The sequence below is a fragment of the Salmo salar genome, chromosome 09 (assembly GCF_965601325.2).
Source record: "Salmo salar chromosome 09, fSalSal1, whole genome shotgun sequence".
NCBI classification, from domain to species: domain Eukaryota; kingdom Metazoa; phylum Chordata; class Actinopteri; order Salmoniformes; family Salmonidae; genus Salmo; species Salmo salar.
Window position 1 is genome coordinate 108,199,905 of NC_138299.1, and position 288,358 is coordinate 108,488,262.

The following is a 288,358-nucleotide window of genomic DNA, read 5'->3' on the forward strand; positions in this document are numbered from 1 at the left end:
GAGAATAGTTCAGTAGAGAATAGATCAGTAGAGAATAGTTCAGTACAATTGAGAATAGTTCAGTAGAGAATAGTTCAGTAGAGAATAGCATAGTAGAGAATAGTTCAGTACAATAGAGAATAGTATAGTAGGGAATAGTTCAGTACAATAGAGAATAGTTCATTATAGAATAGTTCAGTAGAGAATAGTTCAGTAGAGAATAGTATAGTAGAGAATACTATAGTAGAGAATAGTTCAGTAGAGAATACTATAGTAGAGAATAGTTCAGTAGAGAATAGTATAGTAAAGAATAGTTCAGTAGAGAATAGTATAGTAAAGAACAGTTCAGTAGAGAATAGTACAGTAGAGAATGGTTCAGTAGAGAATAGTATAGTAAAGAATAGTTCAGTAGAGAATAGTACAGTAGAGAATAGTTCAGTAGAGAATAGTATAGTAAAGAATGGTTCAGTACAATAGAGAATAGTTCAGTAGAGAATAGTTCAGTAGAGAATAGTTCAGTAGAGAATAGTTCAGTAGGTAATTATTCAGTAGAGAATAGTTCAGTTCAGTAGAGAATAGTTCAGTAGAGAATAGTACAGTAGAGAATAGTTCAGTAGAGAATTGTACACTAGAGAATAGTTCAGTAGAGAATAGTTCAGTAGAGAATAGTATAGTAGAGAATAGTTCAGTTCAATAGAGAATAGTATAGTAGAGAATAGTTCAGTACAGTAGAGAATAGATCAGTAGAGAATAGTTCAGTACAATAGAGAATATTTCAGTAGAGAATAGTACAGTAGAGAATGGTTCAGTAGAGAATAGTATAGTAAAGAATAGTTCAGTAGAGAATAGTACAGTAGAGAATAGTTCAGTAGAGAATAGTATAGTAGAGAATGGTTCAGTAGAGAATAGTTCAGTAGAGAATAGTTCAGTAGAGAATAGTTCAGTAGAGAATAGTTCAGTTCAGTAGAGAATAGTTCAGTAGGTAATTATTCAGTAGAGAATAGTTCAGTTCAGTAGAGAATAGTTCAGTAGAGAATAGTACATTAGAGAATAGTTCAGTAGAGAATTGTACACTAGAGAATAGTTCAGTAGAGAATAGTTCAGTAGAGAATTGTACACTAGAGAATAGTTCAGTAGAGAATAGTATAGTAGAGAATAGTTCAGTTCAATAGAGAATAGTATAGTAGAGAATAGTTCAGTACAGTAGAGAATAGATCAGTAGAGAATAGTTCAGTACAATAGAGAATATTTCAGTAGAGAATAGTTCAGTACAATAGAGAATATTTCAGTAGAGAATAGTTCAGATCAGTAGAGAATGGATCAGTAGATAATTATTCAGTAGAGAATAGTTCAGTTTAGTAGAGAATAGTTCAGTAGCTAATAGTTCAGTAGAGAATAGTATAGTAGAGAATAGTTCAGTACAATAGAGAATAGTACAGTAGAGAATAGTTCAGTAGAGAATAGTATAGTAGAGAATAGTTCAGTACAATAGAGAATAGTTCAGTTCAATAGAGAATAGTTCAGTAGAGAACAGTTCAGTGGAGAATAGTTCAGTAGAGAATAGTATAGTAGGGAATAGTTCAGTACAATAGAGAATAGTTCAGTAGAGAATAGTATAGTAGAGAATAGTTCAGTACAATAGAGAATAGTATAGTAGAGAATAGTTCAGTACAGTAGAGAATAGTTCAGTAGAGAATAGATCAGTAGAGAATAGTTCAGTACAATTGAGAATAGTTCAGTAGAGAATAGTTCAGTAGAGAATAGCATAGTAGAGAATAGTTCAGTACAATAGAGAATAGTATAGTAGGGAATAGTTCAGTACAATAGAGAATAGTTCATTATAGAATAGTTCAGTAGAGAATAGTTCAGTAGAGAATAGTATAGTAGAGAATACTATAGTAGAGAATAGTTCAGTAGAGAATACTATAGTAGAGAATAGTTCAGTAGAGAATAGTATAGTAAAGAATAGTTCAGTAGAGAATAGTACAGTAAAGAACAGTTCAGTAGAGAATAGTACAGTAGAGAATGGTTCAGTAGAGAATAGTATAGTAAAGAATAGTTCAGTAGAGAATAGTACAGTAGAGAATAGTTCAGTAAAGAATAGTATAGTAAAGAATGGTTCAGTACAATAGAGAATAGTTCAGTAGAGAATAGTTCAGTAGAGAATAGTTCAGTAGAGAATAGTTCAGTTCAGTAGAGAATAGTTCAGTAGGTAATTATTCAGTAGAGAATAGTTCAGTTCAGTAGAGAATAGTTCAGTAGAGAATAGTACAGTAGAGAATAGTTCAGTAGAGAATTGTACACTAGAGAATAGTTCAGTAGAGAATAGTTCAGTAGAGAATAGTTCAGTAGAGAATAGTATAGTAGAGAATAGTTCAGTTCAATAGAGAATAGTATAGTAGAGAATAGTTCAGTACAGTAGAGAATATTTCAGTAGAGAATAGTTCAGTACAATAGAGAATATTTCAGTAGAGAATAGTTCAGATCAGTAGAGAATGGATCAGTAGATAATTATTCAGTAGAGAATAGTTCAGTTTAGTAGAGAATAGTTCAGTAGCTAATAGTTCAGTAGAGAATAGTATAGTAGAGAATAGTTCAGTACAATAGAGAATAGTACAGTAGAGAATAGTTCAGTAGAGAATAGTATAGTAGAGAATAGTTCAGTACAATAGAGAATAGTTCAGTTCAATAGAGAATAGTTCAGTAGAGAACAGTTCAGTGGAGAATAGTTCAGTAGAGAATAGTATAGTAGGGAATAGTTCAGTACAATAGAGAATAGTTCAGTAGAGAATAGTTCAGTAGAGAATAGTTCAGTAGAGAATAGTTCAGTAGGTAATTATTCAGTAGAGAATAGTTCAGTTCAGTAGAGAATAGTTCAGTAGAGAATAGTACAGTAGAGAATAGTTCAGTAGAGAATTGTACACTAGAGAATAGTTCAGTAGAGAATAGTTCAGTAGAGAATAGTATAGTAGAGAATAGTTCAGTTCAATAGAGAATAGTATAGTAGAGAATAGTTCAGTACAGTAGAGAATAGATCAGTAGAGAATAGTTCAGTACAATAGAGAATATTTCAGTAGAGAATAGTACAGTAGAGAATGGTTCAGTAGAGAATAGTATAGTAAAGAATAGTTCAGTAGAGAATAGTACAGTAGAGAATAGTTCAGTAGAGAATAGTATAGTAGAGAATGGTTCAGTAGAGAATAGTTCAGTAGAGAATAGTTCAGTAGAGAATAGTTCAGTAGAGAATAGTTCAGTTCAGTAGAGAATAGTTCAGTAGGTAATTATTCCGTAGAGAATAGTTCAGTTCAGTAGAGAATAGTTCAGTAGAGAATAGTACAGTAGAGAATAGTTCAGTAGAGAATTGTACACTAGAGAATAGTTCAGTAGAGAATAGTTCAGTAGAGAATAGTTCAGTAGAGAATAGTATAGTAGAGAATAGTTCAGTTCAATAGAGAATAGTATAGTAGAGAATAGTTCAGTACAGTAGAGAATAGATCAGTAGAGAATAGTTCAGTACAATAGAGAATATTTCAGTAGAGAATAGTTCAGTACAATAGAGAATATTTCAGTAGAGAATAGTTCAGATCAGTAGAGAATGGATCAGTAGATAATTATTCAGTAGAGAATAGTTCAGTTTAGTAGAGAATAGTTCAGTAGCTAATAGTTCAGTAGAGAATAGTATAGTAGAGAATAGTTCAGTACAATAGAGAATAGTACAGTAGAGAATAGTTCAGTAGAGAATAGTATAGTAGAGAATAGTTCAGTACAATAGAGAATAGTTCAGTTCAATAGAGAATAGTTCAGTAGAGAACAGTTCAGTGGAGAATAGTTCAGTAGAGAATAGTATAGTAGGGAATAGTTCAGTACAATAGAGAATAGTTCAGTAGAGAATACTATAGTAGAGAATAGTTCAGTACAATAGAGAATAGTATAGTAGAGAATAGTTCAGTACAGTAGAGAATAGTTCAGTAGAGAATAGATCAGTAGAGAATAGTTCAGTACAATTGAGAATAGTTCAGTAGAGAATAGTTCAGTAGAGAATAGCATAGTAGAGAATAGTTCAGTACAATAGAGAATAGTATAGTAGGGAATAGTTCAGTACAATAGAGAATAGTTCATTATAGAATAGTTCAGTAGAAAATAGTTCAGTAGAGAATAGTATAGTAGAGAATACTATAGTAGAGAATAGTTCAGTAGAGAATACTATAGTAGAGAATAGTTCAGTAGAGAATAGTATAGTAAAGAATAGTTCAGTAGAGAATAGTATAGTAAAGAACAGTTCAGTAGAGAATAGTACAGTAGAGAATGGTTCAGTAGAGAATAGTATAGTAAAGAATAGTTCAGTAGAGAATAGTACAGTAGAGAATAGTTCAGTAGAGAATAGTATAGTAAAGAATGGTTCAGTACAATAGAGAATAGTTCAGTAGAGAATAGTTCAGTAGAGAATAGTTCAGTAGAGAATAGTTCAGTAGGTAATTATTCAGTAGAGAATAGTTCAGTTCAGTAGAGAATAGTTCAGTAGAGAATAGTACAGTAGAGAATAGTTCAGTAGAGAATTGTACACTAGAGAATAGTTCAGTAGAGAATAGTTCAGTAGAGAATAGTATAGTAGAGAATAGTTCAGTTCAATAGAGAATAGTATAGTAGAGAATAGTTCAGTACAGTAGAGAATAGATCAGTAGAGAATAGTTCAGTACAATAGAGAATATTTCAGTAGAGAATAGTACAGTAGAGAATGGTTCAGTAGAGAATAGTATAGTAAAGAATAGTTCAGTAGAGAATAGTACAGTAGAGAATAGTTCAGTAGAGAATAGTATAGTAGAGAATGGTTCAGTAGAGAATAGTTCAGTAGAGAATAGTTCAGTAGAGAATAGTTCAGTAGAGAATAGTTCAGTTCAGTAGAGAATAGTTCAGTAGGTAATTATTCAGTAGAGAATAGTTCAGTTAAGTAGAGAATAGTTCAGTAGAGAATAGTACATTAGAGAATAGTTCAGTAGAGAATTGTACACTAGAGAATAGTTCAGTAGAGAATAGTTCAGTAGAGAATTGTACACTAGAGAATAGTTCAGTAGAGAATAGTATAGTAGAGAATAGTTCAGTTCAATAGAGAATAGTATAGTAGAGAATAGTTCAGTACAGTAGAGAATAGATCAGTAGAGAATAGTTCAGTACAATAGAGAATATTTCAGTAGAGAATAGTTCAGTACAATAGAGAATATTTCAGTAGAGAATAGTTCAGATCAGTAGAGAATGGATCAGTAGATAATTATTCAGTAGAGAATAGTTCAGTTTAGTAGAGAATAGTTCAGTAGCTAATAGTTCAGTAGAGAATAGTATAGTAGAGAATAGTTCAGTACAATAGAGAATAGTACAGTAGAGAATAGTTCAGTAGAGAATAGTATAGTAGAGAATAGTTCAATACAATAGAGAATAGTTCAGTTCAATAGAGAATAGTTCAGTAGAGAACAGTTCAGTGGAGAATAGTTCAGTAGAGAATAGTATAGTAGGGAATAGTTCAGTACAATAGAGAATAGTTCAGTAGAGAATAGTATAGTAGAGAATAGTTCAGTACAATAGAGAATAGTATAGTAGAGAATAGTTCAGTACAGTAGAGAATAGTTCAGTAGAGAATAGATCAGTAGAGAATAGTTCAGTACAATTGAGAATAGTTCAGTAGAGAATAGTTCAGTAGAGAATAGCATAGTAGAGAATAGTTCAGTACAATAGAGAATAGTATAGTAGGGAATAGTTCAGTACAATAGAGAATAGTTCATTATAGAATAGTTCAGTAGAGAATAGTTCAGTAGAGAATAGTATAGTAGAGAATACTATAGTAGAGAATAGTTCAGTAGAGAATACTATAGTAGAGAATAGTTCAGTAGAGAATAGTATAGTAAAGAATAGTTCAGTAGAGAATAGTATAGTAAAGAACAGTTCAGTAGAGAATAGTACAGTAGAGAATGGTTCAGTAGAGAATAGTATAGTAAAGAATAGTTCAGTAGAGAATAGTACAGTAGAGAATAGTTCAGTAAAGAATAGTATAGTAAAGAATGGTTCAGTACAATAGAGAATAGTTCAGTAGAGAATAGTTCAGTAGAGAATAGTTCAGTAGAGAATAGTTCAGTAGGTAATTATTCAGTAGAGAATAGTTCAGTTCAGTAGAGAATAGTTCAGTAGAGAATAGTACAGTAGAGAATAGTTCAGTAGAGAATTGTACACTAGAGAATAGTTCAGTAGAGAATAGTTCAGTAGAGAATAGTATAGTAGAGAATAGTTCAGTTCAATAGAGAATAGTATAGTAGAGAATAGTTCAGTACAGTAGAGAATAGATCAGTAGAGAATAGTTCAGTACAATAGAGAATATTTCAGTAGAGAATAGTTCAGTACAATAGAGAATATTTCAGTAGAGAATAGTTCAGATCAGTAGAGAATAGATCAGTAGATAATTATTCAGTAGAGAATAGTTCAGTTTAGTAGAGAATAGTTCAGTAGCTAATAGTACAGTAGAGAATAGTATAGTAGAGAATAGTTCAGTACAATAGAGAATAGTACAGTAGAGAATAGTTCAGTAGAGAATAGTATAGTAGAGAATAGTTCAGTACAATAGAGAATAGTTCAGTTCAATGGAGAATAGTTCAGTAGAGAACAGTTCAGTGGAGAATAGTTCAGTAGAGAATAGTATAGTAGGGAATAGTTCAGTACAATAGAGAATAGTTCAGTAGAGAATAGTTCAGTAGAGAATAGTATAGTAAAGAATAGTTCAGTAAAATAGAGAATAGTACAGTAGAGAATAGTTCAGTAGAGAATAGTATAGTAGAGAATAGTTCAGTGGAGAATAGTTCAGTAGAGAATAGTATAGTAGGGAATAGTTCAGTACAATAGAGAATAGTTCATTAGAGAATAGTTCAGTAGAGGATATTACAGTAGAGAATAGTTCAGTACAGAATTGTACAGTAGAGAATAGTTCAGTAGAGAATAGTTCAGTAGAGAATAGTTCAGTAGAGAACAGTTCAGTGGAGAATAGTTCAGTAGAGAATAGTTTAGTAGAGAATAGTTCAGTACAATAGAGAATATTTCAGTAGAGAATAGTTCAGATCAGTAGAGAATAGATCAGTAGATAATTATTCAGTAGAGAATAGTTCAGTTCAGTAGAGAATAGATCAGTAGCTAATAGTTCAGTAGAGAATAGTATAGTAAAGAATAGTTCAGTACAATAGAGAATAGTACAGTAGAGAATAGTTCAGTAGAGAATAGTATAGTAGAGAATAGTTCAGTACAATAGAGAATAGTTCAGTACAATAGAGAATAGTTCAGTAGAGAATAGTTCAGTAGAGAATATTACAGTAGAGAATAGTTCAGTACAGAATTGTACAGTAGAGAATAGTTCAGTAGAGAATAGTTCAGTAGAGAATAGTTCAGTAGAGAACAGTTCAGTGGAGAATAGTTCAGTAGAGAATAGTATAGTAGAGAATAGTTCAGTACAATAGAGAATAGTATAGTAGAGAATAGTTCAGTACAGTAGAGAATAGTTCAGTAGAGAATAGTATAGTAGAGAATAGTTCAGTACAATAGAGAATAGTATAGTAGAGAATAGTTCAGTACAGTAGAGAATAGTTCAGTAGAGAATAGTATAGTAGAGAAAAGTTCAGTTCAATAGAGAATAGTATAGTAGAGAATAGTTCAGTACAGTAGAGAATAGATCAGTATAGAATAGTTCAGTTCAATAGAGAATAGTTCAGTAGAGAATAGTTCAGTTCAGTAGAGAATAGTTCAGTACATAATTACTCAGTAGAGAATAGTTCAGTTCAGTAGAGAATAGTTCAGTAGAGAATAGTTCAGTAGAGAATACTATAGTAGAGAATAGTTCAGTAGAGAGTAGTATAGTAGAGAATAGTTCAGTACAATAGAGAATAGTATAGTAGAGAATAGTTCAATACAATTGAGAATAGTTCAGTAGAGAATAGTTCAGTAGAGAATAGCATAGTAGAGAATAGTTCAGTACAATAGAGAATAGTATAGTAGGGAATAGTTCAGTACAATAGAGAATAGTTCATTATAGAATAGTTCAGTAGAGAATAGTTCAGTAGAGAATAGTATAGTAGAGAATACTATAGTAGAGAATAGTATAGTAAAGAATAGTTCAGTAGAGAATAGTATAGTAAAGAACAGTTCAGTAGAGAATAGTACAGTAGAGAATGGTTCAGTAGAGAATAGTACAGTAGAGAATAGTTCAGTAGAGAATATTATAGTAAAGACTGGTTCAGTACAATAGAGAATAGTTCAGTAGAGAATAGTTCAGTAGAGAATAGTTCAGTAGAGAATAGTTCAGTTCAGTAGAGAATAGTTCAGTAGGTAATTATTCAGTAGAGAATAGTTCAGTAGAGAATAGTACAGTAGAGAATAGTTCAGTAGAGAATTGTACACTAGAGAATAGTTCAGTAGAGAATAGTTCAGTAGAGAATAGTTCAGTAGAGAATAGTATAGTAGAGAATAGTTCAGTTCAATAGAGAATAGTATAGTAGAGAATAGTTCAGTACAGTAGAGAATAGATCAGTAGAGAATAGTTCAGTACAATAGAGAATATTTCAGTAGAGAATAGTTCAGTACAATAGAGAATATTTCAGTAGAGAATAGTTCAGATCAGTAGAGAATAGATCAGTAGATAATTATTCAGTAGAGAATAGTTCAGTTTAGTAGAGAATAGTTCAGTAGCTAATAGTACAGTAGAGAATAGTATAGTAGAGAATAGTTCAGTACAATAGAGAATAGTACAGTAGAGAATAGTTCAGTAGAGAATAGTATAGTAGAGAATAGTTCAGTACAATAGAGAATAGTTCAGTTCAATGGAGAATAGTTCAGTAGAGAACAGTTCAGTGGAGAATAGTTCAGTAGAGAATAGTATAGTAGGGAATAGTTCAGTACAATAGAGAATAGTTCAGTAGAGAATAGTTCAGTAGAGAATAGTATAGTAAAGAATAGTTCAGTAAAATAGAGAATAGTACAGTAGAGAATAGTTCAGTAGAGAATAGTATAGTAGAGAATAGTTCAGTGGAGAATAGTTCAGTAGAGAATAGTATAGTAGGGAATAGTTCAGTACAATAGAGAATAGTTCATTAGAGAATAGTTCAGTAGAGAATATTACAGTAGAGAATAGTTCAGTACAGAATTGTACAGTAGAGAATAGTTCAGTAGAGAATAGTTCAGTAGAGAATAGTTCAGTAGAGAATAGTACAGTAGAGAATAGTTCAGTAGAGAATTGTACACTAGAGAATAGTTCAGTAGAGAATAGTTCAGTAGAGAATAGTTCAGTAGAGAATAGCATAGTAGAGAATACTATAGTAGAGAATAGTTCAGTAGAGAATAGTATAGTAAAGAATAGTTCAGTAGAGAATAGTATAGTAAAGAACAGTTCAGTAGAGAATAGTACAGTAGAGAATGGTTCAGTAGAGAATAGTATAGTAAAGAATAGTTCAGTAGAGAATAGTACAGTAGAGAATAGTTCAGTAGAGAATAGTATAGTAGAGAATGGTTCAGTAGAGAATAGTTCAGTAGAGAATAGTTCAGTAGAGAATAGTTCAGTAGAGAATAGTTCAGTTCAGTAGAGAATAGTTCAGTAGGTAATTATTCAGCAGAGAATAGTTCAGTTCAGTAGAGAATAGTTCAGTAGAGAATAGTACAGTAGAGAATAGTTCAGTAGAGAATTGTACACTAGAGAATAGTTCAGTAGAGAATAGTTCAGTAGAGAATAGTTCAGTAGAGAATAGTATAGTAGAGAATAGTTCAGTTCAATAGAGAATAGTATAGTAGAGAATAGTTCAGTACAGTAGAGAATAGATCAGTAGAGAATAGTTCAGTACAATAGAGAATATTTCAGTAGAGAATAGTTCAGTACAATAGAGAATATTTCAGTAGAGAATAGTTCAGATCAGTAGAGAATGGATCAGTAGATAATTATTCAGTAGAGAATAGTTCAGTTTAGTAGAGAATAGTTCAGTAGCTAATAGTTCAGTAGAGAATAGTATAGTAGAGAATAGTTCAGTACAATAGAGAATAGTACAGTAGAGAATAGTTCAGTAGAGAATAGTATAGTAGAGAATAGTTCAGTACAATAGAGAATAGTTCAGTTCAATAGAGAATAGTTCAGTAGAGAACAGTTCAGTGGAGAATAGTTCAGTAGAGAATAGTATAGTAGGGAATAGTTCAGTACAATAGAGAATAGTTCAGTAGAGAATAGTTCAGTAGAGAATAGTATAGTAGAGAATAGTTCAGTACAATAGAGAATAGTATAGTAGAGAATAGTATAGTACAGTAGAGAATAGTTCAGTAGAGAATAGATCAGTAGAGAATAGTTCAGTACAATTGAGAATAGTTCAGTAGAGAATAGTTCAGTAGAGAATAGCATAGTAGAGAATAGTTCAGTACAATAGAGAATAGTATAGTAGGGAATAGTTCAGTACAATAGAGAATAGTTCATTATAGAATAGTTCAGTAGAGAATAGTTCAGTAGAGAATAGTATAGTAGATAATACTATAGTAGAGAATAGTTCAGTAGAGAATACTATAGTAGAGAATAGTTCAGTAGAGAATAGTATAGTAAAGAATAGTTCAGTAGAGAATAGTATAGTAAAGAATAGTTCAGTAGAGAATAGTACAGTAGAGAATAGTTCAGTAGAGAATAGTATAGTAAAGAATGGTTCAGTACAATAGAGAATAGTTCAGTAGAGAATAGTTCAGTAGAGAATAGTTCAGTAGAGAATAGTTCAGTAGGTAATTATTCAGTAGAGAATAGTTCAGTTCAGTAGAGAATAGTTCAGTAGAGAATAGTACAGTAGAGAATAGTTCAGTAGAGAATTGTACACTAGAGAATAGTTCAGTAGAGAATAGTTCAGTAGAGAATAGTATAGTAGAGAATAGTTCAGTTCAATAGAGAATAGTATAGTAGAGAATAGTTCAGTACAGTAGAGAATAGATCAGTAGAGAATAGTTCAGTACAATAGAGAATATTTCAGTAGAGAATAGTTCAGTACAATAGAGAATATTTCAGTAGAGAATAGTTCAGATCAGTAGAGAATAAATCAGTAGATAATTATTCAGTAGAGAATAGTTCAGTTTAGTAGAGAATAGTTCAGTAGCTAATAGTACAGTAGAGAATAGTATAGTAGAGAATAGTTCAGTACAATAGAGAATAGTACAGTAGAGAATAGTTCAGTAGAGAATAGTATAGTAGAGAATAGTTCAGTACAATAGAGAATAGTTCAGTTCAATGGAGAATAGTTCAGTAGAGAACAGTTCAGTGGAGAATAGTTCAGTAGAGAATAGTATAGTAGAGAATAGTTCAGTACAATAGAGAATAGTATAGTAGAGAATAGTTCAGTACAGTAGAGAATAGTTCAGTAGAGAATAGTTCAGTAGAGAATAGTATAGTAGAGAAAAGTTCAGTTCAATAGAGAATAGTATAGTAGAGAATAGTTCAGTTCAGTAGAGAATAGTTCAGTAGAGAATAGTTCAGTAGAGAATACTATAGTAGAGAATAGTTCAGTAGAGAGTAGTATAGTAGAGAATAGTTCAGTACAATAGAGAATAGTATAGTAGAGAATAGTTCAGTACAGTAGAGAATAGTTCAGTAGAGAATAGATCAGTAGAGAATAGTTCAGTACAATTGAGAATAGTTCAGTAGAGAATAGTTCAGTAGAGAATAGCATAGTAGAGAATAGTTCAGTACAATAGAGAATAGTATAGTAGGGAATAGTTCAGTACAATAGAGAATAGTTCATTATAGAATAGTTCAGTAGAGAATAGTTCAGTAGAGAATAGTATAGTAGAGAATACTATAGTAGAGAATAGTTCAGTAGAGAATAGTATAGTAAAGAATAGTTCAGTAGAGAATAGTATAGTAAAGAACAGTTCAGTGGAGAATAGTACAGTAGAGAATGGTTCAGTAGAGAATAGTACAGTAGAGAATAGTTCAGTAGAGAATAGTACAGTAGAGAATAGTTCAGTAGAGAATATTATAGTAAAGAATGGTTCAGTACAATAGAGAATAGTTCAGTAGAGAATAGTTCAGTAGAGAATAGTTCAGTAGAGAATAGTTCAGTTCAGTAGAGAATAGTTCAGTAGGTAATTATTCAGTAGAGAATAGTTCAGTAGAGAATAGTACAGTAGAGAATAGTTCAGTAGAGAATTGTACACTAGAGAATAGTTCAGTAGAGAATAGTTCAGTAGAGAATAGTTCAGTAGAGAATAGTATAGTAGAGAATAGTTCAGTTCAATAGAGAATAGTATAGTAGAGAATAGTTCAGTACAGTAGAGAATAGATCAGTAGAGAATAGTTCAGTACAATAGAGAATAGTTCAGTTCAATGGAGAATAGTTCAGTAGAGAACAGTTCAGTGGAGAATAGTTCAGTAGAGAATAGTATAGTAGAGAATAGTTCAGTACAATAGAGAATAGTATAGTAGAGAATAGTTCAGTACAGTAGAGAATAGTTCAGTAGAGAATAGTTCAGTAGAGAATAGTATAGTAGAGAAAAGTTCAGTTCAATAGAGAATAGTATAGTAGAGAATAGTTCAGTACAGTAGAGAATAGATCAGTATAGAATAGTTCAGTACAATAGAGAATAGTTCAGTAGAGAATAGTTCAGTTCAGTAGAGAATAGTTCAGTACATAATTACTCAGTAGAGAATAGTTCAGTTCAGTAGAGAATAGTTCAGTAGAGAATAGTTCAGTAGAGAATACTATAGTAGAGAATAGTTCAGTAGAGAATAGTATAGTAGAGAAAAGTTCAGTTCAATAGAGAATAGTATAGTAGAGAATAGTTCAGTACAGTAGAGAATAGATCAGTATAGAATAGTTCAGTACAATAGAGAATAGTTCAGTAGAGAATAGTTCAGTTCAGTAGAGAATAGTTCAGTAGAGAATAGTTCAGTAGAGAATTGTACACTAGAGAATAGTTCAGTAGAGAATAGTTCAGTAGAGAATAGTTCAGTAGAGAATAGTATAGTAGAGAATAGTTCAGTTCAATAGAGAATAGTATAGTAGAGAATAGTTCAGTACAGTAGAGAATAGATCAGTAGAGAATAGTTCAGTACAATAGAGAATATTTCAGTAGAGAATAGTTCAGTACAATAGAGAATATTTCAGTAGAGAATAGTTCAGATCAGTAGAGAATGGATCAGTAGATAATTATTCAGTAGAGAATAGTTCAGTTTAGTAGAGAATAGTTCAGTAGCTAATAGTTCAGTAGAGAATAGTATAGTAGAGAATAGTTCAGTACAATAGAGAATAGTACAGTAGAGAATAGTTCAGTAGAGAATAGTATAGTAGAGAATAGTTCAGTACAATAGAGAATAGTTCAGTTCAATAGAGAATAGTTCAGTAGAGAACAGTTCAGTGGAGAATAGTATAGTAGAGAATAGTTCAGTACAATAGAGAATAGTATAGTAGAGAATAGTATAGTACAGTAGAGAATAGTTCAGTAGAGAATAGATCAGTAGAGAATAGTTCAGTACAATTGAGAATAGTTCAGTAGAGAATAGTTCAGTAGAGAATAGCATAGTAGAGAATAGTTCAGTACAATAGAGAATAGTATAGTAGGGAATAGTTCAGTACAATAGAGAATAGTTCAGTAGAGAATAGTTCAGTAGAGAATAGTATAGTAGAGAATAGTTCAGTACAATAGAGAATAGTATAGTAGAGAATAGTATAGTACAGTAGAGAATAGTTCAGTAGAGAATAGATCAGTAGAGAATAGTTCAGTACAATTGAGAATAGTTCAGTAGAGAATAGTTCAGTAGAGAATAGCATAGTAGAGAATAGTTCAGTACAATAGAGAATAGTATAGTAGGGAATAGTTCAGTACAATAGAGAATAGTTCATTATAGAATAGTTCAGTAGAGAATAGTTCAGTAGAGAATAGTATAGTAGATAATACTATAGTAGAGAATAGTTCAGTAGAGAATACTATAGTAGAGAATAGTTCAGTAGAGAATAGTATAGTAAAGAATAGTTCAGTAGAGAATAGTATAGTAAAGAATAGTTCAGTAGAGAATAGTACAGTAGAGAATAGTTCAGTAGAGAATAGTATAGTAAAGAATGGTTCAGTACAATAGAGAATAGTTCAGTAGAGAATAGTTCAGTAGAGAATAGTTCAGTAGAGAATAGTTCAGTAGGTAATTATTCAGTAGAGAATAGTTCAGTTCAGTAGAGAATAGTTCAGTAGAGAATAGTACAGTAGAGAATAGTTCAGTAGAGAATTGTACACTAGAGAATAGTTCAGTAGAGAATAGTTCAGTAGAGAATAGTATAGTAGAGAATAGTTCAGTTCAATAGAGAATAGTATAGTAGAGAATAGTTCAGTACAGTAGAGAATAGATCAGTAGAGAATAGTTCAGTACAATAGAGAATATTTCAGTAGAGAATAGTTCAGTACAATAGAGAATATTTCAGTAGAGAATAGTTCAGATCAGTAGAGAATAAATCAGTAGATAATTATTCAGTAGAGAATAGTTCAGTTTAGTAGAGAATAGTTCAGTAGCTAATAGTACAGTAGAGAATAGTATAGTAGAGAATAGTTCAGTACAATAGAGAATAGTACAGTAGAGAATAGTTCAGTAGAGAATAGTATAGTAGAGAATAGTTCAGTACAATAGAGAATAGTTCAGTTCAATGGAGAATAGTTCAGTAGAGAACAGTTCAGTGGAGAATAGTTCAGTAGAGAATAGTATAGTAGAGAATAGTTCAGTACAATAGAGAATAGTATAGTAGAGAATAGTTCAGTACAGTAGAGAATAGTTCAGTAGAGAATAGTTCAGTAGAGAATAGTATAGTAGAGAAAAGTTCAGTTCAATAGAGAATAGTATAGTAGAGAATAGTTCAGTACAGTAGAGAATAGTTCAGTACATAATTACTCAGTAGAGAATAGTTCAGTTCAGTAGAGAATAGTTCAGTAGAGAATAGTTCAGTAGAGAATACTATAGTAGAGAATAGTTCAGTAGAGAGTAGTATAGTAGAGAATAGTTCAGTACAATAGAGAATAGTATAGTAGAGAATAGTTCAGTACAGTAGAGAATAGTTCAGTAGAGAATAGATCAGTAGAGAATAGTTCAGTACAATTGAGAATAGTTCAGTAGAGAATAGTTCAGTAGAGAATAGCATAGTAGAGAATAGTTCAGTACAATAGAGAATAGTATAGTAGGGAATAGTTCAGTACAATAGAGAATAGTTCATTATAGAATAGTTCAGTAGAGAATAGTTCAGTAGAGAATAGTATAGTAGAGAATACTATAGTAGAGAATAGTTCAGTAGAGAATAGTATAGTAAAGAATAGTTCAGTAGAGAATAGTATAGTAAAGAACAGTTCAGTGGAGAATAGTACAGTAGAGAATGGTTCAGTAGAGAATAGTACAGTAGAGAATAGTTCAGTAGAGAATAGTACAGTAGAGAATAGTTCAGTAGAGAATATTATAGTAAAGAATGGTTCAGTACAATAGAGAATAGTTCAGTAGAGAATAGTTCAGTAGAGAATAGTTCAGTAGAGAATAGTTCAGTTCAGTAGAGAATAGTTCAGTAGGTAATTATTCAGTAGAGAATAGTTCAGTAGAGAATAGTACAGTAGAGAATAGTTCAGTAGAGAATTGTACACTAGAGAATAGTTCAGTAGAGAATAGTTCAGTAGAGAATAGTTCAGTAGAGAATAGTATAGTAGAGAATAGTTCAGTTCAATAGAGAATAGTATAGTAGAGAATAGTTCAGTACAGTAGAGAATAGATCAGTAGAGAATAGTTCAGTACAATAGAGAATAGTTCAGTTCAATGGAGAATAGTTCAGTAGAGAACAGTTCAGTGGAGAATAGTTCAGTAGAGAATAGTATAGTAGAGAATAGTTCAGTACAATAGAGAATAGTATAGTAGAGAATAGTTCAGTACAGTAGAGAATAGTTCAGTAGAGAATAGTTCAGTAGAGAATAGTATAGTAGAGAAAAGTTCAGTTCAATAGAGAATAGTATAGTAGAGAATAGTTCAGTACAGTAGAGAATAGATCAGTATAGAATAGTTCAGTACAATAGAGAATAGTTCAGTAGAGAATAGTTCAGTTCAGTAGAGAATAGTTCAGTACATAATTACTCAGTAGAGAATAGTTCAGTTCAGTAGAGAATAGTTCAGTAGAGAATAGTTCAGTAGAGAATACTATAGTAGAGAATAGTTCAGTAGAGAATAGTATAGTAGAGAAAAGTTCAGTTCAATAGAGAATAGTATAGTAGAGAATAGTTCAGTACAGTAGAGAATAGATCAGTATAGAATAGTTCAGTACAATAGAGAATAGTTCAGTAGAGAATAGTTCAGTTCAGTAGAGAATAGTTCAGTAGAGAATAGTTCAGTAGAGAATACTATAGTAGAGAATAGTTCAGTAGAGAGTAGTATAGTAGAGAATAGTTCAGTACAATAGAGAATAGTATAGTAGAGAATAGTTCAGTACAGTAGAGAATAGTTCAGTAGAGAATAGATCAGTAGAGAATAGTTCAGTACAATTGAGAATAGTTCAGTAGAGAATAGTTCAGTAGAGAATAGCATAGTAGAGAATAGTTCAGTACAACAGAGAATAGTATAGTAGGGAATAGTTCAGTACAATAGAGAATAGTTCATTATAGAATAGTTCAGTAGAGAATAGTTCAGTAGAGAATAGTATAGTAGAGAATACTATAGTAGAGAATAGTTCAGTAGAGAATAGTATAGTAAAGAATAGTTCAGTAGAGAATAGTATAGTAAAGAACAGTTCAGTAGAGAATAGTACAGTAGAGAATGGTTCAGTAGAGAATAGTATAGTAAAGAATAGTTCAGTAGAGAATAGTACAGTAGAGAATAGTTCAGTAGAGAATAGTATAGTAAAGAATGGTTCAGTACAATAGAGAATAGTTCAGTAGAGAATAGTTCAGTAGAGAATAGTTCAGTAGAGAATAGTTCAGTTCAGTAGAGAATAGTTCACTAGGTAATTATTCAGTAGAGAATAGTTCAGTAGAGAATAGTACAGTAGAGAATAGTTCAGTAGAGAATTGTACACTAGAGAATAGTTCAGTAGAGAATAGTTCAGTAGAGAATAGTTCAGTAGAGAATAGTATAGTAGAGAATAGTTCAGTTCAATAGAGAATAGTATAGTAGAGAATAGTTCAGTACAGTAGAGAATAGATCAGTAGAGAATAGTTCAGTACAATAGAGAATATTTCAGTAGAGAATAGTTCAGTACAATAGAGAATATTTCAGTAGAGAATAGTTCAGATCAGTAGAGAATAGATCAGTAGATAATTATTCAGTAGAGTATAGTTCAGTACAATAGAGAATAGTACAGTAGAGAATAGTTCAGTAGAGAATAGTATAGTAGAGAATAGTTCAGTACAATAGAGAATAGTTCAGTTCAATGGAGAATAGTTCAGTAGAGAACAGTTCAGTGGAGAATAGTTCAGTAGAGAATAGTATAGTAGGGAATAGTTCAGTACAATAGAGAATAGTTCAGTAGAGAATAGTTCAGTAGAGAATAGTATAGTAAAGAATAGTTCAGTAAAATAGAGAATAGTACAGTAGAGAATAGTTCAGTAGAGAATAGTATAGTAGAGAATAGTTCAGTGGAGAATAGTTCAGTAGAGAATAGTATAGTAGGGAATATTTCAGTACAATAGAGAATAGTTCATTAGAGAATAGTTCAGTAGAGAATATTACAGTAGAGAATAGTTCAGTACAGAATTGTACAGTAGAGAATAGTTCAGTAGAGAATAGTTCAGTAGAGAATAGTTCAGTAGAGAATAGTATAGTAGAGAATAGTTCAGTTCAATAGAGAATAGTATAGTAGAGAATAGTTCAGTACAGTAGAGAATAGATCAGTAGAGAATAGTTCAGTACAATAGAGAATAGTTCAGTTCAATGGAGAATAGTTCAGTAGAGAACAGTTCAGTGGAGAATAGTTCAGTAGAGAATAGTATAGTAGAGAATAGTTCAGTACAATAGAGAATAGTATAGTAGAGAATAGTTCAGTACAGTAGAGAATAGTTCAGTAGAGAATAGTTCAGTAGAGAATAGTATAGTAGAGAAAAGTTCAGTTCAATAGAGAATAGTATAGTAGAGAATAGTTCAGTACAGTAGAGAATAGATCAGTATAGAATAGTTCAGTACAATAGAGAATAGTTCAGTAGAGAATAGTTCAGTTCAGTAGAGAATAGTTCAGTACATAATTACTCAGTAGAGAATAGTTCAGTTCAGTAGAGAATAGTTCAGTAGAGAATAGTTCAGTAGAGAATACTATAGTAGAGAATAGTTCAGTAGAGAATAGTATAGTAGAGAAAAGTTCAGTTCAATAGAGAATAGTATAGTAGAGAATAGTTCAGTACAGTAGAGAATAGATCAGTATAGAATAGTTCAGTACAATAGAGAATAGTTCAGTAGAGAATAGTTCAGTTCAGTAGAGAATAGTTCAGTAGAGAATAGTTCAGTAGAGAATACTATAGTAGAGAATAGTTCAGTAGAGAGTAGTATAGTAGAGAATAGTTCAGTACAATAGAGAATAGTATAGTAGAGAATAGTTCAGTACAGTAGAGAATAGTTCAGTAGAGAATAGATCAGTAGAGAATAGTTCAGTACAATTGAGAATAGTTCAGTAGAGAATAGTTCAGTAGAGAATAGCATAGTAGAGAATAGTTCAGTACAATAGAGAATAGTATAGTAGGGAATAGTTCAGTACAATAGAGAATAGTTCATTATAGAATAGTTCAGTAGAGAATAGTTCAGTAGAGAATAGTATAGTAGAGAATACTATAGTAGAGAATAGTTCAGTAGAGAATAGTATAGTAAAGAATAGTTCAGTAGAGAATAGTATAGTAAAGAACAGTTCAGTAGAGAATAGTACAGTAGAGAATGGTTCAGTAGAGAATAGTATAGTAAAGAATAGTTCAGTAGAGAATAGTACAGTAGAGAATAGTTCAGTAGAGAATAGTATAGTAAAGAATGGTTCAGTACAATAGAGAATAGTTCAGTAGAGAATAGTTCAGTAGAGAATAGTTCAGTAGAGAATAGTTCAGTTCAGTAGAGAATAGTTCACTAGGTAATTATTCAGTAGAGAATAGTTCAGTAGAGAATAGTACAGTAGAGAATAGTTCAGTAGAGAATTGTACACTAGAGAATAGTTCAGTAGAGAATAGTTCAGTAGAGAATAGTTCAGTAGAGAATAGTATAGTAGAGAATAGTTCAGTTCAATAGAGAATAGTATAGTAGAGAATAGTTCAGTACAGTAGAGAATAGATCAGTAGAGAATAGTTCAGTACAATAGAGAATATTTCAGTAGAGAATAGTTCAGTACAATAGAGAATATTTCAGTAGAGAATAGTTCAGATCAGTAGAGAATAGATCAGTAGATAATTATTCAGTAGAGTATAGTTCAGTACAATAGAGAATAGTACAGTAGAGAATAGTTCAGTAGAGAATAGTATAGTAGAGAATAGTTCAGTACAATAGAGAATAGTTCAGTTCAATGGAGAATAGTTCAGTAGAGAACAGTTCAGTGGAGAATAGTTCAGTAGAGAATAGTATAGTAGGGAATAGTTCAGTACAATAGAGAATAGTTCAGTAGAGAATAGTTCAGTAGAGAATAGTATAGTAAAGAATAGTTCAGTAAAATAGAGAATAGTACAGTAGAGAATAGTTCAGTAGAGAATAGTATAGTAGAGAATAGTTCAGTGGAGAATAGTTCAGTAGAGAATAGTATAGTAGGGAATATTTCAGTACAATAGAGAATAGTTCATTAGAGAATAGTTCAGTAGAGAATATTACAGTAGAGAATAGTTCAGTACAGAATTGTACAGTAGAGAATAGTTCAGTAGAGAATAGTTCAGTAGAGAATAGTTCAGTAGAGAATAGTATAGTAGAGAATAGTTCAGTGGAGAATAGTTCAGTAGAGAATAGTATAGTAGGGAATAGTTCAGTACAATAGAGAATAGTTCATTAGAGAATAGTTCAGTAGAGAATATTACAGTAGAGAATAGTTCAGTACAGAATTGTACAGTAGAGAATAGTTCAGTAGAGAATAGTTCAGTAGAGAATAGTTCAGTAGAGAACAGTTCAGTGGAGAATAGTTCAGTAGAGAATAGTATAGTAGAGAATAGTTCAGTACAATAGAGAATAGTATAGTAGAGAATAGTTCAGTACAGTAGAGAATAGTTCAGTAGAGAATAGTATAGTAGAGAATAGTTCAGTACAATAGAGAATAGTATAGTAGAGAATAGTTCAGTACAGTAGAGAATAGTTCAGTAGAGAATAGTTCAGTAGAGAATAGTATAGTAGAGAAAAGTTCAGTTCAATAGAGAATAGTATAGTAGAGAATAGTTCAGTACAGTAGAGAATAGATCAGTATAGAATAGTTCAGTACAATAGAGAATAGTTCAGTAGAGAATAGTTCAGTTCAGTAGAGAATAGTTCAGTAGAGAATAGTTCAGTAGAGAATACTATAGTAGAGAATAGTTCAGTAGAGAGTAGTATAGTAGAGAATAGTTCAGTACAATAGAGAAATGTATAGTAGAGAATAGTTCAGTACAGTAGAGAATAGTTCAGTAGAGAATAGATCAGTAGAGAATAGTTCAGTACAATTGAGAATAGTTCAGTAGAGAATAGTTCAGTAGAGAATAGCATAGTAGAGAATAGTTCAGTACAATAGAGAATAGTATAGTAGGGAATAGTTCAGTACAATAGAGAATAGTTCATTATAGAATAGTTCAGTAGAGAATAGATCAGTAGAGAATAGTATAGTAGAGAATACTATAGTAGAGAATAGTTCAGTAGAGAATAGTATAGTAAAGAATAGTTCAGTAGAGAATAGTATAGTAAAGAACAGTTCAGTAGAGAATAGTACAGTAGAGAATGGTTCAGTAGAGAATAGTATAGTAAAGAATAGTTCAGTAGAGAATAGTACAGTAGAGAATAGTTCAGTAGAGAATAGTATAGTAAAGAATGGTTCAGTACAATAGAGAATAGTTCAGTAGAGAATAGTTCAGTAGAGAATAGTTCAGTAGAGAATAGTTCAGTTCAGTAGAGAATAGTTCACTAGGTAATTATTCAGTAGAGAATAGTTCAGTAGAGAATAGTACAGTAGAGAATAGTTCAGTAGAGAATTGTACACTAGAGAATAGTTCAGTAGAGAATAGTTCAGTAGAGAATAGTTCAGTAGAGAATAGTATAGTAGAGAATAGTTCAGTTCAATAGAGAATAGTATAGTAGAGAATAGTTCAGTACAGTAGAGAATAGATCAGTAGAGAATAGTTCAGTACAATAGAGAATATTTCAGTAGAGAATAGTTCAGTACAATAGAGAATATTTCAGTAGAGAATAGTTCAGATCAGTAGAGAATAGATCAGTAGATAATTATTCAGTAGAGTATAGTTCAGTACAATAGAGAATAGTACAGTAGAGAATAGTTCAGTAGAGAATAGTATAGTAGAGAATAGTTCAGTACAATAGAGAATAGTTCAGTTCAATGGAGAATAGTTCAGTAGAGAACAGTTCAGTGGAGAATAGTTCAGTAGAGAATAGTATAGTAGGGAATAGTTCAGTACAATAGAGAATAGTTCAGTAGAGAATAGTTCAGTAGAGAATAGTATAGTAAAGAATAGTTCAGTAAAATAGAGAATAGTACAGTAGAGAATAGTTCAGTAGAGAATAGTATAGTAGAGAATAGTTCAGTGGAGAATAGTTCAGTAGAGAATAGTATAGTAGGGAATAGTTCAGTACAATAGAGAATAGTTCATTAGAGAATAGTTCAGTAGAGAATATTACAGTAGAGAATAGTTCAGTACAGAATAGTACAGTAGAGAATAGTTCAGTAGAGAATTGTACACTAGAGAATAGTTCAGTAGAGAATAGTTCAGTAGAGAATAGTTCAGTAGAGAATAGTATAGTAGAGAATAGTTCAGTTCAATAGAGAATAGTATAGTAGAGAATAGTTCAGTACAGTAGAGAATAGATCAGTAGAGAATAGTTCAGTACAATAGAGAATATTTCAGTAGAGAATAGTTCAGTACAATAGAGAATATTTCAGTAGAGAATAGTTCAGATCAGTAGAGAATAGATCAGTAGATAATTATTCAGTAGAGTATAGTTCAGTACAATAGAGAATAGTACAGTAGAGAATAGTTCAGTAGAGAATAGTATAGTAGAGAATAGTTCAGTACAATAGAGAATAGTTCAGTTCAATGGAGAATAGTTCAGTAGAGAACAGTTCAGTGGAGAATAGTTCAGTAGAGAATAGTATAGTAGGGAATAGTTCAGTACAATAGAGAATAGTTCAGTAGAGAATAGTTCAGTAGAGAATAGTATAGTAAAGAATAGTTCAGTAAAATAGAGAATAGTACAGTAGAGAATAGTTCAGTAGAGAATAGTATAGTAGAGAATAGTTCAGTGGAGAATAGTTCAGTAGAGAATAGTATAGTAGGGAATAGTTCAGTACAATAGAGAATAGTTCATTAGAGAATAGTTCAGTAGAGAATATTACAGTAGAGAATAGTTCAGTACAGAATTGTACAGTAGAGAATAGTTCAGTAGAGAATAGTTCAGTAGAGAATAGTTCAGTAGAGAACAGTTCAGTGGAGAATAGTTCAGTAGAGAATAGTATAGTAGAGAATAGTTCAGTGGAGAATAGTTCAGTAGAGAATAGTATAGTAGGGAATAGTTCAGTACAATAGAGAATAGTTCATTAGAGAATAGTTCAGTAGAGAATATTACAGTAGAGAATAGTTCAGTACAGAATTGTACAGTAGAGAATAGTTCAGTAGAGAATAGTTCAGTAGAGAATAGTTCAGTAGAGAACAGTTCAGTGGAGAATAGTTCAGTAGAGAATAGTTTAGTAGAGAATAGTTCAGTACAATAGTGTCACGTCCTGACCAGCAGATGGAGCTGTTGTTGTAGTTTTGGGGTCAGGACGTGGCAGTCTTGTGTGTGTGATTGTTCTGTGTTGGTCTTGTGACTCCTGATCAGGAACAGCTGGGGATCGTTGTTCCTGATTGGGAGTCATATATGTAGGAGTATGTTTGTCACTTGGTTTTGTGGGTAGTTGATTTTGCACTGCTGTATGTAAGTACTTAGCCTGTAAAACTGTCGGTCTGTCGTTCTCTTTTGTTTATTGTTTTTCCCGTGTTCACGTTTATTTAATAAATTATCATGATGAACACGCAACCTGCTGCACCTTGGTCCATTTCCACAGAAGACAGCCGTTACAGAACTACCCACCACCAAAGGACCAAGCAGCAGAAGAGGAGGAAGCCACAGGAGAGAAAAAGGGAACAATGGACATGGGAGGACGTCCTGGACGGCAAGGGAGCCTACACCTGGGAAGAGATCCTGGCCGGAAGGGATCGCCTCCCATGGGAACAGGTGGAGGCACTCAGGAGAGTGGAGGCAGCTGGACAGAGGAACCATCGGGAAAGTTACGCTGGAACACGGTTGGTTAGGAAACCCGAGAGGCAGCCCCAAGATTTTTTTTGGGGGGGGCACACGGGTAGCTTGGCCAGGCCAGGGAAGAGCCGTAAGCCAGCTACCCGTGACTACAGGGAGGTGCGTACGAGGTGGAGGGCGTCATGTTACGCTGAGGTGCGCACCATCTCGCCTATACGGACGCACAGCCCAGTGCGCCCAGTACCAGCGCCCCGCAGGTGCCAGGGCAAGGGGAGCATCGAGCAGGAAGGGGTGATGCCAACCCTGCACTCAAGACCGCCAGTGCGCCCTTTCGGTCCGGTGTTTCCCGCTAGACACACTAGCATGGAGGTGCGTGTCTCCAGGCTGGTACGTCCAATACCTGCCCCACGCATCAGGAGTCAACAGTCGTCATCAGAGCTGCCCGCCAGTCAACAGTCACCAGAGCTGCCCGCCAGTCAACAGTCGTCGGAGCTGCCCGCCAGTCAACAGTCGTCGGAGCTGCCCGCCAGTCAACAGTCGTCGGAGCTGCCCGCCAGTCAACAGTCGTCGGAGCTGCCCGCCAGTCAACAGTCGTCGGAGCTGCCCGCCAGTCAACAGTCGTCGGAGCTGCCCGCCAGTCAACAGTCGTCGGAGCTGCCCGCCAGTCAACAGTCGCCGGAGTGGCCGGACTGCGCTGAACTGCCGGAGTGGTCGGACTGCGCTGAACTGCCGGAGTGGCCGGACTGCGCTGAACTGCCGGAGTGGCCGGACTGCCCTGAACTGCCGGAGTGGCCGGACTGCCCTGAACTGCCGGAGTGGCCGGACTGCCCTGAACTGCCGGAGTGGCCGGACTGCCCTGTTCTGCCGGAGTGGCCGGACTGCCCTGTTCTGCCGGAGTGGCCGGACTGCCCTGTTCTGCCGGAGTGGCCGGACTGCCCTGTTCTGCCGGAGTGGCCGGACTGCCCTGTTCTGCCAGAGTGGCCGGCGCCCGCGCCGGGGCCGACTGCCCTGTTCTGCCAGAGTGGCCGGACTGCCCTGTTCTGCCAGAGTGGCCGGACTGCCCTGTTCTGCCAGAGTGGCCGGACTGCCCTGTTCTGCCAGAGTGGCCGGACTGCCCTGTTCTGCCAGAGTGGCCGGACTGCCCTGTTCTGCCAGAGTGGCCGGACTGCCCGGTTCTGCCAGAGGTGCCCGCCTGCCCTGATCTGCCAGGGTGCCCGGCCTGTCAGGATCAGCCCGAGGGGTCCTCCTGCCCTTCGGTCCAGCCCGAGTGGTCCTCCTGCCCTCCGGTCCAGCCCGAGTGGTCCTCCTGCCCTCCGGTCCAGCCCGAGTGGCCCGCATGCCTTCCGGTCCAGCCCGAGTGGCCCGCATGCCTTCCGGCCCAGCCCGAGTGGCCCGCATGCCTTCCGGCCCAGCCCGAGTGGCCCGCATGCCTTCCGGCCCAGCCCGAGTGGCCCGCAAGCCTTCCGGCCCAGCCCGAGGGGCCCGCATGCCTTCCGGCCCAGCCCGAGGGGCCCGCATGCCTTCCGGCCCAGCCCGAGGGGCCCGCATGCCTTCCGGCCCAGCCCGAGGGGCCCTCCTGCTCCCCGGCCCAGCCCGAGGGGCCCTCCTGTCCCCCGGCCCAGCCCGAGGGGCCCTCCTGTCCCCCGGCCCAGCCCGAGGGGCCCTCCTGTCCTCCGGCCCGGCTCGAGGGGTCCGTCTGCCTGGCGCGGCTATCGGCTCCACCGAAGTGGGCGACGCCGAGGGTGGAGCAGGGTCCACGTCCTGCACCGGAGCCACCTCCAGGATAGGTGGGTTGGGGAGGGAGGGTGTAGCACAGTGCCGTCGTTGACGGCAGCCACCCTACCTTCCCTCCCTTATTGTTTAGGGGTTATTGTTTATGGGTTTTGTTTGGGGATTTTGTTTGTTGGTGTTTTTCGTTGTTAGGTGCATTCCGGGGTCTGCACCTTGAGGGGGGGGTACTGTCACGTCCTGACCAGCAGATGGAGCTGTTGTTGTAGTTTTGGGGTCAGGACGTGGCAGTCTTGTGTGTGTGATTGTTCTGTGTTGGTCTTGTGACTCCTGATCAGGAACAGCTGGGGATCGTTGTTCCTGATTGGGAGTCATATATGTAGGAGTATGTTTGTCACTTGGTTTTGTGGGTAGTTGATTTTGCACTGCTGTATGTAAGTACTTAGCCTGTAAAACTGTCGGTCTGTCGTTCTCTTTTGTTTATTGTTTTTCCCGTGTTCACGTTTATTTAATAAATTATCATGATGAACACGCAACCTGCTGCACCTTGGTCCATTTCCACAGAAGACAGCCGTTACAAATAGAGAATATTTCAGTAGAGAATAGTTCAGATCAGTAGAGAATAGATCAGTAGATAATTATTCAGTAGAGAATAGTTCAGTTCAGTAGAGAATAGTTCAGTAGCTAATAGTTCAGTAGAGAATAGTATAGTAAAGAATAGTTCAGTACAATAGAGAATAGTACAGTAGAGAATAGTTCAGTAGAGAATAGTATAGTAGAGAATAGTTCAGTACAATAGAGAATAGTTCAGTACAATAGAGAATAGTTCAGTAGAGAACAGTTCAGTGGAGAATAGTTCAGTAGAGAATAGTATAGTAGGGAATAGTTCAGTACAATAGAGAATAGTTCAGTAGAGAATAGTTCAGTAGAGAATAGTATAGTAAAGAATAGTTCAGTAAAATAGAGAATAGTATGGTAGAGAATAGTTCAGTTCATTAGAGAATAGTTCAGTAGAGAATATTACAGTAGAGAATAGTTCAGTACAGAATTGTACAGTAGAGAATAGTTCAGTAGAGAATAGTTCAGTAGAGAATAGTTCAGTAGAGAACAGTTCAGTGGAGAATAGTTCAGTAGAGAATAGTATAGTAGAGAATAGTTCAGTACAATAGAGAATAGTATAGTAGAGAATAGTTCAGTACAGTAGAGAATAGTTCAGTAGAGAATAGTATAGTAGAGAATAGTTCAGTACAATAGAGAATAGTATAGTAGAGAATAGTTCAGTACAGTAGAGAATAGTTCAGTAGAGAATAGTTCAGTAGAGAATAGTATAGTAGAGAAAAGTTCAGTTCAATAGAGAATAGTATAGTAGAGAATAGTTCAGTACAGTAGAGAATAGATCAGTATAGAATAGTTCAGTACAATAGAGAATAGTTCAGTAGAGAATAGTTCAGTTCAGTAGAGAATAGTTCAGTACATAATTACTCAGTAGAGAATAGTTCAGTTCAGTAGAGAATAGTTCAGTAGAGAATACTATAGTAGAGAATAGTTCAGTAGAGAGTAGTATAGTAGAGAATAGTTCAGTACAATAGAGAATAGTATAGTAGAGAATAGTTCAGTACAGTAGAGAATAGTTCAGTAGAGAATAGATCAGTAGAGAATAGTTCAGTACAATTGAGAATAGTTCAGTAGAGAATAGTTCAGTAGAGAATAGCATAGTAGAGAATAGTTCAGTACAATAGAGAATAGTATAGTAGGGAATAGTTCAGTACAATAGAGAATAGTTCATTATAGAATAGTTCAGTAGAGAATAGTTCAGTAGAGAATAGTATAGTAGAGAATACTATAGTAGAGAATAGTTCAGTAGAGAATAGTATAGTAAAGAATAGTTCAGTAGAGAATAGTATAGTAAAGAACAGTTCAGTAGAGAATAGTACAGTAGAGAATGGTTCAGTAGAGAATAGTATAGTAAAGAATAGTTCAGTAGAGAATAGTACAGTAGAGAATAGTTCAGTAGCGAATAGTATAGTAAAGAATGGTTCAGTACAATAGAGAATAGTTCAGTAGAGAATAGTTCAGTAGAGAATAGTTCAGTAGAGAATAGTTCAGTTCAGTAGAGAATAGTTCAGTAGGTAATTATTCAGTAGAGAATAGTTCAGTAGAGAATAGTACAGTAGAGAATAGTTCAGTAGAGAATTGTACACTAGAGAATAGTTCAGTAGAGAATAGTTCAGTAGAGAACAGTTCAGTAGAGAATAGTATAGTAGAGAATAGTTCTGTTCAATAGAGAATAGTATAGTAGAGAATAGTTCAGTACAGTAGAGAATAGATCAGTAGAGAATAGTTCAGTACAATAGAGAATATTTCAGTAGAGAATAGTTCAGTACAATAGAGAATATTTCAGTAGAGAATAGTTCAGATCAGTAGAGAATAGATCAGTAGATAATTATTCAGTAGAGAATAGTTCAGTTTAGTAGAGAATAGTTCAGTAGCTAATAGTTCAGTAGAGAATAGTATAGTAGAGAATAGTTCAGTACAATAGAGAATAGTACAGTAGAGAATAGTTCAGTAGAGAATAGTATAGTAGAGAATAGTTCAGTACAATAGAGAATAGTTCAGTTCAATGGAGAATAGTTCAGTAGAGAACAGTTCAGTGGAGAATAGTTCAGTAGAGAATAGTATAGTAGGGAATAATTCAGTACAATAGAGAATAGTTCAGTAGAGAATAGTTCAGTAGAGAATAGTTCAGTAGAGAATAGTATAGTAGAGAATAGTTCTGTTCAATAGAGAATAGTATAGTAGAGAATAGTTCAGTACAGTAGAGAATAGATCAGTAGAGAATAGTTCAGTACAATAGAGAATATTTCAGTAGAGAATAGTTCAGTACAATAGAGAATATTTCAGTAGAGAATAGTTCAGATCAGTAGAGAATAGATCAGTAGATAATTATTCAGTAGAGAATAGTTCAGTTTAGTAGAGAATAGTTCAGTAGCTAATAGTTCAGTAGAGAATAGTATAGTAGAGAATAGTTCAGTACAATAGAGAATAGTACAGTAGAGAATAGTTCAGTAGAGAATAGTATAGTAGAGAATAGTTCAGTACAATAGAGAATAGTTCAGTTCAATGGAGAATAGTTCAGTAGAGAACAGTTCAGTGGAGAATAGTTCAGTAGAGAATAGTATAGTAGGGAATAATTCAGTACAATAGAGAATAGTTCAGTAGAGAATAGTTCAGTAGAGTATAGTATAGTAAAGAATAGTTCAGTAAAATAGAGAATAGTACAGTAGCGAATAGTTCATTAGAGAATAGTATGGTAGAGAATAGTTCAGTGGAGAATAGTTCAGTAGAGAATAGTATAGTAGGGAATAGTTCAGTACAATAGAGAATAGTTCATTAGAGAATAGTTCAGTAGAGAATATTACAGTAGAGAATAGTTCAGTACAGAATTGTACAGTAGAGAATAGTTCAGTAGAGAAAAGTTCAGTAGAGAATAGTTCAGTAGAGAAAAGTTCAGTGGAGAATACTTCAGTAGAGAATAGTTTAGTAGAGAATAGTTCAGTACAATAGAGAATATTTCAGTAGAGAATAGTTCAGATCAGTAGAGAATAGATCAGTAGATAATTATTCAGTAGAGAATAGTTCAGTTCAGTAGAGAATAGTTCAGTAGCTAATAGTTCAGTAGAGAATAGTATAGTAAAGAATAGTTCAGTACAATAGAGAATAGTACAGTAGAGAATAGTTCAGTAGAGAATAGTATAGTAGAGAATAGTTCAGTACAATAGAGAATAGTTCAGTACAATAGAGAATAGTTCAGTAGAGAACAGTTCAGTGGAGAATAGTTCAGTTTAGAATAGTATAGTAGGGAATAGTTCAGTACAATAGAGAATAGTTCAGTAGAGAATAGTTCAGTAGAGAATAGTATAGTAAAGAATAGTTCAGTAAAATAGAGAATAGTATAGTAGAGAATAGTTCAGTTCAATAGAGAATAGGTCAGTAGAGAATAGTTCAGTGGAGAATAGTTCAGTAGAGAATGGTATAGTAGGGAATAGTTCAGTACAATAGAGAATAGTTCATTAGAGAATAGTTCAGTAGAGAATATTACAGTAGAGAATAGTTCAGTACAGAATTGTACAGTAGAGAATAGTTCAGTAGAGAATAGTTCAGTAGAGAATAGTTCAGTAGAGAACAGTTCAGTGGAGAATAGTTCAGTAGAGAATAGTATAGTAGAGAATAGTTCAGTACAATAGAGAATAGTTCAGTAGAGAATAGTTCAGTTCAGTAGAGTATAGTTCAGTACATAATTACTCAGTAGAGAATAGTTCAGTTCAGTAGAGAATAGTTCAGTAGAGAACAGTTCAGTGGAGAATAGTTCAGTAGAGAATAGTATAGTAGAGAATAGTTCAGTACAATAGAGAATAGTATAGTAGAGAATAGTTCAGTACAGTAGAGAATAGTTCAGTAGAGAATAGTATAGTAGAGAATAGTTCAGTACAATAGAGAATAGTATAGTAGAGAATAGTTCAGTACAGTAGAGAATAGTTCAGTAGAGAATAGATCAGTGGAGAATAGTTCAGTACAATTGAGAATAGTTCAGTAGAGAATAGTTCAGTAGAGAATAGCATAGTAGAGAATAGTTCAGTACAATAGAGAATAGTATAGTAGGGAATAGTTCAGTACAATAGAGAATAGTTCATTATAGAATAGTTCAGTAGAGAATAGTTCAGTAGAGAATAGTATAGTAGAGAATACTATAGTAGAGAATAGTTCAGTAGAGAATAGTATAGTAAAGAATAGTTCAGTAGAGAATAGTATAGTAAAGAACAGTTCAGTAGAGAATAGTACAGTAGAGAATGGTTCAGTAGAGAATAGTATAGTAAAGAATAGTTCAGTAGAGAATAGTACAGTAGAGAATAGTTCAGTAGCGAATAGTATAGTAAAGAATGGTTCAGTACAATAGAGAATAGTTCAGTAGAGAATAGTTCAGTAGAGAATAGTTCAGTAGAGAATAGTTCAGTTCAGTAGAGAATAGTTCAGTAGGTAATTATTCAGTAGAGAATAGTTCAGTAGAGAATAGTACAGTAGAGAATAGTTCAGTAGAGAATTGTACACTAGAGAATAGTTCAGTAGAGAATAGTTCAGTAGAGAATAGTTCAGTAGAGAATAGTATAGTAGAGAATAGTTCTGTTCAATAGAGAATAGTATAGTAGAGAATAGTTCAGTACAGTAGAGAATAGATCAGTAGAGAATAGTTCAGTACAATAGAGAATATTTCAGTAGAGAATAGTTCAGTACAATAGAGAATATTTCAGTAGAGAATAGTTCAGATCAGTAGAGAATAGATCAGTAGATAATTATTCAGTAGAGAATAGTTCAGTTTAGTAGAGAATAGTTCAGTAGCTAATAGTTCAGTAGAGAATAGTATAGTAGAGAATAGTTCAGTACAATAGAGAATAGTACAGTAGAGAATAGTTCAGTAGAGAATAGTATAGTAGAGAATAGTTCAGTACAATAGAGAATAGTTCAGTTCAATGGAGAATAGTTCAGTAGAGAACAGTTCAGTGGAGAATAGTTCAGTAGAGAATAGTATAGTAGGGAATAATTCAGTACAATAGAGAATAGTTCAGTAGAGAATAGTTCAGTAGAGTATAGTATAGTAAAGAATAGTTCAGTAAAATAGAGAATAGTACAGTAGCGAATAGTTCAGTAGAGAATAGTATAGTAGAGAATAGTTCAGTGGAGAATAGTTCAGTAGAGAATAGTATAGTAGGGAATAGTTCAGTACAATAGAGAATAGTTCATTAGAGAATAGTTCAGTAGAGAATATTACAGTAGAGAATAGTTCAGTACAGAATTGTACAGTAGAGAATAGTTCAGTAGAGAATAGTTCAGTAGAGAATAGTTCAGTAGAGAACAGTTCAGTGGAGAATAGTTCAGTAGAGAATAGTTTAGTAGAGAATAGTTCAGTACAATAGAGAATATTTCAGTAGAGAATAGTTCAGATCAGTAGAGAATAGATCAGTAGATAATTATTCAGTAGAGAATAGTTCAGTTCAGTAGAGAATAGTTCAGTAGCTAATAGTTCAGTAGAGAATAGTATAGTAAAGAATAGTTCAGTACAATAGAGAATAGTACAGTAGAGAATAGTTCAGTAGAGAATAGTATAGTAGAGAATAGTTCAGTACAATAGAGAATAGTTCAGTACAATAGAGAATAGTTCAGTAGAGAACAGTTCAGTGGAGAATAGTTCAGTTTAGAATAGTATAGTAGGGAATAGTTCAGTACAATAGAGAATAGTTCAGTAGAGAATAGTTCAGTAGAGAATAGTATAGTAAAGAATAGTTCAGTAAAATAGAGAATAGTATAGTAGAGAATAGTTCAGTTCAATAGAGAATAGGTCAGTAGAGAATAGTTCAGTGGAGAATAGTTCAGTAGAGAATGGTATAGTAGGGAATAGTTCAGTACAATAGAGAATAGTTCATTAGAGAATAGTTCAGTAGAGAATATTACAGTAGAGAATAGTTCAGTACAGAATTGTACAGTAGAGAATAGTTCAGTAGAGAATAGTTCAGTAGAGAATAGTTCAGTAGAGAACAGTTCAGTGGAGAATAGTTCAGTAGAGAATAGTATAGTAGAGAATAGTTCAGTACAATAGAGAATAGTTCAGTAGAGAATAGTTCAGTTCAGTAGAGTATAGTTCAGTACATAATTACTCAGTAGAGAATAGTTCAGTTCAGTAGAGAATAGTTCAGTAGAGAACAGTTCAGTGGAGAATAGTTCAGTAGAGAATAGTATAGTAGAGAATAGTTCAGTACAATAGAGAATAGTATAGTAAAGAATAGTTCAGTACAGTAGAGAATAGTTCAGTAGAGAATAGTATAGTAGAGAATAGTTCAGTACAATAGAGAATAGTATAGTAGAGAATAGTTCAGTACAGTAGAGAATAGTTCAGTAGAGAATAGATCAGTGGAGAATAGTTCAGTACAATTGAGAATAGTTCAGTAGAGAATAGTTCAGTAGAGAATAGCATAGTAGAGAATAGTTCAGTACAATAGAGAATAGTATAGTAGGGAATAGTTCAGTACAATAGAGAATAGTTCATTATAGAATAGTTCAGTAGAGAATAGTTCAGTAGAGAATAGTATAGTAGAGAATACTATAGTAGAGAATAGTTCAGTAGAGAATAGTATAGTAAAGAATAGTTCAGTAGAGAATAGTATAGTAAAGAACAGTTCAGTAGAGAATAGTACAGTAGAGAATGGTTCAGTAGAGAATAGTATAGTAAAGAATAGTTCAGTAGAGAATAGTACAGTAGAGAATAGTTCAGTAGCGAATAGTATAGTAAAGAATGGTTCAGTACAATAGAGAATAGTTCAGTAGAGAATAGTTCAGTAGAGAATAGTTCAGTAGAGAATAGTTCAGTTCAGTAGAGAATAGTTCAGTAGGTAATTATTCAGTAGAGAATAGTTCAGTAGAGAATAGTACAGTAGAGAATAGTTCAGTAGAGAATTGTACACTAGAGAATAGTTCAGTAGAGAATAGTTCAGTAGAGAATAGTTCAGTAGAGAATAGTATAGTAGAGAATAGTTCTGTTCAATAGAGAATAGTATAGTAGAGAATAGTTCAGTACAGTAGAGAATAGATCAGTAGAGAATAGTTCAGTACAATAGAGAATATTTCAGTAGAGAATAGTTCAGTACAATAGAGAATATTTCAGTAGAGAATAGTTCAGATCAGTAGAGAATAGATCAGTAGATAATTATTCAGTAGAGAATAGTTCAGTTTAGTAGAGAATAGTTCAGTAGCTAATAGTTCAGTAGAGAATAGTATAGTAGAGAATAGTTCAGTACAATAGAGAATAGTACAGTAGAGAATAGTTCAGTAGAGAATAGTATAGTAGAGAATAGTTCAGTACAATAGAGAATAGTTCAGTTCAATGGAGAATAGTTCAGTAGAGAACAGTTCAGTGGAGAATAGTTCAGTAGAGAATAGTATAGTAGGGAATAATTCAGTACAATAGAGAATAGTTCAGTAGAGAATAGTTCAGTAGAGTATAGTATAGTAAAGAATAGTTCAGTAAAATAGAGAATAGTACAGTAGCGAATAGTTCAGTAGAGAATAGTATAGTAGAGAATAGTTCAGTGGAGAATAGTTCAGTAGAGAATAGTATAGTAGGGAATAGTTCAGTACAATAGAGAATAGTTCATTAGAGAATAGTTCAGTAGAGAATATTACAGTAGAGAATAGTTCAGTACAGAATTGTACAGTAGAGAATAGTTCAGTAGAGAATAGTTCAGTAGAGAATAGTTCAGTAGAGAACAGTTCAGTGGAGAATAGTTCAGTAGAGAATAGTTTAGTAGAGAATAGTTCAGTACAATAGAGAATATTTCAGTAGAGAATAGTTCAGATCAGTAGAGAATAGATCAGTAGATAATTATTCAGTAGAGAATAGTTCAGTTCAGTAGAGAATAGTTCAGTAGCTAATAGTTCAGTAGAGAATAGTATAGTAAAGAATAGTTCAGTACAATAGAGAATAGTACAGTAGAGAATAGTTCAGTAGAGAATAGTATAGTAGAGAATAGTTCAGTACAATAGAGAATAGTTCAGTACAATAGAGAATAGTTCAGTAGAGAACAGTTCAGTGGAGAATAGTTCAGTAGAGAATAGTATAGTAGGGAATAGTTCAGTACAATAGAGAATAGTTCAGTAGAGAATAGTTCAGTAGAGAATAGTATAGTAAAGAATAGTTCAGTAAAATAGAGAATAGTATAGTAGAGAATAGTTCAGTTCAATAGAGAATAGGTCAGTAGAGAATAGTTCAGTGGAGAATAGTTCAGTAGAGAATAGTATAGTAGGGAATAGTTCAGTACAATAGAGAATAGTTCATTAGAGAATAGTTCAGTAGAGAATATTACAGTAGAGAATAGTTCAGTACAGAATTGTACAGTAGAGAATAGTATAGTAGGGAATAGTTCAGTACAATAGAGAATAGTTCATTAGAGAATAGTTCAGTAGAGAATATTACAGTAGAGAATAGTTCAGTACAGAATTGTAGAGTAGAGAATAGTTCAGTAGAGAATAGTTCAGTAGAGAACAGTTCAGTGGAGAATAGTTCAGTAGAGAATAGTATAGTAGAGAATAGTTCAGTACAATAGAGAATAGTTCAGTAGAGAATAGTTCAGTTCAGTAGAGAATAGTTCAGTACATAATTACTCAGTAGAGAATAGTTCAGTTCAGTAGAGAATAGTTCAGTAGAGAACAGTTCAGTGGAGAATAGTTCAGTAGAGAATAGTATAGTAGAGAATAGTTCAGTACAATAGAGAATAGTATAGTAGAGAATAGTTCAGTACAGTAGAGAATAGTTCAGTAGAGAATAGTATAGTAGAGAATAGTTCAGTACAATAGAGAATAGTATAGTAGAGAATAGTTCAGTACAGTAGAGAATAGTTCAGTAGAGAATAGTTCAGTAGAGAATAGTATAGTAGAGAAAAGTTCAGTTCAATAGAGAATAGTATAGTAGAGAATAGTTCAGTACAGTAGAGAATAGATCAGTATAGAATAGTTCAGTACAATAGAGAATAGTTCAGTAGAGATTAGTTCAGTTCAGTAGAGAATAGTTCAGTACATAATTACTCAGTAGAGAATAGTTCAGTTCAGTAGAGAATAGTTCAGTAGAGAATAGTTCAGTAGAGAATACTATAGTAGAGAATAGTTCAGTAGAGAGTAGTATAGTAGAGAATAGTTCAGTACAATAGAGAATAGTATAGTAGAGAATAGTTCAGTACAGTAGAGAATAGTTCAGTAGAGAATAGATCAGTAGAGAATAGTTCAGTACATTTGAGAATAGTTCAGTAGAGAATAGTTCAGTAGAGAATAGCATAGTAGAGAATAGTTCAGTACAATAGAGAATAGTATAGTAGGGAATAGTTCAGTACAATAGAGAATAGTTCATTATAGAATAGTTCAGTAGAGAATAGTTCAGTAGAGAATAGTATAGTAGAGAATACTATAGTAGAGAATTGTTCAGTAGAGAATAGTATAGTAAAGAATAGTTCAGTAGAGAATAGTATAGTAAAGAACAGTTCAGTAGAGAATAGTACAGTAGAGAATGGTTCAGTAGAGAATAGTATAGTAAAGAATAGTTCAGTAGAGAATAGTTCAGTAGAGAATAGTATAGTAAAGAATGGTTCAGTACAATAGAGAATAGTTCAGTAGAGAATAGTTCAGTAGAGAATAGTTCAGTAGAGAATAGTTCAGTTCAGTAGAGAATAGTTCAGTAGGTAATTATTCAGTAGAGAATAGTTCAGTAGAGAATAGAACAGTAGAGAATAGTTCAGTAGAGAATTGTACACTAGAGAATAGTTCAGTAGAGAATAGTTCAGTAGAGAATAGTTCAGTAGAGAATAGTATAGTAGAGAATAGTTCTGTTCAATAGAGAATAGTATAGTAGAGAATAGTTCAGTACAGTAGAGAATAGATCAGTAGAGAATAGTTCAGTACAATAGAGAATATTTCAGTAGAGAATAGTTCAGTACAATAGAGAATATTTCAGTAGAGAATAGTTCAGATCAGTAGAGAATAGATCAGTAGATAATTATTCAGTAGAGAATAGTTCAGTTTAGTAGAGAATAGTTCAGTAGCTAATAGTTCAGTAGAGAATAGTATAGTAGAGAATAGTTCAGTACAATAGAGAATAGTACAGTAGAGAATAGTTCAGTAGAGAATAGTATAGTAGAGAATAGTTCAGTACAATAGAGAATAGTATAGTAGAGAATAGTTCAGTACAGTAGAGAATAGTTCAGTAGAGAATAGATCAGTGGAGAATAGTTCAGTACAATTGAGAATAGTTCAGTAGAGAATAGTTCAGTAGAGAATAGCATAGTAGAGAATAGTTCAGTACAATAGAGAATAGTATAGTAGGGAATAGTTCAGTACAATAGAGAATAGTTCATTATAGAATAGTTCAGTAGAGAATAGTTCAGTAGAGAATAGTATAGTAGAGAATACTATAGTAGAGAATAGTTCAGTAGAGAATAGTATAGTAAAGAATAGTTCAGTAGAGAATAGTATAGTAAAGAACAGTTCAGTAGAGAATAGTACAGTAGAGAATGGTTCAGTAGAGAATAGTATAGTAAAGAATAGTTCAGTAGAGAATAGTACAGTAGAGAATAGTTCAGTAGCGAATAGTATAGTAAAGAATGGTTCAGTACAATAGAGAATAGTTCAGTAGAGAATAGTTCAGTAGAGAATAGTTCAGTAGAGAATAGTTCAGTTCAGTAGAGAATAGTTCAGTAGGTAATTATTCAGTAGAGAATAGTTCAGTAGAGAATAGTACAGTAGAGAATAGTTCAGTAGAGAATTGTACACTAGAGAATAGTTCAGTAGAGAATAGTTCAGTAGAGAATAGTTCAGTAGAGAATAGTATAGTAGAGAATAGTTCTGTTCAATAGAGAATAGTATAGTAGAGAATAGTTCAGTACAATAGAGAATATTTCAGTAGAGAATAGTTCAGTACAATAGAGAATATTTCAGTAGAGAATAGTTCAGATCAGTAGAGAATAGATCAGTAGATAATTATTCAGTAGAGAATAGTTCAGTTTAGTAGAGAATAGTTCAGTAGCTAATAGTTCAGTAGAGAATAGTATAGTAGAGAATAGTTCAGTACAATAGAGAATAGTACAGTAGAGAATAGTTCAGTAGAGAATAGTATAGTAGAGAATAGTTCAGTACAATAGAGAATAGTTCAGTTCAATGGAGAATAGTTCAGTAGAGAACAGTTCAGTGGAGAATAGTTCAGTAGAGAATAGTATAGTAGGGAATAATTCAGTACAATAGAGAATAGTTCAGTAGAGAATAGTTCAGTAGAGTATAGTATAGTAAAGAATAGTTCAGTAAAATAGAGAATAGTACAGTAGCGAATAGTTCAGTAGAGAATAGTATAGTAGAGAATAGTTCAGTGGAGAATAGTTCAGTAGAGAATAGTATAGTAGGGAATAGTTCAGTACAATAGAGAATAGTTCATTAGAGAATAGTTCAGTAGAGAATATTACAGTAGAGAATAGTTCAGTACAGAATTGTACAGTAGAGAATAGTTCAGTAGAGAATAGTTCAGTAGAGAATAGTTCAGTAGAGAACAGTTCAGTGGAGAATAGTTCAGTAGAGAATAGTTTAGTAGAGAATAGTTCAGTACAATAGAGAATATTTCAGTAGAGAATAGTTCAGATCAGTAGAGAATAGATCAGTAGATAATTATTCAGTAGAGAATAGTTCAGTTCAGTAGAGAATAGTTCAGTAGCTAATAGTTCAGTAGAGAATAGTATAGTAAAGAATAGTTCAGTACAATAGAGAATAGTACAGTAGAGAATAGTTCAGTAGAGAATAGTATAGTAGAGAATAGTTCAGTACAATAGAGAATAGTTCAGTACAATAGAGAATAGTTCAGTAGAGAACAGTTCAGTGGAGAATAGTTCAGTAGAGAATAGTATAGTAGGGAATAGTTCAGTACAATAGAGAATAGTTCAGTAGAGAATAGTTCAGTAGAGAATAGTATAGTAAAGAATAGTTCAGTAAAATAGAGAATAGTATAGTAGAGAATAGTTCAGTTCAATAGAGAATAGGTCAGTAGAGAATAGTTCAGTGGAGAATAGTTCAGTAGAGAATAGTATAGTAGGGAATAGTTCAGTACAATAGAGAATAGTTCATTAGAGAATAGTTCAGTAGAGAATATTACAGTAGAGAATAGTTCAGTACAGAATTGTACAGTAGAGAATAGTATAGTAGGGAATAGTTCAGTACAATAGAGAATAGTTCATTAGAGAATAGTTCAGTAGAGAATATTACAGTAGAGAATAGTTCAGTACAGAATTGTAGAGTAGAGAATAGTTCAGTAGAGAATAGTTCAGTAGAGAACAGTTCAGTGGAGAATAGTTCAGTAGAGAATAGTATAGTAGAGAATAGTTCAGTACAATAGAGAATAGTTCAGTAGAGAATAGTTCAGTTCAGTAGAGAATAGTTCAGTACATAATTACTCAGTAGAGAATAGTTCAGTTCAGTAGAGAATAGTTCAGTAGAGAACAGTTCAGTGGAGAATAGTTCAGTAGAGAATAGTATAGTAGAGAATAGTTCAGTACAATAGAGAATAGTATAGTAGAGAATAGTTCAGTACAGTAGAGAATAGTTCAGTAGAGAATAGTATAGTAGAGAATAGTTCAGTACAATAGAGAATAGTATAGTAGAGAATAGTTCAGTACAGTAGAGAATAGTTCAGTAGAGAATAGTTCAGTAGAGAATAGTATAGTAGAGAAAAGTTCAGTTCAATAGAGAATAGTATAGTAGAGAATAGTTCAGTACAGTAGAGAATAGATCAGTATAGAATAGTTCAGTACAATAGAGAATAGTTCAGTAGAGAATAGTTCAGTTCAGTAGAGAATAGTTCAGTACATAATTACTCAGTAGAGAATAGTTCAGTTCAGTAGAGAATAGTTCAGTAGAGAATAGTTCAGTAGAGAATACTATAGTAGAGAATAGTTCAGTAGAGAGTAGTATAGTAGAGAATAGTTCAGTACAATAGAGAATAGTATAGTAGAGAATAGTTCAGTACAGTAGAGAATAGTTCAGTAGAGAATAGATCAGTAGAGAATAGTTCAGTACATTTGAGAATAGTTCAGTAGAGAATAGTTCAGTAGAGAATAGCATAGTAGAGAATAGTTCAGTACAATAGAGAATAGTATAGTAGGGAATAGTTCAGTACAATAGAGAATAGTTCATTATAGAATAGTTCAGTAGAGAATAGTTCAGTAGAGAATAGTATAGTAGAGAATACTATAGTAGAGAATAGTTCAGTAGAGAATAGTATAGTAAAGAATAGTTCAGTAGAGAATAGTATAGTAAAGAACAGTTCAGTAGAGAATAGTACAGTAGAGAATGGTTCAGTAGAGAATAGTATAGTAAAGAATAGTTCAGTAGAGAATAGTTCAGTAGAGAATAGTATAGTAAAGAATGGTTCAGTACAATAGAGAATAGTTCAGTAGAGAATAGTTCAGTAGAGAATAGTTCAGTAGAGAATAGTTCAGTTCAGTAGAGAATAGTTCAGTAGGTAATTATTCAGTAGAGAATAGTTCAGTAGAGAATAGAACAGTAGAGAATAGTTCAGTAGAGAATTGTACACTAGAGAATAGTTCAGTAGAGAATAGTTCAGTAGAGAATAGTTCAGTAGAGAATAGTATAGTAGAGAATAGTTCTGTTCAATAGAGAATAGTATAGTAGAGAATAGTTCAGTACAGTAGAGAATAGATCAGTAGAGAATAGTTCAGTACAATAGAGAATATTTCAGTAGAGAATAGTTCAGTACAATAGAGAATATTTCAGTAGAGAATAGTTCAGATCAGTAGAGAATAGATCAGTAGATAATTATTCAGTAGAGAATAGTTCAGTTTAGTAGAGAATAGTTCAGTAGCTAATAGTTCAGTAGAGAATAGTATAGTAGAGAATAGTTCAGTACAATAGAGAATAGTACAGTAGAGAATAGTTCAGTAGAGAATAGTATAGTAGAGAATAGTTCAGTACAATAGAGAATAGTTCAGTTCAATGGAGAATAGTTCAGTAGAGAACAGTTCAGTGGAGAATAGTTCAGTAGAGAATAGTATAGTAGGGAATAGTTCAGTACAATAGAGAATAGTTCAGTAGAGAATAGTTCAGTAGAGAATAGTATAGTAAAGAATAGTTCAGTAAAATAGAGAATAGTACAGTAGAGAATAGTTCAGTAGAGAATAGTATAGTAGAGAATAGTTCAGTGGAGAATAGTATAGTAGGGAATAGTTCAGTACAATAGAGAATAGTTCATTAGAGAATAGTTCAGTAGAGAATATTACAGTAGAGAATAGTTCAGTACAGAATTGTACAGTAGAGAATAGTTCAGTAGAGAATAGTTCAGTAGAGAATAGTTCAGTGGAGAATAGTTCAGTAGAGAATAGTTTAGTAGAGAATAGTTCAGTACAATAGAGAATATTTCAGTAGAGAATAGTTCAGATCAGTAGAGAATAGATCAGTAGATAATTATTCAGTAGAGAATAGTTCAGTTCAGTAGAGAATAGTTCAGTAGCTAATAGTTCAGTAGAGAATAGTATAGTAAAGAATAGTTCAGTACAATAGAGAATAGTACAGTAGAGAATAGTTCAGTAGAGAATAGTATAGTAGAGAATAGTTCAGTACAATAGAGAATAGTTCAGTACAATAGAGAATAGTTCAGTAGAGAACAGTTCAGTGGAGAATAGTTCAGTAGAGAATAGTATAGTAGGGAATAGTTCAGTACAATAGAGAATAGTTCAGTAGAGAATAGTTCAGTAGAGAATAGTATAGTAAAGAATAGTTCAGTAAAATAGAGAATAGTATAGTAGAGAATAGTTCAGTTCAATAGAGAATAGGTCAGTAGAGAATAGTTCAGTGGAGAATAGTTCAGTAGAGAATAGTATAGTAGGGAATAGTTCAGTACAATAGAGAATAGTTCATTAGAGAATAGTTCAGTAGAGAATATTTCAGTAGAGCATAGTTCAGATCAGTAGAGAATAGATCAGTAGATAATTATTCAGTAGAGAATAGTTCAGTTCAGTAGAGAATAGTTCAGTAGCTAATAGTTCAGTAGAGAATAGTATAGTAAAGAATAGTTCAGTACAATAGAGAATAGCACAGTAGAGAATAGTTCAGTAGAGAATAGTATAGTAGAGAATAGTTCAGTACAATAGAGAATAGTTCAGTACAATAGAGAATAGTTCAGTAGAGAACAGTTCAGTGGAGAATAGTTCAGTAGAGAATAGTATAGTAGGGAATAGTTCAGTACAATAGAGAATAGTTCAGTAGAGAATAGTTCAGTAGAGAATAGTATAGTAAAGAATAGTTCAGTAAAATAGAGAATAGTATAGTAGAGAATAGTTCAGTTCCATAGAGAATAGTTCAGTGGAGAATAGTTCAGTAGAGAATATTACAGTAGAGAATAGTTCAGTACAGAATTGTACAGTAGAGAATAGTTCAGTAGAGAATAGTTCAGTAGAGAATAGTTCAGTAGAGAACAGTTCAGTGGAGAATAGTTCAGTAGAGAATAGTATAGTAGAGAATAGTTCAGTACAATAGAGAATAGTATAGTAGAGAATAGTTCAGTACAGTAGAGAATAGTTCAGTAGAGAATAGTTCAGTAGAGAATAGTATAGTAGAGAAAAGTTCAGTTCAATAGAGAATAGTATAGTAGAGAATAGTTCAGTACAGTAGAGAATAGATCAGTATAGAATAGTTCAGTACAATAGAGAATAGTTCAGTAGAGAATAGTTCAGTTCAGTAGAGAATAGTTCAGTACATAATTACTCAGTAGAGAATAGTTCAGTTCAGTAGAGAATAGTTCAGTAGAGAATAGTTCAGTAGAGAATACTATAGTAGAGAATAGTTCAGTAGAGAGTAGTATAGTAGAGAATAGTTCAGTACAATAGAGAATAGTATAGTAGAGAATAGTTCAGTACAGTAGAGAATAGTTCAGTAGAGAATAGATCAGTAGAGAATAGTTCAGTACAATTGAGAATAGTTCAGTAGAGAATAGTTCAGTAGAGAATAGCATAGTAGAGAATAGTTCAGTACAATAGAGAATAGTATAGTAGGGAATAGTTCAGTACAATAGAGAATAGTTCATTATAGAATAGTTCAGTAGAGAATAGTTCAGTAGAGAATAGTATAGTAGAGAATACTATAGTAGAGAATAGTTCAGTAGAGAATAGTATAGTAAAGAATAGTTCAGTAGAGAATAGTATAGTAAAGAACAGTTCAGTAGAGAATAGTACAGTAGAGAATGGTTCAGTAGAGAATAGTATAGTAAAGAATGGTTCAGTACAATAGAGAATAGTTCAGTAGAGAATAGTTCAGTAGAGAATAGTTCAGTAGAGAATAGTTCAGTTCAGTAGAGAATAGTTCAGTAGGTAATTATTCAGTAGAGAATAGTTCAGTTCAGTAGAGAATAGTTCAGTAGAGAATAGTACAGTAGAGAATAGTTCAGTAGAGAATTGTACACTAGAGAATAGTTCAGTAGAGAATAGTTCAGTAGAGAATAGTTCAGTAGAGAATAGTATAGTAGAGAATAGTTCAGTTCAATAGAGAATAGTATAGTAGAGAATAGTTCAGTAGAGTAGAGAATAGATCAGTAGAGAATAGTTCAGTACAATAGAGAATATTTCAGTAGAGAATAGTTCAGTACAATAGAGAATATTTCAGTAGAGAATAGTTCAGATCAGTAGAGAATAGATCAGTAGATAATTATTCAGTAGAGAATAGTTCAGTTTAGTAGAGAATAGTTCAGTAGCTAATAGTTCAGTAGAGAATAGTATAGTAGAGAATAATTCAGTACAATAGAGAATAGTTCAGTTCAATGGAGAATAGTTCAGTAGAGAACAGTTCAGTGGAGAATAGTTCAGTAGAGAATAGTATAGTAGGGAATAGTTCAGTACAATAGAGAATAGTTCAGTAGAGAATAGTTCAGTAGAGAATAGTATAGTAAAGAATAGTTCAGAAAAATAGAGAATAGTACAGTAGAGAATGGTTCAGTAGAGAATAGTATAGTAAAGAATAGTTCAGTAGAGAATAGTACAGTAGAGAATAGTTCAGTAGAGAATAGTATAGTAAAGAATGGTTCAGTACAATAGAGAATAGTTCAGTAGAGAATAGTTCAGTAGAGAATAGTTCAGTAGAGAATAGTTCAGTTCAGTAGAGAATAGTTCAGTAGGTAATTATTCAGTAGAGAATAGTTCAGTAGAGAATAGTACAGTAGAGAATAGTTCAGTAGAGAATTGTACACTAGAGAATAGTTCAGTAGAGAATAGTTCAGTAGAGAATAGTATAGTAGAGAATAGTTCTGTTCAATAGAGAATAGTATAGTAGAGAATAGTTCAGTACAGTAGAGAATAGATCAGTAGAGAATAGTTCAGTACAATAGAGAATATTTCAGTAGAGAATAGTTCAGTACAATAGAGAATATTTCAGTAGAGAATAGTTCAGATCAGTAGAGAATAGATCAGTAGATAATTATTCAGTAGAGAATAGTTCAGTTTAGTAGAGAATAGTTCAGTAGCTAATAGTTCAGTAGAGAATAGTATAGTAGAGAATAGTTCAGTACAATAGAGAATAGTACAGTAGAGAATAGTTCAGTAGAGAATAGTATAGTAGAGAATAGTTCAGTACAATAGAGAATAGTTCAGTTCAATGGAGAATAGTTCAGTAGAGAACAGTTCAGTGGAGAATAGTTCAGTAGAGAATAGTATAGTAGGGAATAGTTCAGTACAATAGAGAATAGTTCAGTAGAGAATAGTTCAGTAGAGAATAGTATAGTAAAGAATAGTTCAGTAAAATAGAGAATAGTACAGTAGAGAATAGTTCAGTAGAGAATAGTATAGTAGAGAATAGTTCAGTGGAGAATAGTATAGTAGGGAATAGTTCAGTACAATAGAGAATAGTTCATTAGAGAATAGTTCAGTAGAGAATATTACAGTAGAGAATAGTTCAGTACAGAATTGTACAGTAGAGAATAGTTCAGTAGAGAATAGTTCAGTAGAGAATAGTTCAGTAGAGAACAGTTCAGTGGAGAATAGTTCAGTAGAGAATAGTTTAGTAGAGAATAGTTCAGTACAATAGAGAATATTTCAGTAGAGAATAGTTCAGATCAGTAGAGAATAGATCAGTAGATAATTATTCAGTAGAGAATAGTTCAGTTCAGTAGAGAATAGTTCAGTAGCTAATAGTTCAGTAGAGAATAGTATAGTAAAGAATAGTTCAGTACAATAGAGAATAGTACAGTAGAGAATAGTTCAGTAGAGAATAGTATAGTAGAGAATAGTTCAGTACAATAGAGAATAGTTCAGTACAATAGAGAATAGTTCAGTAGAGAACAGTTCAGTGGAGAATAGTTCAGTAGAGAATAGTATAGTAGGGAATAGTTCAGTACAATAGAGAATAGTTCAGTAGAGAATAGTTCAGTTCAGTAGAGAATAGTATAGTAAAGAATAGTTCAGTAAAATAGAGAATAGTATAGTAGAGAATAGTTCAGTTCATTAGAGAATAGTACAGTAGAGAATAGTTCAGTGGAGAATAGTTCAGTAGAGAATAGTATAGTAGGGAATAGTTCAGTACAATAGAGAATAGTTCATTAGAGAATAGTTCAGTAGAGAATATTTCAGTAGAGAATAGTTCAGATCAGTAGAGAATAGATCAGTAGATAATTATTCAGTAGAGAATAGTTCAGTTCAGTAGAGAATAGTTCAGTAGCTAATAGTTCAGTAGAGAATAGTATAGTAAAGAATAGTCCAGTACAATAGAGAATAGCACAGTAGAGAATAGTTCAGTAGAGAATAGTATAGTAGAGAATAGTTCAGTACAATAGAGAATAGTTCAGTACAATAGAGAATAGTTCAGTAGAGAACAGTTCAGTGGAGAATAGTTCAGTAGAGAATAGTATAGTAGGGAATAGTTCAGTACAATAGAGAATAGTTCAGTAGAGAATAGTTCAGTAGAGAATAGTATAGTAAAGAATAGTTCAGTAAAATAGAGAATAGTATAGTAGAGAATAGTTCAGTTCCATAGAGAATAGTTCAGTGGAGAATAGTTCAGTAGAGAATATTACAGTAGAGAATAGTTCAGTACAGAATTGTACAGTAGAGAATAGTTCAGTAGAGAATAGTTCAGTAGAGAATAGTTCAGTAGAGAACAGTTCAGTGGAGAATAGTTCAGTAGAGAATAGTATAGTAGAGAATAGTTCAGTACAATAGAGAATAGTATAGTAGAGAATAGTTCAGTACAGTAGAGAATAGTTCAGTAGAGAATAGTTCAGTAGAGAATAGTATAGTAGAGAAAAGTTCAGTTCAATAGAGAATAGTATAGTAGAGAATAGTTCAGTACAGTAGAGAATAGATCAGTATAGAATAGTTCAGTACAATAGAGAATAGTTCAGTAGAGAATAGTTCAGTTCAGTAGAGAATAGTTCAGTACATAATTACTCAGTAGAGAATAGTTCAGTTCAGTAGAGAATAGTTCAGTAGAGAATAGTTCAGTAGAGAATACTATAGTAGAGAATAGTTCAGTAGAGAGTAGTATAGTAGAGAATAGTTCAGTACAATAGAGAATAGTATAGTAGAGAATAGTTCAGTACAGTAGAGAATAGTTCAGTAGAGAATAGATCAGTAGAGAATAGTTCAGTACAATTGAGAATAGTTCAGTAGAGAATAGTTCAGTAGAGAATAGCATAGTAGAGAATAGTTCAGTACAATAGAGAATAGTATAGTAGGGAATAGTTCAGTACAATAGAGAATAGTTCATTATAGAATAGTTCAGTAGAGAATAGTTCAGTAGAGAATAGTATAGTAGAGAATACTATAGTAGAGAATAGTTCAGTAGAGAATAGTATAGTAAAGAATAGTTCAGTAGAGAATAGTATAGTAAAGAACAGTTCAGTAGAGAATAGTACAGTAGAGAATGGTTCAGTAGAGAATAGTATAGTAAAGAATGGTTCAGTACAATAGAGAATAGTTCAGTAGAGAATAGTTCAGTAGAGAATAGTTCAGTTCAGTAGAGAATAGTTCAGTAGGTAATTATTCAGTAGAGAATAGTTCAGTTCAGTAGAGAATAGTTCAGTAGAGAATAGTACAGTAGAGAATAGTACAGTAGAGAATAGTTCAGTAGAGAATTGTACACTAGAGAATAGTTCAGTAGAGAATAGTTCAGTAGAGAATAGTTCAGTAGAGAATAGTATAGTAGAGAATAGTTCAGTTCAATAGAGAATAGTATAGTAGAGAATAGTTCAGTACAGTAGAGAATAGATCAGTAGAGAATAGTTCAGTACAATAGAGAATATTTCAGTAGAGAATAGTTCAGTACAATAGAGAATATTTCAGTAGAGAATAGTTCAGATCAGTAGAGAATAGATCAGTAGATAATTATTCAGTAGAGAATAGTTCAGTTTAGTAGAGAATAGTTCAGTAGCTAATAGTTCAGTAGAGAATAGTATAGTAGAGAATAATTCAGTACAATAGAGAATAGTTCAGTTCAATGGAGAATAGTTCAGTAGAGAACAGTTCAGTGGAGAATAGTTCAGTAGAGAATAGTATAGTAGGGAATAGTTCAGTACAATAGAGAATAGTTCAGTAGAGAATAGTTCAGTAGAGAATAGTATAGTAAAGAATAGTTCAGAAAAATAGAGAATAGTACAGTAGAGAATAGTTCAGTAGAGAATAGTATAGTAGAGAATAGTTCAGTGGAGAATAGTTCAGTAGAGAATAGTATAGTAGGGAATAGTTCAGTACAATAGAGAATAGTTCATTAGAGAATAGTTCAGTAGAGAATATTACAGTAGAGAATAGTTCAGTACAGAATTGTACAGTAGAGAATAGTTCAGTAGAGAATAGTTCAGTAGAGAATAGTTCAGTAGAGAACAGTTCAGTGGAGAATAGTTCAGTAGAGAATAGTTTAGTAGAGAATAGTTCAGTACAATAGAGAATATTTCAGTAGAGAATAGTTCAGATCAGTAGAGAATAGATCAGTAGATAATTATTCAGTAGAGAATAGTTCAGTTCAGTAGAGAATAGTTCAGTAGCTAATAGTTCAGTAGAGAATAGTATAGTAAAGAATAGTTCAGTACAATAGAGAATAGTACAGTAGAGAATAGTTCAGTAGAGAATAGTATAGTAGAGAATAGTTCAGTACAATAGAGAATAGTTCAGTACAATAGAGAATAGTTCAGTAGAGAACAGTTCAGTGGAGAATAGTTCAGTAGAGAATAGTATAGTAGGGAATTGTTCAGTACAATAGAGAATAGTTCAGTAGAGAATAGTTCAGTAGAGAATAGTATAGTAAAGAATAGTTCAGTAAAATAGAGAATAGTATAGTAGAGAATAGTTCAGTTCAATAGAGAATAGTTCAGTAGAGAATAGTTCATTGGAGAATAGTTCAGTAGAGAATAGTTCAGTAGAGAATAGTTCAGTAGAGAATAGTATAGTAGAGAATAGTTCTGTTCAATAGAGAATAGTATAGTAGAGAATAGTTCAGTACAGTAGAGAATAGATCAGTAGAGAATAGTTCAGTACAATAGAGAATATTTCAGTAGATAATAGTTCAGTACAATAGAGAATATTTCAGTAGATAATAGTTCAGATCAGTAGAGAATAGATCAGTAGATAATTATTCAGTAGAGAATAGTTCAGTTTAGTAGAGAATAGTTCAGTAGCTAATAGTTCAGTAGAGAATAGTATAGTAGAGAATAGTTCAGTACAATAGAGAATAGTTCAGTTCAATGGAGAATAGTTCAGTAGAGAACAGTTCAGTGGAGAATAGTTCAGTAGAGAATAGTATAGTAGGGAATAGTTCAGTACAATAGAGAATAGTTCAGTAGAGAATAGTTCAGTAGAGAATAGTATAGTAAAGAATAGTTCAGTAAAATAGAGAATAGTACAGTAGAGAATAGTTCAGTAGAGAATAGTATAGTAGAGAATAGTTCAGTGGAGAATAGTTCAGTAGAGAATAGTATAGTAGGGAATAGTTCAGTACAATAGAGAATAGTTCATTAGAGAATAGTTCAGTAGAGAATATTACAGTAGAGAATAGTTCAGTACAGAATTGTACAGTAGAGAATAGTTCAGTAGAGAATAGTTCAGTAGAGAATAGTTCAGTAGAGAACAGTTCAGTGGAGAATAGTTCAGTAGAGAATAGTTTAGTAGAGAATAGTTCAGTACAATAGAGAATATTTCAGTAGAGAATAGTTCAGTAGAGAATAGTATAGTAAAGAATAGTTCAGTAAAATAGAGAATAGTACAGTAGAGAATAGTTCAGTAGAGAATAGTATAGTAGAGAATAGTTCAGTGGAGAATAGTTCAGTAGAGAATAGTATAGTAGGGAATAGTTCAGTACAATAGAGAATAGTTCATTAGAGAATAGTTCAGTAGAGAATATTACAGTAGAGAATAGTTCAGTACAGAATTGTACAGTAGAGAATAGTTCAGTAGAGAATAGTTCAGTAGAGAATAGTTCAGTAGAGAACAGTTCAGTGGAGAATAGTTCAGTAGAGAATAGTTTAGTAGAGAATAGTTCAGTACAATAGAGAATATTTCAGTAGAGAATAGTTCAGATCAGTAGAGAATAGATCAGTAGATAATTATTCAGTAGAGAATAGTTCAGTTCAGTAGAGAATAGTTCAGTAGCTAATAGTTCAGTAGAGAATAGTATAGTAAAGAATAGTTCAGTACAATAGAGAATAGTACAGTAGAGAATAGTTCAGTAGAGAATAGTATAGTAGAGAATAGTTCAGTACAATAGAGAATTGTTCAGTACAATAGAGAATAGTTCAGTAGAGAACAGTTCAGTGGAGAATAGTTCAGTAGAGAATAGTATAGTAGGGAATTGTTCAGTACAATAGAGAATAGTTCAGTAGAGAATAGTTCAGTAGAGAATAGTATAGTAAAGAATAGTTCAGTAAAATAGAGAATAGTATAGTAGAGAATAGTTCAGTTCAATAGAGAATAGTTCAGTAGAGAATAGTTCATTGGAGAATAGTTCAGTAGAGAATAGTATAGTAGGGAATAGTTCAGTACAATAGAGAATAGTTCATTAGAGAATAGTTCAGTAGAGAATATTACAGTAGAGAATAGTTCAGTACATAATTACTCAGTAGAGAATAGTTCAGTTCAGTAGAGAATAGTTCAGTAGAGAATAGTTCAGTAGAGAATACTATAGTAGAGAATAGTTCAGTAGAGAGTAGTATAGTAGAGAATAGTTCAGTACAATAGAGAATAGTATAGTAGAGAATAGTTCAGTACAGTAGAGAATAGTTCAGTAGAGAATAGATCAGTAGAGAATAGTTCAGTACAATTGAGAATAGTTCAGTAGAGAATAGTTCAGTAGAGAATAGCATAGTAGAGAATAGTTCAGTACAATAGAGAATAGTATAGTAGGGAATAGTTCAGTACAATAGAGAATAGTTCATTATAGAATAGTTCAGTAGAGAATAGTTCAGTAGAGAATAGTATAGTAGAGAATACTATAGTAGAGAATAGTTCAGTAGAGAATAGTATAGTAAAGAATAGTTCAGTAGAGAATAGTATAGTAAAGAACAGTTCAGTAGAGAATAGTACAGTAGAGAATGGTTCAGTAGAGAATAGTATAGTAAAGAATGGTTCAGTACAATAGAGAATAGTTCAGTAGAGAATAGTTCAGTAGAGAATAGTTCAGTAGAGAATAGTTCAGTTCAGTAGAGAATAGTTCAGTAGGTAATTATTCAGTAGAGAATAGTTCAGTTCAGTAGAGAATAGTTCAGTAGAGAATAGTACAGTAGAGAATAGTTCAGTAGAGAATTGTACACTAGAGAATAGTTCAGTAGAGAATAGTTCAGTAGAGAATAGTTCAGTAGAGAATAGTATAGTAGAGAATAGTTCAGTTCAATAGAGAATAGTATAGTAGAGAATAGTTCAGTACAGTAGAGAATAGATCAGTAGAGAATAGTTCAGTACAATAGAGAATATTTCAGTAGAGAATAGTTCAGTACAATAGAGAATATTTCAGTAGAGAATAGTTCAGATCAGTAGAGAATAGATCAGTAGATAATTATTCAGTAGAGAATAGTTCAGTTTAGTAGAGAATAGTTCAGTAGCTAATAGTTCAGTAGAGAATAGTATAGTAGAGAATAGTTCAGTACAATAGAGAATAGTTCAGTTCAATGGAGAATAGTTCAGTAGAGAACAGTTCAGTGGAGAATAGTTCAGTAGAGAATAGTATAGTAGGGAATAGTTCAGTACAATAGAGAATAGTTCAGTAGAGAATAGTTCAGTAGAGAATAGTATAGTAAAGAATAGTTCAGTAAAATAGAGAATAGTACAGTAGAGAATAGTTCAGTAGAGAATAGTATAGTAGAGAATAGTTCAGTGGAGAATAGTTCAGTAGAGAATAGTATAGTAGGGAATAGTTCAGTACAATAGAGAATAGTTCATTAGAGAATAGTTCAGTACAGAATTGTACAGTAGAGAATAGTTCAGTAGAGAATAGTTCAGTAAAGAATAGTTCAGTAGAGAACAGTTCAGTGGAGAATAGTTCAGTAGAGAATAGTTTAGTAGAGAATAGTTCAGTACAATAGAGAATATTTCAGTAGAGAATAGTTCAGATCAGTAGAGAATAGATCAGTAGATAATTATTCAGTAGAGAATAGTTCAGTTCAGTAGAGAATAGTTCAGTAGCTAATAGTTCAGTAGAGAATAGTATAGTAAAGAATAGTTCAGTACAATAGAGAATAGTACAGTAGAGAATAGTTCAGTAGAGAATAGTATAGTAGAGAATAGTTCAGTACAATAGAGAATAGTTCAGTACAATAGAGAATAGTTCAGTAGAGAACAGTTCAGTGGAGAATAGTTCAGTAGAGAACAGTTCAGTGGAGAATAGTTCAGTAGAGAATAGTATAGTAGGGAATAGTTCAGTACAATAGAGAATAGTTCAGTAGAGAATAGTTCAGTAGAGAATAGTATAGTAAAGAATAGTTCAGTAAAATAGAGAATAGTACAGTAGAGAATAGTTCAGTAGAGAATAGTATAGTAGAGAATAGTTCAGTGGAGAATAGTTCAGTAGAGAATAGTATAGTAGGGAATAGTTCAGTACAATAGAGAATAGTTCATTAGAGAATAGTTCAGTAGAGAATATTACAGTAGAGAATAGTTCAGTACAGAATTGTACAGTAGAGAATAGTTCAGTAGAGAATAGTTCAGTAGAGAATAGTTCAGTAGAGAAAAGTTCAGTGGAGAATAGTTCAGTAGAGAATAGTTTAGTAGAGAATAGTTCAGTACAATAGAGAATATTTCAGTAGAGAATAGTTCAGATCAGTAGAGAATAGATCAGTAGATAATTATTCAGTAGAGAATAGTTCAGTTCAGTAGAGAATAGTTCAGTAGCTAATAGTTCAGTAGAGAATAGTATAGTAGAGAATAGTTCAGTACAATAGAGAATAGTTCAGTAGAGAACAGTTCAGTGGAGAATAGTTCAGTAGAGAATAGTATAGTAGGGAATAGTTCAGTACAATAGAGAATAGTTCAGTAGAGAATAGTTCAGTAGAGAATAGTATAGTAAAGAATAGTTCAGTAAAATAGAGAATAGTATAGTAGAGAATAGTTCAGTTCAATAGAGAATAGTTCAGTAGAGAATAGTTCAGTGGAGAATAGTTCAGTAGAGAATAGTATAGTAGGGAATAGTTCAGTACAATAGAGAATAGTTCATTAGAGAAAAGTTCAGTAGAGAATATTACAGTAGAGAATAGTTCAGTACAGAATTGTACAGTAGAGAATAGTTCAGTAGAGAATAGTTCAGTAGAGAATAGTTCAGTAGAGAACAGTTCAGTGGAGAATAGTTCAGTAGAGAATAGTATAGTAGAGAATAGTTCAGTACAATAGAGAATAGTTCAGTAGAGAATAGTTCAGTTCAGTAGAGAATAGTTCAGTACATAATTACTCAGTAGAGAATAGTTCAGTTCAGTAGAGAATAGTTCAGTAGAGAATAGTTCAGTAGAGAATACTATAGTAGAGAATAGTTCAGTACAATAGAGAATAGTATAGTAGAGAATAGTTCAGTACAGTAGAGAATAGTTCAGTAGAGAATAGTTCAGTAGAGAATAGTATAGTAGAGAAAAGTTCAGTTCAATAGAGAATAGTATAGTAGAGAATAGTTCAGTACAGTAGAGAATAGATCAGTATAGAATAGTTCAGTACAATAGAGAATAGTTCAGTAGAGAATAGTTCAGTTCAGTAGAGAATAGTTCAATACATAATTACTCAGTAGAGAATAGTTCAGTTCAGTAGAGAATAGTTCAGTAGAGAATAGTTCAGTAGAGAATACTATAGTAGAGAATAGTTCAGTAGAGAGTAGTATAGTAGAGAATAGTTCAGTACAATAGAGAATAGTATAGTAGAGAATAGTTCAGTACAGTAGAGAATAGTTCAGTAGAGAATAGATCAGTAGAGAATAGTTCAGTACAATTGAGAATAGTTCAGTAGAGAATAGTTCAGTAGAGAATAGCATAGTAGAGAATAGTTCAGTACAATAGAGAATAGTATAGTAGGGAATAGTTCAGTACAATAGAGAATAGTTCATTATAGAATAGTTCAGTAGAGAATAGTTCAGTAGAGAATAGTATAGTAGAGAATACTATAGTAGAGAATAGTTCAGTAGAGAATAGTATAGTAAAGAATAGTTCAGTAGAGAATAGTATAGTAAAGAATAGTTCAGTAGAGAATAGTACAGTAGAGAATAGTTCAGTAGAGAATAGTATAGTAAAGAATGGTTCAGTACAATAGAGAATAGTTCAGTAGAGAATAGTTCAGTAGAGAATAGTTCAGTTCAGTAGAGAATAGTTCAGTAGGTAATTATTCAGTAGAGAATAGTTCAGTTCAGTCGAGAATAGTTCAGTAGAGAATAGTACAGTAGAGAATAGTTCAGTAGAGAATTGTACACTAGAGAATAGTTCAGTAGAGAATAATTCAGTAGAGAATAGTTCAGTAGAGAATAGTATAGTAGAGAATAGTTCAGTTCAATAGAGAATAGTATAGTAGAGAATAGTTCAGTACAGTAGAGAATAGATCAGTAGAGAATAGTTCAGTACAATAGAGAATATTTCAGTAGAGAATAGTTCAGTACAATAGAGAATATTTCAGTAGAGAATAGTTCAGATCAGTAGAGAAAAGATCAGTAGATAATTATTCAGTAGAGAATAGTTCTGTTTAGTAGAGAATAGTTCAGTAGCTAATAGTTCAGTAGAGAATAGTATAGTAGAGAATAGTTCAGTACAATAGAGAATAGTACAGTAGAGAATAGCACAGTAGAGAATAGTACAGTAGAGAATAGTACATTAGAGAATAGTACAGTAGAGAATAGTATAGTAGAAAATAGTATAGTAGAAAATAGTTCAGTAGAAAATAGTATAGTAAAGAATAGTTCAGTACAATAGAGAATAGTACAGTAGAGAATAGTTCAGTAGAGAATAGTATAGTAGAGAATAGTTCAGTACAATAGAGAATAGTTCAGTAGCTAATAGTTCAGTAGAGAATAGTATAGTAAAGAATAGTTCAGTACAATAGAGAATAGTACAGTAGAGAATAGTTCAGTAGAGAATAGTATAGTAGAGAATAGTTCAGTACAATAGAGAATAGTTCAGTACAATAGAGAATAGTTCAGTAGAGAACAGTTCAGTGGAGAATAGTTCAGTAGAGAATAGTATAGTAGGGAATTGTTCAGTACAATAGAGAATAGTTCAGTAGAGAATAGTTCAGTAGAGAATAGTATAGTAAAGAATAGTTCAGTAAAATAGAGAATAGTATAGTAGAGAATAGTTCAGTTCAATAGAGAATAGTTCAGTAGAGAATAGTTCATTGGAGAATAGTTCAGTAGAGAATAGTATAGTAGGGAATAGTTCAGTACAATAGAGAATAGTTCATTAGAGAATAGTTCAGTAGAGAATATTACAGTAGAGAATAGTTCAGTACAGAATTGTACAGTAGAGAATAGTTCAGTAGAGAATAGTTCAGTAGAGAATAGTTCAGTAGAGAACAGTTCAGTGGAGAATAGTTCAGTAGAGAATAGTATAGTAGAGAATAGTTCAGTACAATAGAGAATAGTTCAGTAGAGAATAGTTCAGTTCAGTAGAGAATAGTTCAGTACATAATTACTCAGTAGAGAATAGTTCAGTTCAGTAGAGAATAGTTCAGTAGAGAATAGTTCAGTAGAGAATACTATAGTAGAGAATAGTTCAGTACAATAGAGAATAGTATAGTAGAGAATAGTTCAGTACAGTAGAGAATAGTTCAGTAGAGAATAGTTCAGTAGAGAATAGTATAGTAGAGAAAAGTTCAGTAGAGAATACTATAGTAGAGAATAGTTCAGTACAATAGAGAATAGTATAGTAGAGAATAGTTCAGTTCAGTAGAGAATAGTTCAGTACATAATTACTCAGTAGAGAATAGTTCAGTTCAGTAGAGAATAGTTCAGTAGAGAATAGTTCAGTAGAGAATACTATAGTAGAGAATAGTTCAGTACAATAGAGAATAGTATAGTAGAGAATAGTTCAGTACAGTAGAGAATAGATCAGTATAGAATAGTTCAGTACAATAGAGAATAGTTCAGTAGAGAATAGTTCAGTACAATTGAGAATAGTTCAGTAGAGAATAGTTCAGTAGAGAATAGCATAGTAGAGAATAGTTCAGTACAATAGAGAATAGTATAGTAGGGAATAGTTCAGTACAATAGAGAATAGTTCATTATAGAATAGTTCAGTAGAGAATAGTTCAGTAGAGAATAGTATAGTAGAGAATACTATAGTAGAGAATAGTTCAGTAGAGAATAGTATAGTAAAGAATAGTTCAGTAGAGAATAGTATAGTAAAGAACAGTTCAGTAGAGAATAGTACAGTAGAGAATGGTTCAGTAGAGAATAGTATAGTAAAGAATAGTTCAGTAGAGAATAGTACAGTAGAGAATAGTTCAGTAGAGAATAGTATAGTAAAGAATGGTTCAGTACAATAGAGAATAGTTCAGTAGAGAATAGTTCAGTAGAGAATAGTTCAGTAGAGAATAGTTCAGTTCAGTAGAGAATAGTTCAGTAGGTAATTATTCAGTAGAGAATAGTTCAGTAGAGAATAGTACAGTAGAGAATAGTTCAGTAGAGAATTGTACACTAGAGAATAGTTCAGTAGAGAATAGTATAGTAGAGAATAGTTCTGTTCAATAGAGAATAGTATAGTAGAGAATAGTTCAGTACAGTAGAGAATAGATCAGTAGAGAATAGTTCAGTACAATAGAGAATAATTCAGTAGAGAATAGTTCAGTACAATAGAGAATATTTCAGTAGAGAATAGTTCAGATCAGTAGAGAATAGATCAGTAGATAATTATTCAGTAGAGAATAGTTCAGTTTAGTAGAGAATAGTTCAGTAGCTAATAGTTCAGTAGAGAATAGTATAGTAGAGAATAGTTCAGTACAATAGAGAATAGTACAGTAGAGAATAGTTCAGTAGAGAATAGTATAGTAGAGAATAGTTCAGTACAATAGAGAATAGTTCAGTTCAATGGAGAATAGTTCAGTAGAGAACAGTTCAGTGGAGAATAGTTCAGTAGAGAATAGTATAGTAGGGAATAGTTCAGTACAATAGAGAATAGTTCAGTAGAGAATAGTTCAGTAGAGAATAGTATAGTAAAGAATAGTTCAGTAAAATAGAGAATAGTACAGTAGAGAATAGTTCAGTAGAGAATAGTATAGTAGAGAATAGTTCAGTGGAGAATAGTTCAGTAGAGAATAGTATAGTAGGGAATAGTTCAGTACAATAGAGAATAGTTCATTAGAGAATAGTTCAGTAGAGAATATTACAGTAGAGAATAGTTCAGTACAGAATTGTACAGTAGAGAATAGTTCAGTAGAGAATAGTTCAGTAGAGAATAGTTCAGTAGAGAACAGTTCAGTGGAGAATAGTTCAGTAGAGAATAGTTTAGTAGAGAATAGTTCAGTACAATAGAGAATATTTCAGTAGAGAATAGTTCAGATCAGTAGAGAATAGATCAGTAGATAATTATTCAGTAGAGAATAGTTCAGTTCAGTAGAGAATAGTTCAGTAGCTAATAGTTCAGTAGAGAATAGTATAGTAGAGAATAGTTCAGTACAATAGAGAATAGTTCAGTAGAGAACAGTTCAGTGGAGAATTTTTCAGTAGAGAATAGTATAGTAGGGAATAGTTCAGTACAATAGAGAATAGTTCAGTAGAGAATAGTTCAGTAGAGAATAGTATAGTAAAGAATAGTTCAGTAAAATAGAGAATAGTATAGTAGAGAATAGTTCAGTTCAATAGAGAATAGTTCAGTAGAGAATAGTTCAGTGGAGAATAGTTCAGTAGAGAATAGTATAGTAGGGAATAGTTCAGTACAATAGAGAATAGTTCATTAGAGAAAAGTTCAGTAGAGAATATTACAGTAGAGAATAGTTCAGTACAGAATTGTACAGTAGAGAATAGTTCAGTAGAGAATAGTTCAGTAGAGAATAGTTCAGTAGAGAACAGTTCAGTGGAGAATAGTTCAGTAGAGAATAGTATAGTAGAGAATAGTTCAGTACAATAGAGAATAGTTCAGTAGAGAATAGTTCAGTTCAGTAGAGAATAGTTCAGTACATAATTACTCAGTAGAGAATAGTTCAGTTCAGTAGAGAATAGTTCAGAGAATAGTTCAGTACATAATTACTCAGTAGAGAATAGTTCAGTTCAGTAGAGAATAGTTCAGTAGAGAATAGTTCAGTAGAGAATACTATAGTAGAGAATAGTTCAGTACAATAGAGAATAGTATAGTAGAGAATAGTTCAGTACAGTAGAGAATAGTTCAGTAGAGAATACTATAGTAGAGAAAAGTTCAGTTCAATAGAGAATAGTATAGTAGAGAATAGTTCAGTACAGTAGAGAATAGATCAGTATAGAATAGTTCAGTACAATAGAGAATAGTTCAGTAGAGAATAGTTCAGTTCAGTAGAGAATAGTTCAGTACATAATTACTCAGTAGAGAATAGTTCAGTTCAGTAGAGAATAGTTCAGTAGAGAATAGTTCAGTAGAGAATACTATAGTAGAGAATAGTTCAGTAGAGAGTAGTATAGTAGAGAATAGTTCAGTACAATAGAGAATAGTATAGTAGAGAATAGTTCAGTACAGTAGAGAATAGTTCAGTAGAGAATAGATCAGTAGAGAATAGTTCAGTACAATTGAGAATAGTTCAGTAGAGAATAGTTCAGTAGAGAATAGCATAGTAGAGAATAGTTCAGTACAATAGAGAATAGTATAGTAGGGAATAGTTCAGTACAATAGAGAATAGTTCATTATAGAATAGTTCAGTAGAGAATAGTTCAGTAGAGAATAGTATAGTAGAGAATACTATAGTAGAGAATAGTTCAGTAGAGAATAGTATAGTAAAGAATAGTTCAGTAGAGAATAGTATAGTAAAGAATAGTTCAGTAGAGAATAGTACAGTAGAGAATAGTTCAGTAGAGAATAGTATAGTAAAGAATGGTTCAGTACAATAGAGAATAGTTCAGTAGAGAATAGTTCAGTAGAGAATAGTTCAGTTCAGTAGAGAATAGTTCAGTAGGTAATTATTCAGTAGAGAATAGTTCAGTTCAGTAGAGAATAGTTCAGTAGAGAATAGTACAGTAGAGAATAGTTCAGTAGAGAATTGTACACTAGAGAATAGTTCAGTAGAGAATAGTTCAGTAGAGAATAGTTCAGTAGAGAATAGTATAGTAGAGAATAGTTCAGTTCAATAGAGAATAGTATAGTAGAGAATAGTTCAGTACAGTAGAGAATAGATCAGTAGAGAATAGTTCAGTACAATAGAGAATATTTCAGTAGAGAATAGTTCAGTACAATAGAGAATATTTCAGTAGAGAATAGTTCAGATCAGTAGAGAATAGATCAGTAGATAATTATTCAGTAGAGAATAGTTCAGTTTAGTAGAGAATAGTTCAGTAGCTAATAGTTCAGTAGAGAATAGTATAGTAGAGAATAATTCAGTACAATAGAGAATAGTTCAGTTCAATGGAGAATAGTTCAGTAGAGAACAGTTCAGTGGAGAATAGTTCAGTAGAGAATAGTATAGTAGGGAATAGTTCAGTACAATAGAGAATAGTTCAGTAGAGAATAGTTCAGTAGAGAATAGTATAGTAAAGAATAGTTCAGAAAAATAGAGAATAGTACAGTAGAGAATGGTTCAGTAGAGAATAGTATAGTAAAGAATAGTTCAGTAGAGAATAGTACAGTAGAGAATAGTTCAGTAGAGAATAGTATAGTAAAGAATGGTTCAGTACAATAGAGAATAGTTCAGTAGAGAATAGTTCAGTAGAGAATAGTTCAGTAGAGAATAGTTCAGTTCAGTAGAGAATAGTTCAGTAGGTAATTATTCAGTAGAGAATAGTTCAGTAGAGAATAGTACAGTAGAGAATAGTTCAGTAGAGAATTGTACACTAGAGAATAGTTCAGTAGAGAATAGTTCAGTAGAGAATAGTATAGTAGAGAATAGTTCTGTTCAATAGAGAATAGTATAGTAGAGAATAGTTCAGTACAGTAGAGAATAGATCAGTAGAGAATAGTTCAGTACAATAGAGAATATTTCAGTAGAGAATAGTTCAGTACAATAGAGAATATTTCAGTAGAGAATAGTTCAGATCAGTAGAGAATAGATCAGTAGATAATTATTCAGTAGAGAATAGTTCAGTTTAGTAGAGAATAGTTCAGTAGCTAATAGTTCAGTAGAGAATAGTATAGTAGAGAATAGTTCAGTACAATAGAGAATAGTACAGTAGAGAATAGTTCAGTAGAGAATAGTATAGTAGAGAATAGTTCAGTACAATAGAGAATAGTTCAGTTCAATGGAGAATAGTTCAGTAGAGAACAGTTCAGTGGAGAATAGTTCAGTAGAGAATAGTATAGTAGGGAATAGTTCAGTACAATAGAGAATAGTTCAGTAGAGAATAGTTCAGTAGAGAATAGTATAGTAAAGAATAGTTCAGTAAAATAGAGAATAGTACAGTAGAGAATAGTTCAGTAGAGAATAGTATAGTAGAGAATAGTTCAGTGGAGAATAGTATAGTAGGGAATAGTTCAGTACAATAGAGAATAGTTCATTAGAGAATAGTTCAGTAGAGAATATTACAGTAGAGAATAGTTCAGTACAGAATTGTACAGTAGAGAATAGTTCAGTAGAGAATAGTTCAGTAGAGAATAGTTCAGTAGAGAACAGTTCAGTGGAGAATAGTTCAGTAGAGAATAGTTTAGTAGAGAATAGTTCAGTACAATAGAGAATATTTCAGTAGAGAATAGTTCAGATCAGTAGAGAATAGATCAGTAGATAATTATTCAGTAGAGAATAGTTCAGTTCAGTAGAGAATAGTTCAGTAGCTAATAGTTCAGTAGAGAATAGTATAGTAAAGAATAGTTCAGTACAATAGAGAATAGTACAGTAGAGAATAGTTCAGTAGAGAATAGTATAGTAGAGAATAGTTCAGTACAATAGAGAATAGTTCAGTACAATAGAGAATAGTTCAGTAGAGAACAGTTCAGTGGAGAATAGTTCAGTAGAGAATAGTATAGTAGGGAATAGTTCAGTACAATAGAGAATAGTTCAGTAGAGAATAGTTCAGTAGAGAATAGTATAGTAAAGAATAGTTCAGTAAAATAGAGAATAGTATAGTAGAGAATAGTTCAGTTCAATAGAGAATAGGTCAGTAGAGAATAGTTCAGTGGAGAATAGTTCAGTAGAGAATAGTATAGTAGGGAATAGTTCAGTACAATAGAGAATAGTTCATTAGAGAATAGTTCAGTAGAGAATATTTCAGTAGAGAATAGTTCAGATCAGTAGAGAATAGATCAGTAGATAATTATTCAGTAGAGAATAGTTCAGTTCAGTAGAGAATAGTTCAGTAGCTAATAGTTCAGTAGAGAATAGTATAGTAAAGAATAGTTCAGTACAATAGAGAATAGCACAGTAGAGAATAGTTCAGTAGAGAATAGTATAGTAGAGAATAGTTCAGTACAATAGAGAATAGTTCAGTACAATAGAGAATAGTTCAGTAGAGAACAGTTCAGTGGAGAATAGTTCAGTAGAGAATAGTATAGTAGGGAATAGTTCAGTACAATAGAGAATAGTTCAGTAGAGAATAGTTCAGTAGAGAATAGTATAGTAAAGAACAGTTCAGTAGAGAATAGTACAGTAGAGAATGGTTCAGTAGAGAATAGTATAGTAAAGAATAGTTCAGTAGAGAATAGTACAGTAGAGAATAGTTCAGTAGAGAATAGTATAGTAAAGAATGGTTCAGTACAATAGAGAATAGTTCAGTAGAGAATAGTTCAGTAGAGAATAGTTCAGTAGAGAATAGTTCAGTTCAGTAGAGAATAGTTCAGTAGGTAATTATTCAGTAGAGAATAGTTCAGTAGAGAATAGTACAGTAGAGAATAGTTCAGTAGAGAATTGTACACTAGAGAATAGTTCAGTAGAGAATAGTATAGTAGAGAATAGTTCTGTTCAATAGAGAATAGTATAGTAGAGAATAGTTCAGTACAGTAGAGAATAGATCAGTATAGAATAGTTCAGTACAATAGAGAATAGTTCAGTAGAGAATAGTTCAGTTCAGTAGAGAATAGTTCAGTACATAATTACTCAGTAGAGAATAGTTCAGTTCAGTAGAGAATAGTTCAGTAGAGAATAGTTCAGTAGAGAATACTATAGTAGAGAATAGTTCAGTAGAGAGTAGTATAGTAGAGAATAGTTCAGTACAATAGAGAATAGTATAGTAGAGAATAGTTCAGTACAGTAGAGAATAGTTCAGTAGAGAATAGATCAGTAGAGAATAGTTCAGTACAATTGAGAATAGTTCAGTAGAGAATAGTTCAGTAGAGAATAGCATAGTAGAGAATAGTTCAGTACAATAGAGAATAGTATAGTAGGGAATAGTTCAGTACAATAGAGAATAGTTCATTATAGAATAGTTCAGTAGAGAATAGTTCAGTAGAGAATAGTATAGTAGAGAATACTATAGTAGAGAATAGTTCAGTAGAGAATAGTATAGTAAAGAATAGTTCAGTAGAGAATAGTATAGTAAAGAATAGTTCAGTAGAGAATAGTACAGTAGAGAATAGTTCAGTAGAGAATAGTATAGTAAAGAATGGTTCAGTACAATAGAGAATAGTTCAGTAGAGAATAGTTCAGTAGAGAATAGTTCAGTTCAGTAGAGAATAGTTCAGTAGGTAATTATTCAGTAGAGAATAGTTCAGTTCAGTAGAGAATAGTTCAGTAGAGAATAGTACAGTAGAGAATAGTTCAGTAGAGAATTGTACACTAGAGAATAGTTCAGTAGAGAATAGTTCAGTAGAGAATAGTTCAGTAGAGAATAGTATAGTAGAGAATAGTTCAGTTCAATAGAGAATAGTATAGTAGAGAATAGTTCAGTACAGTAGAGAATAGATCAGTAGAGAATAGTTCAGTACAATAGAGAATATTTCAGTAGAGAATAGTTCAGTACAATAGAGAATATTTCAGTAGAGAATAGTTCAGATCAGTAGAGAATAGATCAGTAGATAATTATTCAGTAGAGAATAGTTCAGTTTAGTAGAGAATAGTTCAGTAGCTAATAGTTCAGTAGAGAATAGTATAGTAGAGAATAATTCAGTACAATAGAGAATAGTTCAGTTCAATGGAGAATAGTTCAGTAGAGAACAGTTCAGTGGAGAATAGTTCAGTAGAGAATAGTATAGTAGGGAATAGTTCAGTACAATAGAGAATAGTTCAGTAGAGAATAGTTCAGTAGAGAATAGTATAGTAAAGAATAGTTCAGAAAAATAGAGAATAGTACAGTAGAGAATGGTTCAGTAGAGAATAGTATAGTAAAGAATAGTTCAGTAGAGAATAGTACAGTAGAGAATAGTTCAGTAGAGAATAGTATAGTAAAGAATGGTTCAGTACAATAGAGAATAGTTCAGTAGAGAATAGTTCAGTAGAGAATAGTTCAGTAGAGAATAGTTCAGTTCAGTAGAGAATAGTTCAGTAGGTAATTATTCAGTAGAGAATAGTTCAGTAGAGAATAGTACAGTAGAGAATAGTTCAGTAGAGAATTGTACACTAGAGAATAGTTCAGTAGAGAATAGTTCAGTAGAGAATAGTATAGTAGAGAATAGTTCTGTTCAATAGAGAATAGTATAGTAGAGAATAGTTCAGTACAGTAGAGAATAGATCAGTAGAGAATAGTTCAGTACAATAGAGAATATTTCAGTAGAGAATAGTTCAGTACAATAGAGAATATTTCAGTAGAGAATAGTTCAGATCAGTAGAGAATAGATCAGTAGATAATTATTCAGTAGAGAATAGTTCAGTTTAGTAGAGAATAGTTCAGTAGCTAATAGTTCAGTAGAGAATAGTATAGTAGAGAATAGTTCAGTACAATAGAGAATAGTACAGTAGAGAATAGTTCAGTAGAGAATAGTATAGTAGAGAATAGTTCAGTACAATAGAGAATAGTTCAGTTCAATGGAGAATAGTTCAGTAGAGAACAGTTCAGTGGAGAATAGTTCAGTAGAGAATAGTATAGTAGGGAATAGTTCAGTACAATAGAGAATAGTTCAGTAGAGAATAGTTCAGTAGAGAATAGTATAGTAAAGAATAGTTCAGTAAAATAGAGAATAGTACAGTAGAGAATAGTTCAGTAGAGAATAGTATAGTAGAGAATAGTTCAGTGGAGAATAGTATAGTAGGGAATAGTTCAGTACAATAGAGAATAGTTCATTAGAGAATAGTTCAGTAGAGAATATTACAGTAGAGAATAGTTCAGTACAGAATTGTACAGTAGAGAATAGTTCAGTAGAGAATAGTTCAGTAGAGAATAGTTCAGTAGAGAACAGTTCAGTGGAGAATAGTTCAGTAGAGAATAGTTTAGTAGAGAATAGTTCAGTACAATAGAGAATATTTCAGTAGAGAATAGTTCAGATCAGTAGAGAATAGATCAGTAGATAATTATTCAGTAGAGAATAGTTCAGTTCAGTAGAGAATAGTTCAGTAGCTAATAGTTCAGTAGAGAATAGTATAGTAAAGAATAGTTCAGTACAATAGAGAATAGTACAGTAGAGAATAGTTCAGTAGAGAATAGTATAGTAGAGAATAGTTCAGTACAATAGAGAATAGTTCAGTACAATAGAGAATAGTTCAGTAGAGAACAGTTCAGTGGAGAATAGTTCAGTAGAGAATAGTATAGTAGGGAATAGTTCAGTACAATAGAGAATAGTTCAGTAGAGAATAGTTCAGTAGAGAATAGTATAGTAAAGAATAGTTCAGTAAAATAGAGAATAGTATAGTAGAGAATAGTTCAGTTCAATAGAGAATAGGTCAGTAGAGAATAGTTCAGTGGAGAATAGTTCAGTAGAGAATAGTATAGTAGGGAATAGTTCAGTACAATAGAGAATAGTTCATTAGAGAATAGTTCAGTAGAGAATATTTCAGTAGAGAATAGTTCAGATCAGTAGAGAATAGATCAGTAGATAATTATTCAGTAGAGAATAGTTCAGTTCAGTAGAGAATAGTTCAGTAGCTAATAGTTCAGTAGAGAATAGTATAGTAAAGAATAGTTCAGTACAATAGAGAATAGCACAGTAGAGAATAGTTCAGTAGAGAATAGTATAGTAGAGAATAGTTCAGTACAATAGAGAATAGTTCAGTACAATAGAGAATAGTTCAGTAGAGAACAGTTCAGTGGAGAATAGTTCAGTAGAGAATAGTATAGTAGGGAATAGTTCAGTACAATAGAGAATAGTTCAGTAGAGAATAGTTCAGTAGAGAATAGTATAGTAAAGAACAGTTCAGTAGAGAATAGTACAGTAGAGAATGGTTCAGTAGAGAATAGTATAGTAAAGAATAGTTCAGTAGAGAATAGTACAGTAGAGAATAGTTCAGTAGAGAATAGTATAGTAAAGAATGGTTCAGTACAATAGAGAATAGTTCAGTAGAGAATAGTTCAGTAGAGAATAGTTCAGTAGAGAATAGTTCAGTTCAGTAGAGAATAGTTCAGTAGGTAATTATTCAGTAGAGAATAGTTCAGTAGAGAATAGTACAGTAGAGAATAGTTCAGTAGAGAATTGTACACTAGAGAATAGTTCAGTAGAGAATAGTATAGTAGAGAATAGTTCTGTTCAATAGAGAATAGTATAGTAGAGAATAGTTCAGTACAGTAGAGAATAGATCAGTAGAGAATAGTTCAGTACAATAGAGAATAATTCAGTAGAGAATAGTTCAGTACAATAGAGAATATTTCAGTAGAGAATAGTTCAGATCAGTAGAGAATAGATCAGTAGATAATTATTCAGTAGAGAATAGTTCAGTTTAGTAGAGAATAGTTCAGTAGCTAATAGTTCAGTAGAGAATAGTATAGTAGAGAATAGTTCAGTACAATAGAGAATAGTACAGTAGAGAATAGTTCAGTAGAGAATAGTATAGTAGAGAATAGTTCAGTACAATAGAGAATAGTTCAGTTCAATGGAGAATAGTTCAGTAGAGAACAGTTCAGTGGAGAATAGTTCAGTAGAGAATAGTATAGTAGGGAATAGTTCAGTACAATAGAGAATAGTTCAGTAGAGAATAGTTCAGTAGAGAATAGTATAGTAAAGAATAGTTCAGTAAAATAGAGAATAGTACAGTAGAGAATAGTTCAGTAGAGAATAGTATAGTAGAGAATAGTTCAGTGGAGAATAGTTCAGTAGAGAATAGTATAGTAGGGAATAGTTCAGTACAATAGAGAATAGTTCATTAGAGAATAGTTCAGTAGAGAATATTACAGTAGAGAATAGTTCAGTACAGAATTGTACAGTAGAGAATAGTTCAGTAGAGAATAGTTCAGTAGAGAATAGTTCAGTAGAGAACAGTTCAGTGGAGAATAGTTCAGTAGAGAATAGTTTAGTAGAGAATAGTTCAGTACAATAGAGAATATTTCAGTAGAGAATAGTTCAGATCAGTAGAGAATAGATCAGTAGATAATTATTCAGTAGAGAATAGTTCAGTTCAGTAGAGAATAGTTCAGTAGCTAATAGTTCAGTAGAGAATAGTATAGTAGAGAATAGTTCAGTACAATAGAGAATAGTTCAGTAGAGAACAGTTCAGTGGAGAATTTTTCAGTAGAGAATAGTATAGTAGGGAATAGTTCAGTACAATAGAGAATAGTTCAGTAGAGAATAGTTCAGTAGAGAATAGTATAGTAAAGAATAGTTCAGTAAAATAGAGAATAGTATAGTAGAGAATAGTTCAGTTCAATAGAGAATAGTTCAGTAGAGAATAGTTCAGTGGAGAATAGTTCAGTAGAGAATAGTATAGTAGGGAATAGTTCAGTAAAATAGAGAATATTTCAATATAGAAAAGTTCAGTAGAGAAAATTACAGTAGAGAATAGTTCAGTACAGAATTGTACAGTAGAGAATAGTTCAGTAGAGAATAGTTCAGTAGAGAATAGTTCAGTAGAGAACAGTTCAGTGGAGAATAGTTCAGTAGAGAATAGTATAGTAGAGAATAGTTCAGTACAATAGAGAATAGATCAGTAGAGAATAGTTCAGTTCAGTAGAGAATAGTTCAGTACATAATTACTCAGTAGAGAATAGTTCAGTTCAGTAGAGAATAGTTCAGTAGAGAATAGTTCAGTAGAGAATACTATAGTAGAGAATAGTTCAGTACAATAGAGAATAGTATAGTAGAGAATAGTTCAGTACAGTAGAGAATAGTTCAGTAGAGAATAGTTCAGTAGAGAATACTATAGTAGAGAAAAGTTCAGTTCAATAGAGAATAGTATAGTAGAGAATAGTTCAGTACAGTAGAGAATAGATCAGTATAGAATAGTTCAGTACAATAGAGAATAGTTCAGTAGAGAATAGTTCAGTTCAGTAGAGAATAGTTCAGTACATAATTACTCAGTAGAGAATAGTTCAGTTCAGTAGAGAATAGTTCAGTAGAGAATAGTTCAGTAGAGAATACTATAGTAGAGAATAGTTCAGTAGAGAATAGTATAGTAGGGAATAGTTCAGTACAATAGAGAATAGTTCAGTAGAGAATAGTTCAGTAGAGAATAGTATAGTAAAGAATAGTTCAGTAAAATAGAGAATAGTATAGTAGAGAATAGTTCAGTTCAATAGAGAATAGGTCAGTAGAGAATAGTTCAGTGGAGAATAGTTCAGTAGAGAATAGTATAGTAGGGAATAGTTCAGTACAATAGAGAATAGTTCATTAGAGAATAGTTCAGTAGAGAATATTTCAGTAGAGAATAGTTCAGATCAGTAGAGAATAGATCAGTAGATAATTATTCAGTAGAGAATAGTTCAGTTCAGTAGAGAATAGTTCAGTAGCTAATAGTTCAGTAGAGAATAGTATAGTAAAGAATAGTTCAGTACAATAGAGAATAGCACAGTAGAGAATAGTTCAGTAGAGAATAGTATAGTAGAGAATAGTTCAGTACAATAGAGAATAGTTCAGTACAATAGAGAATAGTTCAGTAGAGAACAGTTCAGTGGAGAATAGTTCAGTAGAGAATAGTATAGTAGGGAATAGTTCAGTACAATAGAGAATAGTTCAGTAGAGAATAGTTCAGTAGAGAATAGTATAGTAAAGAACAGTTCAGTAGAGAATAGTACAGTAGAGAATGGTTCAGTAGAGAATAGTATAGTAAAGAATAGTTCAGTAGAGAATAGTACAGTAGAGAATAGTTCAGTAGAGAATAGTATAGTAAAGAATGGTTCAGTACAATAGAGAATAGTTCAGTAGAGAATAGTTCAGTAGAGAATAGTTCAGTAGAGAATAGTTCAGTTCAGTAGAGAATAGTTCAGTAGGTAATTATTCAGTAGAGAATAGTTCAGTAGAGAATAGTACAGTAGAGAATAGTTCAGTAGAGAATTGTACACTAGAGAATAGTTCAGTAGAGAATAGTATAGTAGAGAATAGTTCTGTTCAATAGAGAATAGTATAGTAGAGAATAGTTCAGTACAGTAGAGAATAGATCAGTAGAGAATAGTTCAGTACAATAGAGAATAATTCAGTAGAGAATAGTTCAGTACAATAGAGAATATTTCAGTAGAGAATAGTTCAGATCAGTAGAGAATAGATCAGTAGATAATTATTCAGTAGAGAATAGTTCAGTTTAGTAGAGAATAGTTCAGTAGCTAATAGTTCAGTAGAGAATAGTATAGTAGAGAATAGTTCAGTACAATAGAGAATAGTACAGTAGAGAATAGTTCAGTAGAGAATAGTATAGTAGAGAATAGTTCAGTACAATAGAGAATAGTTCAGTTCAATGGAGAATAGTTCAGTAGAGAACAGTTCAGTGGAGAATAGTTCAGTAGAGAATAGTATAGTAGGGAATAGTTCAGTACAATAGAGAATAGTTCAGTAGAGAATAGTTCAGTAGAGAATAGTATAGTAAAGAATAGTTCAGTAAAATAGAGAAGAGTACAGTAGAGAATAGTTCAGTAGAGAATAGTATAGTAGAGAATAGTTCAGTGGAGAATAGTTCAGTAGAGAATAGTATAGTAGGGAATAGTTCAGTACAATAGAGAATAGTTCATTAGAGAATAGTTCAGTAGAGAATATTACAGTAGAGAATAGTTCAGTACAGAATTGTACAGTAGAGAATAGTTCAGTAGAGAATAGTTCAGTAGAGAATAGTTCAGTAGAGAACAGTTCAGTGGAGAATAGTTCAGTAGAGAATAGTTTAGTAGAGAATAGTTCAGTACAATAGAGAATATTTCAGTAGAGAATAGTTCAGATCAGTAGAGAATAGATCAGTAGATAATTATTCAGTAGAGAATAGTTCAGTTCAGTAGAGAATAGTTCAGTAGCTAATAGTTCAGTAGAGAATAGTATAGTAGAGAATAGTTCAGTACAATAGAGAATAGTTCAGTAGAGAACAGTTCAGTGGAGAATTTTTCAGTAGAGAATAGTATAGTAGGGAATAGTTCAGTACAATAGAGAATAGTTCATTAGAGAAAAGTTCAGTACAGTAGAGAATAGTTCAGTAGAGAATAGTTCAGTAGAGAATACTATAGTAGAGAAAAGTTCAGTTCAATAGAGAATAGTATAGTAGAGAATAGTTCAGTACAGTAGAGAATAGATCAGTATAGAATAGTTCAGTACAATAGAGAATAGTTCAGTAGAGAATAGTTCAGTTCAGTAGAGAATAGTTCAGTACATAATTACTCAGTAGAGAATAGTTCAGTTCAGTAGAGAATAGTTCAGTAGAGAATAGTTCAGTAGAGAATACTATAGTAGAGAATAGTTCAGTAGAGAGTAGTATAGTAGAGAATATTTCAGTACAATAGAGAATAGTATAGTAGAGAATAGTTCAGTACAGTAGAGAATAGTTCAGTAGAGAATAGATCAGTAGAGAATAGTTCAGTACAATTGAGAATAGTTCAGTAGAGAATAGTTCAGTAGAGAATAGCATAGTAGAGAATAGTTCAGTACAATAGAGAATAGTATAGTAGGGAATAGTTCAGTACAATAGAGAATAGTTCATTATAGAATAGTTCAGTAGAGAATAGTTCAGTAGAGAATAGTATAGTAGAGAATACTATAGTAGAGAATAGTTCAGTAGAGAATAGTATAGTAAAGAATAGTTCAGTAGAGAATAGTACAGTAGAGAATAGTTCAGTAGAGAATAGTATAGTAAAGAATGGTTCAGTACAATAGAGAATAGTTCAGTAGAGAATAGTTCAGTAGAGAATAGTTCAGTTCAGTAGAGAATAGTTCAGTAGGTAATTATTCAGTAGAGAATAGTTCAGTTCAGTAGAGAATAGTTCAGTAGAGAATAGTACAGTAGAGAATAGTTCAGTAGAGAATTGTACACTAGAGAATAGTTCAGTAGAGAATAGTTCAGTAGAGAATAGTTCAGTAGAGAATAGTATAGTAGAGAATAGTTCAGTTCAATAGAGAATAGTATAGTAGAGAATAGTTCAGTACAGTAGAGAATAGATCAGTAGAGAATAGTTCAGTACAATAGAGAATATTTCAGTAGAGAATAGTTCAGTACAATAGAGAATATTTCAGTAGAGAATAGTTCAGATCAGTAGATAATAGATCAGTAGATAATTATTCAGTAGAGAATAGTTCAGTTTAGTAGAGAATAGTTCAGTAGCTAATAGTTCAGTAGAGAATAGTATAGTAGAGAATAGTTCAGTACAATAGAGAATAGTACAGTAGAGAATAGTTCAGTAGAGAATAGTATAGTAGAGAATAGTTCAGTACAATAGAGAATAGTTCAGTTCAATGGAGAATAGTTCAGTAGAGAACAGTTCAGTGGAGAATAGTTCAGTAGAGAATAGTATAGTAGGGAATAGTTCAGTACAATAGAGAATAGTTCAGTAGAGAATAGTTCAGTAGAGAATAGTATAGTAAAGAATAGTTCAGTAAAATAGAGAATAGTACAGTAGAGAATAGTTCAGTAGAGAATAGTATAGTAGAGAATAGTTCAGTGGAGAATAGTATAGTAGGGAATAGTTCAGTACAATAGAGAATAGTTCATTAGAGAATAGTTCAGTAGAGAATATTACAGTAGAGAATAGTTCAGTACAGAATTGTACAGTAGAGAATAGTTCAGTAGAGAATAGTTCAGTAGAGAATAGTTCAGTAGAGAACAGTTCAGTGGAGAATAGTTCAGTAGAGAATAGTTTAGTAGAGAATAGTTCAGTACAATAGAGAATATTTCAGTAGAGAATAGTTCAGATCAGTAGAGAATAGATCAGTAGATAATTATTCAGTAGAGAATAGTTCAGTTCAGTAGAGAATAGTTCAGTAGCTAATAGTTCAGTAGAGAATAGTATAGTAAAGAATAGTTCAGTACAATAGAGAATAGTACAGTAGAGAATAGTTCAGTAGAGAATAGTATAGTAGAGAATAGTTCAGTACAATAGAGAATAGTTCAGTACAATAGAGAATAGTTCAGTAGAGAACAGTTCAGTGGAGAATAGTACAGTAGAGAATAGTTCGGTAGAGAATAGTATAGTAAAGAATGGTTCAGTACAGTAGAGAATAGTATAGTAGGGAATAGTTCAGTACAATAGAGAATAGTTCAGTAGAGAATAGTTCAGTAGAGAATAGTATAGTAAAGAATAGTTCAGTAAAATAGAGAATAGTATAGTAGAGAATAGTTCAGTTCAATAGAGAATAGGTCAGTAGAGAATAGTTCAGTGGAGAATAGTTCAGTAGAGAATAGTATAGTAGGGAATAGTTCAGTACAATAGAGAATAGTTCATTAGAGAATAGTTCAGTAGAGAATATTTCAGTAGAGAATAGTTCAGATCAGTAGAGAATAGATCAGTAGATAATTATTCAGTAGAGAATAGTTCAGTTCAGTAGAGAATAGTTCAGTAGCTAATAGTTCAGTAGAGAATAGTATAGTAAAGAATAGTTCAGTACAATAGAGAATAGCACAGTAGAGAATAGTTCAGTAGAGAATAGTATAGTAGAGAATAGTTCAGTACAATAGAGAATAGTTCAGTACAATAGAGAATAGTTCAGTAGAGAACAGTTCAGTGGAGAATAGTTCAGTAGAGAATAGTATAGTAGGGAATAGTTCAGTACAATAGAGAATAGTTCAGTAGAGAATAGTTCAGTAGAGAATAGTATAGTAAAGAACAGTTCAGTAGAGAATAGTACAGTAGAGAATAGTTCAGTAGAGAATAGATCAGTAGAGAATAGTTCAGTACAATTGAGAATAGTTCAGTAGAGAATAGTTCAGTAGAGAATAGCATAGTAGAGAATAGTTCAGTACAATAGAGAATAGTATAGTAGGGAATAGTTCAGTACAATAGAGAATAGTTCATTATAGAATAGTTCAGTAGAGAATAGTTCAGTAGAGAATAGTATAGTAGAGAATACTATAGTAGAGAATAGTTCAGTAGAGAATAGTATAGTAAAGAATAGTTCAGTAGAGAATAGTATAGTAAAGAATAGTTCAGTAGAGAATAGTACAGTAGAGAATAGTTCAGTAGAGAATAGTATAGTAAAGAATGGTTCAGTACAATAGAGAATAGTTCAGTAGAGAATAGTTCAGTAGAGAATAGTTCAGTTCAGTAGAGAATAGTTCAGTAGGTAATTATTCAGTAGAGAATAGTTCAGTTCAGTAGAGAATAGTTCAGTAGAGAATAGTACAGTAGAGAATAGTTCAGTAGAGAATTGTACACTAGAGAATAGTTCAGTAGAGAATAGTTCAGTAGAGAATAGTTCAGTAGAGAATAGTATAGTAGAGAATAGTTCAGTTCAATAGAGAATAGTATAGTAGAGAATAGTTCAGTACAGTAGAGAATAGATCAGTAGAGAATAGTTCAGTACAATAGAGAATATTTCAGTAGAGAATAGTTCAGTACAATAGAGAATATTTCAGTAGAGAATAGTTCAGATCAGTAGAGAATAGATCAGTAGATAATTATTCAGTAGAGAATAGTTCAGTTTAGTAGAGAATAGTTCAGTAGCTAATAGTTCAGTAGAGAATAGTATAGTAGAGAATAATTCAGTACAATAGAGAATAGTTCAGTTCAATGGAGAATAGTTCAGTAGAGAACAGTTCAGTGGAGAATAGTTCAGTAGAGAATAGTATAGTAGGGAATAGTTCAGTACAATAGAGAATAGTTCAGTAGAGAATAGTTCAGTAGAGAATAGTATAGTAAAGAATAGTTCAGAAAAATAGAGAATAGTACAGTAGAGAATGGTTCAGTAGAGAATAGTATAGTAAAGAATAGTTCAGTAGAGAATAGTACAGTAGAGAATAGTTCAGTAGAGAATAGTATAGTAAAGAATGGTTCAGTACAATAGAGAATAGTTCAGTAGAGAATAGTTCAGTAGAGAATAGTTCAGTAGAGAATAGTTCAGTTCAGTAGAGAATAGTTCAGTAGGTAATTATTCAGTAGAGAATAGTTCAGTAGAGAATAGTACAGTAGAGAATAGTTCAGTAGAGAATTGTACACTAGAGAATAGTTCAGTAGAGAATAGTTCAGTAGAGAATAGTATAGTAGAGAATAGTTCTGTTCAATAGAGAATAGTATAGTAGAGAATAGTTCAGTACAGTAGAGAATAGATCAGTAGAGAATAGTTCAGTACAATAGAGAATATTTCAGTAGAGAATAGTTCAGTACAATAGAGAATATTTCAGTAGAGAATAGTTCAGATCAGTAGAGAATAGATCAGTAGATAATTATTCAGTAGAGAATAGTTCAGTTTAGTAGAGAATAGTTCAGTAGCTAATAGTTCAGTAGAGAATAGTATAGTAGAGAATAGTTCAGTACAATAGAGAATAGTACAGTAGAGAATAGTTCAGTAGAGAATAGTATAGTAGAGAATAGTTCAGTACAATAGAGAATAGTTCAGTTCAATGGAGAATAGTTCAGTAGAGAACAGTTCAGTGGAGAATAGTTCAGTAGAGAATAGTATAGTAGGGAATAGTTCAGTACAATAGAGAATAGTTCAGTAGAGAATAGTTCAGTAGAGAATAGTATAGTAAAGAATAGTTCAGTAAAATAGAGAATAGTACAGTAGAGAATAGTTCAGTAGAGAATAGTATAGTAGAGAATAGTTCAGTGGAGAATAGTATAGTAGGGAATAGTTCAGTACAATAGAGAATAGTTCATTAGAGAATAGTTCAGTAGAGAATATTACAGTAGAGAATAGTTCAGTACAGAATTGTACAGTAGAGAATAGTTCAGTAGAGAATAGTTCAGTAGAGAATAGTTCAGTAGAGAACAGTTCAGTGGAGAATAGTTCAGTAGAGAATAGTTTAGTAGAGAATAGTTCAGTACAATAGAGAATATTTCAGTAGAGAATAGTTCAGATCAGTAGAGAATAGATCAGTAGATAATTATTCAGTAGAGAATAGTTCAGTTCAGTAGAGAATAGTTCAGTAGCTAATAGTTCAGTAGAGAATAGTATAGTAAAGAATAGTTCAGTACAATAGAGAATAGTACAGTAGAGAATAGTTCAGTAGAGAATAGTATAGTAGAGAATAGTTCAGTACAATAGAGAATAGTTCAGTACAATAGAGAATAGTTCAGTAGAGAACAGTTCAGTGGAGAATAGTTCAGTAGAGAATAGTATAGTAGGGAATAGTTCAGTACAATAGAGAATAGTTCAGTAGAGAATAGTTCAGTAGAGAATAGTATAGTAAAGAATAGTTCAGTAAAATAGAGAATAGTATAGTAGAGAATAGTTCAGTTCAATAGAGAATAGGTCAGTAGAGAATAGTTCAGTGGAGAATAGTTCAGTAGAGAATAGTATAGTAGGGAATAGTTCAGTACAATAGAGAATAGTTCATTAGAGAATAGTTCAGTAGAGAATATTTCAGTAGAGAATAGTTCAGATCAGTAGAGAATAGATCAGTAGATAATTATTCAGTAGAGAATAGTTCAGTTCAGTAGAGAATAGTTCAGTAGCTAATAGTTCAGTAGAGAATAGTATAGTAAAGAATAGTTCAGTACAATAGAGAATAGCACAGTAGAGAATAGTTCAGTAGAGAATAGTATAGTAGAGAATAGTTCAGTACAATAGAGAATAGTTCAGTACAATAGAGAATAGTTCAGTAGAGAACAGTTCAGTGGAGAATAGTTCAGTAGAGAATAGTATAGTAGGGAATAGTTCAGTACAATAGAGAATAGTTCAGTAGAGAATAGTTCAGTAGAGAATAGTATAGTAAAGAACAGTTCAGTAGAGAATAGTACAGTAGAGAATGGTTCAGTAGAGAATAGTATAGTAAAGAATAGTTCAGTAGAGAATAGTACAGTAGAGAATAGTTCAGTAGAGAATAGTATAGTAAAGAATGGTTCAGTACAATAGAGAATAGTTCAGTAGAGAATAGTTCAGTAGAGAATAGTTCAGTAGAGAATAGTTCAGTTCAGTAGAGAATAGTTCAGTAGGTAATTATTCAGTAGAGAATAGTTCAGTAGAGAATAGTACAGTAGAGAATAGTTCAGTAGAGAATTGTACACTAGAGAATAGTTCAGTAGAGAATAGTATAGTAGAGAATAGTTCTGTTCAATAGAGAATAGTATAGTAGAGAATAGTTCAGTACAGTAGAGAATAGATCAGTAGAGAATAGTTCAGTACAATAGAGAATAATTCAGTAGAGAATAGTTCAGTACAATAGAGAATATTTCAGTAGAGAATAGTTCAGATCAGTAGAGAATAGATCAGTAGATAATTATTCAGTAGAGAATAGTTCAGTTTAGTAGAGAATAGTTCAGTAGCTAATAGTTCAGTAGAGAATAGTATAGTAGAGAATAGTTCAGTACAATAGAGAATAGTACAGTAGAGAATAGTTCAGTAGAGAATAGTATAGTAGAGAATAGTTCAGTACAATAGAGAATAGTTCAGTTCAATGGAGAATAGTTCAGTAGAGAACAGTTCAGTGGAGAATAGTTCAGTAGAGAATAGTATAGTAGGGAATAGTTCAGTACAATAGAGAATAGTTCAGTAGAGAATAGTTCAGTAGAGAATAGTATAGTAAAGAATAGTTCAGTAAAATAGAGAATAGTACAGTAGAGAATAGTTCAGTAGAGAATAGTATAGTAGAGAATAGTTCAGTGGAGAATAGTTCAGTAGAGAATAGTATAGTAGGGAATAGTTCAGTACAATAGAGAATAGTTCATTAGAGAATAGTTCAGTAGAGAATATTACAGTAGAGAATAGTTCAGTACAGAATTGTACAGTAGAGAATAGTTCAGTAGAGAATAGTTCAGTAGAGAATAGTTCAGTAGAGAACAGTTCAGTGGAGAATAGTTCAGTAGAGAATAGTTTAGTAGAGAATAGTTCAGTACAATAGAGAATATTTCAGTAGAGAATAGTTCAGATCAGTAGAGAATAGATCAGTAGATAATTATTCAGTAGAGAATAGTTCAGTTCAGTAGAGAATAGTTCAGTAGCTAATAGTTCAGTAGAGAATAGTATAGTAGAGAATAGTTCAGTACAATAGAGAATAGTTCAGTAGAGAACAGTTCAGTGGAGAATTTTTCAGTAGAGAATAGTATAGTAGGGAATAGTTCAGTACAATAGAGAATAGTTCAGTAGAGAATAGTTCAGTAGAGAATAGTATAGTAAAGAATAGTTCAGTAAAATAGAGAATAGTATAGTAGAGAATAGTTCAGTTCAATAGAGAATAGTTCAGTAGAGAATAGTTCAGTGGAGAATAGTTCAGTAGAGAATAGTATAGTAGGGAATAGTTCAGTAAAATAGAGAATATTTCAATATAGAAAAGTTCAGTAGAGAAAATTACAGTAGAGAATAGTTCAGTACAGAATTGTACAGTAGAGAATAGTTCAGTAGAGAATAGTTCAGTAGAGAATAGTTCAGTAGAGAACAGTTCAGTGGAGAATAGTTCAGTAGAGAATAGTATAGTAGAGAATAGTTCAGTACAATAGAGAATAGATCAGTAGAGAATAGTTCAGTTCAGTAGAGAATAGTTCAGTACATAATTACTCAGTAGAGAATAGTTCAGTTCAGTAGAGAATAGTTCAGTAGAGAATAGTTCAGTAGAGAATACTATAGTAGAGAATAGTTCAGTACAATAGAGAATAGTATAGTAGAGAATAGTTCAGTACAGTAGAGAATAGTTCAGTAGAGAATAGTTCAGTAGAGAATACTATAGTAGAGAAAAGTTCAGTTCAATAGAGAATAGTATAGTAGAGAATAGTTCAGTACAGTAGAGAATAGATCAGTATAGAATAGTTCAGTACAATAGAGAATAGTTCAGTAGAGAATAGTTCAGTTCAGTAGAGAATAGTTCAGTACATAATTACTCAGTAGAGAATAGTTCAGTTCAGTAGAGAATAGTTCAGTAGAGAATAGTTCAGTAGAGAATACTATAGTAGAGAATAGTTCAGTAGAGAATAGTATAGTAGGGAATAGTTCAGTACAATAGAGAATAGTTCAGTAGAGAATAGTTCAGTAGAGAATAGTATAGTAAAGAATAGTTCAGTAAAATAGAGAATAGTATAGTAGAGAATAGTTCAGTTCAATAGAGAATAGGTCAGTAGAGAATAGTTCAGTGGAGAATAGTTCAGTAGAGAATAGTATAGTAGGGAATAGTTCAGTACAATAGAGAATAGTTCATTAGAGAATAGTTCAGTAGAGAATATTTCAGTAGAGAATAGTTCAGATCAGTAGAGAATAGATCAGTAGATAATTATTCAGTAGAGAATAGTTCAGTTCAGTAGAGAATAGTTCAGTAGCTAATAGTTCAGTAGAGAATAGTATAGTAAAGAATAGTTCAGTACAATAGAGAATAGCACAGTAGAGAATAGTTCAGTAGAGAATAGTATAGTAGAGAATAGTTCAGTACAATAGAGAATAGTTCAGTACAATAGAGAATAGTTCAGTAGAGAACAGTTCAGTGGAGAATAGTTCAGTAGAGAATAGTATAGTAGGGAATAGTTCAGTACAATAGAGAATAGTTCAGTAGAGAATAGTTCAGTAGAGAATAGTATAGTAAAGAACAGTTCAGTAGAGAATAGTACAGTAGAGAATGGTTCAGTAGAGAATAGTATAGTAAAGAATAGTTCAGTAGAGAATAGTACAGTAGAGAATAGTTCAGTAGAGAATAGTATAGTAAAGAATGGTTCAGTACAATAGAGAATAGTTCAGTAGAGAATAGTTCAGTAGAGAATAGTTCAGTAGAGAATAGTTCAGTTCAGTAGAGAATAGTTCAGTAGGTAATTATTCAGTAGAGAATAGTTCAGTAGAGAATAGTACAGTAGAGAATAGTTCAGTAGAGAATTGTACACTAGAGAATAGTTCAGTAGAGAATAGTATAGTAGAGAATAGTTCTGTTCAATAGAGAATAGTATAGTAGAGAATAGTTCAGTACAGTAGAGAATAGATCAGTAGAGAATAGTTCAGTACAATAGAGAATAATTCAGTAGAGAATAGTTCAGTACAATAGAGAATATTTCAGTAGAGAATAGTTCAGATCAGTAGAGAATAGATCAGTAGATAATTATTCAGTAGAGAATAGTTCAGTTTAGTAGAGAATAGTTCAGTAGCTAATAGTTCAGTAGAGAATAGTATAGTAGAGAATAGTTCAGTACAATAGAGAATAGTACAGTAGAGAATAGTTCAGTAGAGAATAGTATAGTAGAGAATAGTTCAGTACAATAGAGAATAGTTCAGTTCAATGGAGAATAGTTCAGTAGAGAACAGTTCAGTGGAGAATAGTTCAGTAGAGAATAGTATAGTAGGGAATAGTTCAGTACAATAGAGAATAGTTCAGTAGAGAATAGTTCAGTAGAGAATAGTATAGTAAAGAATAGTTCAGTAAAATAGAGAATAGTACAGTAGAGAATAGTTCAGTAGAGAATAGTATAGTAGAGAATAGTTCAGTGGAGAATAGTTCAGTAGAGAATAGTATAGTAGGGAATAGTTCAGTACAATAGAGAATAGTTCATTAGAGAATAGTTCAGTAGAGAATATTACAGTAGAGAATAGTTCAGTACAGAATTGTACAGTAGAGAATAGTTCAGTAGAGAATAGTTCAGTAGAGAATAGTTCAGTAGAGAACAGTTCAGTGGAGAATAGTTCAGTAGAGAATAGTTTAGTAGAGAATAGTTCAGTACAATAGAGAATATTTCAGTAGAGAATAGTTCAGATCAGTAGAGAATAGATCAGTAGATAATTATTCAGTAGAGAATAGTTCAGTTCAGTAGAGAATAGTTCAGTAGCTAATAGTTCAGTAGAGAATAGTATAGTAGAGAATAGTTCAGTACAATAGAGAATAGTTCAGTAGAGAACAGTTCAGTGGAGAATTTTTCAGTAGAGAATAGTATAGTAGGGAATAGTTCAGTACAATAGAGAATAGTTCATTAGAGAAAAGTTCAGTACAGTAGAGAATAGTTCAGTAGAGAATAGTTCAGTAGAGAATACTATAGTAGAGAAAAGTTCAGTTCAATAGAGAATAGTATAGTAGAGAATAGTTCAGTACAGTAGAGAATAGATCAGTATAGAATAGTTCAGTACAATAGAGAATAGTTCAGTAGAGAATAGTTCAGTTCAGTAGAGAATAGTTCAGTACATAATTACTCAGTAGAGAATAGTTCAGTTCAGTAGAGAATAGTTCAGTAGAGAATAGTTCAGTAGAGAATACTATAGTAGAGAATAGTTCAGTAGAGAGTAGTATAGTAGAGAATATTTCAGTACAATAGAGAATAGTATAGTAGAGAATAGTTCAGTACAGTAGAGAATAGTTCAGTAGAGAATAGATCAGTAGAGAATAGTTCAGTACAATTGAGAATAGTTCAGTAGAGAATAGTTCAGTAGAGAATAGCATAGTAGAGAATAGTTCAGTACAATAGAGAATAGTATAGTAGGGAATAGTTCAGTACAATAGAGAATAGTTCATTATAGAATAGTTCAGTAGAGAATAGTTCAGTAGAGAATAGTATAGTAGAGAATACTATAGTAGAGAATAGTTCAGTAGAGAATAGTATAGTAAAGAATAGTTCAGTAGAGAATAGTACAGTAGAGAATAGTTCAGTAGAGAATAGTATAGTAAAGAATGGTTCAGTACAATAGAGAATAGTTCAGTAGAGAATAGTTCAGTAGAGAATAGTTCAGTTCAGTAGAGAATAGTTCAGTAGGTAATTATTCAGTAGAGAATAGTTCAGTTCAGTAGAGAATAGTTCAGTAGAGAATAGTACAGTAGAGAATAGTTCAGTAGAGAATTGTACACTAGAGAATAGTTCAGTAGAGAATAGTTCAGTAGAGAATAGTTCAGTAGAGAATAGTATAGTAGAGAATAGTTCAGTTCAATAGAGAATAGTATAGTAGAGAATAGTTCAGTACAGTAGAGAATAGATCAGTAGAGAATAGTTCAGTACAATAGAGAATATTTCAGTAGAGAATAGTTCAGTACAATAGAGAATATTTCAGTAGAGAATAGTTCAGATCAGTAGATAATAGATCAGTAGATAATTATTCAGTAGAGAATAGTTCAGTTTAGTAGAGAATAGTTCAGTAGCTAATAGTTCAGTAGAGAATAGTATAGTAGAGAATAGTTCAGTACAATAGAGAATAGTACAGTAGAGAATAGTTCAGTAGAGAATAGTATAGTAGAGAATAGTTCAGTACAATAGAGAATAGTTCAGTTCAATGGAGAATAGTTCAGTAGAGAACAGTTCAGTGGAGAATAGTTCAGTAGAGAATAGTATAGTAGGGAATAGTTCAGTACAATAGAGAATAGTTCAGTAGAGAATAGTTCAGTAGAGAATAGTATAGTAAAGAATAGTTCAGTAAAATAGAGAATAGTACAGTAGAGAATAGTTCAGTAGAGAATAGTATAGTAGAGAATAGTTCAGTGGAGAATAGTATAGTAGGGAATAGTTCAGTACAATAGAGAATAGTTCATTAGAGAATAGTTCAGTAGAGAATATTACAGTAGAGAATAGTTCAGTACAGAATTGTACAGTAGAGAATAGTTCAGTAGAGAATAGTTCAGTAGAGAATAGTTCAGTAGAGAACAGTTCAGTGGAGAATAGTTCAGTAGAGAATAGTTTAGTAGAGAATAGTTCAGTACAATAGAGAATATTTCAGTAGAGAATAGTTCAGATCAGTAGAGAATAGATCAGTAGATAATTATTCAGTAGAGAATAGTTCAGTTCAGTAGAGAATAGTTCAGTAGCTAATAGTTCAGTAGAGAATAGTATAGTAAAGAATAGTTCAGTACAATAGAGAATAGTACAGTAGAGAATAGTTCAGTAGAGAATAGTATAGTAGAGAATAGTTCAGTACAATAGAGAATAGTTCAGTACAATAGAGAATAGTTCAGTAGAGAACAGTTCAGTGGAGAATAGTACAGTAGAGAATAGTTCGGTAGAGAATAGTATAGTAAAGAATGGTTCAGTACAGTAGAGAATAGTATAGTAGGGAATAGTTCAGTACAATAGAGAATAGTTCAGTAGAGAATAGTTCAGTAGAGAATAGTATAGTAAAGAATAGTTCAGTAAAATAGAGAATAGTATAGTAGAGAATAGTTCAGTTCAATAGAGAATAGGTCAGTAGAGAATAGTTCAGTGGAGAATAGTTCAGTAGAGAATAGTATAGTAGGGAATAGTTCAGTACAATAGAGAATAGTTCATTAGAGAATAGTTCAGTAGAGAATATTTCAGTAGAGAATAGTTCAGATCAGTAGAGAATAGATCAGTAGATAATTATTCAGTAGAGAATAGTTCAGTTCAGTAGAGAATAGTTCAGTAGCTAATAGTTCAGTAGAGAATAGTATAGTAAAGAATAGTTCAGTACAATAGAGAATAGCACAGTAGAGAATAGTTCAGTAGAGAATAGTATAGTAGAGAATAGTTCAGTACAATAGAGAATAGTTCAGTACAATAGAGAATAGTTCAGTAGAGAACAGTTCAGTGGAGAATAGTTCAGTAGAGAATAGTATAGTAGGGAATAGTTCAGTACAATAGAGAATAGTTCAGTAGAGAATAGTTCAGTAGAGAATAGTATAGTAAAGAACAGTTCAGTAGAGAATAGTACAGTAGAGAATGGTTCAGTAGAGAATAGTATAGTAAAGAATAGTTCAGTAGAGAATAGTACAGTAGAGAATAGTTCGGTAGAGAATAGTATAGTAAAGAATGGTTCAGTACAATAGAGAATAGTTCAGTAGAGAATAGTTCAGTAGAGAATAGTTCAGTAGAGAATAGTTCAGTTCAGTAGAGAATAGTTCAGTAGGTAATTATTCAGTAGAGAATAGTTCAGTAGAGAATAGTACAGTAGAGAATAGTTCAGTAGAGAATTGTACACTAGAGAATAGTTCAGTAGAGAATAGTATAGTAGAGAATAGTTCTGTTCAATAGAGAATAGTATAGTAGAGAATAGTTCAGTACAGTAGAGAATAGATCAGTAGAGAATAGTTCAGTACAATAGAGAATAATTCAGTAGAGAATAGTTCAGTACAATAGAGAATATTTCAGTAGAGAATAGTTCAGTTTAGTAGAGAATAGTTCAGTAGCTAATAGTTCAGTAGAGAATAGTATAGTAGAGAATAGTTCAGTACAATAGAGAATAGTACAGTAGAGAATAGTTCAGTAGAGAATAGTATAGTAGAGAATAGTTCAGTACAATAGAGAATAGTTCAGTTCAATGGAGAATAGTTCAGTAGAGAACAGTTCAGTGGAGAATAGTTCAGTAGAGAATAGTATAGTAGGGAATAGTTCAGTACAATAGAGAATAGTTCAGTAGAGAATAGTTCAGTAGAGAATAGTATAGTAAAGAATAGTTCAGTAAAATAGAGAATAGTACAGTAGAGAATAGTTCAGTAGAGAATAGTATAGTAGAGAATAGTTCAGTGGAGAATAGTTCAGTAGAGAATAGTATAGTAGGGAATAGTTCAGTACAATAGAGAATAGTTCATTAGAGAATAGTTCAGTAGAGAATATTACAGTAGAGAATAGTTCAGTACAGAATTGTACAGTAGAGAATAGTTCAGTAGAGAATAGTTCAGTAGAGAATAGTTCAGTAGAGAACAGTTCAGTGGAGAATAGTTCAGTAGAGAATAGTTTAGTAGAGAATAGTTCAGTACAATAGAGAATATTTCAGTAGAGAATAGTTCAGATCAGTAGAGAATAGATCAGTAGATAATTATTCAGTAGAGAATAGTTCAGTTCAGTAGAGAATAGTTCAGTAGCTAATAGTTCAGTAGAGAATAGTATAGTAGAGAATAGTTCAGTACAATAGAGAATAGTTCAGTAGAGAACAGTTCAGTGGAGAATTTTTCAGTAGAGAATAGTATAGTAGGGAATAGTTCAGTACAATAGAGAATAGTTCAGTAGAGAATAGTTCAGTAGAGAATAGTATAGTAAAGAATAGTTCAGTAAAATAGAGAATAGTATAGTAGAGAATAGTTCAGTTCAATAGAGAATAGTTCAGTAGAGAATAGTTCAGTGGAGAATAGTTCAGTAGAGAATAGTATAGTAGGGAATAGTTCAGTACAATAGAGAATAGTTCATTAGAGAAAAGTTCAGTAGAGAATATTACAGTAGAGAATAGTTCAGTACAGAATTGTACAGTAGAGAATAGTTCAGTAGAGAATAGTTCAGTAGAGAATAGTTCAGTAGAGAACAGTTCAGTGGAGAATAGTTCAGTAGAGAATAGTATAGTAGAGAATAGTTCAGTACAATAGAGAATAGATCAGTAGAGAATAGTTCAGTTCAGTAGAGAATAGTTCAGTACATAATTACTCAGTAGAGAATAGTTCAGTTCAGTAGAGAATAGTTCAGTAGAGAATAGTTCAGTAGAGAATACTATAGTAGAGAATAGTTCAGTACAATAGAGAATAGTATAGTAGAGAATAGTTCAGTACAGTAGAGAATAGTTCAGTAGAGAATAGTTCAGTAGAGAATACTATAGTAGAGAAAAGTTCAGTTCAATAGAGAATAGTATAGTAGAGAATAGTTCAGTACAGTAGAGAATAGATCAGTATAGAATAGTTCAGTACAATAGAGAATAGTTCAGTAGAGAATAGTTCAGTTCAGTAGAGAATAGTTCAGTACATAATTACTCAGTAGAGAATAGTTCAGTTCAGTAGAGAATAGTTCAGTAGAGAATAGTTCAGTAGAGAATACTATAGTAGAGAATAGTTCAGTAGAGAGTAGTATAGTAGAGAATAGTTCAGTACAATAGAGAATAGTATAGTAGAGAATAGTTCAGTACAGTAGAGAATAGTTCAGTAGAGAATAGATCAGTAGAGAATAGTTCAGTACAATTGAGAATAGTTCAGTAGAGAATAGTTCAGTAGAGAATAGCATAGTAGAGAATAGTTCAGTACAATAGAGAATAGTATAGTAGGGAATAGTTCAGTACAATAGAGAATAGTTCATTATAGAATAGTTCAGTAGAGAATAGTTCAGTAGAGAATAGTATAGTAGAGAATACTATAGTAGAGAATAGTTCAGTAGAGAATAGTATAGTAAAGAATAGTTCAGTAGAGAATAGTATAGTAAAGAATAGTTCAGTAGAGAATAGTACAGTAGAGAATAGTTCAGTAGAGAATAGTATAGTAAAGAATGGTTCAGTACAATAGAGAATAGTTCAGTAGAGAATAGTTCAGTAGAGAATAGTTCAGTTCAGTAGAGAATAGTTCAGTAGGTAATTATTCAGTAGAGAATAGTTCAGTTCAGTAGAGAATAGTTCAGTAGAGAATAGTACAGTAGAGAATAGTTCAGTAGAGAATTGTACACTAGAGAATAGTTCAGTAGAGAATAGTTCAGTAGAGAATAGTTCAGTAGAGAATAGTATAGTAGAGAATAGTTCAGTTCAATAGAGAATAGTATAGTAGAGAATAGTTCAGTACAGTAGAGAATAGATCAGTAGAGAATAGTTCAGTACAATAGAGAATATTTCAGTAGAGAATAGTTCAGTACAATAGAGAATATTTCAGTAGAGAATAGTTCAGATCAGTAGAGAATAGATCAGTAGATAATTATTCAGTAGAGAATAGTTCAGTTTAGTAGAGAATAGTTCAGTAGCTAATAGTTCAGTAGAGAATAGTATAGTAGAGAATAATTCAGTACAATAGAGAATAGTTCAGTTCAATGGAGAATAGTTCAGTAGAGAACAGTTCAGTGGAGAATAGTTCAGTAGAGAATAGTATAGTAGGGAATAGTTCAGTACAATAGAGAATAGTTCAGTAGAGAATAGTTCAGTAGAGAATAGTATAGTAAAGAATAGTTCAGAAAAATAGAGAATAGTACAGTAGAGAATGGTTCAGTAGAGAATAGTATAGTAAAGAATAGTTCAGTAGAGAATAGTACAGTAGAGAATAGTTCAGTAGAGAATAGTATAGTAAAGAATGGTTCAGTACAATAGAGAATAGTTCAGTAGAGAATAGTTCAGTAGAGAATAGTTCAGTAGAGAATAGTTCAGTTCAGTAGAGAATAGTTCAGTAGGTAATTATTCAGTAGAGAATAGTTCAGTAGAGAATAGTACAGTAGAGAATAGTTCAGTAGAGAATTGTACACTAGAGAATAGTTCAGTAGAGAATAGTTCAGTAGAGAATAGTATAGTAGAGAATAGTTCTGTTCAATAGAGAATAGTATAGTAGAGAATAGTTCAGTACAGTAGAGAATAGATCAGTAGAGAATAGTTCAGTACAATAGAGAATATTTCAGTAGAGAATAGTTCAGTACAATAGAGAATATTTCAGTAGAGAATAGTTCAGATCAGTAGAGAATAGATCAGTAGATAATTATTCAGTAGAGAATAGTTCAGTTTAGTAGAGAATAGTTCAGTAGCTAATAGTTCAGTAGAGAATAGTATAGTAGAGAATAGTTCAGTACAATAGAGAATAGTACAGTAGAGAATAGTTCAGTAGAGAATAGTATAGTAGAGAATAGTTCAGTACAATAGAGAATAGTTCAGTTCAATGGAGAATAGTTCAGTAGAGAACAGTTCAGTGGAGAATAGTTCAGTAGAGAATAGTATAGTAGGGAATAGTTCAGTACAATAGAGAATAGTTCAGTAGAGAATAGTTCAGTAGAGAATAGTATAGTAAAGAATAGTTCAGTAAAATAGAGAATAGTACAGTAGAGAATAGTTCAGTAGAGAATAGTATAGTAGAGAATAGTTCAGTGGAGAATAGTATAGTAGGGAATAGTTCAGTACAATAGAGAATAGTTCATTAGAGAATAGTTCAGTAGAGAATATTACAGTAGAGAATAGTTCAGTACAGAATTGTACAGTAGAGAATAGTTCAGTAGAGAATAGTTCAGTAGAGAATAGTTCAGTAGAGAACAGTTCAGTGGAGAATAGTTCAGTAGAGAATAGTTTAGTAGAGAATAGTTCAGTACAATAGAGAATATTTCAGTAGAGAATAGTTCAGATCAGTAGAGAATAGATCAGTAGATAATTATTCAGTAGAGAATAGTTCAGTTCAGTAGAGAATAGTTCAGTAGCTAATAGTTCAGTAGAGAATAGTATAGTAAAGAATAGTTCAGTACAATAGAGAATAGTACAGTAGAGAATAGTTCAGTAGAGAATAGTATAGTAGAGAATAGTTCAGTACAATAGAGAATAGTTCAGTACAATAGAGAATAGTTCAGTAGAGAACAGTTCAGTGGAGAATAGTTCAGTAGAGAATAGTATAGTAGGGAATAGTTCAGTACAATAGAGAATAGTTCAGTAGAGAATAGTTCAGTAGAGAATAGTATAGTAAAGAATAGTTCAGTAAAATAGAGAATAGTATAGTAGAGAATAGTTCAGTTCAATAGAGAATAGGTCAGTAGAGAATAGTTCAGTGGAGAATAGTTCAGTAGAGAATAGTATAGTAGGGAATAGTTCAGTACAATAGAGAATAGTTCATTAGAGAATAGTTCAGTAGAGAATATTTCAGTAGAGAATAGTTCAGATCAGTAGAGAATAGATCAGTAGATAATTATTCAGTAGAGAATAGTTCAGTTCAGTAGAGAATAGTTCAGTAGCTAATAGTTCAGTAGAGAATAGTATAGTAAAGAATAGTTCAGTACAATAGAGAATAGCACAGTAGAGAATAGTTCAGTAGAGAATAGTATAGTAGAGAATAGTTCAGTACAATAGAGAATAGTTCAGTTCAATGGAGAATAGTTCAGTAGAGAACAGTTCAGTGGAGAATAGTTCAGTAGAGAATAGTATAGTAGGGAATAGTTCAGTACAATAGAGAATAGTTCAGTAGAGAATAGTTCAGTAGAGAATAGTATAGTAAAGAATAGTTCAGTAAAATAGAGAATAGTACAGTAGAGAATAGTTCAGTAGAGAATAGTATAGTAGAGAATAGTTCAGTGGAGAATAGTATAGTAGGGAATAGTTCAGTACAATAGAGAATAGTTCATTAGAGAATAGTTCAGTAGAGAATATTACAGTAGAGAATAGTTCAGTACAGAATTGTACAGTAGAGAATAATTCAGTAGAGAATAGTTCAGTAGAGAATAGTTCAGTAGAGAACAGTTCAGTGGAGAATAGTTCAGTAGAGAATAGTTTAGTAGAGAATAGTTCAGTACAATAGAGAATATTTCAGTAGAGAATAGTTCAGATCAGTAGAGAATAGATCAGTAGATAATTATTCAGTAGAGAATAGTTCAGTTCAGTAGAGAATAGTTCAGTAGCTAATAGTTCAGTAGAGAATAGTATAGTAAAGAATAGTTCAGTACAATAGAGAATAGTACAGTAGAGAATAGTTCAGTAGAGAATAGTATAGTAGAGAATAGTTCAGTACAATAGAGAATAGTTCAGTACAATAGAGAATAGTTCAGTAGAGAACAGTTCAGTGGAGAATAGTTCAGTAGAGAATAGTATAGTAGGGAATAGTTCAGTACAATAGAGAATAGTTCAGTAGAGAATAGTTCAGTAGAGAATAGTATAGTAAAGAATAGTTCAGTAAAATAGAGAATAGTATAGTAGAGAATAGTTCAGTTCAATAGAGAATAGGTCAGTAGAGAATAGTTCAGTGGAGAATAGTTCAGTAGAGAATAGTATAGTAGGGAATAGTTCAGTACAATAGAGAATAGTTCATTAGAGAATAGTTCAGTAGAGAATATTTCAGTAGAGAATAGTTCAGATCAGTAGAGAATAGATCAGTAGATAATTATTCAGTAGAGAATAGTTCAGTTCAGTAGAGAATAGTTCAGTAGCTAATAGTTCAGTAGAGAATAGTATAGTAAAGAATAGTTCAGTACAATAGAGAATAGCACAGTAGAGAATAGTTCAGTAGAGAATAGTATAGTAGAGAATAGTTCAGTACAATAGAGAATAGTTCAGTACAATAGAGAATAGTTCAGTAGAGAACAGTTCAGTGGAGAATAGTTCAGTAGAGAATAGTATAGTAGGGAATAGTTCAGTACAATAGAGAATAGTTCAGTAGAGAATAGTTCAGTAGAGAATAGTATAGTAAAGAATAGTTCAGTAAAATAGAGAATAGTATAGTAGAGAATAGTTCAGTTCCATAGAGAATAGTTCAGTGGAGAATAGTTCAGTAGAGAATATTACAGTAGAGAATAGTTCAGTACAGAATTGTACAGTAGAGAATAGTTCAGTAGAGAATAGTTCAGTAGAGAATAGTTCAGTAGAGAACAGTTCAGTGGAGAATAGTTCAGTAGAGAATAGTATAGTAGAGAATAGTTCAGTACAATAGAGAATAGTATAGTAGAGAATAGTTCAGTACAGTAGAGAATAGTTCAGTAGAGAATAGTTCAGTAGAGAATAGTATAGTAGAGAAAAGTTCAGTTCAATAGAGAATAGTATAGTAGAGAATAGTTCAGTACAGTAGAGAATAGATCAGTATAGAATAGTTCAGTACAATAGAGAATAGTTCAGTAGAGAATAGTTCAGTTCAGTAGAGAATAGTTCAGTACATAATTACTCAGTAGAGAATAGTTCAGTTCAGTAGAGAATAGTTCAGTAGAGAATAGTTCAGTAGAGAATACTATAGTAGAGAATAGTTCAGTAGAGAGTAGTATAGTAGAGAATAGTTTAGTACAATAGAGAATAGTATAGTAGAGAATAGTTCAGTACAGTAGAGAATAGTTCAGTAGAGAATAGATCAGTAGAGAATAGTTCAGTACAATTGAGAATAGTTCAGTAGAGAATAGTTCAGTAGAGAATAGCATAGTAGAGAATAGTTCAGTACAATAGAGAATAGTATAGTAGGGAATAGTTCAGTACAATAGAGAATAGTTCATTATAGAATAGTTCAGTAGAGAATAGTTCATTAGAGAATAGTATAGTAGAGAATACTATAGTAGAGAATAGTTCAGTAGAGAATAGTATAGTAAAGAATAGTTCAGTAGAGAATAGTATAGTAAAGAACAGTTCAGTAGAGAATAGTACAGTAGAGAATGGTTCAGTAGAGAATAGTATAGTAAAGAATGGTTCAGTACAATAGAGAATAGTTCAGTAGAGAATAGTTCAGTAGAGAATAGTTCAGTAGAGAATAGTTCAGTTCAGTAGAGAATAGTTCAGTAGGTAATTATTCAGTAGAGAATAGTTCAGTTCAGTAGAGAATAGTTCAGTAGAGAATAGTACAGTAGAGAATAGTTCAGTAGAGAATTGTACACTAGAGAATAGTTCAGTAGAGAATAGTTCAGTAGAGAATAGTTCAGTAGAGAATAGTATAGTAGAGAATAGTTCAGTTCAATAGAGAATAGTATAGTAGAGAATAGTTCAGTACAGTAGAGAATAGATCAGTAGAGAATAGTTCAGTACAATAGAGAATATTTCAGTAGAGAATAGTTCAGTACAATAGAGAATATTTCAGTAGAGAATAGTTCAGATCAGTAGAGAATAGATCAGTAGATAATTATTCAGTAGAGAATAGTTCAGTTTAGTAGAGAATAGTTCAGTAGCTAATAGTTCAGTAGAGAATAGTATAGTAGAGAATAATTCAGTACAATAGAGAATAGTTCAGTTCAATGGAGAATAGTTCAGTAGAGAACAGTTCAGTGGAGAATAGTTCAGTAGAGAATAGTATAGTAGGGAATAGTTCAGTACAATAGAGAATAGTTCAGTAGAGAATAGTTCAGTAGAGAATAGTATAGTAAAGAATAGTTCAGAAAAATAGAGAATAGTACAGTAGAGAATAGTTCAGTAGAGAATAGTATAGTAGAGAATAGTTCAGTGGAGAATAGTTCAGTAGAGAATAGTATAGTAGGGAATAGTTCAGTACAATAGAGAATAGTTCATTAGAGAATAGTTCAGTAGAGAATATTACAGTAGAGAATAGTTCAGTACAGAATTGTACAGTAGAGAATAGTTCAGTAGAGAATAGTTCAGTAGAGAATAGTTCAGTAGAGAACAGTTCAGTGGAGAATAGTTCAGTAGAGAATAGTTTAGTAGAGAATAGTTCAGTACAATAGAGAATATTTCAGTAGAGAATAGTTCAGATCAGTAGAGAATAGATCAGTAGATAATTATTCAGTAGAGAATAGTTCAGTTCAGTAGAGAATAGTTCAGTAGCTAATAGTTCAGTAGAGAATAGTATAGTAAAGAATAGTTCAGTACAATAGAGAATAGTACAGTAGAGAATAGTTCAGTAGAGAATAGTATAGTAGAGAATAGTTCAGTACAATAGAGAATAGTTCAGTACAATAGAGAATAGTTCAGTAGAGAACAGTTCAGTGGAGAATAGTTCAGTAGAGAATAGTATAGTAGGGAATTGTTCAGTACAATAGAGAATAGTTCAGTAGAGAATAGTTCAGTAGAGAATAGTATAGTAAAGAATAGTTCAGTAAAATAGAGAATAGTATAGTAGAGAATAGTTCAGTTCAATAGAGAATAGTTCAGTAGAGAATAGTTCATTGGAGAATAGTTCAGTAGAGAATAGTTCAGTAGAGAATAGTTCAGTAGAGAATAGTATAGTAGAGAATAGTTCTGTTAAATAGAGAATAGTATAGTAGAGAATAGTTCAGTACAGTAGAGAATAGATCAGTAGAGAATAGTTCAGTACAATAGAGAATATTTCAGTAGAGAATAGTTCAGTACAATAGAGAATATTTCAGTAGAGAATAGTTCAGATCAGTAGAGAATAGATCAGTAGATAATTATTCAGTAGAGAATAGTTCAGTTTAGTAGAGAATAGTTCAGTAGCTAATAGTTCAGTAGAGAATAGTATAGTAGAGAATAATTCAGTACAATAGAGAATAGTTCAGTTCAATGGAGAATAGTTCAGTAGAGAACAGTTCAGTGGAGAATAGTTCAGTAGAGAATAGTATAGTAGGGAATAGTTCAGTACAATAGAGAATAGTTCAGTAGAGAATAGTTCAGTAGAGAATAGTATAGTAAAGAATAGTTCAGAAAAATAGAGAATAGTACAGTAGAGAATAGTTCAGTAGAGAATAGTATAGTAGAGAATAGTTCAGTGGAGAATAGTTCAGTAGAGAATAGTATAGTAGGGAATAGTTCAGTACAATAGAGAATAGTTCATTAGAGAATAGTTCAGTAGAGAATATTACAGTAGAGAATAGTTCAGTACAGAATTGTACAGTAGAGAATAGTTCAGTAGAGAATAGTTCAGTAGAGAATAGTTCAGTAGAGAACAGTTCAGTGGAGAATAGTTCAGTAGAGAATAGTTTAGTAGAGAATAGTTCAGTACAATAGAGAATATTTCAGTAGAGAATAGTTCAGATCAGTAGAGAATAGATCAGTAGATAATTATTCAGTAGAGAATAGTTCAGTTCAGTAGAGAATAGTTCAGTAGCTAATAGTTCAGTAGAGAATAGTATAGTAAAGAATAGTTCAGTACAATAGAGAATAGTACAGTAGAGAATAGTTCAGTAGAGAATAGTATAGTAGAGAATAGTTCAGTACAATAGAGAATAGTTCAGTACAATAGAGAATAGTTCAGTAGAGAACAGTTCAGTGGAGAATAGTTCAGTAGAGAATAGTATAGTAGGGAATTGTTCAGTACAATAGAGAATAGTTCAGTAGAGAATAGTTCAGTAGAGAATAGTATAGTAAAGAATAGTTCAGTAAAATAGAGAATAGTATAGTAGAGAATAGTTCAGTTCAATAGAGAATAGTTCAGTAGAGAATAGTTCATTGGAGAATAGTTCAGTAGAGAATAGTTCAGTAGAGAATAGTTCAGTAGAGAATAGTATAGTAGAGAATAGTTCTGTTAAATAGAGAATAGTATAGTAGAGAATAGTTCAGTACAGTAGAGAATAGATCAGTAGAGAATAGTTCAGTACAATAGAGAATATTTCAGTAGAGAATAGTTCAGTACAATAGAGAATATTTCAGTAGATAATAGTTCAGATCAGTAGAGAATAGATCAGTAGATAATTATTCAGTAGAGAATAGTTCAGTTTAGTAGAGAATAGTTCAGTAGCTAATAGTTCAGTAGAGAATAGTATAGTAGAGAATAGTTCAGTACAATAGAGAATAGTTCAGTACAATAGAGAATAGTTCAGTAGAGAATAGTTCAGTAGAGAATAGTATAGTAAAGAATAGTTCAGTAAAATAGAGAATAGTATAGTAGAGAATAGTTCAGTTCAATAGAGAATAGGTCAGTAGAGAATAGTTCAGTGGAGAATAGTTCAGTAGAGAATAGTATAGTAGGGAATAGTTCAGTACAATAGAGAATAGTTCATTAGAGAATAGTTCAGTAGAGAATATTTCAGTAGAGAATAGTTCAGATCAGTAGAGAATAGATCAGTAGATAATTATTCAGTAGAGAATAGTTCAGTTCAGTAGAGAATAGTTCAGTAGCTAATAGTTCAGTAGAGAATAGTATAGTAAAGAATAGTTCAGTACAATAGAGAATAGCACAGTAGAGAATAGTTCAGTAGAGAATAGTATAGTAGAGAATAGTTCAGTACAATAGAGAATAGTTCAGTACAATAGAGAATAGTTCAGTAGAGAACAGTTCAGTGGAGAATAGTTCAGTAGAGAATAGTATAGTAGGGAATAGTTCAGTACAATAGAGAATAGTTCAGTAGAGAATAGTTCAGTAGAGAATAGTATAGTAAAGAATAGTTCAGTAAAATAGAGAATAGTATAGTAGAGAATAGTTCAGTTCAATAGAGAATAGGTCAGTAGAGAATAGTTCAGTGGAGAATAGTTCAGTAGAGAATAGTATAGTAGGGAATAGTTCAGTACAATAGAGAATAGTTCATTAGAGAATAGTTCAGTAGAGAATATTTCAGTAGAGAATAGTTCAGATCAGTAGAGAATAGATCAGTAGATAATTATTCAGTAGAGAATAGTTCAGTTCAGTAGAGAATAGTTCAGTAGCTAATAGTTCAGTAGAGAATAGTATAGTAAAGAATAGTTCAGTACAATAGAGAATAGCACAGTAGAGAATAGTTCAGTAGAGAATAGTATAGTAGAGAATAGTTCAGTACAATAGAGAATAGTTCAGTACAATAGAGAATAGTTCAGTAGAGAACAGTTCAGTGGAGAATAGTTCAGTAGAGAATAGTATAGTAGGGAATAGTTCAGTACAATAGAGAATAGTTCAGTAGAGAATAGTTCAGTAGAGAATAGTATAGTAAAGAATAGTTCAGTAAAATAGAGAATAGTATAGTAGAGAATAGTTCAGTTCCATAGAGAATAGTTCAGTGGAGAATAGTTCAGTAGAGAATATTACAGTAGAGAATAGTTCAGTACAGAATTGTACAGTAGAGAATAGTTCAGTAGAGAATAGTTCAGTAGAGAATAGTTCAGTAGAGAACAGTTCAGTGGAGAATAGTTCAGTAGAGAATAGTATAGTAGAGAATAGTTCAGTACAATAGAGAATAGTATAGTAGAGAATAGTTCAGTACAGTAGAGAATAGTTCAGTAGAGAATAGTTCAGTAGAGAATAGTATAGTAGAGAAAAGTTCAGTTCAATAGAGAATAGTATAGTAGAGAATAGTTCAGTACAGTAGAGAATAGATCAGTATAGAATAGTTCAGTACAATAGAGAATAGTTCAGTAGAGAATAGTTCAGTTCAGTAGAGAATAGTTCAGTACATAATTACTCAGTAGAGAATAGTTCAGTTCAGTAGAGAATAGTTCAGTAGAGAATAGTTCAGTAGAGAATACTATAGTAGAGAATAGTTCAGTAGAGAGTAGTATAGTAGAGAATAGTTTAGTACAATAGAGAATAGTATAGTAGAGAATAGTTCAGTACAGTAGAGAATAGTTCAGTAGAGAATAGATCAGTAGAGAATAGTTCAGTACAATTGAGAATAGTTCAGTAGAGAATAGTTCAGTAGAGAATAGCATAGTAGAGAATAGTTCAGTACAATAGAGAATAGTATAGTAGGGAATAGTTCAGTACAATAGAGAATAGTTCATTATAGAATAGTTCAGTAGAGAATAGTTCATTAGAGAATAGTATAGTAGAGAATACTATAGTAGAGAATAGTTCAGTAGAGAATAGTATAGTAAAGAATAGTTCAGTAGAGAATAGTATAGTAAAGAACAGTTCAGTAGAGAATAGTACAGTAGAGAATGGTTCAGTAGAGAATAGTATAGTAAAGAATGGTTCAGTACAATAGAGAATAGTTCAGTAGAGAATAGTTCAGTAGAGAATAGTTCAGTAGAGAATAGTTCAGTTCAGTAGAGAATAGTTCAGTAGGTAATTATTCAGTAGAGAATAGTTCAGTTCAGTAGAGAATAGTTCAGTAGAGAATAGTACAGTAGAGAATAGTTCAGTAGAGAATTGTACACTAGAGAATAGTTCAGTAGAGAATAGTTCAGTAGAGAATAGTTCAGTAGAGAATAGTATAGTAGAGAATAGTTCAGTTCAATAGAGAATAGTATAGTAGAGAATAGTTCAGTACAGTAGAGAATAGATCAGTAGAGAATAGTTCAGTACAATAGAGAATATTTCAGTAGAGAATAGTTCAGTACAATAGAGAATATTTCAGTAGAGAATAGTTCAGATCAGTAGAGAATAGATCAGTAGATAATTATTCAGTAGAGAATAGTTCAGTTTAGTAGAGAATAGTTCAGTAGCTAATAGTTCAGTAGAGAATAGTATAGTAGAGAATAATTCAGTACAATAGAGAATAGTTCAGTTCAATGGAGAATAGTTCAGTAGAGAACAGTTCAGTGGAGAATAGTTCAGTAGAGAATAGTATAGTAGGGAATAGTTCAGTACAATAGAGAATAGTTCAGTAGAGAATAGTTCAGTAGAGAATAGTATAGTAAAGAATAGTTCAGAAAAATAGAGAATAGTACAGTAGAGAATAGTTCAGTAGAGAATAGTATAGTAGAGAATAGTTCAGTGGAGAATAGTTCAGTAGAGAATAGTATAGTAGGGAATAGTTCAGTACAATAGAGAATAGTTCATTAGAGAATAGTTCAGTAGAGAATATTACAGTAGAGAATAGTTCAGTACAGAATTGTACAGTAGAGAATAGTTCAGTAGAGAATAGTTCAGTAGAGAATAGTTCAGTAGAGAACAGTTCAGTGGAGAATAGTTCAGTAGAGAATAGTTTAGTAGAGAATAGTTCAGTACAATAGAGAATATTTCAGTAGAGAATAGTTCAGATCAGTAGAGAATAGATCAGTAGATAATTATTCAGTAGAGAATAGTTCAGTTCAGTAGAGAATAGTTCAGTAGCTAATAGTTCAGTAGAGAATAGTATAGTAAAGAATAGTTCAGTACAATAGAGAATAGTACAGTAGAGAATAGTTCAGTAGAGAATAGTATAGTAGAGAATAGTTCAGTACAATAGAGAATAGTTCAGTACAATAGAGAATAGTTCAGTAGAGAACAGTTCAGTGGAGAATAGTTCAGTAGAGAATAGTATAGTAGGGAATTGTTCAGTACAATAGAGAATAGTTCAGTAGAGAATAGTTCAGTAGAGAATAGTATAGTAAAGAATAGTTCAGTAAAATAGAGAATAGTATAGTAGAGAATAGTTCAGTTCAATAGAGAATAGTTCAGTAGAGAATAGTTCATTGGAGAATAGTTCAGTAGAGAATAGTTCAGTAGAGAATAGTTCAGTAGAGAATAGTATAGTAGAGAATAGTTCTGTTAAATAGAGAATAGTATAGTAGAGAATAGTTCAGTACAGTAGAGAATAGATCAGTAGAGAATAGTTCAGTACAATAGAGAATATTTCAGTAGAGAATAGTTCAGTACAATAGAGAATATTTCAGTAGATAATAGTTCAGATCAGTAGAGAATAGATCAGTAGATAATTATTCAGTAGAGAATAGTTCAGTTTAGTAGAGAATAGTTCAGTAGCTAATAGTTCAGTAGAGAATAGTATAGTAGAGAATAGTTCAGTACAATAGAGAATAGTTCAGTTCAATGGAGAATAGTTCAGTAGAGAACAGTTCAGTGGAGAATAGTTCAGTAGAGAATAGTATAGTAGGGAATAGTTCAGTACAATAGAGAATAGTTCAGTAGAGAATAGTTCAGTAGAGAATAGTATAGTAAAGAATAGTTCAGTAAAATAGAGAATAGTACAGTAGAGAATAGTTCAGTAGAGAATAGTATAGTAGAGAATAGTTCAGTGGAGAATAGTTCAGTAGAGAATAGTATAGTAGGGAATAGTTCAGTACAATAGAGAATAGTTCATTAGAGAATAGTTCAGTAGAGAATATTACAGTAGAGAATAGTTCAGTACAGAATTGTACAGTAGAGAATAGTTCAGTAGAGAATAGTTCAGTAGAGAATAGTTCAGTAGAGAACAGTTCAGTGGAGAATAGTTCAGTAGAGAATAGTTTAGTAGAGAATAGTTCAGTACAATAGAGAATATTTCAGTAGAGAATAGTTCAGTAGAGAATAGTATAGTAAAGAATAGTTCAGTAAAATAGAGAATAGTACAGTAGAGAATAGTTCAGTAGAGAATAGTATAGTAGAGAATAGTTCAGTGGAGAATAGTTCAGTAGAGAATAGTATAGTAGGGAATAGTTCAGTACAATAGAGAATAGTTCATTAGAGAATAGTTCAGTAGAGAATATTACAGTAGAGAATAGTTCAGTACAGAATTGTACAGTAGAGAATAGTTCAGTAGAGAATAGTTCAGTAGAGAATAGTTCAGTAGAGAACAGTTCAGTGGAGAATAGTTCAGTAGAGAATAGTTTAGTAGAGAATAGTTCAGTACAATAGAGAATATTTCAGTAGAGAATAGTTCAGATCAGTAGAGAATAGATCAGTAGATAATTATTCAGTAGAGAATAGTTCAGTTCAGTAGAGAATAGTTCAGTAGCTAATAGTTCAGTAGAGAATAGTATAGTAAAGAATAGTTCAGTACAATAGAGAATAGTACAGTAGAGAATAGTTCAGTAGAGAATAGTATAGTAGAGAATAGTTCAGTACAATAGAGAATTGTTCAGTACAATAGAGAATAGTTCAGTAGAGAACAGTTCAGTGGAGAATAGTTCAGTAGAGAATAGTATAGTAGGGAATTGTTCAGTACAATAGAGAATAGTTCAGTAGAGAATAGTTCAGTAGAGAATAGTATAGTAAAGAATAGTTCAGTAAAATAGAGAATAGTATAGTAGAGAATAGTTCAGTTCAATAGAGAATAGTTCAGTAGAGAATAGTTCATTGGAGAATAGTTCAGTAGAGAATAGTATAGTAGGGAATAGTTCAGTACAATAGAGAATAGTTCATTAGAGAATAGTTCAGTAGAGAATATTACAGTAGAGAATAGTTCAGTACATAATTACTCAGTAGAGAATAGTTCAGTTCAGTAGAGAATAGTTCAGTAGAGAATAGTTCAGTAGAGAATACTATAGTAGAGAATAGTTCAGTAGAGAGTAGTATAGTAGAGAATAGTTCAGTACAATAGAGAATAGTAGAGAATAGTTCAGTACAGTAGAGAATAGTTCAGTAGAGAATAGATCAGTAGAGAATAGTTCAGTACAATTGAGAATAGTTCAGTAGAGAATAGTTCAGTAGAGAATAGCATAGTAGAGAATAGTTCAGTACAATAGAGAATAGTATAGTAGGGAATAGTTCAGTACAATAGAGAATAGTTCATTATAGAATAGTTCAGTAGAGAATAGTTCAGTAGAGAATAGTATAGTAGAGAATACTATAGTAGAGAATAGTTCAGTAGAGAATAGTATAGTAAAGAATAGTTCAGTAGAGAATAGTATAGTAAAGAACAGTTCAGTAGAGAATAGTACAGTAGAGAATGGTTCAGTAGAGAATAGTATAGTAAAGAATGGTTCAGTACAATAGAGAATAGTTCAGTAGAGAATAGTTCAGTAGAGAATAGTTCAGTAGAGAATAGTTCAGTTCAGTAGAGAATAGTTCAGTAGGTAATTATTCAGTAGAGAATAGTTCAGTTCAGTAGAGAATAGTTCAGTAGAGAATAGTACAGTAGAGAATAGTTCAGTAGAGAATTGTACACTAGAGAATAGTTCAGTAGAGAATAGTTCAGTAGAGAATAGTTCAGTAGAGAATAGTATAGTAGAGAATAGTTCAGTTCAATAGAGAATAGTATAGTAGAGAATAGTTCAGTACAGTAGAGAATAGATCAGTAGAGAATAGTTCAGTACAATAGAGAATATTTCAGTAGAGAATAGTTCAGTACAATAGAGAATATTTCAGTAGAGAATAGTTCAGATCAGTAGAGAATAGATCAGTAGATAATTATTCAGTAGAGAATAGTTCAGTTTAGTAGAGAATAGTTCAGTAGCTAATAGTTCAGTAGAGAATAGTATAGTAGAGAATAGTTCAGTACAATAGAGAATAGTTCAGTTCAATGGAGAATAGTTCAGTAGAGAACAGTTCAGTGGAGAATAGTTCAGTAGAGAATAGTATAGTAGGGAATAGTTCAGTACAATAGAGAATAGTTCAGTAGAGAATAGTTCAGTAGAGAATAGTATAGTAAAGAATAGTTCAGTAAAATAGAGAATAGTACAGTAGAGAATAGTTCAGTAGAGAATAGTATAGTAGAGAATAGTTCAGTGGAGAATAGTTCAGTAGAGAATAGTATAGTAGGGAATAGTTCAGTACAATAGAGAATAGTTCATTAGAGAATAGTTCAGTACAGAATTGTACAGTAGAGAATAGTTCAGTAGAGAATAGTTCAGTAAAGAATAGTTCAGTAGAGAACAGTTCAGTGGAGAATAGTTCAGTAGAGAATAGTTTAGTAGAGAATAGTTCAGTACAATAGAGAATATTTCAGTAGAGAATAGTTCAGATCAGTAGAGAATAGATCAGTAGATAATTATTCAGTAGAGAATAGTTCAGTTCAGTAGAGAATAGTTCAGTAGCTAATAGTTCAGTAGAGAATAGTATAGTAAAGAATAGTTCAGTACAATAGAGAATAGTACAGTAGAGAATAGTTCAGTAGAGAATAGTATAGTAGAGAATAGTTCAGTACAATAGAGAATAGTTCAGTACAATAGAGAATAGTTCAGTAGAGAACAGTTCAGTGGAGAATAGTTCAGTAGAGAATAGTATAGTAGGGAATTGTTCAGTACAATAGAGAATAGTTCAGTAGAGAATAGTTCAGTAGAGAATAGTATAGTAAAGGATAGTTCAGTAAAATAGAGAATAGTATAGTAGAGAATAGTTCAGTTCAATAGAGAATAGTTCAGTAGAGAATAGTTCATTGGAGAATAGTTCAGTAGAGAATAGTATAGTAGGGAATAGTTCAGTACAATAGAGAATAGTTCATTAGAGAATAGTTCAGTAGAGAATATTACAGTAGAGAATAGTTCAGTACAGAATTGTACAGTAGAGAATAGTTCAGTAGAGAATAGTTCAGTAGAGAATAGTTCAGTAGAGAACAGTTCAGTGGAGAATAGTTCAGTAGAGAATAGTATAGTAGAGAATAGTTCAGTACAATAGAGAATAGTTCAGTAGAGAATAGTTCAGTTCAGTAGAGAATAGTTCAGTACATAATTACTCAGTAGAGAATAGTTCAGTTCAGTAGAGAATAGTTCAGTAGAGAATAGTTCAGTAGAGAATACTATAGTAGAGAATAGTTCAGTACAGTAGAGAATAGTTCAGTAGAGAATAGTTCAGTAGAGAATAGTATAGTAGAGAAAAGTTCAGTTCAATAGAGAATAGTATTGTAGAGAATAGTTCAGTACAGTAGAGAATAGATCAGTATAGAATAGTTCAGTACAATAGAGAATAGTTCAGTAGAGAATAGTTCAGTTCAGTAGAGAATAGTTCAGTACATAATTACTCAGTAGAGAATAGTTCAGTTCAGTAGAGAATAGTTCAGTAGAGAATACTATAGTAGAGAATAGTTCAGTAGAGAGTAGTATAGTAGAGAATAGTTCAGTACAATAGAGAATAGTATAGTAGAGAATAGTTCAGTACAGTAGAGAATAGTTCAGTAGAGAATAGATCAGTAGAGAATAGTTCAGTACAATAGAGAATAGTATAGTAGGGAATAGTTCAGTACAATAGAGAATAGTTCATTATAGAATAGTTCAGTAGAGAATAGTTCAGTAGAGAATAGTATAGTAGAGAATACTATAGTAGAGAATAGTTCAGTAGAGAATAGTATAGTAAAGAATAGTTCAGTAGAGAATAGTATAGTAAAGAACAGTTCAGTAGAGAATAGTACAGTAGAGAATGGTTCAGTAGAGAATAGTATAGTAAAGAATAGTTCAGTAGAGAATAGTACAGTAGAGAATAGTTCAGTAGAGAATAGTATAGTAAAGAATGGTTCAGTACAATAGAGAATAGTTCAGTAGAGAATAGTTCAGTAGAGAATAGTTCAGTAGAGAATAGTTCAGTTCAGTAGAGAATAGTTCAGTAGGTAATTATTCAGTAGAGAATAGTTCAGTAGAGAATAGTACAGTAGAGAATAGTTCAGTAGAGAATTGTACACTAGAGAATAGTTCAGTAGAGAATAGTTCAGTAGAGAATAGTATAGTAGAGAATAGTTCTGTTCAATAGAGAATAGTATAGTAGAGAATAGTTCAGTACAGTAGAGAATAGATCAGTAGACAATAGTTCAGTACAATAGAGAATAATTCAGTAGAGAATAGTTCAGTACAATAGAGAATATTTCAGTAGAGAATAGTTCAGATCAGTAGAGAATAGATCAGTAGATAATTATTCAGTAGAGAATAGTTCAGTTTAGTAGAGAATAGTTCAGTAGCTAATAGTTCAGTAGAGAATAGTATAGTAGAGAATAGTTCAGTACAATAGAGAATAGTACAGTAGAGAATAGTTCAGTAGAGAATAGTATAGTAGAGAATAGTTCAGTACAATAGAGAATAGTTCAGTTCAATGGAGAATAGTTCAGTAGAGAACAGTTCAGTGGAGAATAGTTCAGTAGAGAATAGTATAGTAGGGAATAGTTCAGTACAATAGAGAATAGTACAGTAGAGAATAGTTCAGTAGAGAATAGTATAGTAGAGAATAGTTCAGTACAATAGAGAATAGTTCAGTTCAATGGAGAATAGTTCAGTAGAGAACAGTTCAGTGGAGAATAGTTCAGTAGAGAATAGTATAGTAGGGAATAGTTCAGTACAATAGAGAATAGTTCATTAGAGAATAGTTCAGTAGAGAATATTACAGTAGAGAATAGTTCAGTACAGAATTGTACAGTAGAGAATAGTTCAGTAGAGAATAGTTCAGTAGAGAATAGTTCAGTAGAGAACAGTTCAGTGGAGAATAGTTCAGTAGAGAATAGTTTAGTAGAGAATAGTTCAGTACAATAGAATATTTCAGTAGAGAATAGTTCAGATCAGTAGAGAATAGATCAGTAGATAATTATTCAGTAGAGAATAGTTCAGTTCAGTAGAGAATAGTTCAGTAGCTAATAGTTCAGTAGAGAATAGTATAGTAGAGAATAGTTCAGTACAATAGAGAATAGTTCAGTAGAGAACAGTTCAGTGGAGAATTTTTCAGTAGAGAATAGTATAGTAGGGAATAGTTCAGTACAATAGAGAATAGTTCAGTAGAGAATAGTTCAGTAGAGAATAGTATAGTAAAGAATAGTTCAGTAAAATAGAGAATAGTATAGTAGAGAATAGTTCAGTTCAATAGAGAATAGTTCAGTAGAGAATAGTTCAGTGGAGAATAGTTCAGTAGAGAATAGTATAGTAGGGAATAGTTCAGTACAATAGAGAATAGTTCATTAGAGAAAAGTTCAGTAGAGAATATTACAGTAGAGAATAGTTCAGTACAGAATTGTACAGTAGAGAATAGTTCAGTAGAGAATAGTTCAGTAGAGAATAGTTCAGTAGAGAACAGTTCAGTGGAGAATAGTTCAGTAGAGAATAGTATAGTAGAGAATAGTTCAGTACAATAGAGAATAGTTCAGTAGAGAATAGTTCAGTTCAGTAGAGAATAGTTCAGTACATAATTACTCAGTAGAGAATAGTTCAGTTCAGTAGAGAATAGTTCAGTAGAGAATAGTTCAGTAGAGAATACTATAGTAGAGAATAGTTCAGTACAATAGAGAATAGTATAGTAGAGAATAGTTCAGTACAGTAGAGAATAGTTCAGTAGAGAATAGTTCAGTAGAGAATAGTATAGTAGAGAAAAGTTCAGTTCAATAGAGAATAGTATAGTAGAGAATAGTTCAGTACAGTAGAGAATAGATCAGTATAGAATAGTTCAGTACAATAGAGAATAGTTCAGTAGAGAATAGTTCAGTTCAGTAGAGAATAGTTCAGTACATAATTACTCAGTAGAGAATAGTTCAGTTCAGTAGAGAATAGTTCAGTAGAGAATAGTTCAGTAGAGAATACTATAGTAGAGAATAGTTCAGTAGAGAGTAGTATAGTAGAGAATAGTTCAGTACAATAGAGAATAGTATAGTAGAGAATAGTTCAGTACAGTAGAGAATAGTTCAGTAGAGAATAGATCAGTAGAGAATAGTTCAGTACAATTGAGAATAGTTCAGTAGAGAATAGTTCAGTAGAGAATAGCATAGTAGAGAATAGTTCAGTACAATAGAGAATAGTATAGTAGGGAATAGTTCAGTACAATAGAGAATAGTTCATTATAGAATAGTTCAGTAGAGAATAGTTCAGTAGAGAATAGTATAGTAGAGAATACTATAGTAGAGAATAGTTCAGTAGAGAATAGTATAGTAAAGAATAGTTCAGTAGAGAATAGTACAGTAGAGAATAGTTCAGTAGAGAATAGTATAGTAAAGAATGGTTCAGTACAATAGAGAATAGTTCAGTAGAGAATAGTTCAGTAGAGAATAGTTCAGTTCAGTAGAGAATAGTTCAGTAGGTAATTATTCAGTAGAGAATAGTTCAGTTCAGTCGAGAATAGTTCAGTAGAGAATTGTACACTAGAGAATAGTTCAGTAGAGAATAATTCAGTAGAGAATAGTTCAGTAGAGAATAGTATAGTAGAGAATAGTTCAGTTCAATAGAGAATAGTATAGTAGAGAATAGTTCAGTACAGTAGAGAATAGATCAGTAGAGAATAGTTCAGTACAATAGAGAATATTTCAGCAGAGAATAGTTCAGTACAATAGAGAATATTTCAGTAGAGAATAGTTCAGATCAGTAGAGAAAAGATCAGTAGATAATTATTCAGTAGAGAATAGTTCAGTTTAGTAGAGAATAGTTCAGTAGCTAATAGTTCAGTAGAGAATAGTATAGTAGAGAATAGTTCAGTACAATAGAGAATAGTACAGTAGAGAATAGCACAGTAGAGAATAGTACAGTAGAGAATAGTACATTAGAGAATAGTACAGTAGAGAATAGTATAGTAGAAAATAGTATAGTAGAAAATAGTTCAGTAGAAAATAGTATAGTAAAGAATAGTTCAGTACAGTATAGTTCAGTAGAGAATAGTATGAGAGAATAGTTCAGTAGAGAATAGTTCAGCAGAGAATAATTCAGTAGGTAATTATTCAGTAGAGAATAATTCAGTTCAGTAGAAAATAGTATAGTAAAGAATAGTTCAGTAGAGAATTGTACAGTAGAAAATAGTTCAGTAGAGAATAGTTCAGTAGAGAATAGTTCAGTAGATAATAGTTCAGCAGAGAATAGTTCAGTACAGTAGAGAATAGATCAGTAGAGAATAGTTCAGTAGAGAATAGTTCAGTAGAGAATAGTATAGTAGAGAATAGTTCAGTTCAATAGAGAATAGTACAGTAGAGAATAGTTAAGTAGAGAATAGCATAGTAGAGAAAAGTTCAGTACAATAGAGAATAGTTCAGTACAATAGAGAATAGTTCAGTAGAGAACAGTTCAGTAGAGAATAGTTCATTAGAGAATAGTTCAGTAGATAATAGTTCAGCAGAGAATAGTTCAGTACAGTAGAGAATAGATCAGTAGAGAATAGTTCAGTAGAGAATAGTTCAGTTCAATAGAGAATAGTACAGTAGAGAATAGTTAAGTAGAGAATAGTTCAGTAGAGAATAGTTCAGTACAGTAGAGAATAGATCAGTAGAGAATAGTTCAGTAGAGAATAGTTCAGTACAGTAGAGAATAGTTCAGTAGAGAATAGTACCGTAGAGAATAGTTCAGTAGAGAATAGTATAGTAGAGAATAGTAGAGAATAGTTAAGTAGAGAATAGTATAGTAAAGAATAGTTCAGTAGAGAATAGTACAGTAGAGAATAGTTCAGTAGAGAATAGTTCAGTAGAGTATAGTATTGTAGAGAATAGTTCAGTAGAGAATAGTTCAGTAGAGAATAGTTCAGTAGAGAATAGTATAGTAGAGAATAGTTCAGTAGAGTATAGTAGAGAATAGTTCAGTAGAGAATAGTTCAGTAGAGAATAGTTCAGTAGAGAAAATTTCAGTAGAGAATTGTTCAGTTCAGTAGAGAATAGTTCAGTAGGTAATTATTCAGTAGAGAATAGTTCAGTTCAGTGGAGAATAGTTCAGTAGAGAATATTTCAGTAGTGTATAGTTCAGTACAATAGTGAATAGTTCAGGACAATAGAGAGTAGTTCAGTAGAGAATAGTTCAGTAGAGAATAGTATAGTAGAGAATAGTTCAGTTCAATAGAGAATAATTCAGTAGAGAATAGTTCAGTGGAGAATAGTTCAGTAGAGAATAGTATAGTAGGGAATAGTTCAGTACAATAGAGAATAGTTCATTAGAGAATAGTTCAGTATAGAATAGTTCAGTAGAGAATAGTATAGTAGAGAATAGTTCAGTTCAATAGAGAATAGTACAGTAGAGAATAGTTAAGTAGAGAATAGCATAGTAGAGAAAAGTTCAGTACAATAGAGAATAGTTCAGTACAATAGAGAATAGTTCAGTAGAGAATAGTTCAGTGGAGAATAGTTCAGTAGAGAATAGTATAGTAGGGAATAGTTCAGTACATTAGAGAATAGTTCAGTAGAGAATAGTTCATTAGAGAATAGTTCAGTAGAGAATAGTTCAGTACAGTATAGTTCAGTAGAGAATAGTAAATTAGAGAATAGTTCAGTAGAGAATAGTTCAGTAGAGAATACTATAGTAGAGAATAGTTCAGTAGAGAATAGTATAGTAGAGAATAGTTCAGTAGAGAATAGTATAGTAGAGAATAGTTCAGTACAATAGAGAATAGTATAGTAGAGAATAGTTCAGTACAGTAGAGAATAGTTCAGTAGAGAATAGTATAGTAGGGAATAGTTCAGTACAATAGAGAATAGTCCATTAGAGAATAGTTCAGTACAGTATAGTTCAGTAGAGAATAGTTCAGTAGAGAATAGTTCAGTAGAGAATAGTTCAGTAGAGAATAGTTCAGTAGAGTATAGTATAGTAGAGAATAGTTCAGTAGAGAATTGTTCAGTAGAGAATAGTATAGTAGAGAATAGTTCAGTACAGTAGAGAATAGTTCAGTAGAGAATAGATCGGTAGAGAATAGTTCTGTACAATAGAGAATAGTTCAGTAGAGAATAGTTCAGTTCAGTAGAGAATAGTTCAGTAGGTAATTATTCAGCAGAGAATAGTTCAGTAGAGAATAGTTCAGTAGAGAATAGTTCAGTAGAGAATAGTATAGTAGAGAATAGTTCAGTACAATAGAGAATAGTACAGTAGAGAACAGTTCAGTGGAGAATAGTTCAGTAGAGAATAGTATAGTAGGGAATAGTTCAGTACAATAGAGAATAGTCCATTAGACAATAGTTCAGTACAGTATAGTTCAGTAGAGAATAGTTCAGTAGAGAATAGTTCAGTAGAGAATAGTATAGTAGAGAATAGTTCAGTAGAGAATAGTATAGTAAAGAATAGTTCAGTAGAGAATAGTATAGTAAAGAACAGTTCAGTAGAGAATAGTACAGTAGAGAATAGTTCAGTAGAGAATAGTATAGTAAAGAATAGTTCAGTAGAGAATAGTACAGTAGAGAATAGTTCAGTAGAGAATAGTATAGTAGAGAATGGTTCAGTACAATAGAGAATAGTTCAGTAGAGAATAGTTCAGTAGGTAATTATTCAGTAGAGAATAGTTCAGTTCAGTAGAGAATAGTTCAGTAGAGAATAGTACAGTAGAGAATAGTTCAGTAGAGAATTGTACACTAGAGAATAGTTCAGTAGAGAATAGTTCAGTAGAGAATGGTTCTGTAGAGAATAGTATAGTAGAGAATAGTTCAGTTCAATAGAGAATAGTATAGTAGAGAATAGTTCAGTACAGTAGAGAATAGATCAGTAGAGAATAGTTCAGTACAATAGAGAATATTTCAGTAGAGAATAGTTCAGTACAATAGAGAATATTTCAGTAGAGAATAGTTCAGTAGAGAATATTTCAGTAGTGTATAGTTCAGTACAATAGTGAATAGTTCAGGACAATAGAGAGTAGTTCAGTAGAGAATAGTTCAGTAGAGAATAGTATAGTAGAGAATAGTTCAGTTCAATAGAGAATAATTCAGTAGAGAAAAGTTCAGTGGAGAATAGTTCAGTTGAGAATAGTATAGTAGGGAATAGTTCAGTACAATAGAGAATAGTTCATTAGAGAATAGTTCAGTATAGAATAGTTCAGTAGAGAATAGTATAGTAGAGAATAGTTCAGTTCAATAGAGAATAGTACAGTAGAGAATAGTTAAGTAGAGAATAGCATAGTAGAGAAAAGTTCAGTACAATAGAGAATAGTTCAGTACAATAGAGAATAGTTCAGTAGAGAATAGTTCAGTGGAGAATAGTTCAGTAGAGAATAGTATAGTAGGGAATAGTTCAGTACATTAGAGAATAGTTCAGTAGAGAATAGTTCATTAGAGAATAGTTCAGTAGAGAATAGTTCAGTACAGTATAGTTCAGTAGAGAATAGTAAATTTGAGAATAGTTCAGTAGAGAATAGTTCAGTAGAGAATACTATAGTAGAGAATAGTTCAGTAGAGAATAGTATAGTAGAGAATAGTTCAGTAGAGAATAGTATAGTAGAGAATAGTTCAGTACAATAGAGAATAGTATAGTAGAGAATAGTTCAGTACAGTAGAGAATAGTTCAGTAGAGAATAGTATAGTAGGGAATAGTTCAGTACAATAGAGAATAGTCCATTAGAGAATAGTTCAGTACAGTATAGTTCAGTAGAGAATAGTTCAGTAGAGAATAGTTCAGTAGAGAATAGTTCAGTAGAGAATAGTTCAGTAGAGTATAGTATAGTAAAGAATAGTTCAGTAGAGAATTGTTCAGTAGAGAATAGTATAGTAGAGAATAGTTCAGTACAGTAGAGAATAGTTCAGTAGAGAATAGATCGGTAGAGAATAGTTCTGTACAATAGAGAATAGTTCAGTAGAGAATAGTTCAGTTCAGTAGAGAATAGTTCAGTAGGTAATTATTCAGCAGAGAATAGTTCAGTAGAGAATAGTTCAGTAGAGAATAGTTCAGTAGAGAATAGTTCAGTACAGTATAGTTCAGTAGAGAATAGTTCAGTAGAGAATAGTTCAGTAGAGAATAGTTCAGTAGAGTATAGTATAGTAGAGAATAGTTCAGTAGAGAATTGTTCAGTAGAGAATAGTATAGTAGAGAATAGTTCAGTACAGTAGAGAATAGTTCAGTAGAGAATAGATCGGTAGAGAATAGTTCTGTACAATAGAGAATAGTTCAGTAGAGAATAGTTCAGTTCAGTAGAGAATAGTTCAGTAGGTAATTATTCAGCAGAGAATAGTTCAGTAGAGAATAGTTCAGTAGAGAATAGTTCAGTAGAGAATAGTATAGTAGAGAATAGTTCAGTACAATAGAGAATAGTACAGTAGAGAACAGTTCAGTGGAGAATAGTTCAGTAGAGAATAGTATAGTAGGGAATAGTTCAGTACAATAGAGAATAGTCCATTAGACAATAGTTCAGTACAGTATAGTTCAGTAGAGAATAGTTCAGTAGAGAATAGTATAGTAGAGAATAGTTCAGTAGAGAATAGTATAGTAAAGAATAGTTCAGTAGAGAATAGTATAGTAAAGAACAGTTCAGTAGAGAATAGTACAGTAGAGAATAGTTCAGTAGAGAATAGTATAGTAAAGAATAGTTCAGTAGAGAATAGTACAGTAGAGAATAGTTCAGTAGAGAATAGTATAGTAGAGAATGGTTCAGTACAATAGAGAATAGTTCAGTAGAGAATAGTTCAGTAGGTAATTATTCAGTAGAGAATAGTTCAGTTCAGTAGAGAATAGTTCAGTAGAGAATAGTACAGTAGAGAATAGTTCAGTAGAGAATTGTACACTAGAGAATAGTTCAGTAGAGAATAGTTCAGTAGAGAATGGTTCTGTAGAGAATAGTATAGTAGAGAATAGTTCAGTTCAATAGAGAATAGTATAGTAGAGAATAGTTCAGTACAGTAGAGAATAGATCAGTAGAGAATAGTTCAGTACAATAGAGAATATTTCAGTAGAGAATAGTTCAGTACAATAGAGAATATTTCAGTAGAGAATAGTTCATTAGAGAATAGTTCAGTAGAGAATAGTTCAGTACAGTATAGTTCAGTAGAGAATAGTAAATTAGAGAATAGTTCAGTAGAGAATAGTTCAGTAGAGAATACTATAGTAGAGAATAGTTCAGTAGAGAATAGTATAGTAGAGAATAGTTCAGTAGAGAATAGTATAGTAGAGAATAGTTCAGTACAATAGAGAATAGTATAGTAGAGAATAGTTCAGTACAGTAGAGAATAGTGCAGTAGAGAATAGATCAGTAGAGAATAGTTCAGTACAATTGAGAATAGTTCAGTAGAGAATAGTTCAGTAGAGAATAGCATAGTAGAGAATAGTTCAGTACAATAGAGAATAGTATAGTAGGGAATAGTTCAGTACAATAGAGAATAGTTCATTATAGAATAGTTCAGTAGAGAATAGTTCAGTAGAGAATAGTATAGTAGAGAATACTATAGTAGAGAATGGTTCAGTAGAGAATAGTATAGTAAAGAATAGTTCAGTAGAGAATAGTTCAGTAGAGAATAGTTCAGTAGAGAATAGTATAGTAGAGAATGGTTCAGTACAATAGAGAATAGTTCAGTAGAGAATAGTTCAGTAGAGAATAGTTCAGTTCAGTAGAGAATAGTTCAGTAGAGAATTGTACACTAGAGAATAGTTCAGTAGAGAATAGTTCAGTAGAGAATAGTTCAGTAGAGAATAGTATAGTAGAGAATAGTTCAGTTCAATAGAGAATAGTATAGTAGAGAATAGTTCAGTACAGTAGAGAATAGATCAGTAGAGAATAGTTCAGTACAATAGAGAATATTTCAGTAGAGAATAGTTCAGTACAATAGAGAATATTTCAGTAGAGAATAGTTCAGATCAGTAGAGAATAGATCAGTAGATAATTATTCAGTAGAGAATAGTTCAGTTCAGTAGAGAATAGTTCAGTAGCTAATAGTTCAGTAGAGAATAGTATAGTAGAGAATAGTTCAGTACAATAGAGAATAGTACAGTAGAGAATAGTTCAGTAGAGAATAGTATAGTAGAGAATAGTTCAGTACAATAGAGAATAGTTCAGTACAATAGAGAATAGTTCAGTAGAGAACAGTTCAGTGGAGAATAGTTCAGTAGAGAATAGTATAGTAGGGAATAGTTCAGTACAATAGAGAATAGTCCATTAGAGAATAGTTCAGTACAGTATAGTTCAGTAGAGAATAGTTCAGTAGAGAATAGTTCAGTAGAGAATAGTTCAGTAGAGTATAGTATAGTAGAGAATAGTTCAGTAGAGAATTGTTCAGTAGAGAATAGTATAGTAGAGAATAGTTCAGTACAGTAGAGAATAGTTCAGTAGAGAATAGATCGGTAGAGAATAGTTCTGTACAATAAAGAATAGTTCAGTAGAGAATAGTTCAGTTCAGTAGAGAATAGTTCAGTAGAGAATAGTATAGTAGAGAATAGTTCAGTACAATAGAGAATAGTACAGTAGAGAACAGTTCAGTGGAGAATAGTTCAGTAGAGAATAGTATAGTAGGGAATAGTTCAGTACAATAGAGAATAGTCCATTAGACAATAGTTCAGTACAGTATAGTTCAGTAGAGAATAGTTCAGTAGAGAATAGTTCAGTAGAGAATAGTTCAGTAGAGAATAGTTCAGTAGAGTATAGTATAGTAGAGAATAGTTCAGTAGAGAATAGTTCAGTAGAGTATAGTATAGTAGAGAATAGTTCAGTACAGTAGAGAATAGTTCAGTAGAGAATAGATCGGTAGAGAATAGTTCAGTAGAGAATAGTATAGTAAAGAATAGTTCAGTACAATAGAGAATAGTACAGTAGACAATAGTTCAGTAGAGAATAGTATAGTAGAGAATACTATAGTAGAGAATAGTTCAGTAGAGAATAGTATAGTAAAGAATAGTTCAGTAGAGAATAGTATAGTAAAGAACAGTTCAGTAGAGAATAGTACAGTAGAGAATAGTTCAGTAGAGAATAGTATAGTAAAGAATAGTTCAGTAGAGAATAGTACAGTAGAGAATAGTTCAGTAGAGAATAGTATAGTAGAGAATGGTTCAGTACAATAGAGAATAGTTCAGTAGAGAATAGTTCAGTAGAGAATAGTTCAGTAGAGAATAGTTCAGTAGAGAATAGTTCAGTTCAGTAGAGAATAGTTCAGTAGGTAATTATTCTGTAGAGAATAGTTCAGTTCAGTAGAGAATAGTTCAGTAGAGAATAGTACAGTAGAGAATAGTTCAGTAGAGAATTGTACACTAGAGAATAGTTCAGTAGAGAATAGTTCAGTAGAGAATGGTTCTGTAGAGAATAGTATAGTAGAGAATAGTTTAGTTCAATAGAGAATAGTATAGTAGAGAATAGATCAGTAGAGAATAGTTCAGTACAATAGAGAATATTTCAGTAGAGAATAGTTCAGTACAATAGAGAATATTTCAGTAGAGAATAGTTCAGATCAGTAGAGAATAGTTCAGTAGATAATTATTCAGTAGAGAATAGTTCAGTTCAGTAGAGAATAGTTCAGTAGCTAATAGTTCAGTAGAGAATAGTATAGTAGAGAATAGTTCAGTACAATAGAGAATAGTACAGTAGAGAACAGTTCAGTGGAGAATAGTTCAGTAGAGAATAGTATAGTAGGGAATAGTTCAGTACAATAGAGAATAGTCCATTAGACAATAGTTCAGTACAGTATAGTTCAGAAGAGAATAGTTCAGTAGAGAATAGTTCAGTAGAGTATAGTATAGTAGAGAATAGTTCAGTAGAGAATAGTTCAGTAGAGAATAGTATAGTAGAGAATAGTTCAGTACAGTAGAGAATAGTTCAGTAGAGAATAGATCGGTAGAGAATAGTTCTGTACAATAGAGAATAGTTCAGTAGAGAATATTTCAGTTCAGTAGAGAATAGTTCAGTAGGTAATTATTCAGCAGAGAATAGTTCAGTTCAGTAGAGAATAGTTCAGTAGAGAATAGTTCAGTAGAGAATAGTATAGTAAAGAATAGTTCAGTACAATAGAGAATAGTACAGTAGAGAATAGTTCAGTAGAGAATAGTATAGTAGAGAATAGTTCAGTTCAATAGAGAATAGTTCAGTAGAGAATAGTTTAGTGGAGAATAGTTCAGTAGAGAATAGTATAGTAGGGAATAGTTCAGTACAATAGAGAATAGTTCATTAGAGAATAGTTCAGTAGAGAATATTACAGTAGAGAATAGTTCAGTACAGAATTGTACAGTAGAGAATAGTTCAGTAGAGAATAGTTCAGTAGAGAATAGTTCAGTAGAGAATAGTTCAGTAGAGAACAGTTCAGTGGAGAATAGTTCAGTAGAGAATAGTTCAGTAGGGAATAGTTCAGTACAATAGAGAATAGTTCATTAGAGAATAGTGCAGTAGAGAATAGTTCAGTAGAGAATAGTTCAGTTCAATTCAGTAGAGAATAGTTCAGTAGAGAATAGTTCAGTACAGTATAGTTCAGTAGAGAATAGTATAGTTGAGAATAGTTCAGTAGAGAATAGTTCAGTAGATAAATGTTCAGTACAATAGAGAATAGCACAGTAGAGAATAGTTCAGTAGAGAATAGTACAGTAGAGAATAGTTCAGTAGAGAATAGTACAGTAGAGAATAGTTCAGTAGAGAATAGTATAGTAGAGAATACTATAGTAGAAAATAGTTCAGTAGAGAATATTATAGTAAAGAATAGTTCAGTAGAGAATAGTACAGTAGAGAATAGTTCAGTAGAGAATAGTTCAGTAGAGAATAGTTCAGTACAATAGAGAATAGTATAGTAGAGAATAGTTCAGTACAGTAGAGAATAGTTCAGTAGAGAATAGTTCAGTACAATAGAGAATAGTAGAGAATAGTTCAGTACAGTAGAGAATAGTTCAGTAGAGAATAGATCAGTAGAGAATAGTTCAGTACAATAGAGAATAGTTCAGTAGAGAATAGTTCAGTTCAGTAGAGAATAGTTCAGTAGAGAATAGTATAGTAAAGAATAGTTCAGTACAATAGAGAATAGTTCAGTAGAGAATAGTTCAGTTCAGTAGAGAATATTTCAGTAGAGTATAGTATAGTAGAGAATAGTACAGTAGAGAATAGTACAGTAGAGAATAGTTCATTAGAGAATAGTTCATTAGAGAATAATTCAGTAGAGAATAGTTTAGTTCGGTTCAGTAGAGAATAGTTCAGTAGAGAGTAGTTCAGAAGAGAATAGTTCAATTCAGTAGAGAATAGTTCAGTAGAGAATAGCATAGTTTAGAATAGTTCAGTTGAGAATTGTTCAGTAGATAATTGTACAGTAGAGAATAGTTCAGTAGAGAATAGTTCAGTAGAGAATAGTATAGTAGAGAATACTATAGTAGAAAATAGTTCAGTAGAGAATAGTACAGTAGAGAATAGTTCAGTAGAGAATAGTATAGTAAAGAATACTATAGTAGAAAATAGTTCAGTAGAGAATATTATAGTAAAGAATAGTTCAGTAGAGAATAGTACAGTAGAGAATACTATAGTAGAGAATAGTTCAGTAGAGAATAGCATAGTTTAGAATAGTTCAGTTGAGAATTGTTCAGTAGATAATTGTACAGTAGAGAATAGTTCAGTAGAGAATAGTTCAGTAGATACATTTTCAGTACAATAGAGAATAGTTCAGCAGAGAATAGCACAGTAGAGAATAGTACAGTAGAGAATAGTACATTAGAGAATAGTACAGTAGAGAATAGTATAGTAGAAAATAGTATAGTAGAAAATAGTTCAGTAGAAAATAGTATAGTAAAGAATAGTTCAGTACAGTATATTTCAGTAGAGAATAGTATATGAGAGAATAGTTCAGTAGAGAATAGTTCAGCAGAGAATAATTCAGTAGGTAATTATTCAGTAGAGAATAATTCAGTTCAGTAGAGAATTGTACAGTAGAGAATAGTTCAGTAGAGAATAGTTCAGTAGAGAATAGTTCAGTACAGTAGAGAATACTTCAGTAGAGAATAGTACCGTAGCGAATAGTTCAGTAGAGAATAGTATAGTAGAGAATAGTAGAGATTAGTTAAGTAGAGAATAGTATAGTAAAGAATAGTTCAGTAGAGAATAGTACAGTAGAGAATAGTTCAGTAGAGAATAGTTCAGTAGAGTATGGTATTGTAGAGAATAGTTCAGTAGAGAATAGTTCAGTAGAGAATAGTTCAGTAGAGAATAGTATAGTAGAGAATAGTTCAGTAGAGAATAGTTCAGTAGAGTATAGTAGAGAATAGTTCAGTAGAGAATTGTTCAGTTCAGTAGAGAATAGTTCAGTAGGTAATTATTCAGTAGAGAATAGTTCAGTTCAGTCGAGAATAGTTCAGTAGAGAATAGTACAGTAGAGAATAGTTCAGTTCAATAGAGAATAGTATAGTAGAGAATAGTTCAGTACAGTAGAGAATAGATCAGTAGAGAATAGTTCAGTACAATAGAGAATATTTCAGTAGAGAATAGTTCAGTACAATAGAGAATATTTCAGTAGAGAATAGTTCAGATCAGTAGAGAAAAGATCAGTAGATAATTATTCAGTAGAGAATAGTTCTGTTTAGTAGAGAATAGTTCAGTAGCTAATAGTTCAGTAGAGAATAGTATAGTAGAGAATAGTTCAGTACAATAGAGAATAGTACAGTAGAGAATAGCACAGTAGAGAATAGTACAGTAGAGAATAGTACATTAGAGAATAGTACAGTAGAGAATAGTATAGTAGAAAATAGTATAGTAGAAAATAGTTCAGTAGAAAATAGTATAGTAAAGAATAGTTCAGTACAATAGAGAATAGTACAGTAGAGAATAGTTCAGTAGAGAATAGTATAGTAGAGAATAGTTCAGTACAATAGAGAATAGTTCAGTAGCTAATAGTTCAGTAGAGAATAGTATAGTAAAGAATAGTTCAGTACAATAGAGAATAGTACAGTAGAGAATAGTTCAGTAGAGAATAGTATAGTAGAGAATAGTTCAGTACAATAGAGAATAGTTCAGTACAATAGAGAATAGTTCAGTAGAGAACAGTTCAGTGGAGAATAGTTCAGTAGAGAATAGTATAGTAGGGAATTGTTCAGTACAATAGAGAATAGTTCAGTAGAGAATAGTTCAGTAGAGAATAGTATAGTAAAGAATAGTTCAGTAAAATAGAGAATAGTATAGTAGAGAATAGTTCAGTTCAATAGAGAATAGTTCAGTAGAGAATAGTTCATTGGAGAATAGTTCAGTAGAGAATAGTATAGTAGGGAATAGTTCAGTACAATAGAGAATAGTTCATTAGAGAATAGTTCAGTAGAGAATATTACAGTAGAGAATAGTTCAGTACAGAATTGTACAGTAGAGAATAGTTCAGTAGAGAATAGTTCAGTAGAGAATAGTTCAGTAGAGAACAGTTCAGTGGAGAATAGTTCAGTAGAGAATAGTATAGTAGAGAATAGTTCAGTACAATAGAGAATAGTTCAGTAGAGAATAGTTCAGTTCAGTAGAGAATAGTTCAGTACATAATTACTCAGTAGAGAATAGTTCAGTTCAGTAGAGAATAGTTCAGTAGAGAATAGTTCAGTAGAGAATACTATAGTAGAGAATAGTTCAGTACAATAGAGAATAGTATAGTAGAGAATAGTTCAGTACAGTAGAGAATAGTTCAGTAGAGAATAGTTCAGTAGAGAATAGTATAGTAGAGAAAAGTTCAGTAGAGAATACTATAGTAGAGAATAGTTCAGTACAATAGAGAATAGTATAGTAGAGAATAGTTCAGTTCAGTAGAGAATAGTTCAGTACATAATTACTCAGTAGAGAATAGTTCAGTTCAGTAGAGAATAGTTCAGTAGAGAATAGTTCAGTAGAGAATACTATAGTAGAGAATAGTTCAGTACAATAGAGAATAGTATAGTAGAGAATAGTTCAGTACAGTAGAGAATAGATCAGTATAGAATAGTTCAGTACAATAGAGAATAGTTCAGTAGAGAATAGTTCAGTACAATTGAGAATAGTTCAGTAGAGAATAGTTCAGTAGAGAATAGCATAGTAGAGAATAGTTCAGTACAATAGAGAATAGTATAGTAGGGAATAGTTCAGTACAATAGAGAATAGTTCATTATAGAATAGTTCAGTAGAGAATAGTTCAGTAGAGAATAGTATAGTAGAGAATACTATAGTAGAGAATAGTTCAGTAGAGAATAGTATAGTAAAGAATAGTTCAGTAGAGAATAGTATAGTAAAGAACAGTTCAGTAGAGAATAGTACAGTAGAGAATGGTTCAGTAGAGAATAGTATAGTAAAGAATAGTTCAGTAGAGAATAGTACAGTAGAGAATAGTTCAGTAGAGAATAGTATAGTAAAGAATGGTTCAGTACAATAGAGAATAGTTCAGTAGAGAATAGTTCAGTAGAGAATAGTTCAGTAGAGAATAGTTCAGTTCAGTAGAGAATAGTTCAGTAGGTAATTATTCAGTAGAGAATAGTTCAGTAGAGAATAGTACAGTAGAGAATAGTTCAGTAGAGAATTGTACACTAGAGAATAGTTCAGTAGAGAATAGTTCAGTAGAGAATAGTATAGTAGAGAATAGTTCTGTTCAATAGAGAATAGTATAGTAGAGAATAGTTCAGTACAGTAGAGAATAGATCAGTAGACAATAGTTCAGTACAATAGAGAATAATTCAGTAGAGAATAGTTCAGTACAATAGAGAATATTTCAGTAGAGAATAGTTCAGATCAGTAGAGAATAGATCAGTAGATAATTATTCAGTAGAGAATAGTTCAGTTTAGTAGAGAATAGTTCAGTAGCTAATAGTTCAGTAGAGAATAGTATAGTAGAGAATAGTTCAGTACAATAGAGAATAGTACAGTAGAGAATAGTTCAGTAGAGAATAGTATAGTAGAGAATAGTTCAGTACAATAGAGAATAGTTCAGTTCAATGGAGAATAGTTCAGTAGAGAACAGTTCAGTGGAGAATAGTTCAGTAGAGAATAGTATAGTAGGGAATAGTTCAGTACAATAGAGAATAGTACAGTAGAGAATAGTTCAGTAGAGAATAGTATAGTAGAGAATAGTTCAGTACAATAGAGAATAGTTCAGTTCAATGGAGAATAGTTCAGTAGAGAACAGTTCAGTGGAGAATAGTTCAGTAGAGAATAGTATAGTAGGGAATAGTTCAGTACAATAGAGAATAGTTCAGTAGAGAATAGTTCAGTAGAGAATAGTATAGTAGAGAATAGTTCAGTGGAGAATAGTTCAGTAGAGAATAGTATAGTAGGGAATAGTTCAGTACAATAGAGAATAGTTCATTAGAGAATAGTTCAGTAGAGAATATTACAGTAGAGAATAGTTCAGTACAGAATTGTACAGTAGAGAATAGTTCAGTAGAGAATAGTTCAGTAGAGAATAGTTCAGTAGAGAACAGTTCAGTGGAGAATAGTTCAGTAGAGAATAGTTTAGTAGAGAATAGTTCAGTACAATAGAATATTTCAGTAGAGAATAGTTCAGATCAGTAGAGAATAGATCAGTAGATAATTATTCAGTAGAGAATAGTTCAGTTCAGTAGAGAATAGTTCAGTAGCTAATAGTTCAGTAGAGAATAGTATAGTAGAGAATAGTTCAGTACAATAGAGAATAGTTCAGTAGAGAACAGTTCAGTGGAGAATTTTTCAGTAGAGAATAGTATAGTAGGGAATAGTTCAGTACAATAGAGAATAGTTCAGTAGAGAATAGTTCAGTAGAGAATAGTATAGTAAAGAATAGTTCAGTAAAATAGAGAATAGTATAGTAGAGAATAGTTCAGTTCAATAGAGAATAGTTCAGTAGAGAATAGTTCAGTGGAGAATAGTTCAGTAGAGAATAGTATAGTAGGGAATAGTTCAGTACAATAGAGAATAGTTCATTAGAGAAAAGTTCAGTAGAGAATATTACAGTAGAGAATAGTTCAGTACAGAATTGTACAGTAGAGAATAGTTCAGTAGAGAATAGTTCAGTAGAGAATAGTTCAGTAGAGAACAGTTCAGTGGAGAATAGTTCAGTAGAGAATAGTATAGTAGAGAATAGTTCAGTACAATAGAGAATAGTTCAGTAGAGAATAGTTCAGTTCAGTAGAGAATAGTTCAGTACATAATTACTCAGTAGAGAATAGTTCAGTTCAGTAGAGAATAGTTCAGTAGAGAATAGTTCAGTAGAGAATACTATAGTAGAGAATAGTTCAGTACAATAGAGAATAGTATAGTAGAGAATAGTTCAGTACAGTAGAGAATAGTTCAGTAGAGAATAGTTCAGTAGAGAATAGTATAGTAGAGAAAAGTTCAGTTCAATAGAGAATAGTATAGTAGAGAATAGTTCAGTACAGTAGAGAATAGATCAGTATAGAATAGTTCAGTACAATAGAGAATAGTTCAGTAGAGAATAGTTCAGTTCAGTAGAGAATAGTTCAGTACATAATTACTCAGTAGAGAATAGTTCAGTTCAGTAGAGAATAGTTCAGTAGAGAATAGTTCAGTAGAGAATACTATAGTAGAGAATAGTTCAGTAGAGAGTAGTATAGTAGAGAATAGTTCAGTACAATAGAGAATAGTATAGTAGAGAATAGTTCAGTACAGTAGAGAATAGTTCAGTAGAGAATAGATCAGTAGAGAATAGTTCAGTACAATTGAGAATAGTTCAGTAGAGAATAGTTCAGTAGAGAATAGCATAGTAGAGAATAGTTCAGTACAATAGAGAATAGTATAGTAGGGAATAGTTCAGTACAATAGAGAATAGTTCATTATAGAATAGTTCAGTAGAGAATAGTTCAGTAGAGAATAGTATAGTAGAGAATACTATAGTAGAGAATAGTTCAGTAGAGAATAGTATAGTAAAGAATAGTTCAGTAGAGAATAGTACAGTAGAGAATAGTTCAGTAGAGAATAGTATAGTAAAGAATGGTTCAGTACAATAGAGAATAGTTCAGTAGAGAATAGTTCAGTAGAGAATAGTTCAGTTCAGTAGAGAATAGTTCAGTAGGTAATTATTCAGTAGAGAATAGTTCAGTTCAGTCGAGAATAGTTCAGTAGAGAATTGTACACTAGAGAATAGTTCAGTAGAGAATAATTCAGTAGAGAATAGTTCAGTAGAGAATAGTATAGTAGAGAATAGTTCAGTTCAATAGAGAATAGTATAGTAGAGAATAGTTCAGTACAGTAGAGAATAGATCAGTAGAGAATAGTTCAGTACAATAGAGAATATTTCAGTAGAGAATAGTTCAGTACAATAGAGAATATTTCAGTAGAGAATAGTTCAGATCAGTAGAGAAAAGATCAGTAGATAATTATTCAGTAGAGAATAGTTCAGTTTAGTAGAGAATAGTTCAGTAGCTAATAGTTCAGTAGAGAATAGTATAGTAGAGAATAGTTCAGTACAATAGAGAATAGTACAGTAGAGAATAGCACAGTAGAGAATAGTACAGTAGAGAATAGTACATTAGAGAATAGTACAGTAGAGAATAGTATAGTAGAAAATAGTATAGTAGAAAATAGTTCAGTAGAAAATAGTATAGTAAAGAATAGTTCAGTACAGTATAGTTCAGTAGAGAATAGTATGAGAGAATAGTTCAGTAGAGAATAGTTCAGCAGAGAATAATTCAGTAGGTAATTATTCAGTAGAGAATAATTCAGTTCAGTAGAAAATAGTATAGTAAAGAATAGTTCAGTAGAGAATTGTACAGTAGAAAATAGTTCAGTAGAGAATAGTTCAGTAGAGAATAGTTCAGTAGATAATAGTTCAGCAGAGAATAGTTCAGTACAGTAGAGAATAGATCAGTAGAGAATAGTTCAGTAGAGAATAGTTCAGTAGAGAATAGTATAGTAGAGAATAGTTCAGTTCAATAGAGAATAGTACAGTAGAGAATAGTTAAGTAGAGAATAGCATAGTAGAGAAAAGTTCAGTACAATAGAGAATAGTTCAGTACAATAGAGAATAGTTCAGTAGAGAACAGTTCAGTAGAGAATAGTTCATTAGAGAATAGTTCAGTAGATAATAGTTCAGCAGAGAATAGTTCAGTACAGTAGAGAATAGATCAGTAGAGAATAGTTCAGTAGAGAATAGTTCAGTTCAATAGAGAATAGTACAGTAGAGAATAGTTAAGTAGAGAATAGTTCAGTAGAGAATAGTTCAGTACAGTAGAGAATAGATCAGTAGAGAATAGTTCAGTAGAGAATAGTTCAGTACAGTAGAGAATAGTTCAGTAGAGAATAGTACCGTAGAGAATAGTTCAGTAGAGAATAGTATAGTAGAGAATAGTAGAGAATAGTTAAGTAGAGAATAGTATAGTAAAGAATAGTTCAGTAGAGAATAGTACAGTAGAGAATAGTTCAGTAGAGAATAGTTCAGTAGAGTATAGTATTGTAGAGAATAGTTCAGTAGAGAATAGTTCAGTAGAGAATAGTTCAGTAGAGAATAGTATAGTAGAGAATAGTTCAGTAGAGTATAGTAGAGAATAGTTCAGTAGAGAATAGTTCAGTAGAGAATAGTTCAGTAGAGAAAATTTCAGTAGAGAATTGTTCAGTTCAGTAGAGAATAGTTCAGTAGGTAATTATTCAGTAGAGAATAGTTCAGTTCAGTGGAGAATAGTTCAGTAGAGAATATTTCAGTAGTGTATAGTTCAGTACAATAGTGAATAGTTCAGGACAATAGAGAGTAGTTCAGTAGAGAATAGTTCAGTAGAGAATAGTATAGTAGAGAATAGTTCAGTTCAATAGAGAATAATTCAGTAGAGAATAGTTCAGTGGAGAATAGTTCAGTAGAGAATAGTATAGTAGGGAATAGTTCAGTACAATAGAGAATAGTTCATTAGAGAATAGTTCAGTATAGAATAGTTCAGTAGAGAATAGTATAGTAGAGAATAGTTCAGTTCAATAGAGAATAGTACAGTAGAGAATAGTTAAGTAGAGAATAGCATAGTAGAGAAAAGTTCAGTACAATAGAGAATAGTTCAGTACAATAGAGAATAGTTCAGTAGAGAATAGTTCAGTGGAGAATAGTTCAGTAGAGAATAGTATAGTAGGGAATAGTTCAGTACATTAGAGAATAGTTCAGTAGAGAATAGTTCATTAGAGAATAGTTCAGTAGAGAATAGTTCAGTACAGTATAGTTCAGTAGAGAATAGTAAATTAGAGAATAGTTCAGTAGAGAATAGTTCAGTAGAGAATACTATAGTAGAGAATAGTTCAGTAGAGAATAGTATAGTAGAGAATAGTTCAGTAGAGAATAGTATAGTAGAGAATAGTTCAGTACAATAGAGAATAGTATAGTAGAGAATAGTTCAGTACAGTAGAGAATAGTTCAGTAGAGAATAGTATAGTAGGGAATAGTTCAGTACAATAGAGAATAGTCCATTAGAGAATAGTTCAGTACAGTATAGTTCAGTAGAGAATAGTTCAGTAGAGAATAGTTCAGTAGAGAATAGTTCAGTAGAGAATAGTTCAGTAGAGTATAGTATAGTAGAGAATAGTTCAGTAGAGAATTGTTCAGTAGAGAATAGTATAGTAGAGAATAGTTCAGTACAGTAGAGAATAGTTCAGTAGAGAATAGATCGGTAGAGAATAGTTCTGTACAATAGAGAATAGTTCAGTAGAGAATAGTTCAGTTCAGTAGAGAATAGTTCAGTAGGTAATTATTCAGCAGAGAATAGTTCAGTAGAGAATAGTTCAGTAGAGAATAGTTCAGTAGAGAATAGTATAGTAGAGAATAGTTCAGTACAATAGAGAATAGTACAGTAGAGAACAGTTCAGTGGAGAATAGTTCAGTAGAGAATAGTATAGTAGGGAATAGTTCAGTACAATAGAGAATAGTCCATTAGACAATAGTTCAGTACAGTATAGTTCAGTAGAGAATAGTTCAGTAGAGAATAGTTCAGTAGAGAATAGTATAGTAGAGAATAGTTCAGTAGAGAATAGTATAGTAAAGAATAGTTCAGTAGAGAATAGTATAGTAAAGAACAGTTCAGTAGAGAATAGTACAGTAGAGAATAGTTCAGTAGAGAATAGTATAGTAAAGAATAGTTCAGTAGAGAATAGTACAGTAGAGAATAGTTCAGTAGAGAATAGTATAGTAGAGAATGGTTCAGTACAATAGAGAATAGTTCAGTAGAGAATAGTTCAGTAGGTAATTATTCAGTAGAGAATAGTTCAGTTCAGTAGAGAATAGTTCAGTAGAGAATAGTACAGTAGAGAATAGTTCAGTAGAGAATTGTACACTAGAGAATAGTTCAGTAGAGAATAGTTCAGTAGAGAATGGTTCTGTAGAGAATAGTATAGTAGAGAATAGTTCAGTTCAATAGAGAATAGTATAGTAGAGAATAGTTCAGTACAGTAGAGAATAGATCAGTAGAGAATAGTTCAGTACAATAGAGAATATTTCAGTAGAGAATAGTTCAGTACAATAGAGAATATTTCAGTAGAGAATAGTTCAGTAGAGAATATTTCAGTAGTGTATAGTTCAGTACAATAGTGAATAGTTCAGGACAATAGAGAGTAGTTCAGTAGAGAATAGTTCAGTAGAGAATAGTATAGTAGAGAATAGTTCAGTTCAATAGAGAATAATTCAGTAGAGAAAAGTTCAGTGGAGAATAGTTCAGTTGAGAATAGTATAGTAGGGAATAGTTCAGTACAATAGAGAATAGTTCATTAGAGAATAGTTCAGTATAGAATAGTTCAGTAGAGAATAGTATAGTAGAGAATAGTTCAGTTCAATAGAGAATAGTACAGTAGAGAATAGTTAAGTAGAGAATAGCATAGTAGAGAAAAGTTCAGTACAATAGAGAATAGTTCAGTACAATAGAGAATAGTTCAGTAGAGAATAGTTCAGTGGAGAATAGTTCAGTAGAGAATAGTATAGTAGGGAATAGTTCAGTACATTAGAGAATAGTTCAGTAGAGAATAGTTCATTAGAGAATAGTTCAGTAGAGAATAGTTCAGTACAGTATAGTTCAGTAGAGAATAGTAAATTTGAGAATAGTTCAGTAGAGAATAGTTCAGTAGAGAATACTATAGTAGAGAATAGTTCAGTAGAGAATAGTATAGTAGAGAATAGTTCAGTAGAGAATAGTATAGTAGAGAATAGTTCAGTACAATAGAGAATAGTATAGTAGAGAATAGTTCAGTACAGTAGAGAATAGTTCAGTAGAGAATAGTATAGTAGGGAATAGTTCAGTACAATAGAGAATAGTCCATTAGAGAATAGTTCAGTACAGTATAGTTCAGTTGAGAATAGTTCAGTAGAGAATAGTTCAGTAGAGAATAGTTCAGTAGAGAATAGTTCAGTAGAGTATAGTATAGTAAAGAATAGTTCAGTAGAGAATTGTTCAGTAGAGAATAGTATAGTAGAGAATAGTTCAGTACAGTAGAGAATAGTTCAGTAGAGAATAGATCGGTAGAGAATAGTTCTGTACAATAGAGAATAGTTCAGTAGAGAATAGTTCAGTTCAGTAGAGAATAGTTCAGTAGGTAATTATTCAGCAGAGAATAGTTCAGTAGAGAATAGTTCAGTAGAGAATAGTTCAGTAGAGAATAGTTCAGTACAGTATAGTTCAGTAGAGAATAGTTCAGTAGAGAATAGTTCAGTAGAGAATAGTTCAGTAGAGTATAGTATAGTAGAGAATAGTTCAGTAGAGAATTGTTCAGTAGAGAATAGTATAGTAGAGAATAGTTCAGTACAGTAGAGAATAGTTCAGTAGAGAATAGATCGGTAGAGAATAGTTCTGTACAATAGAGAATAGTTCAGTAGAGAATAGTTCAGTTCAGTAGAGAATAGTTCAGTAGGTAATTATTCAGCAGAGAATAGTTCAGTAGAGAATAGTTCAGTAGAGAATAGTTCAGTAGAGAATAGTATAGTAGAGAATAGTTCAGTACAATAGAGAATAGTACAGTAGAGAACAGTTCAGTGGAGAATAGTTCAGTAGAGAATAGTATAGTAGGGAATAGTTCAGTACAATAGAGAATAGTCCATTAGACAATAGTTCAGTACAGTATAGTTCAGTAGAGAATAGTTCAGTAGAGAATAGTATAGTAGAGAATAGTTCAGTAGAGAATAGTATAGTAAAGAATAGTTCAGTAGAGAATAGTATAGTAAAGAACAGTTCAGTAGAGAATAGTACAGTAGAGAATAGTTCAGTAGAGAATAGTATAGTAAAGAATAGTTCAGTAGAGAATAGTACAGTAGAGAATAGTTCAGTAGAGAATAGTATAGTAGAGAATGGTTCAGTACAATAGAGAATAGTTCAGTAGAGAATAGTTCAGTAGGTAATTATTCAGTAGAGAATAGTTCAGTTCAGTAGAGAATAGTTCAGTAGAGAATAGTACAGTAGAGAATAGTTCAGTAGAGAATTGTACACTAGAGAATAGTTCAGTAGAGAATAGTTCAGTAGAGAATGGTTCTGTAGAGAATAGTATAGTAGAGAATAGTTCAGTTCAATAGAGAATAGTATAGTAGAGAATAGTTCAGTACAGTAGAGAATAGATCAGTAGAGAATAGTTCAGTACAATAGAGAATATTTCAGTAGAGAATAGTTCAGTACAATAGAGAATATTTCAGTAGAGAATAGTTCATTAGAGAATAGTTCAGTAGAGAATAGTTCAGTACAGTATAGTTCAGTAGAGAATAGTAAATTAGAGAATAGTTCAGTAGAGAATAGTTCAGTAGAGAATACTATAGTAGAGAATAGTTCAGTAGAGAATAGTATAGTAGAGAATAGTTCAGTAGAGAATAGTATAGTAGAGAATAGTTCAGTACAATAGAGAATAGTATAGTAGAGAATAGTTCAGTACAGTAGAGAATAGTGCAGTAGAGAATAGATCAGTAGAGAATAGTTCAGTACAATTGAGAATAGTTCAGTAGAGAATAGTTCAGTAGAGAATAGCATAGTAGAGAATAGTTCAGTACAATAGAGAATAGTATAGTAGGGAATAGTTCAGTACAATAGAGAATAGTTCATTATAGAATAGTTCAGTAGAGAATAGTTCAGTAGAGAATAGTATAGTAGAGAATACTATAGTAGAGAATGGTTCAGTAGAGAATAGTATAGTAAAGAATAGTTCAGTAGAGAATAGTTCAGTAGAGAATAGTTCAGTAGAGAATAGTATAGTAGAGAATGGTTCAGTACAATAGAGAATAGTTCAGTAGAGAATAGTTCAGTAGAGAATAGTTCAGTTCAGTAGAGAATAGTTCAGTAGAGAATTGTACACTAGAGAATAGTTCAGTAGAGAATAGTTCAGTAGAGAATAGTTCAGTAGAGAATAGTATAGTAGAGAATAGTTCAGTTCAATAGAGAATAGTATAGTAGAGAATAGTTCAGTACAGTAGAGAATAGATCAGTAGAGAATAGTTCAGTACAATAGAGAATATTTCAGTAGAGAATAGTTCAGTACAATAGAGAATATTTCAGTAGAGAATAGTTCAGATCAGTAGAGAATAGATCAGTAGATAATTATTCAGTAGAGAATAGTTCAGTTCAGTAGAGAATAGTTCAGTAGCTAATAGTTCAGTAGAGAATAGTATAGTAGAGAATAGTTCAGTACAATAGAGAATAGTACAGTAGAGAATAGTTCAGTAGAGAATAGTATAGTAGAGAATAGTTCAGTACAATAGAGAATAGTTCAGTACAATAGAGAATAGTTCAGTAGAGAACAGTTCAGTGGAGAATAGTTCAGTAGAGAATAGTATAGTAGGGAATAGTTCAGTACAATAGAGAATAGTCCATTAGAGAATAGTTCAGTACAGTATAGTTCAGTAGAGAATAGTTCAGTAGAGAATAGTTCAGTAGAGAATAGTTCAGTAGAGTATAGTATAGTAGAGAATAGTTCAGTAGAGAATTGTTCAGTAGAGAATAGTATAGTAGAGAATAGTTCAGTACAGTAGAGAATAGTTCAGTAGAGAATAGATCGGTAGAGAATAGTTCTGTACAATAAAGAATAGTTCAGTAGAGAATAGTTCAGTTCAGTAGAGAATAGTTCAGTAGAGAATAGTATAGTAGAGAATAGTTCAGTACAATAGAGAATAGTACAGTAGAGAACAGTTCAGTGGAGAATAGTTCAGTAGAGAATAGTATAGTAGGGAATAGTTCAGTACAATAGAGAATAGTCCATTAGACAATAGTTCAGTACAGTATAGTTCAGTAGAGAATAGTTCAGTAGAGAATAGTTCAGTAGAGAATAGTTCAGTAGAGAATAGTTCAGTAGAGTATAGTATAGTAGAGAATAGTTCAGTAGAGAATAGTTCAGTAGAGTATAGTATAGTAGAGAATAGTTCAGTACAGTAGAGAATAGTTCAGTAGAGAATAGATCGGTAGAGAATAGTTCAGTAGAGAATAGTATAGTAAAGAATAGTTCAGTACAATAGAGAATAGTACAGTAGACAATAGTTCAGTAGAGAATAGTTCAGTAGAGAATAGTATAGTAGAGAATACTATAGTAGAGAATAGTTCAGTAGAGAATAGTATAGTAAAGAATAGTTCAGTAGAGAATAGTATAGTAAAGAACAGTTCAGTAGAGAATAGTACAGTAGAGAATAGTTCAGTAGAGAATAGTATAGTAAAGAATAGTTCAGTAGAGAATAGTACAGTAGAGAATAGTTCAGTAGAGAATAGTATAGTAGAGAATGGTTCAGTACAATAGAGAATAGTTCAGTAGAGAATAGTTCAGTAGAGAATAGTTCAGTAGAGAATAGTTCAGTAGAGAATAGTTCAGTTCAGTAGAGAATAGTTCAGTAGGTAATTATTCTGTAGAGAATAGTTCAGTTCAGTAGAGAATAGTTCAGTAGAGAATAGTACAGTAGAGAATAGTTCAGTAGAGAATTGTACACTAGAGAATAGTTCAGTAGAGAATAGTTCAGTAGAGAATGGTTCTGTAGAGAATAGTATAGTAGAGAATAGTTTAGTTCAATAGAGAATAGTATAGTAGAGAATAGATCAGTAGAGAATAGTTCAGTACAATAGAGAATATTTCAGTAGAGAATAGTTCAGTACAATAGAGAATATTTCAGTAGAGAATAGTTCAGATCAGTAGAGAATAGTTCAGTAGATAATTATTCAGTAGAGAATAGTTCAGTTCAGTAGAGAATAGTTCAGTAGCTAATAGTTCAGTAGAGAATAGTATAGTAGAGAATAGTTCAGTACAATAGAGAATAGTACAGTAGAGAACAGTTCAGTGGAGAATAGTTCAGTAGAGAATAGTATAGTAGGGAATAGTTCAGTACAATAGAGAATAGTCCATTAGACAATAGTTCAGTACAGTATAGTTCAGAAGAGAATAGTTCCGTAGAGAATAGTTCAGTAGAGTATAGTATAGTAGAGAATAGTTCAGTAGAGAATAGTTCAGTAGAGAATAGTATAGTAGAGAATAGTTCAGTACAGTAGAGAATAGTTCAGTAGAGAATAGATCGGTAGAGAATAGTTCTGTACAATAGAGAATAGTTCAGTAGAGAATATTTCAGTTCAGTAGAGAATAGTTCAGTAGGTAATTATTCAGCAGAGAATAGTTCAGTTCAGTAGAGAATAGTTCAGTAGAGAATAGTTCAGTAGAGAATAGTATAGTAAAGAATAGTTCAGTACAATAGAGAATAGTACAGTAGAGAATAGTTCAGTAGAGAATAGTATAGTAGAGAATAGTTCAGTTCAATAGAGAATAGTTCAGTAGAGAATAGTTTAGTGGAGAATAGTTCAGTAGAGAATAGTATAGTAGGGAATAGTTCAGTACAATAGAGAATAGTTCATTAGAGAATAGTTCAGTAGAGAATATTACAGTAGAGAATAGTTCAGTACAGAATTGTACAGTAGAGAATAGTTCAGTAGAGAATAGTTCAGTAGAGAATAGTTCAGTAGAGAATAGTTCAGTAGAGAACAGTTCAGTGGAGAATAGTTCAGTAGAGAATAGTTCAGTAGGGAATAGTTCAGTACAATAGAGAATAGTTCATTAGAGAATAGTGCAGTAGAGAATAGTTCAGTAGAGAATAGTTCAGTTCAATTCAGTAGAGAATAGTTCAGTAGAGAATAGTTCAGTACAGTATAGTTCAGTAGAGAATAGTATAGTTGAGAATAGTTCAGTAGAGAATAGTTCAGTAGATAAATGTTCAGTACAATAGAGAATAGCACAGTAGAGAATAGTTCAGTAGAGAATAGTACAGTAGAGAATAGTTCAGTAGAGAATAGTACAGTAGAGAATAGTTCAGTAGAGAATAGTATAGTAGAGAATACTATAGTAGAAAATAGTTCAGTAGAGAATATTATAGTAAAGAATAGTTCAGTAGAGAATAGTACAGTAGAGAATAGTTCAGTAGAGAATAGTTCAGTAGAGAATAGTTCAGTACAATAGAGAATAGTATAGTAGAGAATAGTTCAGTACAGTAGAGAATAGTTCAGTAGAGAATAGTTCAGTACAATAGAGAATAGTAGAGAATAGTTCAGTACAGTAGAGAATAGTTCAGTAGAGAATAGATCAGTAGAGAATAGTTCAGTACAATAGAGAATAGTTCAGTAGAGAATAGTTCAGTTCAGTAGAGAATAGTTCAGTAGAGAATAGTATAGTAAAGAATAGTTCAGTACAATAGAGAATAGTTCAGTAGAGAATAGTTCAGTTCAGTAGAGAATATTTCAGTAGAGTATAGTATAGTAGAGAATAGTACAGTAGAGAATAGTACAGTAGAGAATAGTTCATTAGAGAATAGTTCATTAGAGAATAATTCAGTAGAGAATAGTTTAGTTCGGTTCAGTAGAGAATAGTTCAGTAGAGAGTAGTTCAGAAGAGAATAGTTCAATTCAGTAGAGAATAGTTCAGTAGAGAATAGCATAGTTTAGAATAGTTCAGTTGAGAATTGTTCAGTAGATAATTGTACAGTAGAGAATAGTTCAGTAGAGAATAGTTCAGTAGAGAATAGTATAGTAGAGAATACTATAGTAGAAAATAGTTCAGTAGAGAATAGTACAGTAGAGAATAGTTCAGTAGAGAATAGTATAGTAAAGAATACTATAGTAGAAAATAGTTCAGTAGAGAATATTATAGTAAAGAATAGTTCAGTAGAGAATAGTACAGTAGAGAATACTATAGTAGAGAATAGTTCAGTAGAGAATAGCATAGTTTAGAATAGTTCAGTTGAGAATTGTTCAGTAGATAATTGTACAGTAGAGAATAGTTCAGTAGAGAATAGTTCAGTAGATACATTTTCAGTACAATAGAGAATAGTTCAGCAGAGAATAGCACAGTAGAGAATAGTACAGTAGAGAATAGTACATTAGAGAATAGTACAGTAGAGAATAGTATAGTAGAAAATAGTATAGTAGAAAATAGTTCAGTAGAAAATAGTATAGTAAAGAATAGTTCAGTACAGTATATTTCAGTAGAGAATAGTATATGAGAGAATAGTTCAGTAGAGAATAGTTCAGCAGAGAATAATTCAGTAGGTAATTATTCAGTAGAGAATAATTCAGTTCAGTAGAGAATTGTACAGTAGAGAATAGTTCAGTAGAGAATAGTTCAGTAGAGAATAGTTCAGTACAGTAGAGAATACTTCAGTAGAGAATAGTACCGTAGCGAATAGTTCAGTAGAGAATAGTATAGTAGAGAATAGTAGAGATTAGTTAAGTAGAGAATAGTATAGTAAAGAATAGTTCAGTAGAGAATAGTACAGTAGAGAATAGTTCAGTAGAGAATAGTTCAGTAGAGTATGGTATTGTAGAGAATAGTTCAGTAGAGAATAGTTCAGTAGAGAATAGTTCAGTAGAGAATAGTATAGTAGAGAATAGTTCAGTAGAGAATAGTTCAGTAGAGTATAGTAGAGAATAGTTCAGTAGAGAATTGTTCAGTTCAGTAGAGAATAGTTCAGTAGGTAATTATTCAGTAGAGAATAGTTCAGTTCAGTGGAGAATAGTTCAGTAGAGAATATTTCAGTAGTGTATAGTTCAGTACAATAGTGAATAGTTCAGGACAATAGAGAGTAGTTCAGTAGAGAATAGTTCAGTAGAGAATAGTATAGTAGGGAATAGTTCAGTACAATAGAGAATAGTTCATTAGAGAATAGTTCAGTAGAGAATAGTTCAGTAGAGAATAGTATAGTAGAGAATAGTTCAGTTCAATAGAGAATAGTACAGTAGAGAATAGTTAAGTAGAGAATAGCATAGTAGAGAATAGTTCAGTACAATAGAGAATAGTTCAGTACAATAGAGAATAGTTCAGTAGATAATTGTTCAGTGGAGAATAGTTCAGTAGAGAATAGTATAGTAGGGAATAGTTCAGTACATTAGAGAATAGTTCAGTAGAGAATAGTTCATTAGAGAATAGTTCAGTAGAGAATAGTTCAGTACAGTATAGTTCAGTAGAGAATAGTAAATTAGAGAATAGTTCAGTAGAGAATAGTTCAGTAGAGAATACTATAGTAGAGAATAGTTCAGTAGAGAGTAGTATAGTAGATAATGGTTCAGTAGAGAATAGTATAGTAGAGAATAGTTCAGTACAATAGAGAATAGTATAGTAGAGAATAGTTCAGTACAGTAGAGAATAGTTCAGTAGAGAATAGATCAGTAGAGAATAGTTCAGTACAATAGAGAATAGTATAGTAGGGAATAGTTCAGTACAATAGAGAATTGTTCATTATAGAATAGTTCAGTAGAGAATAGTTCAGTAGAGAATAGTATAGTAGAGAATACTATAGTAGAGAATAGTTCAGTAGAGAATAGTATAGTAAAGAATAGTTCAGTAGAGAATAGTATAGTAAAGAACAGTTCAGTAGAGAATAGTACAGTAGAGAATAGTTCAGTAGAGAATAGTATAGTAAAGAATAGTTCAGTAGAGAATAGTACAGTAGAGAATAGTATAGTAGAGAATAGTTCAGTAGAGAATAGTTCATTAAAGAATAGTTCAGATCAGTAGAGAATAGTTCAGTAGAGAATAGTACAGTAGAGAATAGTTCAGTAGAGAATAGATCGGTAGAGAATAGTTCTGTACAATAGAGAATAGTTCAGTAGAGAATAGTTCAGTTCAGTAGAGAATAGTTCAGTAGGTAATTATTCAGCAGAGAATAGTTCAGTAGAGAATAGTTCAGTAGAGAATAGTTCAGTAGAGAATAGTATAGTAGAGAATAGTTCAGTAGAGAATAGTATAGGTAGAATAGTTCAGTAGAGAATAGTATAGTAAAGAACAGTTCAGTAGAGAATAGTACAGTAGAGAATAGTTCAGTAGAGAATAGTATAGTAAAGAATAGTTCAGTAGAGAATAGTACAGTAGAGAATAGTTCAGTAGAGAATAGTATAGTAGAGAATGGTTCAGTACAATAGAGAATAGTTCAGTAGAGAATAGTTCAGTAGGTAATTATTCAGTAGAGAATAGTTCAGTTCAGTAGAGAATAGTTCAGTAGAGAATAGTACAGTAGAGAATAGTTCAGTAGAGAATTGTACACTAGAGAATAGTTCAGTAGAGAATAGTTCAGTAGAGAATGGTTCTGTAGAGAATAGTATAGTAGAGAATAGTTCAGTTCAATAGAGAATAGTATAGTAGAGAATAGTTCAGTACAGTAGAGAATAGATCAGTAGAGAATAGTTCAGTACAATAGAGAATATTTCAGTAGAGAATAGTTCAGTACAATAGAGAATATTTCAGTAGAGAATAGTTCATTAGAGAATAGTTCAGTAGAGAATAGTTCAGTACAGTATAGTTCAGTAGAGAATAGTAAATTAGAGAATAGTTCAGTAGAGAATAGTTCAGTAGAGAATACTATAGTAGAGAATAGTTCAGTAGAGAATAGTATAGTAGAGAATAGTTCAGTAGAGAATAGTATAGTAGAGAATAGTTCAGTACAATAGAGAATAGTATAGTAGAGAATAGTTCAGTACAGTAGAGAATAGTTCAGTAGAGAATAGATCAGTAGAGAATAGTTCAGTACAATTGAGAATAGTTCAGTAGAGAATAGTTCAGTAGAGAATAGCATAGTAGAGAATAGTTCAGTACAATAGAGAATAGTATAGTAGGGAATAGTTCAGTACAATAGAGAATAGTTCATTATAGAATAGTTCAGTAGAGAATAGTTCAGTAGAGAATAGTATAGTAGAGAATACTATAGTAGAGAATAGTTCAGTAGAGAATAGTATAGTAAAGAATAGTTCAGTACAGAATAGTATAGTAAAGAACAGTTCAGTAGAGAATAGTACAGTAGAGAATGGTTCAGTAGAGAATAGTATAGTAAAGAATAGTTCAGTAGAGAATAGTTCAGTAGAGAATAGTTCAGTAGAGAATAGTATAGTAGAGAATGGTTCAGTACAATAGAGAATAGTTCAGTAGAGAATAGTTCAGTAGAGAATAGTTCATTTCAGTAGAGAATAGTTCAGTAGAGAATTGTACACTAGAGAATAGTTCAGTAGAGAATAGTTCAGTAGAGAATAGTATAGTAGAGAATAGTTCAGTTCAATAGAGAATAGTATAGTAGAGAATAGTTCAGTACAGTAGAGAATAGATCAGTAGAGAATAGTTCAGTACAATAGAGAATATTTCAGTAGAGAATAGTTCAGTACAATAGAGAATATTTCAGTAGAGAATAGTTCAGATCAGTAGAGAATAGATCAGTAGATAATTATTCAGTAGAGAATATTTCAGTTCAGTAGAGAATAGTTCAGTAGCTAATAGTTCAGTAGAGAATAGTATAGTAGAGAATAGTTCAGTACAATAGAGAATAGTACAGTAGAGAATAGTTCAGTAGAGAATAGTATAGTAGAGAATAGTTCAGTACAATAGAGAATAGTTCAGTACAATAGAGAATAGTTCAGTAGAGAACAGTTCAGTGGAGAATAGTTCAGTAGAGAATAGTATAGTAGGGAATAGTTCAGTACAATAGAGAATAGTCCATTAGAGAATAGTTCAGTACAGTATAGTTCAGTAGAGAATAGTTCAGTAGAGAATAGTTCAGTAGAGAATAGTTCAGTAGAGAATAGTTCAGTAGAGTATAGTATAGTAGAGAATAGTTCAGTAGAGAATTGTTCAGTAGAGAATAGTATAGTAGAGAATAGTTCAGTACAGTAGAGAATAGTTCAGTAGAGAATAGATCGGTAGAGAATAGTTCTGTAAAATAAAGAATAGTTCAGTAGAGAATAGTTCAGTTCAGTAGAGAATAGTTCAGTAGGTAATTATTCAGCAGAGAATAGTTCAGTAGAGAATAGTTCAGTAGAGAATAGTTCAGTAGAGAATAGTATAGTAGAGAATAGTTCAGTACAATAGAGAATAGTACAGTAGAGAACAGTTCAGTGGAGAATAGTTCAGTAGAGAATAGTATAGTAGGGAATAGTTCAGTACAATAGAGAATAGTCCATCAGACAATAGTTCAGTACAGTATAGTTCAGTAGAGAATAGTTCAGTAGAGAATAGTTCAGTAGAGAATAGTTCAGTAGAGAATAGTTCAGTAGAGTATAGTATAGTAGAGAATAGTTCAGTAGAGAATAGTTCAGTAGAGTATAGTATAGTAGAGAATAGTTCAGTACAGTAGAGAATAGTTCAGTAGAGAATAGATCGGTAGAGAATAGTTCAGTAGAGAATAGTATAGTAAAGAATAGTTCAGTACAATAGAGAATAGTACAGTAGACAATAGTTCAGTAGAGAATAGTTCAGTAGAGAATAGTATAGTAGAGAATACTATAGTAGAGAATAGTTCAGTAGAGAATAGTATAGTAAAGAATAGTTCAGTAGAGAATAGTATAGTAAAGAACAGTTCAGTAGAGAATAGTACAGTAGAGAATAGTTCAGTAGAGAATAGTATAGTAAAGAATAGTTCAGTAGAGAATAGTACAGTAGAGAATAGTTCAGTAGAGAATAGTATAGTAGAGAATGGTTCAGTACAATAGAGAATAGTTCAGTAGAGAATAGTTCAGTAGAGAATAGTTCAGTAGAGAATAGTTCAGTTCAGTAGAGAATAGTTCAGTAGGTAATTATTCTGTAGAGAATAGTTCAGTTCAGTAGAGAATAGTTCAGTAGAGAATAGTACAGTAGAGAATAGTTCAGTAGAGAATTGTACACTAGAGAATAGTTCAGTAGAGAATAGTTCAGTAGAGAATGGTTCTGTAGAGAATAGTATAGTAGAGAATAGTTCAGTTCAATAGAGAATAGTATAGTAGAGAATAGATCAGTAGAGAATAGTTCAGTACAATAGAGAATATTTCAGTAGAGAATAGTTCAGTTCAGTAGAGAATAGTTCAGTAGAGAATAGTATAGTAAAGAATAGTTCAGTACAATAGAGAATAGTTCAGTAGAGAATAGTTCAGTTCAGTAGAGAATATTTCAGTAGAGTATAGTATAGTAGAGAATAGTACAGTAGAGAATAGTACAGTAGAGAATAGTTCATTAGAGAATAGTTCATTAGAGAATAATTCAGTAGAGAATAGTTTAGTTCGGTTCAGTAGAGAATAGTTCAGTAGAGAGTAGTTCAGAAGAGAATAGTTCAATTCAGTAGAGAATAGTTCAGTAGAGAATAGCATAGTTTAGAATAGTTCAGTTGAGAATTGTTCAGTAGATAATTGTACAGTAGAGAATAGTTCAGTAGAGAATAGTTCAGTAGAGAATAGTATAGTAGAGAATACTATAGTAGAAAATAGTTCAGTAGAGAATAGTACAGTAGAGAATAGTTCAGTAGAGAATAGTATAGTAGAGAATACTATAGTAGAAAATAGTTCAGTAGAGAATATTATAGTAAAGAATAGTTCAGTAGAGAATAGTACAGTAGAGAATACTATAGTAGAGAATAGTTCAGTAGAGAATAGCATAGTTTAGAATAGTTCAGTTGAGAATTGTTCAGTAGATAATTGTACAGTAGAGAATAGTTCAGTAGAGAATAGTTCAGTAGATACATTTTCAGTACAATAGAGAATAGTTCAGTAGAGAATAGCACAGTAGAGAATAGTACAGTAGAGAATAGTACATTAGAGAATAGTACAGTAGAGAATAGTATAGTAGAAAATAGTATAGTAGAAAATAGTTCAGTAGAAAATAGTATAGTAAAGAATAGTTCAGTACAGTATATTTCAGTAGAGAATAGTATATGAGAGAATAGTTCAGTAGAGAATAGTTCAGCAGAGAATAATTCAATAGGTAATTATTCAGTAGAGAATAATTCAGTTCAGTAGAGAATAGTATAGTAAAGAATAGTTCAGTAGAGAATTGTACAGTAGAAAATAGTTCAGTAGAGAATAGATCAGTAGAGAATAGTTCAGTAGAGAATAGTTCAGTAGAGAATAGCATAGTAGAGAATAGTTCAGTACAATAGAGAATAGTATAGTAGGGAATAGTTCAGTACAATAGAGAATAGTTCATTATAGAATAGTTCAGTAGAGAATAGTTCAGTAGAGAATAGTATAGTAGAGAATACTATAGTAGAGAATAGTTCAGTAGAGAATAGTATAGTAAAGAATAGTTCAGTAGAGAATAGTATAGTAAAGAACAGTTCAGTAGAGAATAGTACAGTAGAGAATAGTTCAGTAGAGAATAGTATAGTAAAGAATAGTTCAGTAGAGAATAGTACAGTAGAGAATAGTATAGTAGAGAATGGTTCAGTACAATAGAGAATAGTTCAGTAGAGAATAGTTCAGTAGAGAATTGTTCATTAAAGAATAGTTCAGATCAGTAGAGAATAGTTCAGTAGAGAATAGTACAGTAGAGAATAGTTCAGTAGAGAATTGTACACTAGAGAATAGTTCAGTAGAGAATAGTTCAGTAGAGAATAGTATAGTAGAGAATAGTTCAGTTCAATAGAGAATAGTATAGTAGAGAATAGTTCAGTACAGTAGAGAATAGATCAGTAGAGAATAGTTCAGTACAATAGAGAATATTTCAGTAGAGAATAGTTCAGTACAATAGAGAATATTTCAGTAGAGAATAGTTCAGATCAGTAGAGAATAGTTCAGTAGATAATTATTCAGTAGAGAATAGTTCAGTTCAGTAGAGAATAGTACAGTAGAGAATAGTTCAGTAGAGAATAGTATAGTAGGGAATAGTTCAGTACAATAGAGAATAGTCCATTAGAGAATAGTTCAGTACAGTATAGTTCAGTAGAGAATAGTTCAGTAGCTAATAGTTCAGTAGAGAATAGTATAGTAGAGAATAGTTCAGTACAATAGAGAATAGTACAGTAGAGAATAGTTCAGTAGAGAATAGTATAGTAGGGAATAGTTCAGTACAATAGAGAATAGTCCATTAGAGAATAGTTCAGTACAGTATAGTTCAGTAGAGAATAGTTCAGTAGAGAATAGTTCAGTAGAGAATAGTTCAGTACAATAGAGAATAGTTCAGTAGAGAATAGTTCAGTTCAGTAGAGAATAGTTCAGTAGGTAATTATTCAGCAGAGAATAGTTCAGTTCAGTAGAGAATAGTTCAGTAGAGAATAGTTCAGTGGAGAATAGTTCAGTAGAGAATAGTATAGTAGGGAATAGTTCAGTACAATAGAGAATAGTTCATTAGAGAATAGTTCAGTAGAGAATATTACAGTAGAGAATAGTTCAGTACAGAATTGTACAGTAGAGAATAGTTCAGTAGAGAATAGTTCAGTAGAGAATAGTTCAGTAGAGAATAGTTCAGTAGAGAACAGTTCAGTGGAGAATAGTTCAGTAGAGAATAGTATAGTAGGGAATAGTTCAGTACAATAGAGAATAGTTCAGTAGAGAATAGTTCAGTAGAGAATAGTTCAGTAGAGAATTGTTCAGTTCAGTAGAGAATAGTTCAGTAGGTAATTATTCAGTAGAGAATAGTTCAGTTCAGTGGAGAATAGTTCAGTAGAGAATAGTATAGTAGAGAATAGTTCAGTTCAATAGAGAATAGTTCAGTAGAGAATAGTTCAGTGGAGAATAGTTCAGTATAGTATAGTATAGTATAGAATAGTTCAGTAGAGAATAGTTCAGTAGAGAATAGTTCAGTAGAGAATAGTACAGTAGAGAACAGTTCAGTAGAGAATAGTTCAGTTGAGAATAGTTCAGTACAGTAGAGAATAGTTCAGTAGAGAGTAGTTCAGAAGAGAATAGTTCAATTCAGTAGAGAATAGTTCAGTAGAGAATAGTTCAGTAGATAATTCTACAGTAGAGAATAGTTCAGTAGAGAATAGTTCAGTAGAGAATAGTTCAGTACAGAATAGTATAGTAGAGAATAGTATAGTAGAAAATAGTTCAGTAGAGAATAGTATAGTAAAGAATAGTTCAGTAGAGAATAGTACAGTAGAGAATAGTTCAGTAGAGAATAGTTCAGTAGAGTATAGTAAAGTAGAGAATAGTTCAGTAGAGAATAGTTCAGTTCAATAGAGAATAGTACAGTAGAGAATAGTTCAGTAGAGAATAGTTCAGTAGAGAATAGTATAGTAGAGAATACTATAGTAGAGAATAATTCAGTAGAGAATAGTATAGTAAAGAATAGTTCAGTAGAGAATAGTACAGTAGAGAATAGTTCAGTACAGTAGAGAATAGTTCAGCATAGAGTAGTTCAGAAGAGAATAGTTCAATTCAGTAGAGAATAGTATAGTAAAGAATAGTTCAGTAGAGAATAGTTCAGTTGAGAATAGTTCAGTACAGTAGAGAATAGTTCAGCATAGAGTAGTTCAGAAGAGAATAGTTCAATTCAGTAGAGAATAGTTCAGTAGAGAATAGTTCAGTTCAATAGAGAATAGTACAGTAGAGAATAGTTAAGTAGAGAATAGTTCAGTAGAGAATAGTTCAGTACAGTAGAGAATAGAATAGATCAGTAGAGAATAGTTCAGTAGAGAATAGTTCAGTACAGTAGAGAATAGTTCAGTAGAGAATAGTACCGTAGAGAATAGTTCAGTAGAGAATAGTATAGTAGAGTATAGTAGAGAATAGTTCAGTAGAGAATAATATAGTAAAGAATAGTTCAGTAGAGAATAGTACAGTAGAGAATAGTTCAGTAGAGTATAATATTGTAGAGAATAGTTCAGTAGAGTATAGTTCAGTAGAGAATAGTTCAGTAGAGAATAGTATAGTAGACAATAGTTCAGTACAATAGAGAATAGTATTGTAGAGAATAGTTCAGTAGGTAATTATTCAGTAGAGAATAGTTCAGTTCAGTAGAGAATAGTTCAGTAGAGAATATTTCAGTAGAGAATAGTTCAGTAGCTAATAGTTCAGTAGAGAATAGTTCAGTACAATAGAGACTAGTATTGTAGAGAATAGTTCAGTAGAGTAGAGAATAGTTCAGTAGAGAATAGGTCAGTAGAGCGTAGTTCAGTACAATAGAGAATAGTTCAGTAGAGAATAGTTCAGTAGAGAATAGTTCAATTCAGTAGAGAATAGTTTAGTAGAAAATAGTTCATTAGAGAATAGTTCAGTAGAAAATAGTTAATTAGAGAATAGTTCAGTAGAGAATAGTTCAGTAGAGAATAGTTCATTATAGAATAGTTCAGTAGAGAATAGTTCAGTAGAGAATAGTATAGTAGAGAATACTATAGTAGAGAATAGTTCAGTAGAGAATAGTATAGTAAAGAATAGTTCAGTAGAGAATAGTATAGTAAAGAACAGTTCAGTAGAGAATAGTACAGTAGAGAATAGTTCAGTAGAGAATAGTACAGTAGAGAATAGTTCAGTAGAGAATAGTACAGTAGAGAATAGTTCAGTAGAGAATAGTATAGTAGAGAATGGTTCAGTACAATAGAGAATAGTTCAGTAGAGAATAGTTCAGTAGAGAATAGTTCAGTTCAGTAGAGAATAGTTCAGTAGGTAATTATTCAGTAGAGAATAGTTCAGTTCAGTAGAGAATAGTTCAGTAGCTAATAGTTCAGTAGAGAATAGTATAGTAGAGAATAGTTCAGTACAATAGAGAATAGTACAGTAGAGAACAGTTCAGTGGAGAATAGTTCAGTAGAGAATAGTATAGTAGGGAATAGTTCAGTACAATAGAGAATAGTCCATTAGACAATAGTTCAGTACAGTATAGTTCAGTAGAGAATAGTTCAGTAGAGAATAGTTCAGTAGAGAATAGTTCAGTAGAGAATAGTTCAGTAGAGAATAGATCGGTAGAGAATAGTTCTGTACAATAGAGAATAGTTCAGTAGAGAATAGTTCAGTTCAGTAGAGAATAGTTCAGTAGGTAATTATTCAGCAGAGAATAGTTCAGTTCAGTAGAGAATAGTTCAGTAGAGAATAGTTCAGTAGAGAATAGTATAGTAAAGAATAGTTCAGTACAATAGAGAATAGTACAGTAGACAATAGTTCAGTAGAGAATAGTATAGTAGAGAATAGTTCAGTTCAATAGAGAATAGTTCATTAGAGAATAGTTCAGTAGAGAATATTACAGTAGAGAATAGTACAGTACAGAATTGTACAGTAGAGAATAGTTCAGTAGAGAATAGTTCAGTAGAGAATAGTTCAGTAGAGAATAGTTCAGTAGAGAACAGTTCAGTGGAGAATAGTTCAGTAGAGAATAGTATAGTAGGGAATAGTTCAGTACAATAGAGAATAGTTCATTAGAGAATAGTGCAGTAGAGAATAGTTCAGTAGAGAATAGTTCAGTTCATTTCAGTAGAGAATAGTTCAGTAGAGAATAGTTCAGTACAGTATAGTTCAGTAGAGAATAGCACAGTAGAGAATAGTTCAGTAGAGAATAGTATAGTAGAGAATACTATAGTAGAAAATAGTTCAGTAGAGAATAGTACAGTAGAGAATAGTTCAGTAGAGAATAGTATAGTAGAGAATACTATAGTAGAAAATAGTTCAGTAGAGAATATTATAGTAAAGAATAGTTCAGTAGAGAATAGTACAGTAGAGAATAGTTCAGTAGAGAATAGTTCAGTAGAGAATAGTTCAGTACAATAGAGAATAGTATAGTAGAGAATAGTTCAGTACAGTAGAGAATACTTCAGTAGAGAATAGATCAGTAGAGAATAGTTCAGTACAATAGAGAATAGTTCAGTAGAGAATAGTTCAGTTCAGTAGAGAAGAGTTCAGTAGAGAATATTTCAGGAGAGAATAGTTCAGTAGCTAATAGTTCAGTAGAGAATAGTATAGTAAAGAATAGTTCAGTACAATAGAGAATAGTTCAGTAGAGAATAGTTCAGTTCAGTAGAGAATATTTCAGTAGAGTATAGTATAGTAGAGAATAGTACAGTAGAGAATAGTACAGTAGAGAATAGTTCATTAGAGAATAGTTCATTAGAGAATAATTCAGTAGAGAATAGTTTAGTTCGGTTCAGTAGAGAATAGTTCAGTAGAGAGTAGTTCAGAAGAGAATAGTTCAATTCAGTAGAGAATACTTCAGTAGAGAATAGCATAGTTTAGAATAGTTCAGTTGAGAAATGTTCAGTAGAGAATAGTTCAGTAGAGAATAGTTCAGTAGAGAATAGTATAGTAGAGAATACTATAGTAGAAAATAGTTCAGTAGAGAATAGTACAGTAGAGAATAGTTCAGTAGAGAATAGTATAGTAGAGAATACTATAGTAGAAAATATTTCAGTAGAGAATATTATACTAAAGAATAGTTCAGTAGAGAATAGTACAGTAGAGAATAGTTCAGTAGAGAATAGTTCAGTAGAGAATAGTTCAGTACAATAGAGAATAGTATAGTAGAGAATAGTTCAGTACAGTAGAGAATAGTTCAGTAGAGAATAGATCAGTAGAGAATAGTTCAGTACAATAGAGAATAGTTCAGTAGAGAATAGTTCAGTTCAGTAGCTAATAGTTCAGTAGAGAATAGCATAGTTTAGAATAGTTCAGTTGAGAATTGTTCAGTAGATAATTGTACAGTAGAGAATAGTTCAGTAGAGAATAGTTCAGTAGAGAATAGTATAGTAGAGAATACTATAGTAGAAAATAGTTCAGTAGAGAATAGTACAGTAGAGAATAGTTCAGTAGAGAATAGTATAGTAGAGAATACTATAGTAGAAAATAGTTCAGTAGAGAATATTATACTAAAGAATAGTTCAGTAGAGAATAGTACAGTAGAGAATAGTTCAGTAGAGAATAGTTCAGTAGAGAATAGTTCAGTACAATAGAGAATAGTATAGTAGAGAATAGTTCAGTACAGTAGAGAATAGTTCAGTAGAGAATAGATCAGTAGAGAATAGTTCAGTACAATAGAGAATAGTTCAGTAGAGAATAGTTCAGTACAGTATAGTTCAGTAGAGAATAGCACAGTAGAGAATAGTTCAGTAGAGAATAGTATAGTAGAGAATACTATAGTAGAAAATAGTTCAGTAGAGAATAGTACAGTAGAGAATAGTTCAGTAGAGAATAGTATAGTAGAGAATACTATAGTAGAAAATATTTCAGTAGAGAATATTATAGTAAAGAATAGTTCAGTAGAGAATAGTACAGTAGAGAATAGTTCAGTAGAGAATAGTTCAGTAGAGAATAGTTCAGTAGAGAATAGTATAGTAGAGAATAGTTCAGTACAGTAGAGAATACTTCAGTAGAGAATAGATCAGTAGAGAATAGTTCAGTACAATAGAGAATAGTTCAGTAGAGAATAGTTCAGTTCAGTAGAGAAGAGTTCAGTAGAGAATATTTCAGGAGAGAATAGTTCAGTAGCTAATAGTTCAGTAGAGAATAGTATAGTAAAGAATAGTTCAGTACAATAGAGAATAGTTCAGTAGAGAATAGTTCAGTTCAGTAGAGAATATTTCAGTAGAGTATAGTATAGTAGAGAATAGTACAGTAGAGAATAGTACAGTAGAGAATAGTTCATTAGAGAATAGTTCATTAGAGAATAATTCAGTAGAGAATAGTTTAGTTCGGTTCAGTAGAGAATAGTTCAGTAGAGAGTAGTTCAGAAGAGAATAGTTCAATTCAGTAGAGAATAGTTCAGTAGAGAATAGCATAGTTTAGAATAGTTCAGTTGAGAATTGTTCAGTAGAGAATAGTTCAGTAGAGAATAGTTCAGTTGAGAATAGTATAGTAGAGAATACTATAGTAGAAAATAGTTCAGTAGAGAATAGTACAGTAGAGAATAGTTCAGTAGAGAATAGTATAGTAGAGAATACTATAGTAGAAAATAGTTCAGTAGAGAATATTATACTAAAGAATAGTTCAGTAGAGAATAGTACAGTAGAGAATAGTTCAGTAGAGAATAGTTCAGTAGAGAATAGTTCAGTACAATAGAGAATAGTATAGTAGAGAATAGTTCAGTACAGTAGAGAATAGTTCAGTAGAGAATAGATCAGTAGAGAATAGTTCAGTACAATAGAGAATAGTTCAGTAGAGAATAGTTCAGTTCAGTAGCTAATAGTTCAGTAGAGAATAGCATAGTTTAGAATAGTTCAGTTGAGAATTGTTCAGTAGATAATTGTACAGTAGAGAATAGTTCAGTAGAGAATAGTTCAGTAGAGAATAGTATAGTAGAGAATACTATAGTAGAAAATAGTTCAGTAGAGAATAGTACAGTAGAGAATAGTTCAGTAGAGAATAGTATAGTAGAGAATACTATAGTAGAAAATAGTTCAGTAGAGAATATTATACTAAAGAATAGTTCAGTAGAGAATAGTACAGTAGAGAATAGTTCAGTAGAGAATAGTTCAGTAGAGAATAGTTCAGTACAATAGAGAATAGTATAGTAGAGAATAGTTCAGTACAGTAGAGAATAGTTCAGTAGAGAATAGATCAGTAGAGAATAGTTCAGTACAATAGAGAATAGTTCAGTAGAGAATAGTTCAGTTCAGTAGCTAATAGTTCAGTAGAGAATAGTATAGTAAAGAATAGTTCAGTACAATAGAGAATAGTTCAGTAGAGAATAGTTCAGTTCAGTAGAAAATATTTCAGTAGAGTATAGTATAGTAGAGAATAGTACAGTAGAGAATAGTACAGTAGAGAATAGTTCATTAGAGAATAGTACAATAGAGAATAATTCAGTAGAGAATAGTTTAGTTCGGTTCAGTAGAGAATAGTTCAGTAGAGAGTAGTTCAGAAGAGAATAGTTCAATTCAGTAGAGAATAGTTCAGTAGAGAATAGCATAGTTTAGAATAGTTCAGTTGAGAATTGTTCAGTAGATAATTGTACAGTAGAGAATAGTTCAGTAGAGAATAGTTCAGTAGATACATTTTCAGTACAATAGAGAATAGTTCAGTAGAGAATAGCACAGTAGAGAATAGTACAGTAGAGAATAGTACATTAGAGAATAGTACAGTAGAGAATAGTATAGTAGAAAATAGTATAGTAGAAAATAGTTCAGTAGAAAATAGTATAGTAAAGAATAGTTCAGTACAGTATATTTCAGTAGAGAATAGTATATGAGAGAATAGTTCAGTAGAGAATAGTTCAGCAGAGAATAATTCAGTAGGTAATTATTCAGTAGAGAATAATTCAGTTCAGTAGAGAATAGTATAGTAAAGAATAGTTCAGTAGAGAATTGTACAGTAGAAAATAGTTCAGTAGAGAATAGTTCAGTAGAGAAAAGTACAGTAGAGAACAGTTCAGTAGAGAATAGTTCAGTAGAGAATAGTTCAGTAGAGAATTGTACAGTAGAGAATAGTTCAGTAGAGAATAGTTCAGTTCAATAGAGAATAGTACAGTAGAGAATTGTTAAGTAGAGAATAGTTCAGTACAGAATAGTTCAGTACAGTAGAGAATAGATCAGTAGAGAATAGTTCAGTAGAGAATAGTTCAGTACAGTAGAGAATAGTTCAGTAGAGAATAGTACCGTAGAGAATAGTTCAGTAGAGAATAGTATAGTAGAGAATAGTTAAGTAGAGAATAGTATAGTAAAGAATAGTTCAGTAGAGAATAGTACAGTAGAGAATAGTTCAGTAGAGAATAGTTCAGTAGAGTATAGTATTGTAGAGAATAGTTCAGTAGAGAATAGTTCAGTAGAGAATAGTTCAGTAGAGAATAGTATAGTAGAGAATAGTTCAGTAGAGAATAGTTCAGTAGAGTATAGTAGAGAATAGTTCAGTAGAGAATTGTTCAGTTCAGTAGAGAATAGTTCAGTAGGTAATTATTCAGTAGAGAATAGTTCAGTTCAGTGGAGAATAGTTCAGTAGAGAATATTTCAGTAGTGTATAGTTCAGTACAATAGTGAATAGTTCAGGACAATAGAGAGTAGTTCAGTAGAGAATAGTTCAGTAGAGAATAGTATAGTAGGGAATAGTTCAGTACAATAGAGAATAGTTCATTAGAGAATAGTTCAGTAGAGAATAGATCGGTAGAGAATAGTTCTGTACAATAGAGAATAGTTCAGTAGAGAATAGTTCAGTTCAGTAGAGAATAGTTCAGTAGGTAATTATTCAGCAGAGAATAGTTCAGTTCAGTAGAGAATAGTTCAGTAGAGAATAGTTCAGTAGAGAATAGTATAGTAAAGAATAGTTCAGTACAATAGAGAATAGTACAGTAGAGAATAGTTCAGTAGAGAATAGTATAGTAGAGAATAGTTCAGTTCAATAGAGAATAGTTCATTAGAGAATAGTTCAGTAGAGAATATTACAGTAGAGAATAGTACAGTACAGAATTGTACAGTAGAGAATAGTTCAGTAGAGAATAGTTCAGTAGAGAATAGTTCAGTAGAGAATAGTTCAGTAGAGAACAGTTCAGTGGAGAATAGTTCAGTAGAGAATAGTATAGTAGGGAATAGTTCAGTACAATAGAGAATAGTTCATTAGAGAATAGTGCAGTAGAGAATAGTTCAGTAGAGAATAGTTCAGTTCAATTCAGTAGAGAATAGTTCAGTAGAGAATAGTTCAGTACAGTATAGTTCAGTAGAGAATAGCACAGTAGAGAATAGTTCAGTAGAGAATAGTACAGTAGAGAATAGTTCAGTAGAGAATAGTACAGTAGAGAATAGTTCAGTAGAGAATAGTATAGTAGAGAATACTATAGTAGAAAATAGTTCAGTAGAGAATAGTACAGTAGAGAATAGTTCAGTAGAGAATAGTATAGTAGAGAATACTATAGTAGAAAATAGTTCAGTAGAGAATATTATAGTAAAGAATAGTTCAGTAGAGAATAGTACAGTAGAGAATAGTTCAGTAGAGAATAGTTCAGTAGAGAATAGTTCAGTACAGTAGAGAATACTTCAGTAGAGAATAGATCAGTAGAGAATAGTTCAGTACAATAGAGAATAGTTCAGTAGAGAATAGTTCAGTTCAGTAGAGAAGAGTTCAGTAGAGAATATTTCAGGAGAGAATAGTTCAGTAGCTAATAGTTCAGTAGAGAATAGTATAGTAAAGAATAGTTCAGTACAATAGAGAATAGTTCAGTAGAGAATAGTTCAGTTCAGTAGAGAATATTTCAGTAGAGTATAGTATAGTAGAGAATAGTACAGTAGAGAATAGTACAGTAGAGAATAGTTCATTAGAGAATAGTTCATTAGAGAATAATTCAGTAGAGAATAGTTTAGTTCGGTTCAGTAGAGAATAGTTCAGTAGAGAGTAGTTCAGAAGAGAATAGTTCAATTCAGTAGAGAATAGTTCAGTAGAGAATAGCATAGTTTAGAATAGTTCAGTTGAGAATTGTTCAGTAGATAATTGTACAGTAGAGAATAGTTCAGTAGAGAATAGTTCAGTAGAGAATAGTTCAGTAGAGAATAGTATAGTAGAGAATACTATAGTAGAAAATAGTTCAGTAGAGAATAGTACAGTAGAGAATAGTTCAGTAGAGAATAGTATAGTAGAGAATACTATAGTAGAAAATAGTTCAGTAGAGAATATTATACTAAAGAATAGTTCAGTAGAGAATAGTACAGTAGAGAATAGTTCAGTAGAGAATAGTTCAGTAGAGAATAGTTCAGTACAATAGAGAATAGTATAGTAGAGAATAGTTCAGTACAGTAGAGAATAGTTCAGTAGAGAATAGATCAGTAGAGAATAGTTCAGTACAATAGAGAATAGTTCAGTATAGAATAGTTCAGTTCAGTAGCTAATAGTTCAGTAGAGAATAGTATAGTAAAGAATAGTTCAGTACAATAGAGAATAGTTCAGTAGAGAATAGTTCAGTTCAGTAGAGAATATTTCAGTAGAGTATAGTATAGTAGAGAATAGTACAGTAGAGAATAGTACAGTAGAGAATAGTTCATTAGAGAATAGTACAATAGAGAATAATTCAGTAGAGAATAGTTTAGTTCGGTTCAGTAGAGAATAGTTCAGTAGAGAGTAGTTCAGAAGAGAATAGTTCAATTCAGTAGAGAATAGTTCAGTAGAGAATAGCATAGTTTAGAATAGTTCAGTTGAGAATTGTTCAGTAGATAATTGTACAGTAGAGAATAGTTCAGTAGAGAATAGTTCAGTAGATACATTTTCAGTACAATAGAGAATAGTTCAGTAGAGAATAGCACAGTAGAGAATAGTACAGTAGAGAATAGTACATTAGAGAATAGTACAGTAGAGAATAGTATAGTAGAAAATAGTTCAGTAGAAAATAGTATAGTAAAGAATAGTTCAGTACAGTATATTTCAGTAGAGAATAGTATATGAGAGAATAGTTCAGTAGACAATAGTTCAGCAGAGAATAATTCAGTAGGTAATTATTCAGTAGAGAATAATTCAGTTCAGTAGAGAATAGTATAGTAAAGAATAGTTCAGTAGAGAATTGTACAGTAGAAAATAGTTCAGTAGAGAATAGTTCAGTAGAGAAAAGTACAGTAGAGAACAGTTCAGTAGAGAATAGTTCAGTAGAGAATAGTTCAGTAGAGAATTGTACAGTAGAGAATAGTTCAGTAGAGAATAGTTCAGTAGAGAATAGTTCAGTACAATAGAGAATAGTATAGTAGAGAATAGTTCAGTACAGTAGAGAATAGTTCAGTAGAGAATAGATCAGTAGAGAATAGTTCAGTACAATAGAGAATAGTTCAGTAGAGAATAGTTCAGTTCAGTAGCTAATAGTTCAGTAGAGAATAGCATAGTTTAGAATAGTTCAGTTGAGAATTGTTCAGTAGATAATTGTACAGTAGAGAATAGTTCAGTAGAGAATAGTTCAGTAGAGAATAGTATAGTAGAGAATACTATAGTAGAAAATAGTTCAGTAGAGAATAGTACAGTAGAGAATAGTTCAGTAGAGAATAGTATAGTAGAGAATACTATAGTAGAAAATAGTTCAGTAGAGAATATTATACTAAAGAATAGTTCAGTAGAGAATAGTACAGTAGAGAATAGTTCAGTAGAGAATAGTTCAGTAGAGAATAGTTCAGTACAATAGAGAATAGTATAGTAGAGAATAGTTCAGTACAGTAGAGAATAGTTCAGTAGAGAATAGATCAGTAGAGAATAGTTCAGTACAATAGAGAATAGTTCAGTAGAGAATAGTTCAGTACAGTATAGTTCAGTAGAGAATAGCACAGTAGAGAATAGTTCAGTAGAGAATAGTATAGTAGAGAATACTATAGTAGAAAATAGTTCAGTAGAGAATAGTACAGTAGAGAATAGTTCAGTAGAGAATAGTATAGTAGAGAATACTATAGTAGAAAATATTTCAGTAGAGAATATTATAGTAAAGAATAGTTCAGTAGAGAATAGTACAGTAGAGAATAGTTCAGTAGAGAATAGTTCAGTAGAGAATAGTTCAGTAGAGAATAGTATAGTAGAGAATAGTTCAGTACAGTAGAGAATACTTCAGTAGAGAATAGATCAGTAGAGAATAGTTCAGTACAATAGAGAATAGTTCAGTAGAGAATAGTTCAGTTCAGTAGAGAAGAGTTCAGTAGAGAATATTTCAGGAGAGAATAGTTCAGTAGCTAATAGTTCAGTAGAGAATAGTATAGTAAAGAATAGTTCAGTACAATAGAGAATAGTTCAGTAGAGAATAGTTCAGTTCAGTAGAGAATATTTCAGTAGAGTATAGTATAGTAGAGAATAGTACAGTAGAGAATAGTACAGTAGAGAATAGTTCATTAGAGAATAGTTCATTAGAGAATAATTCAGTAGAGAATAGTTTAGTTCGGTTCAGTAGAGAATAGTTCAGTAGAGAGTAGTTCAGAAGAGAATAGTTCAATTCAGTAGAGAATAGTTCAGTAGAGAATAGCATAGTTTAGAATAGTTCAGTTGAGAATTGTTCAGTAGAGAATAGTTCAGTAGAGAATAGTTCAGTTGAGAATAGTATAGTAGAGAATACTATAGTAGAAAATAGTTCAGTAGAGAATAGTACAGTAGAGAATAGTTCAGTAGAGAATAGTATAGTAGAGAATACTATAGTAGAAAATAGTTCAGTAGAGAATATTATACTAAAGAATAGTTCAGTAGAGAATAGTACAGTAGAGAATAGTTCAGTAGAGAATAGTTCAGTAGAGAATAGTTCAGTACAATAGAGAATAGTATAGTAGAGAATAGTTCAGTACAGTAGAGAATAGTTCAGTAGAGAATAGATCAGTAGAGAATAGTTCAGTACAATAGAGAATAGTTCAGTAGAGAATAGTTCAGTTCAGTAGCTAATAGTTCAGTAGAGAATAGCATAGTTTAGAATAGTTCAGTTGAGAATTGTTCAGTAGATAATTGTACAGTAGAGAATAGTTCAGTAGAGAATAGTTCAGTAGAGAATAGTATAGTAGAGAATACTATAGTAGAAAATAGTTCAGTAGAGAATAGTACAGTAGAGAATAGTTCAGTAGAGAATAGTATAGTAGAGAATACTATAGTAGAAAATAGTTCAGTAGAGAATATTATACTAAAGAATAGTTCAGTAGAGAATAGTACAGTAGAGAATAGTTCAGTAGAGAATAGTTCAGTAGAGAATAGTTCAGTACAATAGAGAATAGTATAGTAGAGAATAGTTCAGTACAGTAGAGAATAGTTCAGTAGAGAATAGATCAGTAGAGAATAGTTCAGTACAATAGAGAATAGTTCAGTAGAGAATAGTTCAGTTCAGTAGCTAATAGTTCAGTAGAGAATAGTATAGTAAAGAATAGTTCAGTACAATAGAGAATAGTTCAGTAGAGAATAGTTCAGTTCAGTAGAAAATATTTCAGTAGAGTATAGTATAGTAGAGAATAGTACAGTAGAGAATAGTACAGTAGAGAATAGTTCATTAGAGAATAGTACAATAGAGAATAATTCAGTAGAGAATAGTTTAGTTCGGTTCAGTAGAGAATAGTTCAGTAGAGAGTAGTTCAGAAGAGAATAGTTCAATTCAGTAGAGAATAGTTCAGTAGAGAATAGCATAGTTTAGAATAGTTCAGTTGAGAATTGTTCAGTAGATAATTGTACAGTAGAGAATAGTTCAGTAGAGAATAGTTCAGTAGATACATTTTCAGTACAATAGAGAATAGTTCAGTAGAGAATAGCACAGTAGAGAATAGTACAGTAGAGAATAGTACATTAGAGAATAGTACAGTAGAGAATAGTATAGTAGAAAATAGTATAGTAGAAAATAGTTCAGTAGAAAATAGTATAGTAAAGAATAGTTCAGTACAGTATATTTCAGTAGAGAATAGTATATGAGAGAATAGTTCAGTAGAGAATAGTTCAGCAGAGAATAATTCAGTAGGTAATTATTCAGTAGAGAATAATTCAGTTCAGTAGAGAATAGTATAGTAAAGAATAGTTCAGTAGAGAATTGTACAGTAGAAAATAGTTCAGTAGAGAATAGTTCAGTAGAGAAAAGTACAGTAGAGAACAGTTCAGTAGAGAATAGTTCAGTAGAGAATAGTTCAGTAGAGAATTGTACAGTAGAGAATAGTTCAGTAGAGAATAGTTCAGTTCAATAGAGAATAGTACAGTAGAGAATTGTTAAGTAGAGAATAGTTCAGTAGAGAATAGTTCAGTACAGTAGAGAATAGATCAGTAGAGAATAGTTCAGTAGAGAATAGTTCAGTACAGTAGAGAATAGTTCAGTAGAGAATAGTACCGTAGAGAATAGTTCAGTAGAGAATAGTATAGTAGAGAATAGTTAAGTAGAGAATAGTATAGTAAAGAATAGTTCAGTAGAGAATAGTTCAGTAGAGAATAGTTCAGTAGAGTATAGTATTGTAGAGAATAGTTCAGTAGAGAATAGTTCAGTAGAGAATAGTTCAGTAGAGAATAGTATAGTAGAGAATAGTTCAGTAGAGAATAGTTCAGTAGAGTATAGTAGAGAATAGTTCAGTAGAGAATTGTTCAGTTCAGTAGAGAATAGTTCAGTAGGTAATTATTCAGTAGAGAATAGTTCAGTTCAGTGGAGAATAGTTCAGTAGAGAATATTTCAGTAGTGTATAGTTCAGTACAATAGTGAATAGTTCAGGACAATAGAGAGTAGTTCAGTAGAGAATAGTTCAGTAGAGAATAGTATAGTAGGGAATAGTTCAGTACAATAGAGAATAGTTCATTAGAGAATAGTTCAGTAGAGAATAGATCGGTAGAGAATAGTTCTGTACAATAGAGAATAGTTCAGTAGAGAATAGTTCAGTTCAGTAGAGAATAGTTCAGTAGGTAATTATTCAGCAGAGAATAGTTCAGTTCAGTAGAGAATAGTTCAGTAGAGAATAGTTCAGTAGAGAATAGTATAGTAAAGAATAGTTCAGTACAATAGAGAATAGTACAGTAGAGAATAGTTCAGTAGAGAATAGTATAGTAGAGAATAGTTCAGTTCAATAGAGAATAGTTCATTAGAGAATAGTTCAGTAGAGAATATTACAGTAGAGAATAGTACAGTACAGAATTGTACAGTAGAGAATAGTTCAGTAGAGAATAGTTCAGTAGAGAATAGTTCAGTAGAGAATAGTTCAGTAGAGAATAGTTCAGTAGAGAACAGTTCAGTGGAGAATAGTTCAGTAGAGAATAGTATAGTAGGGAATAGTTCAGTACAATAGAGAATAGTTCATTAGAGAATAGTGCAGTAGAGAATAGTTCAGTAGAGAATAGTTCAGTTCAATTCAGTAGAGAATAGTTCAGTAGAGAATAGTTCAGTACAGTATAGTTCAGTAGAGAATAGCACAGTAGAGAATAGTTCAGTAGAGAATAGTACAGTAGAGAATAGTTCAGTAGAGAATAGTACAGTAGAGAATAGTTCAGTAGAGAATAGTATAGTAGAGAATACTATAGTAGAAAATAGTTCAGTAGAGAATAGTACAGTAGAGAATAGTTCAGTAGAGAATAGTATAGTAGAGAATACTATAGTAGAAAATAGTTCAGTAGAGAATATTATAGTAAAGAATAGTTCAGTAGAGAATAGTACAGTAGAGAATAGTTCAGTAGAGAATAGTTCAGTAGAGAATAGTTCAGTACAGTAGAGAATAGTTCAGTAGAGAATAGATCAGTAGAGAATAGTTCTCAGTACAATAGAGAATAGTTCAGTAGAGAATAGTTCAGTTCAGTAGAGAATATTTCAGTAGAGTATAGTATAGTAGAGAATAGTACAGTAGAGAATAGTACAGTAGAGAATAGTTCATTAGAGAATAGTTCATTAGAGAATAATTCAGTAGAGAATAGTTTAGTTCGGTTCAGTAGAGAATAGTTCAGTAGAGAGTAGTTCAGAAGAGAATAGTTCAATTCAGTAGAGAATAGTTCAGTAGAGAATAGCATAGTTTAGAATAGTTCAGTTGAGAATTGTTCAGTAGATAATTGTACAGTAGAGAATAGTTCAATAGAGAATAGTTCAGTAGAGAATAGTTCAGTAGAGAATAGTATAGTAGAGAATACTATAGTAGAAAATAGTTCAGTAGAGAATAGTACAGTAGAGAATAGTTCAGTAGAGAATAGTATAGTAGAGAATACTATAGTAGAAAATAGTTCAGTAGAGAATATTATACTAAAGAATAGTTCAGTAGAGAATAGTACAGTAGAGAATAGTTCAGTAGAGAATAGTTCAGTAGAGAATAGTTCAGTACAATAGAGAATAGTATAGTAGAGAATAGTTCAGTACAGTAGAGAATAGTTCAGTAGAGAATAGATCAGTAGAGAATAGTTCAGTACAATAGAGAATAGTTCAGTAGAGAATAGTTCAGTTCAGTAGCTAATAGTTCAGTAGAGAATAGTATAGTAAAGAATAGTTCAGTACAATAGAGAATAGTTCAGTAGAGAATAGTTCAGTTCAGTAGAGAATATTTCAGTAGAGTATAGTATAGTAGAGAATAGTACAGTAGAGAATAGTACAATAGAGAATAGTTCATTAGAGAATAGTACAATAGAGAATAATTCAGTAGAGAATAGTTTAGTTCGGTTCAGTAGAGAATAGTTCAGTAGAGAGTAGTTCAGAAGAGAATAGTTCAATTCAGTAGAGAATAGTTCAGTAGAGAATAGCATAGTTTAGAATAGTTCAGTTGAGAATTGTTCAGTAGATAATTGTACAGTAGAGAATAGTTCAGTAGAGAATAGTTCAGTAGATACATTTTCAGTACAATAGAGAATAGTTCAGTAGAGAATAGCACAGTAGAGAATAGTACAGTAGAGAATAGTACATTAGAGAATAGTACAGTAGAGAATAGTATAGTAGAAAATAGTATAGTAGAAAATAGTTCAGTAGAAAATAGTATAGTAAAGAATAGTTCAGTACAGTATATTTCAGTAGAGAATAGTATATGAGAGAATAGTTCAGTAGAGAATAGTTCAGCAGAGAATAATTCAGTAGGTAATTATTCAGTAGAGAATAATTCAGTTCAGTAGAGAATAGTATAGTAAAGATTAGTTCAGTAGAGAATTGTACAGTAGAAAATAGTTCAGTAGAGAATAGTTCAGTAGAGAAAAGTACAGTAGAGAACAGTTCAGTAGAGAATAGTTCAGTAGAGAATAGTTCAGTAGAGAATTGTACAGTAGAGAATAGTTCAGTAGAGAATAGTTCAGTTCAATAGAGAATAGTACAGTAGAGAATAGTTAAGTAGAGAATAGTTCAGTAGAGAATAGTTCAGTACAGTAGAGAATAGATCAGTAGAGAATAGTTCAGTAGAGAATAGTTCAGTACAGTAGAGAATAGTTCAGTAGAGAATAGTACCGTAGAGAATAGTTCAGTAGAGAATAGTATAGTAGAGAATAGTAGAGAATAGTTAAGTAGAGAATAGTATAGTAAAGAATAGTTCAGTAGAGAATAGTACAGTAGAGAATAGTTCAGTAGAGAATAGTTCAGTAGAGTATAGTATTGTAGAGAATAGTTCAGTAGAGAATAGTTCAGTAGAGAATAGTTCAGTAGAGAATAGTATAGTAGAGAATAGTTCAGTAGAGAATAGTTCAGTAGAGTATAGTAGAGAATAGTTCAGTAGAGAATTGTTCAGTTCAGTAGAGAATAGTTCAGTAGGTAATTATTCAGTAGAGAATAGTTCAGTTCAGTGGAGAATAGTTCAGTAGAGAATATTTCAGTAGTGTATAGTTCAGTACAATAGTGAATAGTTCAGGACAATAGAGAGTAGTTCAGTAGAGAATAGTTCAGTAGAGAATAGTATAGTAGGGAATAGTTCAGTACAATAGAGAATAGTTCATTAGAGAATAGTTCAGTAGAGAATAGTTCAGTAGAGAATAGTTCAGTACAATAGAGAATAGTTCAGTACAATAGAGAATAGTTCAGTAGATAATTGTTCAGTGGAGAATAGTTCAGTAGAGAATAGTATAGTAGGGAATAGTTCAGTACATTAGAGAATAGTTCAGTAGAGAATAGTTCATTAGAGAGTAGTTCAGTAGAGAATAGTTCAGTACAGTATAGTTCAGTAGAGAATAGTAAATTAGAGAATAGTTCAGTAGAGAATAGTTCAGTAGAGAATACTATAGTAGAGAATAGTTCAGTAGAGAGTAGTATAGTAGAGAATAGTTCAGTAGAGAATAGTATAGTAGAGAATAGTTCAGTACAATAGAGAATAGTATAGTAGAGAATAGTTCAGTACAGTAGAGAATAGTTCAGTAGAGAATAGATCAGTAGAGAATAGTTCAGTAGAGAATAGCATAGTAGAGAATAGTTCAGTACAATAGAGAATAGTATAGTAGGGAATAGTTCAGTACAATAGAGAATAGTTCATTATAGAATAGTTCAGTAGAGAATAGTTCAGTAGAGAATAGTATAGTAGAGAATACTATAGTAGAGAATAGTTCAGTAGAGAATAGTATAGTAAAGAATAGTTCAGTAGAGAATAGTATAGTAAAGAACAGTTCAGTAGAGAATAGTATAGTAAAGAACAGTTCAGTAGAGAATAGTACAGTAGAGAATAGTTCAGTAGAGAATAGTATAGTAAAGAATAGCTCAGTAGAGAATAGTACAGTAGAGAATAGTATAGTAGAGAATGGTTCAGTACAATAGAGAATAGTTCAGTAGAGAATAGTTCAGTAGAGAATAGTTCATTAAAGAATAGTTCAGATCAGTAGAGAATAGTTCAGTAGAGAATAGTACAGTAGAGAATAGTTCAGTAGAGAATAGATCGGTAGAGAATAGTTCTGTACAATAGAGAATAGTTCAGTAGAGAATAGTTCAGTTCAGTAGAGAATAGTTCAGTAGGTAATTATTCAGCAGAGAATAGTTCAGTAGAGAATAGTTCAGTAGAGAAAAGTTCAGTAGAGAATAGTATAGTAGAGAATAGTTCAGTAGAGAATAGTATAGTAAAGAATAGTTCAGTAGAGAATAGTATAGTAAAGAACAGTTCAGTAGAGAATAGTACAGTAGAGAATAGTTCAGTAGAGAATAGTATAGTAAAGAATAGTTCAGTAGAGAATAGTACAGTAGAGAATAGTTCAGTAGAGAATAGTATAGTAGAGAATGGTTCAGTACAATAGAGAATAGTTCAGTAGAGAATAGTTCAGTAGGTAATTATTCAGTAGAGAATAGTTCAGTTCAGTAGAGAATAGTTCAGTAGAGAATAGTACAGTAGAGAATAGTTCAGTAGAGAATTGTGCACTAGAGAATAGTTCAGTAGAGAATAGTTCAGTAGAGAATGGTTCTGTAGAGAATAGTATAGTAGAGAATAGTTCAGTTCAATAGAGAATAGTATAGTAGAGAATAGTTCAGTACAGTAGAGAATAGATCAGTAGAGAATAGTTCAGTACAATAGAGAATATTTCAGTAGAGAATAGTTCAGTACAATAGAGAATATTTCAGTAGAGAATAGTTCATTAGAGAATAGTTCAGTAGAGAATAGTTCAGTACAGTATAGTTCAGTAGAGAATAGTAAATTAGAGAATAGTTCAGTAGAGAATAGTTCAGTAGAGAATACTATAGTAGAGAATAGTTCAGTAGAGAATAGTATAGTAGAGAATAGTTCAGTAGAGAATAGTATAGTAGAGAATAGTTCAGTACAATAGAGAATAGTATAGTAGAGAATAGTTCAGTACAGTAGAGAATAGTTCAGTAGAGAATAGATCAGTACAATTGAGAATAGTTCAGTAGAGAATAGTTCAGTAGAGAATAGCATAGTAGAGAATAGTTCAGTACAATAGAGAATAGTATAGTAGGGAATAGTTCAGTACAATAGAGAATAGTTCATTATAGAATAGTTCAGTAGAGAATAGTTCAGTAGAGAATAGTATAGTAGAGAATACTATAGTAGAGAATAGTTCAGTAGAGAATAGTATAGTAAAGAATAGTTCAGTAGAGAATAGTATAGTAAAGAACAGTTCAGTAGAGAATAGTACAGTAGAGAATGGTTCAGTAGAGAATAGTATAGTAGGGAATAGTTCAGTACAATAGAGAATAGTTCATTAGAGAATAGTTCAGTAGAGAATAGTTCAGTAGAGAATAGTTCAGTACAATAGAGAATAGTTCAGTACAATAGAGAATAGTTCAGTAGATAATTGTTCAGTGGAGAATAGTTCAGTAGAGAATAGTATAGTAGGGAATAGTTCAGTACATTAGAGAATAGTTCAGTAGAGAATAGTTCATTAGAGAGTAGTTCAGTAGAGAATAGTTCAGTACAGTATAGTTCAGTAGAGAATAGTAAATTAGAGAATAGTTCAGTAGAGAATAGTTCAGTAGAGAATACTATAGTAGAGAATAGTTCAGTAGAGAGTAGTATAGTAGAGAATAGTTCAGTAGAGAATAGTATAGTAGAGAATAGTTCAGTACAATAGAGAATAGTATAGTAGAGAATAGTTCAGTACAGTAGAGAATAGTTCAGTAGAGAATAGATCAGTAGAGAATAGTTCAGTAGAGAATAGTTCAGTAGAGAATAGCATAGTAGAGAATAGTTCAGTACAATAGAGAATAGTATAGTAGGGAATAGTTCAGTACAATAGAGAATAGTTCATTATAGAATAGTTCAGTAGAGAATAGTTCAGTAGAGAATAGTATAGTAGAGAATACTATAGTAGAGAATAGTTCAGTAGAGAATAGTATAGTAAAGAATAGTTCAGTAGAGAATAGTATAGTAAAGAACAGTTCAGTAGAGAATAGTACAGTAGAGAATGGTTCAGTAGAGAATAGTATAGTAAAGAATAGTTCAGTAGAGAATAGTTCAGTAGAGAATAGTTCAGTAGAGAATAGTATAGTAGAGAATGGTTCAGTACAATAGAGAATAGTTCAGTAGAGAATAGTTCAGTAGAGAATAGTTCATTTCAGTAGAGAATAGTTCAGTAGAGAATTGTACACTAGAGAATAGTTCAGTAGAGAATAGTTCAGTAGAGAATAGTTCAGTAGAGAATAGTATAGTAGAGAATAGTTCAGTTCAATAGAGAATAGTATAGTAGAGAATAGTTCAGTACAGTAGAGAATAGATCAGTAGAGAATAGTTCAGTACAATAGAGAATATTTCAGTAGAGAATAGTTCAGTACAATAGAGAATATTTCAGTAGAGAATAGTTCAGATCAGTAGAGAATAGATCAGTAGATAATTATTCAGTAGAGAATATTTCAGTTCAGTAGAGAATAGTTCAGTAGCTAATAGTTCAGTAGAGAATAGTATAGTAGAGAATAGTTCAGTACAATAGAGAATAGTACAGTAGAGAATAGTTCAGTAGAGAATAGTATAGTAGAGAATAGTTCAGTACAATAGAGAATACTTCAGTACAATAGAGAATAGTTCAGTAGAGAACAGTTCAGTGGAGAATAGTTCAGTAGAGAATAGTATAGTAGGGAATAGTTCAGTACAATAGAGAATAGTCCATTAGAGAATAGTTCAGTACAGTATAGTTCAGTAGAGAATAGTTCAGTAGAGAATAGTTCAGTAGAGAATAGTTCAGTAGAGAATAGTTCAGTAGAGTATAGTATAGTAGAGAATAGTTCAGTAGAGAATTGTTCAGTAGAGAATAGTATAGTAGAGAATAGTTCAGTACAGTAGAGAATAGTTCAGTAGAGAATAGATCGGTAGAGAATAGTTCTGTACAATAAAGAATAGTTCAGTAGAGAATAGTTCAGTTCAGTAGAGAATAGTTCAGTAGGTAATTATTCAGCAGAGAATAGTTCAGTAGAGAATAGTTCAGTAGAGAATAGTTCAGTAGAGAATAGTATAGTAGAGAATAGTTCAGTACAATAGAGAATAGTACAGTAGAGAACAGTTCAGTGGAGAATAGTTCAGTAGAGAATAGTATAGTAGGGAATAGTTCAGTACAATAGAGAATAGTCCATCAGACAATAGTTCAGTACAGTATAGTTCAGTAGAGAATAGTTCAGTAGAGAATAGTTCAGTAGAGAATAGTTCAGTAGAGAATAGTTCAGTAGAGTATAGTATAGTAGAGAATAGTTCAGTAGAGAATAGTTCAGTAGAGTATAGTATAGTAGAGAATAGTTCAGTACAGTAGAGAATAGTTCAGTAGAGAATAGATCGGTAGAGAATAGTTCAGTAGAGAATAGTATAGTAAAGAATAGTTCAGTACAATAGAGAATAGTACAGTAGACAATAGTTCAGTAGAGAATAGTTCAGTAGAGAATAGTATAGTAGAGAATACTATAGTAGAGAATAGTTCAGTAGAGAATAGTATAGTAAAGAATAGTTCAGTAGAGAATAGTATAGTAAAGAACAGTTCAGTAGAGAATAGTACAGTAGAGAATAGTTCAGTAGAGAATAGTATAGTAAAGAATAGTTCAGTAGAGAATAGTACAGTAGAGAATAGTTCAGTAGAGAATAGTATAGTAGAGAATGGTTCAGTACAATAGAGAATAGTTCAGTAGAGAATAGTTCAGTAGAGAATAGTTCAGTAGAGAATAGTTCAGTTCAGTAGAGAATAGTTCAGTAGGTAATTATTCTGTAGAGAATAGTTCAGTTCAGTAGAGAATAGTTCAGTAGAGAATAGTACAGTAGAGAATAGTTCAGTAGAGAATTGTACACTAGAGAATAGTTCAGTAGAGAATAGTTCAGTAGAGAATGGTTCTGTAGAGAATAGTATAGTAGAGAATAGTTCAGTTCAATAGAGAATAGTATAGTAGAGAATAGATCAGTAGAGAATAGTTCAGTACAATAGAGAATATTTCAGTAGAGAATAGTTCAGTTCAGTAGAGAATAGTTCAGTAGAGAATAGTATAGTAAAGAATAGTTCAGTACAATAGAGAATAGTTCAGTAGAGAATAGTTCAGTTCAGTAGAGAATATTTCAGTAGAGTATAGTATAGTAGAGAATAGTACAGTAGAGAATAGTACAGTAGAGAATAGTTCATTAGAGAATAGTTCATTAGAGAATAATTCAGTAGAGAATAGTTTAGTTCGGTTCAGTAGAGAATAGTTCAGTAGAGAGTAGTTCAGAAGAGAATAGTTCAATTCAGTAGAGAATAGTTCAGTAGAGAATAGCATAGTTTAGAATAGTTCAGTTGAGAATTGTTCAGTAGATAATTGTACAGTAGAGAATAGTTCAGTAGAGAATAGTTCAGTAGATACATTTTCAGTACAATAGAGAATAGTTCAGTAGAGAATAGCACAGTAGAGAATAGTACAGTAGAGAATAGTACATTAGAGAATAGTACAGTAGAGAATAGTATAGTAGAAAATAGTATAGTAGAAAATAGTTCAGTAGAAAATAGTATAGTAAAGAATAGTTCAGTACAGTATATTTCAGTAGAGAATAGTATATGAGAGAATAGTTCAGTAGAGAATAGTTCAGCAGAGAATAATTCAGTAGGTAATTATTCAGTAGAGAATAATTCAGTTCAGTAGAGAATAGTATAGTAAAGAATAGTTCAGTAGAGAATTGTACAGTAGAAAATAGTTCAGTAGAGAATAGATCAGTAGAGAATAGTTCAGTAGAGAATAGTTCAGTAGAGAATAGCATAGTAGAGAATAGTTCAGTACAATAGAGAATAGTATAGTAGGGAATAGTTCAGTACAATAGAGAATAGTTCATTATAGAATAGTTCAGTAGAGAATAGTTCAGTAGAGAATAGTATAGTAGAGAATACTATAGTAGAGAATAGTTCAGTAGAGAATAGTATAGTAAAGAATAGTTCAGTAGAGAATAGTATAGTAAAGAACAGTTCAGTAGAGAATAGTACAGTAGAGAATAGTTCAGTAGAGAATAGTATAGTAAAGAATAGTTCAGTAGAGAATAGTACAGTAGAGAATAGTATAGTAGAGAATGGTTCAGTACAATAGAGAATAGTTCAGTAGAGAATAGTTCAGTAGAGAATAGTTCATTAAAGAATAGTTCAGATCAGTAGAGAATAGTTCAGTAGAGAATAGTACAGTAGAGAATAGTTCAGTAGAGAATTGTACACTAGAGAATAGTTCAGTAGAGAATAGTTCAGTAGAGAATAGTATAGTAGAGAATAGTTCAGTTCAATAGAGAATAGTATAGTAGAGAATAGTTCAGTACAGTAGAGAATAGATCAGTAGAGAATAGTTCAGTACAATAGAGAATATTTCAGTAGAGAATAGTTCAGTACAATAGAGAATATTTCAGTAGAGAATAGTTCAGATCAGTAGAGAATAGTTCAGTAGATAATTATTCAGTAGAGAATAGTTCAGTTCAGTAGAGAATAGTTCAGTAGCTAATAGTTCAGTAGAGAATAGTATAGTAGAGAATAGTTCAGTACAATAGAGAATAGTACAGTAGAGAATAGTTCAGTAGAGAATAGTATAGTAGGGAATAGTTCAGTACAATAGAGAATAGTTCAGTAGAGAATAGTTCAGTTCAGTAGAGAATAGTTCAGTAGGTAATTATTCAGCAGAGAATAGTTCAGTTCAGTAGAGAATAGTTCAGTAGAGAATAGTTCAGTGGAGAATAGTTCAGTAGAGAATAGTATAGTAGGGAATAGTTCAGTACAATAGAGAATAGTTCATTAGAGAATAGTTCAGTAGAGAATATTACAGTAGAGAATAGTTCAGTACAGAATTGTACAGTAGAGAATAGTTCAGTAGAGAATAGTTCAGTAGAGAATAGTTCAGTAGAGAATAGTATAGTGGAGAATAGTTCAGTACAGTAGAGAATACTTCAGTAGAGAATAGATCGGTAGAGAATAGTTCTGTACAATAGAGAATAGTTCAGTAGAGAATAGTTCAGTTCAGTAGAGAATAGTTCAGTAGGTAATTATTCAGCAGAGAATAGTTCAGTTCAGTAGAGAATAGTTCAGTAGAGAATAGTTCAGTGGAGAATAGTTCAGTAGAGAATAGTATAGTAGGGAATAGTTCAGTACAATAGAGAATAGTTCATTAGAGAATAGTTCAGTAGAGAATATTACAGTAGAGAATAGTTCAGTACAGAATTGTACAGTAGAGAATAGTTCAGTAGAGAATAGTTCAGTAGAGAATAGTTCAGTAGAGAATAGTTCAGTAGAGAACAGTTCAGTGGAGAATAGTTCAGTAGAGAATAGTATAGTAGGGAATAGTTCAGTACAATAGAGAATAGTTCAGTAGAGAATAGTTCAGTAGAGAATAGTTCAGTAGAGAATTGTTCAGTTCAGTAGAGAATAGTTCAGTAGAGAATAGTTCAGTGGAGAATAGTTCAGTATAGTATAGTATAGTATAGAATAGTTCAGTAGAGAATAGTTCAGTAGAGAATAGTTCAGTAGAGAATAGTACAGTAGAGAACAGTTCAGTAGAGAATAGTTCAGTTGAGAATAGTTCAGTACAGTAGAGAATAGTTCAGTAGAGAGTAGTTCAGAAGAGAATAGTTCAATTCAGTAGAGAATAGTTCAGTAGAGAATAGTTCAGTAGATAATTCTACAGTAGAGAATAGTTCAGTAGAGAATAGTTCAGTAGAGAATAGTTCAGTACAGAATAGTATAGTAGAGAATAGTATAGTAGAAAATAGTTCAGTAGAGAATAGTATAGTAAAGAATAGTTCAGTAGAGAATAGTACAGTAGAGAATAGTTCAGTAGAGAATAGTTCAGTAGAGTATAGTAAAGTAGAGAATAGTTCAGTAGAGAATAGTTCAGTTCAATAGAGAATAGTACAGTAGAGAATAGTTCAGTAGAGAATAGTTCAGTAGAGAATAGTATAGTAGAGAATACTATAGTAGAGAATAATTCAGTAGAGAATAGTATAGTAAAGAATAGTTCAGTAGAGAATAGTACAGTAGAGAATAGTTCAGTACAGTAGAGAATAGTTCAGCATAGAGTAGTTCAGAAGAGAATAGTTCAATTCAGTAGAGAATAGTATAGTAAAGAATAGTTCAGTAGAGAATAGTTCAGTTGAGAATAGTTCAGTACAGTAGAGAATAGTTCAGCATAGAGTAGTTCAGTAGAGAATAGTTCAATTCAGTAGAGAATAGTTCAGTAGAGAATAGTTCAGTTCAATAGAGAATAGTACAGTAGAGAATAGTTAAGTAGAGAATAGTTCAGTAGAGAATAGTTCAGTACAGTAGAGAATAGAATAGATCAGTAGAGAATAGTTCAGTAGAGAATAGTTCAGTACAGTAGAGAATAGTTCAGTAGAGAATAGTACCGTAGAGAATAGTTCAGTAGAGAATAGTATAGTAGAGAATAGTAGAGAATAGTTCAGTAGAGAATAATATAGTAAAGAATAGTTCAGTAGAGAATAGTACAGTAGAGAATAGTTCAGTAGAGAATAGTTCAGTAGAGTATAATATTGTAGAGAATAGTTCAGTAGAGTATAGTTCAGTAGAGAATAGTTCAGTAGAGAATAGTATAGTAGACAATAGTTCAGTACAATAGAGAATAGTATTGTAGAGAATAGTTCAGTAGGTAATTATTCAGTAGAGAATAGTTCAGTTCAGTAGAGAATAGTTCAGTAGAGAATATTTCAGTAGAGAATAGTTCAGTAGCTAATAGTTCAGTAGAGAATAGTTCAGTACAATAGAGACTAGTATTGTAGAGAATAGTTCAGTAGAGTAGAGAATAGTTCAGTAGAGAATAGGTCAGTAGAGCGTAGTTCAGTACAATAGAGAATAGTTCAGTAGAGAATAGTTCAGTAGGTAATTATTCAGTAGAGAGTAGTTCAGTAGCTAATAGTTCAGTAGAGAATAGTATAGTAGAGAATAGTTCAGTACAATAGAGAATAGTATAGTAGAGAATAGTTCAGTACAATAGAGAATAGTTGAGTACAATAGAGAATAGTTCATTAGAGAATAGTTCAGTAGAGAATAGTTCAATTCAGTAGAGAATAGTTTAGTAGAAAATAGTTCATTAGAGAATAGTTCAGTAGAAAATAGTTAATTAGAGAATAGTTCAGTAGAGAATAGTTCAGTAGAGAATAGTTCATTATAGAATAGTTCAGTAGAGAATAGTTCAGTAGAGAATAGTATAGTAGAGAATACTATAGTAGAGAATAGTTCAGTAGAGAATAGTATAGTAAAGAATAGTTCAGTAGAGAATAGTATAGTAAAGAACAGTTCAGTAGAGAATAGTACAGTAGAGAATAGTTCAGTAGAGAATAGTATAGTAAATAATAGTTCAGTAGAGAATAGTACAGTAGAGAATAGTTCAGTAGAGAATAGTATAGTAGAGAATGGTTCAGTACAATAGAGAATAGTTCAGTAGAGAATAGTTCAGTAGAGAATAGTTCAGTAGAGAATAGTTCAGTTCAGTAGAGAATAGTTCAGTAGGTAATTATTCAGTAGAGAATAGTTCAGTTCAGTAGAGAATAGTTCAGTAGAGAATAGTACAGTAGAGAATAGTTCAGTAGAGAATTGTACACTAGAGAATAGTTCAGTAGAGAATAGTTCAGTAGAGAATGGTTCTGTAGAGAATAGTATAGTAGAGAATAGTTCAGTTCAATAGAGAGTAGTATAGTAGAGAATAGTTCAGTACAGTAGAGAATAGATCAGTAGAGAATAGTTCAGTACAATAGAGAATATTTCAGTAGAGAATAGTTCAGATCAGTAGAGAATAGTTCAGTAGATAATTATTCAGTAGAGAATAGTTCAGTTCAGTAGAGAATAGTTCAGTAGCTAATAGTTCAGTAGAGAATAGTATAGTAGAGAATAGTTCAGTACAATAGAGAATAGTACAGTAGAGAACAGTTCAGTGGAGAATAGTTCAGTAGAGAATAGTATAGTAGGGAATAGTTCAGTACAATAGAGAATAGTCCATTAGACAATAGTTCAGTACAGTATAGTTCAGTAGAGAATAGTTCAGTAGAGAATAGTTCAGTAGAGAATAGTTCAGTAGAGAATAGTTCAGTAGAGAATAGTATAGTAGAGAATAGTTCAGTACAGTAGAGAATAGTTCAGTAGAGAATAGATCGGTAGAGAATAGTTCTGTACAATAGAGAATAGTTCAGTAGAGAATAGTTCAGTTCAGTAGAGAATAGTTCAGTAGGTAATTATTCAGCAGAGAATAGTTCAGTTCAGTAGAGAATAGTTCAGTAGAGAATAGTATAGTAAAGAATAGTTCAGTACAATAGAGAATAGTACAGTAGAGAATAGTTCAGTAGAGAATAGTATAGTAGAGAATAGTTCAGTTCAATAGAGAATACTTCATTAGAGAATAGTTCAGTAGAGAATATTACAGTAGAGAATAGTACAGTACAGAATTGTACAGTAGAGAATAGTTCAGTAGAGAATAGTTCAGTAGAGAATAGTTCAGTAGAGAATAGTTCAGTAGAGAACAGTTCAGTGGAGAATAGTTCAGTAGAGAATAGTATAGTAGGGAATAGTTCAGTACAATAGAGAATAGTTCATTAGAGAATAGTGCAGTAGAGAATAGTTCAGTAGAGAATAGTTCAGTTCAATTCAGTAGAGAATAGTTCAGTAGAGAATAGTTCAGTACAGTATAGTTCAGTAGAGAATAGCACAGTAGAGAATAGTTCAGTAGAGAATAGTACAGTAGAGAATAGTTCAGTAGAGAATAGTACAGTAGAGAATAGTTCAGTAGAGAATAGTATAGTAGAGAATACTATAGTAGAAAATAGTTCAGTAGAGAATAGTACAGTAGAGAATAGTTCAGTAGAGAATAGTATAGTAGAGAATACTATAGTAGAAAATAGTTCAGTAGAGAATATTATAGTAAAGAATAGTTCAGTAGAGAATAGTACAGTAGAGAATAGTTCAGTAGAGAATAGTTCAGTAGAGAATAGTTCAGTACAATAGAGAATAGTATAGTAGAGAATAGTTCAGTACAGTAGAGAATACTTCAGTAGAGAATAGATCAGTAGAGAATAGTTCAGTACAATAGAGAATAGTTCAGTAGAGAATAGTTCAGTTCAGTAGAGAAGAGTTCAGTAGAGAATATTTCAGGAGAGAATAGTTCAGTAGCTAATAGTTCAGTAGAGAATAGTATAGTAAAGAATAGTTCAGTACAATAGAGAATAGTTCAGTAGAGAATAGTTCAGTTCAGTAGAGAATATTTCAGTAGAGTATAGTATAGTAGAGAATAGTACAGTAGAGAATAGTACAGTAGAGAATAGTTCATTAGAGAATAGTTCATTAGAGAATAATTCAGTAGAGAATAGTTTAGTTCGGTTCAGTAGAGAATAGTTCAGTAGAGAGTAGTTCAGAAGAGAATAGTTCAATTCAGTAGAGAATAGTTCAGTAGAGAATAGCATAGTTTAGAATAGTTCAGTTGAGAATTGTTCAGTAGATAATTGTACAGTAGAGAATAGTTCAGTAGAGAATAGTTCAGTAGAGAATAGTTCAGTAGAGAATAGTATAGTAGAGAATACTATAGTAGAAAATAGTTCAGTAGAGAATAGTACAGTAGAGAATAGTTCAGTAGAGAATAGTTCAGTAGAGAATAGTATAGTAGGGAATAGTTCAGTACAATAGAGAATAGTCCATTAGAGAATAGTTCAGTACAGTATAGTTCAGTAGAGAATAGTTCAGTAGAGAATAGTTCAGTAGAAAATAGTTAATTAGAGAATAGTTCAGTAGAGAATAGTTCAGTAGAGAATAGTTCATTATAGAATAGTTCAGTAGAGAATAGTTCAGTAGAGAATAGTATAGTAGAGAATACTATAGTAGAGAATAGTTCAGTAGAGAATAGTATAGTAAAGAATAGTTCAGTAGAGAATAGTATAGTAAAGAACAGTTCAGTAGAGAATAGTACAGTAGAGAATAGTTCAGTAGAGAATAGTATAGTAAAGAATAGTTCAGTAGAGAATAGTACAGTAGAGAATAGTTCAGTAGAGAATAGTATAGTAGAGAATGGTTCAGTACAATAGAGAATAGTTCAGTAGAGAATAGTTCAGTAGAGAATAGTTCAGTAGAGAATAGTTCAGTTCAGTAGAGAATAGTTCAGTAGGTAATTATTCAGTAGAGAATAGTTCAGTTCAGTAGAGAATAGTTCAGTAGAGAATAGTACAGTAGAGAATAGTTCAGTAGAGAATTGTACACTAGAGAATAGTTCAGTAGAGAATAGTTCAGTAGAGAATGGTTCTGTAGAGAATAGTATAGTAGAGAATAGTTCAGTTCAATAGAGAGTAGTATAGTAGAGAATAGTTCAGTACAGTAGAGAATAGATCAGTAGAGAATAGTTCAGTACAATAGAGAATATTTCAGTAGAGAATAGTTCAGATCAGTAGAGAATAGTTCAGTAGATAATTATTCAGTAGAGAATAGTTCAGTTCAGTAGAGAATAGTTCAGTAGCTAATAGTTCAGTAGAGAATAGTATAGTAGAGAATAGTTCAGTACAATAGAGAATAGTACAGTAGAGAACAGTTCAGTGGAGAATAGTTCAGTAGAGAATAGTATAGTAGGGAATAGTTCAGTACAATAGAGAATAGTCCATTAGACAATAGTTCAGTACAGTATAGTTCAGTAGAGAATAGTTCAGTAGAGAATAGTTCAGTAGAGAATAGTTCAGTAGAGAATAGTTCAGTAGAGAATAGTATAGTAGAGAATAGTTCAGTACAGTAGAGAATAGTTCAGTAGAGAATAGATCGGTAGAGAATAGTTCTGTACAATAGAGAATAGTTCAGTAGAGAATAGTTCAGTTCAGTAGAGAATAGTTCAGTAGGTAATTATTCAGCAGAGAATAGTTCAGTTCAGTAGAGAATAGTTCAGTAGAGAATAGTTCAGTAGAGAATAGTATAGTAAAGAATAGTTCAGTACAATAGAGAATACTACAGTAGAGAATAGTTCAGTAGAGAATAGTATAGTAGAGAATAGTTCAGTTCAATAGAGAATAGTTCATTAGAGAATAGTTCAGTAGAGAATATTACAGTAGAGAATAGTACAGTACAGAATTGTACAGTAGAGAATAGTTCAGTAGAGAATAGTTCAGTAGAGAATAGTTCAGTAGAGAATAGTTCAGTAGAGAACAGTTCAGTGGAGAATAGTTCAGTAGAGAATAGTATAGTAGGGAATAGTTCAGTACAATAGAGAATAGTTCAATTGAGAATAGTGCAGTAGAGAATAGTTCAGTAGAGAATAGTTCAGTTCAATTCAGTAGAGAATAGTTCAGTAGAGAATAGTTCAGTACAGTATAGTTCAGTAGAGAATAGCACAGTAGAGAATAGTTCAGTAGAGAATAGTACAGTAGAGAATAGTTCAGTAGAGAATAGTACAGTAGAGAATAGTTCAGTAGAGAATAGTATAGTAGAGAATACTATAGTAGAAAATAGTTCAGTAGAGAATAGTACAGTAGAGAATAGTTCAGTAGAGAATAGTATAGTAGAGAATACTATAGTAGAAAATAGTTCAGTAGAGAATATTATAGTAAAGAATAGTTCAGTAGAGAATAGTACAGTAGAGAATAGTTCAGTAGAGAATAGTTCAGTAGAGAATAGTTCAGTACAATAGAGAATAGTATAGTAGAGAATAGTTCAGTACAGTAGAGAATACTTCAGTAGAGAATAGATCAGTAGAGAATAGTTCAGTACAATAGAGAATAGTTCAGTAGAGAATAGTTCAGTTCAGTAGAGAAGAGTTCAGTAGAGAATATTTCAGGAGAGAATAGTTCAGTAGCTAATAGTTCAGTAGAGAATAGTATAGTAAAGAATAGTTCAGTACAATAGAGAATAGTTCAGTAGAGAATAGTTCAGTTCAGTAGAGAATATTTCAGTAGAGTATAGTATAGTAGAGAATAGTACAGTAGAGAATAGTACAGTAGAGAATAGTTCATTAGAGAATAGTTCATTAGAGAATAATTCAGTAGAGAATAGTTTAGTTCGGTTCAGTAGAGAATAGTTCAGTAGAGAGTAGTTCAGAAGAGAATAGTTCAATTCAGTAGAGAATAGTTCAGTAGAGAATAGCATAGTTTAGAATAGTTCAGTTGAGAATTGTTCAGTAGATAATTGTACAGTAGAGAATAGTTCAGTAGAGAATAGTTCAGTAGAGAATAGTTCAGTAGAGAATAGTATAGTAGAGAATACTATAGTAGAAAATAGTTCAGTAGAGAATAGTACAGTAGAGAATAGTTCAGTAGAGAATAGTTCAGTAGAGAATAGTATAGTAGGGAATAGTTCAGTACAATAGAGAATAGTCCATTAGAGAATAGTTCAGTACAGTATAGTTCAGTAGAGAATAGTTCAGTAGAGAATAGTTCAGTAGAGAATAGTTCAGTAGAGAATAGTTCAGTAGAGAATAGTATAGTGGAGAATAGTTCAGTACAGTAGAGAATACTTCAGTAGAGAATAGATCGGTAGAGAATAGTTCTGTACAATAGAGAATAGTTCAGTAGAGAATAGTTCAGTTCAGTAGAGAATAGTTCAGTAGGTAATTATTCAGCAGAGAATAGTTCAGTTCAGTAGAGAATAGTTCAGTAGAGAATAGTTCAGTGGAGAATAGTTCAGTAGAGAATAGTATAGTAGGGAATAGTTCAGTACAATAGAGAATAGTTCATTAGAGAATAGTTCAGTAGAGAATATTACAGTAGAGAATAGTTCAGTACAGAATTGTACAGTAGAGAATAGTTCAGTAGAGAATAGTTCAGTAGAGAATAGTTCAGTAGAGAACAGTTCAGTGGAGAATAGTTCAGTAGAGAATAGTATAGTAGGGAATAGTTCAGTACAATAGAGAATAGTTCAGTAGAGAATAGTTCAGTAGAGAATAGTTCAGTAGAGAATTGTTCAGTTCAGTAGAGAATAGTTCAGTAGGTAATTATTCAGTAGAGAATAGTTCAGTTCAGTGGAGAATATTTCAGTAGTGTATAGTTCAGTACAATAGTGAATAGTTCAGGACAATAGAGAGTAGTTCAGTACAGAATAGTTCAGTAGAGAATAGTATAGTAGAGAATAGTTCAGTTCAATAGAGAATAGTTCAGTAGAGAATAGTTCAGTGGAGAATAGTTCAGTATAGTATAGTATAGTATAGAATAGTTCAGTAGAGAATAGTTCAGTAGAGAATAGTTCAGTAGAGAATAGTACAGTAGAGAACAGTTCAGTAGAGAATAGTTCAGTTGAGAATAGTTCAGTACAGTAGAGAATAGTTCAGTAGAGAGTAGTTCAGAAGAGAATAGTTCAATTCAGTAGAGAATAGTTCAGTAGAGAATAGTTCAGTAGATAATTCTACAGTAGAGAATAGTTCAGTAGAGAATAGTTCAGTAGAGAATAGTTCAGTACAGAATAGTATAGTAGAGAATAGTATAGTAGAAAATAGTTCAGTAGAGAATAGTATAGTAAAGAATAGTTCAGTAGAGAATAGTACAGTAGAGAATAGTTCAGTAGAGAATAGTTCAGTAGAGTATAGTAAAGTAGAGAATAGTTCAGTAGAGAATAGTTCAGTTCAATAGAGAATAGTACAGTAGAGAATAGTTCAGTAGAGAATAGTTCAGTAGAGAATAGTATAGTAGAGAATACTATAGTAGAGAATAATTCAGTAGAGAATAGTATAGTAAAGAATAGTTCAGTAGAGAATAGTACAGTAGAGAATAGTTCAGTACAGTAGAGAATAGTTCAGCATAGAGTAGTTCAGAAGAGAATAGTTCAATTCAGTAGAGAATAGTATAGTAAAGAATAGTTCAGTAGAGAATAGTTCAGTTGAGAATAGTTCAGTACAGTAGAGAATAGTTCAGCATAGAGTAGTTCAGAAGAGAATAGTTCAATTCAGTAGAGAATAGTTCAGTAGAGAATAGTTCAGTTCAATAGAGAATAGTACAGTAGAGAATAGTTAAGTAGAGAATAGTTCAGTAGAGAATAGTTCAGTACAGTAGAGAATAGAATAGATCAGTAGAGAATAGTTCAGTAGAGAATAGTTCAGTACAGTAGAGAATAGTTCAGTAGAGAATAGTACCGTAGAGAATAGTTCAGTAGAGAATAGTATAGTAGAGAATAGTAGAGAATAGTTCAGTAGAGAATAATATAGTAAAGAATAGTTCAGTAGAGAATAGTACAGTAGAGAATAGTTCAGTAGAGAATAGTTCAGTAGAGTATAATATTGTAGAGAATAGTTCAGTAGAGAATAGTATAGTAGAGAATACTATAGTAGAAAATAGTTCAGTAGAGAATAGTTCAGTACAGTATAGTTCAGTAGAGAATAGCACAGTAGAGAATAGTTCAGTAGAGAATAGTATAGTAGAGAATACTATAGTAGAAAATAGTTCAGTAGAGAATAGTACAGTAGAGAATAGTTCAGTAGAGAATAGTATAGTAGAGAATACTATAGTAGAAAATAGTTCAGTAGAGAATATTATAGTAAAGAATAGTTCAGTAGAGAATAGTACAGTAGAGAATAGTTCAGTAGAGAATAGTTCAGTAGAGAATAGTTCAGTACAATAGAGAATAGTATAGTAGAGAATAGTTCAGTACAGTAGAGAATACTTCAGTAGAGAATAGATCAGTAGAGAATAGTTCAGTACAATAGAGAATAGTTCAGTAGAGAATAGTTCAGTTCAGTAGAGAAGAGTTCAGTAGAGAATATTTCAGGAGAGAATAGTTCAGTAGCTAATAGTTCAGTAGAGAATAGTATAGTAAAGAATAGTTCAGTACAATAGAGAATAGTTCAGTAGAGAATAGTTCAGTTCAGTACAGAATATTTCAGTAGAGTATAGTATAGTAGAGAATAGTACAGTAGAGAATAGTACAGTAGAGAATAGTTCATTAGAGAATAGTTCATTAGAGAATAATTCAGTAGAGAATAGTTTAGTTCGGTTCAGTAGAGAATAGTTCAGTAGAGAGTAGTTCAGAAGAGAATAGTTCAATTCAGTAGAGAATAGTTCAGTAGAGAATAGCATAGTTTAGAATAGTTCAGTTGAGAATTGTTCAGTAGAGAATAGTTCAGTAGAGAATAGTTCAGTAGAGAATAGTTCATTATAGAATAGTTCAGTAGAGAATAGTTCAGTAGAGAATAGTATAGTAGAGAATACTATAGTAGAGAATAGTTCAGTAGAGAATAGTATAGTAAAGAATAGTTCAGTAGAGAATAGTATAGTAAAGAACAGTTCAGTAGAGAATAGTACAGTAGAGAATAGTTCAGTAGAGAATAGTATAGTAAAGAATAGTTCAGTAGAGAATAGTACAGTAGAGAATAGTTCAGTAGAGAATAGTATAGTAGAGAATGGTTCAGTACAATAGAGAATAGTTCAGTAGAGAATAGTTCAGTAGAGAATAGTTCAGTAGAGAATAGTTCAGTTCAGTAGAGAATAGTTCAGTAGGTAATTATTCAGTAGAGAATAGTTCAGTAGAGAATAGTACAGTAGAGAATAGTTCAGTAGAGAATTGTACACTAGAGAATAGTTCAGTAGAGAATAGTTCAGTAGAGAATGGTTCTGTAGAGAATAGTATAGTAGAGAATAGTTCAGTTCAATAGAGAGTAGTATAGTAGAGAATAGTTCAGTACAGTAGAGAATAGATCAGTAGAGAATAGTTCAGTACAATAGAGAATATTTCAGTAGAGAATAGTTCAGTAGAGAATAGTTCAGTACAATAGAGAATAGTATAGTAGAGAATAGTTCAGTACAGTAGAGAATAGTTCAGTAGAGAATAGATCAGTTGAGAATAGTTCAGTACAATAGAGAATAGTTCAGTAGAGAATAGTTCAGTTCAGTAGCTAATAGTTCAGTAGAGAATAGCATAGTTTAGAATAGTTCAGTTGAGAATTGTTCAGTAGATAATTGTACAGTAGAGAATAGTTCAGTAGAGAATAATTCAGTAGAGAATAGTATAGTAGAGAATACTATAGTAGAAAATAGTTCAGTAGAGAATAGTACAGTAGAGAATAGTTCAGTAGAGAATAGTATAGTAGAGAATACTATAGTAGAAAATAGTTCAGTAGAGAATATTATACTAAAGAATAGTTCAGTAGAGAATAGTGCAGTAGAGAATAGTTCAGTAGAGAATAGTTCAGTAGAGAATAGTTCAGTACAATAGAGAATAGTATAGTAGAGAATAGTTCAGTACAGTAGAGAATAGTTCAGTAGAGAATAGATCAGTAGAGAATAGTTCAGTACAATAGAGAATAGTTCAGTAGAGAATAGTTCAGTTCAGTAGCTAATAGTTCAGTAGAGAATAGTATAGTAAAGAATAGTTCAGTACAATAGAGAATAGTTCAGTAGAGAATAGTTCAGTTCAGTAGAGAATATTTCAGTAGAGTATAGTATAGTAGAGAATAGTACAGTAGAGAATAGTACAGTAGAGAATAGTTCATTAGAGAATAGTACAATAGAGAATAATTCAGTAGAGAATAGTTTAGTTCGGTTCAGTAGAGAATAGTTCAGTAGAGAGTAGTTCAGAAGAGAATAGTTCAATTCAGTAGAGAATAGTTCAGTAGAGAATAGCATAGTTTAGAATAGTTCAGTTGAGAATTGTTCAGTAGATAATTGTACAGTAGAGAATAGTTCAGTAGAGAATAGTTCAGTAGATACATTTTCAGTACAATAGAGAATAGTTCAGTAGAGAATAGCACAGTAGAGAATAGTACAGTAGAGAATAGTACATTAGAGAATAGTACAGTAGAGAATAGTATAGTAGAAAATAGTATAGTAGAAAATAGTTCAGTAGAAAATAGTATAGTAAAGAATAGTTCAGTACAGTATATTTCAGTAGAGAATAGTATATGAGAGAATAGTTCAGTAGAGAATAGTTCAGCAGAGAATAATTCAGTAGGTAATTATTCAGTAGAGAATAATTCAGTTCAGTAGAGAATAGTATAGTAAAGAATAGTTCAGTAGAGAATTGTACAGTAGAAAATAGTTCAGTAGAGAATAGTTCAGTAGAGAAAAGTACAGTAGAGAACAGTTCAGTAGAGAATAGTTCAGTAGAGAATAGTTCAGTAGAGAATTGTACAGTAGAGAATAGTTCAGTAGAGAATTGTTCAGTTCAATAGAGAATAGTACAGTAGAGAATAGTTAAGTAGAGAATAGTTCAGTAGAGAATAGTTCAGTACAGTAGAGAATAGATCAGTAGAGAATAGTTCAGTAGAGAATAGTTCAGTACAGTAGAGAATAGTTCAGTAGAGAATAGTACCGTAGAGAATAGTTCAGTAGAGAATAGTATAGTAGAGAATAGTAGAGAATAGTTAAGTAGAGAATAGTATAGTAAAGAATAGTTCAGTAGAGAATAGTACAGTAGAGAATAGTTCAGTAGAGAATAGTTCAGTAGAGTATAGTATTGTAGAGAATAGTTCAGTAGAGAATAGTTCAGTAGAGAATAGTTCAGTAGAGAATAGTATAGTAGAGAATAGTTCAGTAGAGAATAGTTCAGTAGAGTATAGTAGAGAATAGTTCAGTAGAGAATTGTTCAGTTCAGTAGAGAATAGTTCAGTAGGTAATTATTCAGTAGAGAATAGTTCAGTTCAGTGGAGAATAGTTCAGTAGAGAATATTTCAGTAGTGTATAGTTCAGTACAATAGTGAATAGTTCAGGACAATAGAGAGTAGTTCAGTAGAGAATAGTTCAGTAGAGAATAGTATAGTAGGGAATAGTTCAGTACAATAGAGAATAGTTCATTAGAGAATAGTTCAGTAGAGAATAGTTCAGTAGAGAATAGTTCAGTACAATAGAGAATACTTCAGTACAATAGAGAATAGTTCAGTAGATAATTGTTCAGTGGAGAATAGTTCAGTAGAGAATAGTATAGTAGGGAATAGTTCAGTACATTAGAGAATAGTTCAGTAGAGAATAGTTCATTAGAGAGTAGTTCAGTAGAGAATAGTTCAGTACAGTATAGTTCAGTAGAGAATAGTAAATTAGAGAATAGTTCAGTAGAGAATAGTTCATTAGAGAATACTATAGTAGAGAATAGTTCAGTAGAGAGTAGTATAGTAGAGAATAGTTCAGTAGAGAATAGTATAGTAGAGAATAGTTCAGTACAATAGAGAATAGTATAGTAGAGAATAGTTCAGTACAGTAGAGAATAGTTCAGTAGAGAATAGATCAGTAGAGAATAGTTCAGTAGAGAATAGTTCAGTAGAGAATAGCATAGTAGAGAATAGTTCAGTACAATAGAGAATAGTATAGTAGGGAATAGTTCAGTACAATAGAGAATAGTTCATTATAGAATAGTTCAGTAGAGAATAGTTCAGTAGAGAATAGTATAGTAGAGAATACTATAGTAGAGAATAGTTCAGTAGAGAATAGTATAGTAAAGAATAGTTCAGTAGAGAATAGTATAGTAGAGAATGGTTCAGTACAATAGAGAATAGTTCAGTAGAGAATAGTTCAGTAGAGAATAGTTCATTAAAGAATAGTTCAGATCAGTAGAGAATAGTTCAGTAGAGAATAGTACAGTAGAGAATAGTTCAGTAGAGAATTGTACACTAGAGAATAGTTCAGTAGAGAATAGTTCAGTAGAGAATAGTATAGTAGAGAATAGTTCAGTTCAATAGAGAATAGTATAGTAGAGAATAGTTCAGTACAGTAGAGAATAGATCAGTAGAGAATAGTTCAGTACAATAGAGAGTGTTTCAGTAGAGAATAGTTCAGTACAATAGAGAATATTTCAGTAGAGAATAGTTCAGATCAGTAGAGAATAGTTCAGTAGATAATTATTCAGTAGAGAATAGTATAGTAGAGAATAGTTCAGTACAATAGAGAATAGTACAGTAGAGAATAGTTCAGTAGAGAATAGTATAGTAGGGAATAGTTCAGTACAATAGAGAATAGTCCATTAGAGAATAGTTCAGTACAGTATAGTTCAGTAGAGAATAGTTCAGTAGAGAATAGTTCAGTAGAGAATAGTTCAGTAGAGAATAGTTCAGTAGAGTATAGTATAGTAGAGAATAGTTCAGTAGAGAATAGTATAGTAAAGAATAGTTCAGTACAATAGAGAATAGTACAGTAGAGAATAGTATAGTAGGGAATAGTTCAGTTCAATAGAGAATAGTTCATTAGAGAATAGTTCAGTAGAGAATATTACAGTAGAGAATAGTTCAGTACAGAATTGTACAGTAGAGAATAGTTCAGTAGAGAATAGTTCAGTAGAGAATAGTTCAGTAGAGAACAGTTCAGTGGAGAATAGTTCAGTAGAGAATAGTATAGTAGGGAATAGTTCAGTACAATATAGAATAGTTCATTAGAGAATAGTGCAGTAGAGAATAGTTCAGTAGAGAATAGTTCAGTTCAATTCAGTAGAGAATAGTTCAGTAGAGAATAGTTCAGTACAGTATAGTTCAGTAGAGAATAGCACAGTAGAGAATAGTTCAGTAGAGAATAGTACAGTAGAGAATAGTTCAGTAGAGAATAGTATAGTAGAGAATACTATAGTAGAAAATAGTTCAGTAGAGAATAGTACAGTAGAGAATAGTTCAGTAGAGAATAGTATAGTAGAGAATACTATAGTAGAAAATAGTTCAGTAGAGAATATTATAGTAAAGAATAGTTCAGTAGAGAATAGTACAGTAGAGAATAGTTCAGTAGAGAATAGTTCAGTACAATAGAGAATAGTATAGTAGAGAATAGTTCAGTACAGTAGAGAATACTTCAGTAGAGAATAGATCAGTAGAGAATAGTTCAGTACAATAGAGAATAGTTCAGTAGAGAATAGTTCAGTTCAGTAGAGAATAGTTCAGTAGAGAATATTTCAGGAGAGAATAGTTCAGTAGCTAATAGTTCAGTAGAGAATAGTATAGTAAAGAATAGTTCAGTACAATAGAGAATAGTTCAGTAGAGAATAGTTCAGTTCAGTAGAGAATATTTCAGTAGAGTATAGTATAGTAGAGAATAGTACAGTAGAGAATAGTACAGTAGAGAATAGTTCATTAGAGAATAGTACAATAGAGAATAATTCAGTAGAGAATAGTTCAGTAGAGAATAGTTCAGTAGAGAATAGTATAGTAAAGAATAGTTCAGTAGAGAATAGTACAGTAGAGAATAGTTCAGTAGAGTATAGTAGAGAATAGTTCAGTAGAGAATAGTTCAGTAGAGAATAGTTCAGTAGAGAGTAGTTCAGAAGAGAATAGTTCAATTCAGTAGAGAATAGTTCAGTAGAGAATAGCATAGTTTAGAATAGTTCAGTTGAGAATTGTTCAGTAGATAATTGTACAGTAGAGAATAGTTCAGTAGAGAATAGTTCAGTAGAGAATAGTTCAGTACAATAGAGAATAGCTCAGTAGAGAATAGCACAGTAGAGAATAGTACAGTAGAGAATAGTATAGTAGAAAATAGTATAGTAGAAAATAGTTCAGTAGAAAATAGTATAGTAAAGAATAGTTCAGTACAGTATAGTTCAGTAGAGAATATTATATGAGAGAATAGTTCAGTTGAGAATAGTTCAGTTCAGTAGAGAATAGTTCAGTAGAGAATATTTCAGTAGAGAATAGTTCAGTAGAGAATAGTTCAGTAGAGAATAGTATAGTAAAGAATAGTTCAGTAGAGAATAGTACAGTAGAGAATAGTTCAGTAGAGTATAGTAGAGAATAGTTCAGTAGAGAATAGTTCAGTAGAGAATAGTTCAGTACAGTAGAGAATAGTTCAGTAGAGAATAGATCAGTAGAGAATAGATCAGTAGAGAATAGTTCAGTACAATAGAGAATAGTTCAGTTGAGAATAGTTCAGTTCAATAGAGAATAGTTCAGTAGAGAACATTTCAGTAGAGAATAGTTCAGTGGTGAATAGTTCAGTAGAGAATAGTATAGTAGGGAATAGTTCAGTACAATAGAGAATAGTTCAGTTGAGAATAGTTCAGTAGAGAATAGTTCAGTAGAGAATAGTACAGTAGAGAATAGTATAGTAGAAAATAGTATAGTAGAAAATAGTTCAGTAGAAAATAGTATAGTAAAGAATAGTTCAGTACAGTATAGTTCAGTAGAGAATAGTATATGAGAGAATAGTTCAGTAGAGAATAGTTCAGCAGAGAATAATTCAGTAGGTAATTATTCAGTAGAGAATAATTCAGTTCAGTAGAGAATAGTATAGTAAAGAATAGTTCAGTAGAGAATTGTACAGTAGAAAATAGTTCAGTAGAGAAAAGTACAGTAGAGAACAGTTCAGTAGAGAATAGTTCAGTAGATAATTGTACAGTAGAGAATAGTTCAGCAGAGAATAGTATAGTAGAGAATAGTTCAGTAGAGAATAGTTCAGTAGAGAATTGTACAGTAGAGAATAGTTCAGTAGAGAATAGTTAATTAGAGAATAGTTCAGTAGAGAATAGTTCAGTACAGTAGAGAATAGATCAGTAGAGAATAGTTCAGTAGAGAATAGTTCAGTACAGTAGAGAATAGTTCAGTAGAGAATAGTACCGTAGAGAATAGTTCAGTAGAGAATAGTATAGTAGAGAATAGTAGAGAATAGTTAAGTAGAGAATAGTATAGTAAAGAATAGTTCAGTAGAGAATAGTACAGTAGAGAATAGTTCAGTAGAGAATAGTTCAGTAGAGTATAGTATTGTAGAGAATAGTTCAGTAGAGAATAGTTCAGTAGAGAATAGTATAGTAGAGAATAGTTCAGTAGAGAATAGTTCAGTAGAGTATAGTAGAGAATAGTTCAGTAGAGAATAGTTCAGTAGAGTATAGTATTGTAGAGAATAGTTCAGCAGAGAATAGTATAGTAGAGAATAGTTCAGTAGAGTAGAGAATAGTTCAGTAGAGAATAGGTCAGTAGAGCGTAGTTCAGTACAATAGAGAATAGTTCAGTAGAGAATAGTTCAGTAGGTAATTATTCAGTAGAGAGTAGTTCAGTAGCTAATAGTTCAGTAGAGAATAGTATAGTAGAGAATAGTTCAGTACAATAGAGAATAGTATAGTAGAGAATAGTTCAGTACAATAGAGAATAGTTGAGTACAATAGAGAATAGTTCAGTAGAGAACAGTTCAGTGGAGAATAGTTCAGTAGAGAATAGTATAGTAGAGAATAGTTCAGTACAATAGAGAATAGTTCATTAGAGAATAGTTCAGTAGAGAATAGTTCAATTCAGTAGAGAATAGTTTAGTAGAAAATAGTTCATTAGAGAATAGTTCAGTAGAAAATAGTTCATTAGAGAATAGTTCAGTAGAGAATAGTTCAGTAGAGAATAGTTCATTATAGAATAGTTCAGTAGAGAATAGTTCAGTAGAGACTAGTATAGTAGAGAATACTATAGTAGAGAATAGTTCAGTAGAGAATAGTATAGTAAAGAATAGTTCAGTAGAGAATAGTATAGTAAAGAACAGTTCAGTAGAGAATAGTACAGTAGAGAATAGTTCAGTAGAGAATAGTATAGTAGAGAATAGTTCAGTAGAGAATAGTATAGTAGAGAATGGTTCAGTACAATAGAGAATAGTTCAGTAGAGAATAGTTCAGTAGAGAATAGTTCAGTAGAGAATAGTTCAGTTCAGTAGAGAATAGTTCAGTAGGTAATTATTCAGTAGAGAATAGTTCAGTTCAGTAGAGAATAGTTCAGTAGAGAATAGTACAGTAGAGAATAGTTCAGTAGAGAATTGTACACTAGAGAATAGTTCAGTAGAGAATAGTTCAGTAGAGAATGGTTCTGTAGAGAATAGTATAGTAGAGAAGAATTCAGTACAATATAGAATATTTCAGTAGAGAATAGTTCAGTACAGTAGAGAATAGTTCAGTAGAGAATAGATCGGTAGAGAATAGTTCTGTACAATAGAGAATAGTTCAGTAGGTAATTATTCAGCAGAGAATAGTTCAGTTCAGTAGAGAATAGTTCAGTAGAGAATAGTTCAGTAGAGAATAGTATAGTAAAGAATCATTCAGTACAATAGAGAATAGTACAGTAGAGAATAGTTCAGTAGAGAATAGTATAGTAGAGAATAGTTCAGTTCAATAGAGAATAGTTCATTAGAGAATAGTTCAGTAGAGAATATTACAGTAGAGAATAGTTCAGTACAGAATTGTACAGTAGAGAATAGTTCAGTAGAGAATAGTTCAGTAGAGAATAGTTCAGTAGAGAACAGTTCAGTGGAGAATAGTTCAGTAGGGAATAGTTCAGTACAATAGAGAATAGTTCATTAGAGAATAGTGCAGTAGAGAATAGTTCAGTAGAGAATAGTTCAGTTCAATTCAGTAGAGAATAGTTCAGTAGAGAATAGTTCAGTACAGTATAGTTCAGTAGAGAATAGTATAGTTGAGAATAGTTCAGTAGAGAATAGTTCAGTAGATAAATGTTCAGTACAATAGAGAATAGCACAGTAGAGAATAGTTCAGTAGAGAATAGTACAGTAGAGAATAGTTCAGTAGAGAATAGTACAGTAGAGAATAGTTCAGTAGAGAATACTATAGTAGAAAATAGTTCAGTAGAGAATATTATAGTAAAGAATAGTTCAGTAGAGAATAGTACAGTAGAGAATAGTTCAGTAGAGAATAGTTCAGTAGAGAATAGTTCAGTACAATAGAGAATAGTATAGTAGAGAATAGTTCAGTACAGTAGAGAATAGTTCAGTAGAGAATAGTTCAGTAGAGAATAGTTCAGTACAATAGAGAATAGTATAGTAGAGAATAGTTCAGTACAGTAGAGAATAGTTCAGTAGAGAATAGATCAGTAGAGAATTGTACAGTAGAGAATAGTTCAGTAGAGAATAGTTCAGTTCAATAGAGAATAGTACAGTAGAGAACAGTTCAGTAGAGAATTGTACAGTAGAGAATAGTTCAGTAGAGAATAGTTCAGTTCAATAGAGAATAGTACAGTAGAGAATAGTTAAGTAGAGAATAGTTCAGTAGAGAATAGTTCAGTACAATAGAGAATAGTTCAGTAGAGAATAGTTTAGTTCAGTAGAGAATAGTATAGTAGGGAATAGTTCAGTACAATAGAGAATAGTTCAGTTGAGAATAGTTCAGTAGAGAATAGTTCAGTAGAGAATAGTACAGTAGAGAATAGTATAGTAGAAAATAGTATAGTAGAAAATAGTTCAGTAGAAAATAGTATAGTAAAGAATAGTTCAGTACAGTATAGTTCAGTAGAGAATAGTATATGAGAGAATAGTTCAGTAGAGAATAGTTCAGCAGAGAATAATTCAGTAGGTAATTATTCAGTAGAGAATAATTCAGTTCAGTAGAGAATAGTATAGTAAAGAATAGTTCAGTAGAGAATTGTACAGTAGAAAATAGTTCAGTAGAGAAAAGTACAGTAGAGAACAGTTCAGTAGAGAATAGTTCAGTAGAGAATAGTTCAGTAGATAATTGTACAGTAGAGAATAGTTCAGCAGAGAATAGTATAGTAGAGAATAGTTCAGTAGAGAATTGTACAGTAGAGAATAGTTCAGTAGAGAATAGTTAAGTAGAGAATAGTTCAGTAGAGAATAGTTCAGTAGAGTATAGTATAGTAGAGAATAGTACAGTAGAGAATAGTACAGTAGAGAATAGTTCATTAGATAATAGTTCATTAGAGAATAATTCAGTAGAGAATAGTTAAGAAGAGAATAGTTCAATTCAGTCGAGAATAGTAAAGTAGAGAATAGTTCAGTAGAGAATAGTTCAGTACAATAGAGAATAGTATAGTAGAGAATAGTTCAGTACAGTAGAGAATAGTTCAGTTGAGAATTGTTCAGTAGATAATTGTACAGTAGAGAATAGTTCAGTAGAAAATAGTTCAGTAGAGAATAGTACAGTAGAGAATAGTTCAGTAGAGAATAGTATAGTAGAGAATACTATAGTAGAAAATAGTTCAGTAGAGAATATTATAGTAAAGAATAGTTCAGTAGAGAATAGTACAGTAGAGAATAGTTCAGTAGAGAATAGTTCAGTAGAGAATAGTTCAGTACAATAGAGAATAGTATAGTAGAGAATAGTATAGTAGAAAATAGTTCAGTAGAAAATAGTATAGTAAAGAATAGTTCAGTACAGTATATTTCAGTAGAGAATACTATATGAGAGAATAGTTCAGTAGAGAATAGTTCAGCAGAGAATAATTCAGTAGGTAATTATTCAGTAGAGAATAATTCAGTTCAGTAGAGAATAGTATAGTAAAGAATAGTTCAGTAGAGAATTGTACAGTAGAAAATAGTTCAGTAGAGAATAGTTCAGTAGAGAAAAGTACAGTAGAGAACAGTTCAGTAGAGAATAGTTCAGTAGAGAATAGTTCAGTAGAGATTTGTACAGTAGAGAATAGTTCAGTAGAGAATAGTTCAGTTCAATAGAGAATAGTACAGTAGAGAATAGTTAAGTAGAGAATAGTTCAGTAGAGAATAGTTCAGTACAATAGAGAATAGTATAGTAGAGAATAGTATAGTAGAAAATAGTTCAGTAGAAAATAGTATAGTAAAGAATAGTTCAGTACAGTATATTTCAGTAGAGAATACTATATGAGAGAATAGTTCAGTAGAGAATAGTTCAGCAGAGAATAATTCAGTAGGTAATTATTCAGTAGAGAATAATTCAGTTCAGTAGAGAATAGTATAGTAAAGAATAGTTCAGTAGAGAATTGTACAGTAGAAAATAGTTCAGTAGAGAATAGTTCAGTAGAGAAAAGTACAGTAGAGAACAGTTCAGTAGAGAATAGTTCAGTAGAGAATAGTTCAGTAGAGAATTGTACAGTAGAGAATAGTTCAGTAGAGAATAGTTCAGTTCAATAGAGAATAGTACAGTAGAGAATAGTTAAGTAGAGAATAGTTCAGTACAGTAGAGAATAGATCAGTAGAGAATAGTTCAGTAGAGAATAGTTCAGTACAGTAGAGAATAGTTCAGTAGAGAATAGTACAGTAGAGAATAGTTCAGTAGAGAATAGTTCAGTAGAGTATAGTATTGTAGAGAATAGTTCAGTAGAGAATAGTTCAGTAGAGAATAGTTCAGTAGAGAATAGTATAGTAGAGAATAGTTCAGTAGAGAATAGTTCAGTAGAGTATAGTAGAGAATAGTTCAGTAGAGAATTGTTCAGTTCAGTAGAGAATAGTTCAGTAGGTAATTATTCAGTAGAGAATAGTTCAGTTCAGTGGAGAATAGTTCAGTAGAGAATATTTCAGTAGTGTATAGTTCAGTACAATAGTGAATAGTTCAGGACAATAGAGAGTAGTTCAGTAGAGAATAGTTCAGTAGAGAATAGTATAGTAGGGAATAGTTCAGTACAATAGAGAATAGTTCATTGGAGAATAGTTCAGTAGAGAATAGTTCAGTAGAGAATAGTATAGTAGAGAATAGTTCAGTTCAATAGAGAATAGTACAGTAGAGAATAGTTAAGTAGAGAATAGCATAGTAGAGAATAGTTCAGTACAATAGAGAATAGTTCAGTACAATAGAGAATAGTACAGTAGAGAACAGTTCAGTAGATAATTGTTCAGTGGAGAATAGTTCAGCAGAGAATAGTATAGTAGGGAATAGTTCAGTAGAGAATAGTTCATTAGAGAATAGTTCATTAGAGAATAGTTCAGTAGAGAATAGTTCAGTACAGTATACTTCAGTAGAGAATAGTAAATTAGAGAATAGTTCAGTAGAGAATAGTTCAGTAGAGAATACTATAGTAGAGAATAGTTCAGTAGAGAGTAGTATAGTAGAGAATAGTTCAGTAGATAATAGTATAGTAGAGAATAGTTCAGTACAATAGAGAATAGTATAGTACAGAATAGTTCAGTACAGTAGAGAATAGTTCAGTAGAGAATAGATCAGTAGAGAATAGTTCAGTAGAGAATAGTTCAGTAGAGAATAGCATAGTAGAGAATAGTTCAGTACAATAGAGAATAGTATAGTAGGGAATAGTTCAGTACAATAGAGAATAGTTCATTATAGAATAGTTCAGTAGAGAATAGTTCAGTAGAGAATAGTATAGTAGAGAATACTATAGTAGAGAATAGTTCAGTAGAGAATAGTATAGTAAAGAATAGTTCAGTAGAGAATAGTATAGTAAAGAACAGTTCAGTAGAGAATAGTACAGTAGAGAATAGTTCAGTAGAGAATAGTATAGTAAAGAATAGTTCAGTAGAGAATAGTTCAGTAGAGAATAGTTCATTAAAGAATAGTTCAGTTCAGTAGAGAATAGTTCAGTAGAGAATAGTACAGTAGAGAATAGTTCAGTAGAGAATAGTTCAGTAGAGTATAGTATTGTAGAGAATAGTTCAGTAGAGAATAGTTCAGTAGAGAATAGTTCAGTAGAGAATAGTATAGTAGAGAATAGTTCAGTAGAGAATAGTTCAGTAGAGTATAGTAGAGAATAGTTCAGTAGAGAATTGTTCAGTTCAGTAGAGAATAGTTCAGTAGGTAATTATTCAGTAGAGAATAGTTCAGTTCAGTGGAGAATAGTTCAGTAGAGAATATTTCAGTAGTGTATAGTTCAGTACAATAGTGAATAGTTCAGGACAATAGAGAGTAGTTCAGTAGAGAATAGTTCAGTAGAGAATAGTATAGTAGGGAATAGTTCAGTACAATAGAGAATAGTTCATTGGAGAATAGTTCAGTAGAGAATAGTTCAGTAGAGAATAGTATAGTAGAGAATAGTTCAGTTCAATAGAGAATAGTACAGTAGAGAATAGTTAAGTAGAGAATAGCATAGTAGAGAATAGTTCAGTACAATAGAGAATAGTTCAGTACAATAGAGAATAGTTCAGTAGATAATTGTTCAGTGGAGAATAGTTCAGCAGAGAATAGTATAGTAGGGAATAGTTCAGTACAGTATAGTTCAGTAGAGAATAGTAAATTAGAGACTAGTTCAGTAGAGAATATTTCAGGAGAGAATAGTTCAGTAGCTAATAGTTCAGTAGAGAATAGGATAGTAAAGAATAGTTCAGTACAATAGAGAATAGTTCAGTAGAGAATAGTTCAGTTCAGTAGAGAATATTTCAGTAGAGTATAGTATAGTAGAGAATAGTACAGTAGAGAATAGTACAGTAGAGAATAGTTCATTAGAGAATAGTACAATAGAGAATAATTCAGTAGAGAATAGTTTAGTTCGGTTCAGTAGAGAATAGTTCAGTAGAGAGTAGTTCAGAAGAGAATAGTTCAATTCAGTAGAGAATAGTTCAGTAGAGAATAGCATAGTTTAGAATAGTTCAGTTGAGAATTGTTCAGTAGATAATTGTACAGTAGAGAATAGTTCAGTAGAGAATAGTTCAGTAGAGAATAGTTCAGTACAATAGAGAATAGTTCAGTAGAGAATAGCACAGTAGAGAATAGTACAGTAGAGAATAGTACATTAGAGAATAGTACAGTAGAGTATAGTATAGTAGAAAATAGTATAGTAGAAAATAGTTCAGTAGAAAATAGTATAGTAAAGAATAGTTCAGTACAGTATAGTTCAGTAGAGAATAGTATATGAGAGAATAGTTCAGTAGAGAATAGTTCAGCAGAGAATACTTCAGTACAATAGAGAATAGTTCAGTTGAGAATAGTTCAGTTCAGTAGAGAATAGTTCAGTAGAGAATATTTCAGTAGAGAATAGTTCAGTAGAGAATAGTTCAGTAGAGAATAGTATAGTAAAGAATAGTTCAGTAGAGAATAGTACAGTAGAGAATAGTTCAGTAGAGTATAGTAGAGAATAGTTCAGTAGAGAATAGTTCAGTAGAGAATAGTTCAGTACAGTAGAGAATAGTTCAGTAGAGAATAGATCAGTAGAGAATAGATCAGTAGAGAATAGTTCAGTACAATAGAGAATAGTTCAGTTGAGAATAGTTCAGTTCAATAGAGAATAGTTCAGTAGAGAATATTTCAGTAGAGAATAGTTCAGTGGAGAATAGTTCAGTAGAGAATAGTACAATAGAGAATAGTTCAGTACAATAGAGTATAGTTCAGTGGAGAATAGTTCAGTAGAGAATAGTATAGTAGGGAATAGTTCAGTACAATAGAGAATAGTTCAGTTGAGAATAGTTCAGTAGAGAATAGTTCAGTAGAGAATAGTACATTAGAGAATAGTATAGTAGAAAATAGTATAGTAGAAAATAGTTCAGTAGAAAATAGTATAGTAAAGAATAGTTCAGTACAGTATAGTTCAGTAGAGAATAGTATATGAGAGAATAGTTCAGTAGAGAATAGTTCAGCAGAGAATAATTCAGTAGGTAATTATTCAGTAGAGAATAATTCAGTTCAGTAGAGAATAGTATAGTAAAGAATAGTTCAGTAGAGAATTGTACAGTAGAAAATAGTTCAGTAGAGAAAAGTACAGTAGAGAACAGTTCAGTAGAGAATAGTTCAGTAGAGAATAGTTCAGTAGATAATTGTACAGTAGAGAATAGTTCAGCAGAGAATAGTATAGTAGAGAATAGTTCAGTAGAGAATAGTTCAGCAGAGAATAGTATAGTAGAGAATAGTTCAGTAGAGAATAGTTCAGTAGAGAATAGTTCAGTACAGTATACTTCAGTAGAGAATAGTAAATTAGAGAATAGTTCAGTAGAGAATAGTTCAGTAGAGAATACTATAGTAGAGAATGGTTCAGTAGAGAGTAGTATAGTAGAGAATAGTTCAGTAGATAATAGTATAGTAGAGAATAGTTCAGTACAATAGAGAATAGTATAGTAGAGAATAGTTCAGTACAGTAGAGAATAGTTCAGTAGAGAATAGATCAGTAGAGAATAGTTCAGTAGAGAATAGTTCAGTAGAGAATAGCATAGTAGAGAATAGTTCAGTACAATAGAGAATAGTATAGTAGGGAATAGTTCAGTACAATAGAGAATAGTTCATTATAGAATAGTTCAGTAGAGAATAGTTCAGTAGAGAATAGTATAGTAGAGAATACTATAGTAGAGAATAGTTCAGTAGAGAATAGTATAGTAAAGAATAGTTCAGTAGAGAATAGTATAGTAAAGAACAGTTCAGTAGAGAATAGTACAGTAGAGAATAGTTCAGTAGAGAATAGTATAGTAAAGAATAGTTCAGTAGAGAATAGTTCAGTAGAGAATAGTTCATTAAAGAATAGTTCAGTTCAGTAGAGAATAGTTCAGTAGAGAATAGTACAGTACAGAATAGTTCAGTAGAGAATAGTTCAGTAGAGTATAGTATTGTAGAGAATAGTTCAGTAGAGAATAGTTCAATAGAGAATAGTTCAGTAGAGTATAGTATAGTAGAGAATAGTTCAGTAGAGAATAGTTCAGTAGAGTATAGTAGAGAATAGTTCAGTAGAGAATTGTTCAGTTCAGTAGAGAATAGTTCAGTAGAGAATATTTCAGTAGTGTATAGTTCAGTACAATAGTGAATAGTTCAGGACAATAGAGAGTAGTTCAGTAGAGAATAGTTCAGTAGAGAATAGTATAGTAGGGAATAGTTCAGTACAATAGAGAATAGTTCATTGGAGAATAGTTCAGTAGAGAATAGTTCAGTAGAGAATAGTATAGTAGAGAATAGTTCAGTTCAATAGAGAATAGTACAGTAGAGAATAGTTAAGTAGAGAATAGCATAGTAGAGAATAGTTCAGTACAATAGAGAATAGTTCAGTACAATAGAGAATAGTTCAGTAGATAATTGTTCAGTGGAGAATAGTTCAGCAGAGAATAGTATAGTAGGGAATAGTTCAGTACAGTATAGTTCAGTAGAGAAGAGTAAATTAGAGACTAGTTCAGTAGAGAATAGTTCAGTAGAGAATACTATAGTAGAGAATAGTTCAGTACAATAGAGAATAGTATAGTAGAGAATAGTTCAGTACAGTAGAGAATAGTTCAGTAGAGAATAGATCAGTAGAGAATAGTTCAGTAGAGAATAGTTCAGTAGAGAATAGCATAGTAGAGAATAGTTCAGTACAATAGAGAATAGTATAGTAGGGAATAGTTCAGTACAATAGAGAATAGTTCATTATAGAATAGTTCAGTAGAGAATAGTTCAGTAGAGAATAGTATAGTAGAGAATACTATAGTAGAGAATAGTTCAGTAGAGAATAGTATAGTAAAGAATAGTTCAGTAGAGAATAGTATAGTAAAGAACAGTTCAGTAGAGAATAGTACAGTAGAGAATAGTTCAGTAGAGAATAGTATAGTAAAGAATAGTTCAGTAGAGAATAGTACAGTAGAGAATAGTATAGTAGAGAATGGTTCAGTACAATAGAGAATAGTTCAGTAGAGAATAGTTCAGTAGAGAATAGTTCATTAAAGAATAGTTCAGTTCAGTAGAGAATAGTTCAGTAGAGAATAGTATAGTAGAGAATAGTTCAGTTCAATAGAGAATAGTATAGTAGAGAATAGTTCAGTACAGTAGAGAATAGATCAGTAGAGAATAGTTCAGTACAATGGAGAATATTTCAGTAGAGAATAGTTCAGTACAATAGAGAATATTTCAGTAGAGAATAGTTCAGATCAGTAGAGAATAGTTCAGTAGATAATTATTCAGTAGAGAATAGTTCAGTTCAGTAGAGAATAGTTCAGTAGCTAATAGTTCAGTAGAGAATAGTATAGTAGAGAATAGTTCAGTACAATAGAGAATAGTACAGTAGAGAATAGTTCAGTAGAGAATAGTATAGTAGGGAATAGTTCAGTACAATAGAGAATAGTCCATTAGAGAATAGTTCAGTACAGTATAGTTCAGTAGAGAATAGTTCAGTAGAGAATAGTTCAGTAGAGAATAGTTCAGTAGAGAATAGTTCAGTAGAGTATAGTATAGTAGAGAATAGTTCAGTAGAGAATAGTTCAGTAGAGAATAGTATAGTGGAGAATAGTTCAGTACAGTAGAGAATACTTCAGTAGAGAATAGATCGGTAGAGAATAGTTCTGTACAATAGAGAATAGTTCAGTAGAGAATAGTTCAGTTCAGTAGAGAATAGTTCAGTAGGTAATTATTCAGCAGAGAATAGTTCAGTTCAGTAGAGAATAGTTCAGTAGAGAATAGTTCAGTAGAGAATAGTATAGTAAAGAATATTTCAGTACAATAGAGAATAGTACAGTAGAGAATAGTATAGTAGAGAATAGTTCAGTTCAATAGAGAATAGTTCAGTAGAGAATAGTTCAGTGGAGAATAGTTCAGTAGAGAATAGTATAGTAGGGAATAGTTCAGTACAATAGAGAATAGTTCATTAGAGAATAGTTCAGTAGAGAATATTACAGTAGAGAACAGTTCAGTGGAGAATAGTTCAGTAGAAAATAGTATAGTAAAGAATAGTTCAGTACAGTATAGTTCAGTAGAGAATAGTATATGAGAGAATAGTTCAGTAGAGAATAGTTCAGCAGAGAATACTTCAGTACAATAGAGAATAGTTCAGTTGAGAATAGTTCAGTTCAGTACAGAATTGTACAGTAGAGAATAGTTCAGTAGAGAATAGTTCAGTAGAGAATAGTTCAGTAGAGAACAGTTCAGTGGAGAATAGTTCAGTAGAGAATAGTATAGTAGGGAATAGTTCAGTACAATAGAGAATAGTTCATTAGAGAATAGTGCAGTAGAGAATAGTTCAGTAGAGAATAGTTCAGTTCAATTCAGTAGAGAATAGTTCAGTAGAGAATAGTTCAGTACAGTATAGTTCAGTAGAGAATAGCACAGTAGAGAATAGTTCAGTAGAGAATAGTACAGTAGAGAATAGTTCAGTAGAGAATAGTTCAGTAGAGAATAGTATAGTAGAGAATACTATAGTAGAAAATAGTTCAGTAGAGAATAGTACAGTAGAGAATAGTTCAGTAGAGAATAGTATAGTAGACAATACTATAGTAGAAAATAGTTCAGTAGAGAATATTATAGTAAAGAATAGTTCAGTAGAGAATAGTACAGTAGAGAATAGTTCAGTAGAGAATAGTTCAGTAGAGAATAGTTCAGTACAATAGAGAATAGTATAGTAGAGAATAGTTCAGTAGAGTAGAGAATACTTCAGTAGAGAATAGATCAGTAGAGAATAGTTCAGTACAATAGAGAATAGTTCAGTAGAGAATAGTTCAGTTCAGTAGAGAAGAGTTCAGTAGAGAATATTTCAGGAGAGAATAGTTCAGTAGCTAATAGTTCAGTAGAGAATAGGATAGTAAAGAATAGTTCAGTACAATAGAGAATAGTTCAGTAGAGAATAGTTCAGTTCAGTAGAGAATATTTCAGTAGAGTATAGTATAGTAGAGAATAGTACAGTAGAGAATAGTACAGTAGAGAATAGTTCATTAGAGAATAGTACAATAGAGAATAATTCAGTAGAGAATAGTTTAGTTCGGTTCAGTAGAGAATAGTTCAGTAGAGAGTAGTTCAGAAGAGAATAGTTCAATTCAGTAGAGAATAGTTCAGTAGAGAATAGCATAGTTTAGAATAGTTCAGTTGAGAATTGTTCAGTAGATAATTGTACAGTAGAGAATAGTTCAGTAGAGAATAGTTCAGTAGAGAATAGTTCAGTACAATAGAGAATAGTTCAGTAGAGAATAGCACAGTGGAGAATAGTACAGTAGAGAATAGTACATTAGAGAATAGTACAGTAGAGTATAGTATAGTAGAAAATAGTATAGTAGAAAATAGTTCAGTAGAAAATAGTATAGTAAAGAATAGTTCAGTACAGTATAGTTCAGTAGAGAATAGTATATGAGAGAATAGTTCAGCAGAGAATACTTCAGTACAATAGAGAATAGTTCAGTTGAGAATAGTTCAGTTCAGTAGAGAATAGTTCAGTAGAGAATATTTCAGTAGAGAATAGTTCAGTAGAGAATAGTTCAGTAGAGAATAGTATAGTAAAGAATAGTTCAGTAGAGAATAGTACAGTAGAGAATAGTTCAGTAGAGTATAGTAGAGAATAGTTCAGTAGAGAATAGTTCAGTAGAGAATAGTTCAGTAGAGAATAGTTCAGTACAGTAGAGAATAGTTCAGTTGAGAATAGTTCAGTTCAATAGAGAATAGTTCAGTAGAGAATATTTCAGTAGAGAATAGTTCAGTGGAGAATAGTTCAGTAGAGAATAGTACAATAGAGAATAGTTCAGTACAATAGAGTATAGTTCAGTGGAGAATAGTTCAGTAGAGAATAGTATAGTAGGGAATAGTTCAGTACAATAGAGAATAGTTCAGTTGAGAATAGTTCAGTAGAGAATAGTTCAGTAGAGAATAGTACAGTAGAGAATAGTATAGTAGAAAATAGTATAGTAGAAAATAGTTCAGTAGAAAATAGTATAGTAAAGAATAGTTCAGTACAGTATAGTTCAGTAGAGAATAGTATATGAGAGAATAGTTCAGTAGAGAATAGTTCAGCAGAGAATAATTCAGTAGGTAATTATTCAGTAGAGAATAATTCAGTAGAGAATAGTATAGTAGAGAATAGTAGAGAATAGTTAAGTAGAGAATAGTATAGTAAAGAATAGTTCAGTAGAGAATAGTACAGTAGAGAATAGTTCAGTAGAGAATAGTTCAGTAGAGTATAGTATTGTAGAGAATAGTTCAGTAGAGAATAGTATAGTAGAGAATAGTTCAGTAGAGAATAGTTCAGTAGAGTATAGTAGAGAATAGTTCAGTAGAGAATAGTTCAGTAGAGAATAGTTCAGTAGAGTATAGTATTGTAGAGAATAGTTCAGCAGAGAATAGTATAGTAGAGAATAGTTCAGTAGAGAATAGTTCAGTAGAGAATTGTACAGTAGAGAATAGTTCAGTAGAGAATAGTTCAGTTCAATAGAGAATAGTACAGTAGAGAATAGTTAAGTAGAGAATAGTTCAGTAGAGAATAGTTCAGTACAGTAGAGAATAGATCAGTAGAGAATAGTTCAGTAGAGAATAGTTCAGTAGAGTATAGTAGAGAATAGTTCAGTAGAGAATAGTTCAGTAGAGAATTGTTCAGTTCAGTAGAGAATAGTTCAGTAGGTAATTATTCAGTAGAGAATAGTTCAGTTCAGTGGAGAATAGTTCAGTAGAGAATATTTCAGTAGTGTATAGTTCAGTACAATAGTGAATAGTTCAGGACAATAGAGAGTAGTTCAGTAGAGAATAGTTCAGTAGAGAATAGTATAGTAGAGAATAGTTCAGTTCAATAGAGAATAGTTCAGTAGAGAATAGTTCAGTGGAGAATAGTTCAGTATAGTATAGTATAGTATAGAATAGTTCAGTTGAGAATAGTTCAGTACAGTAGAGAATAGTTCAGTAGAGAGTAGTTCAGAAGAGAATAGTTCAGTAGAGAATAGTTCAGTAGATAATTCTACAGTAGAGAATAGTTCAGTAGATTATAGTTCAGTAGAGAATAGTTCAGTACAGAATAGTATAGTAGAGAATAGTATAGTAGAAAATAGTTCAGTAAAGAATAGTTCAGTAGAGAATAGTACAGTAGAGAATAGTACAGTAGAGAATAGTTCAGTAGAGAATAGTTCAGTAGAGTATAGTAAAGTAGAGAATAGTTCAGTAGAGAATAGTTCAGTTCAATAAAGAATAGTACAGTAGAGAATAGTTCAATAGAGAATAGTATAGTAAAGAATAGTTCAGTAGAGAATAGTACAGTAGAGAATATTTCAGTACAGTAGAGAATAGTTCAGCATAGAGTAGTTCAGAAGAGAATAGTTCAATTCAGTAGAGAATAGTATAGTAAAGAATAGTTCAGTAGAGAATAGTTCAGTAGCTAATAGTTCAGTAGAGAATAGTTCAGTAGAGAATAGTTCAGTTCAATAGAGAATAGTACAGTAGAGAATAGTTAAGTAGAGAATAGTTCAGTAGAGAATAGTTCAGTACAGTAGAGAATAGAATAGATCAGTAGAGAATAGTTCAGTAGAGAATAGTTCAGTACAGTAGAGAATAGTTCAGTAGAGAATAGTACCGTAGAGAATAGTTCAGTAGCGAATAGTATAGTAGAGAATAGTAGAGAATAGTTCAGTAGAGAATAATATAGTAAAGAATAGTTCAGTAGAGAATAGTACAGTAGAGAATAGTTCATTAGAGAATAGTACAATAGAGAATAATTCAGTAGAGAATAGTTTAGTTCGGTTCAGTAGAGAATAGTTCAGTAGAGAGTAGTTCAGAAGAGAATAGTTCAATTCAGTAGAGAATAGTTCAGTAGAGAATAGCATAGTTTAGAATAGTTCAGTTGAGAATTGTTCAGTAGATAATTGTACAGTAGAGAATAGTTCAGTAGAGAATAGTTCAGTACAATAGAGAATAGTTCAGTAGAGAATAGCACAGTAGAGAATAGTACAGTAGAGAATAGTACATTAGAGAATAGTACAGTAGAGTATAGTATAGTAGAAAATAGTATAGTAGAAAATAGTTCAGTAGAAAATAGTATAGTAAAGAATAGTTCAGTACAGTATAGTTCAGTAGAGAATAGTATATGAGAGAATAGTTCAGTAGAGAATAGTTCAGCAGAGAATACTTCAGTACAATAGAGAATAGTTCAGTTGAGAATAGTTCAGTAGAGAATAGTTCAGTAGAGAATATTTCAGTAGAGAATAGTTCAGTAGAGAATAGTTCAGTAGAGAATAGTATAGTAAAGAATAGTTCAGTAGAGAATAGTACAGTAGAGAATAGTTCAGTAGAGTATAGTAGAGAATAGTTCAGTAGAGAATAGTTCAGTAGAGAATAGTTCAGTACAGTAGAGAATAGTTCAGTAGAGAATAGATCAGTAGAGAATAGATCAGTAGAGAATAGTTCAGTACAATAGAGAATAGTTCAGTTGAGAATAGTTCAGTTCAATAGAGAATAGTTCAGTAGAGAATATTTCAGTAGAGAATAGTTCAGTGGAGAATAGTTCAGTAGAGAATAGTACAATAGAGAATAGTTCAGTACAATAGAGTATAGTTCAGTGGAGAATAGTTCAGTAGAGAATAGTATAGTAGGGAATAGTTCAGTACAATAGAGAATAGTTCAGTTGAGAATAGTTCAGTAGAGAATAGTATAGTAGAAAATAGTTCAGTAGAAAATAGTATAGTAAAGAATAGTTCAGTACAGTATAGTTCAGTAGAGAATAGTATATGAGAGAATAGTTCAGTAGAGAATAGTTCAGCAGAGAATAATTCAGTAGGTAATTATTCAGTAGAGAATAATTCAGTTCAGTAGAGAATAGTATAGTAAAGAATAGTTCAGTAGAGAATTGTACAGTAGAAAATAGTTCAGTAGAGAAAAGTACAGTAGAGAACAGTTCAGTAGAGAATAGTTCAGTAGAGAATAGTTCAGTAGATAATTGTACAGTAGAGAATAGTTCAGCAGAGAATAGTATAGTAGAGAATAGTTCAGTAGAGAATAGTTCAGTAGAGAATTGTACAGTAGAGAATAGTTCAGTAGAGAATAGTTCAGTTCAATAGAGAATAGTACAGTAGAGAATAGTTAAGTAGAGAATAGTTCAGTAGAGAATAGTTCAGTACAGTAGAGAATAGATCAGTAGAGAATAGTTCAGTAGAGAATAGTTCAGTACAGTAGAGAATAGTTCAGTAGAGAATAGTACCGTAGAGAATAGTTCAGTAGAGAATAGTATAGTAGAGAATAGTAGAGAATAGTTAAGTAGAGAATAGTATAGTAAAGAATAGTTCAGTAGAGAATAGTACAGTAGAGAATAGTTCAGTAGAGAATAGTTCAGTAGAGTATAGTATTGTAGAGAATAGTTCAGTAGAGAATAGTATAGTAGAGAATAGTTCAGTAGAGTATAGTAGAGAATAGTTCAGTAGAGAATAGTTCAGTAGAGAATAGTTCAGTAGAGTATAGTATTGTAGAGAATAGTTCAGCAGAGAATAGTATAGTAGAGAATAGTTCAGTAGAGAATAGTTCAGTAGAGAATTGTACAGTAGAGAATAGTTCAGTAGAGAATAGTTCAGTTCAATAGAGAATAGTACAGTAGAGAATAGTTAAGTAGAGAATAGTTCAGTAGAGAATAGTTCAGTACAGTAGAGAATAGATCAGTAGAGAATAGTTCAGTAGAGAATAGTTCAGTAGAGTATAGTAGAGAATAGTTCAGTAGAGAATAGTTCAGTAGAGAATAGTTCAGTAGAGAATTGTTCAGTTCAGTAGAGAATAGTTCAGTAGGTAATTATTCAGTAGAGAATAGTTCAGTTCAGTGGAGAATAGTTCAGTAGAGAATATTTCAGTAGTGTATAGTTCAGTACAATAGTGAATAGTTCAGGACAATAGAGAGTAGTTCAGTAGAGAATAGTTCAGTAGAGAATAGTATAGTAGAGAATAGTTCAGTTCAATAGAGAATAGTTCAGTAGAGAATAGTTCAGTGGAGAATAGTTCAGTATAGTATAGTATAGTATAGAATAGTTCAGTAGAGAATAGTTCAGTAGAGAATAGTTCAGTAGAGAATAGTACAGTAGAGAACAGTTCAGTAGAGAATAGTTCAGTTGAGAATAGTTCAGTACAGTAGAGAATAGTTCAGTAGAGAGTAGTTCAGAAGAGAATAGTTCAATTCAGTAGAGAATAGTTCAGTAGAGAATAGTTCAGTAGATAATTCTACAGTAGAGAATAGTTCAGTAGATTATAGTTCAGTAGAGAATAGTTCAGTACAGAATAGTATAGTAGAGAATAGTATAGTAGAAAATAGTTCAGTAAAGAATAGTTCAGTAGAGAATAGTACAGTAGAGAATAGTACAGTAGAGAATAGTTCAGTAGAGAATAGTTCAGTAGAGTATAGTAAAGTAGAGAATAGTTCAGTAGAGAATAGTTCAGTTCAATAGAGAATAGTACAGTAGAGAATAGTTCAGTAGAGAATAGTATAGTAAAGAATAGTTCAGTAGAGAATAGTTCAGTTGAGAATAGTTCAGTACAGTAGAGAATAGTTCAGCATAGAGTAGTTCAGAAGAGAATAGTTCAATTCAGTAGAGAATAGTTCAGTAGAGAATAGTTCAGTTCAATAGAGAATAGTACAGTAGAGAATAGTTAAGTAGAGAATAGTTCAGTAGAGAATAGTTCAGTACAGTAGAGAATAGAATAGATCAGTAGAGAATAGTTCAGTAGAGAATAGTTCAGTACAGTAGAGAATAGTTCAGTAGAGAATAGTACCGTAGAGAATAGTTCAGTAGCGAATAGTATAGTAGAGAATAGTAGAGAATAGTTCAGTAGAGAATAATATAGTAAAGAATAGTTCAGTAGAGAATAGTACAGTAGAGAATAGTTCATTAGAGAATAGTACAATAGAGAATAATTCAGTAGAGAATAGTTTAGTTCGGTTCAGTAGAGAATAGTTCAGTAGAGAGTAGTTCAGAAGAGAATAGTTCAATTCAGTAGAGAATAGTTCAGTAGAGAATAGCATAGTTTAGAATAGTTCAGTTGAGAATTGTTCAGTAGATAATTGTACAGTAGAGAATAGTTCAGTAGAGAATCGTTCAGTACAATAGAGAATAGTTCAGTAGAGAATAGCACAGTAGAGAATAGTACAGTAGAGAATAGTACATTAGAGAATAGTACAGTAGAGTATAGTATAGTAGAAAATAGTATAGTAGAAAATAGTTCAGTAGAAAATAGTATAGTAAAGAATAGTTCAGTACAGTATAGTTCAGTAGAGAATAGTATATGAGAGAATAGTTCAGTAGAGAATAGTTCAGCAGAGAATACTTCAGTACAATAGAGAATAGTTCAGTTGAGAATAGTTCAGTTCAGTAGAGAATAGTTCAGTAGAGAATATTTCAGTAGAGAATAGTTCAGTAGAGAATAGTTCAGTAGAGAATAGTATAGTAAAGAATAGTTCAGTAGAGAATAGTACAGTAGAGAATAGTTCAGTAGAGTATAGTAGAGAATAGTTCAGTAGAGAATAGTTCAGTAGAGAATAGTTCAGTACAGTAGAGAATAGTTCAGTAGAGAATAGATCAGTAGAGAATAGATCAGTAGAGAATAGTTCAGTACAATAGAGAATAGTTCAGTTGAGAATAGTTCAGTTCAATAGAGAATAGTTCAGTAGAGAATATTTCAGTAGAGAATAGTTCAGTGGAGAATAGTTCAGTAGAGAATAGTACAATAGAGAATAGTTCAGTACAATAGAGTATAGTTCAGTGGAGAATAGTTCAGTAGAGAATAGTATAGTAGGGAATAGTTCAGTACAATAGAGAATAGTTCAGTTGAGAATAGTTCAGTAGAGAATAGTATAGTAGAAAATAGTTCAGTAGAAAATAGTATAGTAAAGAATAGTTCAGTACAGTATAGTTCAGTAGAGAATAGTATATGAGAGAATAGTTCAGTAGAGAATAGTTCAGCAGAGAATAATTCAGTAGGTAATTATTCAGTAGAGAATAATTCAGTTCAGTAGAGAATAGTATAGTAAAGAATAGTTCAGTAGAGAATTGTACAGTAGAAAATAGTTCAGTAGAGAAAAGTACAGTAGAGAACAGTTCAGTAGAGAATAGTTCAGTAGAGAATAGTTCAGTAGATAATTGTACAGTAGAGAATAGTTCAGCAGAGAATAGTATAGTAGAGAATAGTTCAGTAGAGAATAGTTCAGTAGAGAATTGTACAGTAGAGAATAGTTCAGTAGAGAATAGTTCAGTTCAATAGAGAATAGTACAGTAGAGAATAGTTAAGTAGAGAATAGTTCAGTAGAGAATAGTTCAGTACAGTAGAGAATAGATCAGTAGAGAATAGTTCAGTAGAGAATAGTTCAGTACAGTAGAGAATAGTTCAGTAGAGAATAGTACCGTAGAGAATAGTTCAGTAGAGAATAGTATAGTAGAGAATAGTAGAGAATAGTTAAGTAGAGAATAGTATAGTAAAGAATAGTTCAGTAGAGAATAGTACAGTAGAGAATAGTTCAGTAGAGAATAGTTCAGTAGAGAATAGTATAGTGGAGAATAGTTCAGTACAGTAGAGAATAGTTCAGTAGGTAATTATTCAGCAGAGAATAGTTCAGTTCAGTAGAGAATAGTTCAGTAGAGAATAGTTCAGTAGAGAATAGTATAGTGGAGAATAGTTCAGTACAGTAGAGAATACTTCAGTAGAGAATAGATCGGTAGAGAATAGTTCTGTACAATAGAGAATAGTTCAGTAGAGAATAGTTCAGTTCAGTAGAGAATAGTTCAGTAGGTAATTATTCAGCAGAGAATAGTTCAGTTCAGTAGAGAATAGTTCAGTAGAGAATAGTTCAGTAGAGAATAGTATAGTAAAGAATATTTCAGTACAATAGAGAATAGTACAGTAGAGAATAGTATAGTAGAGAATAGTTCAGTTCAATAGAGAATAGTTCAGTAGAGAATAGTTCAGTGGAGAATAGTTCAGTAGAGAATAGTATAGTAGGGAATAGTTCAGTACAATAGAGAATAGTTCATTAGAGAATAGTTCAGTAGAGAATATTACAGTAGAGAACAGTTCAGTGGAGAATAGTTCAGTAGAAAATAGTATAGTAAAGAATAGTTCAGTACAGTATAGTTCAGTAGAGAATAGTATATGAGAGAATAGTTCAGTAGAGAATAGTTCAGCAGAGAATACTTCAGTACAATAGAGAATAGTTCAGTTGAGAATAGTTCAGTTCAGTACAGAATTGTACAGTAGAGAATAGTTCAGTAGAGAATAGTTCAGTAGAGAATAGTTCAGTAGAGAATAGTTCAGTAGAGAACAGTTCAGTGGAGAATAGTTCAGTAGAGAATAGTATAGTAGGGAATAGTTCAGTACAATAGAGAATAGTTCATTAGAGAATAGTGCAGTAGAGAATAGTTCAGTAGAGAATAGTTCAGTTCAATTCAGTAGAGAATAGTTCAGTAGAGAATAGTTCAGTACAGTATAGTTCAGTAGAGAATAGCACAGTAGAGAATAGTTCAGTAGAGAATAGTACAGTAGAGAATAGTTCAGTAGAGAATAGTTCAGTAGAGAATAGTATAGTAGAGAATACTATAGTAGAAAATAGTTCAGTAGAGAATAGTACAGTAGAGAATAGTTCAGTAGAGAATAGTATAGTAGACAATACTATAGTAGAAAATAGTTCAGTAGAGAATATTATAGTAAAGAATAGTTCAGTAGAGAATAGTACAGTAGAGAATAGTTCAGTAGAGAATAGTTCAGTAGAGAATAGTTCAGTACAATAGAGAATAGTATAGTAGAGAATAGTTCAGTAGAGTAGAGAATACTTCAGTAGAGAATAGATCAGTAGAGAATAGTTCAGTACAATAGAGAATAGTTCAGTAGAGAATAGTTCAGTTCAGTAGAGCAGAGTTCAGTAGAGAATATTTCAGGAGAGAATAGTTCAGTAGCTAATAGTTCAGTAGAGAATAGGATAGTAAAGAATAGTTCAGTACAATAGAGAATAGTTCAGTAGAGAATAGTTCAGTTCAGTAGAGAATATTTCAGTAGAGTATAGTATAGTAGAGAATAGTACAGTAGAGAATAGTACAGTAGAGAATAGTTCATTAGAGAATAGTACAATAGAGAATAATTCAGTAGAGAATAGTTTAGTTCGGTTCAGTAGAGAATAGTTCAGTAGAGAGTAGTTCAGAAGAGAATAGTTCAATTCAGTAGAGAATAGTTCAGTAGAGAATAGCATAGTTTAGAATAGTTCAGTTGAGAATTGTTCAGTAGATAATTGTACAGTAGAGAATAGTTCAGTACAATAGAGAATAGTTCAGTAGAGAATAGCACAGTGGAGAATAGTACAGTAGAGAATAGTACATTAGAGAATAGTACAGTAGAGTATAGTATAGTAGAAAATAGTATAGTAGAAAATAGTTCAGTAGAAAATAGTATAGTAAAGAATAGTTCAGTACAGTATAGTTCAGTAGAGAATAGTATATGAGAGAATAGTTCAGCAGAGAATACTTCAGTACAATAGAGAATAGTTCAGTTGAGAATAGTTCAGTTCAGTAGAGAATAGTTCAGTAGAGAATAGTATAGTAGAGAATAGTAGAGAATAGTTAAGTAGAGAATAGTATAGTAAAGAATAGTTCAGTAGAGAATAGTACAGTAGAGAATAGTTCAGTAGAGAATAGTTCAGTAGAGTATAGTATTGTAGAGAATAGTTCAGTAGAGAATAGTATAGTAGAGAATAGTTCAGTAGAGTATAGTAGAGAATAGTTCAGTAGAGAATAGTTCAGTAGAGAATAGTTCAGTAGAGTATAGTATTGTAGAGAATAGTTCAGCAGAGAATAGTATAGTAGAGAATAGTTCAGTAGAGAATAGTTCAGTAGAGAATTGTACAGTAGAGAATAGTTCAGTAGAGAATAGTTCAGTTCAATAGAGAATAGTACAGTAGAGAATAGTTAAGTAGAGAATAGTTCAGTAGAGAATAGTTCAGTACAGTAGAGAATAGATCAGTAGAGAATAGTTCAGTAGAGAATAGTTCAGTAGAGTATAGTAGAGAATAGTTCAGTAGAGAATAGTTCAGTAGAGAATAGTTCAGTAGAGAATTGTTCAGTTCAGTAGAGAATAGTTCAGTAGGTAATTATTCAGTAGAGAATAGTTCAGTTCAGTGGAGAATAGTTCAGTAGAGAATATTTCAGTAGTGTATAGTTCAGTACAATAGTGAATAGTTCAGGACAATAGAGAGTAGTTCAGTAGAGAATAGTTCAGTAGAGAATAGTATAGTAGAGAATAGTTCAGTTCAATAGAGAATAGTTCAGTAGAGAATAGTTCAGTGGAGAATAGTTCAGTATAGTATAGTATAGTATAGAATAGTTCAGTAGAGAATAGTTCAGTAGAGAATAGTTCAGTAGAGAATAGTACAGTAGAGAACAGTTCAGTAGAGAATAGTTCAGTTGAGAATAGTTCAGTACAGTAGAGAATAGTTCAGTAGAGAGTAGTTCAGAAGAGAATAGTTCAATTCAGTAGAGAATAGTTCAGTAGAGAATAGTTCAGTAGATAATTCTACAGTAGAGAATAGTTCAGTAGATTATAGTTCAGTAGAGAATAGTTCAGTACAGAATAGTATAGTAGAGAATAGTATAGTAGAAAATAGTTCAGTAAAGAATAGTTCAGTAGAGAATAGTACAGTAGAGAATAGTACAGTAGAGAATAGTTCAGTAGAGAATAGTTCAGTAGAGTATAGTAAAGTAGAGAATAGTTCAGTAGAGAATAGTTCAGTTCAATAGAGAATAGTACAGTAGAGAATAGTTCAGTAGAGAATAGTATAGTAAAGAATAGTTCAGTAGAGAATAGTTCAGTTGAGAATAGTTCAGTACAGTAGAGAATAGTTCAGCATAGAGTAGTTCAGAAGAGAATAGTTCAATTCAGTAGAGAATAGTTCAGTAGAGAATAGTTCAGTTCAATAGAGAATAGTACAGTAGAGAATAGTTAAGTAGAGAATAGTTCAGTAGAGAATAGTTCAGTACAGTAGAGAATAGAATAGATCAGTAGAGAATAGTTCAGTAGAGAATAGTTCAGTACAGTAGAGAATAGTTCAGTAGAGAATAGTACCGTAGAGAATAGTTCAGTAGCGAATAGTATAGTAGAGAATAGTAGAGAATAGTTCAGTAGAGAATAATATAGTAAAGAATAGTTCAGTAGAGAATAGTACAGTAGAGAATAGTTCATTAGAGAATAGTACAATAGAGAATAATTCAGTAGAGAATAGTTTAGTTCGGTTCAGTAGAGAATAGTTCAGTAGAGAGTAGTTCAGAAGAGAATAGTTCAATTCAGTAGAGAATAGTTCAGTAGAGAATAGCATAGTTTAGAATAGTTCAGTTGAGAATTGTTCAGTAGATAATTGTACAGTAGAGAATAGTTCAGTAGAGAATAGTTCAGTACAATAGAGAATAGTTCAGTAGAGAATAGCACAGTAGAGAATAGTACAGTAGAGAATAGTACATTAGAGAATAGTACAGTAGAGTATAGTATAGTAGAAAATAGTATAGTAGAAAATAGTTCAGTAGAAAATAGTATAGTAAAGAATAGTTCAGTACAGTATAGTTCAGTAGAGAATAGTATATGAGAGAATAGTTCAGTAGAGAATAGTTCAGCAGAGAATACTTCAGTACAATAGAGAATAGTTCAGTTGAGAATAGTTCAGTTCAGTAGAGAATAGTTCAGTAGAGAATATTTCAGTAGAGAATAGTTCAGTAGAGAATAGTTCAGTAGAGAATAGTATAGTAAAGAATAGTTCAGTAGAGAATAGTACAGTAGAGAATAGTTCAGTAGAGTATAGTAGAGAATAGTTCAGTAGAGAATAGTTCAGTAGAGAATAGTTCAGTACAGTAGAGAATAGTTCAGTAGAGAATAGATCAGTAGAGAATAGATCAGTAGAGAATAGTTCAGTACAATAGAGAATAGTTCAGTTGAGAATAGTTCAGTTCAATAGAGAATAGTTCAGTAGAGAATATTTCAGTAGAGAATAGTTCAGTGGAGAATAGTTCAGTAGAGAATAGTACAATAGAGAATAGTTCAGTACAATAGAGTATAGTTCAGTGGAGAATAGTTCAGTAGAGAATAGTATAGTAGGGAATAGTTCAGTACAATAGAGAATAGTTCAGTTGAGAATAGTTCAGTAGAGAATAGTATAGTAGAAAATAGTTCAGTAGAAAATAGTATAGTAAAGAATAGTTCAGTACAGTATAGTTCAGTAGAGAATAGTATATGAGAGAATAGTTCAGTAGAGAATAGTTCAGCAGAGAATAATTCAGTAGGTAATTATTCAGTAGAGAATAATTCAGTTCAGTAGAGAATAGTATAGTAAAGAATAGTTCAGTAGAGAATTGTACAGTAGAAAATAGTTCAGTAGAGAAAAGTACAGTAGAGAACAGTTCAGTAGAGAATAGTTCAGTAGAGAATAGTTCAGTAGATAATTGTACAGTAGAGAATAGTTCAGCAGAGAATAGTATAGTAGAGAATAGTTCAGTAGAGAATAGTTCAGTAGAGAATTGTACAGTAGAGAATAGTTCAGTAGAGAATAGTTCAGTTCAATAGAGAATAGTACAGTAGAGAATAGTTAAGTAGAGAATAGTTCAGTAGAGAATAGTTCAGTACAGTAGAGAATAGATCAGTAGAGAATAGTTCAGTAGAGAATAGTTCAGTACAGTAGAGAATAGTTCAGTAGAGAATAGTACCGTAGAGAATAGTTCAGTAGAGAATAGTATAGTAGAGAATAGTAGAGAATAGTTAAGTAGAGAATAGTATAGTAAAGAATAGTTCAGTAGAGAATAGTACAGTAGAGAATAGTTCAGTAGAGAATAGTTCAGTAGAGAATAGTATAGTGGAGAATAGTTCAGTACAGTAGAGAATAGTTCAGTAGGTAATTATTCAGCAGAGAATAGTTCAGTTCAGTAGAGAATAGTTCAGTAGAGAATAGTTCAGTAGAGAATAGTATAGTGGAGAATAGTTCAGTACAGTAGAGAATACTTCAGTAGAGAATAGATCGGTAGAGAATAGTTCTGTACAATAGAGAATAGTTCAGTAGAGAATAGTTCAGTTCAGTAGAGAATAGTTCAGTAGGTAATTATTCAGCAGAGAATAGTTCAGTTCAGTAGAGAATAGTTCAGTAGAGAATAGTTCAGTAGAGAATAGTATAGTAAAGAATATTTCAGTACAATAGAGAATAGTACAGTAGAGAATAGTATAGTAGAGAATAGTTCAGTTCAATAGAGAATAGTTCAGTAGAGAATAGTTCAGTGGAGAATAGTTCAGTAGAGAATAGTATAGTAGGGAATAGTTCAGTACAATAGAGAATAGTTCATTAGAGAATAGTTCAGTAGAGAATATTACAGTAGAGAACAGTTCAGTGGAGAATAGTTCAGTAGAAAATAGTATAGTAAAGAATAGTTCAGTACAGTATAGTTCAGTAGAGAATAGTATATGAGAGAATAGTTCAGTAGAGAATAGTTCAGCAGAGAATACTTCAGTACAATAGAGAATAGTTCAGTTGAGAATAGTTCAGTTCAGTACAGAATTGTACAGTAGAGAATAGTTCAGTAGAGAATAGTTCAGTAGAGAATAGTTCAGTAGAGAATAGTTCAGTAGAGAACAGTTCAGTGGAGAATAGTTCAGTAGAGAATAGTATAGTAGGGAATAGTTCAGTACAATAGAGAATAGTTCATTAGAGAATAGTGCAGTAGAGAATAGTTCAGTAGAGAATAGTTCAGTTCAATTCAGTAGAGAATAGTTCAGTAGAGAATAGTTCAGTACAGTATAGTTCAGTAGAGAATAGCACAGTAGAGAATAGTTCAGTAGAGAATAGTACAGTAGAGAATAGTTCAGTAGAGAATAGTTCAGTAGAGAATAGTATAGTAGAGAATACTATAGTAGAAAATAGTTCAGTAGAGAATAGTACAGTAGAGAATAGTTCAGTAGAGAATAGTATAGTAGACAATACTATAGTATAAAATAGTTCAGTAGAGAATATTATAGTAAAGAATAGTTCAGTAGAGAATAGTACAGTAGAGAATAGTTCAGTAGAGAATAGTTCAGTAGAGAATAGTTCAGTACAATAGAGAATAGTATAGTAGAGAATAGTTCAGTAGAGTAGAGAATACTTCAGTAGAGAATAGATCAGTAGAGAATAGTTCAGTACAATAGAGAATAGTTCAGTAGAGAATAGTTCAGTTCAGTAGAGAAGAGTTCAGTAGAGAATATTTCAGGAGAGAATAGTTCAGTAGCTAATAGTTCAGTAGAGAATAGGATAGTAAAGAATAGTTCAGTACAATAGAGAATAGTTCAGTAGAGAATAGTTCAGTTCAGTAGAGAATATTTCAGTAGAGTATAGTATAGTAGAGAATAGTACAGTAGAGAATAGTACAGTAGAGAATAGTTCATTAGAGAATAGTACAATAGAGAATAATTCAGTAGAGAATAGTTTAGTTCGGTTCAGTAGAGAATAGTTCAGTAGAGAGTAGTTCAGAAGAGAATAGTTCAATTCAGTAGAGAATAGTTCAGTAGAGAATAGCATAGTTTAGAATAGTTCAGTTGAGAATTGTTCAGTAGATAATTGTACAGTAGAGAATAGTTCAGTACAATAGAGAATAGTTCAGTAGAGAATAGCACAGTGGAGAATAGTACAGTAGAGAATAGTACATTAGAGAATAGTACAGTAGAGTATAGTATAGTAGAAAATAGTATAGTAGAAAATAGTTCAGTAGAAAATAGTATAGTAAAGAATAGTTCAGTACAGTATAGTTCAGTAGAGAATAGTATATGAGAGAATAGTTCAGCAGAGAATACTTCAGTACAATAGAGAATAGTTCAGTTGAGAATAGTTCAGTTCAGTAGAGAATAGTTCAGTAGAGAATATTTCAGTAGAGAATAGTTCAGTAGAGAATAGTTCAGTAGAGAATAGTATAGTAAAGAATAGTTCAGTAGAGAATAGTACAGTAGAGAATAGTTCAGTAGAGTATAGTAGAGAATAGTTCAGTAGAGAATAGTTCAGTAGAGAATAGTTCAGTAGAGAATAGTTCAGTACAGTAGAGAATAGTTCAGTTGAGAATAGTTCAGTTCAATAGAGAATAGTTCAGTAGAGAATATTTCAGTAGAGAATAGTTCAGTGGAGAATAGTTCAGTAGAGAATAGTATAGTAGGGAATAGTTCAGTACAATAGAGAATAGTTCAGTTGAGAATAGTTCAGTAGAGAATAGTTCAGTAGAGAATAGTACAGTAGAGAATAGTATAGTAGAAAATAGTATAGTAGAAAATAGTTCAGTAGAAAATAGTATAGTAAAGAATAGTTCAGTACAGTATAGTTCAGTAGAGAATAGTATATGAGAGAATAGTTCAGTAGAGAATAGTTCAGCAGAGAATAATTCAGTAGGTAATTATTCAGTAGAGAATAATTCAGTAGAGAATAGTATAGTAGAGAATAGTAGAGAATAGTTAAGTAGAGAATAGTATAGTAAAGAATAGTTCAGTAGAGAATAGTACAGTAGAGAATAGTTCAGTAGAGAATAGTTCAGTAGAGTATAGTATTGTAGAGAATAGTTCAGTAGAGAATAGTATAGTAGAGAATAGTTCAGTAGAGAATAGTTCAGTAGAGTATAGTAGAGAATAGTTCAGTAGAGAATAGTTCAGTAGAGAATAGTTCAGTAGAGTATAGTATTGTAGAGAATAGTTCAGCAGAGAATAGTATAGTAGAGAATAGTTCAGTAGAGAATAGTTCAGTAGAGAATTGTACAGTAGAGAATAGTTCAGTAGAGAATAGTTCAGTTCAATAGAGAATAGTACAGTAGAGAATAGTTAAGTAGAGAATAGTTCAGTAGAGAATAGTTCAGTACAGTAGAGAATAGATCAGTAGAGAATAGTTCAGTAGAGAATAGTTCAGTAGAGTATAGTAGAGAATAGTTCAGTAGAGAATAGTTCAGTAGAGAATTGTTCAGTTCAGTAGAGAATAGTTCAGTAGGTAATTATTCAGTAGAGAATAGTTCAGTTCAGTGGAGAATAGTTCAGTAGAGAATATTTCAGTAGTGTATAGTTCAGTACAATAGTGAATAGTTCAGGACAATAGAGAGTAGTTCAGTAGAGAATAGTTCAGTAGAGAATAGTATAGTAGAGAATAGTTCAGTTCAATAGAGAATAGTTCAGTAGAGAATAGTTCAGTGGAGAATAGTTCAGTATAGTATAGTATAGTATAGAATAGTTCAGTAGAGAATAGTTCAGTAGAGAATAGTTCAGTAGAGAATAGTACAGTAGAGAACAGTTCAGTAGAGAATAGTTCAGTTGAGAATAGTTCAGTACAGTAGAGAATAGTTCAGTAGAGAGTAGTTCAGAAGAGAATAGTTCAATTCAGTAGAGAATAGTTCAGTAGAGAATAGTTCAGTAGATAATTCTACAGTAGAGAATAGTTCAGTAGATTATAGTTCAGTAGAGAATAGTTCAGTACAGAATAGTATAGTAGAGAATAGTATAGTAGAAAATAGTTCAGTAAAGAATAGTTCAGTAGAGAATAGTACAGTAGAGAATAGTACAGTAGAGAATAGTTCAGTAGAGAATAGTTCAGTAGAGTATAGTAAAGTAGAGAATAGTTCAGTAGAGAATAGTTCAGTTCAATAGAGAATAGTACAGTAGAGAATAGTTCAGTAGAGAATAGTATAGTAAAGAATAGTTCAGTAGAGAATAGTACAGTAGAGAATATTTCAGTACAGTAGAGAATAGTTCAGCATAGAGTAGTTCAGAAGAGAATAGTTCAATTCAGTAGAGAATAGTATAGTAAAGAATAGTTCAGTAGAGAATAGTTCAGTTGAGAATAGTTCAGTACAGTAGAGAATAGTTCAGCATAGAGTTGTTCAGAAGAGAATAGTTCAATTCAGTAGAGAATAGTTCAGTAGAGAATAGTTCAGTTCAATAGAGAATAGTACAGTAGAGAATAGTTAAGTAGAGAATAGTTCAGTAGAGAATAGTTCAGTACAGTAGAGAATAGAATAGATCAGTAGAGAATAGTTCAGTAGAGAATAGTTCAGTACAGTAGAGAATAGTTCAGTAGAGAATAGTACCGTAGAGAATAGTTCAGTAGCGAATAGTATAGTAGAGAATAGTAGAGAATAGTTCAGTAGAGAATAATATAGTAAAGAATAGTTCAGTAGAGAATAGTACAGTAGAGAATAGTTCATTAGAGAATAGTACAATAGAGAATAATTCAGTAGAGAATAGTTTAGTTCGGTTCAGTAGAGAATAGTTCAGTAGAGAGTAGTTCAGAAGAGAATAGTTCAATTCAGTAGAGAATAGTTCAGTAGAGAATAGCATAGTTTAGAATAGTTCAGTTGAGAATTGTTCAGTAGATAATTGTACAGTAGAGAATAGTTCAGTAGAGAATAGTTCAGTACAATAGAGAATAGTTCAGTAGAGAATAGCACAGTAGAGAATAGTACAGTAGAGAATAGTACATTAGAGAATAGTACAGTAGAGTATAGTATAGTAGAAAATAGTATAGTAGAAAATAGTTCAGTAGAAAATAGTATAGTAAAGAATAGTTCAGTACAGTATAGTTCAGTAGAGAATAGTATATGAGAGAATAGTTCAGTAGAGAATAGTTCAGCAGAGAATACTTCAGTACAATAGAGAATAGTTCAGTTGAGAATAGTTCAGTAGAGAATAGTTCAGTAGAGAATATTTCAGTAGAGAATAGTTCAGTAGAGAATAGTTCAGTAGAGAATAGTATAGTAAAGAATAGTTCAGTAGAGAATAGTACAGTAGAGAATAGTTCAATTCAGTAGAGAATAGTATAGTAAAGAATAGTTCAGTAGAGAATAGTTCAGTTGAGAATAGTTCAGTACAGTAGAGAATAGTTCAGCATAGAGTTGTTCAGAAGAGAATAGTTCAATTCAGTAGAGAATAGTTCAGTAGAGAATAGTTCAGTTCAATAGAGAATAGTACAGTAGAGAATAGTTAAGTAGAGAATAGTTCAGTAGAGAATAGTTCAGTACAGTAGAGAATAGAATAGATCAGTAGAGAATAGTTCAGTAGAGAATAGTTCAGTACAGTAGAGAATAGTTCAGTAGAGAATAGTACCGTAGAGAATAGTTCAGTAGCGAATAGTATAGTAGAGAATAGTAGAGAATAGTTCAGTAGAGAATAATATAGTAAAGAATAGTTCAGTAGAGAATAGTACAGTAGAGAATAGTTCATTAGAGAATAGTACAATAGAGAATAATTCAGTAGAGAATAGTTTAGTTCGGTTCAGTAGAGAATAGTTCAGTAGAGAGTAGTTCAGAAGAGAATAGTTCAATTCAGTAGAGAATAGTTCAGTAGAGAATAGCATAGTTTAGAATAGTTCAGTTGAGAATTGTTCAGTAGATAATTGTACAGTAGAGAATAGTTCAGTAGAGAATAGTTCAGTACAATAGAGAATAGTTCAGTAGAGAATAGCACAGTAGAGAATAGTTCAGTAGAGAATAGTACAGTAGAGAATAGTTCAGTAGAGAATAGTATAGTAGAGAATACTATAGTAGAAAATAGTTCAGTAGAGAATAGTACAGTAGAGAATAGTTCAGTAGAGAATAGTATAGTAGAGAATACTATAGTAGAAAATAGTTCAGTAGAGAATATTATAGTAAAGAATAGTTCAGTAGAGAATAGTACAGTAGAGAATAGTTCAGTAGAGAATAGTTCAGTAGAGAATAGTTCAGTACAGTAGAGAATAGTTCAGTAGAGAATAGATCAGTAGAGAATAGTTCAGTACAATAGAGAATAGTTCAGTAGAGAATAGTTCAGTTCAGTAGAGAATATTTCAGTAGAGTATAGTATAGTAGAGAATAGTACAGTAGAGAATAGTACAGTAGAGAATAGTTCATTAGAGAATAGTTCATTAGAGAATAATTCAGTAGAGAATAGTTTAGTTCGGTTCAGTAGAGAATAGTTCAGTAGAGAGTAGTTCAGAAGAGAATAGTTCAATTCAGTAGAGAATAGTTCAGTAGAGAATAGCATAGTTTAGAATAGTTCAGTTGAGAATTGTTCAGTAGATAATTGTACAGTAGAGAATAGTTCAGTAGAGAATAGTTCAGTAGAGAATAGTTCAGTAGAGAATAGTATAGTAGAGAATACTATAGTAGAAAATAGTTCAGTAGAGAATAGTACAGTAGAGAATAGTTCAGTAGAGAATAGTATAGTAGAGAATACTATAGTAGAAAATAGTTCAGTAGAGAATATTATACTAAAGAATAGTTCAGTAGAGAATAGTACAGTAGAGAATAATTCAGTAGAGAATAGTTCAGTAGAGAATAGTTCAGTACAATAGAGAATAGTATAGTAGAGAATAGTTCAGTACAGTAGAGAATAGTTCAGTAGAGAATAGATCAGTAGAGAATAGTTCAGTACAATAGAGAATAGTTCAGTATAGAATAGTTCAGTTCAGTAGCTAATAGTTCAGTAGAGAATAGTATAGTAAAGAATAGTTCAGTACAATAGAGAATAGTTCAGTAGAGAATAGTTCAGTTCAGTAGAGAATATTTCAGTAGAGTATAGTATAGTAGAGAATAGTACAGTAGAGAATAGTACAGTAGAGAATAGTTCATTAGAGAATAGTACAATAGAGAATAATTCAGTAGAGAATAGTTTAGTTCGGTTCAGTAGAGAATAGTTCAGTAGAGAGTAGTTCAGAAGAGAATAGTTCAATTCAGTAGAGAATAGTTCAGTAGAGAATAGCATAGTTTAGAATAGTTCAGTTGAGAATTGTTCAGTAGATAATTGTACAGTAGAGAATAGTTCAGTAGAGAATAGTTCAGTAGATACATTTTCAGTACAATAGAGAATAGTTCAGTAGAGAATAGCACAGTAGAGAATAGTACAGTAGAGAATAGTACATTAGAGAATAGTACAGTAGAGAATAGTATAGTAGAAAATAGTTCAGTAGAAAATAGTATAGTAAAGAATAGTTCAGTACAGTATATTTCAGTAGAGAATAGTATATGAGAGAATAGTTCAGTAGACAATAGTTCAGCAGAGAATAATTCAGTAGGTAATTATTCAGTAGAGAATAATTCAGTTCAGTAGAGAATAGTATAGTAAAGAATAGTTCAGTAGAGAATTGTACAGTAGAAAATAGTTCAGTAGAGAATAGTTCAGTAGAGAAAAGTACAGTAGAGAACAGTTCAGTAGAGAATAGTTCAGTAGAGAATAGTTCAGTAGAGAATTGTACAGTAGAGAATAGTTCAGTAGAGAATAGTTCAGTTCAATAGAGAATAGTACAGTAGAGAATAGTTAAGTAGAGAATAGTTCAGTAGAGAATAGTTCAGTACAGTAGAGAATAGTTCAGTAGAGAATAGTTCAGTAGAGAATAGTTCAGTACAGTAGAGAATAGTTCAGTAGAGAATAGTACCGTAGAGAATAGTTCAGTAGAGAATAGTATAGTAGAGAATAGTAGAGAATAGTTAAGTAGAGAATAGTATAGTAAAGAATAGTACAGTAGAGAATAGTTCAGTAGAGAATAGTTCCGTAGAGTATAGTATTGTAGAGAATAGTTCAGTAGAGAATAGTTCAGTAGAGAATAGTTCAGTAGAGAATAGTTCAGTAGAGAATAGTATAGTAGAGAATAGTTCAGTAGAGAATAGTTCAGTAGAGTATAGTAGAGAATAGTTCAGTAGAGAATTGTTCAGTTCAGTAGAGAATAGTTCAGTAGGTAATTATTCAGTAGAGAATAGTTCAGTTCAGTGGAGAATAGTTCAGTAGAGAATATTTCAGTAGTGTATAGTTCAGTACAATAGTGAATAGTTCAGGACAATAGAGAGTAGTTCAGTAGAGAATAGTTCAGTAGAGAATAGTATAGTAGGGAATAGTTCAGTACAATAGAGAATAGTTCATTAGAGAATAGTTCAGTAGAGAATAGTTCAGTTCAGTAGAGAATATTTCAGTAGAGTATAGTATAGTAGAGAATAGTACAGTAGAGAATAGTACAGTAGAGAATAGTTCATTAGAGAATAGTTCATTAGAGAATAATTCAGTAGAGAATAGTTTAGTTCGGTTCAGTAGAGAATAGTTCAGTAGAGAGTAGTTCAGAAGAGAATAGTTCAATTCAGTAGAGAATAGTTCAGTAGAGAATAGCATAGTTTAGAATAGTTCAGTTGAGAATTGTTCAGTAGATAATTGTACAGTAGAGAATAGTTCAATAGAGAATAGTTCAGTAGAGAATAGTTCAGTAGAGAATAGTATAGTAGAGAATACTATAGTAGAAAATAGTTCAGTAGAGAATAGTACAGTAGAGAATAGTTCAGTAGAGAATAGTATAGTAGAGAATACTATAGTAGAAAATAGTTCAGTAGAGAATATTATACTAAAGAATAGTTCAGTAGAGAATAGTACAGTAGAGAATAGTTCAGTAGAGAATAGTTCAGTAGAGAATAGTTCAGTACAATAGAGAATAGTATAGTAGAGAATAGTTCAGTACAGTAGAGAATAGTTCAGTAGAGAATAGATCAGTAGAGAATAGTTCAGTACAATAGAGAATAGTTCAGTAGAGAATAGTTCAGTTCAGTAGCTAATAGTTCAGTAGAGAATAGTATAGTAAAGAATAGTTCAGTACAATAGAGAATAGTTCAGTAGAGAATAGTTCAGTTCAGTAGAGAATATTTCAGTAGAGTATAGTATAGTAGAGAATAGTACAGTAGAGAATAGTACAATAGAGAATAGTTCATTAGAGAATAGTACAATAGAGAATAATTCAGTAGAGAATAGTTTAGTTCGGTTCAGTAGAGAATAGTTCAGTAGAGAGTAGTTCAGAAGAGAATAGTTCAATTCAGTAGAGAATAGTTCAGTAGAGAATAGCATAGTTTAGAATAGTTCAGTTGAGAATTGTTCAGTAGATAATTGTACAGTAGAGAATAGTTCAGTAGAGAATAGTTCAGTAGATACATTTTCAGTACAATAGAGAATAGTTCAGTAGAGAATAGCACAGTAGAGAATAGTACAGTAGAGAATAGTACATTAGAGAATAGTACAGTAGAGAATAGTATAGTAGAAAATAGTATAGTAGAAAATAGTTCAGTAGAAAATAGTATAGTAAAGAATAGTTCAGTACAGTATATTTCAGTAGAGAATAGTATATGAGAGAATAGTTCAGTAGAGAATAGTTCAGCAGAGAATAATTCAGTAGGTAATTATTCAGTAGAGAATAATTCAGTTCAGTAGAGAATAGTATAGTAAAGATTAGTTCAGTAGAGAATTGTACAGTAGAAAATAGTTCAGTAGAGAATAGTTCAGTAGAGAAAAGTACAGTAGAGAACAGTTCAGTAGAGAATAGTTCAGTAGAGAATAGTTCAGTAGAGAATTGTACAGTAGAGAATAGTTCAGTAGAGAATAGTTCAGTTCAATAGAGAATAGTACAGTAGAGAATAGTTAAGTAGAGAATAGTTCAGTAGAGAATAGTTCAGTACAGTAGAGAATAGATCAGTAGAGAATAGTTCAGTAGAGAATAGTTCAGTACAGTAGAGAATAGTTCAGTAGAGAATAGTACCGTAGAGAATAGTTCAGTAGAGAATAGTATAGTAGAGAATAGTAGAGAATAGTTAAGTAGAGAATAGTATAGTAAAGAATAGTTCAGTAGAGAATAGTACAGTAGAGAATAGTTCAGTAGAGAATAGTTCAGTAGAGTATAGTATTGTAGAGAATAGTTCAGTAGAGAATAGTTCAGTAGAGAATAGTTCAGTAGAGAATAGTATAGTAGAGAATAGTTCAGTAGAGAATAGTTCAGTAGAGTATAGTAGAGAATAGTTCAGTAGAGAATTGTTCAGTTCAGTAGAGAATAGTTCAGTAGGTAATTATTCAGTAGAGAATAGTTCAGTTCAGTGGAGAATAGTTCAGTAGAGAATATTTCAGTAGTGTATAGTTCAGTACAATAGTGAATAGTTCAGGACAATAGAGAGTAGTTCAGTAGAGAATAGTTCAGTAGAGAATAGTATAGTAGGGAATAGTTCAGTACAATAGAGAATAGTTCATTAGAGAATAGTTCAGTAGAGAATAGTTCAGTAGAGAATAGTTCAGTACAATAGAGAATAGTTCAGTACAATAGAGAATAGTTCAGTAGATAATTGTTCAGTGGAGAATAGTTCAGTAGAGAATAGTATAGTAGGGAATAGTTCAGTACATTAGAGAATAGTTCAGTAGAGAATAGTTCATTAGAGAGTAGTTCAGTAGAGAATAGTTCAGTACAGTATAGTTCAGTAGAGAATAGTAAATTAGAGAATAGTTCAGTAGAGAATAGTTCAGTAGAGAATACTATAGTAGAGAATAGTTCAGTAGAGAGTAGTATAGTAGAGAATAGTTCAGTAGAGAATAGTATAGTAGAGAATAGTTCAGTACAATAGAGAATAGTATAGTAGAGAATAGTTCAGTACAGTAGAGAATAGTTCAGTAGAGAATAGATCAGTAGAGAATAGTTCAGTAGAGAATAGCATAGTAGAGAATAGTTCAGTACAATAGAGAATAGTATAGTAGGGAATAGTTCAGTACAATAGAGAATAGTTCATTATAGAATAGTTCAGTAGAGAATAGTTCAGTAGAGAATAGTATAGTAGAGAATACTATAGTAGAGAATAGTTCAGTAGAGAATAGTATAGTAAAGAATAGTTCAGTAGAGAATAGTATAGTAAAGAACAGTTCAGTAGAGAATAGTATAGTAAAGAACAGTTCAGTAGAGAATAGTACAGTAGAGAATAGTTCAGTAGAGAATAGTATAGTAAAGAATAGCTCAGTAGAGAATAGTACAGTAGAGAATAGTATAGTAGAGAATGGTTCAGTACAATAGAGAATAGTTCAGTAGAGAATAGTTCAGTAGAGAATAGTTCATTAAAGAATAGTTCAGATCAGTAGAGAATAGTTCAGTAGAGAATAGTACAGTAGAGAATAGTTCAGTAGAGAATAGATCGGTAGAGAATAGTTCTGTACAATAGAGAATAGTTCAGTAGAGAATAGTTCAGTTCAGTAGAGAATAGTTCAGTAGGTAATTATTCAGCAGAGAATAGTTCAGTAGAGAATAGTTCAGTAGAGAAAAGTTCAGTAGAGAATAGTATAGTAGAGAATAGTTCAGTAGAGAATAGTATAGTAAAGAATAGTTCAGTAGAGAATAGTATAGTAAAGAACAGTTCAGTAGAGAATAGTACAGTAGAGAATAGTTCAGTAGAGAATAGTATAGTAAAGAATAGTTCAGTAGAGAATAGTACAGTAGAGAATAGTTCAGTAGAGAATAGTATAGTAGAGAATGGTTCAGTACAATAGAGAATAGTTCAGTAGAGAATAGTTCAGTAGGTAATTATTCAGTAGAGAATAGTTCAGTTCAGTAGAGAATAGTTCAGTAGAGAATAGTACAGTAGAGAATAGTTCAGTAGAGAATTGTGCACTAGAGAATAGTTCAGTAGAGAATAGTTCAGTAGAGAATGGTTCTGTAGAGAATAGTATAGTAGAGAATAGTTCAGTTCAATAGAGAATAGTATAGTAGAGAATAGTTCAGTACAGTAGAGAATAGATCAGTAGAGAATAGTTCAGTACAATAGAGAATATTTCAGTAGAGAATAGTTCAGTACAATAGAGAATATTTCAGTAGAGAATAGTTCATTAGAGAATAGTTCAGTAGAGAATAGTTCAGTACAGTATAGTTCAGTAGAGAATAGTAAATTAGAGAATAGTTCAGTAGAGAATAGTTCAGTAGAGAATACTATAGTAGAGAATAGTTCAGTAGAGAATAGTATAGTAGAGAATAGTTCAGTAGAGAATAGTATAGTAGAGAATAGTTCAGTACAATAGAGAATAGTATAGTAGAGAATAGTTCAGTACAGTAGAGAATAGTTCAGTAGAGAATAGATCAGTACAATTGAGAATAGTTCAGTAGAGAATAGTTCAGTAGAGAATAGCATAGTAGAGAATAGTTCAGTACAATAGAGAATAGTATAGTAGGGAATAGTTCAGTACAATAGAGAATAGTTCATTATAGAATAGTTCAGTAGAGAATAGTTCAGTAGAGAATAGTATAGTAGAGAATACTATAGTAGAGAATAGTTCAGTAGAGAATAGTATAGTAAAGAATAGTTCAGTAGAGAATAGTATAGTAAAGAACAGTTCAGTAGAGAATAGTACAGTAGAGAATGGTTCAGTAGAGAATAGTATAGTAGGGAATAGTTCAGTACAATAGAGAATAGTTCATTAGAGAATAGTTCAGTAGAGAATAGTTCAGTAGAGAATAGTTCAGTACAATAGAGAATAGTTCAGTACAATAGAGAATAGTTCAGTAGATAATTGTTCAGTGGAGAATAGTTCAGTAGAGAATAGTATAGTAGGGAATAGTTCAGTACATTAGAGAATAGTTCAGTAGAGAATAGTTCATTAGAGAGTAGTTCAGTAGAGAATAGTTCAGTACAGTATAGTTCAGTAGAGAATAGTAAATTAGAGAATAGTTCAGTAGAGAATAGTTCAGTAGAGAATACTATAGTAGAGAATAGTTCAGTAGAGAGTAGTATAGTAGAGAATAGTTCAGTAGAGAATAGTATAGTAGAGAATAGTTCAGTACAATAGAGAATAGTATAGTAGAGAATAGTTCAGTACAGTAGAGAATAGTTCAGTAGAGAATAGATCAGTAGAGAATAGTTCAGTAGAGAATAGTTCAGTAGAGAATAGCATAGTAGAGAATAGTTCAGTACAATAGAGAATAGTATAGTAGGGAATAGTTCAGTACAATAGAGAATAGTTCATTATAGAATAGTTCAGTAGAGAATAGTTCAGTAGAGAATAGTATAGTAGAGAATACTATAGTAGAGAATAGTTCAGTAGAGAATAGTATAGTAAAGAATAGTTCAGTAGAGAATAGTATAGTAAAGAACAGTTCAGTAGAGAATAGTACAGTAGAGAATGGTTCAGTAGAGAATAGTATAGTAAAGAATAGTTCAGTAGAGAATAGTTCAGTAGAGAATAGTTCAGTAGAGAATAGTATAGTAGAGAATGGTTCAGTACAATAGAGAATAGTTCAGTAGAGAATAGTTCAGTAGAGAATAGTTCATTTCAGTAGAGAATAGTTCAGTAGAGAATTGTACACTAGAGAATAGTTCAGTAGAGAATAGTTCAGTAGAGAATAGTTCAGTAGAGAATAGTATAGTAGAGAATAGTTCAGTTCAATAGAGAATAGTATAGTAGAGAATAGTTCAGTACAGTAGAGAATAGATCAGTAGAGAATAGTTCAGTACAATAGAGAATATTTCAGTAGAGAATAGTTCAGTACAATAGAGAATATTTCAGTAGAGAATAGTTCAGATCAGTAGAGAATAGATCAGTAGATAATTATTCAGTAGAGAATATTTCAGTTCAGTAGAGAATAGTTCAGTAGCTAATAGTTCAGTAGAGAATAGTATAGTAGAGAATAGTTCAGTACAATAGAGAATAGTACAGTAGAGAATAGTTCAGTAGAGAATAGTATAGTAGAGAATAGTTCAGTACAATAGAGAATACTTCAGTACAATAGAGAATAGTTCAGTAGAGAACAGTTCAGTGGAGAATAGTTCAGTAGAGAATAGTATAGTAGGGAATAGTTCAGTACAATAGAGAATAGTCCATTAGAGAATAGTTCAGTACAGTATAGTTCAGTAGAGAATAGTTCAGTAGAGAATAGTTCAGTAGAGAATAGTTCAGTAGAGAGTAGTTCAGTAGAGAATAGATCGGTAGAGAATAGTTCTGTACAATAAAGAATAGTTCAGTAGAGAATAGTTCAGTTCAGTAGAGAATAGTTCAGTAGGTAATTATTCAGCAGAGAATAGTTCAGTAGAGAATAGTTCAGTAGAGAATAGTTCAGTAGAGAATAGTATAGTAGAGAATAGTTCAGTACAATAGAGAATAGTACAGTAGAGAACAGTTCAGTGGAGAATAGTTCAGTAGAGAATAGTATAGTAGGGAATAGTTCAGTACAATAGAGAATAGTCCATCAGACAATAGTTCAGTACAGTATAGTTCAGTAGAGAATAGTTCAGTAGAGAATAGTTCAGTAGAGAATAGTTCAGTAGAGAATAGTTCAGTAGAGTATAGTATAGTAGAGAATAGTTCAGTAGAGAATAGTTCAGTAGAGTATAGTATAGTAGAGAATAGTTCAGTACAGTAGAGAATAGTTCAGTAGAGAATAGATCGGTAGAGAATAGTTCAGTAGAGAATAGTATAGTGAAGAATAGTTCAGTACAATAGAGAATAGTACAGTAGACAATAGTTCAGTAGAGAATAGTTCAGTAGAGAATAGTATAGTAGAGAATACTATAGTAGAGAATAGTTCAGTAGAGAATAGTATAGTAAAGAATAGTTCAGTAGAGAATAGTATAGTAAAGAACAGTTCAGTAGAGAATAGTACAGTAGAGAATAGTTCAGTAGAGAATAGTATAGTAAAGAATAGTTCAGTAGAGAATAGTACAGTAGAGAATAGTTCAGTAGAGAATAGTATAGTAGAGAATGGTTCAGTACAATAGAGAATAGTTCAGTAGAGAATAGTTCAGTAGAGAATAGTTCAGTAGAGAATAGTTCAGTTCAGTAGAGAATAGTTCAGTAGGTAATTATTCTGTAGAGAATAGTTCAGTTCAGTAGAGAATAGTTCAGTAGAGAATAGTACAGTAGAGAATAGTTCAGTAGAGAATTGTACACTAGAGAATAGTTCAGTAGAGAATAGTTCAGTAGAGAATGGTTCTGTAGAGAATAGTATAGTAGAGAATAGTTCAGTTCAATAGAGAATAGTATAGTAGAGAATAGATCAGTAGAGAATAGTTCAGTACAATAGAGAATATTTCAGTAGAGAATAGTTCAGTTCAGTAGAGAATAGTTCAGTAGAGAATAGTATAGTAAAGAATAGTTCAGTACAATAGAGAATAGTTCAGTAGAGAATAGTTCAGTTCAGTAGAGAATATTTCAGTAGAGTATAGTATAGTAGAGAATAGTACAGTAGAGAATAGTACAGTAGAGAATAGTTCATTAGAGAATAGTTCATTAGAGAATAATTCAGTAGAGAATAGTTTAGTTCGGTTCAGTAGAGAATAGTTCAGTAGAGAGTAGTTCAGAAGAGAATAGTTCAATTCAGTAGAGAATAGTTCAGTAGAGAATAGCATAGTTTAGAATAGTTCAGTTGAGAATTGTTCAGTAGATAATTGTACAGTAGAGAATAGTTCAGTAGAGAATAGTTCAGTAGATACATTTTCAGTACAATAGAGAATAGTTCAGTAGAGAATAGCACAGTAGAGAATAGTACAGTAGAGAATAGTACATTAGAGAATAGTACAGTAGAGAATAGTATAGTAGAAAATAGTATAGTAGAAAATAGTTCAGTAGAAAATAGTATAGTAAAGAATAGTTCAGTACAGTATATTTCAGTAGAGAATAGTATATGAGAGAATAGTTCAGTAGAGAATAGTTCAGCAGAGAATAATTCAGTAGGTAATTATTCAGTAGAGAATAATTCAGTTCAGTAGAGAATAGTATAGTAAAGAATAGTTCAGTAGAGAATTGTACAGTAGAAAATAGTTCAGTAGAGAATAGATCAGTAGAGAATAGTTCAGTAGAGAATAGTTCAGTAGAGAATAGCATAGTAGAGAATAGTTCAGTACAATAGAGAATAGTATAGTAGGGAATAGTTCAGTACAATAGAGAATAGTTCATTATAGAATAGTTCAGTAGAGAATAGTTCAGTAGAGAATAGTATAGTAGAGAATACTATAGTAGAGAATAGTTCAGTAGAGAATAGTATAGTAAAGAATAGTTCAGTAGAGAATAGTATAGTAAAGAACAGTTCAGTAGAGAATAGTACAGTAGAGAATAGTTCAGTAGAGAATAGTATAGTAAAGAATAGTTCAGTACAGTATATTTCAGTAGAGAATAGTATATGAGAGAATAGTTCAGTAGAGAATAGTTCAGCAGAGAATAATTCAGTAGGTAATTATTCAGTAGAGAATAATTCAGTTCAGTAGAGAATAGTATAGTAAAGATTAGTTCAGTAGAGAATTGTACAGTAGAAAATAGTTCAGTAGAGAATAGTTCAGTAGAGAAAAGTACAGTAGAGAACAGTTCAGTAGAGAATAGTTCAGTAGAGAATAGTTCAGTAGAGAATTGTACAGTAGAGAATAGTTCAGTAGAGAATAGTTCAGTTCAATAGAGAATAGTACAGTAGAGAATAGTTAAGTAGAGAATAGTTCAGTAGAGAATAGTTCAGTACAGTAGAGAATAGATCAGTAGAGAATAGTTCAGTAGAGAATAGTTCAGTACAGTAGAGAATAGTTCAGTAGAGAATAGTACCGTAGAGAATAGTTCAGTAGAGAATAGTATAGTAGAGAATAGTAGAGAATAGTTAAGTAGAGAATAGTATAGTAAAGAATAGTTCAGTAGAGAATAGTACAGTAGAGAATAGTTCAGTAGAGAATAGTTCAGTAGAGTATAGTATTGTAGAGAATAGTTCAGTAGAGAATAGTTCAGTAGAGAATAGTTCAGTAGAGAATAGTATAGTAGAGAATAGTTCAGTAGAGAATAGTTCAGTAGAGTATAGTAGAGAATAGTTCAGTAGAGAATTGTTCAGTTCAGTAGAGAATAGTTCAGTAGGTAATTATTCAGTAGAGAATAGTTCAGTTCAGTGGAGAATAGTTCAGTAGAGAATATTTCAGTAGTGTATAGTTCAGTACAATAGTGAATAGTTCAGGACAATAGAGAGTAGTTCAGTAGAGAATAGTTCAGTAGAGAATAGTATAGTAGGGAATAGTTCAGTACAATAGAGAATAGTTCATTAGAGAATAGTTCAGTAGAGAATAGTTCAGTAGAGAATAGTTCAGTACAATAGAGAATAGTTCAGTACAATAGAGAATAGTTCAGTAGATAATTGTTCAGTGGAGAATAGTTCAGTAGAGAATAGTATAGTAGGGAATAGTTCAGTACATTAGAGAATAGTTCAGTAGAGAATAGTTCATTAGAGAGTAGTTCAGTAGAGAATAGTTCAGTACAGTATAGTTCAGTAGAGAATAGTAAATTAGAGAATAGTTCAGTAGAGAATAGTTCAGTAGAGAATACTATAGTAGAGAATAGTTCAGTAGAGAGTAGTATAGTAGAGAATAGTTCAGTAGAGAATAGTATAGTAGAGAATAGTTCAGTACAATAGAGAATAGTATAGTAGAGAATAGTTCAGTACAGTAGAGAATAGTTCAGTAGAGAATAGATCAGTAGAGAATAGTTCAGTAGAGAATAGCATAGTAGAGAATAGTTCAGTACAATAGAGAATAGTATAGTAGGGAATAGTTCAGTACAATAGAGAATAGTTCATTATAGAATAGTTCAGTAGAGAATAGTTCAGTAGAGAATAGTATAGTAGAGAATACTATAGTAGAGAATAGTTCAGTAGAGAATAGTATAGTAAAGAATAGTTCAGTAGAGAATAGTATAGTAAAGAACAGTTCAGTAGAGAATAGTATAGTAAAGAACAGTTCAGTAGAGAATAGTACAGTAGAGAATAGTTCAGTAGAGAATAGTATAGTAAAGAATAGCTCAGTAGAGAATAGTACAGTAGAGAATAGTATAGTAGAGAATGGTTCAGTACAATAGAGAATAGTTCAGTAGAGAATAGTTCAGTAGAGAATAGTTCATTAAAGAATAGTTCAGATCAGTAGAGAATAGTTCAGTAGAGAATAGTACAGTAGAGAATAGTTCAGTAGAGAATAGATCGGTAGAGAATAGTTCTGTACAATAGAGAATAGTTCAGTAGAGAATAGTTCAGTTCAGTAGAGAATAGTTCAGTAGGTAATTATTCAGCAGAGAATAGTTCAGTAGAGAATAGTTCAGTAGAGAAAAGTTCAGTAGAGAATAGTATAGTAGAGAATAGTTCAGTAGAGAATAGTATAGTAAAGAATAGTTCAGTAGAGAATAGTATAGTAAAGAACAGTTCAGTAGAGAATAGTACAGTAGAGAATAGTTCAGTAGAGAATAGTATAGTAAAGAATAGTTCAGTAGAGAATAGTACAGTAGAGAATAGTTCAGTAGAGAATAGTATAGTAGAGAATGGTTCAGTACAATAGAGAATAGTTCAGTAGAGAATAGTTCAGTAGGTAATTATTCAGTAGAGAATAGTTCAGTTCAGTAGAGAATAGTTCAGTAGAGAATAGTACAGTAGAGAATAGTTCAGTAGAGAATTGTGCACTAGAGAATAGTTCAGTAGAGAATAGTTCAGTAGAGAATGGTTCTGTAGAGAATAGTATAGTAGAGAATAGTTCAGTTCAATAGAGAATAGTATAGTAGAGAATAGTTCAGTACAGTAGAGAATAGATCAGTAGAGAATAGTTCAGTACAATAGAGAATATTTCAGTAGAGAATAGTTCAGTACAATAGAGAATATTTCAGTAGAGAATAGTTCATTAGAGAATAGTTCAGTAGAGAATAGTTCAGTACAGTATAGTTCAGTAGAGAATAGTAAATTAGAGAATAGTTCAGTAGAGAATAGTTCAGTAGAGAATACTATAGTAGAGAATAGTTCAGTAGAGAATAGTATAGTAGAGAATAGTTCAGTAGAGAATAGTATAGTAGAGAATAGTTCAGTACAATAGAGAATAGTATAGTAGAGAATAGTTCAGTACAGTAGAGAATAGTTCAGTAGAGAATAGATCAGTACAATTGAGAATAGTTCAGTAGAGAATAGTTCAGTAGAGAATAGCATAGTAGAGAATAGTTCAGTACAATAGAGAATAGTATAGTAGGGAATAGTTCAGTACAATAGAGAATAGTTCATTATAGAATAGTTCAGTAGAGAATAGTTCAGTAGAGAATAGTATAGTAGAGAATACTATAGTAGAGAATAGTTCAGTAGAGAATAGTATAGTAAAGAATAGTTCAGTAGAGAATAGTATAGTAAAGAACAGTTCAGTAGAGAATAGTACAGTAGAGAATGGTTCAGTAGAGAATAGTATAGTAGGGAATAGTTCAGTACAATAGAGAATAGTTCATTAGAGAATAGTTCAGTAGAGAATAGTTCAGTAGAGAATAGTTCAGTACAATAGAGAATAGTTCAGTACAATAGAGAATAGTTCAGTAGATAATTGTTCAGTGGAGAATAGTTCAGTAGAGAATAGTATAGTAGGGAATAGTTCAGTACATTAGAGAATAGTTCAGTAGAGAATAGTTCATTAGAGAGTAGTTCAGTAGAGAATAGTTCAGTACAGTATAGTTCAGTAGAGAATAGTAAATTAGAGAATAGTTCAGTAGAGAATAGTTCAGTAGAGAATACTATAGTAGAGAATAGTTCAGTAGAGAGTAGTATAGTAGAGAATAGTTCAGTAGAGAATAGTATAGTAGAGAATAGTTCAGTACAATAGAGAATAGTATAGTAGAGAATAGTTCAGTACAGTAGAGAATAGTTCAGTAGAGAATAGATCAGTAGAGAATAGTTCAGTAGAGAATAGTTCAGTAGAGAATAGCATAGTAGAGAATAGTTCAGTACAATAGAGAATAGTATAGTAGGGAATAGTTCAGTACAATAGAGAATAGTTCATTATAGAATAGTTCAGTAGAGAATAGTTCAGTAGAGAATAGTATAGTAGAGAATACTATAGTAGAGAATAGTTCAGTAGAGAATAGTATAGTAAAGAATAGTTCAGTAGAGAATAGTATAGTAAAGAACAGTTCAGTAGAGAATAGTACAGTAGAGAATGGTTCAGTAGAGAATAGTATAGTAAAGAATAGTTCAGTAGAGAATAGTTCAGTAGAGAATAGTTCAGTAGAGAATAGTATAGTAGAGAATGGTTCAGTACAATAGAGAATAGTTCAGTAGAGAATAGTTCAGTAGAGAATAGTTCATTTCAGTAGAGAATAGTTCAGTAGAGAATTGTACACTAGAGAATAGTTCAGTAGAGAATAGTTCAGTAGAGAATAGTTCAGTAGAGAATAGTATAGTAGAGAATAGTTCAGTTCAATAGAGAATAGTATAGTAGAGAATAGTTCAGTACAGTAGAGAATAGATCAGTAGAGAATAGTTCAGTACAATAGAGAATATTTCAGTAGAGAATAGTTCAGTACAATAGAGAATATTTCAGTAGAGAATAGTTCAGATCAGTAGAGAATAGATCAGTAGATAATTATTCAGTAGAGAATATTTCAGTTCAGTAGAGAATAGTTCAGTAGCTAATAGTTCAGTAGAGAATAGTATAGTAGAGAATAGTTCAGTACAATAGAGAATAGTACAGTAGAGAATAGTTCAGTAGAGAATAGTATAGTAGAGAATAGTTCAGTACAATAGAGAATACTTCAGTACAATAGAGAATAGTTCAGTAGAGAACAGTTCAGTGGAGAATAGTTCAGTAGAGAATAGTATAGTAGGGAATAGTTCAGTACAATAGAGAATAGTCCATTAGAGAATAGTTCAGTACAGTATAGTTCAGTAGAGAATAGTTCAGTAGAGAATAGTTCAGTAGAGAATAGTTCAGTAGAGAATAGTTCAGTAGAGAATAGATCGGTAGAGAATAGTTCTGTACAATAAAGAATAGTTCAGTAGAGAATAGTTCAGTTCAGTAGAGAATAGTTCAGTAGGTAATTATTCAGCAGAGAATAGTTCAGTAGAGAATAGTTCAGTAGAGAATAGTTCAGTAGAGAATAGTATAGTAGAGAATAGTTCAGTACAATAGAGAATAGTACAGTAGAGAACAGTTCAGTGGAGAATAGTTCAGTAGAGAATAGTATAGTAGGGAATAGTTCAGTACAATAGAGAATAGTCCATCAGACAATAGTTCAGTACAGTATAGTTCAGTAGAGAATAGTTCAGTAGAGAATAGTTCAGTAGAGAATAGTTCAGTAGAGAATAGTTCAGTAGAGTATAGTATAGTAGAGAATAGTTCAGTAGAGAATAGTTCAGTAGAGTATAGTATAGTAGAGAATAGTTCAGTACAGTAGAGAATAGTTCAGTAGAGAATAGATCGGTAGAGAATAGTTCAGTAGAGAATAGTATAGTGAAGAATAGTTCAGTACAATAGAGAATAGTACAGTAGACAATAGTTCAGTAGAGAATAGTTCAGTAGAGAATAGTATAGTAGAGAATACTATAGTAGAGAATAGTTCAGTAGAGAATAGTATAGTAAAGAATAGTTCAGTAGAGAATAGTATAGTAAAGAACAGTTCAGTAGAGAATAGTACAGTAGAGAATAGTTCAGTAGAGAATAGTATAGTAAAGAATAGTTCAGTAGAGAATAGTACAGTAGAGAATAGTTCAGTAGAGAATAGTATAGTAGAGAATGGTTCAGTACAATAGAGAATAGTTCAGTAGAGAATAGTTCAGTAGAGAATAGTTCAGTAGAGAATAGTTCAGTTCAGTAGAGAATAGTTCAGTAGGTAATTATTCTGTAGAGAATAGTTCAGTTCAGTAGAGAATAGTTCAGTAGAGAATAGTACAGTAGAGAATAGTTCAGTAGAGAATTGTACACTAGAGAATAGTTCAGTAGAGAATAGTTCAGTAGAGAATGGTTCTGTAGAGAATAGTATAGTAGAGAATAGTTCAGTTCAATAGAGAATAGTATAGTAGAGAATAGATCAGTAGAGAATAGTTCAGTACAATAGAGAATATTTCAGTAGAGAATAGTTCAGTTCAGTAGAGAATAGTTCAGTAGAGAATAGTATAGTAAAGAATAGTTCAGTACAATAGAGAATAGTTCAGTAGAGAATAGTTCAGTTCAGTAGAGAATATTTCAGTAGAGTATAGTATAGTAGAGAATAGTACAGTAGAGAATAGTACAGTAGAGAATAGTTCATTAGAGAATAGTTCATTAGAGAATAATTCAGTAGAGAATAGTTTAGTTCGGTTCAGTAGAGAATAGTTCAGTAGAGAGTAGTTCAGAAGAGAATAGTTCAATTCAGTAGAGAATAGTTCAGTAGAGAATAGCATAGTTTAGAATAGTTCAGTTGAGAATTGTTCAGTAGATAATTGTACAGTAGAGAATAGTTCAGTAGAGAATAGTTCAGTAGATACATTTTCAGTACAATAGAGAATAGTTCAGTAGAGAATAGCACAGTAGAGAATAGTACAGTAGAGAATAGTACATTAGAGAATAGTACAGTAGAGAATAGTATAGTAGAAAATAGTATAGTAGAAAATAGTTCAGTAGAAAATAGTATAGTAAAGAATAGTTCAGTACAGTATATTTCAGTAGAGAATAGTATATGAGAGAATAGTTCAGTAGAGAATAGTTCAGCAGAGAATAATTCAGTAGGTAATTATTCAGTAGAGAATAATTCAGTTCAGTAGAGAATAGTATAGTAAAGAATAGTTCAGTAGAGAATTGTACAGTAGAAAATAGTTCAGTAGAGAATAGATCAGTAGAGAATAGTTCAGTAGAGAATAGTTCAGTAGAGAATAGCATAGTAGAGAATAGTTCAGTACAATAGAGAATAGTATAGTAGGGAATAGTTCAGTACAATAGAGAATAGTTCATTATAGAATAGTTCAGTAGAGAATAGTTCAGTAGAGAATAGTATAGTAGAGAATACTATAGTAGAGAATAGTTCAGTAGAGAATAGTATAGTAAAGAATAGTTCAGTAGAGAATAGTATAGTAAAGAACAGTTCAGTAGAGAATAGTACAGTAGAGAATAGTTCAGTAGAGAATAGTATAGTAAAGAATAGTTCAGTAGAGAATAGTACAGTAGAGAATAGTATAGTAGAGAATGGTTCAGTACAATAGAGAATAGTTCAGTAGAGAATAGTTCAGTAGAGAATAGTTCATTAAAGAATAGTTCAGATCAGTAGAGAATAGTTCAGTAGAGAATAGTACAGTAGAGAATAGTTCAGTAGAGAATTGTACACTAGAGAATAGTTCAGTAGAGAATAGTTCAGTAGAGAATAGTATAGTAGAGAATAGTTCAGTTCAATAGAGAATAGTATAGTAGAGAATAGTTCAGTACAGTAGAGAATAGATCAGTAGAGAATAGTTCAGTACAATAGAGAATATTTCAGTAGAGAATAGTTCAGTACAATAGAGAATATTTCAGTAGAGAATAGTTCAGATCAGTAGAGAATAGTTCAGTAGATAATTATTCAGTAGAGAATAGTTCAGTTCAGTAGAGAATAGTTCAGTAGCTAATAGTTCAGTAGAGAATAGTATAGTAGAGAATAGTTCAGTACAATAGAGAATAGTACAGTAGAGAATAGTTCAGTAGAGAATAGTATAGTAGGGAATAGTTCAGTACAATAGAGAATAGTTCAGTAGAGAATAGTTCAGTTCAGTAGAGAATAGTTCAGTAGGTAATTATTCAGCAGAGAATAGTTCAGTTCAGTAGAGAATAGTTCAGTAGAGAATAGTTCAGTGGAGAATAGTTCAGTAGAGAATAGTATAGTAGGGAATAGTTCAGTACAATAGAGAATAGTTCATTAGAGAATAGTTCAGTAGAGAATATTACAGTAGAGAATAGTTCAGTACAGAATTGTACAGTAGAGAATAGTTCAGTAGAGAATAGTTCAGTAGAGAATAGTTCAGTAGAGAATAGTATAGTGGAGAATAGTTCAGTACAGTAGAGAATACTTCAGTAGAGAATAGATCGGTAGAGAATAGTTCTGTACAATAGAGAATAGTTCAGTAGAGAATAGTTCAGTTCAGTAGAGAATAGTTCAGTAGGTAATTATTCAGCAGAGAATAGTTCAGTTCAGTAGAGAATAGTTCAGTAGAGAATAGTTCAGTGGAGAATAGTTCAGTAGAGAATAGTATAGTAGGGAATAGTTCAGTACAATAGAGAATAGTTCATTAGAGAATAGTTCAGTAGAGAATATTACAGTAGAGAATAGTTCAGTACAGAATTGTACAGTAGAGAATAGTTCAGTAGAGAATAGTTCAGTAGAGAATAGTTCAGTAGAGAATAGTTCAGTAGAGAACAGTTCAGTGGAGAATAGTTCAGTAGAGAATAGTATAGTAGGGAATAGTTCAGTACAATAGAGAATAGTTCAGTAGAGAATAGTTCAGTAGAGAATAGTTCAGTAGAGAATTGTTCAGTTCAGTAGAGAATAGTTCAGTAGAGAATAGTTCAGTGGAGAATAGTTCAGTATAGTATAGTATAGTATAGAATAGTTCAGTAGAGAATAGTTCAGTAGAGAATAGTTCAGTAGAGAATAGTACAGTAGAGAACAGTTCAGTAGAGAATAGTTCAGTTGAGAATAGTTCAGTACAGTAGAGAATAGTTCAGTAGAGAGTAGTTCAGAAGAGAATAGTTCAATTCAGTAGAGAATAGTTCAGTAGAGAATAGTTCAGTAGATAATTCTACAGTAGAGAATAGTTCAGTAGAGAATAGTTCAGTAGAGAATAGTTCAGTACAGAATAGTATAGTAGAGAATAGTATAGTAGAAAATAGTTCAGTAGAGAATAGTATAGTAAAGAATAGTTCAGTAGAGAATAGTACAGTAGAGAATAGTTCAGTAGAGAATAGTTCAGTAGAGTATAGTAAAGTAGAGAATAGTTCAGTAGAGAATAGTTCAGTTCAATAGAGAATAGTACAGTAGAGAATAGTTCAGTAGAGAATAGTTCAGTAGAGAATAGTATAGTAGAGAATACTATAGTAGAGAATAATTCAGTAGAGAATAGTATAGTAAAGAATAGTTCAGTAGAGAATAGTACAGTAGAGAATAGTTCAGTACAGTAGAGAATAGTTCAGCATAGAGTAGTTCAGAAGAGAATAGTTCAATTCAGTAGAGAATAGTATAGTAAAGAATAGTTCAGTAGAGAATAGTTCAGTTGAGAATAGTTCAGTACAGTAGAGAATAGTTCAGCATAGAGTAGTTCAGTAGAGAATAGTTCAATTCAGTAGAGAATAGTTCAGTAGAGAATAGTTCAGTTCAATAGAGAATAGTACAGTAGAGAATAGTTAAGTAGAGAATAGTTCAGTAGAGAATAGTTCAGTACAGTAGAGAATAGAATAGATCAGTAGAGAATAGTTCAGTAGAGAACAGTTCAGTACAGTAGAGAATAGTTCAGTAGAGAATAGTACCGTAGAGAATAGTTCAGTAGAGAATAGTATAGTAGAGAATAGTAGAGAATAGTTCAGTAGAGAATAATATAGTAAAGAATAGTTCAGTAGAGAATAGTACAGTAGAGAATAGTTCAGTAGAGAATAGTACAGTAGAGTATAATATTGTAGAGAATAGTTCAGTAGAGTATAGTTCAGTAGAGAATAGTTCAGTAGAGAATAGTATAGTAGACAATAGTTCAGTACAATAGAGAATAGTATTGTAGAGAATAGTTCAGTAGGTAATTATTCAGTAGAGAATAGTTCAGTTCAGTAGAGAATAGTTCAGTAGAGAATATTTCAGTAGAGAATAGTTCAGTAGCTAATAGTTCAGTAGAGAATAGTTCAGTACAATAGAGACTAGTATTGTAGAGAATAGTTCAGTAGAGTAGAGAATAGTTCAGTAGAGAATAGGTCAGTAGAGCGTAGTTCAGTACAATAGAGAATAGTTCAGTAGAGAATAGTTCAGTAGGTAATTATTCAGTAGAGAGTAGTTCAGTAGCTAATAGTTCAGTAGAGAATAGTATAGTAGAGAATAGTTCAGTACAATAGAGAATAGTATAGTAGAGAATAGTTCAGTACAATAGAGAATAGTTGAGTACAATAGAGAATAGTTCATTAGAGAATAGTTCAGTAGAGAATAGTTCAATTCAGTAGAGAATAGTTTAGTAGAAAATAGTTCATTAGAGAATAGTTCAGTAGAAAATAGTTAATTAGAGAATAGTTCAGTAGAGAATAGTTCAGTAGAGAATAGTTCATTATAGAATAGTTCAGTAGAGAATAGTTCAGTAGAGAATAGTATAGTAGAGAATACTATAGTAGAGAATAGTTCAGTAGAGAATAGTATAGTAAAGAATAGTTCAGTAGAGAATAGTATAGTAAAGAACAGTTCAGTAGAGAATAGTACAGTAGAGAATAGTTCAGTAGAGAATAGTATAGTAAATAATAGTTCAGTAGAGAATAGTACAGTAGAGAATAGTTCAGTAGAGAATAGTATAGTAGAGAATGGTTCAGTACAATAGAGAATAGTTCAGTAGAGAATAGTTCAGTAGAGAATAGTTCAGTAGAGAATAGTTCAGTTCAGTAGAGAATAGTTCAGTAGGTAATTATTCAGTAGAGAATAGTTCAGTTCAGTAGAGAATAGTTCAGTAGAGAATAGTACAGTAGAGAATAGTTCAGTAGAGAATTGTACACTAGAGAATAGTTCAGTAGAGAATAGTTCAGTAGAGAATGGTTCTGTAGAGAATAGTATAGTAGAGAATAGTTCAGTTCAATAGAGAGTAGTATAGTAGAGAATAGTTCAGTACAGTAGAGAATAGATCAGTAGAGAATAGTTCAGTACAATAGAGAATATTTCAGTAGAGAATAGTTCAGATCAGTAGAGAATAGTTCAGTAGATAATTATTCAGTAGAGAATAGTTCAGTTCAGTAGAGAATAGTTCAGTAGCTAATAGTTCAGTAGAGAATAGTATAGTAGAGAATAGTTCAGTACAATAGAGAATAGTACAGTAGAGAACAGTTCAGTGGAGAATAGTTCAGTAGAGAATAGTATAGTAGGGAATAGTTCAGTACAATAGAGAATAGTCCATTAGACAATAGTTCAGTACAGTATAGTTCAGTAGAGAATAGTTCAGTAGAGAATAGTTCAGTAGAGAATAGTTCAGTAGAGAATAGTTCAGTAGAGAATAGTATAGTAGAGAATAGTTCAGTACAGTAGAGAATAGTTCAGTAGAGAATAGATCGGTAGAGAATAGTTCTGTACAATAGAGAATAGTTCAGTAGAGAATAGTTCAGTTCAGTAGAGAATAGTTCAGTAGGTAATTATTCAGCAGAGAATAGTTCAGTTCAGTAGAGAATAGTTCAGTAGAGAATAGTATAGTAAAGAATAGTTCAGTACAATAGAGAATAGTACAGTAGAGAATAGTTCAGTAGAGAATAGTATAGTAGAGAATAGTTCAGTTCAATAGAGAATACTTCATTAGAGAATAGTTCAGTAGAGAATATTACAGTAGAGAATAGTACAGTACAGAATTGTACAGTAGAGAATAGTTCAGTAGAGAATAGTTCAGTAGAGAATAGTTCAGTAGAGAATAGTTCAGTAGAGAACAGTTCAGTGGAGAATAGTTCAGTAGAGAATAGTATAGTAGGGAATAGTTCAGTACAATAGAGAATAGTTCATTAGAGAATAGTGCAGTAGAGAATAGTTCAGTAGAGAATAGTTCAGTTCAATTCAGTAGAGAATAGTTCAGTAGAGAATAGTTCAGTACAGTATAGTTCAGTAGAGAATAGCACAGTAGAGAATAGTTCAGTAGAGAATAGTACAGTAGAGAATAGTTCAGTAGAGAATAGTACAGTAGAGAATAGTTCAGTAGAGAATAGTATAGTAGAGAATACTATAGTAGAAAATAGTTCAGTAGAGAATAGTACAGTAGAGAATAGTTCAGTAGAGAATAGTATAGTAGAGAATACTATAGTAGAAAATAGTTCAGTAGAGAATATTATAGTAAAGAATAGTTCAGTAGAGAATAGTACAGTAGAGAATAGTTCAGTAGAGAATAGTTCAGTAGAGAATAGTTCAGTACAATAGAGAATAGTATAGTAGAGAATAGTTCAGTACAGTAGAGAATACTTCAGTAGAGAATAGATCAGTAGAGAATAGTTCAGTACAATAGAGAATAGTTCAGTAGAGAATAGTTCAGTTCAGTAGAGAAGAGTTCAGTAGAGAATATTTCAGGAGAGAATAGTTCAGTAGCTAATAGTTCAGTAGAGAATAGTATAGTAAAGAATAGTTCAGTACAATAGAGAATAGTTCAGTAGAGAATAGTTCAGTTCAGTAGAGAATATTTCAGTAGAGTATAGTATAGTAGAGAATAGTACAGTAGAGAATAGTACAGTAGAGAATAGTTCATTAGAGAATAGTTCATTAGAGAATAATTCAGTAGAGAATAGTTTAGTTCGGTTCAGTAGAGAATAGTTCAGTAGAGAGTAGTTCAGAAGAGAATAGTTCAATTCAGTAGAGAATAGTTCAGTAGAGAATAGCATAGTTTAGAATAGTTCAGTTGAGAATTGTTCAGTAGATAATTGTACAGTAGAGAATAGTTCAGTAGAGAATAGTTCAGTAGAGAATAGTTCAGTAGAGAATAGTATAGTAGAGAATACTATAGTAGAAAATAGTTCAGTAGAGAATAGTACAGTAGAGAATAGTTCAGTAGAGAATAGTTCAGTAGAGAATAGTATAGTAGGGAATAGTTCAGTACAATAGAGAATAGTCCATTAGAGAATAGTTCAGTACAGTATAGTTCAGTAGAGAATAGTTCAGTAGAGAATAGTTCAGTAGAAAATAGTTAATTAGAGAATAGTTCAGTAGAGAATAGTTCAGTAGAGAATAGTTCATTATAGAATAGTTCAGTAGAGAATAGTTCAGTAGAGAATAGTATAGTAGAGAATACTATAGTAGAGAATAGTTCAGTAGAGAATAGTATAGTAAAGAATAGTTCAGTAGAGAATAGTATAGTAAAGAACAGTTCAGTAGAGAATAGTACAGTAGAGAATAGTTCAGTAGAGAATAGTATAGTAAAGAATAGTTCAGTAGAGAATAGTACAGTAGAGAATAGTTCAGTAGAGAATAGTATAGTAGAGAATGGTTCAGTACAATAGAGAATAGTTCAGTAGAGAATAGTTCAGTAGAGAATAGTTCAGTAGAGAATAGTTCAGTTCAGTAGGAGAATAGTTCAGTAGGTAATTATTCAGTAGAGAATAGTTCAGTTTCAGTAGAGAATAGTTCAGTAGAGAATAGTACAGTAGAGAATAGTTCAGTAGAGAATTGTACACTAGAGAATAGTTCAGTAGAGAATAGTTCAGTAGAGAATGGTTCTGTAGAGAATAGTATAGTAGAGAATAGTTCAGTTCAATAGAGAGTAGTAATAGTAGAGAATAGTTCAGTACAGTAGAGAATAGATCAGTAGAGAATAGTTCAGTACAATAGAGAATATTTCAGTAGAGAATAGTTCAGATCAGTAGAGAATAGTTCAGTAGATAATTATTCAGTAGAGAATAGTTCAGTTCAGTAGAGAATAGTTCAGTAGCTAATAGTTCAGTAGAGAATAGTATAGTAGAGAATAGTTCAGTACAATAGAGAATAGTACAGTAGAGAACAGTTCAGTGGAGAATAGTTCAGTAGAGAATAGTATAGTAGGGAATAGTTCAGTACAATAGAGAATAGTCCATTAGACAATAGTTCAGTACAGTATAGTTCAGTAGAGAATAGTTCAGTAGAGAATAGTTCAGTAGAGAATAGTTCAGTAGAGAATAGTTCAGTAGAGAATAGTATAGTAGAGAATAGTTCAGTACAGTAGAGAATAGTTCAGTAGAGAATAGATCGGTAGAGAATAGTTCTGTACAATAGAGAATAGTTCAGTAGAGAATAGTTCAGTTCAGTAGAGAATAGTTCAGTAGGTAATTATTCAGCAGAGAATAGTTCAGTTCAGTAGAGAATAGTTCAGTAGAGAATAGTTCAGTAGAGAATAGTATAGTAAAGAATAGTTCAGTACAATAGAGAATACTACAGTAGAGAATAGTTCAGTAGAGAATAGTATAGTAGAGAATAGTTCAGTTCAATAGAGAATAGTTCATTAGAGAATAGTTCAGTAGAGAATATTACAGTAGAGAATAGTACAGTACAGAATTGTACAGTAGAGAATAGTTCAGTAGAGAATAGTTCAGTAGAGAATAGTTCAGTAGAGAATAGTTCAGTAGAGAACAGTTCAGTGGAGAATAGTTCAGTAGAGAATAGTATAGTAGGGAATAGTTCAGTACAATAGAGAATAGTTCAATTGAGAATAGTGCAGTAGAGAATAGTTCAGTAGAGAATAGTTCAGTTCAATTCAGTAGAGAATAGTTCAGTAGAGAATAGTTCAGTACAGTATAGTTCAGTAGAGAATAGCACAGTAGAGAATAGTTCAGTAGAGAATAGTACAGTAGAGAATAGTTCAGTAGAGAATAGTACAGTAGAGAATAGTTCAGTAGAGAATAGTATAGTAGAGAATACTATAGTAGAAAATAGTTCAGTAGAGAATAGTACAGTAGAGAATAGTTCAGTAGAGAATAGTATAGTAGAGAATACTATAGTAGAAAATAGTTCAGTAGAGAATATTATAGTAAAGAATAGTTCAGTAGAGAATAGTACAGTAGAGAATAGTTCAGTAGAGAATAGTTCAGTAGAGAATAGTTCAGTACAATAGAGAATAGTATAGTAGAGAATAGTTCAGTACAGTAGAGAATACTTCAGTAGAGAATAGATCAGTAGAGAATAGTTCAGTACAATAGAGAATAGTTCAGTAGAGAATAGTTCAGTTCAGTAGAGAAGAGTTCAGTAGAGAATATTTCAGGAGAGAATAGTTCAGTAGCTAATAGTTCAGTAGAGAATAGTATAGTAAAGAATAGTTCAGTACAATAGAGAATAGTTCAGTAGAGAATAGTTCAGTTCAGTAGAGAATATTTCAGTAGAGTATAGTATAGTAGAGAATAGTACAGTAGAGAATAGTACAGTAGAGAATAGTTCATTAGAGAATAGTTCATTAGAGAATAATTCAGTAGAGAATAGTTTAGTTCGGTTCAGTAGAGAATAGTTCAGTAGAGAGTAGTTCAGAAGAGAATAGTTCAATTCAGTAGAGAATAGTTCAGTAGAGAATAGCATAGTTTAGAATAGTTCAGTTGAGAATTGTTCAGTAGATAATTGTACAGTAGAGAATAGTTCAGTAGAGAATAGTTCAGTAGAGAATAGTTCAGTAGAGAATAGTATAGTAGAGAATACTATAGTAGAAAATAGTTCAGTAGAGAATAGTACAGTAGAGAATAGTTCAGTAGAGAATAGTTCAGTAGAGAATAGTATAGTAGGGAATAGTTCAGTACAATAGAGAATAGTCCATTAGAGAATAGTTCAGTACAGTATAGTTCAGTAGAGAATAGTTCAGTAGAGAATAGTTCAGTAGAGAATAGTTCAGTAGAGAATAGTTCAGTAGAGAATAGTATAGTGGAGAATAGTTCAGTACAGTAGAGAATACTTCAGTAGAGAATAGATCGGTAGAGAATAGTTCTGTACAATAGAGAATAGTTCAGTAGAGAATAGTTCAGTTCAGTAGAGAATAGTTCAGTAGGTAATTATTCAGCAGAGAATAGTTCAGTTCAGTAGAGAATAGTTCAGTAGAGAATAGTTCAGTGGAGAATAGTTCAGTAGAGAATAGTATAGTAGGGAATAGTTCAGTACAATAGAGAATAGTTCATTAGAGAATAGTTCAGTAGAGAATATTACAGTAGAGAATAGTTCAGTACAGAATTGTACAGTAGAGAATAGTTCAGTAGAGAATAGTTCAGTAGAGAATAGTTCAGTAGAGAACAGTTCAGTGGAGAATAGTTCAGTAGAGAATAGTATAGTAGGGAATAGTTCAGTACAATAGAGAATAGTTCAGTAGAGAATAGTTCAGTAGAGAATAGTTCAGTAGAGAATTGTTCAGTTCAGTAGAGAATAGTTCAGTAGGTAATTATTCAGTAGAGAATAGTTCAGTTCAGTGGAGAATATTTCAGTAGTGTATAGTTCAGTACAATAGTGAATAGTTCAGGACAATAGAGAGTAGTTCAGTACAGAATAGTTCAGTAGAGAATAGTATAGTAGAGAATAGTTCAGTTCAATAGAGAATAGTTCAGTAGAGAATAGTTCAGTGGAGAATAGTTCAGTATAGTATAGTATAGTATAGAATAGTTCAGTAGAGAATAGTTCAGTAGAGAATAGTTCAGTAGAGAATAGTACAGTAGAGAACAGTTCAGTAGAGAATAGTTCAGTTGAGAATAGTTCAGTACAGTAGAGAATAGTTCAGTAGAGAGTAGTTCAGAAGAGAATAGTTCAATTCAGTAGAGAATAGTTCAGTAGAGAATAGTTCAGTAGATAATTCTACAGTAGAGAATAGTTCAGTAGAGAATAGTTCAGTAGAGAATAGTTCAGTACAGAATAGTATAGTAGAGAATAGTATAGTAGAAAATAGTTCAGTAGAGAATAGTATAGTAAAGAATAGTTCAGTAGAGAATAGTACAGTAGAGAATAGTTCAGTAGAGAATAGTTCAGTAGAGTATAGTAAAGTAGAGAATAGTTCAGTAGAGAATAGTTCAGTTCAATAGAGAATAGTACAGTAGAGAATAGTTCAGTAGAGAATAGTTCAGTAGAGAATAGTATAGTAGAGAATACTATAGTAGAGAATAATTCAGTAGAGAATAGTATAGTAAAGAATAGTTCAGTAGAGAATAGTACAGTAGAGAATAGTTCAGTACAGTAGAGAATAGTTCAGCATAGAGTAGTTCAGAAGAGAATAGTTCAATTCAGTAGAGAATAGTATAGTAAAGAATAGTTCAGTAGAGAATAGTTCAGTTGAGAATAGTTCAGTACAGTAGAGAATAGTTCAGCATAGAGTAGTTCAGAAGAGAATAGTTCAATTCAGTAGAGAATAGTTCAGTAGAGAATAGTTCAGTTCAATAGAGAATAGTACAGTAGAGAATAGTTAAGTAGAGAATAGTTCAGTAGAGAATAGTTCAGTACAGTAGAGAATAGAATAGATCAGTAGAGAATAGTTCAGTAGAGAATAGTTCAGTACAGTAGAGAATAGTTCAGTAGAGAATAGTACCGTAGAGAATAGTTCAGTAGAGAATAGTATAGTAGAGAATAGTAGAGAATAGTTCAGTAGAGAATAATATAGTAAAGAATAGTTCAGTAGAGAATAGTACAGTAGAGAATAGTTCAGTAGAGAATAGTTCAGTAGAGTATAATATTGTAGAGAATAGTTCAGTAGAGAATAGTATAGTAGAGAATACTATAGTAGAAAATAGTTCAGTAGAGAATAGTTCAGTACAGTATAGTTCAGTAGAGAATAGCACAGTAGAGAATAGTTCAGTAGAGAATAGTATAGTAGAGAATACTATAGTAGAAAATAGTTCAGTAGAGAATAGTACAGTAGAGAATAGTTCAGTAGAGAATAGTATAGTAGAGAATACTATAGTAGAAAATAGTTCAGTAGAGAATATTATAGTAAAGAATAGTTCAGTAGAGAATAGTACAGTAGAGAATAGTTCAGTAGAGAATAGTTCAGTAGAGAATAGTTCAGTACAATAGAGAATAGTATAGTAGAGAATAGTTCAGTACAGTAGAGAATACTTCAGTAGAGAATAGATCAGTAGAGAATAGTTCAGTACAATAGAGAATAGTTCAGTAGAGAATAGTTCAGTTCAGTAGAGAAGAGTTCAGTAGAGAATATTTCAGGAGAGAATAGTTCAGTAGCTAATAGTTCAGTAGAGAATAGTATAGTAAAGAATAGTTCAGTACAATAGAGAATAGTTCAGTAGAGAATAGTTCAGTTCAGTACAGAATATTTCAGTAGAGTATAGTATAGTAGAGAATAGTACAGTAGAGAATAGTACAGTAGAGAATAGTTCATTAGAGAATAGTTCATTAGAGAATAATTCAGTAGAGAATAGTTTAGTTCGGTTCAGTAGAGAATAGTTCAGTAGAGAGTAGTTCAGAAGAGAATAGTTCAATTCAGTAGAGAATAGTTCAGTAGAGAATAGCATAGTTTAGAATAGTTCAGTTGAGAATTGTTCAGTAGAGAATAGTTCAGTAGAGAATAGTTCAGTAGAGAATAGTTCATTATAGAATAGTTCAGTAGAGAATAGTTCAGTAGAGAATAGTATAGTAGAGAATACTATAGTAGAGAATAGTTCAGTAGAGAATAGTATAGTAAAGAATAGTTCAGTAGAGAATAGTATAGTAAAGAACAGTTCAGTAGAGAATAGTACAGTAGAGAATAGTTCAGTAGAGAATAGTATAGTAAAGAATAGTTCAGTAGAGAATAGTACAGTAGAGAATAGTTCAGTAGAGAATAGTATAGTAGAGAATGGTTCAGTACAATAGAGAATAGTTCAGTAGAGAATAGTTCAGTAGAGAATAGTTCAGTAGAGAATAGTTCAGTTCAGTAGAGAATAGTTCAGTAGGTAATTATTCAGTAGAGAATAGTTCAGTAGAGAATAGTACAGTAGAGAATAGTTCAGTAGAGAATTGTACACTAGAGAATAGTTCAGTAGAGAATAGTTCAGTAGAGAATGGTTCTGTAGAGAATAGTATAGTAGAGAATAGTTCAGTTCAATAGAGAGTAGTATAGTAGAGAATAGTTCAGTACAGTAGAGAATAGATCAGTAGAGAATAGTTCAGTACAATAGAGAATATTTCAGTAGAGAATAGTTCAGTAGAGAATAGTTCAGTACAATAGAGAATAGTATAGTAGAGAATAGTTCAGTACAGTAGAGAATAGTTCAGTAGAGAATAGATCAGTTGAGAATAGTTCAGTACAATAGAGAATAGTTCAGTAGAGAATAGTTCAGTTCAGTAGCTAATAGTTCAGTAGAGAATAGCATAGTTTAGAATAGTTCAGTTGAGAATTGTTCAGTAGATAATTGTACAGTAGAGAATAGTTCAGTAGAGAATAATTCAGTAGAGAATAGTATAGTAGAGAATACTATAGTAGAAAATAGTTCAGTAGAGAATAGTACAGTAGAGAATAGTTCAGTAGAGAATAGTATAGTAGAGAATACTATAGTAGAAAATAGTTCAGTAGAGAATATTATACTAAAGAATAGTTCAGTAGAGAATAGTGCAGTAGAGAATAGTTCAGTAGAGAATAGTTCAGTAGAGAATAGTTCAGTACAATAGAGAATAGTATAGTAGAGAATAGTTCAGTACAGTAGAGAATAGTTCAGTAGAGAATAGATCAGTAGAGAATAGTTCAGTACAATAGAGAATAGTTCAGTAGAGAATAGTTCAGTTCAGTAGCTAATAGTTCAGTAGAGAATAGTATAGTAAAGAATAGTTCAGTACAATAGAGAATAGTTCAGTAGAGAATAGTTCAGTTCAGTAGAAAATATTTCAGTAGAGTATAGTATAGTAGAGAATAGTACAGTAGAGAATAGTACAGTAGAGAATAGTTCATTAGAGAATAGTACAATAGAGAATAATTCAGTAGAGAATAGTTTAGTTCGGTTCAGTAGAGAATAGTTCAGTAGAGAGTAGTTCAGAAGAGAATAGTTCAATTCAGTAGAGAATAGTTCAGTAGAGAATAGCATAGTTTAGAATAGTTCAGTTGAGAATTGTTCAGTAGATAATTGTACAGTAGAGAATAGTTCAGTAGAGAATAGTTCAGTAGATACATTTTCAGTACAATAGAGAATAGTTCAGTAGAGAATAGCACAGTAGAGAATAGTACAGTAGAGAATAGTACATTAGAGAATAGTACAGTAGAGAATAGTATAGTAGAAAATAGTATAGTAGAAAATAGTTCAGTAGAAAATAGTATAGTAAAGAATAGTTCAGTACAGTATATTTCAGTAGAGAATAGTATATGAGAGAATAGTTCAGTAGAGAATAGTTCAGCAGAGAATAATTCAGTAGGTAATTATTCAGTAGAGAATAATTCAGTTCAGTAGAGAATAGTATAGTAAAGAATAGTTCAGTAGAGAATTGTACAGTAGAAAATAGTTCAGTAGAGAATAGTTCAGTAGAGAAAAGTACAGTAGAGAACAGTTCAGTAGAGAATAGTTCAGTAGAGAATAGTTCAGTAGAGAATTGTACAGTAGAGAATAGTTCAGTAGAGAATTGTTCAGTTCAATAGAGAATAGTACAGTAGAGAATAGTTAAGTAGAGAATAGTTCAGTAGAGAATAGTTCAGTACAGTAGAGAATAGATCAGTAGAGAATAGTTCAGTAGAGAATAGTTCAGTACAGTAGAGAATAGTTCAGTAGAGAATAGTACCGTAGAGAATAGTTCAGTAGAGAATAGTATAGTAGAGAATAGTAGAGAATAGTTAAGTAGAGAATAGTATAGTAAAGAATAGTTCAGTAGAGAATAGTACAGTAGAGAATAGTTCAGTAGAGAATAGTTCAGTAGAGTATAGTATTGTAGAGAATAGTTCAGTAGAGAATAGTTCAGTAGAGAATAGTTCAGTAGAGAATAGTATAGTAGAGAATAGTTCAGTAGAGAATAGTTCAGTAGAGTATAGTAGAGAATAGTTCAGTAGAGAATTGTTCAGTTCAGTAGAGAATAGTTCAGTAGGTAATTATTCAGTAGAGAATAGTTCAGTTCAGTGGAGAATAGTTCAGTAGAGAATATTTCAGTAGTGTATAGTTCAGTACAATAGTGAATAGTTCAGGACAATAGAGAGTAGTTCAGTAGAGAATAGTTCAGTAGAGAATAGTATAGTAGGGAATAGTTCAGTACAATAGAGAATAGTTCATTAGAGAATAGTTCAGTAGAGAATAGTTCAGTAGAGAATAGTTCAGTACAATAGAGAATACTTCAGTACAATAGAGAATAGTTCAGTAGATAATTGTTCAGTGGAGAATAGTTCAGTAGAGAATAGTATAGTAGGGAATAGTTCAGTACATTAGAGAATAGTTCAGTAGAGAATAGTTCATTAGAGAGTAGTTCAGTAGAGAATAGTTCAGTACAGTATAGTTCAGTAGAGAATAGTAAATTAGAGAATAGTTCAGTAGAGAATAGTTCATTAGAGAATACTATAGTAGAGAATAGTTCAGTAGAGAGTAGTATAGTAGAGAATAGTTCAGTAGAGAATAGTATAGTAGAGAATAGTTCAGTACAATAGAGAATAGTATAGTAGAGAATAGTTCAGTACAGTAGAGAATAGTTCAGTAGAGAATAGATCAGTAGAGAATAGTTCAGTAGAGAATAGTTCAGTAGAGAATAGCATAGTAGAGAATAGTTCAGTACAATAGAGAATAGTATAGTAGGGAATAGTTCAGTACAATAGAGAATAGTTCATTATAGAATAGTTCAGTAGAGAATAGTTCAGTAGAGAATAGTATAGTAGAGAATACTATAGTAGAGAATAGTTCAGTAGAGAATAGTATAGTAAAGAATAGTTCAGTAGAGAATAGTATAGTAGAGAATGGTTCAGTACAATAGAGAATAGTTCAGTAGAGAATAGTTCAGTAGAGAATAGTTCATTAAAGAATAGTTCAGATCAGTAGAGAATAGTTCAGTAGAGAATAGTACAGTAGAGAATAGTTCAGTAGAGAATTGTACACTAGAGAATAGTTCAGTAGAGAATAGTTCAGTAGAGAATAGTATAGTAGAGAATAGTTCAGTTCAATAGAGAATAGTATAGTAGAGAATAGTTCAGTACAGTAGAGAATAGATCAGTAGAGAATAGTTCAGTACAATAGAGAGTGTTTCAGTAGAGAATAGTTCAGTACAATAGAGAATATTTCAGTAGAGAATAGTTCAGATCAGTAGAGAATAGTTCAGTAGATAATTATTCAGTAGAGAATAGTATAGTAGAGAATAGTTCAGTACAATAGAGAATAGTACAGTAGAGAATAGTTCAGTAGAGAATAGTATAGTAGGGAATAGTTCAGTACAATAGAGAATAGTCCATTAGAGAATAGTTCAGTACAGTATAGTTCAGTAGAGAATAGTTCAGTAGAGAATAGTTCAGTAGAGAATAGTTCAGTAGAGAATAGTTCAGTAGAGTATAGTATAGTAGAGAATAGTTCAGTAGAGAATAGTATAGTAAAGAATAGTTCAGTACAATAGAGAATAGTACAGTAGAGAATAGTATAGTAGGGAATAGTTCAGTTCAATAGAGAATAGTTCATTAGAGAATAGTTCAGTAGAGAATATTACAGTAGAGAATAGTTCAGTACAGAATTGTACAGTAGAGAATAGTTCAGTAGAGAATAGTTCAGTAGAGAATAGTTCAGTAGAGAACAGTTCAGTGGAGAATAGTTCAGTAGAGAATAGTATAGTAGGGAATAGTTCAGTACAATATAGAATAGTTCATTAGAGAATAGTGCAGTAGAGAATAGTTCAGTAGAGAATAGTTCAGTTCAATTCAGTAGAGAATAGTTCAGTAGAGAATAGTTCAGTACAGTATAGTTCAGTAGAGAATAGCACAGTAGAGAATAGTTCAGTAGAGAATAGTACAGTAGAGAATAGTTCAGTAGAGAATAGTATAGTAGAGAATACTATAGTAGAAAATAGTTCAGTAGAGAATAGTACAGTAGAGAATAGTTCAGTAGAGAATAGTATAGTAGAGAATACTATAGTAGAAAATAGTTCAGTAGAGAATATTATAGTAAAGAATAGTTCAGTAGAGAATAGTACAGTAGAGAATAGTTCAGTAGAGAATAGTTCAGTACAATAGAGAATAGTATAGTAGAGAATAGTTCAGTACAGTAGAGAATACTTCAGTAGAGAATAGATCAGTAGAGAATAGTTCAGTACAATAGAGAATAGTTCAGTAGAGAATAGTTCAGTTCAGTAGAGAATAGTTCAGTAGAGAATATTTCAGGAGAGAATAGTTCAGTAGCTAATAGTTCAGTAGAGAATAGTATAGTAAAGAATAGTTCAGTACAATAGAGAATAGTTCAGTAGAGAATAGTTCAGTTCAGTAGAGAATATTTCAGTAGAGTATAGTATAGTAGAGAATAGTACAGTAGAGAATAGTACAGTAGAGAATAGTTCATTAGAGAATAGTACAATAGAGAATAATTCAGTAGAGAATAGTTCAGTAGAGAATAGTTCAGTAGAGAATAGTATAGTAAAGAATAGTTCAGTAGAGAATAGTACAGTAGAGAATAGTTCAGTAGAGTATAGTAGAGAATAGTTCAGTAGAGAATAGTTCAGTAGAGAATAGTTCAGTAGAGAGTAGTTCAGAAGAGAATAGTTCAATTCAGTAGAGAATAGTTCAGTAGAGAATAGCATAGTTTAGAATAGTTCAGTTGAGAATTGTTCAGTAGATAATTGTACAGTAGAGAATAGTTCAGTAGAGAATAGTTCAGTAGAGAATAGTTCAGTACAATAGAGAATAGCTCAGTAGAGAATAGCACAGTAGAGAATAGTACAGTAGAGAATAGTATAGTAGAAAATAGTATAGTAGAAAATAGTTCAGTAGAAAATAGTATAGTAAAGAATAGTTCAGTACAGTATAGTTCAGTAGAGAATATTATATGAGAGAATAGTTCAGTTGAGAATAGTTCAGTTCAGTAGAGAATAGTTCAGTAGAGAATATTTCAGTAGAGAATAGTTCAGTAGAGAATAGTTCAGTAGAGAATAGTATAGTAAAGAATAGTTCAGTAGAGAATAGTACAGTAGAGAATAGTTCAGTAGAGTATAGTAGAGAATAGTTCAGTAGAGAATAGTTCAGTAGAGAATAGTTCAGTACAGTAGAGAATAGTTCAGTAGAGAATAGATCAGTAGAGAATAGATCAGTAGAGAATAGTTCAGTACAATAGAGAATAGTTCAGTTGAGAATAGTTCAGTTCAATAGAGAATAGTTCAGTAGAGAACATTTCAGTAGAGAATAGTTCAGTGGTGAATAGTTCAGTAGAGAATAGTATAGTAGGGAATAGTTCAGTACAATAGAGAATAGTTCAGTTGAGAATAGTTCAGTAGAGAATAGTTCAGTAGAGAATAGTACAGTAGAGAATAGTATAGTAGAAAATAGTATAGTAGAAAATAGTTCAGTAGAAAATAGTATAGTAAAGAATAGTTCAGTACAGTATAGTTCAGTAGAGAATAGTATATGAGAGAATAGTTCAGTAGAGAATAGTTCAGCAGAGAATAATTCAGTAGGTAATTATTCAGTAGAGAATAATTCAGTTCAGTAGAGAATAGTATAGTAAAGAATAGTTCAGTAGAGAATTGTACAGTAGAAAATAGTTCAGTAGAGAAAAGTACAGTAGAGAACAGTTCAGTAGAGAATAGTTCAGTAGATAATTGTACAGTAGAGAATAGTTCAGCAGAGAATAGTATAGTAGAGAATAGTTCAGTAGAGAATAGTTCAGTAGAGAATTGTACAGTAGAGAATAGTTCAGTAGAGAATAGTTAATTAGAGAATAGTTCAGTAGAGAATAGTTCAGTACAGTAGAGAATAGATCAGTAGAGAATAGTTCAGTAGAGAATAGTTCAGTACAGTAGAGAATAGTTCAGTAGAGAATAGTACCGTAGAGAATAGTTCAGTAGAGAATAGTATAGTAGAGAATAGTAGAGAATAGTTAAGTAGAGAATAGTATAGTAAAGAATAGTTCAGTAGAGAATAGTACAGTAGAGAATAGTTCAGTAGAGAATAGTTCAGTAGAGTATAGTATTGTAGAGAATAGTTCAGTAGAGAATAGTTCAGTAGAGAATAGTATAGTAGAGAATAGTTCAGTAGAGAATAGTTCAGTAGAGTATAGTAGAGAATAGTTCAGTAGAGAATAGTTCAGTAGAGTATAGTATTGTAGAGAATAGTTCAGCAGAGAATAGTATAGTAGAGAATAGTTCAGTAGAGTAGAGAATAGTTCAGTAGAGAATAGGTCAGTAGAGCGTAGTTCAGTACAATAGAGAATAGTTCAGTAGAGAATAGTTCAGTAGGTAATTATTCAGTAGAGAGTAGTTCAGTAGCTAATAGTTCAGTAGAGAATAGTATAGTAGAGAATAGTTCAGTACAATAGAGAATAGTATAGTAGAGAATAGTTCAGTACAATAGAGAATAGTTGAGTACAATAGAGAATAGTTCAGTAGAGAACAGTTCAGTGGAGAATAGTTCAGTAGAGAATAGTATAGTAGAGAATAGTTCAGTACAATAGAGAATAGTTCATTAGAGAATAGTTCAGTAGAGAATAGTTCAATTCAGTAGAGAATAGTTTAGTAGAAAATAGTTCATTAGAGAATAGTTCAGTAGAAAATAGTTCATTAGAGAATAGTTCAGTAGAGAATAGTTCAGTAGAGAATAGTTCATTATAGAATAGTTCAGTAGAGAATAGTTCAGTAGAGACTAGTATAGTAGAGAATACTATAGTAGAGAATAGTTCAGTAGAGAATAGTATAGTAAAGAATAGTTCAGTAGAGAATAGTATAGTAAAGAACAGTTCAGTAGAGAATAGTACAGTAGAGAATAGTTCAGTAGAGAATAGTATAGTAGAGAATAGTTCAGTAGAGAATAGTATAGTAGAGAATGGTTCAGTACAATAGAGAATAGTTCAGTAGAGAATAGTTCAGTAGAGAATAGTTCAGTAGAGAATAGTTCAGTTCAGTAGAGAATAGTTCAGTAGGTAATTATTCAGTAGAGAATAGTTCAGTTCAGTAGAGAATAGTTCAGTAGAGAATAGTACAGTAGAGAATAGTTCAGTAGAGAATTGTACACTAGAGAATAGTTCAGTAGAGAATAGTTCAGTAGAGAATGGTTCTGTAGAGAATAGTATAGTAGAGAAGAATTCAGTACAATATAGAATATTTCAGTAGAGAATAGTTCAGTACAGTAGAGAATAGTTCAGTAGAGAATAGATCGGTAGAGAATAGTTCTGTACAATAGAGAATAGTTCAGTAGGTAATTATTCAGCAGAGAATAGTTCAGTTCAGTAGAGAATAGTTCAGTAGAGAATAGTTCAGTAGAGAATAGTATAGTAAAGAATCATTCAGTACAATAGAGAATAGTACAGTAGAGAATAGTTCAGTAGAGAATAGTATAGTAGAGAATAGTTCAGTTCAATAGAGAATAGTTCATTAGAGAATAGTTCAGTAGAGAATATTACAGTAGAGAATAGTTCAGTACAGAATTGTACAGTAGAGAATAGTTCAGTAGAGAATAGTTCAGTAGAGAATAGTTCAGTAGAGAACAGTTCAGTGGAGAATAGTTCAGTAGAGAATAGTTCAGTAGGGAATAGTTCAGTACAATAGAGAATAGTTCATTAGAGAATAGTGCAGTAGAGAATAGTTCAGTAGAGAATAGTTCAGTTCAATTCAGTAGAGAATAGTTCAGTAGAGAATAGTTCAGTACAGTATAGTTCAGTAGAGAATAGTATAGTTGAGAATAGTTCAGTAGAGAATAGTTCAGTAGATAAATGTTCAGTACAATAGAGAATAGCACAGTAGAGAATAGTTCAGTAGAGAATAGTACAGTAGAGAATAGTTCAGTAGAGAATAGTACAGTAGAGAATAGTTCAGTAGAGAATACTATAGTAGAAAATAGTTCAGTAGAGAATATTATAGTAAAGAATAGTTCAGTAGAGAATAGTACAGTAGAGAATAGTTCAGTAGAGAATAGTTCAGTAGAGAATAGTTCAGTACAATAGAGAATAGTATAGTAGAGAATAGTTCAGTACAGTAGAGAATAGTTCAGTAGAGAATAGTTCAGTAGAGAATAGTTCAGTACAATAGAGAATAGTATAGTAGAGAATAGTTCAGTACAGTAGAGAATAGTTCAGTAGAGAATAGATCAGTAGAGAATTGTACAGTAGAGAATAGTTCAGTAGAGAATAGTTCAGTTCAATAGAGAATAGTACAGTAGAGAACAGTTCAGTAGAGAATTGTACAGTAGAGAATAGTTCAGTAGAGAATAGTTCAGTTCAATAGAGAATAGTACAGTAGAGAATAGTTAAGTAGAGAATAGTTCAGTAGAGAATAGTTCAGTACAATAGAGAATAGTTCAGTAGAGAATAGTTTAGTTCAGTAGAGAATAGTATAGTAGGGAATAGTTCAGTACAATAGAGAATAGTTCAGTTGAGAATAGTTCAGTAGAGAATAGTTCAGTAGAGAATAGTACAGTAGAGAATAGTATAGTAGAAAATAGTATAGTAGAAAATAGTTCAGTAGAAAATAGTATAGTAAAGAATAGTTCAGTACAGTATAGTTCAGTAGAGAATAGTATATGAGAGAATAGTTCAGTAGAGAATAGTTCAGCAGAGAATAATTCAGTAGGTAATTATTCAGTAGAGAATAATTCAGTTCAGTAGAGAATAGTATAGTAAAGAATAGTTCAGTAGAGAATTGTACAGTAGAAAATAGTTCAGTAGAGAAAAGTACAGTAGAGAACAGTTCAGTAGAGAATAGTTCAGTAGATAATTGTACAGTAGAGAATAGTTCAGCAGAGAATAGTATAGTAGAGAATAGTTCAGTAGAGAATAGTTCAGTAGAGAATTGTACAGTAGAGAATAGTTCAGTAGAGAATAGTTAATTAGAGAATAGTTCAGTAGAGAATAGTTCAGTACAGTAGAGAATAGATCAGTAGAGAATAGTTCAGTAGAGAATAGTTCAGTACAGTAGAGAATAGTTCAGTAGAGAATAGTACCGTAGAGAATAGTTCAGTAGAGAATAGTATAGTAGAGAATAGTAGAGAATAGTTAAGTAGAGAATAGTATAGTAAAGAATAGTTCAGTAGAGAATAGTACAGTAGAGAATAGTTCAGTAGAGAATAGTTCAGTAGAGTATAGTATTGTAGAGAATAGTTCAGTAGAGAATAGTTCAGTAGAGAATAGTATAGTAGAGAATAGTTCAGTAGAGAATAGTTCAGTAGAGTATAGTAGAGAATAGTTCAGTAGAGAATAGTTCAGTAGAGTATAGTATTGTAGAGAATAGTTCAGCAGAGAATAGTATAGTAGAGAATAGTTCAGTAGAGTAGAGAATAGTTCAGTAGAGAATAGGTCAGTAGAGCGTAGTTCAGTACAATAGAGAATAGTTCAGTAGAGAATAGTTCAGTAGGTAATTATTCAGTAGAGAGTAGTTCAGTAGCTAATAGTTCAGTAGAGAATAGTATAGTAGAGAATAGTTCAGTACAATAGAGAATAGTATAGTAGAGAATAGTTCAGTACAATAGAGAATAGTTGAGTACAATAGAGAATAGTTCAGTAGAGAACAGTTCAGTGGAGAATAGTTCAGTAGAGAATAGTATAGTAGAGAATAGTTCAGTACAATAGAGAATAGTTCATTAGAGAATAGTTCAGTAGAGAATAGTTCAATTCAGTAGAGAATAGTTTAGTAGAAAATAGTTCATTAGAGAATAGTTCAGTAGAAAATAGTTCATTAGAGAATAGTTCAGTAGAGAATAGTTCAGTAGAGAATAGTTCATTATAGAATAGTTCAGTAGAGAATAGTTCAGTAGAGACTAGTATAGTAGAGAATACTATAGTAGAGAATAGTTCAGTAGAGAATAGTATAGTAAAGAATAGTTCAGTAGAGAATAGTATAGTAAAGAACAGTTCAGTAGAGAATAGTACAGTAGAGAATAGTTCAGTAGAGAATAGTATAGTAGAGAATAGTTCAGTAGAGAATAGTATAGTAGAGAATGGTTCAGTACAATAGAGAATAGTTCAGTAGAGAATAGTTCAGTAGAGAATAGTTCAGTAGAGAATAGTTCAGTTCAGTAGAGAATAGTTCAGTAGGTAATTATTCAGTAGAGAATAGTTCAGTTCAGTAGAGAATAGTTCAGTAGAGAATAGTACAGTAGAGAATAGTTCAGTAGAGAATTGTACACTAGAGAATAGTTCAGTAGAGAATAGTTCAGTAGAGAATGGTTCTGTAGAGAATAGTATAGTAGAGAAGAATTCAGTACAATATAGAATATTTCAGTAGAGAATAGTTCAGTACAGTAGAGAATAGTTCAGTAGAGAATAGATCGGTAGAGAATAGTTCTGTACAATAGAGAATAGTTCAGTAGGTAATTATTCAGCAGAGAATAGTTCAGTTCAGTAGAGAATAGTTCAGTAGAGAATAGTTCAGTAGAGAATAGTATAGTAAAGAATCATTCAGTACAATAGAGAATAGTACAGTAGAGAATAGTTCAGTAGAGAATAGTATAGTAGAGAATAGTTCAGTTCAATAGAGAATAGTTCATTAGAGAATAGTTCAGTAGAGAATATTACAGTAGAGAATAGTTCAGTACAGAATTGTACAGTAGAGAATAGTTCAGTAGAGAATAGTTCAGTAGAGAATAGTTCAGTAGAGAACAGTTCAGTGGAGAATAGTTCAGTAGAGAATAGTTCAGTAGGGAATAGTTCAGTACAATAGAGAATAGTTCATTAGAGAATAGTGCAGTAGAGAATAGTTCAGTAGAGAATAGTTCAGTTCAATTCAGTAGAGAATAGTTCAGTAGAGAATAGTTCAGTACAGTATAGTTCAGTAGAGAATAGTATAGTTGAGAATAGTTCAGTAGAGAATAGTTCAGTAGATAAATGTTCAGTACAATAGAGAATAGCACAGTAGAGAATAGTTCAGTAGAGAATAGTACAGTAGAGAATAGTTCAGTAGAGAATAGTACAGTAGAGAATAGTTCAGTAGAGAATACTATAGTAGAAAATAGTTCAGTAGAGAATATTATAGTAAAGAATAGTTCAGTAGAGAATAGTACAGTAGAGAATAGTTCAGTAGAGAATAGTTCAGTAGAGAATAGTTCAGTACAATAGAGAATAGTATAGTAGAGAATAGTTCAGTACAGTAGAGAATAGTTCAGTAGAGAATAGTTCAGTAGAGAATAGTTCAGTACAATAGAGAATAGTATAGTAGAGAATAGTTCAGTACAGTAGAGAATAGTTCAGTAGAGAATAGATCAGTAGAGAATTGTACAGTAGAGAATAGTTCAGTAGAGAATAGTTCAGTTCAATAGAGAATAGTACAGTAGAGAACAGTTCAGTAGAGAATTGTACAGTAGAGAATAGTTCAGTAGAGAATAGTTCAGTTCAATAGAGAATAGTACAGTAGAGAATAGTTAAGTAGAGAATAGTTCAGTAGAGAATAGTTCAGTACAATAGAGAATAGTTCAGTAGAGAATAGTTTAGTTCAGTAGAGAATAGTATAGTAGGGAATAGTTCAGTACAATAGAGAATAGTTCAGTTGAGAATAGTTCAGTAGAGAATAGTTCAGTAGAGAATAGTACAGTAGAGAATAGTATAGTAGAAAATAGTATAGTAGAAAATAGTTCAGTAGAAAATAGTATAGTAAAGAATAGTTCAGTACAGTATAGTTCAGTAGAGAATAGTATATGAGAGAATAGTTCAGTAGAGAATAGTTCAGCAGAGAATAATTCAGTAGGTAATTATTCAGTAGAGAATAATTCAGTTCAGTAGAGAATAGTATAGTAAAGAATAGTTCAGTAGAGAATTGTACAGTAGAAAATAGTTCAGTAGAGAAAAGTACAGTAGAGAACAGTTCAGTAGAGAATAGTTCAGTAGAGAATAGTTCAGTAGATAATTGTACAGTAGAGAATAGTTCAGCAGAGAATAGTATAGTAGAGAATAGTTCAGTAGAGAATTGTACAGTAGAGAATAGTTCAGTAGAGAATAGTTAAGTAGAGAATAGTTCAGTAGAGAATAGTTCAGTAGAGTATAGTATAGTAGAGAATAGTACAGTAGAGAATAGTACAGTAGAGAATAGTTCATTAGATAATAGTTCATTAGAGAATAATTCAGTAGAGAATAGTTAAGAAGAGAATAGTTCAATTCAGTCGAGAATAGTAAAGTAGAGAATAGTTCAGTAGAGAATAGTTCAGTACAATAGAGAATAGTATAGTAGAGAATAGTTCAGTACAGTAGAGAATAGTTCAGTTGAGAATTGTTCAGTAGATAATTGTACAGTAGAGAATAGTTCAGTAGAAAATAGTTCAGTAGAGAATAGTACAGTAGAGAATAGTTCAGTAGAGAATAGTATAGTAGAGAATACTATAGTAGAAAATAGTTCAGTAGAGAATATTATAGTAAAGAATAGTTCAGTAGAGAATAGTACAGTAGAGAATAGTTCAGTAGAGAATAGTTCAGTAGAGAATAGTTCAGTACAATAGAGAATAGTATAGTAGAGAATAGTATAGTAGAAAATAGTTCAGTAGAAAATAGTATAGTAAAGAATAGTTCAGTACAGTATATTTCAGTAGAGAATACTATATGAGAGAATAGTTCAGTAGAGAATAGTTCAGCAGAGAATAATTCAGTAGGTAATTATTCAGTAGAGAATAATTCAGTTCAGTAGAGAATAGTATAGTAAAGAATAGTTCAGTAGAGAATTGTACAGTAGAAAATAGTTCAGTAGAGAATAGTTCAGTAGAGAAAAGTACAGTAGAGAACAGTTCAGTAGAGAATAGTTCAGTAGAGAATAGTTCAGTAGAGAATTGTACAGTAGAGAATAGTTCAGTAGAGAATAGTTCAGTTCAATAGAGAATAGTACAGTAGAGAATAGTTAAGTAGAGAATAGTTCAGTAGAGAATAGTTCAGTACAATAGAGAATAGTATAGTAGAGAATAGTATAGTAGAAAATAGTTCAGTAGAAAATAGTATAGTAAAGAATAGTTCAGTACAGTATATTTCAGTAGAGAATACTATATGAGAGAATAGTTCAGTAGAGAATAGTTCAGCAGAGAATAATTCAGTAGGTAATTATTCAGTAGAGAATAATTCAGTTCAGTAGAGAATAGTATAGTAAAGAATAGTTCAGTAGAGAATTGTACAGTAGAAAATAGTTCAGTAGAGAATAGTTCAGTAGAGAAAAGTACAGTAGAGAACAGTTCAGTAGAGAATAGTTCAGTAGAGAATAGTTCAGTAGAGAATTGTACAGTAGAGAATAGTTCAGTAGAGAATAGTTCAGTTCAATAGAGAATAGTACAGTAGAGAATAGTTAAGTAGAGAATAGTTCAGTACAGTAGAGAATAGATCAGTAGAGAATAGTTCAGTAGAGAATAGTTCAGTACAGTAGAGAATAGTTCAGTAGAGAATAGTACAGTAGAGAATAGTTCAGTAGAGAATAGTTCAGTAGAGTATAGTATTGTAGAGAATAGTTCAGTAGAGAATAGTTCAGTAGAGAATAGTTCAGTAGAGAATAGTATAGTAGAGAATAGTTCAGTAGAGAATAGTTCAGTAGAGTATAGTAGAGAATAGTTCAGTAGAGAATTGTTCAGTTCAGTAGAGAATAGTTCAGTAGGTAATTATTCAGTAGAGAATAGTTCAGTTCAGTGGAGAATAGTTCAGTAGAGAATATTTCAGTAGTGTATAGTTCAGTACAATAGTGAATAGTTCAGGACAATAGAGAGTAGTTCAGTAGAGAATAGTTCAGTAGAGAATAGTATAGTAGGGAATAGTTCAGTACAATAGAGAATAGTTCATTGGAGAATAGTTCAGTAGAGAATAGTTCAGTAGAGAATAGTATAGTAGAGAATAGTTCAGTTCAATAGAGAATAGTACAGTAGAGAATAGTTAAGTAGAGAATAGCATAGTAGAGAATAGTTCAGTACAATAGAGAATAGTTCAGTACAATAGAGAATAGTACAGTAGAGAACAGTTCAGTAGATAATTGTTCAGTGGAGAATAGTTCAGCAGAGAATAGTATAGTAGGGAATAGTTCAGTAGAGAATAGTTCATTAGAGAATAGTTCATTAGAGAATAGTTCAGTAGAGAATAGTTCAGTACAGTATACTTCAGTAGAGAATAGTAAATTAGAGAATAGTTCAGTAGAGAATAGTTCAGTAGAGAATACTATAGTAGAGAATAGTTCAGTAGAGAGTAGTATAGTAGAGAATAGTTCAGTAGATAATAGTATAGTAGAGAATAGTTCAGTACAATAGAGAATAGTATAGTACAGAATAGTTCAGTACAGTAGAGAATAGTTCAGTAGAGAATAGATCAGTAGAGAATAGTTCAGTAGAGAATAGTTCAGTAGAGAATAGCATAGTAGAGAATAGTTCAGTAGAGAATAGTTCAGTAGAGAATAGTATAGTAAAGAATCATTCAGTACAATAGAGAATAGTACAGTAGAGAATAGTTCAGTAGAGAATAGTATAGTAGAGAATAGTTCAGTTCAATAGAGAATAGTTCATTAGAGAATAGTTCAGTAGAGAATATTACAGTAGAGAATAGTTCAGTACAGAATTGTACAGTAGAGAATAGTTCAGTAGAGAATAGTTCAGTAGAGAATAGTTCAGTAGAGAACAGTTCAGTGGAGAATAGTTCAGTAGAGAATAGTTCAGTAGGGAATAGTTCAGTACAATAGAGAATAGTTCATTAGAGAATAGTGCAGTAGAGAATAGTTCAGTAGAGAATAGTTCAGTTCAATTCAGTAGAGAATAGTTCAGTAGAGAATAGTTCAGTACAGTATAGTTCAGTAGAGAATAGTATAGTTGAGAATAGTTCAGTAGAGAATAGTTCAGTAGATAAATGTTCAGTACAATAGAGAATAGCACAGTAGAGAATAGTTCAGTAGAGAATAGTACAGTAGAGAATAGTTCAGTAGAGAATAGTACAGTAGAGAATAGTTCAGTAGAGAATACTATAGTAGAAAATAGTTCAGTAGAGAATATTATAGTAAAGAATAGTTCAGTAGAGAATAGTACAGTAGAGAATAGTTCAGTAGAGAATAGTTCAGTAGAGAATAGTTCAGTACAATAGAGAATAGTATAGTAGAGAATAGTTCAGTACAGTAGAGAATAGTTCAGTAGAGAATAGTTCAGTAGAGAATAGTTCAGTACAATAGAGAATAGTATAGTAGAGAATAGTTCAGTACAGTAGAGAATAGTTCAGTAGAGAATAGATCAGTAGAGAATTGTACAGTAGAGAATAGTTCAGTAGAGAATAGTTCAGTTCAATAGAGAATAGTACAGTAGAGAACAGTTCAGTAGAGAATTGTACAGTAGAGAATAGTTCAGTAGAGAATAGTTCAGTTCAATAGAGAATAGTACAGTAGAGAATAGTTAAGTAGAGAATAGTTCAGTAGAGAATAGTTCAGTACAATAGAGAATAGTTCAGTAGAGAATAGTTTAGTTCAGTAGAGAATAGTATAGTAGGGAATAGTTCAGTACAATAGAGAATAGTTCAGTTGAGAATAGTTCAGTAGAGAATAGTTCAGTAGAGAATAGTACAGTAGAGAATAGTATAGTAGAAAATAGTATAGTAGAAAATAGTTCAGTAGAAAATAGTATAGTAAAGAATAGTTCAGTACAGTATAGTTCAGTAGAGAATAGTATATGAGAGAATAGTTCAGTAGAGAATAGTTCAGCAGAGAATAATTCAGTAGGTAATTATTCAGTAGAGAATAATTCAGTTCAGTAGAGAATAGTATAGTAAAGAATAGTTCAGTAGAGAATTGTACAGTAGAAAATAGTTCAGTAGAGAAAAGTACAGTAGAGAACAGTTCAGTAGAGAATAGTTCAGTAGAGAATAGTTCAGTAGATAATTGTACAGTAGAGAATAGTTCAGCAGAGAATAGTATAGTAGAGAATAGTTCAGTAGAGAATTGTACAGTAGAGAATAGTTCAGTAGAGAATAGTTAAGTAGAGAATAGTTCAGTAGAGAATAGTTCAGTAGAGTATAGTATAGTAGAGAATAGTACAGTAGAGAATAGTACAGTAGAGAATAGTTCATTAGATAATAGTTCATTAGAGAATAATTCAGTAGAGAATAGTTAAGAAGAGAATAGTTCAATTCAGTCGAGAATAGTAAAGTAGAGAATAGTTCAGTAGAGAATAGTTCAGTACAATAGAGAATAGTATAGTAGAGAATAGTTCAGTACAGTAGAGAATAGTTCAGTTGAGAATTGTTCAGTAGATAATTGTACAGTAGAGAATAGTTCAGTAGAAAATAGTTCAGTAGAGAATAGTACAGTAGAGAATAGTTCAGTAGAGAATAGTATAGTAGAGAATACTATAGTAGAAAATAGTTCAGTAGAGAATATTATAGTAAAGAATAGTTCAGTAGAGAATAGTACAGTAGAGAATAGTTCAGTAGAGAATAGTTCAGTAGAGAATAGTTCAGTACAATAGAGAATAGTATAGTAGAGAATAGTATAGTAGAAAATAGTTCAGTAGAAAATAGTATAGTAAAGAATAGTTCAGTACAGTATATTTCAGTAGAGAATACTATATGAGAGAATAGTTCAGTAGAGAATAGTTCAGCAGAGAATAATTCAGTAGGTAATTATTCAGTAGAGAATAATTCAGTTCAGTAGAGAATAGTATAGTAAAGAATAGTTCAGTAGAGAATTGTACAGTAGAAAATAGTTCAGTAGAGAATAGTTCAGTAGAGAAAAGTACAGTAGAGAACAGTTCAGTAGAGAATAGTTCAGTAGAGAATAGTTCAGTAGAGAATTGTACAGTAGAGAATAGTTCAGTAGAGAATAGTTCAGTTCAATAGAGAATAGTACAGTAGAGAATAGTTAAGTAGAGAATAGTTCAGTAGAGAATAGTTCAGTACAATAGAGAATAGTATAGTAGAGAATAGTATAGTAGAAAATAGTTCAGTAGAAAATAGTATAGTAAAGAATAGTTCAGTACAGTATATTTCAGTAGAGAATACTATATGAGAGAATAGTTCAGTAGAGAATAGTTCAGCAGAGAATAATTCAGTAGGTAATTATTCAGTAGAGAATAATTCAGTTCAGTAGAGAATAGTATAGTAAAGAATAGTTCAGTAGAGAATTGTACAGTAGAAAATAGTTCAGTAGAGAATAGTTCAGTAGAGAAAAGTACAGTAGAGAACAGTTCAGTAGAGAATAGTTCAGTAGAGAATAGTTCAGTAGAGAATTGTACAGTAGAGAATAGTTCAGTAGAGAATAGTTCAGTTCAATAGAGAATAGTACAGTAGAGAATAGTTAAGTAGAGAATAGTTCAGTACAGTAGAGAATAGATCAGTAGAGAATAGTTCAGTAGAGAATAGTTCAGTACAGTAGAGAATAGTTCAGTAGAGAATAGTACAGTAGAGAATAGTTCAGTAGAGAATAGTTCAGTAGAGTATAGTATTGTAGAGAATAGTTCAGTAGAGAATAGTTCAGTAGAGAATAGTTCAGTAGAGAATAGTATAGTAGAGAATAGTTCAGTAGAGAATAGTTCAGTAGAGTATAGTAGAGAATAGTTCAGTAGAGAATTGTTCAGTTCAGTAGAGAATAGTTCAGTAGGTAATTATTCAGTAGAGAATAGTTCAGTTCAGTGGAGAATAGTTCAGTAGAGAATATTTCAGTAGTGTATAGTTCAGTACAATAGTGAATAGTTCAGGACAATAGAGAGTAGTTCAGTAGAGAATAGTTCAGTAGAGAATAGTATAGTAGGGAATAGTTCAGTACAATAGAGAATAGTTCATTGGAGAATAGTTCAGTAGAGAATAGTTCAGTAGAGAATAGTATAGTAGAGAATAGTTCAGTTCAATAGAGAATAGTACAGTAGAGAATAGTTAAGTAGAGAATAGCATAGTAGAGAATAGTTCAGTACAATAGAGAATAGTTCAGTACAATAGAGAATAGTACAGTAGAGAACAGTTCAGTAGATAATTGTTCAGTGGAGAATAGTTCAGCAGAGAATAGTATAGTAGGGAATAGTTCAGTAGAGAATAGTTCATTAGAGAATAGTTCATTAGAGAATAGTTCAGTAGAGAATAGTTCAGTACAGTATACTTCAGTAGAGAATAGTAAATTAGAGAATAGTTCAGTAGAGAATAGTTCAGTAGAGAATACTATAGTAGAGAATAGTTCAGTAGAGAGTAGTATAGTAGAGAATAGTTCAGTAGATAATAGTATAGTAGAGAATAGTTCAGTACAATAGAGAATAGTATAGTACAGAATAGTTCAGTACAGTAGAGAATAGTTCAGTAGAGAATAGATCAGTAGAGAATAGTTCAGTAGAGAATAGTTCAGTAGAGAATAGCATAGTAGAGAATAGTTCAGTACAATAGAGAATAGTATAGTAGGGAATAGTTCAGTACAATAGAGAATAGTTCATTATAGAATAGTTCAGTAGAGAATAGTTCAGTAGAGAATAGTATAGTAGAGAATACTATAGTAGAGAATAGTTCAGTAGAGAATAGTATAGTAAAGAATAGTTCAGTAGAGAATAGTATAGTAAAGAACAGTTCAGTAGAGAATAGTACAGTAGAGAATAGTTCAGTAGAGAATAGTATAGTAAAGAATAGTTCAGTAGAGAATAGTTCAGTAGAGAATAGTTCATTAAAGAATAGTTCAGTTCAGTAGAGAATAGTTCAGTAGAGAATAGTACAGTAGAGAATAGTTCAGTAGAGAATAGTTCAGTAGAGTATAGTATTGTAGAGAATAGTTCAGTAGAGAATAGTTCAGTAGAGAATAGTTCAGTAGAGAATAGTATAGTAGAGAATAGTTCAGTAGAGAATAGTTCAGTAGAGTATAGTAGAGAATAGTTCAGTAGAGAATTGTTCAGTTCAGTAGAGAATAGTTCAGTAGGTAATTATTCAGTAGAGAATAGTTCAGTTCAGTGGAGAATAGTTCAGTAGAGAATATTTCAGTAGTGTATAGTTCAGTACAATAGTGAATAGTTCAGGACAATAGAGAGTAGTTCAGTAGAGAATAGTTCAGTAGAGAATAGTATAGTAGGGAATAGTTCAGTACAATAGAGAATAGTTCATTGGAGAATAGTTCAGTAGAGAATAGTTCAGTAGAGAATAGTATAGTAGAGAATAGTTCAGTTCAATAGAGAATAGTACAGTAGAGAATAGTTAAGTAGAGAATAGCATAGTAGAGAATAGTTCAGTACAATAGAGAATAGTTCAGTACAATAGAGAATAGTTCAGTAGATAATTGTTCAGTGGAGAATAGTTCAGCAGAGAATAGTATAGTAGGGAATAGTTCAGTACAGTATAGTTCAGTAGAGAATAGTAAATTAGAGACTAGTTCAGTAGAGAATATTTCAGGAGAGAATAGTTCAGTAGCTAATAGTTCAGTAGAGAATAGGATAGTAAAGAATAGTTCAGTACAATAGAGAATAGTTCAGTAGAGAATAGTTCAGTTCAGTAGAGAATATTTCAGTAGAGTATAGTATAGTAGAGAATAGTACAGTAGAGAATAGTACAGTAGAGAATAGTTCATTAGAGAATAGTACAATAGAGAATAATTCAGTAGAGAATAGTTTAGTTCGGTTCAGTAGAGAATAGTTCAGTAGAGAGTAGTTCAGAAGAGAATAGTTCAATTCAGTAGAGAATAGTTCAGTAGAGAATAGCATAGTTTAGAATAGTTCAGTTGAGAATTGTTCAGTAGATAATTGTACAGTAGAGAATAGTTCAGTAGAGAATAGTTCAGTAGAGAATAGTTCAGTACAATAGAGAATAGTTCAGTAGAGAATAGCACAGTAGAGAATAGTACAGTAGAGAATAGTACATTAGAGAATAGTACAGTAGAGTATAGTATAGTAGAAAATAGTATAGTAGAAAATAGTTCAGTAGAAAATAGTATAGTAAAGAATAGTTCAGTACAGTATAGTTCAGTAGAGAATAGTATATGAGAGAATAGTTCAGTAGAGAATAGTTCAGCAGAGAATACTTCAGTACAATAGAGAATAGTTCAGTTGAGAATAGTTCAGTTCTGTAGAGAATAGTTCAGTAGAGAATATTTCAGTAGAGAATAGTTCAGTAGAGAATAGTTCAGTAGAGAATAGTATAGTAAAGAATAGTTCAGTAGAGAATAGTACAGTAGAGAATAGTTCAGTAGAGTATAGTAGAGAATAGTTCAGTAGAGAATAGTTCAGTAGAGAATAGTTCAGTACAGTAGAGAATAGTTCAGTAGAGAATAGATCAGTAGAGAATAGATCAGTAGAGAATAGTTCAGTACAATAGAGAATAGTTCAGTTGAGAATAGTTCAGTTCAATAGAGAATAGTTCAGTAGAGAATATTTCAGTAGAGAATAGTTCAGTGGAGAATAGTTCAGTAGAGAATAGTACAATAGAGAATAGTTCAGTACAATAGAGTATAGTTCAGTGGAGAATAGTTCAGTAGAGAATAGTATAGTAGGGAATAGTTCAGTACAATAGAGAATAGTTCAGTTGAGAATAGTTCAGTAGAGAATAGTTCAGTAGAGAATAGTACATTAGAGAATAGTATAGTAGAAAATAGTATAGTAGAAAATAGTTCAGTAGAAAATAGTATAGTAAAGAATAGTTCAGTACAGTATAGTTCAGTAGAGAATAGTATATGAGAGAATAGTTCAGTAGAGAATAGTTCAGCAGAGAATAATTCAGTAGGTAATTATTCAGTAGAGAATAATTCAGTTCAGTAGAGAATAGTATAGTAAAGAATAGTTCAGTAGAGAATTGTACAGTAGAAAATAGTTCAGTAGAGAAAAGTACAGTAGAGAACAGTTCAGTAGAGAATAGTTCAGTAGAGAATAGTTCAGTAGATAATTGTACAGTAGAGAATAGTTCAGCAGAGAATAGTATAGTAGAGAATAGTTCAGTAGAGAATAGTTCAGCAGAGAATAGTATAGTAGAGAATAGTTCAGTAGAGAATAGTTCAGTAGAGAATAGTTCAGTACAGTATACTTCAGTAGAGAATAGTAAATTAGAGAATAGTTCAGTAGAGAATAGTTCAGTAGAGAATACTATAGTAGAGAATAGTTCAGTAGAGAGTAGTATAGTAGAGAATAGTTCAGTAGATAATAGTATAGTAGAGAATAGTTCAGTACAATAGAGAATAGTATAGTAGAGAATAGTTCAGTACAGTAGAGAATAGTTCAGTAGAGAATAGATCAGTAGAGAATAGTTCAGTAGAGAATAGTTCAGTAGAGAATAGCATAGTAGAGAATAGTTCAGTACAATAGAGAATAGTATAGTAGGGAATAGTTCAGTACAATAGAGAATAGTTCATTATAGAATAGTTCAGTAGAGAATAGTTCAGTAGAGAATAGTATAGTAGAGAATACTATAGTAGAGAATAGTTCAGTAGAGAATAGTATAGTAAAGAATAGTTCAGTAGAGAATAGTATAGTAAAGAACAGTTCAGTAGAGAATAGTACAGTAGAGAATAGTTCAGTAGAGAATAGTATAGTAAAGAATAGTTCAGTAGAGAATAGTTCAGTAGAGAATAGTTCATTAAAGAATAGTTCAGTTCAGTAGAGAATAGTTCAGTAGAGAATAGTACAGTACAGAATAGTTCAGTAGAGAATAGTTCAGTAGAGTATAGTATTGTAGAGAATAGTTCAGTAGAGAATAGTTCAATAGAGAATAGTTCAGTAGAGTATAGTATAGTAGAGAATAGTTCAGTAGAGAATAGTTCAGTAGAGTATAGTAGAGAATAGTTCAGTAGAGAATTGTTCAGTTCAGTAGAGAATAGTTCAGTAGAGAATATTTCAGTAGTGTATAGTTCAGTACAATAGTGAATAGTTCAGGACAATAGAGAGTAGTTCAGTAGAGAATAGTTCAGTAGAGAATAGTATAGTAGGGAATAGTTCAGTACAATAGAGAATAGTTCATTGGAGAATAGTTCAGTAGAGAATAGTTCAGTAGAGAATAGTATAGTAGAGAATAGTTCAGTTCAATAGAGAATAGTACAGTAGAGAATAGTTAAGTAGAGAATAGCATAGTAGAGAATAGTTCAGTACAATAGAGAATAGTTCAGTACAATAGAGAATAGTTCAGTAGATAATTGTTCAGTGGAGAATAGTTCAGCAGAGAATAGTATAGTAGGGAATAGTTCAGTACAGTATAGTTCAGTAGAGAAGAGTAAATTAGAGACTAGTTCAGTAGAGAATAGTTCAGTAGAGAATACTATAGTAGAGAATAGTTCAGTACAATAGAGAATAGTATAGTAGAGAATAGTTCAGTACAGTAGAGAATAGTTCAGTAGAGAATAGATCAGTAGAGAATAGTTCAGTAGAGAATAGTTCAGTAGAGAATAGCATAGTAGAGAATAGTTCAGTACAATAGAGAATAGTATAGTAGGGAATAGTTCAGTACAATAGAGAATAGTTCATTATAGAATAGTTCAGTAGAGAATAGTTCAGTAGAGAATAGTATAGTAGAGAATACTATAGTAGAGAATAGTTCAGTAGAGAATAGTATAGTAAAGAATAGTTCAGTAGAGAATAGTATAGTAAAGAACAGTTCAGTAGAGAATAGTACAGTAGAGAATAGTTCAGTAGAGAATAGTATAGTAAAGAATAGTTCAGTAGAGAATAGTACAGTAGAGAATAGTATAGTAGAGAATGGTTCAGTACAATAGAGAATAGTTCAGTAGAGAATAGTTCAGTAGAGAATAGTTCATTAAAGAATAGTTCAGTTCAGTAGAGAATAGTTCAGTAGAGAATAGTATAGTAGAGAATAGTTCAGTTCAATAGAGAATAGTATAGTAGAGAATAGTTCAGTACAGTAGAGAATAGATCAGTAGAGAATAGTTCAGTACAATGGAGAATATTTCAGTAGAGAATAGTTCAGTACAATAGAGAATATTTCAGTAGAGAATAGTTCAGATCAGTAGAGAATAGTTCAGTAGATAATTATTCAGTAGAGAATAGTTCAGTTCAGTAGAGAATAGTTCAGTAGCTAATAGTTCAGTAGAGAATAGTATAGTAGAGTATAGTTCAGTACAATAGAGAATAGTACAGTAGAGAATAGTTCAGTAGAGAATAGTATAGTAGGGAATAGTTCAGTACAATAGAGAATAGTCCATTAGAGAATAGTTCAGTACAGTATAGTTCAGTAGAGAATAGTTCAGTAGAGAATAGTTCAGTAGAGAATAGTTCAGTAGAGAATAGTTCAGTAGAGTATAGTATAGTAGAGAATAGTTCAGTAGAGAATAGTTCAGTAGAGAATAGTATAGTGGAGAATAGTTCAGTACAGTAGAGAATACTTCAGTAGAGAATAGATCGGTAGAGAATAGTTCTGTACAATAGAGAATAGTTCAGTAGAGAATAGTTCAGTTCAGTAGAGAATAGTTCAGTAGGTAATTATTCAGCAGAGAATAGTTCAGTTCAGTAGAGAATAGTTCAGTAGAGAATAGTTCAGTAGAGAATAGTATAGTAAAGAATATTTCAGTACAATAGAGAATAGTACAGTAGAGAATAGTATAGTAGAGAATAGTTCAGTTCAATAGAGAATAGTTCAGTAGAGAATAGTTCAGTGGAGAATAGTTCAGTAGAGAATAGTATAGTAGGGAATAGTTCAGTACAATAGAGAATAGTTCATTAGAGAATAGTTCAGTAGAGAATATTACAGTAGAGAACAGTTCAGTGGAGAATAGTTCAGTAGAAAATAGTATAGTAAAGAATAGTTCAGTACAGTATAGTTCAGTAGAGAATAGTATATGAGAGAATAGTTCAGTAGAGAATAGTTCAGCAGAGAATACTTCAGTACAATAGAGAATAGTTCAGTTGAGAATAGTTCAGTTCAGTACAGAATTGTACAGTAGAGAATAGTTCAGTAGAGAATAGTTCAGTAGAGAATAGTTCAGTAGAGAACAGTTCAGTGGAGAATAGTTCAGTAGAGAATAGTATAGTAGGGAATAGTTCAGTACAATAGAGAATAGTTCATTAGAGAATAGTGCAGTAGAGAATAGTTCAGTAGAGAATAGTTCAGTTCAATTCAGTAGAGAATAGTTCAGTAGAGAATAGTTCAGTACAGTATAGTTCAGTAGAGAATAGCACAGTAGAGAATAGTTCAGTAGAGAATAGTACAGTAGAGAATAGTTCAGTAGAGAATAGTTCAGTAGAGAATAGTATAGTAGAGAATACTATAGTAGAAAATAGTTCAGTAGAGAATAGTACAGTAGAGAATAGTTCAGTAGAGAATAGTATAGTAGACAATACTATAGTAGAAAATAGTTCAGTAGAGAATATTATAGTAAAGAATAGTTCAGTAGAGAATAGTACAGTAGAGAATAGTTCAGTAGAGAATAGTTCAGTAGAGAATAGTTCAGTACAATAGAGAATAGTATAGTAGAGAATAGTTCAGTAGAGTAGAGAATACTTCAGTAGAGAATAGATCAGTAGAGAATAGTTCAGTACAATAGAGAATAGTTCAGTAGAGAATAGTTCAGTTCAGTAGAGAAGAGTTCAGTAGAGAATATTTCAGGAGAGAATAGTTCAGTAGCTAATAGTTCAGTAGAGAATAGGATAGTAAAGAATAGTTCAGTACAATAGAGAATAGTTCAGTAGAGAATAGTTCAGTTCAGTAGAGAATATTTCAGTAGAGTATAGTATAGTAGAGAATAGTACAGTAGAGAATAGTACAGTAGAGAATAGTTCATTAGAGAATAGTACAATAGAGAATAATTCAGTAGAGAATAGTTTAGTTCGGTTCAGTAGAGAATAGTTCAGTAGAGAGTAGTTCAGAAGAGAATAGTTCAATTCAGTAGAGAATAGTTCAGTAGAGAATAGCATAGTTTAGAATAGTTCAGTTGAGAATTGTTCAGTAGATAATTGTACAGTAGAGAATAGTTCAGTAGAGAATAGTTCAGTAGAGAATAGTTCAGTACAATAGAGAATAGTTCAGTAGAGAATAGCACAGTGGAGAATAGTACAGTAGAGAATAGTACATTAGAGAATAGTACAGTAGAGTATAGTATAGTAGAAAATAGTATAGTAGAAAATAGTTCAGTAGAAAATAGTATAGTAAAGAATAGTTCAGTACAGTATAGTTCAGTAGAGAATAGTATATGAGAGAATAGTTCAGCAGAGAATACTTCAGTACAATAGAGAATAGTTCAGTTGAGAATAGTTCAGTTCAGTAGAGAATAGTTCAGTAGAGAATATTTCAGTAGAGAATAGTTCAGTAGAGAATAGTTCAGTAGAGAATAGTATAGTAAAGAATAGTTCAGTAGAGAATAGTACAGTAGAGAATAGTTCAGTAGAGTATAGTAGAGAATAGTTCAGTAGAGAATAGTTCAGTAGAGAATAGTTCAGTAGAGAATAGTTCAGTACAGTAGAGAATAGTTCAGTTGAGAATAGTTCAGTTCAATAGAGAATAGTTCAGTAGAGAATATTTCAGTAGAGAATAGTTCAGTGGAGAATAGTTCAGTAGAGAATAGTACAATAGAGAATAGTTCAGTACAATAGAGTATAGTTCAGTGGAGAATAGTTCAGTAGAGAATAGTATAGTAGGGAATAGTTCAGTACAATAGAGAATAGTTCAGTTGAGAATAGTTCAGTAGAGAATAGTTCAGTAGAGAATAGTACAGTAGAGAATAGTATAGTAGAAAATAGTATAGTAGAAAATAGTTCAGTAGAAAATAGTATAGTAAAGAATAGTTCAGTACAGTATAGTTCAGTAGAGAATAGTATATGAGAGAATAGTTCAGTAGAGAATAGTTCAGCAGAGAATAATTCAGTAGGTAATTATTCAGTAGAGAATAATTCAGTAGAGAATAGTATAGTAGAGAATAGTAGAGAATAGTTAAGTAGAGAATAGTATAGTAAAGAATAGTTCAGTAGAGAATAGTACAGTAGAGAATAGTTCAGTAGAGAATAGTTCAGTAGAGTATAGTATTGTAGAGAATAGTTCAGTAGAGAATAGTATAGTAGAGAATAGTTCAGTAGAGAATAGTTCAGTAGAGTATAGTAGAGAATAGTTCAGTAGAGAATAGTTCAGTAGAGAATAGTTCAGTAGAGTATAGTATTGTAGAGAATAGTTCAGCAGAGAATAGTATAGTAGAGAATAGTTCAGTAGAGAATAGTTCAGTAGAGAATTGTACAGTAGAGAATAGTTCAGTAGAGAATAGTTCAGTTCAATAGAGAATAGTACAGTAGAGAATAGTTAAGTAGAGAATAGTTCAGTAGAGAATAGTTCAGTACAGTAGAGAATAGATCAGTAGAGAATAGTTCAGTAGAGAATAGTTCAGTAGAGTATAGTAGAGAATAGTTCAGTAGAGAATAGTTCAGTAGAGAATTGTTCAGTTCAGTAGAGAATAGTTCAGTAGGTAATTATTCAGTAGAGAATAGTTCAGTTCAGTGGAGAATAGTTCAGTAGAGAATATTTCAGTAGTGTATAGTTCAGTACAATAGTGAATAGTTCAGGACAATAGAGAGTAGTTCAGTAGAGAATAGTTCAGTAGAGAATAGTATAGTAGAGAATAGTTCAGTTCAATAGAGAATAGTTCAGTAGAGAATAGTTCAGTGGAGAATAGTTCAGTATAGTATAGTATAGTATAGAATAGTTCAGTTGAGAATAGTTCAGTACAGTAGAGAATAGTTCAGTAGAGAGTAGTTCAGAAGAGAATAGTTCAGTAGAGAATAGTTCAGTAGATAATTCTACAGTAGAGAATAGTTCAGTAGATTATAGTTCAGTAGAGAATAGTTCAGTACAGAATAGTATAGTAGAGAATAGTATAGTAGAAAATAGTTCAGTAAAGAATAGTTCAGTAGAGAATAGTACAGTAGAGAATAGTACAGTAGAGAATAGTTCAGTAGAGAATAGTTCAGTAGAGTATAGTAAAGTAGAGAATAGTTCAGTAGAGAATAGTTCAGTTCAATAAAGAATAGTACAGTAGAGAATAGTTCAATAGAGAATAGTATAGTAAAGAATAGTTCAGTAGAGAATAGTACAGTAGAGAATATTTCAGTACAGTAGAGAATAGTTCAGCATAGAGTAGTTCAGAAGAGAATAGTTCAATTCAGTAGAGAATAGTATAGTAAAGAATAGTTCAGTAGAGAATAGTTCAGTAGCTAATAGTTCAGTAGAGAATAGTTCAGTAGAGAATAGTTCAGTTCAATAGAGAATAGTACAGTAGAGAATAGTTAAGTAGAGAATAGTTCAGTAGAGAATAGTTCAGTACAGTAGAGAATAGAATAGATCAGTAGAGAATAGTTCAGTAGAGAATAGTTCAGTACAGTAGAGAATAGTTCAGTAGAGAATAGTACCGTAGAGAATAGTTCAGTAGCGAATAGTATAGTAGAGAATAGTAGAGAATAGTTCAGTAGAGAATAATATAGTAAAGAATAGTTCAGTAGAGAATAGTACAGTAGAGAATAGTTCATTAGAGAATAGTACAATAGAGAATAATTCAGTAGAGAATAGTTTAGTTCGGTTCAGTAGAGAATAGTTCAGTAGAGAGTAGTTCAGAAGAGAATAGTTCAATTCAGTAGAGAATAGTTCAGTAGAGAATAGCATAGTTTAGAATAGTTCAGTTGAGAATTGTTCAGTAGATAATTGTACAGTAGAGAATAGTTCAGTAGAGAATAGTTCAGTACAATAGAGAATAGTTCAGTAGAGAATAGCACAGTAGAGAATAGTACAGTAGAGAATAGTACATTAGAGAATAGTACAGTAGAGTATAGTATAGTAGAAAATAGTATAGTAGAAAATAGTTCAGTAGAAAATAGTATAGTAAAGAATAGTTCAGTACAGTATAGTTCAGTAGAGAATAGTATATGAGAGAATAGTTCAGTAGAGAATAGTTCAGCAGAGAATACTTCAGTACAATAGAGAATAGTTCAGTTGAGAATAGTTCAGTAGAGAATAGTTCAGTAGAGAATATTTCAGTAGAGAATAGTTCAGTAGAGAATAGTTCAGTAGAGAATAGTATAGTAAAGAATAGTTCAGTAGAGAATAGTTCAGTAGAGAATAGTTCAGTACAGTAGAGAATAGTTCAGTAGAGAATAGATCAGTAGAGAATAGATCAGTAGAGAATAGTTCAGTACAATAGAGAATAGTTCAGTTGAGAATAGTTCAGTTCAATAGAGAATAGTTCAGTAGAGAATATTTCAGTAGAGAATAGTTCAGTGGAGAATAGTTCAGTAGAGAATAGTACAATAGAGAATAGTTCAGTACAATAGAGTATAGTTCAGTGGAGAATAGTTCAGTAGAGAATAGTATAGTAGGGAATAGTTCAGTACAATAGAGAATAGTTCAGTTGAGAATAGTTCAGTAGAGAATAGTATAGTAGAAAATAGTTCAGTAGAAAATAGTATAGTAAAGAATAGTTCAGTACAGTATAGTTCAGTAGAGAATAGTATATGAGAGAATAGTTCAGTAGAGAATAGTTCAGCAGAGAATAATTCAGTAGGTAATTATTCAGTAGAGAATAATTCAGTTCAGTAGAGAATAGTATAGTAAAGAATAGTTCAGTAGAGAATTGTACAGTAGAAAATAGTTCAGTAGAGAAAAGTACAGTAGAGAACAGTTCAGTAGAGAATAGTTCAGTAGAGAATAGTTCAGTAGATAATTGTACAGTAGAGAATAGTTCAGCAGAGAATAGTATAGTAGAGAATAGTTCAGTAGAGAATAGTTCAGTAGAGAATTGTACAGTAGAGAATAGTTCAGTAGAGAATAGTTCAGTTCAATAGAGAATAGTACAGTAGAGAATAGTTAAGTAGAGAATAGTTCAGTAGAGAATAGTTCAGTACAGTAGAGAATAGATCAGTAGAGAATAGTTCAGTAGAGAATAGTTCAGTACAGTAGAGAATAGTTCAGTAGAGAATAGTACCGTAGAGAATAGTTCAGTAGAGAATAGTATAGTAGAGAATAGTAGAGAATAGTTAAGTAGAGAATAGTATAGTAAAGAATAGTTCAGTAGAGAATAGTACAGTAGAGAATAGTTCAGTAGAGAATAGTTCAGTAGAGTATAGTATTGTAGAGAATAGTTCAGTAGAGAATAGTATAGTAGAGAATAGTTCAGTAGAGTATAGTAGAGAATAGTTCAGTAGAGAATAGTTCAGTAGAGAATAGTTCAGTAGAGTATAGTATTGTAGAGAATAGTTCAGCAGAGAATAGTATAGTAGAGAATAGTTCAGTAGAGAATAGTTCAGTAGAGAATTGTACAGTAGAGAATAGTTCAGTAGAGAATAGTTCAGTTCAATAGAGAATAGTACAGTAGAGAATAGTTAAGTAGAGAATAGTTCAGTAGAGAATAGTTCAGTACAGTAGAGAATAGATCAGTAGAGAATAGTTCAGTAGAGAATAGTTCAGTAGAGTATAGTAGAGAATAGTTCAGTAGAGAATAGTTCAGTAGAGAATAGTTCAGTAGAGAATTGTTCAGTTCAGTAGAGAATAGTTCAGTAGGTAATTATTCAGTAGAGAATAGTTCAGTTCAGTGGAGAATAGTTCAGTAGAGAATATTTCAGTAGTGTATAGTTCAGTACAATAGTGAATAGTTCAGGACAATAGAGAGTAGTTCAGTAGAGAATAGTTCAGTAGAGAATAGTATAGTAGAGAATAGTTCAGTTCAATAGAGAATAGTTCAGTAGAGAATAGTTCAGTGGAGAATAGTTCAGTATAGTATAGTATAGTATAGAATAGTTCAGTAGAGAATAGTTCAGTAGAGAATAGTTCAGTAGAGAATAGTACAGTAGAGAACAGTTCAGTAGAGAATAGTTCAGTTGAGAATAGTTCAGTACAGTAGAGAATAGTTCAGTAGAGAGTAGTTCAGAAGAGAATAGTTCAATTCAGTAGAGAATAGTTCAGTAGAGAATAGTTCAGTAGATAATTCTACAGTAGAGAATAGTTCAGTAGATTATAGTTCAGTAGAGAATAGTTCAGTACAGAATAGTATAGTAGAGAATAGTATAGTAGAAAATAGTTCAGTAAAGAATAGTTCAGTAGAGAATAGTACAGTAGAGAATAGTACAGTAGAGAATAGTTCAGTAGAGAATAGTTCAGTAGAGTATAGTAAAGTAGAGAATAGTTCAGTAGAGAATAGTTCAGTTCAATAGAGAATAGTACAGTAGAGAATAGTTCAGTAGAGAATAGTATAGTAAAGAATAGTTCAGTAGAGAATAGTTCAGTTGAGAATAGTTCAGTACAGTAGAGAATAGTTCAGCATAGAGTAGTTCAGAAGAGAATAGTTCAATTCAGTAGAGAATAGTTCAGTAGAGAATAGTTCAGTTCAATAGAGAATAGTACAGTAGAGAATAGTTAAGTAGAGAATAGTTCAGTAGAGAATAGTTCAGTACAGTAGAGAATAGAATAGATCAGTAGAGAATAGTTCAGTAGAGAATAGTTCAGTACAGTAGAGAATAGTTCAGTAGAGAATAGTACCGTAGAGAATAGTTCAGTAGCGAATAGTATAGTAGAGAATAGTAGAGAATAGTTCAGTAGAGAATAATATAGTAAAGAATAGTTCAGTAGAGAATAGTACAGTAGAGAATAGTTCATTAGAGAATAGTACAATAGAGAATAATTCAGTAGAGAATAGTTTAGTTCGGTTCAGTAGAGAATAGTTCAGTAGAGAGTAGTTCAGAAGAGAATAGTTCAATTCAGTAGAGAATAGTTCAGTAGAGAATAGCATAGTTTAGAATAGTTCAGTTGAGAATTGTTCAGTAGATAATTGTACAGTAGAGAATAGTTCAGTAGAGAATAGTTCAGTACAATAGAGAATAGTTCAGTAGAGAATAGCACAGTAGAGAATAGTACAGTAGAGAATAGTACATTAGAGAATAGTACAGTAGAGTATAGTATAGTAGAAAATAGTATAGTAGAAAATAGTTCAGTAGAAAATAGTATAGTAAAGAATAGTTCAGTACAGTATAGTTCAGTAGAGAATAGTATATGAGAGAATAGTTCAGTAGAGAATAGTTCAGCAGAGAATACTTCAGTACAATAGAGAATAGTTCAGTTGAGAATAGTTCAGTTCAGTAGAGAATAGTTCAGTAGAGAATATTTCAGTAGAGAATAGTTCAGTAGAGAATAGTTCAGTAGAGAATAGTATAGTAAAGAATAGTTCAGTAGAGAATAGTACAGTAGAGAATAGTTCAGTAGAGTATAGTAGAGAATAGTTCAGTAGAGAATAGTTCAGTAGAGAATAGTTCAGTACAGTAGAGAATAGTTCAGTAGAGAATAGATCAGTAGAGAATAGATCAGTAGAGAATAGTTCAGTACAATAGAGAATAGTTCAGTTGAGAATAGTTCAGTTCAATAGAGAATAGTTCAGTAGAGAATATTTCAGTAGAGAATAGTTCAGTGGAGAATAGTTCAGTAGAGAATAGTACAATAGAGAATAGTTCAGTACAATAGAGTATAGTTCAGTGGAGAATAGTTCAGTAGAGAATAGTATAGTAGGGAATAGTTCAGTACAATAGAGAATAGTTCAGTTGAGAATAGTTCAGTAGAGAATAGTATAGTAGAAAATAGTTCAGTAGAAAATAGTATAGTAAAGAATAGTTCAGTACAGTATAGTTCAGTAGAGAATAGTATATGAGAGAATAGTTCAGTAGAGAATAGTTCAGCAGAGAATAATTCAGTAGGTAATTATTCAGTAGAGAATAATTCAGTTCAGTAGAGAATAGTATAGTAAAGAATAGTTCAGTAGAGAATTGTACAGTAGAAAATAGTTCAGTAGAGAAAAGTACAGTAGAGAACAGTTCAGTAGAGAATAGTTCAGTAGAGAATAGTTCAGTAGATAATTGTACAGTAGAGAATAGTTCAGCAGAGAATAGTATAGTAGAGAATAGTTCAGTAGAGAATAGTTCAGTAGAGAATTGTACAGTAGAGAATAGTTCAGTAGAGAATAGTTCAGTTCAATAGAGAATAGTACAGTAGAGAATAGTTAAGTAGAGAATAGTTCAGTAGAGAATAGTTCAGTACAGTAGAGAATAGATCAGTAGAGAATAGTTCAGTAGAGAATAGTTCAGTACAGTAGAGAATAGTTCAGTAGAGAATAGTACCGTAGAGAATAGTTCAGTAGAGAATAGTATAGTAGAGAATAGTAGAGAATAGTTAAGTAGAGAATAGTATAGTAAAGAATAGTTCAGTAGAGAATAGTACAGTAGAGAATAGTTCAGTAGAGAATAGTTCAGTAGAGAATAGTATAGTGGAGAATAGTTCAGTACAGTAGAGAATAGTTCAGTAGGTAATTATTCAGCAGAGAATAGTTCAGTTCAGTAGAGAATAGTTCAGTAGAGAATAGTTCAGTAGAGAATAGTATAGTGGAGAATAGTTCAGTACAGTAGAGAATACTTCAGTAGAGAATAGATCGGTAGAGAATAGTTCTGTACAATAGAGAATAGTTCAGTAGAGAATAGTTCAGTTCAGTAGAGAATAGTTCAGTAGGTAATTATTCAGCAGAGAATAGTTCAGTTCAGTAGAGAATAGTTCAGTAGAGAATAGTTCAGTAGAGAATAGTATAGTAAAGAATATTTCAGTACAATAGAGAATAGTACAGTAGAGAATAGTATAGTAGAGAATAGTTCAGTTCAATAGAGAATAGTTCAGTAGAGAATAGTTCAGTGGAGAATAGTTCAGTAGAGAATAGTATAGTAGGGAATAGTTCAGTACAATAGAGAATAGTTCATTAGAGAATAGTTCAGTAGAGAATATTACAGTAGAGAACAGTTCAGTGGAGAATAGTTCAGTAGAAAATAGTATAGTAAAGAATAGTTCAGTACAGTATAGTTCAGTAGAGAATAGTATATGAGAGAATAGTTCAGTAGAGAATAGTTCAGCAGAGAATACTTCAGTACAATAGAGAATAGTTCAGTTGAGAATAGTTCAGTTCAGTACAGAATTGTACAGTAGAGAATAGTTCAGTAGAGAATAGTTCAGTAGAGAATAGTTCAGTAGAGAATAGTTCAGTAGAGAACAGTTCAGTGGAGAATAGTTCAGTAGAGAATAGTATAGTAGGGAATAGTTCAGTACAATAGAGAATAGTTCATTAGAGAATAGTGCAGTAGAGAATAGTTCAGTAGAGAATAGTTCAGTTCAATTCAGTAGAGAATAGTTCAGTAGAGAATAGTTCAGTACAGTATAGTTCAGTAGAGAATAGCACAGTAGAGAATAGTTCAGTAGAGAATAGTACAGTAGAGAATAGTTCAGTAGAGAATAGTTCAGTAGAGAATAGTATAGTAGAGAATACTATAGTAGAAAATAGTTCAGTAGAGAATAGTACAGTAGAGAATAGTTCAGTAGAGAATAGTATAGTAGACAATACTATAGTAGAAAATAGTTCAGTAGAGAATATTATAGTAAAGAATAGTTCAGTAGAGAATAGTACAGTAGAGAATAGTTCAGTAGAGAATAGTTCAGTAGAGAATAGTTCAGTACAATAGAGAATAGTATAGTAGAGAATAGTTCAGTAGAGTAGAGAATACTTCAGTAGAGAATAGATCAGTAGAGAATAGTTCAGTACAATAGAGAATAGTTCAGTAGAGAATAGTTCAGTTCAGTAGAGAAGAGTTCAGTAGAGAATATTTCAGGAGAGAATAGTTCAGTAGCTAATAGTTCAGTAGAGAATAGGATAGTAAAGAATAGTTCAGTACAATAGAGAATAGTTCAGTAGAGAATAGTTCAGTTCAGTAGAGAATATTTCAGTAGAGTATAGTATAGTAGAGAATAGTACAGTAGAGAATAGTACAGTAGAGAATAGTTCATTAGAGAATAGTACAATAGAGAATAATTCAGTAGAGAATAGTTTAGTTCGGTTCAGTAGAGAATAGTTCAGTAGAGAGTAGTTCAGAAGAGAATAGTTCAATTCAGTAGAGAATAGTTCAGTAGAGAATAGCATAGTTTAGAATAGTTCAGTTGAGAATTGTAGAGAATAGTTCAGTAGAGAATAGTATAGTAGAGAATAGTAGAGAATAGTTAAGTAGAGAATAGTATAGTAAAGAATAGTTCAGTAGAGAATAGTACAGTAGAGAATAGTTCAGTAGAGAATAGTTCAGTAGAGTATAGTATTGTAGAGAATAGTTCAGTAGAGAATAGTATAGTAGAGAATAGTTCAGTAGAGTATAGTAGAGAATAGTTCAGTAGAGAATAGTTCAGTAGAGAATAGTTCAGTAGAGTATAGTATTGTAGAGAATAGTTCAGCAGAGAATAGTATAGTAGAGAATAGTTCAGTAGAGAATAGTTCAGTAGAGAATTGTACAGTAGAGAATAGTTCAGTAGAGAATAGTTCAGTTCAATAGAGAATAGTACAGTAGAGAATAGTTAAGTAGAGAATAGTTCAGTAGAGAATAGTTCAGTACAGTAGAGAATAGATCAGTAGAGAATAGTTCAGTAGAGAATAGTTCAGTAGAGTATAGTAGAGAATAGTTCAGTAGAGAATAGTTCAGTAGAGAATAGTTCAGTAGAGAATTGTTCAGTTCAGTAGAGAATAGTTCAGTAGGTAATTATTCAGTAGAGAATAGTTCAGTTCAGTGGAGAATAGTTCAGTAGAGAATATTTCAGTAGTGTATAGTTCAGTACAATAGTGAATAGTTCAGGACAATAGAGAGTAGTTCAGTAGAGAATAGTTCAGTAGAGAATAGTATAGTAGAGAATAGTTCAGTTCAATAGAGAATAGTTCAGTAGAGAATAGTTCAGTGGAGAATAGTTCAGTATAGTATAGTATAGTATAGAATAGTTCAGTAGAGAATAGTTCAGTAGAGAATAGTTCAGTAGAGAATAGTACAGTAGAGAACAGTTCAGTAGAGAATAGTTCAGTTGAGAATAGTTCAGTACAGTAGAGAATAGTTCAGTAGAGAGTAGTTCAGAAGAGAATAGTTCAATTCAGTAGAGAATAGTTCAGTAGAGAATAGTTCAGTAGATAATTCTACAGTAGAGAATAGTTCAGTAGATTATAGTTCAGTAGAGAATAGTTCAGTACAGAATAGTATAGTAGAGAATAGTATAGTAGAAAATAGTTCAGTAAAGAATAGTTCAGTAGAGAATAGTACAGTAGAGAATAGTACAGTAGAGAATAGTTCAGTAGAGAATAGTTCAGTAGAGTATAGTAAAGTAGAGAATAGTTCAGTAGAGAATAGTTCAGTTCAATAGAGAATAGTACAGTAGAGAATAGTTCAGTAGAGAATAGTATAGTAAAGAATAGTTCAGTAGAGAATAGTTCAGTTGAGAATAGTTCAGTACAGTAGAGAATAGTTCAGCATAGAGTAGTTCAGAAGAGAATAGTTCAATTCAGTAGAGAATAGTTCAGTAGAGAATAGTTCAGTTCAATAGAGAATAGTACAGTAGAGAATAGTTAAGTAGAGAATAGTTCAGTAGAGAATAGTTCAGTACAGTAGAGAATAGAATAGATCAGTAGAGAATAGTTCAGTAGAGAATAGTTCAGTACAGTAGAGAATAGTTCAGTAGAGAATAGTACCGTAGAGAATAGTTCAGTAGCGAATAGTATAGTAGAGAATAGTAGAGAATAGTTCAGTAGAGAATAATATAGTAAAGAATAGTTCAGTAGAGAATAGTACAGTAGAGAATAGTTCATTAGAGAATAGTACAATAGAGAATAATTCAGTAGAGAATAGTTTAGTTCGGTTCAGTAGAGAATAGTTCAGTAGAGAGTAGTTCAGAAGAGAATAGTTCAATTCAGTAGAGAATAGTTCAGTAGAGAATAGCATAGTTTAGAATAGTTCAGTTGAGAATTGTTCAGTAGATAATTGTACAGTAGAGAATAGTTCAGTAGAGAATAGTTCAGTACAATAGAGAATAGTTCAGTAGAGAATAGCACAGTAGAGAATAGTACAGTAGAGAATAGTACATTAGAGAATAGTACAGTAGAGTATAGTATAGTAGAAAATAGTATAGTAGAAAATAGTTCAGTAGAAAATAGTATAGTAAAGAATAGTTCAGTACAGTATAGTTCAGTAGAGAATAGTATATGAGAGAATAGTTCAGTAGAGAATAGTTCAGCAGAGAATACTTCAGTACAATAGAGAATAGTTCAGTTGAGAATAGTTCAGTTCAGTAGAGAATAGTTCAGTAGAGAATATTTCAGTAGAGAATAGTTCAGTAGAGAATAGTTCAGTAGAGAATAGTATAGTAAAGAATAGTTCAGTAGAGAATAGTACAGTAGAGAATAGTTCAGTAGAGTATAGTAGAGAATAGTTCAGTAGAGAATAGTTCAGTAGAGAATAGTTCAGTACAGTAGAGAATAGTTCAGTAGAGAATAGATCAGTAGAGAATAGATCAGTAGAGAATAGTTCAGTACAATAGAGAATAGTTCAGTTGAGAATAGTTCAGTTCAATAGAGAATAGTTCAGTAGAGAATATTTCAGTAGAGAATAGTTCAGTGGAGAATAGTTCAGTAGAGAATAGTACAATAGAGAATAGTTCAGTACAATAGAGTATAGTTCAGTGGAGAATAGTTCAGTAGAGAATAGTATAGTAGGGAATAGTTCAGTACAATAGAGAATAGTTCAGTTGAGAATAGTTCAGTAGAGAATAGTATAGTAGAAAATAGTTCAGTAGAAAATAGTATAGTAAAGAATAGTTCAGTACAGTATAGTTCAGTAGAGAATAGTATATGAGAGAATAGTTCAGTAGAGAATAGTTCAGCAGAGAATAATTCAGTAGGTAATTATTCAGTAGAGAATAATTCAGTTCAGTAGAGAATAGTATAGTAAAGAATAGTTCAGTAGAGAATTGTACAGTAGAAAATAGTTCAGTAGAGAAAAGTACAGTAGAGAACAGTTCAGTAGAGAATAGTTCAGTAGAGAATAGTTCAGTAGATAATTGTACAGTAGAGAATAGTTCAGCAGAGAATAGTATAGTAGAGAATAGTTCAGTAGAGAATAGTTCAGTAGAGAATTGTACAGTAGAGAATAGTTCAGTAGAGAATAGTTCAGTTCAATAGAGAATAGTACAGTAGAGAATAGTTAAGTAGAGAATAGTTCAGTAGAGAATAGTTCAGTACAGTAGAGAATAGATCAGTAGAGAATAGTTCAGTAGAGAATAGTTCAGTACAGTAGAGAATAGTTCAGTAGAGAATAGTACCGTAGAGAATAGTTCAGTAGAGAATAGTATAGTAGAGAATAGTAGAGAATAGTTAAGTAGAGAATAGTATAGTAAAGAATAGTTCAGTAGAGAATAGTACAGTAGAGAATAGTTCAGTAGAGAATAGTTCAGTAGAGAATAGTATAGTGGAGAATAGTTCAGTACAGTAGAGAATAGTTCAGTAGGTAATTATTCAGCAGAGAATAGTTCAGTTCAGTAGAGAATAGTTCAGTAGAGAATAGTTCAGTAGAGAATAGTATAGTGGAGAATAGTTCAGTACAGTAGAGAATACTTCAGTAGAGAATAGATCGGTAGAGAATAGTTCTGTACAATAGAGAATAGTTCAGTAGAGAATAGTTCAGTTCAGTAGAGAATAGTTCAGTAGGTAATTATTCAGCAGAGAATAGTTCAGTTCAGTAGAGAATAGTTCAGTAGAGAATAGTTCAGTAGAGAATAGTATAGTAAAGAATATTTCAGTACAATAGAGAATAGTACAGTAGAGAATAGTATAGTAGAGAATAGTTCAGTTCAATAGAGAATAGTTCAGTAGAGAATAGTTCAGTGGAGAATAGTTCAGTAGAGAATAGTATAGTAGGGAATAGTTCAGTACAATAGAGAATAGTTCATTAGAGAATAGTTCAGTAGAGAATATTACAGTAGAGAACAGTTCAGTGGAGAATAGTTCAGTAGAAAATAGTATAGTAAAGAATAGTTCAGTACAGTATAGTTCAGTAGAGAATAGTATATGAGAGAATAGTTCAGTAGAGAATAGTTCAGCAGAGAATACTTCAGTACAATAGAGAATAGTTCAGTTGAGAATAGTTCAGTTCAGTACAGAATTGTACAGTAGAGAATAGTTCAGTAGAGAATAGTTCAGTAGAGAATAGTTCAGTAGAGAATAGTTCAGTAGAGAACAGTTCAGTGGAGAATAGTTCAGTAGAGAATAGTATAGTAGGGAATAGTTCAGTACAATAGAGAATAGTTCATTAGAGAATAGTGCAGTAGAGAATAGTTCAGTAGAGAATAGTTCAGTTCAATTCAGTAGAGAATAGTTCAGTAGAGAATAGTTCAGTACAGTATAGTTCAGTAGAGAATAGCACAGTAGAGAATAGTTCAGTAGAGAATAGTACAGTAGAGAATAGTTCAGTAGAGAATAGTTCAGTAGAGAATAGTATAGTAGAGAATACTATAGTAGAAAATAGTTCAGTAGAGAATAGTACAGTAGAGAATAGTTCAGTAGAGAATAGTATAGTAGACAATACTATAGTAGAAAATAGTTCAGTAGAGAATATTATAGTAAAGAATAGTTCAGTAGAGAATAGTACAGTAGAGAATAGTTCAGTAGAGAATAGTTCAGTAGAGAATAGTTCAGTACAATAGAGAATAGTATAGTAGAGAATAGTTCAGTAGAGTAGAGAATACTTCAGTAGAGAATAGATCAGTAGAGAATAGTTCAGTACAATAGAGAATAGTTCAGTAGAGAATAGTTCAGTTCAGTAGAGAAGAGTTCAGTAGAGAATATTTCAGGAGAGAATAGTTCAGTAGCTAATAGTTCAGTAGAGAATAGGATAGTAAAGAATAGTTCAGTACAATAGAGAATAGTTCAGTAGAGAATAGTTCAGTTCAGTAGAGAATATTTCAGTAGAGTATAGTATAGTAGAGAATAGTACAGTAGAGAATAGTACAGTAGAGAATAGTTCATTAGAGAATAGTACAATAGAGAATAATTCAGTAGAGAATAGTTTAGTTCGGTTCAGTAGAGAATAGTTCAGTAGAGAGTAGTTCAGAAGAGAATAGTTCAATTCAGTAGAGAATAGTTCAGTAGAGAATAGCATAGTTTAGAATAGTTCAGTTGAGAATTGTTCAGTAGATAATTGTACAGTAGAGAATAGTTCAGTACAATAGAGAATAGTTCAGTAGAGAATAGCACAGTGGAGAATAGTACAGTAGAGAATAGTACATTAGAGAATAGTACAGTAGAGTATAGTATAGTAGAAAATAGTATAGTAGAAAATAGTTCAGTAGAAAATAGTATAGTAAAGAATAGTTCAGTACAGTATAGTTCAGTAGAGAATAGTATATGAGAGAATAGTTCAGCAGAGAATACTTCAGTACAATAGAGAATAGTTCAGTTGAGAATAGTTCAGTTCAGTAGAGAATAGTTCAGTAGAGAATATTTCAGTAGAGAATAGTTCAGTAGAGAATAGTTCAGTAGAGAATAGTATAGTAAAGAATAGTTCAGTAGAGAATAGTACAGTAGAGAATAGTTCAGTAGAGTATAGTAGAGAATAGTTCAGTAGAGAATAGTTCAGTAGAGAATAGTTCAGTAGAGAATAGTTCAGTACAGTAGAGAATAGTTCAGTTGAGAATAGTTCAGTTCAATAGAGAATAGTTCAGTAGAGAATATTTCAGTAGAGAATAGTTCAGTGGAGAATAGTTCAGTAGAGAATAGTATAGTAGGGAATAGTTCAGTACAATAGAGAATAGTTCAGTTGAGAATAGTTCAGTAGAGAATAGTTCAGTAGAGAATAGTACAGTAGAGAATAGTATAGTAGAAAATAGTATAGTAGAAAATAGTTCAGTAGAAAATAGTATAGTAAAGAATAGTTCAGTACAGTATAGTTCAGTAGAGAATAGTATATGAGAGAATAGTTCAGTAGAGAATAGTTCAGCAGAGAATAATTCAGTAGGTAATTATTCAGTAGAGAATAATTCAGTAGAGAATAGTATAGTAGAGAATAGTAGAGAATAGTTAAGTAGAGAATAGTATAGTAAAGAATAGTTCAGTAGAGAATAGTACAGTAGAGAATAGTTCAGTAGAGAATAGTTCAGTAGAGTATAGTATTGTAGAGAATAGTTCAGTAGAGAATAGTATAGTAGAGAATAGTTCAGTAGAGAATAGTTCAGTAGAGTATAGTAGAGAATAGTTCAGTAGAGAATAGTTCAGTAGAGAATAGTTCAGTAGAGTATAGTATTGTAGAGAATAGTTCAGCAGAGAATAGTATAGTAGAGAATAGTTCAGTAGAGAATAGTTCAGTAGAGAATTGTACAGTAGAGAATAGTTCAGTAGAGAATAGTTCAGTTCAATAGAGAATAGTACAGTAGAGAATAGTTAAGTAGAGAATAGTTCAGTAGAGAATAGTTCAGTACAGTAGAGAATAGATCAGTAGAGAATAGTTCAGTAGAGAATAGTTCAGTAGAGTATAGTAGAGAATAGTTCAGTAGAGAATAGTTCAGTAGAGAATTGTTCAGTTCAGTAGAGAATAGTTCAGTAGGTAATTATTCAGTAGAGAATAGTTCAGTTCAGTGGAGAATAGTTCAGTAGAGAATATTTCAGTAGTGTATAGTTCAGTACAATAGTGAATAGTTCAGGACAATAGAGAGTAGTTCAGTAGAGAATAGTTCAGTAGAGAATAGTATAGTAGAGAATAGTTCAGTTCAATAGAGAATAGTTCAGTAGAGAATAGTTCAGTGGAGAATAGTTCAGTATAGTATAGTATAGTATAGAATAGTTCAGTAGAGAATAGTTCAGTAGAGAATAGTTCAGTAGAGAATAGTACAGTAGAGAACAGTTCAGTAGAGAATAGTTCAGTTGAGAATAGTTCAGTACAGTAGAGAATAGTTCAGTAGAGAGTAGTTCAGAAGAGAATAGTTCAATTCAGTAGAGAATAGTTCAGTAGAGAATAGTTCAGTAGATAATTCTACAGTAGAGAATAGTTCAGTAGATTATAGTTCAGTAGAGAATAGTTCAGTACAGAATAGTATAGTAGAGAATAGTATAGTAGAAAATAGTTCAGTAAAGAATAGTTCAGTAGAGAATAGTACAGTAGAGAATAGTACAGTAGAGAATAGTTCAGTAGAGAATAGTTCAGTAGAGTATAGTAAAGTAGAGAATAGTTCAGTAGAGAATAGTTCAGTTCAATAGAGAATAGTACAGTAGAGAATAGTTCAGTAGAGAATAGTATAGTAAAGAATAGTTCAGTAGAGAATAGTACAGTAGAGAATATTTCAGTACAGTAGAGAATAGTTCAGCATAGAGTAGTTCAGAAGAGAATAGTTCAATTCAGTAGAGAATAGTATAGTAAAGAATAGTTCAGTAGAGAATAGTTCAGTTGAGAATAGTTCAGTACAGTAGAGAATAGTTCAGCATAGAGTTGTTCAGAAGAGAATAGTTCAATTCAGTAGAGAATAGTTCAGTAGAGAATAGTTCAGTTCAATAGAGAATAGTACAGTAGAGAATAGTTAAGTAGAGAATAGTTCAGTAGAGAATAGTTCAGTACAGTAGAGAATAGAATAGATCAGTAGAGAATAGTTCAGTAGAGAATAGTTCAGTACAGTAGAGAATAGTTCAGTAGAGAATAGTACCGTAGAGAATAGTTCAGTAGCGAATAGTATAGTAGAGAATAGTAGAGAATAGTTCAGTAGAGAATAATATAGTAAAGAATAGTTCAGTAGAGAATAGTACAGTAGAGAATAGTTCATTAGAGAATAGTACAATAGAGAATAATTCAGTAGAGAATAGTTTAGTTCGGTTCAGTAGAGAATAGTTCAGTAGAGAGTAGTTCAGAAGAGAATAGTTCAATTCAGTAGAGAATAGTTCAGTAGAGAATAGCATAGTTTAGAATAGTTCAGTTGAGAATTGTTCAGTAGATAATTGTACAGTAGAGAATAGTTCAGTAGAGAATAGTTCAGTACAATAGAGAATAGTTCAGTAGAGAATAGCACAGTAGAGAATAGTACAGTAGAGAATAGTACATTAGAGAATAGTACAGTAGAGTATAGTATAGTAGAAAATAGTATAGTAGAAAATAGTTCAGTAGAAAATAGTATAGTAAAGAATAGTTCAGTACAGTATAGTTCAGTAGAGAATAGTATATGAGAGAATAGTTCAGTAGAGAATAGTTCAGCAGAGAATACTTCAGTACAATAGAGAATAGTTCAGTTGAGAATAGTTCAGTAGAGAATAGTTCAGTAGAGAATATTTCAGTAGAGAATAGTTCAGTAGAGAATAGTTCAGTAGAGAATAGTATAGTAAAGAATAGTTCAGTAGAGAATAGTACAGTAGAGAATAGTTCAATTCAGTAGAGAATAGTATAGTAAAGAATAGTTCAGTAGAGAATAGTTCAGTTGAGAATAGTTCAGTACAGTAGAGAATAGTTCAGCATAGAGTTGTTCAGAAGAGAATAGTTCAATTCAGTAGAGAATAGTTCAGTAGAGAATAGTTCAGTTCAATAGAGAATAGTACAGTAGAGAATAGTTAAGTAGAGAATAGTTCAGTAGAGAATAGTTCAGTACAGTAGAGAATAGAATAGATCAGTAGAGAATAGTTCAGTAGAGAATAGTTCAGTACAGTAGAGAATAGTTCAGTAGAGAATAGTACCGTAGAGAATAGTTCAGTAGCGAATAGTATAGTAGAGAATAGTAGAGAATAGTTCAGTAGAGAATAATATAGTAAAGAATAGTTCAGTAGAGAATAGTACAGTAGAGAATAGTTCATTAGAGAATAGTACAATAGAGAATAATTCAGTAGAGAATAGTTTAGTTCGGTTCAGTAGAGAATAGTTCAGTAGAGAGTAGTTCAGAAGAGAATAGTTCAATTCAGTAGAGAATAGTTCAGTAGAGAATAGCATAGTTTAGAATAGTTCAGTTGAGAATTGTTCAGTAGATAATTGTACAGTAGAGAATAGTTCAGTAGAGAATAGTTCAGTACAATAGAGAATAGTTCAGTAGAGAATAGCACAGTAGAGAATAGTACAGTAGAGAATAGTACATTAGAGAATAGTACAGTAGAGTATAGTATAGTAGAAAATAGTATAGTAGAAAATAGTTCAGTAGAAAATAGTATAGTAAAGAATAGTTCAGTACAGTATAGTTCAGTAGAGAATAGTATATGAGAGAATAGTTCAGTAGAGAATAGTTCAGCAGAGAATACTTCAGTACAATAGAGAATAGTTCAGTTGAGAATAGTTCAGTAGAGAATAGTTCAGTAGAGAATATTTCAGTAGAGAATAGTTCAGTAGAGAATAGTTCAGTAGAGAATAGTATAGTAAAGAATAGTTCAGTAGAGAATAGTACAGTAGAGAATAGTTCAGTAGAGTATAGTAGAGAATAGTTCAGTAGAGAATAGTTCAGTAGAGAATAGTTCAGTACAGTAGAGAATAGTTCAGTAGAGAATAGATCAGTAGAGAATAGATCAGTAGAGAATAGTTCAGTACAATAGAGAATAGTTCAGTTGAGAATAGTTCAGTTCAATAGAGAATAGTTCAGTAGAGAATATTTCAGTAGAGAATAGTTCAGTGGAGAATAGTTCAGTAGAGAATAGTACAATAGAGAATAGTTCAGTACAATAGAGTATAGTTCAGTGGAGAATAGTTCAGTAGAGAATAGTATAGTAGGGAATAGTTCAGTACAATAGAGAATAGTTCAGTTGAGAATAGTTCAGTAGAGAATAGTATAGTAGAAAATAGTTCAGTAGAAAATAGTATAGTAAAGAATAGTTCAGTACAGTATAGTTCAGTAGAGAATAGTATATGAGAGAATAGTTCAGTAGAGAATAGTTCAGCAGAGAATAATTCAGTAGGTAATTATTCAGTAGAGAATAATTCAGTTCAGTAGAGAATAGTATAGTAAAGAATAGTTCAGTAGAGAATTGTACAGTAGAAAATAGTTCAGTAGAGAAAAGTACAGTAGAGAACAGTTCAGTAGAGAATAGTTCAGTAGAGAATAGTTCAGTAGATAATTGTACAGTAGAGAATAGTTCAGCAGAGAATAGTATATAGAGAATAGTTCAGTAGAGAATAGTTCAGTAGAGAATTGTACAGTAGAGAATAGTTCAGTAGAGAATAGTTCAGTTCAATAGAGAATAGTACAGTAGAGAATAGTTAAGTAGAGAATAGTTCAGTAGAGAATAGTTCAGTACAGTAGAGAATAGATCAGTAGAGAATAGTTCAGTAGAGAATAGTTCAGTACAGTAGAGAATAGTTCAGTAGAGAATAGTACCGTAGAGAATAGTTCAGTAGAGAATAGTATAGTAGAGAATAGTAGAGAATAGTTAAGTAGAGAATAGTATAGTAAAGAATAGTTCAGTAGAGAATAGTACAGTAGAGAATAGTTCAGTAGAGAATAGTTCAGTAGAGTATAGTATTGTAGAGAATAGTTCAGTAGAGAATAGTATAGTAGAGAATAGTTCAGTAGAGAATAGTATAGTAGGGAATAGTTCAGTACAATAGAGAATAGTCCATTAGAGAATAGTTCAGTACAGTATAGTTCAGTAGAGAATAGTTCAGTAGAGAATAGTTCAGTAGAGAATAGTTCAGTAGAGAATAGTTCAGTAGAGTATAGTATAGTAGAGAATAGTTCAGTAGAGAATAGTTCAGTAGAGAATAGTATAGTGGAGAATAGTTCAGTACAGTAGAGAATACTTCAGTAGAGAATAGATCGGTAGAGAATAGTTCTGTACAATAGAGAATAGTTCAGTAGAGAATAGTTCAGTTCAGTAGAGAATAGTTCAGTAGGTAATTATTCAGCAGAGAATAGTTCAGTTCAGTAGAGAATAGTTCAGTAGAGAATAGTTCAGTAGAGAATAGTATAGTAAAGAATATTTCAGTACAATAGAGAATAGTACAGTAGAGAATAGTATAGTAGAGAATAGTTCAGTTCAATAGAGAATAGTTCAGTAGAGAATAGTTCAGTGGAGAATAGTTCAGTAGAGAATAGTATAGTAGGGAATAGTTCAGTACAATAGAGAATAGTTCATTAGAGAATAGTTCAGTAGAGAATATTACAGTAGAGAACAGTTCAGTGGAGAATAGTTCAGTAGAAAATAGTATAGTAAAGAATAGTTCAGTACAGTATAGTTCAGTAGAGAATAGTATATGAGAGAATAGTTCAGTAGAGAATAGTTCAGCAGAGAATACTTCAGTACAATAGAGAATAGTTCAGTTGAGAATAGTTCAGTTCAGTACAGAATTGTACAGTAGAGAATAGTTCAGTAGAGAATAGTTCAGTAGAGAATAGTTCAGTAGAGAATAGTTCAGTAGAGAACAGTTCAGTGGAGAATAGTTCAGTAGAGAATAGTATAGTAGGGAATAGTTCAGTACAATAGAGAATAGTTCATTAGAGAATAGTGCAGTAGAGAATAGTTCAGTAGAGAATAGTTCAGTTCAATTCAGTAGAGAATAGTTCAGTAGAGAATAGTTCAGTACAGATAGTTCAGTAGAGAATACACAGTAGAGAATAGTTCAGTAGAGAATAGTATAGTAAAGAATAGTTCAGTAGAGAATAGTACAGTAGAGAATAGTTCAGTAGAGTATAGTAGAGAATAGTTCAGTAGAGAATAGTTCAGTAGAGAATAGTTCAGTACAGTAGAGAATAGTTCAGTAGAGAATAGATCAGTAGAGAATAGATCAGTAGAGAATAGTTCAGTACAATAGAGAATAGTTCAGTTGAGAATAGTTCAGTTCAATAGAGAATAGTTCAGTAGAGAATATTTCAGTAGAGAATAGTTCAGTGGAGAATAGTTCAGTAGAGAATAGTACAATAGAGAATAGTTCAGTACAATAGAGTATAGTTCAGTGGAGAATAGTTCAGTAGAGAATAGTATAGTAGGGAATAGTTCAGTACAATAGAGAATAGTTCAGTTGAGAATAGTTCAGTAGAGAATAGTATAGTAGAAAATAGTTCAGTAGAAAATAGTATAGTAAAGAATAGTTCAGTACAGTATAGTTCAGTAGAGAATAGTATATGAGAGAATAGTTCAGTAGAGAATAGTTCAGCAGAGAATAATTCAGTAGGTAATTATTCAGTAGAGAATAATTCAGTTCAGTAGAGAATAGTATAGTAAAGAATAGTTCAGTAGAGAATTGTACAGTAGAAAATAGTTCAGTAGAGAAAAGTACAGTAGAGAACAGTTCAGTAGAGAATAGTTCAGTAGAGAATAGTTCAGTAGATAATTGTACAGTAGAGAATAGTTCAGCAGAGAATAGTATATAGAGAATAGTTCAGTAGAGAATAGTTCAGTAGAGAATTGTACAGTAGAGAATAGTTCAGTAGAGAATAGTTCAGTTCAATAGAGAATAGTACAGTAGAGAATAGTTAAGTAGAGAATAGTTCAGTAGAGAATAGTTCAGTACAGTAGAGAATAGATCAGTAGAGAATAGTTCAGTAGAGAATAGTTCAGTACAGTAGAGAATAGTTCAGTAGAGAATAGTACCGTAGAGAATAGTTCAGTAGAGAATAGTATAGCAGAGAATAGTAGAGAATAGTTAAGTAGAGAATAGTATAGTAAAGAATAGTTCAGTAGAGAATAGTACAGTAGAGAATAGTTCAGTAGAGAATAGTTCAGTAGAGTATAGTATTGTAGAGAATAGTTCAGTAGAGAATAGTATAGTAGAGAATAGTTCAGTAGAGAATAGTATAGTAGGGAATAGTTCAGTACAATAGAGAATAGTCCATTAGAGAATAGTTCAGTACAGTATAGTTCAGTAGAGAATAGTTCAGTAGAGAATAGTTCAGTAGAGAATAGTTCAGTAGAGAATAGTTCAGTAGAGTATAGTATAGTAGAGAATAGTTCAGTAGAGAATAGTTCAGTAGAGAATAGTATAGTGGAGAATAGTTCAGTACAGTAGAGAATACTTCAGTAGAGAATAGATCGGTAGAGAATAGTTCTGTACAATAGAGAATAGTTCAGTAGAGAATAGTTCAGTTCAGTAGAGAATAGTTCAGTAGGTAATTATTCAGCAGAGAATAGTTCAGTTCAGTAGAGAATAGTTCAGTAGAGAATAGTTCAGTAGAGAATAGTATAGTAAAGAATATTTCAGTACAATAGAGAATAGTACAGTAGAGAATAGTATAGTAGAGAATAGTTCAGTTCAATAGAGAATAGTTCAGTAGAGAATAGTTCAGTGGAGAATAGTTCAGTAGAGAATAGTATAGTAGGGAATAGTTCAGTACAATAGAGAATAGTTCATTAGAGAATAGTTCAGTAGAGAATATTACAGTAGAGAACAGTTCAGTGGAGAATAGTTCAGTAGAAAATAGTATAGTAAAGAATAGTTCAGTACAGTATAGTTCAGTAGAGAATAGTATATGAGAGAATAGTTCAGTAGAGAATAGTTCAGCAGAGAATACTTCAGTACAATAGAGAATAGTTCAGTTGAGAATAGTTCAGTTCAGTACAGAATTGTACAGTAGAGAATAGTTCAGTAGAGAATAGTTCAGTAGAGAATAGTTCAGTAGAGAATAGTTCAGTAGAGAACAGTTCAGTGGAGAATAGTTCAGTAGAGAATAGTATAGTAGGGAATAGTTCAGTACAATAGAGAATAGTTCATTAGAGAATAGTGCAGTAGAGAATAGTTCAGTAGAGAATAGTTCAGTTCAATTCAGTAGAGAATAGTTCAGTAGAGAATAGTTCAGTACAGTATAGTTCAGTAGAGAATAGCACAGTAGAGAATAGTTCAGTAGAGAATAGTACAGTAGAGAATAGTTCAGTAGAGAATAGTTCAGTAGAGAATAGTATAGTAGAGAATACTATAGTAGAAAATAGTTCAGTAGAGAATAGTACAGTAGAGAATAGTTCAGTAGAGAATAGTATAGTAGACAATACTATAGTAGAAAATAGTTCAGTAGAGAATATTATAGTAAAGAATAGTTCAGTAGAGAATAGTACAGTAGAGAATAGTTCAGTAGAGAATAGTTCAGTAGAGAATAGTTCAGTACAATAGAGAATAGTATAGTAGAGAATAGTTCAGTAGAGTAGAGAATACTTCAGTAGAGAATAGATCAGTAGAGAATAGTTCAGTACAATAGAGAATAGTTCAGTAGAGAATAGTTCAGTTCAGTAGAGAAGAGTTCAGTAGAGAATATTTCAGGAGAGAATAGTTCAGTAGCTAATAGTTCAGTAGAGAATAGGATAGTAAAGAATAGTTCAGTACAATAGAGAATAGTTCAGTAGAGAATAGTTCAGTTCAGTAGAGAATATTTCAGTAGAGTATAGTATAGTAGAGAATAGTACAGTAGAGAATAGTACAGTAGAGAATAGTTCATTAGAGAATAGTACAATAGAGAATAATTCAGTAGAGAATAGTTTAGTTCGGTTCAGTAGAGAATAGTTCAGTAGAGAGTAGTTCAGAAGAGAATAGTTCAATTCAGTAGAGAATAGTTCAGTAGAGAATAGCATAGTTTAGAATAGTTCAGTTGAGAATTGTTCAGTAGATAATTGTACAGTAGAGAATAGTTCAGTAGAGAATAGTTCAGTAGAGAATAGTTCAGTACAATAGAGAATAGTTCAGTAGAGAATAGCACAGTGGAGAATAGTACAGTAGAGAATAGTACATTAGAGAATAGTACAGTAGAGTATAGTATAGTAGAAAATAGTATAGTAGAAAATAGTTCAGTAGAAAATAGTATAGTAAAGAATAGTTCAGTACAGTATAGTTCAGTAGAGAATAGTATATGAGAGAATAGTTCAGCAGAGAATACTTCAGTACAATAGAGAATAGTTCAGTTGAGAATAGTTCAGTTCAGTAGAGAATAGTTCAGTAGAGAATATTTCAGTAGAGAATAGTTCAGTAGAGAATAGTTCAGTAGAGAATAGTATAGTAAAGAATAGTTCAGTAGAGAATAGTACAGTAGAGAATAGTTCAGTAGAGTATAGTAGAGAATAGTTCAGTAGAGAATAGTTCAGTAGAGAATAGTTCAGTAGAGAATAGTTCAGTACAGTAGAGAATAGTTCAGTTGAGAATAGTTCAGTTCAATAGAGAATAGTTCAGTAGAGAATATTTCAGTAGAGAATAGTTCAGTGGAGAATAGTTCAGTAGAGAATAGTACAATAGAGAATAGTTCAGTACAATAGAGTATAGTTCAGTGGAGAATAGTTCAGTAGAGAATAGTATAGTAGGGAATAGTTCAGTACAATAGAGAATAGTTCAGTTGAGAATAGTTCAGTAGAGAATAGTTCAGTAGAGAATAGTACAGTAGAGAATAGTATAGTAGAAAATAGTATAGTAGAAAATAGTTCAGTAGAAAATAGTATAGTAAAGAATAGTTCAGTACAGTATAGTTCAGTAGAGAATAGTATATGAGAGAATAGTTCAGCAGAGAATAATTCAGTAGGTAATTATTCAGTAGAGAATAATTCAGTAGAGAATAGTATAGTAGAGAATAGTAGAGAATAGTTAAGTAGAGAATAGTATAGTAAAGAATAGTTCAGTAGAGAATAGTACAGTAGAGAATAGTTCAGTAGAGAATAGTTCAGTAGAGTATAGTATTGTAGAGAATAGTTCAGTAGAGAATAGTATAGTAGAGAATAGTTCAGTAGAGAATAGTTCAGTAGAGTATAGTAGAGAATAGTTCAGTAGAGAATAGTTCAGTAGAGAATAGTTCAGTAGAGTATAGTATTGTAGAGAATAGTTCAGCAGAGAATAGTATAGTAGAGAATAGTTCAGTAGAGAATAGTTCAGTAGAGAATTGTACAGTAGAGAATAGTTCAGTAGAGAATAGTTCAGTTCAATAGAGAATAGTACAGTAGAGAATAGTTAAGTAGAGAATAGTTCAGTAGAGAATAGTTCAGTACAGTAGAGAATAGATCAGTAGAGAATAGTTCAGTAGAGAATAGTTCAGTAGAGTATAGTAGAGAATAGTTCAGTAGAGAATAGTTCAGTAGAGAATTGTTCAGTTCAGTAGAGAATAGTTCAGTAGGTAATTATTCAGTAGAGAATAGTTCAGTTCAGTGGAGAATAGTTCAGTAGAGAATATTTCAGTAGTGTATAGTTCAGTACAATAGTGAATAGTTCAGGACAATAGAGAGTAGTTCAGTAGAGAATAGTTCAGTAGAGAATAGTATAGTAGAGAATAGTATAGTAGAAAATAGTATAGTAGAAAATAGTTCAGTAGAAAATAGTATAGTAAAGAATAGTTCAGTACAGTATAGTTCAGTAGAGAATAGTATATGAGAGAATAGTTCAGCAGAGAATAATTCAGTAGGTAATTATTCAGTAGAGAATAATTCAGTAGAGAATAGTATAGTAGAGAATAGTAGAGAATAGTTAAGTAGAGAATAGTATAGTAAAGAATAGTTCAGTAGAGAATAGTACAGTAGAGAATAGTTCAGTAGAGAATAGTTCAGTAGAGTATAGTATTGTAGAGAATAGTTCAGTAGAGAATAGTATAGTAGAGAATAGTTCAGTAGAGAATAGTTCAGTAGAGTATAGTAGAGAATAGTTCAGTAGAGAATAGTTCAGTAGAGAATAGTTCAGTAGAGTATAGTATTGTAGAGAATAGTTCAGCAGAGAATAGTATAGTAGAGAATAGTTCAGTAGAGAATAGTTCAGTAGAGAATTGTACAGTAGAGAATAGTTCAGTAGAGAATAGTTCAGTTCAATAGAGAATAGTACAGTAGAGAATAGTTAAGTAGAGAATAGTTCAGTAGAGAATAGTTCAGTACAGTAGAGAATAGATCAGTAGAGAATAGTTCAGTAGAGAATAGTTCAGTAGAGTATAGTAGAGAATAGTTCAGTAGAGAATAGTTCAGTAGAGAATTGTTCAGTTCAGTAGAGAATAGTTCAGTAGGTAATTATTCAGTAGAGAATAGTTCAGTTCAGTGGAGAATAGTTCAGTAGAGAATATTTCAGTAGTGTATAGTTCAGTACAATAGTGAATAGTTCAGGACAATAGAGAGTAGTTCAGTAGAGAATAGTTCAGTAGAGAATAGTATAGTAGAGAATAGTTCAGTTCAATAGAGAATAGTTCAGTAGAGAATAGTTCAGTGGAGAATAGTTCAGTATAGTATAGTATAGTATAGAATAGTTCAGTAGAGAATAGTTCAGTAGAGAATAGTTCAGTAGAGAATAGTACAGTAGAGAATAGTACAGTAGAGAACAGTTCAGTAGAGAATAGTTCAGTTGAGAATAGTTCAGTACAGTAGAGAATAGTTCAGTAGAGAGTAGTTCAGAAGAGAATAGTTCAGTAGAGAATAGTTCAGTAGATAATTCTACAGTAGAGAATAGTTCAGTAGATTATAGTTCAGTAGAGAATAGTTCAGTACAGAATAGTATAGTAGAGAATAGTATAGTAGAAAATAGTTCAGTAAAGAATAGTTCAGTAGAGAATAGTACAGTAGAGAATAGTACAGTAGAGAATAGTTCAGTAGAGAATAGTTCAGTAGAGTATAGTAAAGTAGAGAATAGTTCAGTAGAGAATAGTTCAGTTCAATAGAGAATAGTACAGTAGAGAATAGTTCAATAGAGAATAGTATAGTAAAGAATAGTTCAGTAGAGAATAGTACAGTAGAGAATATTTCAGTACAGTAGAGAATAGTTCAGCATAGAGTAGTTCAGAAGAGAATAGTTCAATTCAGTAGAGAATAGTATAGTAAAGAATAGTTCAGTAGAGAATAGTTCAGTAGCTAATAGTTCAGTAGAGAATAGTTCAGTAGAGAATAGTTCAGTTCAATAGAGAATAGTACAGTAGAGAATAGTTAAGTAGAGAATAGTTCAGTAGAGAATAGTTCAGTACAGTAGAGAATAGAATAGATCAGTAGAGAATAGTTCAGTAGAGAATAGTTCAGTACAGTAGAGAATAGTTCAGTAGAGAATAGTACCGTAGAGAATAGTTCAGTAGCGAATAGTATAGTAGAGAATAGTAGAGAATAGTTCAGTAGAGAATAATATAGTAAAGAATAGTTCAGTAGAGAATAGTACAGTAGAGAATAGTTCATTAGAGAATAGTACAATAGAGAATAATTCAGTAGAGAATAGTTTAGTTCGGTTCAGTAGAGAATAGTTCAGTAGAGAGTAGTTCAGAAGAGAATAGTTCAATTCAGTAGAGAATAGTTCAGTAGAGAATAGCATAGTTTAGAATAGTTCAGTTGAGAATTGTTCAGTAGATAATTGTACAGTAGAGAATAGTTCAGTAGAGAATAGTTCAGTACAATAGAGAATAGTTCAGTAGAGAATAGCACAGTAGAGAATAGTACAGTAGAGAATAGTACATTAGAGAATAGTACAGTAGAGTATAGTATAGTAGAAAATAGTATAGTAGAAAATAGTTCAGTAGAAAATAGTATAGTAAAGAATAGTTCAGTACAGTATAGTTCAGTAGAGAATAGTATATGAGAGAATAGTTCAGTAGAGAATAGTTCAGCAGAGAATACTTCAGTACAATAGAGAATAGTTCAGTTGAGAATAGTTCAGTAGAGAATAGTTCAGTAGAGAATATTTCAGTAGAGAATAGTTCAGTAGAGAATAGTTCAGTAGAGAATAGTATAGTAAAGAATAGTTCAGTAGAGAATAGTACAGTAGAGAATAGTTCAGTAGAGTATAGTAGAGAATAGTTCAGTAGAGAATAGTTCAGTAGAGAATAGTTCAGTACAGTAGAGAATAGTTCAGTAGAGAATAGATCAGTAGAGAATAGATCAGTAGAGAATAGTTCAGTACAATAGAGAATAGTTCAGTTGAGAATAGTTCAGTTCAATAGAGAATAGTTCAGTAGAGAATATTTCAGTAGAGAATAGTTCAGTGGAGAATAGTTCAGTAGAGAATAGTACAATAGAGAATAGTTCAGTACAATAGAGTATAGTTCAGTGGAGAATAGTTCAGTAGAGAATAGTATAGTAGGGAATAGTTCAGTACAATAGAGAATAGTTCAGTTGAGAATAGTTCAGTAGAGAATAGTATAGTAGAAAATAGTTCAGTAGAAAATAGTATAGTAAAGAATAGTTCAGTACAGTATAGTTCAGTAGAGAATAGTATATGAGAGAATAGTTCAGTAGAGAATAGTTCAGCAGAGAATAATTCAGTAGGTAATTATTCAGTAGAGAATAATTCAGTTCAGTAGAGAATAGTATAGTAAAGAATAGTTCAGTAGAGAATTGTACAGTAGAAAATAGTTCAGTAGAGAAAAGTACAGTAGAGAACAGTTCAGTAGAGAATAGTTCAGTAGAGAATAGTTCAGTAGATAATTGTACAGTAGAGAATAGTTCAGCAGAGAATAGTATAGTAGAGAATAGTTCAGTAGAGAATAGTTCAGTAGAGAATTGTACAGTAGAGAATAGTTCAGTAGAGAATAGTTCAGTTCAATAGAGAATAGTACAGTAGAGAATAGTTAAGTAGAGAATAGTTCAGTAGAGAATAGTTCAGTACAGTAGAGAATAGATCAGTAGAGAATAGTTCAGTAGAGAATAGTTCAGTACAGTAGAGAATAGTTCAGTAGAGAATAGTACCGTAGAGAATAGTTCAGTAGAGAATAGTATAGTAGAGAATAGTAGAGAATAGTTAAGTAGAGAATAGTATAGTAAAGAATAGTTCAGTAGAGAATAGTACAGTAGAGAATAGTTCAGTAGAGAATAGTTCAGTAGAGTATAGTATTGTAGAGAATAGTTCAGTAGAGAATAGTATAGTAGAGAATAGTTCAGTAGAGTATAGTAGAGAATAGTTCAGTAGAGAATAGTTCAGTAGCTAATAGTTCAGTAGAGAATAGTTCAGTAGAGAATAGTTCAGTTCAATAGAGAATAGTACAGTAGAGAATAGTTAAGTAGAGAATAGTTCAGTAGAGAATAGTTCAGTACAGTAGAGAATAGAATAGATCAGTAGAGAATAGTTCAGTAGAGAATAGTTCAGTACAGTAGAGAATAGTTCAGTAGAGAATAGTACCGTAGAGAATAGTTCAGTAGCGAATAGTATAGTAGAGAATAGTAGAGAATAGTTCAGTAGAGAATAATATAGTAAAGAATAGTTCAGTAGAGAATAGTACAGTAGAGAATAGTTCATTAGAGAATAGTACAATAGAGAATAATTCAGTAGAGAATAGTTTAGTTCGGTTCAGTAGAGAATAGTTCAGTAGAGAGTAGTTCAGAAGAGAATAGTTCAATTCAGTAGAGAATAGTTCAGTAGAGAATAGCATAGTTTAGAATAGTTCAGTTGAGAATTGTTCAGTAGATAATTGTACAGTAGAGAATAGTTCAGTAGAGAATAGTTCAGTACAATAGAGAATAGTTCAGTAGAGAATAGCACAGTAGAGAATAGTACAGTAGAGAATAGTACATTAGAGAATAGTACAGTAGAGTATAGTATAGTAGAAAATAGTATAGTAGAAAATAGTTCAGTAGAAAATAGTATAGTAAAGAATAGTTCAGTACAGTATAGTTCAGTAGAGAATAGTATATGAGAGAATAGTTCAGTAGAGAATAGTTCAGCAGAGAATACTTCAGTACAATAGAGAATAGTTCAGTTGAGAATAGTTCAGTAGAGAATAGTTCAGTAGAGAATATTTCAGTAGAGAATAGTTCAGTAGAGAATAGTTCAGTAGAGAATAGTATAGTAAAGAATAGTTCAGTAGAGAATAGTACAGTAGAGAATAGTTCAGTAGAGTATAGTAGAGAATAGTTCAGTAGAGAATAGTTCAGTAGAGAATAGTTCAGTACAGTAGAGAATAGTTCAGTAGAGAATAGATCAGTAGAGAATAGATCAGTAGAGAATAGTTCAGTACAATAGAGAATAGTTCAGTTGAGAATAGTTCAGTTCAATAGAGAATAGTTCAGTAGAGAATATTTCAGTAGAGAATAGTTCAGTGGAGAATAGTTCAGTAGAGAATAGTACAATAGAGAATAGTTCAGTACAATAGAGTATAGTTCAGTGGAGAATAGTTCAGTAGAGAATAGTATAGTAGGGAATAGTTCAGTACAATAGAGAATAGTTCAGTTGAGAATAGTTCAGTAGAGAATAGTATAGTAGAAAATAGTTCAGTAGAAAATAGTATAGTAAAGAATAGTTCAGTACAGTATAGTTCAGTAGAGAATAGTATATGAGAGAATAGTTCAGTAGAGAATAGTTCAGCAGAGAATAATTCAGTAGGTAATTATTCAGTAGAGAATAATTCAGTTCAGTAGAGAATAGTATAGTAAAGAATAGTTCAGTAGAGAATTGTACAGTAGAAAATAGTTCAGTAGAGAAAAGTACAGTAGAGAACAGTTCAGTAGAGAATAGTTCAGTAGAGAATAGTTCAGTAGAT